Here is a 246,343-nt window from a genome sequence, read left to right as displayed (position 1 = left end):
GGACAGTCAGTCAGCAGCACCTAGAGGAGAGAGTGAGAGGAGGGACCCTGGGACAGTCAGTCAGCCACCTAGAGGAGAGTGTGAGAGGAGGACCTGGGACAGTCAGTAGAGCACCTAGAGGGAGAGTGTGAGAGGAGGACCCTGGGACAGTCAGCAGCACCTAGAGGAGAGTGTGAGAGGAGGACCTGGGACAGTCAGCAGCACCTAGAGGAGAGTGTGAGAGGAGGACCCTGGGACAGTCAGCAGCACCTAGAGGAGAGTGTGAGAGGAGGACTGGGACAGTCAGCAGCACCTAGAGGAGAGTGTGAGAGGAGGACCCTGGGACAGTCAGCAGCACCTAGAGGAGAGTGTGAGAGGAGGACCCTGGGACAGACAGTCAGCACCTAGAGGAGAGTGTGAGAGGAGGACCCTGGGACAGTCAGCAGCACCTAGAGGAGAGTGTGAGAGGAGGACCCTGGGACAGTCAGCAGCACCTAGAGGAGAGTGTGAGAGGAGGACCCTGGGACAGTCAGCAGCACCTAGAGGAGAGTGTGAGAGGAGGACCCTGGACAGTCAGCAGCACCTAGAGGAGAGTGTGAGAGGAGGACCCTGGGACAGTCAGCAGCACCTAGAGGAGAGTGTGAGAGGAGGACCCTGGGACAGTCAGCAGCACTAGAGGAGAGTGTGAGAGGAGGACCCTGGACAGACAGTCAGCAGCACCTAGAGGAGAGTGTGAGAGGAGGACCCTGGGACAGTCAGCAGCACCTAGAGGAGAGTGTGACACGAGGACCCTGGGACAGTCAGTCAGCAGCACCTAGAGGAGAGTGTGAGAGGAGGACCCTGGGACAGTCAGTCAGCTGCACCTAGAGAGACTGTGAGAGGAGGACCCTGGGACAGTCAGCAGCACCTAGAGGAGAGTGGGAGAGGAGGACCCTGGGACAGTCAGCAGCACCTAGAGGAGAGTGTGAGAGGAGGACCCTGGGACAGTCAGCAGCAGCCTAGAGGAGAGTGTGAGAGGAGGACCTGGGACAGACAGTCAGCAGCACCTAGAGGAGAGTGTGAGAGGAGGACCCTGGGACAGACAGTCAGCAGCACCTAGAGGAGAGTGTGAGAGGAGGACCCTGGGACAGTCAGCAGCACCTAGAGGAGAGTGTGAGAGGAGGACCCTGGGACAGTCAGCAGCACCTAGAGGAGAGTGTGAGGAGGCCTGGGGGACAGTCAGCAGCACCTAGAGGAGAGTGTGAGAGGAGGACCCTGGGACAGACAGTCAGCAGCACCTAGAGGAGAGTGTGAGAGGAGGACCCTGGGACAGTCAGCAGCACTAGAGGAGAGTGTGAGAGGAGGACCCTGGGACAGACAGTCAGCAGCACCTAGAGGAGAGTGTGAGAGGAGGACCCTGGGACAGTCAGCAGCACCTAGAGGAGAGTGTGAGAGGAGGACCCTGGGACAGTCAGCAGCACCTAGAGGAGAGTGAGAGGGAGGACCCTGGGACAGACAGTCAGCAGCACCTAGAGGAGAGTGTGAGAGGAGGACCCTGGGACAGACAGTCAGCAGCACCTAGAGGGAGTGTGAGAGGAGGACCCTGGGACAGTCAGCAGCACCTAGAGGAGAGTGTGAGAGGAGGACCCTGGGACAGACAGTCAGCAGCACCTAGAGGAGAGTGTGAGAGGAGGACCCTGGGACAGTCAGCAGCACCTAGAGGAGAGTGTGAGAGAAGGACCCTGGGACAGACAGTCAGCAGCACCTAGAGGAGAGTGTGAGAGGAGGACCCTGGGACAGTCAGCAGCACCTAGAGGGAGAGTGTGAGAGGAGGACCCTGGGACAGTCAGCAGCACCTAGAGGAGAGTGTGAGAGGAGGACCCTGGGACAGTCAGCAGCACCTAGAGGAGAGTGTGAGAGGAGGACCCTGGGACAGTCAGCAGCACCTAGAGGAGAGTGTGAGAGGAGGACCCTGGGACAGTCAGCAGCACCTAGAGGAGAGTGTGAGAGGAGGACCCTGGGACAGTCAGCAGCACCTAGAGGAGAGTGTGAGAGGAGGCCCTGGACAGACAGTCAGCAGCACCTAGAGGAGAGTGTGAGAGGAGGACCCTGGGACAGTCAGCAGCACCTAGAGGAGAGTGTGAGAGGAGGACCCTGGGACAGACAGTCAGCAGCACCTAGAGGAGAGTGTGAGAGGAGGACCCTGGGACAGTCAGCAGCACCTAGAGGAGAGTGTGAGAGGAGGACCCTGGGACAGTCAGCAGCACCTAGAGGAGAGTGTGAGAGGAGGACCCTGGGACAGACAGTCAGCAGCACCTAGAGGAGAGTGTGAGAGGAGGACCCTGGGACAGTCAGCAGCACCTAGAGGAGAGTGTGAGAGGAGGACCCTGGGACAGTCAGCAGCACCTAGAGGAGAGTGTGAGAGGAGGACCCTGGGACAGTCAGCAGCACCTAGAGGAGAGTGTGAGAGGAGGACCCTGGGACAGACAGTCAGCAGCACCTAGAGGAGAGTGTGAGAGGAGGACCCTGGGACAGTCAGCAGCACCTAGAGGAGAGTGTGAGAGGAGGACCCTGGGACAGACAGTCAGCAGCACCTAGAGGAGAGGTGAGAGGAGGACCCTGGGACAGTCAGTCAGCAGCACTAGAGGAGAGTGTGAGAGGAGGACCCTGGGACAGTCAGCAGCACCTAGAGGAGAGTGTGAGAGGAGGACCCTGGGACAGTCAGCAGCACCTAGAGGAGAGTGTGAGAGGAGGACCCTGGGACAGTCAGCAGCACCTAGAGGAGAGTGTGAGAGGAGGACCCTGGGACAGTCAGCAGCACCTAGAGGAGAGTGTGAGAGGAGGACCCTGGGACAGTCAGCAGCACCTAGAGGAGAGTGTGAGAGGAGGACCCTGGGACAGACAGTCAGCAGCACCTAGAGGAGACTGTGAGAGGAGGACCCTGGGACAGTCAGCAGCACCTAGAGGAGAGTGTGAGAGGAGGACCCTGGGACAGTCAGCAGCACCTAGAGGAGAGTGTGAGAGGAGGCCCCTGGGACAGACAGTCAGCAGCACCTAGAGGAGAGTGTGAGAGGAGGACCCTGGGACAGTCAGTCAGCAGCACCTAGAGGAGAGTGTGAGAGGAGGACCCTGGGACAGTCAGCAGCACCTAGAGGAGAGTGTGAGAGGAGGACCCTGGGACAGTCAGCAGCACCTAGAGAGAGAGTGTGAGAGGAGGACCCTGGGACAGACAGTCAGCAGCACCTAGAGGAGAGTGTGAGAGGAGGACCCTGGGACAGACAGTCAGCAGCACCTAGAGGAGAGTGTGAGAGGAGGATCCTGGGACAGTCAGCAGCATCTAGAGGACAGTGTGAGAGGAGGACCCTGGGACAGTCAGCAGCACCTAGAGGGGAGTGTGAGAGGAGGACCCTGGGACAGACAGTCAGCAGCACCTAGAGAGAGTGTGAGAGGAGGGCCCTGGGACAGTCAGCAGCACCTAGAAGAGAGTGTGAGAGGAGGACCCTGGGACAGTCAGCAGCACCTACAGGAGAGTGTGAGAGGAGGACCCTGGGACAGTCAGCAACACCTAGAGGAGAGTGTGAGAGGAGGACCCTGGGACAGTCAGCAGCACCTAGAGGAGAGTGTGAGAGGAGGACCCTGGGACAGTCAGCAGCACCTAGAGGAGAGTGTGAGAGGAGGACCCTGGGACAGTCAGCAGCACCTAGAGGAGAGTGTGAGAGGAGGACCCTGGGACAGTCAGCAGCACCTGGAGAAGAGTGTGAGAGGAGGACCCTGGGACAGTCAGCAGCACCTACAGGAGAGTGTGAGAGGAGGACCCTGGGACAGTCAGCAACACCTAGAAGAGAGTGTGAGAGGAGGACCCTGGGACAGTCAGTCAGCAGCACCTAGAGGAGAGTGTGAGAGGAGGACCCTGGGACAGTCAGCAGCACCTAGAGGAGAGTGTGAGAGGAGGACCCTGGGACAGTCAGCAGCACCTAGAGGAGAGTGTGAGAGGAGGACCCTGGGACAGTCAGTCAGCAGCACCTAGAGGAGAGTGTGAGAGGAGGACCCTGGGACAGACAGTCAGCAGCACCTAGAGGAGAGTGTGAGAGGAGGACCCTGGGACAGTCAGCAGCACCTAGAGGAGAGTGTGAGAGGAGGACCCTGGGACAGACAGTCAGCAGCACCTAGAGGAGAGTGTGAGAGGAGGACCCTGGGACAGTCAGCAGCACCTAGAGGAGAGTGTGAGAGGAGGACCCTGGGACAGTCAGCAGCACCTAGAGGAGAGTGTGAGAGGAGGACCCTGGGACAGTCAGCAGCACCTAGAGGAGAGTGTGAGAGGAGGACCCTGGGACAGTCAGTCAGCAGCACCTAGAGGAGAGTGTGAGAGGAGGACCCTGGGACAGTCAGCAGCACCTAGAGGAGAGTGTGAGAGGAGGACCCTGGGACAGACAGTCAGCAGCACCTAGAGGGAGTGTGAGAGGAGGACCCTGGGACAGTCAGCAGCACCTAGAGGAGAGTGTGAGAGGAGGACCCTGGACAGTCAGCAGCACCTAGAGGAGAGTGTGAGAGGAGGACCCTGGGACAGACAGTCAGCAGCACCTAGAGGAGAGTGTGAGAGGAGGACCCTGGGACAGTCAGCAGCACCTAGAGGAGAGTGTGAGAGGAGGACCCTGGGACAGTCAGCAGCACCTAGAGGAGAGTGTGAGAGGAGGACCCTGGGACAGTCAGCAGCACCTAGAGGAGAGTGTGAGAGGAGGACCCTGGGACAGTCAGCAGCACCTAGAGGAGAGTGTGAGAGGAGGACCCTGGGACAGTCAGCAGCACCTAGAGGAGAGTGTGTGAGAGGAGGACCCTGGGACAGTCAGCAGCACCTAGAGGAGAGTGTGAGAGGAGGACCCTGGGACAGTCAGCAGCACCTAGAGGAGAGTGTGAGAGGAGGAGCCTGGGACAGTCAGCAGCTCCTAGAGGAGTGTGAGAGAGGAGGACCCTGGGACAGTCAGCAGCACCTAAAGGAGAGTGTGAGAGGAGGACCCTGGGACAGACAGTCAGCAGCACCTAGAGGAGAGTGTGAGAGGATGACCCTGGAAAGTCAGCAGCATCTAGAGGAGAGTGTGAGAGGAGGACCCTGGGACAGACAGTCAGCAGCACCTAGAGGAGAGTGTGAGTGGAGAACACTGGGACAGACAGCAGCACCTAGAGGAGAGTGTGAGAGGAGGACCCTGGGACAGGCAGTCAGCAGCACCTAGAGCAGAGAGTGAGAGGAGGACCCTGGGACAGACAGTCAGCAGCACCTAGAGGAGAGAGTGAGAGGAAAGCCCTGGGACAGTCAGTCAGCAGCACCTAGAGGAGACTGTGAGAGGAAGACCCTGGGACAGTCAGTCAGCAGCACCTAGAGGAGAGTGTGAGAGGAGGACCCTGGGACAGTCAGCAGCAGCACCTAGAGGAGAGTGTGAGAGGAGGACCCTGGGACAGTCAGCAGCACCTAGAGGAGAGTGTGAGAGGAGGACCCTGGGACAGTCAGCAGCACCTAGAGGAGAGTGTGAGAGGAGGACCCTGGGACAGGCAGTCAGCAGCACCTAGAGGAGAGTGTGAGAGGAGGACCCTGGGACAGTCAGCAGCACCTAGAGGAGAGTGTGAGAGGAGGACCCTGGGACAGTCAGCAGCACCTAGAGGAGAGTGTGAGAGGAGGACCCTGGGACAGTCAGCAGCACCTAGAGGAGAGTGTGAGAGGAGGACCCTGGGACAGTCAGCAGCACCTAGAGGAGAGTGTGAGAGGAGGACCCTGGGACAGTCAGCAGCACCTAGAGGAGAGTGTGAGAGGAGGACCCTGGGACAGTCAGCAGCACCTAGAGGAGAGTGTGAGAGGAGGACCCTGGGACAGTCAGCAGCACCTAGAGGAGAGTGTGAGAGGAGGACCCTGGGACAGTCAGCAGCACCTAGAGGAGAGTGTGAGAGGAGGACCCTGGGACAGTCAGCAGCACCTAGAGGAGAGTGTGAGAGGAGGACCCTGGGACAGACAGTCAGCAGCACCTAGAGGAGAGTGTGAGAGGAGGACCCTGGGACAGTCAGCAGCAGCTAGAGGAGAGTGTGAGAGGAGGACCCTGGGACAGACAGTCAGCAGCACCTAGAAGAGAGAGTGTGAGAGGAGGACCCTGGGACAGTCAGCAGCACCTAGAAGAGAGTGTGAGAGGAGGACCCTGGGACAGTCAGTCAGCAGCACCTAGAGGAGAGTGTGAGGAGAGGACCCTGGGACAGTCAGCAGCACCTAGAGGAGAGTGTGAGAGGAGGACCCTGGGACAGACAGTCAGCAGCACCTAGAGGAGAGTGTGAGAGGAGGACCCTGGGACAGTCAGCAGCACCTAGAGGAGAGTGTGAGAGGAGGACCCTGGGACAGACAGTCAGCAGCACCTAGAGGAGAGTGTGAGAGGAGGACCCTGGGACAGTCAGCAGCACCTAGAGAGAGAGTGAGAGGAGGACCCTGGGACAGACAGTCAGCAGCACCTAGAGGAGAGTGTGAGAGGAGGACCCTGGGACAGTCAGCAGCACCTAGAGGAGAGTGTGAGAGGAGGACCCTGGGACAGACAGTCAGCAGCACCTAGAGGAGAGTGTGAGAGGAGGACCCTGGGACAGTCAGCAGCACCTAGAGGAGAGTGTGAGAGGAGGACCCTGGGACAGTCAGCAGCAGCACCTAGAGGAGAGTGTGAGAGGAGGACCCTGGGACAGTCAGTCAGCAGCACCTAGAGGAGAGTGTGAGAGGAGGACCCTGGGACAGTCAGCAGCACCTAGAGGAGAGTGTGAGAGGAGGACCCTGGACACAGTCAGCAGCACCTAGAGGAGAGTGTGAGAGGAGGACCCTGGGACAGTCAGCAGCACCTAGAGGAGAGTGTGAGAGGAGGACCCTGGGACAGTCAGCAGCACCTAGAGGAGAGTGTGAGAGGAGGACCCTGGGACAGTCAGTCAGCAGCACCTAGAGGAGAGTGTGAGAGGAGGACCCTGGACAGACAGTCAGCAGCACCTAGAGGAGAGTGTGAGAGGAGGACCCTGGGACAGTCAGCAGCACCTAGAGGAGAGTGTGAGAGGAGGACCCTGGGACAGTCAGCAGCACCTAGAGGAGAGTGTGAGAGGAGGACCCTGGGACAGTCAGTCAGCAGCACCTAGAGGAGAGTGTGAGAGGAGGACCCTGGGACAGTCAGCAGCACCTAGAGGAGAGTGTGAGAGGAGGACCCTGGGACAGACAGTCAGCAGCACCTAGAGGAGAGTGTGAGAGGAGGACCCTGGGACAGACAGTCAGCAGCACCTAGAGGAGAGTGTGAGAGGAGGACCCTGGGACAGTCAGCAGCACCTAGAGGAGAGTGTGAGAGGAGGACCCTGGGACAGTCAGCAGCACCTAGAGGAGAGTGTGAGAGGAGGACCCTGGGACAGTCAGCAGCACCTAGAGGAGAGTGTGAGAGGAGGACCCTGGGACAGTCAGCAGCACCTAGAGGAGAGTGTGAGAGGAGGACCCTGGGACAGTCAGCAGCACCTAGAGGAGAGTGTGAGAGGAGGACCCTGGGACAGTCAGTCAGCACCTAGAGGAGAGTGTGAGAGGAGGACCCTGGGGGACAGTCAGCAGCACCTAGAGGAGAGTGTGAGAGGAGGACCCTGGACAGACAGTCAGCAGCACCTAGAGGAGAGTGTGAGAGGAGGACCCTGGGACAGACAGTCAGCAGCACCTAGAGGAGAGTGTGAGAGGAGGACCCTGGACAGACAGTCAGCAGCACCTAGAGGAGAGTGTGAGAGGAGGACCCTGGACAGACAGTCAGCAGCACCTAGAGGAGAGTGTGAGAGGAGGACCCTGGGACAGTCAGCAGCACCTAGAGGAGAGTGAGAGGAGGACCCTGGGACAGTCAGCAGCACCTAGAGGAGAGTGTGAGAGGAGGACCCTGGGACAGTCAGCAGCACCTAGAGGAGAGTGTGAGAGGAGGACCCTGGGACAGACAGTCAGCAGCACCTAGAGGAGAGTGTGAGAGGAGGACCCTGGGACAGTCAGCAGCACCTAGAGGAGAGTGTGAGAGGAGGACCCTGGGACAGTCAGCAGCACCTAGAGGAGAGTGTGAGAGGAGGACCCTGGGACACAGTCAGCAGCACCTAGAGGAGAGTGTGAGAGGAGGACCCTGGGACAGTCAGCAGCACCTAGAGGAGAGTGTGAGAGGAGGACCCTGGACAGACAGTCAGCAGCACCTAGAGGAGAGTGTGAGAGGAGGGACCCTGGGACAGTCAGCAGCACCTAGAGGAGAGTGTGAGAGGAGGACCCTGGGACAGTCAGCAGCACCTAGAGGAGAGTGTGAGAGGAGGACCCTGGGACAGTCAGCAGCACCTAGAGGAGAGTGTGAGAGGAGGACCCTGGGACAGTCAGCAGCACCTAGAGGAGAGTGTGAGAGGAGGACCCTGGGACAGTCAGCAGCACCTAGAGGAGAGTGTGAGAGGAGGACCCTGGGACAGTCAGTCAGCAGCACCTAGAGGAGAGTGTGAGAGGAGGACCCTGGGACAGTCAGCAGCACCTAGAGGAGAGTGTGAGAGGAGGACCCTGGGACAGACAGTCAGCAGCACCTAGAGGAGAGTGTGAGAGGAGGACCCTGGGACAGGCAGTCAGGAGAGCACCTAGAGGAGAGTGTGAGAGGAGGACCCTGGGACAGTCAGACAGCAGCACCTAGAGGAGAGTGTGAGAGGAGGACCCTGGGACAGACAGTCAGCAGCACCTAGAGGAGAGTGTGAGAGGAGGACCCTGGGACAGTCAGCAGCACCTAGAGGAGAGTGTGAGAGGAGGACCCTGGGACAGACAGTCAGCAGCACCTAGAGGAGAGTGTGAGAGGAGGACCCTGGGACAGTCAGCAGCACCTAGACGAGAGTGTGAGAGGAGGACCCTGGGACAGACAGCAGCACCTAGAGGAGAGTGTGAGAGGAGGACCCTGGGACAGTCAGACAGCAGCACCTAGAGGAGAGTGTGAGAGGAGGACCCTGGGACAGTCAGCAGCACCTAGAGGAGAGTGTGAGAGGAGGACCCTGGGACAGTCAGCAGCACCTAGAGGAGAGTGTGAGAGGAGGACCCTGGGACAGTCAGCAGCACCTAGAGGAGAGTGTGAGAGGAGGACCCTGGGACAGACAGTCAGCAGCACCTAGAGGAGAGTGTGAGAGGAGGACCCTGGGACAGTCAGCAGCACCTAGACGAGAGTGTGAGAGGAGGACCCTGGGACAGACATCAGCACCTAGAGGAGAGTGTGAGAGGAGGACCCTGGGACAGTCAGACAGCAGCACCTAGAGGAGAGTGTGAGAGGAGGACCCTGGGACAGACAGTCAGCAGCACCTAGAGGAGAGTGTGAGAGGAGGACCCTGGGACAGTCAGCAGCACCTAGAGGAGAGTGTGAGAGGAGGACCCTGGGACAGTCAGTCAGCAGCACCTAGAGGAGAGTGTGAGAGGAGGACCCTGGGACAGTCAGCAGCACCTAGAGGAGAGTGTGAGAGGAGGACCCTGGGATAGTCAGCAGCACCTAGAGGAGAGAGTGAGAGGAGGACCCTGGGACAGTCAGCAGCACCTAGAGGACAGTGTGAGAGGAGGACCCTGGGACAGACAGTCAGCAGCACCTAGAGGAGAGTGTGAGAGGAGGACCCTGGAACAGTCAGCAGCACCTAGAGGAGAGTGTGAGAGGAGGACCCTGGGACAGTCAGACAGCAGCACCTAGAGGAGAGTGTGAGAGGAGGACCCTGGGACAGACAGTCCGCAGCACCTAGAGGAGAGTGTGAGAGGAGGACCCTGGGACAGTCAGCAGCACCTAGAGGAGAGTGTGAGAGGAGGACCCTGGGACAGTCAGCAGCACCTAGAGGAGAGTGTGAGAGGAGGATCCTGGGACAGTCTGCAGCACCTAGAGGAGAGTGTGAGAGGAGGACCCTGGGACAGGCAGTCAGCAGCACCTAGAGGAGAGTGTGAGAGGAGGACCCTGGGACAGTCAGCAGCACCTAGAGGAGAGTGTGAGAGGAGGACCCTGGGACAGACAGTCAGCAGCACCTAGAGGAGAGTGTGAGAGGAGGACCCTGGGACAGACAGTCCGCAGCACCTAGAGGAGAGTGTGAGAGGAGGACCCTGGGACAGTCAGCAGCACCTAGAGGAGAGTGTGAGAGGAGGACCCTGGGACAGTCAGCAGCACCTGGAGGAGAGTGTGAGAGGAGGACACTGGGACAGTCAGCAGCACCTAGAGGAGAGTGTGAGAGGAGGACCCTGGGACAGTCAGCAGCACCTAGAGGAGAGTGTGAGAGGAGGACCCTGGGACAGTCAGCAGCACCTAGAGGAGAGTGTGAGAGGAGGACCCTGGGACAGACAGTCAGCAGCACCTAGAGGAGAGTGTGAGAGGAGGGCCCTGGGACAGTCAGCAGCACCTAGAGGAGAGTGTGAGAGGACGACCCTGGGACAGACAGTCAGCAGCACCTAGAGGAGAGTGTGAGAGGAGGACCCTGGGACAGACAGTCAGCAGCACCTAGAGGAGAGTGTGAGAGGAGGACCCTGGGACAGACAGTCAGCAGCACCTAGAGGAGAGTGTGAGAGGAGGACCCTGGGACAGTCAGCAGCACCTAGAGGAGAGTGAGAGGAGGACCCTGGGACAGTCAGCAGCACCTAGAGGAGAGAGTGAGAGGAGGACCCTGGGACAGGCAGTCAGCAGCACCTAGAGGAGAGTGTGAGAGGAGGACCCTGGGACAGACAGTCAGCAGCACCTAGAGGAGAGTGTGAGAGGAGGACCCTGGGACAGACAGTCAGCAGCACCTAGAGGAGAGTGTGAGAGGAGGACCCTGGGACAGTCAGCAGCACCTAGAGGAGAGTGAGAGGAGGACCCTGGGACAGTCAGCAGCACCTAGAGGAGAGTGTGAGAGGAGGACCCTGGGACAGTCAGCAGCACCTAGAGGAGAGTGTGAGAGGAGGACCCTGGGACAGACAGTCAGCAGCACCTAGAGGAGAGTGTGAGAGGAGGACCCTGGGACAGTCAGCAGCTCCTAGAGGAGAGTGTGAGAGGAGGACCCTGGGACAGACAGTCAGCAGCACCTAGAGGAGAGTGTGAGAGGAGGACCCTGGGACAGACAGTCAGCAGCACCTAGAGGAGAGTGTGAGAGGAGGACCCTGGGACAGTCAGCAGCACCTAGAGGAGAGTGTGAGAGGAGGACCCTGGGACAGACAGTCAGCAGCACCTAGAGGAGAGTGTGAGAGGAGGACCCTGGGACAGTCAGCAGCACCTAGAGGAGAGTGTGAGAGGAGGACCCTGGGACAGTCAGCAGCACCTAGAGGAGAGTGTGAGAGGAGGACCCTGGGACAGTCAGACAGCAGCACCTAGATGAGAGTGTGAGAGGAGGATCCTGGGACAGTCAGCAGTACCTAGAGGAGAGTGTGAGAGGAGGACCCTGGGACAGTCAGCAGCACCTAGAGGAGAGTGTGAGAGGAGGACCCTGGGACAGTCAGCAGCACCTAGAGGAGAGTGTGAGAGGAGGACCCTGGGACAGACAGTCAGCAGCACCTAGAGGAGAGTGTGAGAGGAGGGCCCTGGGACAGTCAGCAGCACCTAGAGGAGAGTGTGAGAGGAGGACCCTGGGACAGACAGTCAGCAGCACCTAGAGGAGAGTGTGAGAGGAGGACCCTGGGACAGACAGTCAGCAGCACCTAGAGGAGAGTGTGAGAGGAGGACCCTGGGACAGACAGTCAGCAGCACCTAGAGGAGAGTGTGAGAGGAGGACCCTGGGACAGTCAGCAGCACCTAGAGGAGAGTGAGAGGAGGACCCTGGGACAGTCAGCAGCACCTAGAGGAGAGAGTGAGAGGAGGACCCTGGGACAGACAGTCAGCAGCACCTAGAGGAGAGTGTGAGAGGAGGACCCTGGGACAGACAGTCAGCAGCACCTAGAGGAGAGTGTGAGAGGAGGACCCTGGGACAGACAGTCAGCAGCACCTAGAGGAGAGTGTGAGAGGAGGACCCTGGGACAGTCAGCAGCACCTAGAGGAGAGTGAGAGGAGGACCCTGGGACAGTCAGCAGCACCTAGAGGAGAGTGTGAGAGGAGGACCCTGGGACAGTCAGCAGCACCTAGAGGAGAGTGTGAGAGGAGGACCCTGGGACAGACAGTCAGCAGCACCTAGAGGAGAGTGTGAGAGGAGGACCCTGGGACAGTCAGCAGCACCTAGAGGAGAGTGTGAGAGGAGGACCCTGGGACAGACAGTCAGCAGCACCTAGAGGAGAGTGTGAGAGGAGGACCCTGGGACAGACAGTCAGCAGCACCTAGAGGAGAGTGTGAGAGGAGGACCCTGGGACAGTCAGCAGCACCTAGAGGAGAGTGTGAGAGGAGGACCCTGGGACAGACAGTCAGCAGCACCTAGAGGAGAGTGTGAGAGGAGGACCCTGGGACAGTCAGCAGCACCTAGAGGAGAGTGTGAGAGGAGGACCCTGGGACAGTCAGCAGCACCTAGAGGAGAGTGTGAGAGGAGGACCCTGGGACAGTCAGACAGCAGCACCTAGATGAGAGTGTGAGAGGAGGATCCTGGGACAGTCAGCAGTACCTAGAGGAGAGTGTGAGAGGAGGACCCTGGGACAGTCAGCAGCACCTAGAGGAGAGTGTGAGAGGAGGACCCTGGGACAGACAGTCAGCAGCACCTAGAGGAGAGTGTGAGAGGAGGACCCTGGGACAGTCAGCAGCACCTAGAGGAGAGTGTGAGAGGAGGACCCTGGGACAGTCAGCAGCACCTAGAGGAGAGTGTGAGAGTAGGGCCCTGGGACAGACAGTCAGCAGCACCTAGAGGAGAGTGTGAGAGGAGGACCCTGGGACAGACAGTCAGCAGCACCTAGAGGAGAGTGTGAGAGGAGGACCCTGGGACAGTCAGCAGCACCTAGAGGAGAGTGTGAGAGGAGGACCCTGGGACAGTCAGCAGCACCTAGAGGAGAGTGTGAGAGGAGGACCCTGGGACAGTCAGCAGCACCTAGAGGAGAGTGTGAGAGGAGGACCCTGGGACAGTCAGCAGCACCTCGAGGAGAGTGTGAGAGGAGGACCCTGGGACAGACAGTCAGCAGCACCTAGAGGAGAGTGTGAGAGGAGGACCCTGGGACAGTCAGCAGCACCTAGAGGAGAGTGTGAGAGGAGGACCCTGGGATAGTCAGCAGCACCTAGAGGAGAGTGTGAGAGGAGGACCCTGGGACAGGCAGCAGCACCTAGAGGAGAGTGTGAGAGGAGGACCCTGGGACAGTCAGCAGCACCTAGAGGAGAGTGTGAGAGGAGGACCCTGGGACAGTCAGCAGCACCTAGAGGAGAGTGTGAGAGGAGGACCCTGGGACAGTCAGCAGCACCTAGAGGAGAGTGTGAGAGGAGGACCCTGGGACAGGCAGCAGCACCTAGAGGAGAGAGTGAGAGGAGGACCCTGGGACAGTCAGCAGCACCTAGAGGAGAGTGTGAGAGGAGGACCCTGGGACAGTCATTAGCACCTAGAGGAGAGTGTGAGAGGAGGACCCTGGGACAGACAATCAGCAGCACCTAGAGGAGAGTGTGAGAGGAGGACCCTGGGACAGTCAGCAGCACCTAGAGGAGAGTGTGAGAGGAGGACCCTGGGACAGACAGTCAGCAGCACCTAGAGGAGAGTGTGAGAGGAGGACCCTGGGACAGTCAGCAGCACCTAGAGGAGAGTGTGAGAGGAGGACCCTGGGTCAGTCAGACAGCAGCACCTAGAGGAGAGTGAGAGAGGAGGACCCTGGGACAGACAGTCAGCACCTAGAGGAGAGTGTGAGAGGAGGACCCTGGGACAGACAGTCCGCAGCACCTAGAGGAGAGTGTGAGAGGAGGACCCTGGGACAGTCAGCAGCACCTAGAGGAGAGTGTGAGAGGAGGACCCTGGGACAGACAGTCAGCAGCACCTAGAGGAGAGTGTGAGAGGAGGACCCTGGGACAGTCAGCAGCACCTAGACGAGAGTGTGAGAGGAGGACCCTGGGACAGACAGTCAGCAGCACCTAGAGGAGAGTGTGAGAAGAGGACACTGGGACAGTCAGCAGCACCTAGAGGAGAGTGTGAGAGGAGGACCCTGGGACAGACAGTCAGCAGCACCTAGAGGAGAGTGTGAGAGGAGGACCCTGGGACAGTCAGCAGCACCTAGAGGAGAGTGTGAGAGGAGGACCCTGGGACAGTCAGACAGCAGCACCTAGAGGACAGTGTGAGAGGAGGACCCTGGGACAGACAGTCCGCAGCACCTAGAGGAGAGTGTGAGAGGAGGACCCTGGGACAGTCAGCAGCACCTAGAGGAGAGTGTGAGAGGAGGACACTGGGACAGACAGTCAGCAGCACCTAGAGGAGAGTGTGAGAGGAGGACCCTGGGACAGTCAGCAGCACCTAGACGAGAGTGTGAGAGGAGGACCCTGGGACAGACAGCAGCACCTAGAGGAGAGTGTGAGAGGAGGACCCTGGGACAGTCAGACAGCAGCACCTAGAGGAGAGTGTGAGAGGAGGACCCTGGGACAGACAGTCAGCAGCACCTAGAGGAGAGTGTGAGAGGAGGACCCTGGGACAGTCAGCAGCTCCTAGAGGAGATTGTGAGAGGAGGATCCTGGGACAGTCTGCAGCACCTAGAGGAGAGTGTGAGAGGAGGACCCTGGGACAGGCAGTCAGCAGCACCTAGAGGAGAGTGTGAGAGGAGGACCCTGGGACAGTCAGCAGCACCTAGAGGAGAGTGTGAGAGGAGGACCCTGGGACAGACAGTCAGCAGCACCTAGAGGAGAGTGTGAGAGGAGGACCCTGGGACAGACAGTCCGCAGCACCTAGAGGAGAGTGTGAGAGGAGGACCCTGGGACAGACAGTCAGCAGCACCTAGAGGAGAGTGTGAGAGGAGGACCTGGGACAGTCAGCAGCACCTAAGGAGAGTGTGAGAGGAGGACCCTGGGACAGTCAGCAGCACCTAGAGGAGAGTGTGAGAGGAGGACCCTGGGACAGTCAGCAGCACCTAGAGGAGAGTGTGAGAGGAGGACCCTGGGACAGTCAGCAGCACCTAGAGGAGAGTGTGAGAGGAGGACCCTGGGACAGTCAGCAGCACCTAGAGGAGAGAGTGAGAGGAGGACCCTGGGACAGGCAGACAGCACCTAGAGGAGAGTGTGAGAGGAGGACCCTGGGACAGTCAGTCAGCACCTAGAGGAGAGTGTGAGAGGAGGACCCTGGGGACAGTCAGCAGCACCTAGAGAGAGTGTGAGAGGAGGACCCTGGGACAGTCAGCGATCACCTAGAGGAGAGTGTGAGAGGAGGACCCTGGACAGTCAGCAGCACCTAGAGGAGAGTGTGAGAGGAGGACCCTGGGACAGACAGTCAGCAGCACCTAGAGGAGAGTGTGAGAGGAGGACCCTGGGACAGACAGTCAGCAGCACCTAGAGGAGAGTGTGAGAGGAGGACCCTGGGACAGTCAGCAGCACCTAGAGGAGAGTGAGAGGAGGACCCTGGGACAGTCAGCAGCACCTAGAGGAGAGTGTGAGAGGAGGACCCTGGGACAGTCAGCAGCACCTAGAGGAGAGTGTGAGAGGAGGACCCTGGGACAGACAGTCAGCAGCACCTAGAGGAGAGTGTGAGAGGAGGACCCTGGGACAGTCAGCAGCACCTAGAGGAGAGTGTGAGAGGAGGACCCTGGGACAGACAGTCAGCAGCACCTAGAGGAGAGTGTGAGAGGAGGACCCTGGGACACACAGTCAGCAGCATCTAGAGGAGAGTGTGAGAGGAGGACCCTGGGACAGTCAGCAGCACCTAGAGGAGAGTGTGAGAGGAGGACCCTGGGACAGACAGTCAGCAGCACCTAGAGGAGAGTGTGAGAGGAGGACCCTGGGACAGTCAGCAGCACCTAGAGGAGAGTGTGAGAGGAGGACCCTGGGACAGTCAGCAGCACCTAGAGGAGACTGTGAGAGGAGGACCCTGGGACAGTCAGACAGCAGCACCTAGATGAGAGTGTGAGAGGAGGATCCTGGGACAGTCAGCAGCACCTAGAGGAGAGTGTGAGAGGAGGACCCTGGGACAGTCAGCAGCACCTAGAGGAGAGTGTGAGAGGAGGACCCTGGGACAGACAGTCAGCAGCACCTAGAGGAGAGTGTGAGAGGAGGACCCTGGGACAGTCAGCAGCACCTAGAGGAGAGTGTGAGAGGAGGACCCTGGGACAGGCAGTCAGCAGCACCTAGAGGAGAGTGTGAGAGGAGGACCCTGGGACAGTCAGCAGCACCTAGAGGAGAGTGTGAGAGGAGGACACTGGGACAGTCAGCAGCACCTAGAGGAGAGTGTGAGAGGAGGACCCTGGGACAGTCAGCAGCACCTAGAGGAGAGTGTGAGAGGAGGACCCTGGGACAGTCAGCAGCACCTAGAGGAGAGTGTGAGAGGAGGACCCTGGGACAGACAGTCAGCAGCACCTAGAGGAGAGTGTGAGAGGAGGGCCCTGGGACAGTCAGCAGCACCTAGAGGAGAGTGTGAGAGGAGGACCCTGGGACAGACAGTCAGCAGCACCTAGAGGAGAGTGTGAGAGGAGGACCCTGGGACAGACAGTCAGCAGCACCTAGAGGAGAGTGTGAGAGGAGGACCCTGGGACAGACAGTCAGCAGCACCTAGAGGAGAGTGTGAGAGGAGGACCCTGGGACAGTCAGCAGCACCTAGAGGAGAGTGAGAGGAGGACCCTGGGACAGTCAGCAGCACCTAGAGGAGAGAGTGAGAGGAGGACCCTGGGACAGACAGTCAGCAGCACCTAGAGGAGAGTGTGAGAGGAGGACCCTGGGACAGACAGTCAGCAGCACCTAGAGGAGAGTGTGAGAGGAGGACCCTGGGACAGACAGTCAGCAGCACCTAGAGGAGAGTGTGAGAGGAGGACCCTGGGACAGTCAGCAGCACCTAGAGGAGAGTGAGAGGAGGACCCTGGGACAGTCAGCAGCACCTAGAGGAGAGTGTGAGAGGAGGACCCTGGGACAGTCAGCAGCACCTAGACGAGAGTGTGAGAGGAGGACCCTGGGACAGACAGTCAGCAGCACCTAGAGGAGAGTGTGAGAAGAGGACACTGGGACAGTCAGCAGCACCTAGAGGAGAGTGTGAGAGGAGGACCCTGGGACAGACAGTCAGCAGCACCTAGAGGAGAGTGTGAGAGGAGGACCCTGGGACAGTCAGCAGCACCTAGAGGAGAGTGTGAGAGGAGGACCCTGGGACAGTCAGACAGCAGCACCTAGAGGACAGTGTGAGAGGACGACCCTGGGACAGTCAGCAGCACCTAGAGGAGAGTGTGAGAGGAGGACCCTGGGACAGTCAGCAGCACCTAGAGGAGAGTGTGAGAGGACGACACTGGCACAGACAGTCAGCAGCACCTAGAGGAGAGTGTGAGAGGAGGACCCTGGGACAGTCAGCAGCACCTAGAGGAGAGTGTGAGAGGAGGACCCTGGGTCAGTCAGCAGCACCTAGAGGAGAGTGTGAGAGGAGGACCCTGGGACAGTCAGACAGCAGCACCTAGAGGAGAGTGTGAGAGGAGGACCCTGGGACAGACAGTCAGCAGCACCTAGAGGAGAGTGTGAGAGGAGGACCCTGGGACAGTCAGCAGCTCCTAGAGGAGATTGTGAGAGGAGGATCCTGGGACAGTCTGCAGCACCTAGAGGAGAGTGTGAGAGGAGGACCCTGGGACAGGCAGTCAGCAGCACCTAGAGGAGAGTGTGAGAGGAGGACCCTGGGACAGTCAGCAGCACCTAGAGGAGAGTGTGAGAGGAGGACCCTGGGACAGACAGTCAGCAGCACCTAGAGGAGAGTGTGAGAGGAGGACCCTGGGACAGACAGTCCGCAGCACCTAGAGGAGAGTGTGAGAGGAGGACCCTGGGACAGTCAGCAGCACCTAGAGGAGAGTGTGAGAGGAGGACCCTGGGACAGTCAGCAGCACCTAGAGGAGAGTGTGAGAGGAGGACACTGGGACAGTCAGCAGCACCTAGAGGAGAGTGTGAGAGGAGGACCCTGGGACAGTCAGCAGCACCTAGAGGAGAGTGTGAGAGGAGGACCCTGGGACAGTCAGCAGCACCTAGAGGAGAGTGTGAGAGGAGGAGCCTGGGACAGACAGTCAGCAGCACCTAGAGGAGAGTGTGAGAGGAGGGCCCTGGGACGGTCAGCAGCACCTAGAGGAGAGTGTGAGAGGAGGACCCTGGGACAGACAGTCAGCAGCACCTAGAGGAGAGTGTGAGAGGAGGACCCTGGGACAGACAGTCAGCAGCACCTAGAGGAGAGTGTGAGAGGAGGACCCTGGGACAGACAGTCAGCAGCACCTAGAGGAGAGTGTGAGAGGAGGACCCTGGGACAGACAGTCAGCAGCACCTAGAGGAGAGTGTGAGAGGAGGACCCTGGGACAGTCAGCAGCACCTAGAGGAGAGTGAGAGGAGGACCCTGGGACAGTCAGCAGCACCTAGAGGAGAGTGTGAGAGGAGGACCCTGGGACAGTCAGCAGCACCTAGAGGAGAGTGTGAGAGGAGGACCCTGGGACAGACAGTCAGCAGCACCTAGAGGAGAGTGTGAGAGGAGGACCCTGGGACAGTCAGCAGCACCTAGAGGAGAGTGTGAGAGGAGGACCCTGGGACAGACAGTCAGCAGCACCTAGAGGAGAGTGTGAGAGGAGGACCCTGGGACACACAGTCAGCAGCATCTAGAGGAGAGTGTGAGAGGAGGACCCTGGGACAGTCAGCAGCACCTAGAGGAGAGTGTGAGAGGAGGACCCTGGGACAGACAGTCAGCAGCACCTAGAGGAGAGTGTGAGAGGAGGACCCTGGGACAGTCAGCAGCACCTAGAGGAGAGTGTGAGAGGAGGACCCTGGGACAGTCAGCAGCACCTAGAGGAGACTGTGAGAGGAGGACCCTGGGACAGTCAGACAGCAGCACCTAGATGAGAGTGTGAGAGGAGGATCCTGGGACAGTCAGCAGCACCTAGAGGAGAGTGTGAGAGGAGGACCCTGGGACAGTCAGCAGCACCTAGAGGAGAGTGTGAGAGGAGGACCCTGGGACAGACAGTCAGCAGCACCTAGAGGAGAGTGTGAGAGGAGGACCCTGGGACAGTCAGCAGCACCTAGAGGAGAGTGTGAGAGGAGGACCCTGGGACAGGCAGTCAGCAGCACCTAGAGGAGAGTGTGAGAGGAGGACCCTGGGACAGTCAGCAGCTCCTAGAGGAGAGTGTGAGAGGAGGACACTGGGACAGTCAGCAGCACCTAGAGGAGAGTGTGAGAGGAGGACCCTGGGACAGTCAGCAGCACCTAGAGGAGAGTGTGAGAGGAGGACCCTGGGACAGTCAGCAGCACCTAGAGGAGAGTGTGAGAGGAGGACCCTGGGACAGACAGTCAGCAGCACCTAGAGGAGAGTGTGAGAGGAGGGCCCTGGGACAGTCAGCAGCACCTAGAGGAGAGTGTGAGAGGAGGACCCTGGGACAGACAGTCAGCAGCACCTAGAGGAGAGTGTGAGAGGAGGACCCTGGGACAGACAGTCAGCAGCACCTAGAGGAGAGTGTGAGAGGAGGACCCTGGGACAGACAGTCAGCAGCACCTAGAGGAGAGTGTGAGAGGAGGACCCTGGGACAGTCAGCAGCACCTAGAGGAGAGTGAGAGGAGGACCCTGGGACAGTCAGCAGCACCTAGAGGAGAGAGTGAGAGGAGGACCCTGGGACACACCGTCAGCAGGACGTAGAGGAGAGTGTGAGAGGAGGGCCCTGGGACAGACAGTCAGCAGCACCTAGAGGAGAGTGTGAGAGGAGGACCCTGGGACAGACAGTCAGCAGCACCTAGAGGAGAGTGTGAGAGGAGGACCCTGGGACAGTCAGCAGCACCTAGAGGAGAGTGAGAGGAGGACCCTGGGACAGTCAGCAGCACCTAGAGGAGAGTGTGAGAGGAGGACCCTGGGACAGTCAGCAGCACCTAGAGGAGAGTGTGAGAGGAGGACCCTGGGACAGACAGTCAGCAGCACCTAGAGGAGAGTGTGAGAGGAGGACCCTGGGACAGTCAGCAGCACCTAGAGGAGAGTGTGAGAGGAGGACCCTGGGACAGACAGTCAGCAGCACCTAGAGGAGAGTGTGAGAGGAGGACCCTGGGACAGACAGTCAGCAGCACCTAGAGGAGAGTGTGAGAGGAGGACCCTGGGACAGTCAGCAGCACCTAGAGGAGAGTGTGAGAGGAGGACCCTGGGACAGACAGTCAGCAGCACCTAGAGGAGAGTGTGAGAGGAGGACCCTGGGACAGTCAGCAGCACCTAGAGGAGAGTGTGAGAGGAGGACCCTGGGACAGTCAGCAGCACCTAGAGGAGAGTGTGAGAGGAGGACCCTGGGACAGACAGTCAGCAGCACCTAGAGGAGAGTGTGAGAGGAGGACCCTGGGACAGTCAGCAGCACCTAGAGGAGAGTGTGAGAGGAGGACCCTGGGACAGTCAGCAGCACCTAGAGGAGAGTGTGAGAGTAGGGCCCTGGGACAGACAGTCAGCAGCACCTAGAGGAGAGTGTGAGAGGAGGACCCTGGGACAGACAGTCAGCAGCACCTAGAGGAGAGTGTGAGAGGAGGACCCTGGGACAGTCAGCAGCACCTAGAGGAGAGTGTGAGAGGAGGACTCTGGGACAGGCAGCAGCACCTAGAGGAGAGTGTGAGAGGAGGACCCTGGGACAGTCAGCAGCACCTCGAGGAGAGTGTGAGAGGAGGACCCTGGGACAGACAGTCAGCAGCACCTAGAGGAGAGTGTGAGAGGAGGACCCTGGGACAGTCAGCAGCACCTAGAGGAGAGTGTGAGAGGAGGACCCTGGGATAGTCAGCAGCACCTAGAGGAGAGTGTGAGAGGAGGACCCTGGGACAGGCAGCAGCACCTAGAGGTGAGTGTGAGAGGAGGACCCTGGGACAGTCAGCAGCACCTAGAGGAGAGTGTGAGAGGAGGACCCTGGGACAGTCAGCAGCACCTAGAGGAGAGTGTGAGAGGAGGACCCTGGGACAGTCAGCAGCACCTAGAGGAGAGTGTGAGAGGAGGACCCTGGGACAGGCAGCAGCACCTAGAGGAGAGTGTGAGAGGAGGACCCTGGGACAGTCAGCAGCACCTAGAGGAGAGTGTGAGAGGAGGACCCTGGGACAGTCATTAGCACCTAGAGGAGAGTGTGAGAGGAGGACCCTGGGACAGACAGTCAGCAGCACCTAGAGGAGAGTGTGAGAGGAGGACCCTGGGACAGTCAGCAGCACCTAGAGGAGAGTGTGAGAGGAGGACCCTGGGACAGACAGTCAGCAGCACCTAGAGGAGAGTGTGAGAGGAGGACCCTGGGACAGTCAGCAGCACCTAGAGGAGAGTGTGAGAGGAGGACCCTGGGTCAGTCAGACAGCAGCACCTAGAGGAGAGTGAGAGAGGAGGACCCTGGGACAGACAGTCAGCACCTAGAGGAGAGTGTGAGAGGAGGACCCTGGGACAGACAGTCCGCAGCACCTAGAGGAGAGTGTGAGAGGAGGACCCTGGGACAGTCAGCAGCACCTAGAGGAGAGTGTGAGAGGAGGACCCTGGGACAGACAGTCAGCAGCACCTAGAGGAGAGTGTGAGAGGAGGACCCTGGGACAGTCAGCAGCACCTAGACGAGAGTGTGAGAGGAGGACCCTGGGACAGACAGTCAGCAGCACCTAGAGGAGAGTGTGAGAAGAGGACACTGGGACAGTCAGCAGCACCTAGAGGAGAGTGTAAGAGGAGGACCCTGGGACAGACAGTCAGCAGCACCTAGAGGAGAGTGTGAGAGGAGGACCCTGGGACAGTCAGCAGCACCTAGAGGAGAGTGTGAGAGGAGGACCCTGGGACAGTCAGACAGCAGCACCTAGAGGACAGTGTGAGAGGAGGACCCTGGGACAGACAGTCCGCAGCACCTAGAGGAGAGTGTGAGAGGAGGACCCTGGGACAGTCAGCAGCACCTAGAGGAGAGTGTGAGAGGAGGACACTGGGACAGACAGTCAGCAGCACCTAGAGGAGAGTGTGAGAGGAGGACCCTGGGACAGTCAGCAGCACCTAGACGAGAGTGTGAGAGGAGGACCCTGGGACAGACAGCAGCACCTAGAGGAGAGTGTGAGAGGAGGACCCTGGGACAGACAGTCAGCAGCACCTAGAGGAGAGTGTGAGAGGAGGACCCTGGGACAGACAGTCAGCAGCACCTAGAGGAGAGTGTGAGAGGAGGACCCTGGGACAGTCAGCAGCTCCTAGAGGAGATTGTGAGAGGAGGATCCTGGGACAGTCTGCAGCACCTAGAGGAGAGTGTGAGAGGAGGACCCTGGGACAGGCAGTCAGCAGCACCTAGAGGAGAGTGTGAGAGGAGGACCCTGGGACAGTCAGCAGCTCCTAGAGGAGATTGTGAGAGGAGGATCCTGGGACAGTCTGCAGCACCTAGAGGAGAGTGTGAGAGGAGGACCCTGGGACAGGCAGTCAGCAGCACCTAGAGGAGAGTGTGAGAGGAGGACCCTGGGACAGTCAGCAGCACCTAGAGGAGAGTGTGAGAGGAGGACCCTGGGACAGACAGTCAGCAGCACCTAGAGGAGAGTGTGAGAGGAGGACCCTGGGACAGACAGTCCGCAGCACCTAGAGGAGAGTGTGAGAGGAGGACCCTGGGACAGTCAGCAGCACCTAGAGGAGAGTGTGAGAGGAGGACCCTGGGACAGTCAGCAGCACCTAGAGGAGAGTGTGAGAGGAGGACACTGGGACAGTCAGCAGCACCTAGAGGAGAGTGTGAGAGGAGGACCCTGGGACAGTCAGCAGCACCTAGAGGAGAGTGTGAGAGGAGGACCCTGGGACAGTCAGCAGCACCTAGAGGAGAGTGTGAGAGGAGGACCCTGGGACAGACAGTCAGCAGCACCTAGAGGAGAGTGTGAGAGGAGGGCCCTGGGACAGTCAGCAGCACCTAGAGGAGAGTGTGAGAGGAGGACCCTGGGACAGACAGTCAGCAGCACCTAGAGGAGAGTGTGAGAGGAGGACCCTGGGACAGACAGTCAGCAGCACTAGAGGAGAGTGTGAGAGGAGGACCCTGGGACAGACAGTCAGCAGCACCTAGAGGAGAGTGTGAGAGGAGGACCCTGGGACAGACAGTCAGCAGCACCTAGAGGAGAGTGTGAGAGGAGGACCCTGGGACAGTCAGCAGCACCTAGAGGAGAGTGAGAGGAGGACCCTGGGACAGTCAGCAGCACCTAGAGGAGAGTGTGAGAGGAGGACCCTGGGACAGTCAGCAGCACCTAGAGGAGAGTGTGAGAGGAGGACCCTGGGACAGACAGTCAGCAGCACCTAGAGGAGAGTGTGAGAGGAGGACCCTGGGACAGTCAGCAGCACCTAGAGGAGAGTGTGAGAGGAGGACCCTGGGACAGACAGTCAGCAGCACCTAGAGGAGAGTGTGAGAGGAGGACCCTGGGACACACAGTCAGCAGCATCTAGAGGAGAGTGTGAGAGGAGGACCCTGGGACAGTCAGCAGCACCTAGAGGAGAGTGTGAGAGGAGGACCCTGGGACAGACAGTCAGCAGCACCTAGAGGAGAGTGTGAGAGGAGGACCCTGGGACAGTCAGCAGCACCTAGAGGAGAGTGTGAGAGGAGGACCCTGGGACAGTCAGCAGCACCTAGAGGAGACTGTGAGAGGAGGACCCTGGGACAGTCAGACAGCAGCACCTAGATGAGAGTGTGAGAGGAGGATCCTGGGACAGTCAGCAGCACCTAGAGGAGAGTGTGAGAGGAGGACCCTGGGACAGTCAGCAGCACCTAGAGGAGAGTGTGAGAGGAGGACCCTGGGACAGACAGTCAGCAGCACCTAGAGGAGAGTGTGAGAGGAGGACCCTGGGACAGTCAGCAGCACCTAGAGGAGAGTGTGAGAGGAGGACCCTGGGACAGGCAGTCAGCAGCACCTAGAGGAGAGTGTGAGAGGAGGACCCTGGGACAGTCAGCAGCACCTAGAGGAGAGTGTGAGAGGAGGACCCTGGGACAGTCAGACAGCAGCACCTAGAGGAGAGTGTGAGAGGAGGACCCTGGGACAGACAGTCCGCAGCACCTAGAGGAGAGTGTGAGAGGAGGACCCTGGGACAGCCAGCAGCACCTAGAGGAGAGTGTGAGAGGAGGACCCTGGGACAGACAGTCAGCAGCACCTAGAGGAGAGTGTGAGAGGAGGACCCTGGGACAGTCAGCAGCACCTAGACGAGAGTGTGAGAGGAGGACCCTGGGACAGACAGCAGCACCTAGAGGAGAGTGTGAGAGGAGGACCCTGGGACAGTCAGACAGCAGCACCTAGAGGAGAGTGTGAGAGGAGGACACTGGGACAGTCAGCAGCACCTAGAGGAGAGTGTGAGAGGAGGACCCTGGGACAGTCAGCAGCACCTAGAGGAGAGTGTGAGAGGAGGACCCTGGGACAGTCAGCAGCACCTAGAGGAGAGTGTGAGAGGAGGACCCTGGGACAGACAGTCAGCAGCACCTAGAGGAGAGTGTGAGAGGAGGACCCTGGGACAGTCAGCAGCACCTAGACGAGAGTGTGAGAGGAGGACCCTGGGACAGACATCAGCACCTAGAGGAGAGTGTGAGAGGAGGACCCTGGGACAGTCAGACAGCAGCACCTAGAGGAGAGTGTGAGAGGAGGACCCTGGGACAGACAGTCAGCAGCACCTAGAGGAGAGTGTGAGAGGAGGACCCTGGGACAGTCAGCAGCACCTAGAGGAGAGTGTGAGAGGAGGACCCTGGGACAGTCAGTCAGCAGCACCTAGAGGAGAGTGTGAGAGGAGGACCCTGGGACAGTCAGCAGCACCTAGAGGAGAGTGTGAGAGGAGGACCCTGGGATAGTCAGCAGCACCTAGAGGAGAGAGTGAGAGGAGGACCCTGGGACAGTCAGCAGCACCTAGAGGACAGTGTGAGAGGAGGACCCTGGGACAGACAGTCAGCAGCACCTAGAGGAGAGTGTGAGAGGAGGACCCTGGAACAGTCAGCAGCACCTAGAGGAGAGTGTGAGAGGAGGACCCTGGGACAGTCAGACAGCAGCACCTAGAGGAGAGTGTGAGAGGAGGACCCTGGGACAGACAGTCCGCAGCACCTAGAGGAGAGTGTGAGAGGAGGACCCTGGGACAGTCAGCAGCACCTAGAGGAGAGTGTGAGAGGAGGACCCTGGGACAGTCAGCAGCACCTAGAGGAGAGTGTGAGAGGAGGATCCTGGGACAGTCTGCAGCACCTAGAGGAGAGTGTGAGAGGAGGACCCTGGGACAGGCAGTCAGCAGCACCTAGAGGAGAGTGTGAGAGGAGGACCCTGGGACAGTCAGCAGCACCTAGAGGAGAGTGTGAGAGGAGGACCCTGGGACAGACAGTCAGCAGCACCTAGAGGAGAGTGTGAGAGGAGGACCCTGGGACAGACAGTCCGCAGCACCTAGAGGAGAGTGTGAGAGGAGGACCCTGGGACAGTCAGCAGCACCTAGAGGAGAGTGTGAGAGGAGGACCCTGGGACAGTCAGCAGCACCTAGAGGAGAGTGTGAGAGGAGGACACTGGGACAGTCAGCAGCACCTAGAGGAGAGTGTGAGAGGAGGACCCTGGGACAGTCAGCAGCACCTAGAGGAGAGTGTGAGAGGAGGACCCTGGGACAGTCAGCAGCACCTAGAGGAGAGTGTGAGAGGAGGACCCTGGGACAGACAGTCAGCAGCACCTAGAGGAGAGTGTGAGAGGAGGGCCCTGGGACAGTCAGCAGCACCTAGAGGAGAGTGTGAGAGGAGGACCCTGGGACAGACAGTCAGCAGCACCTAGAGGAGAGTGTGAGAGGAGGACCCTGGGACAGACAGTCAGCAGCACCTAGAGGAGAGTGTGAGAGGAGGACCCTGGGACAGACAGTCAGCAGCACCTAGAGGAGAGTGTGAGAGGAGGACCCTGGGACAGTCAGCAGCACCTAGAGGAGAGTGAGAGGAGGACCCTGGGACAGTCAGCAGCACCTAGAGGAGAGAGTGAGAGGAGGACCCTGGGACAGACAGTCAGCAGCACCTAGAGGAGAGTGTGAGAGGAGGACCCTGGGACAGACAGTCAGCAGCACCTAGAGGAGAGTGTGAGAGGAGGACCCTGGGACAGACAGTCAGCAGCACCTAGAGGAGAGTGTGAGAGGAGGACCCTGGGACAGTCAGCAGCACCTAGAGGAGAGTGAGAGGAGGACCCTGGGACAGTCAGCAGCACCTAGAGGAGAGTGTGAGAGGAGGACCCTGGGACAGTCAGCAGCACCTAGAGGAGAGTGTGAGAGGAGGACCCTGGGACAGACAGTCAGCAGCACCTAGAGGAGAGTGTGAGAGGAGGACCCTGGGACAGTCAGCAGCACCTAGAGGAGAGTGTGAGAGGAGGACCCTGGGACAGACAGTCAGCAGCACCTAGAGGAGAGTGTGAGAGGAGGACCCTGGGACAGACAGTCAGCAGCACCTAGAGGAGAGTGTGAGAGGAGGACCCTGGGACAGTCAGCAGCACCTAGAGGAGAGTGTGAGAGGAGGACCCTGGGACAGACAGTCAGCAGCACCTAGAGGAGAGTGTGAGAGGAGGACCCTGGGACAGTCAGCAGCACCTAGAGGAGAGTGTGAGAGGAGGACCCTGGGACAGTCAGCAGCACCTAGAGGAGAGTGTGAGAGGAGGACCCTGGGACAGTCAGACAGCAGCACCTAGATGAGAGTGTGAGAGGAGGACCCTGGGACAGTCAGCAGTACCTAGAGGAGAGTGTGAGAGGAGGACCCTGGGACAGTCAGCAGCAACTAGAGGAGAGTGTGAGAGGAGGACCCTGGGACAGACAGTCAGCAGCACCTAGAGGAGAGTGTGAGAGGAGGACCCTGGGACAGTCAGCAGCACCTAGAGGAGAGTGTGAGAGGAGGACCCTGGGACAGACAGTCAGCAGCACCTAGAGGAGAGTGTGAGAGGAGGACCCTGGGACAGTCAGCAGCACCTAGAGGAGAGTGTGAGAGGAGGACCCTGGGACAGACAGTCAGCAGCACCTAGAGGAGAGTGTGAGAGGAGGACCCTGGGACACACAGTCAGCAGCATCTAGAGGAGAGTGTGAGAGGAGGACCCTGGGACAGTCAGCAGCACCTAGAGGAGAGTGTGAGAGGAGGACCCTGGGACAGACAGTCAGCAGCACCTAGAGGAGAGTGTGAGAGGAGGACCCTGGGACAGTCAGCAGCACCTAGAGGAGAGTGTGAGAGGAGGACCCTGGGACAGTCAGCAGCACCTAGAGGAGACTGTGAGAGGAGGACCCTGGGACAGTCAGACAGCAGCACCTAGATGAGAGTGTGAGAGGAGGATCCTGGGACAGTCAGCAGCACCTAGAGGAGAGTGTGAGAGGAGGACCCTGGGACAGTCAGCAGCACCTAGAGGAGAGTGTGAGAGGAGGACCCTGGGACAGACAGTCAGCAGCACCTAGAGGAGAGTGTGAGAGGAGGACCCTGGGACAGTCAGCAGCACCTAGAGGAGAGTGTGAGAGGAGGACCCTGGGACAGGCAGTCAGCAGCACCTAGAGGAGAGTGTGAGAGGAGGACCCTGGGACAGTCAGCAGCACCTAGACGAGAGTGTGAGAGGAGGACCCTGGGACAGTCAGACAGCAGCACCTAGAGGAGAGTGTGAGAGGAGGACCCTGGGACAGACAGTCCGCAGCACCTAGAGGAGAGTGTGAGAGGAGGACCCTGGGACAGTCAGCAGCACCTAGAGGAGAGTGTGAGAGGAGGACCCTGGGACAGACAGTCAGCAGCACCTAGAGGAGAGTGTGAGAGGAGGACCCTGGGACAGTCAGCAGCACCTAGAGGAGAGTGTGAGAGGAGGACCCTGGGACAGGCAGTCAGCAGCACCTAGAGGAGAGTGTGAGAGGAGGACCCTGGGACAGTCAGCAGCACCTAGAGGAGAGTGTGAGAGGAGGACCCTGGGACAGTCAGACAGCAGCACCTAGAGGAGAGTGTGAGAGGAGGACCCTGGGACAGACAGTCCGCAGCACCTAGAGGAGAGTGTGAGAGGAGGACCCTGGGACAGTCAGCAGCACCTAGAGGAGAGTGTGAGAGGAGGACCCTGGGACAGACAGTCAGCAGCACCTAGAGGAGAGTGTGAGAGGAGGACCCTGGGACAGTCAGCAGCACCTAGACGAGAGTGTGAGAGGAGGACCCTGGGACAGACAGCAGCACCTAGAGGAGAGTGTGAGAGGAGGACCCTGGGACAGTCAGACAGCAGCACCTAGAGGAGAGTGTGAGAGGAGGACACTGGGACAGTCAGCAGCACCTAGAGGAGAGTGTGAGAGGAGGACCCTGGGACAGTCAGCAGCACCTAGAGGAGAGTGTGAGAGGAGGACCCTGGGACAGTCAGCAGCACCTAGAGGAGAGTGTGAGAGGAGGACCCTGGGACAGACAGTCAGCAGCACCTAGAGGAGAGTGTGAGAGGAGGACCCTGGGACAGTCAGCAGCACCTAGACGAGAGTGTGAGAGGAGGACCCTGGGACAGACATCAGCACCTAGAGGAGAGTGTGAGAGGAGGACCCTGGGACAGTCAGACAGCAGCACCTAGAGGAGAGTGTGAGAGGAGGACCCTGGGACAGACAGTCAGCAGCACCTAGAGGAGAGTGTGAGAGGAGGACCCTGGGACAGTCAGCAGCACCTAGAGGAGAGTGTGAGAGGAGGACCCTGGGACAGTCAGTCAGCAGCACCTAGAGGAGAGTGTGAGAGGAGGACCCTGGGACAGTCAGCAGCACCTAGAGGAGAGTGTGAGAGGAGGACCCTGGGACAGTCAGCAGCACCTAGAGGAGAGTGTGAGAGGAGGACCCTGGGACAGACAGTCAGCAGCACCTAGAGGAGCGTGTGAGAGGAGGACCCTGGGACAGTCAGCAGCACCTAGAGGAGAGTGTGAGAGGAGGACCCTGGGACAGGCAGTCAGCAGCACCTAGAGGAGAGTGTGAGAGGAGGACCCTGGGACAGTCAGCAGCACCTAGAGGAGAGTGTGAGAGGAGGACCCTGGGACAGTCAGACAGCAGCACCTAGAGGAGAGTGTGAGAGGAGGACCCTGGGACAGACAGTCCGCAGCACCTAGAGGAGAGTGTGAGAGGAGGACCCTGGGACAGTCAGCAGCACCTAGAGGAGAGTGTGAGAGGAGGACCCTGGGACAGACAGTCAGCAGCACCTAGAGGAGAGTGTGAGAGGAGGACCCTGGGACAGTCAGCAGCACCTAGAGGAGAGTGTGAGAGGAGGACCCTGGGACAGGCAGTCAGCAGCACCTAGAGGAGAGTGTGAGAGGAGGACCCTGGGACAGTCAGCAGCACCTAGAGGAGAGTGTGAGAGGAGGACCCTGGGACAGTCAGACAGCAGCACCTAGAGGAGAGTGTGAGAGGAGGACCCTGGGACAGACAGTCCGCAGCACCTAGAGGAGAGTGTGAGAGGAGGACCCTGGGACAGTCAGCAGCACCTAGAGGAGAGTGTGAGAGGAGGACCCTGGGACAGACAGTCAGCAGCACCTAGAGGAGAGTGTGAGAGGAGGACCCTGGGACAGTCAGCAGCACCTAGACGAGAGTGTGAGAGGAGGACCCTGGGACAGACAGCAGCACCTAGAGGAGAGTGTGAGAGGAGGACCCTGGGACAGTCAGACAGCAGCACCTAGAGGAGAGTGTGAGAGGAGGACACTGGGACAGTCAGCAGCACCTAGAGGAGAGTGTGAGAGGAGGACCCTGGGACAGTCAGCAGCACCTAGAGGAGAGTGTGAGAGGAGGACCCTGGGACAGTCAGCAGCACCTAGAGGAGAGTGTGAGAGGAGGACCCTGGGACAGACAGTCAGCAGCACCTAGAGGAGAGTGTGAGAGGAGGACCCTGGGACAGTCAGCAGCACCTAGACGAGAGTGTGAGAGGAGGACCCTGGGACAGACATCAGCACCTAGAGGAGAGTGTGAGAGGAGGACCCTGGGACAGTCAGACAGCAGCACCTAGAGGAGAGTGTGAGAGGAGGACCCTGGGACAGACAGTCAGCAGCACCTAGAGGAGAGTGTGAGAGGAGGACCCTGGGACAGTCAGCAGCACCTAGAGGAGAGTGTGAGAGGAGGACCCTGGGACAGTCAGTCAGCAGCACCTAGAGGAGAGTGTGAGAGGAGGACCCTGGGACAGTCAGCAGCACCTAGAGGAGAGTGTGAGAGGAGGACCCTGGGATAGTCAGCAGCACCTAGAGGAGAGAGTGAGAGGAGGACCCTGGGACAGTCAGCAGCACCTAGAGGACAGTGTGAGAGGAGGACCCTGGGACAGACAGTCAGCAGCACCTAGAGGAGAGTGTGAGAGGAGGACCCTGGAACAGTCAGCAGCACCTAGAGGAGAGTGTGAGAGGAGGACCCTGGGACAGTCAGACAGCAGCACCTAGAGGAGAGTGTGAGAGGAGGACCCTGGGACAGACAGTCCGCAGCACCTAGAGGAGAGTGTGAGAGGAGGACCCTGGGACAGTCAGCAGCACCTAGAGGAGAGTGTGAGAGGAGGACCCTGGGACAGTCAGCAGCACCTAGAGGAGAGTGTGAGAGGAGGATCCTGGGACAGTCTGCAGCACCTAGAGGAGAGTGTGAGAGGAGGACCCTGGGACAGGCAGTCAGCAGCACCTAGAGGAGAGTGTGAGAGGAGGACCCTGGGACAGTCAGCAGCACCTAGAGGAGAGTGTGAGAGGAGGACCCTGGGACAGACAGTCAGCGGCACCTAGAGGAGAGTGTGAGAGGAGGACCCTGGGACAGACAGTCAGCAGCACCTAGAGGAGAGTGTGAGAGGAGGACCCTGGGACAGTCAGCAGCACCTAGAGGAGAGTGTGAGAGGAGGACCCTGGGACAGTCAGCAGCACCTAGAGGAGAGTGTGAGAGGAGGAAACTGGGACCGTCAGCAGCACCTAGAGGAGAGTGTGAGAGGAGGACCCTGGGACAGTCAGCAGCACCTAGAGGAGAGTGTGAGAGGAGGACCCTGGGACAGTCAGCAGCACCTAGAGGAGAGTGTGAGAGGAGGACCCTGGGACAGTCAGCAGCACCTAGAGGAGAGTGTGAGAGGAGGACCCTGGGACAGACAGTCAGCAGCACCTAGAGGAGAGTGTGAGAGGAGGGCCCTGGGACAGTCAGCAGCACCTAGAGGAGAGTGTGAGAGGAGGACCCTGGGACAGACAGTCAGCAGCACCTAGAGGAGAGTGTGAGAGGAGGACCCTGGGACAGACAGTCAGCAGCACCTAGAGGAGAGTGTGAGAGGAGGACCCTGGGACAGACAGTCAGCAGCACCTAGAGGAGAGTGTGAGAGGAGGACCCTGGGACAGTCAGCAGCACCTAGAGGAGAGTGAGAGGAGGACCCTGGGACAGTCAGCAGCACCTAGAGGAGAGAGTGAGAGGAGGACCCTGGGACAGACAGTCAGCAGCACCTAGAGGAGAGTGTGAGAGGAGGACCCTGGGACAGACAGTCAGCAGCACCTAGAGGAGAGTGTGAGAGGAGGACCCTGGGACAGACAGTCAGCAGCACCTAGAGGAGAGTGTGAGAGGAGGACCCTGGGACAGTCAGCAGCACCTAGAGGAGAGTGAGAGGAGGACCCTGGGACAGTCAGCAGCACCTAGAGGAGAGTGTGAGAGGAGGACCCTGGGACAGTCAGCAGCACCTAGAGGAGAGTGTGAGAGGAGGACCCTGGGACAGACAGTCAGCAGCACCTAGAGGAGAGTGTGAGAGGAGGACCCTGGGACAGTCAGCAGCACCTAGAGGAGAGTGTGAGAGGAGGACCCTGGGACAGACAGTCAGCAGCACCTAGAGGAGAGTGTGAGAGGAGGACCCTGGGACAGACAGTCAGCAGCACCTAGAGGAGAGTGTGAGAGGAGGACCCTGGGACAGTCAGCAGCACCTAGAGGAGAGTGTGAGAGGAGGACCCTGGGACAGACAGTCAGCAGCACCTAGAGGAGAGTGTGAGAGGAGGACCCTGGGACAGTCAGCAGCACCTAGAGGAGAGTGTGAGAGGAGGACCCTGGGACAGTCAGCAGCACCTAGAGGAGAGTGTGAGAGGAGGACCCTGGGACAGTCAGACAGCAGCACCTAGATGAGAGTGTGAGAGGAGGATCCTGGGACAGTCAGCAGTACCTAGAGGAGAGTGTGAGAGGAGGACCCTGGGACAGTCAGCAGCACCTAGAGGAGAGTGTGAGAGGAGGACCCTGGGACAGACAGTCAGCAGCACCTAGAGGAGAGTGTGAGAGGAGGACCCTGGGACAGTCAGCAGCACCTAGAGGAGAGTGTGAGAGGAGGACCCTGGGACAGACAGTCAGCAGCACCTAGAGGAGAGTGTGAGAGGAGGACCCTGGGACAGTCAGCAGCACCTAGAGGAGAGTGTGAGAGGAGGGCCCTGGGACAGACAGTCAGCAGCACCTAGAGGAGAGTGTGAGAGGAGGACCCTGGGACACACAGTCAGCAGCATCTAGAGGAGAGTGTGAGAGGAGGACCCTGGGACAGTCAGCAGCACCTAGAGGAGAGTGTGAGAGGAGGACCCTGGGACAGACAGTCAGCAGCACCTAGAGGAGAGTGTGAGAGGAGGACCCTGGGACAGTCAGCAGCACCTAGAGGAGAGTGTGAGAGGAGGATCCTGGGACAGTCTGCAGCACCTAGAGGAGAGTGTGAGAGGAGGACCCTGGGACAGACAGTCAGCAGCACCTAGAGGAGAGTGTGAGAGGAGGACCCTGGGACAGACAGTCCGCAGCACCTAGAGGAGAGTGTGAGAGGAGGACCCTGGGACAGTCAGCAGCACCTAGAGGAGAGTGTGAGAGGAGGACCCTGGGACAGTCAGCAGCACCTAGAGGAGAGTGTGAGAGGAGGACACTGGGACAGTCAGCAGCACCTAGAGGAGAGTGTGAGAGGAGGACCCTGGGACAGTCAGCAGCACCTAGAGGAGAGTGTGAGAGGAGGACCCTGGGACAGTCAGCAGCACCTAGAGGAGAGTGTGAGAGGAGGACCCTGGGACAGTCAGCAGCACCTAGAGGAGAGTGTGAGAGGAGGACCCTGGGACAGACAGTCAGCAGCACCTAGAGGAGAGTGTGAGAGGAGGGCCCTGGGACAGTCAGCAGCACCTAGAGGAGAGTGTGAGAGGAGGACCCTGGGACAGACAGTCAGCAGCACCTAGAGGAGAGTGTGAGAGGAGGACCCTGGGACAGACAGTCAGCAGCACCTAGAGGAGAGTGTGAGAGGAGGACCCTGGGACAGACAGTCAGCAGCACCTAGAGGAGAGTGTGAGAGGAGGACCCTGGGACAGTCAGCAGCACCTAGAGGAGAGGTGAGAGGAGGACCCTGGGACAGTCAGCAGCACCTAGAGGAGAGAGTGAGAGGAGGACCCTGGGACAGACAGTCAGCAGCACCTAGAGGAGAGTGTGAGAGGAGGACCCTGGGACAGACAGTCAGCAGCACCTAGAGGAGAGTGTGAGAGGAGGACCCTGGGACAGACAGTCAGCAGCACCTAGAGGAGAGTGTGAGAGGAGGACCCTGGGACAGTCAGCAGCACCTAGAGGAGAGTGAGAGGAGGACCCTGGGACAGTCAGCAGCACCTAGAGGAGAGTGTGAGAGGAGGACCCTGGGACAGTCAGCAGCACCTAGAGGAGAGTGTGAGAGGAGGACCCTGGGACAGACAGTCAGCAGCACCTAGAGGAGAGTGTGAGAGGAGGACCCTGGGACAGTCAGCAGCACCTAGAGGAGAGTGTGAGAGGAGGACCCTGGGACAGACAGTCAGCAGCACCTAGAGGAGAGTGTGAGAGGAGGACCCTGGGACAGACAGTCAGCAGCACCTAGAGGAGAGTGTGAGAGGAGGACCCTGGGACAGTCAGCAGCACCTAGAGGAGAGTGTGAGAGGAGGACCCTGGGACAGACAGTCAGCAGCACCTAGAGGAGAGTGTGAGAGTAGGACCCTGGGACAGTCAGCAGCACCTAGAGGAGAGTGTGAGAGGAGGACCCTGGGACAGTCAGCAGCACCTAGAGGAGAGTGTGAGAGGAGGACCCTGGGACAGTCAGACAGCAGCACCTAGATGAGAGTGTGAGAGGAGGATCCTGGGACAGTCAGCAGCACCTAGAGGAGAGTGTGAGAGGAGGACCCTGGGACAGTCAGCAGCACCTAGAGGAGAGTGTGAGAGGAGGACCCTGGGACAGACAGTCAGCAGCACCTAGAGGAGAGTGTGAGAGGAGGACCCTGGGACAGTCAGCAGCACCTAGAGGAGAGTGTGAGAGGAGGACCCTGGGACAGACAGTCAGCAGCACCTAGAGGAGAGTGTGAGAGGAGGACCCTGGGACAGTCAGCAGCACCTAGAGGAGAGTGTGAGAGGAGGACCCTGGGACAGACAGTCAGCAGCACCTAGAGGAGAGTGTGAGAGGAGGACCCTGGGACACAGTCAGCAGCATCTAGAGGAGAGTGTGAGAGGAGGACCCTGGGACAGTCAGCAGCACCTAGAGGAGAGTGTGAGAGGAGGACCCTGGGACAGACAGTCAGCAGCACCTAGAGGAGAGTGTGAGAGGAGGACCCTGGGACAGTCAGCAGCACCTAGAGGAGAGTGTGAGAGGAGGACCCTGGGACAGTCAGCAGCACCTAGAGGAGACTGTGAGAGGAGGACCCTGGGACAGTAAGACAGCAGCACCTAGATGAGAGTGTGAGAGGAGGATCCTGGGACAGTCAGCAGCACCTAGAGGAGAGTGTGAGAGGAGGACCCTGGGACAGTCAGCAGCACCTAGAGGAGAGTGTGAGAGGAGGACCCTGGGACAGACAGTCAGCAGCACCTAGAGGAGAGTGTGAGAGGAGGACCCTGGGACAGTCAGCAGCACCTAGAGGAGAGTGTGAGAGGAGGACCCTGGGACAGGCAGTCAGCAGCACCTAGAGGAGAGTGTGAGAGGAGGACCCTGGGACAGTCAGCAGCACCTAGAGGAGAGTGTGAGAGGAGGACCCTGGGACAGTCAGACAGCAGCACCTAGAGGAGAGTGTGAGAGGAGGACCCTGGGACAGACAGTCCGCAGCACCTAGAGGAGAGTGTGAGAGGAGGACCCTGGGACAGTCAGCAGCACCTAGAGGAGAGTGTGAGAGGAGGACCCTGGGACAGACAGTCAGCAGCACCTAGAGGAGAGTGTGAGAGGAGGACCCTGGGACAGTCAGCAGCACCTAGAGGAGAGTGTGAGAGGAGGACCCTGGGACAGGCAGTCAGCAGCACCTAGAGGAGAGTGTGAGAGGAGGACCCTGGGACAGTCAGCAGCACCTAGAGGAGAGTGTGAGAGGAGGACCCTGGGACAGTCAGACAGCAGCACCTAGAGGAGAGTGTGAGAGGAGGACCCTGGGACAGACAGTCCGCAGCACCTAGAGGAGAGTGTGAGAGGAGGACCCTGGGACAGTCAGCAGCACCTAGAGGAGAGTGTGAGAGGAGGACCCTGGGACAGACAGTCAGCAGCACCTAGAGGAGAGTGTGAGAGGAGGACCCTGGGACAGTCAGCAGCACCTAGACGAGAGTGTGAGAGGAGGACCCTGGGACAGACAGCAGCACCTAGAGGAGAGTGTGAGAGGAGGACCCTGGGACAGTCAGACAGCAGCACCTAGAGGAGAGTGTGAGAGGAGGACACTGGGACAGTCAGCAGCACCTAGAGGAGAGTGTGAGAGGAGGACCCTGGGACAGTCAGCAGCACCTAGACGAGAGTGTGAGAGGAGGACCCTGGGACAGACATCAGCACCTAGAGGAGAGTGTGAGAGGAGGACCCTGGGACAGTCAGACAGCAGCACCTAGAGGAGAGTGTGAGAGGAGGACCCTGGGACAGACAGTCAGCAGCACCTAGAGGAGAGTGTGAGAGGAGGACCCTGGGACAGTCAGCAGCACCTAGAGGAGAGTGTGAGAGGAGGACCCTGGGACAGTCAGTCAGCAGCACCTAGAGGAGAGTGTGAGAGGAGGACCCTGGGACAGTCAGCAGCACCTAGAGGAGAGTGTGAGAGGAGGACCCTGGGATAGTCAGCAGCACCTAGAGGAGAGAGTGAGAGGAGGACCCTGGGACAGTCAGCAGCACCTAGAGGACAGTGTGAGAGGAGGACCCTGGGACAGACAGTCAGCAGCACCTAGAGGAGAGTGTGAGAGGAGGACCCTGGAACAGTCAGCAGCACCTAGAGGAGAGTGTGAGAGGAGGACCCTGGGACAGTCAGACAGCAGCACCTAGAGGAGAGTGTGAGAGGAGGACCCTGGGACAGACAGTCCGCAGCACCTAGAGGAGAGTGTGAGAGGAGGACCCTGGGACAGTCAGCAGCACCTAGAGGAGAGTGTGAGAGGAGGACCCTGGGACAGTCAGCAGCACCTAGAGGAGAGTGTGAGAGGAGGATCCTGGGACAGTCAGCAGCACCTAGAGGAGAGTGTGAGAGGAGGACCCTGGGACAGGCAGTCAGCAGCACCCAGAGGAGAGTGTGAGAGGAGGACCCTGGGACAGTCAGCAGCACCTAGAGGAGAGTGTGAGAGGAGGACCCTGGGACAGACAGTCAGCAGCACCTAGAGGAGAGTGTGAGAGGAGGACCCTGGGACAGACAGTCCGCAGCACCTAGAGGAGAGTGTGAGAGGAGGACCCTGGGACAGTCAGCAGCACCTAGAGGAGAGTGTGAGAGGAGGACCCTGGGACAGTCAGCAGCACCTAGAGGAGAGTGTGAGAGGAGGACACTGGGACAGTCAGCAGGACCTAGAGGAGAGTGTGAGAGGAGGGCCCTGGGACAGTCAGCAGCACCTAGAGGAGAGTGTGAGAGGAGGACCCTGGGACAGTCAGCAGCACCTAGAGGAGAGTGTGAGAGGAGAACTCTGGGACAGACAGACAGCACCTAGAGGAGAGTGTGAGAGGAGGACCCTGGGACAGTCAGCAGCACCTAGAGGAGAGTGTGAGAGGAGGACCCTGGGACAGACAGTCAGCAGCACCTAGAGGAGAGTGTGAGAGGAGGACCCTGGGACAGACAGTCAGCAGCACCTAGAGGAGAGTGTGAGAGGAGGGCCCTGGGACAGGCAGTCAGCAGCACCTAGAGGAGAGTATGAGAGGAGGATCCTGCGACAGTCAGCAGCACCTAGAGGAGAGTGAGAGGAGGACCCTGGGACAGTCAGCAGCACCTAGAGGAGAGTTTGAAGGGAGGACCCTGGGACAGACAGTCAGCAGCACCTAGAGAAGATTGTGAGAGGAGGACCCTGGGACAGACAGTCAGCAGCACCTAGAGGAGAGTGTGAGAGGAGGACCCTGGGACAGACAGTCAGCAGCACCTAGAGGAGAGTGTGAGAGGAGGACCCTGGGACAGTCAGCAGCACCTAGAGGAGAGTGAGAGGAGGACCCTGGGACAGTCAGCAGCACCTAGAGGAGAGTGTGAGAGGAGGACCCTGGGACAGTCAGCAGCACCTAGAGGAGAGTGTGAGAGGAGGACCCTGGGACAGACAGTCAGCAGCACCTAGAGGAGAGTGTGAGAGGAGGACCCTGGGACAGTCAGCAGCACCTAGAGGAGAGTGTGAGAGGAGGACCCTGGGACAGACAGTCAGCAGCACCTAGAGGAGAGTGTGAGAGGAGGACCCTGGGACAGACAGTCAGCAGCACCTAGAGGAGAGTGTGAGAGGAGGACCCTGGGACAGTCAGCAGCACCTAGAGGAGAGTGTGAGAGGAGGACCCTGGGACAGACAGTCAGAAGCACCTAGAGGAGAGTGTGAGAGGAGGACCCTGGGACAGTCAGCAGCACCTAGAGGAGAGTGTGAGAGGAGGACCCTGGGACAGTCAGCAGCACCTAGAGGAGAGTGTGAGAGGAGGACCCTGGGACAGTCAGACAGCAGCACCTAGAGGAGAGTGTGAGAGGAGGATCCTGGGACAGTCAGCAGTACCTAGAGGAGAGTGTGAGAGGAGGACCCTGGGACAGTCAGCAGCACCTAGAGGAGAGTGTGAGAGGAGGACCCTGGGACAGACAGTCAGCAGCACCTAGAGGAGAGTGTGAGAGGAGGACCCTGGGACAGTCAGCAGCACCTAGAGGAGAGTGTGAGAGGAGGACCCTGGGACAGTCAGCAGCACCTAGAGGAGAGTGTGAGAGGAGGACCCTGGGACAGTCAGCAGCACCTAGAGGAGAGTGTGAGAGGAGGACCCTGGGACAGTCATTAGCACCTAGAGGAGAGTGTGAGAGGAGGACCCTGGGACAGACAGTCAGCAGCACCTAGAGGAGAGTGTGAGAGGAGGACCCTGGGACAGTCAGCAGCACCTAGAGGAGAGTGTGAGAGGAGGACCCTGGGACAGACAGTCAGCAGCACCTAGAGGAGAGTGTGAGAGGAGGACCCTGGGACAGTCAGCAGCACCTAGAGGAGAGTGTGAGAGGAGGACCCTGGGTCAGTCAGACAGCAGCACCTAGAGGAGAGTGAGAGAGGAGGACCCTGGGACAGACAGTCAGCACCTAGAGGAGAGTGTGAGAGGAGGACCCTGGGACAGACAGTCCGCAGCACCTAGAGGAGAGTGTGAGAGGAGGACCCTGGGACAGTCAGCAGCACCTAGAGGAGAGTGTGAGAGGAGGACCCTGGGACAGACAGTCAGCAGCACCTAGAGGAGAGTGTGAGAGGAGGACCCTGGGACAGTCAGCAGCACCTAGACGAGAGTGTGAGAGGAGGACCCTGGGACAGACAGTCAGCAGCACCTAGAGGAGAGTGTGAGAAGAGGACACTGGGACAGTCAGCAGCACCTAGAGGAGAGTGTGAGAGGAGGACCCTGGGACAGACAGTCAGCAGCACCTAGAGGAGAGTGTGAGAGGAGGACCCTGGGACAGTCAGCAGCACCTAGAGGAGAGTGTGAGAGGAGGACCCTGGGACAGTCAGACAGCAGCACCTAGAGGACAGTGTGAGAGGAGGACCCTGGGACAGACAGTCCGCAGCACCTAGAGGAGAGTGTGAGAGGAGGACCCTGGGACAGTCAGCAGCACCTAGAGGAGAGTGTGAGAGGAGGACACTGGGACAGACAGTCAGCAGCACCTAGAGGAGAGTGTGAGAGGAGGACCCTGGGACAGTCAGCAGCACCTAGACGAGAGTGTGAGAGGAGGACCCTGGGACAGACAGCAGCACCTAGAGGAGAGTGTGAGAGGAGGACCCTGGGACAGTCAGACAGCAGCACCTAGAGGAGAGTGTGAGAGGAGGACCCTGGGACAGACAGTCAGCAGCACCTAGAGGAGAGTGTGAGAGGAGGACCCTGGGACAGTCAGCAGCTCCTAGAGGAGATTGTGAGAGGAGGATCCTGGGACAGTCTGCAGCACCTAGAGGAGAGTGTGAGAGGAGGACCCTGGGACAGGCAGTCAGCAGCACCTAGAGGAGAGTGTGAGAGGAGGACCCTGGGACAGTCAGCAGCACCTAGAGGAGAGTGTGAGAGGAGGACCCTGGGAAAGACAGTCAGCAGCACCTAGAGGAGAGTGTGAGAGGAGGACCCTGGGACAGACAGTCAGCAGCACCTAGAGGAGAGTGTGAGAGGAGGACCCTGGGACAGTCAGCAGCACCTAGAGGAGAGTGTGAGAGGAGGACCCTGGGACAGTCAGCAGCACCTAGAGGAGAGTGTGAGAGGAGGACACTGGGACAGTCAGCAGCACCTAGAGGAGACTGTGAGAGGAGGACCCTGGGACAGTCAGCAGCACCTAGAGGAGAGTGTGAGAGGAGGACCCTGGGACAGTCAGCAACACCTAGAGTGTGAGAGGAGGACCCTGGGACAGTCAGCAGCACCTAGAGGAGAGTGTGAGAGGAGGACCCTGGGACAGTCAGCAGCACCTAGAGGAGAAAGTGAGAGGAGGACCCTGGGACAGACAGTCAGCAGCACCTAGAGGAGAGTGTGAGAGGAGGACCCTGGGACAGACAGTCAGCAGCACCTAGAGGAGAGTGTGAGAGGAGGACCCTGGGACAGACAGTCAGCAGCACCTAGAGGAGAGTGTGAGAGGAGGACCCTGGGACAGACAGTCAGCAGCACCTAGAGGAGAGTGTGAGAGGAGGACCCTGGGACAGTCAGCAGCACCTAGAGGAGAGTGAGAGGAGGACCCTGGGACAGTCAGCAGCACCTAGAGGAGAGTGTGAGAGGAGGACCCTGGGACAGTCAGCAGCACCTAGAGGAGAGTGTGAGAGGAGGACCCTGGGACAGACAGTCAGCAGCACCTAGAGGAGAGTGTGAGAGGAGGACCCTGGGACAGTCAGCAGCACCTAGAGGAGAGTGTGAGAGGAGGACCCTGGGACAGACAGTCAGCAGCACCTAGAGGAGAGTGTGAGAGGAGGACCCTGGGACACACAGTCAGCAGCATCTAGAGGAGAGTGTGAGAGGAGGACCCTGGGACAGTCAGCAGCACCTAGAGGAGAGTGTGAGAGGAGGACCCTGGGACAGACAGTCAGCAGCACCTAGAGGAGAGTGTGAGAGGAGGACCCTGGGACAGTCAGCAGCACCTAGAGGAGAGTGTGAGAGGAGGACCCTGGGACAGTCAGCAGCACCTAGAGGAGACTGTGAGAGGAGGACCCTGGGACAGTCAGACAGCAGCACCTAGATGAGAGTGTGAGAGGAGGATCCTGGGACAGTCAGCAGCACCTAGAGGAGAGTGTGAGAGGAGGACCCTGGGACAGTCAGCAGCACCTAGAGGAGAGTGTGAGAGGAGGACCCTGGGACAGACAGTCAGCAGCACCTAGAGGAGAGTGTGAGAGGAGGACCCTGGGACAGTCAGCAGCACCTAGAGGAGAGTGTGAGAGGAGGACCCTGGGACAGGCAGTCAGCAGCACCTAGAGGAGAGTGTGAGAGTAGGACCCTGGGACAGTCAGCAGCACCTAGAGGAGAGTGTGAGAGGAGGACCCTGGGACAGTCAGACAGCAGCACCTAGAGGAGAGTGTGAGAGGAGGACCCTGGGACAGACAGTCCGCAGCACCTAGAGGAGAGTGTGAGAGGAGGACCCTGGGACAGTCAGCAGCACCTAGAGGAGAGTGTGAGAGGAGGACCCTGGGACAGACAGTCAGCAGCACCTAGAGGAGAGTGTGAGAGGAGGACCCTGGGACAGTCAGCAGCACCTAGACGAGAGTGTGAGAGGAGGACCCTGGGACAGACAGCAGCACCTAGAGGAGAGTGTGAGAGGAGGACCCTGGGACAGTCAGACAGCAGCACCTAGAGGAGAGTGTGAGAGGAGGACACTGGGACAGACAGCAGCACCTAGAGGAGAGTGTGAGAGGAGGACCCTGGGACAGTCAGCAGCACCTAGAGGAGAGTGTGAGAGGAGGACCCTGGGACAGTCAGCAGCACCTAGAGGAGAGTGTGAGAGGAGGACCCTGGGACAGACAGTCAGCAGCACCTAGAGGAGAGTGTGAGAGGAGGACCCTGGGACAGTCAGCAGCACCTCGACGAGAGTGTGAGAGGAGGACCCTGGGACAGACATCAGCACCTAGAGGAGAGTGTGAGAGGAGGACCCTGGGACAGTCAGACAGCAGCACCTAGAGGAGAGTGTGAGAGGAGGACCCTGGGACAGTCAGCAGCACCTAGAGGAGAGTGTGAGAGGAGGACCCTGGGACAGTCAGCAGCACCTAGAGGAGAGTGTGAGAGGAGGACCCTGGGACAGACAGTCAGCAGCACCTAGAGGAGAGTGTGAGAGGAGGACCCTGGGACAGTCAGCAGCACCTAGAGGAGAGTGTGAGAGGAGGACCCTGGGACAGTCAGTCAGCAGCACCTAGAGGAGAGTGTGAGAGGAGGACCCTGGGACAGTCAGCAGCACCTAGAGGAGAGTGTGAGAGGAGGACCCTGGGATAGTCAGCAGCACCTAGAGGAGAGAGTGAGAGGAGGACCCTGGGACAGTCAGCAGCACCTAGAGGACAGTGTGAGAGGAGGACCCTGGGACAGACAGTCAGCAGCACCTAGAGGAGAGTGTGAGAGGAGGACCCTGGAACAGTCAGCAGCACCTAGAGGAGAGTGTGAGAGGAGGACCCTGGGACAGTCAGACAGCAGCACCTAGAGGAGAGTGTGAGAGGAGGACCCTGGGACATACAGTCCGCAGCACCTAGAGGAGAGTGTGAGAGGAGGACCCTGGGACAGTCAGCAGCACCTAGAGGAGAGTGTGAGAGGAGGACCCTGGGACAGTCAGCAGCACCTAGAGGAGAGTGTGAGAGGAGGATCCTGGGACAGTCTGCAGCACCTAGAGGAGAGTGTGAGAGGAGGACCCTGGGACAGGCAGTCAGCAGCACCTAGAGGAGAGTGTGAGAGGAGGACCCTGGGACAGTCAGCAGCACCTAGAGGAGAGTGTGAGAGGAGGACCCTGGGACAGACAGTCAGCAGCACCTAGAGGAGAGTGTGAGAGGAGGACCCTGGGACAGACAGTCCGCAGCACCTAGAGGAGAGTGTGAGAGGAGGACCCTGGGACAGTCAGCAGCACCTAGAGGAGAGTGTGAGAGGAGGACCCTGGGACAGTCAGCAGCACCTAGAGGAGAGTGTGAGAGGAGGACACTGGGACAGTCAGCAGCACCTAGAGGAGAGTGTGAGAGGAGGACCCTGGGACAGTCAGCAGCACCTAGAGGAGAGTGTGAGAGGAGGACCCTGGGACAGTCAGCAGCACCTAGAGGAGAGTGTGAGAGGAGGACCCTGGGACAGACAGTCAGCAGCACCTAGAGGAGAGTGTGAGAGGAGGGCCCTGGGACAGTCAGCAGCACCTAGAGGAGAGTGTGAGAGGAGGACCCTGGGACAGACAGTCAGCAGCACCTAGAGGAGAGTGTGAGAGGAGGACCCTGGGACAGACAGTCAGCAGCACCTAGAGGAGAGTGTGAGAGGAGGACCCTGGGACAGACAGTCAGCAGCACCTAGAGGAGAGTGTGAGAGGAGGACCCTGGGACAGTCAGCAGCACCTAGAGGAGAGTGAGAGGAGGACCCTGGGACAGTCAGCAGCACCTAGAGGAGAGAGTGAGAGGAGGACCCTGGGACAGACAGTCAGCAGCACCTAGAGGAGAGTGTGAGAGGAGGACCCTGGGACAGACAGTCAGCAGCACCTAGAGGAGAGTGTGAGAGGAGGACCCTGGGACAGACAGTCAGCAGCACCTAGAGGAGAGTGTGAGAGGAGGACCCTGGGACAGTCAGCAGCACCTAGAGGAGAGTGAGAGGAGGACCCTGGGACAGTCAGCAGCACCTAGAGGAGAGTGTGAGAGGAGGACCCTGGGACAGTCAGCAGCACCTAGAGGAGAGTGTGAGAGGAGGACCCTGGGACAGACAGTCAGCAGCACCTAGAGGAGAGTGTGAGAGGAGGACCCTGGGACTGTCAGCAGCACCTAGAGGAGAGTGTGAGAGGAGGACCCTGGGACAGACAGTCAGCAGCACCTAGAGGAGAGAGTGAGAGGAGGACCCTGGGACAGTCAGCAGCACCTAGAGGAGAGTGTGAGAGGAGGACCCTGGGACAGACAGTCAGCAGCACCTAGAGGAGAGTGTGAGAGGAGGACCCTGGGACAGTCAGCAGCACCTAGAGGAGAGTGTGAGAGGAGGACACTGGGACAGTCAGCAGCACCTAGAGGAGAGTGTGAGAGGAGGACCCTGGGACAGTCAGCAGCACCTAGAGGAGAGTGTGAGAGGAGGACCCTGGGACAGTCAGCAGCACCTAGAGGAGAGTGTGAGAGGAGGACCCTGGGACAGACAGTCAGCAGCACCTAGAGGAGAGTGTGAGAGGAGGACCCTGGGACAGTCAGCAGCACCTAGAGGAGAGTGTGAGAGGAGGACCCTGGGACAGACAGTCAGCAGCACCTAGAGGAGAGTGTGAGAGGAGGACCCTGGGACAGACAGTCAGCAGCACCTAGAGGAGAGTGTGAGAGGAGGACCCTGGGACAGACAGTCAGCAGCACCTAGAGGAGAGTGTGAGAGGAGGACCCTGGGACAGTCAGCAGCACCTAGAGGAGAGTGAGAGGAGGACCCTGGGACAGTCAGCAGCACCTAGAGGAGAGAGTGAGAGGAGGACCCTGGGACAGACAGTCAGCAGCACCTAGAGGAGAGTGTGAGAGGAGGACCCTGGGACAGACAGTCAGCAGCACCTAGAGGAGAGTGTGAGAGGAGGACCCTGGGACAGACAGTCAGCAGCACCTAGAGGAGAGTGTGAGAGGAGGACCCTGGGACAGTCAGCAGCACCTAGAGGAGAGTGAGAGGAGGACCCTGGGACAGTCAGCAGCACCTAGAGGAGAGTGTGAGAGGAGGACCCTGGGACAGTCAGCAGCACCTAGAGGAGAGTGTGAGAGGAGGACCCTGGGACAGACAGTCAGCAGCACCTAGAGGAGAGTGTGAGAGGAGGACCCTGGGACTGTCAGCAGCACCTAGAGGAGAGTGTGAGAGGAGGACCCTGGGACAGACAGTCAGCAGCACCTAGAGGAGAGAGTGAGAGGAGGACCCTGGGACAGTCAGCAGCACCTAGAGGAGAGTGTGAGAGGAGGACCCTGGGACAGACAGTCAGCAGCACCTAGAGGAGAGTGTGAGAGGAGGACCCTGGGACAGACAGTCAGCAGCACCTAGAGGAGAGTGTGAGAGGAGGACCCTGGGACAGTCAGCAGCACCTAGAGGAGAGTGTGAGAGGAGGACCCTGGGACAGACAGTCAGCAGCACCTAGAGGAGAGTGTGAGAGGAGGACCCTGGGACAGTCAGCAGCACCTAGAGGAGAGTGTGAGAGGAGGACCCTGGGACAGTCAGCAGCACCTAGAGGAGAGTGTGAGAGGAGGACCCTGGGACAGTCAGACAGCAGCACCTAGATGAGAGTGTGAGAGGAGGATCCTGGGACAGTCAGCAGCACCTAGAGGAGAGTGTGAGAGGAGGACCCTGGGACAGTCAGCAGCACCTAGAGGAGAGTGTGAGAGGAGGACCCTGGGACAGACAGTCAGCAGCACCTAGAGGAGAGTGTGAGAGGAGGACCCTGGGACAGTCAGCAGCACCTAGAGGAGAGTGTGAGAGGAGGACCCTGGGACAGTCAGCAGCACCTAGAGGAGAGTGTGAGAGGAGGACCCTGGGACAGTCAGCAGCACCTAGAGGAGAGTGTGAGAGGAGGGCCCTGGGACAGTCAGCAGCACCTAGAGGAGAGTGTGAGAGGAGGACCCTGGGACAGTCAGCAGCACCTAGAGGAGAGTGTGAGAGGAGGACCCTGGGACAGTCAGCAGCTCCTAGAGGAGATTGTGAGAGGAGGATCCTGGGACAGTCTGCAGCACCTAGAGGAGAGTGTAAGAGGAGGACCCTGGGACAGGCAGTCAGCAGCACCTAGAGGAGAGTGTGAGAGGAGGACCCTGGGACAGTCAGCAGCACCTAGAGGAGAGTGTGAGAGGAGGACCCTGGGACAGACAGTCAGCAGCACCTAGAGGAGAGTGTGAGAGGAGGACCCTGGGACAGACAGTCCGCAGCACCTAGAGGAGAGTGTGAGAGGAGGACCCTGGGACAGTCAGCAGCACCTAGAGGAGAGTGTGAGAGGAGGACCCTGGGACAGTCAGCAGCACCTAGAGGAGAGTGTGAGAGGAGGACACTGGGACAGTCAGCAGCACCTAGAGGAGAGTGTGAGAGGAGGACCCTGGGACAGTCAGCAGCACCTAGAGGAGAGTGTGAGAGGAGGACCCTGGGACAGTCAGCAGCACCTAGAGGAGAGTGTGAGAGGAGGACCCTGGGACAGACAGTCAGTAGCACCTAGAGGAGAGTGTGAGAGGAGGGCCCTGGGACAGTCAGCAGCACCTAGAGGAGAGTGTGAGAGGAGGACCCTGGGACAGACAGTCAGCAGCACCTAGAGGAGAGTGTGAGAGGAGGACCCTGGGACAGACAGTCAGCAGCACCTAGAGGAGAGTGTGAGAGGAGGACCCTGGGACAGACAGTCAGCAGCACCTAGAGGAGAGTGTGAGAGGAGGACCCTGGGACAGACAGTCAGCAGCACCTAGAGGAGAGTGTGAGTGGAGGACCCTGGGACAGTCAGCAGCACCTAGAGGAGAGTGAGAGGAGGACCCTGGGACAGTCAGCAGCACCTAGAGGAGAGTGTGAGAGGAGGACCCTGGGACAGTCAGCAGCACCTAGAGGAGAGTGTGAGAGGAGGACCCTGGGACAGTCAGCAGCACCTAGAGGAGAGTGTGAGAGGAGGACCCTGGGACAGTCAGACAGCAGCACCTAGATGAGAGTGTGAGAGGAGGATCCTGGGACAGTCAGCAGTACCTAGAGGAGAGTGTGAGAGGAGGACCCTGGGACAGTCAGCAGCACCTAGAGGAGAGTGTGAGAGGAGGACCCTGGGACAGACAGTCAGCAGCACCTAGAGGAGAGTGTGAGAGGAGGACCCTGGGACAGTCAGCAGCACCTAGAGGAGAGTGTGAGAGGAGGACCCTGGGACAGTCAGCAGCACCTAGAGGAGAGTGTGAGAGGAGGACCCTGGGACAGTCAGCAGCACCTAGAGGAGAGTGTGAGAGGAGGGACCTGGGACAGAAAGTCAGCAGCACCTAGAGGAGAGTGTGAGAAGAGGACCCTGGGACAGTCAGCAGCACCTAGAGGAGAGTGTGAGAGGAGGACCCTGGGACAGACAGTCAGCAGCACCTAGAGGAGAGTGTGAGAGGAGGACCCTGGGACAGTCAGCAGCACCTAGAGGAGAGTGTGAGAGGAGGACCCTGGGACAGGCAGTCAGCAGCACCTAGAGGAGAGTGTGAGAGGAGGACCCTGGGACAGTCAGCAGCACCTAGAGGAGAGTGTGAGAGGAGGACCCTGGGACAGACAGTCAGCAGCACCTAGAGGAGAGTGTGAGAGGAGGACCCTGGGACAGTCAGCAGCACCTAGAGGAGAGTGTGAGAGGAGGACCCTGGGACAGTCAGCAGCACCTAGAGGAGAGTGTGAGAGGAGGACCCTGGGACAGTCAGCAGCACCTAGAGGAGAGTGTGAGAGGAGGTCCCTGGGACAGTCAGCAGCACCTAGAGTAGAGTGTGAGAGGAGGATCCTGGGACAGTCAGCAGCACCTAGAGGAGAGAGCGAGAGGAGGACCTGTTTCTACTTGTTGGAGCCAAAATGTGATGTCAAAGGAAAACAGATAGGTGATTGGTGGCTGTCTCTTCCATGTCTTTTTATTGGCCTTAAATCAGGAGATGTTATTACAGCTGAAAGTATAGTTAAGAAATTCAGTTTTAAAATATTTAACATCGAAATTAATTAATTAAATAGAATAGGGATGGCTGGGCCGGTGATGTGTTGCAGCTGTAGTATGTGGGGACTGGTGGGCACCGGTGTGATCCATGGTGACCACATCTACAGCAAGCGTTGGATGTTTGAGGAACTTTGGCTCAGAGTTGATGAGCTGGAGGCCGAGCTGCGGACTCTGCGACACATCAGGGAGGTGGAGAGTTACCCAGACACTCTGTTTCAGGAGGCAGTCCCACCCCTTAGATTAATTACATCAAATTTGGTCCACGGTCAGGGACAGGAGGGTGTGACTGCGAGTGAGGCAGGTATGGGAATCCAGTTAGGTCTGGATCCCCATAGCCCTAACCCTAACCCTCAGCCAGTACCTTTGTCCAATGGATATGAGGTTCTTGCTCCTGGTGTGGATGAGGCTGCAGGGAGGATGAGTAAACTGACCACAGCACCGTGGTACACAGCATCATTCAAGTGGGGGGAGAAAAGAGAAGTGTACTATTAATGGGGTATAGCATAGCTAGGGGAATAGATACTGTTCCCTGCAGCAAAGACTGAGAGTCTGAAGGCTGTGTTGCCTACCTGGTGCCAAGCTTAATGACATCGCTTCTGGGCTGGAGAGGAACTTGGAGTGGGAGGGGAAGAATCCAGTTGTCATGATCCAAGTAGGTACCAACGACATGGGTAGGACTAGGAAAGAGGTTCTGTTGAGGGACTACGAGCAGCTCGGGGCTAAATTAAAAAGCAGAACCACAAAGGTAAAAATCTCCAGATTACTACCTGCAAATTAGCGTAGTGTAAATAAGACTAGAGAGGTAAGTGTGAGGCTCAAAGATTGGTTTGGGAGAAATGGGCTCTGATTCACGGGGCACTGATACCAGTACTGGGGAAGGAGAGAGCTGTTCCGTTGGGACGGTCTTCATTTGAACCGTGCTGGGAGCAGTGTTCTGGCGAATCATTTAACTAGGGTTGTAGATAGGACTTTAAACTCATTAGTGGGGAGGAGGGTTCAATTGAAGGGGGGAGTTTAAAAAATCAAAAAGAAACGAGAGAGCAGAGATGCTGGGTAGTGAAGAGGTGAATGATAATCAAAGTGTGACAGGAAAGGGCAAAAAATATAAGCAGAAGTGTGCAGCAGAAATTAGGACCAGAATGATTACTCATAGACTCATAGACATTTACAGCACAGAAGGAGAGCATTCAGCCCATCGTGTCCACACTGGTCAACAAAGATCTGACGACACTAATCCCATTTTACAGCGCTTGGCCCTGGAGCCTATGGCAATGTAAGTGAATATCTAAATATTTCTTAAATGTTACGAGAGCTTCTAACTCAACCACCCTCTCAGGCAGTGAGTTCCAGACTCCCACCACCCTCTGGGTGAAAAGATTTCTCCTCAACTCCCCTCTTATCTTCTACCTCTTACCTTAAATCTATGACCCCTGGTTATCGACCCCTCTAATGATAGAAAAAATGCCTTCCTATACACCCTATTTATGTCCCTCGTAATCTTATACACAGTTGGGGCCTAACCAGTGTTTTATACATTTCCAGTATAACCTCCATGCTCTTGTAATCTATGCCTCGGTTAATAAAGGCAAGTATCCAATATGCATTCTTAACCACCTTATCTACCTGCCCTGCTACCTTCAGGGGTCTATGGACATGCACACCAAGGTCTCTCTGATCTTCAGTACTTTCCAGAGTCCTACCATTCATAATGTAATCCTTTGCCTTGTTACCCTCCCCAAGCGCATCACCTCACACTTTTCCGGGTTGAATTCCATTTGCCACTGCTCTGCCCACCTGACCAGTCCATTGATATCCTCCTGCAGTTTATGGCTATCCTCCTCACTATTTACCACCCTACCAATTTTTGTATCATCCATGAACTTCTTGATCATACCCCCTACATTTAAGTCCAAATCATATATGTAGACCACAAACAGCAAGGGCCCCAGCACCGAGCCCTGCAGAACCCCACTGGAAACAGACTTCCAGTCACAGAAACAACGCTCTACCATCACCCTCTGCTTCCTGCCCCTCAGCCAATTTTGAATCCAATGAGCCATTTTGCCTTGGATTCCATGGGCTCTTACTTTCTTGACCAGTCTGTCATGAGGGACCTTATCAAAAGCCTTGCTAAAGTCCATGTAGACCACATCAAATGCATTACTCTCATCAACACACCTAGTTACCTCCTCAAAAAATTCAATTAAATTTGTCAAACACGACGTTCCCTTAACAAATCCATGCTGACTATCCCTGATTAAGCTGTTCTCTCCAAGTGCAGATATATTCTGTCCCTCAGAATTCTTTCCAGTAGCTTCCCCACCACCGAGGTTAGACTGACTGGCCTGTAATTTCCTGCTCTATCCCTTGCTCCCTTTTTTAAAAATGGGACGTTAGCAGTCCTCCAGTCCTCTGACACCTCACCTGTGGCCAGAGAGGATTTGAAAATTACTGCCAGGGCCCCTGATATCTCTTCCCTTGCCTCCCTCAACATCCTGGGACACATCTCATCCGGGCCTGTGGATTTATCCACTTTTAAGGCCGCTAAACCCGCTAGTACCTCCTCTCTCTCCATGTTAATTTCCCCTAATATTTCACAGCCCTCCATCCTGATGTCTATATCTGCATCATCCTTTTCCATTGTGAAGACTGATGCAAAGTATTCATTGAGGATTGTACCCATGTCTTCCGGCTCCACACACACATTACCTCTACAGCCCCTAACTGGCCCTACTCTTTCCCTAGTTATTCTCTTGCTTTTTATATTTTTAAAAAACCCTGTGTGTTTTCCTTTATTCTACCCACCAATGCTTTCCCATGCACTCTCTTAGCTTTCCTAATTTCCTTTTTAAGATCCACCCCTCCCCCGCCCACACTTTTTATACTCCTCTAGGGACTCTGCCATATTTAGCCCTCGGTATCTGCCATAAGCTTCTCTTTTTAACTTAATCCTATCCTTTATGTCCCTTGACATCCAGGGTTCTCCAGTCTTGGTTCCCCCGCTTTGTCTTTACGGGAACATTACGGGAACAACTGTACTCTCACTATTTCCTCCTTCAATGCCTCCCACTGCTCTGACACAGTTTTATCTGCAAGTAGCTGCTCCCAGTCCACTTGGGCCAAATCACATCTCATCTTAATAAAATTAGCCTTTCCCCAGTTTAGAGCTTTTATTCCCAGCCCAACTTTATCCTTTTCTTTAACTATCCTAAATCTAACTGAGTTATGGTCACTATCTCCAAAATGCTCCCCTACTGATACACCTCCCACCTGCTGGGTCTCATTTCTGAATATTAGGTCCAGAACTGCCCCCTCCCCTGTTGGGCTTTCTATGTACTGGCTAAAAATGTTCTCCTGGATGAAAATTAAGAATTTTGTTCCCTCCTTACCTCGTACACTAAACTACCCCAATTAATAATAAAAACAGAATTACCTGGAAAAACTCAGCAGGTCTGGCAGCATCGGCGGAGAAGAAAAGAGTTGACGTTTCGAGTCCTCATGACCCTTCGACAGAACTGGATTAAAGCCAGCTAGTCTGGGTGCTTTGATGTGTACCAGTTTTGAGATGTAAGAGAGGTAAGAGTGCATTTACATTTTGTTGAATAGAACATTCAAGAAGAGGAGTGAAATGTGGCACCTAGCTAGCAGAGACCAAACAATGTTTATATTACTAATAAAATTGGTACTATGAAAGGGGTTTTATTTTTAGAAGAGGGGGAGTTCAAAGGGGCTGGTGATACAATGAGAATCTACATTCAAAGAGATGTGCTGGGTATAACAGACAGCAGTTTTGTGTGTGCAGAGCAGAGGCAATGCAAGATCAAAGCCTGTCAGCCTACCCCTGTGACTGCACAGGAACCAAAGTGAAAGGAACCTCATTTGAATGTGTAAGGTGAAAATGCTTTGCCTGGTGACTGGTTAAGTCTATAGGTTGTTGTTGCCTTAATGGACATCCCAAAGACTGGCGGGTCATATGAAACAGTATGTCCCAACCGCTGTTCACAATGGGCAGGGTACAGACCGTACCCAACCAGCCCGTGCTTGCAAAACTCAAAACACAGTGTCCAACATTAGATGTGATTCTGCGATTGGACAACATTTGCTGAATAATCCTCAGTGTGCTAAGAATTATGCTGACAACCAATTTAAGATTGTCAGTCAGGCTCACGTTGTGGGGCATGTGTGTGTACTGGAAGCTACATATATTAACACACTGGGCCCTGTTCTTTGCAGACAGAAAGAATAAAATAAGTGACAGCCATTTGCTGACTCATTCCTCACAGCAATGCCTTGACCAATCAGGGTCAAGCTGCCTGGTTTAAATTTCAAACCTTTCTTGGCAGTTAACGCAGTCACCATCATTGGTGCATTCTCCATGATAATGTCTCTGCCAATCAGAGTCCACTTGCCAACCAATCAGCACTCTCTTCTCATACAGTATAAATTGTTGTTTTCCCCTTATATTAGTATTCTTGCAAAATGTCCTGATGAGTGCACGACAAAAAGCTTCAATGTCTCTTTTTTTCATCAATACTCAAGTTCTGTACTACAAAACAACTGTAAGAGCAAGAATTTTAGAGTAGTTATAATGGGGCGGGGGGGGGGGCTTTAATTACCCAAATATAGACTGGAATAATGGTAGTGTAAAGGGCAGGGAGGGATAAAACCCCTTTCATTGTACCAATTTTATTAGTAATATAGTAAAAGTCTGATGATGACTATAATTGTCATTAAAAACCCATCTGGCTCATTAATGTCATTTAGGAAAGGAAACTGCCATCCTTACCAGGTCTGACCTACATGTAACTCCAGGCCCACAACAATGCGGTTGATTCTTAAAATGCCCTTTAAAGAAGGGCAATTAGGGGTGGGCAATAACTGTTGGCCTAGCCAACGATGCCCACATCCCATGAATGAATAAAAAAATAAATAACCTCACCCCATGAGTCCTTAATTATCCCTATTACTGTGAGGATGCTGAATTCCTTCCAGCAATCACAGACTGTGGTTGAAGGTATTGCTTCCATAAGGTTGAGAATGTGGCTGAAATTTCTATGTGGGTAGTGAGCTTGCAAGAATTTAATGATCCCCCACCCCTCTCCCCCAAACCCTGGTCCATTGGCTAGATAAGTGAGGTTATATTTGGGGGTAAAAGCAAGAAGCTGGCTCACCATCACTTTCTCAAGGGCAGTTATGTGTGGCAATAAATGCTGGTCTTGCCAGGGACACTCACGTGGAAACTTAGAAACTAGGAGCAGGAGGAGGCCATTCGGCCCTTGGAGCCTGCTCCACCATTCATTATGATTATGGCTGATCATCCAACTCAAAACTTTGGGCTCAGCACGATGCTGAACTCTTCTTCTGCCGTCTTCGTCTCCGTGCTCACTTCTTTGGGCAGGATTCCTCTCCCCACTCAACGGCTCCTTTTACCCGCCTCCAATATTATCCCTCCACCTGGACCCCTCCCTCTGGATTCTTACCTTCTCTTGATCTTTTCATTGAGAACTGTCGGCGTGACATCAGTCGTCTCAATTTCTCTGCCCCTCTTGCCCACTCTAACCTGTCTCTCTCTGAAATTGCTGCACTCTGTTCTCTCAGGTCCAACCCTGACATTGTCATCAAACCTGCTGACAAGGGTGGTGCTGTTGTTGTCTGGCGCACTGACCTCTACCTCGCAGAGGCTGAGCGTCAACTCTCAGACACTTCCTCCTACCTCTCCCTGGACCATGACCCCACCACTGAACATCAAGCCATTGTTTCCAGGACTGTTACTGACCTCATCTCCTCTGGGGATCTTCCCTCCACAGCTTCCAACCTGATAGTCGCCCAAACTTGGACGGCCCGCTTCTACCTCCTACCCAAAATCCACAAACAGGACTGTCCCGGCAGACCGATCGTGTCAGCCTGTTCCTGCCGCATGGAACTCATTTCTTGCTATCTTGACTCCCTTCTCTCGCCCCTTGTCCAGTCCCTTCCCACCTACATCCGTGATTCCTCTGACACCCTACATCATATCCACAATTTCCAGTTCCCTGGCCCCAACCACCTCCTCTTCACCATGGATGTCCAATCCCTCTACACCTCCATCCCCCACCAGGATGGTCTGAGGCCCTTAGCTTCTTCCTCGAACAGAGGCCCGAACAATCCCCATCCACCACTACTCTCCTCCGTCTGGCTGAACTTGTTCTCACACTGAACAATTTCTCCTTCAAGTCCTCTCACTTCCTCCAAATAAAAGGTGTGGCTATGGGTACCCGCATGGGCCCCAGCTATGCCTCTCTCTTTATGGGGTATGTGGAACATTCCTTGTTCCAGTCCTACTCCAGCCCCCTCCCATAACTCTTTCTCCGGTACATCGATGATTACTTCGGTGCCGCTTCATGCTCTCGTCGGGACCTGGAAAAATTTATTAATTTTGCTTCCAATTACCACCCCTCCATCATTTTCACATGGTCCATTTCTGACACTTCCCTTCCCTTCCTTGACCTCTCTATCTCAATTTCTGGTGATAGACTGTCCACCAATATCCATTACAAACCCACCGACTCCCACAGCTGCCTTGACTAAAGCTCCTCACACCCCGCTTCCTGTAAGGACTCCATCCCATTCTCTCAGTTCATTCACCTCTGTCGCATCTGTTCTGATGATGCAACTTTTAAAAACAGTTCCTCTAACATGTCCTCCTTCTTCCTTAACCGAGGTTTTCTAGCCACGGTCGTTGACAGAGCCCTCAACCGTGTCCGGCCCATCTCTCGCGCATCCGCCCTCACGCCTTCTCCTCCCTCCCAGAAACATGATAGGGTCCCCCTTGTCCTCACTTATCACCCCACCAGCCTCCGCATTCAAAGGATCATCCTCCGCCATTTCCGCCAACTCCAGCATGATGCCACCACAAACACATCTTCCCTTCACCCCCCCGGTGGGACACCTGTCCACTCCTCCATCACCCCCTACACCTCAAACCCCTCCCACGGCACCTCCCCATGCAACCGCAGAAGGTGCAACACCTGCCCCTTTACTTCCCCTCTCCTCATCGTCCAAGGGACCAAACACTCCTTTCAAATGAAGCAGCATTTCACTTGCACTTCCCTCAATTTAGTCTACTGCATTCGCTGCTCCCAATGCGGTTTCCTCTACATTGGAGAGACCAAACGCAGACTGGGTCACCACTTTGTGGAACACCTTCGGTCTGTCTGCAAGCATGACCCAGACCTCCCTGCCGCTTGCCATTTTAACACTCCACCCTGCTCTCATGCCCACATGTCATCCTTGGCCTGCTGCATTGTTCCAGTGAAGCTCAACGCAAACTGGAGGAACAGCACCTCATCTTCCGACTAGGCACTTTACAGCCTTCCGGACTGAATATTGAGTTCAACAGTTTTAGATCATGAACTCTCTCCTCCATCCCCACCCCCTTTCCGATCCCTCTTTTTTCCAATAATTTATATATATTTTTCTTTTCCCACCTATTTCCATTATTTTTAAATGTATTTCCATCCATTGTTTTATCTCTACCTTTTAGCCCATTTTGATCCCTTCCCCCCACCCTACCCCCACTAGGGCTATCTGTACCTTGCTTGTCCTGCTTTCTACCCTTAATTAGCACATTCCTTAGATAATATCACCACCTTCAACACCTCTTTGTCCTTTTGTCTGTGACATCTTTTGGCTATCTCCACCTATCACTGGCCCTCTATCCAACTCTACCTGTCCACCCCACCACCCCCACCCCCCCCAAACCAGCTTATATTTCACCTCTCTTCTATTTTTACTTAGTTCTGTTGAAGAGTCATTCGGACTCGAAACATTAACTGTGTTCCTCTCCGCAGATGCTGTCAGACCTGCTGAGTTTTTCCAGGTATTTTTATTTTTGTTTTGGATTTCCAGCATCCGCAGTTTTTTTCTTTCATCCAACTCAATATCCTGCTCCCGCTTTCTCCCCATAGCCTTTGATCCCTTTCGTTCCAAGAGTTATATCTAACTCCTTCTTGAAAAATCCCAAGAATGATTTCCAAAAGGCATTCAGTAAGGTGACAAAAAAGTTACTACACAAGATAAGAGTTTGCGGTGTTGGAGTAAAATATTAGCATAGATAGAGGATTGGCCAACTAACAGGAAACAGTGGGTCATTTTCAGATTGACAGCTGTAACTAGTGGGGTTCCACAGGGGTCACTACTAGGATCTCAACTATTTACAATCGGTATTAATTACCTGGATGAAGGGTAAGAATGTGTTGTATTTGCTGATGATACTAATATAGGTGGGAAAGCCAGGACATATAGAACTGGATTTTCATGCTTCCATCCATGTCAGGACAGAGGTGGAGGGGATTTAAAAATGGAAGATTTAAAAAGAACCCCATTGTGGGATTCCCATCACCCCATTCTGCCCCCATTTGTTTGGCATTTTTTGACCCAATATAAGGGTGCGGGTAGCAAGCCCACACTCAGCAATCCCACCTGCATTTCAGACCATCAGCAATCTTGATGGATTCCAACAAGCTTTTGCAGGAGATGTGGTTGCCATCTCCTCAGAGGAGTCATGAAACATGGGGAATGCCTAGTCTGAAGCTGGGAACCTTTTGACAGGTAAGTTTAAAAGGTGTTGCTGACCTCACATCATATTTAGATGGTGTATGATAATTTAAGCATGTTCTAATAGTATGATTGATTATAGGGCTTTGCTATTAAAGGAAAAGAGACCATTAAACTGAATAGCATTGTGAAAGTGTTCAGATGTATTAGAGTACTTTCCCCAGTGGAGAAAGTGCTTGCCCAATTCATTTCTTTTAATTAATTCATGGGATGTGGACATCGCTGGCTACGGCAGCATTTATTAAGTCCTACTTCATGTAGAAAGCAATTCTCAAACCAGTTTTCAAATACTGCTGCTGTAACGCACCCATTACTGTTAGCCATCCAAAAGACTGGTAAATGAGATTTATTTTTGCTTTTAAGGGTTGAGGGTTTTCAGACCTATTAACGAGCAGTGGTTTACACTTAAAACCAGCCACATTGGCATATAGTAACAGCCTGTCCTATGCAGCTTTAAAACTAGGTGATGCCCTTTCTTTTTTGGACACACAAGCTAATTTGGCATTTTCTTCAAGAACAAGCCAGTTTTGCTTGTGTTAAAGACCTGCTGTGCCTGGTAGCCTCTCTCCTCAATGTATTCCTGCAGCATCTTGGGAAATTCTCCTGGTGCAGCCCCTCCCCCACCAACGTCACATGAGGTCGACCAAAATGTTTTTTAAAGCAATCAAACCATCCTATACTGGCTGAGTATCCTCTATAAGGCACAGGAGATGCACCTTCTGCACCACCTTCATAATCACTATTATCAGCAGTTGCACCAGCATTACCCCCTTGACTACTTTTTGTGCTGGTACAATTCAAGCTCCTTATTTTTAATGATTGGACTGTTAACTGGCATCTTCCTTTGTTGGTGGTGCGAGGAAGATAAGAGATGTAGTATAACTGAAACTGTAGCATTTTAAAGCGGGTGCTGGAACAAAGAAACCCAGGGATGTATGCACAGAAATCTTTAAAGGCGACACAACAAGTTGAGGAGGCTGATACAAAAATGGAAAGATCCTTGGCTTTATAAATAAAGGCATTGGGTATGAAGACAATTAAATAAAGTTATAACTTTATAAATCATTTGTTAAGCCTCAGCCAGAGTCTGGTGTTGAATTTTGGGCAACACCTTTGGAAAGATGTCAACATCTTGAAGGTGGTGCAAGGGAGATCTTACTAAAACTTCCCATCCGTCTTCACCCAAGAGAATGAGGATGAAGGTATTGAACTCGGGGAGAGAGACTGCGAAGTTCTTGAGCAAATTGATATAGGGAGTGACAAGGTATTGGAGGTGTTGGCAGGCTTAAAAGTGGACGAATCTCCAGGTCCAGATGATTTATGTCCCAGACTGTTGAGGGAGGCAAGGGAGGAGATCGCAGGGGCTCTGACCCGAATTTTTAATTCCTCTCTGGCCACGGGGGTGGTGCCAGAGGACTGGAGAACAGCTAATGTGGTTCTGCTATTTAAGAAGGGCTGTAGAGATAAGCCAGGGAACTACAGGCCAGTGAGTCTCACGTCAGTAGTAGGGAAACTATTGGAGAAAGTTCTGAAGGAGAATATCTATCTCCACTTGGAGAGGCAAGGTTTGATCAGGGATAGTCAGCATGGCTTTGTCAGAGGGAGGTCATGCCTAACAAATGTGATTGAATTTTTTGAGGGGGTGACCAGGTGTGTAGATGAGGGGAGTGCAGTTGATGTAGTTTATATGGATTTCAGCAAAGCCTCTGACGAGGTCCCACATGGGAGACTTATAAAGAAAGCAAAGGCACATGGGATACAGGGTAATTTGATAAGGTGGATTCAGAATTGGCTTAGTTGTAGGAGGAAAAGGGTGATGATAGAAGGATGCTTTAGTGACTGGAAGCCAGTGTCCAGTGGCGTACCACAGGGATCTGTGCTCGGTCCCCTATTATTTGTCAATTATATAAATGATGTAGATGACTATGTGGGGGTAGGATTAGTAAGTTTGTGGATGACACAAAGATTGGCCGGGTAGTTAACAGTGAGGTTGAGTGTCTTGGGCTACAGGAAGGTATAGACAGGGTGGTCAATGGGCAGTTAGAATTTAACCCTGAAAAGTGTGAGGTGATACACTTTGGAAGGAGTAATTTGACAAGGAAGTATTCAATGAACGGCATGACACTAGGAAGTTCTGAGGAACAAAGGGACCTTGGCGTGTATGTCCATAGATCTCTGAAGGCAGAGGGGCATGTTAGTGGGGTGGTGAAAAGGGCATATGGGACACTTGCCTTTATCAATCGAGGCATAGATTACAAAAGTAGGGAGGTCATGTGGGAGTTGTATAGAACCTTGGTGAGGCCACAGCTGGAGTACTGTGTGCAGTTGTGGCCACCACATTATAGGAAGGATGTGATTGCACTGGAGGGGGTGCAGAGGAGATTCACCAGGATGTTGACGGGCATGAAACATTTAAGTTATGAAGAGAGGTTGGATAGACTTGGGTTGTTTTCATTGGAGCAGAGAAGACTGAGGGGCGACCTGATCGAGGTGTACAAGATTATGAGGGGCATGGACAGGGTGGATAGGGAGCAGCTGTTCCCTTTAGTTGAGGGGACAGTCACAAGGGGGCATAAGTTCAAGGTGAGGGGCAGGAGGTTTAGGGGGGATGTGAGGAGAAACTTTTTTACCCAGAGGGTGGTGTAGATCTGGAATGCGCTGCCTGGGAGGGTGGTGGAGGCGGGTTGCCTCACATCCTTTAAAAAGTACCAGGATGAGCACTTGGCACATCATAACATTCAAGGCTATGGGCCAAGTGCTGGTAAATGGGATTAGGTAGATAGGTCAGGTGTTTCTCACATGTCAGTGCAGACTCGATGGGCCGAAGGGCCTCTTCTGCTCTGTGATTCTGTAAAACAGTTCCAGGGACGATGACTTCAGGTACATGGAGAGGCTGGAGAAGTGTGGGCTGTTCTCCCTGGGGCAAAGTGGGCTAAGGGGAGATTTAACAGGTTTAAAACAATGAATGACAATTGTCATGGTCACTATTACTGAGACTGGCTTTATATTGTAGATTTCAATTTCACCATTGAGCCCATGTCTCCAGAGAATTAGCCTGGGCCTCTGGGTTATTGGTCCAATGACATCACCACTGCCTCACATTCTCCCACTGAAGAAACACAAGATGTGTCGAGAGCAGCTGTGAATGGAAACATGATGAAGAGCTACCTTCTGAATGGCCAAAAAAAGGAAATGCAGGAGAATAAAACTAGACCATTAAAGAAGGAAGAAACAGAATAGGGGCAGAGGTCACTGCCCGAATGGCACCAAATGATCTTCTGAATATGGAACCTGGTGGATTGGAAATTGAGTGCAAGGCTGACACTCTCCTGGTTCTGGGGAGATGCAGGGAAGGGGTAAGAATGGGGTGAGTTAAATAGAACGGACACTGTCAAGGGCCCTGTCAACCACATAGTGGGGGGGAGGGAAATTCTTGTTTGAAGAGAAAGGAGAACATATTGGAGTTGCTGCTACGGAAGGTTGAATTGTCAGAAGAAATGTGATGGAGACAGAGCAAGTGGGCAATCTGAAGAATGGAATGGAGACCTTACAGGAAGTGGGCTGTGAGAAACTGTATTTGAGAGAGCTGTGGGAGTCAAGAGGCTTATAATAAACATTTGGTGATAACTGATTCACAAAATGGAGATGGAGAAGTCGAGGAAGGGAAAGGAGATGTCGGAGATTGTCCATGTGAATGTGAGAGAAGGGTGGAAATTTGAAGCAAAGTTGATGAAAATTTCCAGTTCAGAGCACGATGGTGGTGCAGAGATAGTCCAATGCACTGATTGTCCTGAGACGGCAGATAGTATTTGCCAGGCTGATTGAATCTCAAAGGGAAAATTGGCCACTTTCACAACAATTTTACGATTTGTATTTATTAAGGGAAATTTTGCACACTGAAGTCAGAAGTAATGAGTCCACTAGCACCTTTTTAGATTTTAAAGATTAAATTAAAACATTTATTAAAAGAAAACACACATGGTTACAGTTACACAATTACATTTAGTCTTTTCACAGTTTCCAAAATATTTCTACTTAATAGACGCCTAATTAGATACCCTTTATAGGCAACAGTCAAAATAGGCTCTTAATTAATAAAACATCCAGCAATATTACCACAGGCACCCACTGTTGCTTTAAGGGAGCTATTTCAGCTTCTCTCTCCCTCTCGCATGAAACCTCCAAAGGCTTTTAACACAAAGTTGGTTACTGGCACAGCACATTTCTGCCGGGTAACTAGGGGCTTTTCCACAGGTCTGTTTCATACAGTGTACCTTCCCAGGTCTCACACAACCACTCCCCAACATATTCTTTAAATATATGTTCTCCCTTTTGATCTGTAAATCCCATTGTTTCAACCTTTCTTAGGAAGTTACTTACCCCAGAATGTAAAAATCTTTCATGTTGTCCTTATGGCCAGAACTTCTGGGAAAAATAAACTTAATAACTTTGCCCTATTTATCTTGCCAGTTGTAAACAACTTATCAGTGTCCCTTTGCAAATCAAAAAGCCTCTCAACTTATCTAAAAATACAAATTCCATTCACATCGTACCTGATGAGGCATCAACCTAGCTTAGTCATCTCCATTGGAAAACCGATAAATCCCCAGGGCCTGGTAATCGACTTCCCAGGGTACTAAAGGAGGTGGCCATTGGAAATAGTGGATGTGTTGGTTGTCATCTTCCAAAATTCTGTAGATTCTGGAACAGTCCTGGCAGATTGGAGGGTGGCAAATATAACCCCACTATTTAAAAAAGGAGGGAGGGAGAAAACAGGGAATTACAGACCGGTTAGACTAACTGCAGCAGAAGGGAAAATGCTGGAGTCTATTATAAAGGATGTGATAACAGGACACTTAGAAAATCTCAACGAGATTAGACAAAATCAACATAGATGTGTGAAAGGGAAATCATGTTTGACAAACCTACTGGAGTTTTTTGAGGATGTAACTAGCAGAATAGATAAGGGAGAACCAGTGGATGGATTTTCAGAAAGTTTTTGATAAAGCCCCCCATAGTGTGCGAAGGTAAAGCACATGGAATTGGGGGTAATATATTGGCATGGATTGGGAATTGGTTAGCAGACAGGAAACTGAGAATAGGAATAAATGGGTCTTTTTTGGGGAGGCAGGCAGTAACTAGTGGGGGACCGCAGGATCAGTGCTTGGGCCCCAGCAATTCATGATAAAGATCAGTGATTTGGATGAAGGAACAAAATGTAATATTTCCAAGTTTGCTGATGACACAAAACTTGTTGGGAATGTGAGTGGTGAGGAGGGTGTTAAGAGGCTTCAAGGTGATTTAGACAAGTTGAGTGAGTGGGCAAATACATGGCAGGTGCAGTAGAACATGGATAAGTGTGAAGTTATCCACTTTGGTAGGAAAAACAGAATGTAGAATATTATTTAAATGGTGATAGATTGGGAAATGTTGATGTACAAAGGGACCTGGGTGTCCTTGTACACCAATCACTGAAAGCAAGCATGCAGGTGCAGCAAGCAGTTAAGAAGGCAAATGGTGTGTTGGCCTTTATTGCGAGAGGACTTGATTACAGGAGCAAGGATGTCTTACTGCAGCTGTACAGGGCCTTGGTGAGACCACACCTGGAGTATTGTGTGCAGTTTTGTCTCCTTTCCTAAGAAAGATATTATAGCACAACTGATGGTAAATGTTAAGCTGCTCATATCCCAAAGGGAAACTTGAAACAACTGCCACAACTGGTTTGCAATTTGTATTTTTATTTCGAGGCGCGTGCCTTGAACTCAATAGTAATAGGACCACCAAGTCTTATAAGTTTCTTAAAAAACTAAATGAAACCTTTATTAATAGAAGATCTGATTTTAAGCGCATACATCGGGCTACAAATTGCTACTATGATAACTTCTAAATCCCCTAATTAATCTAACTCCCAGTTACACTTCCGCTAAGGCAACAGGAAGACAAATTTTAAAAAACCCAGGCAAACTAATACACAAAACCCTGAACAGCTGAAGTCAAAGTGAGTTTTTCTTAACTTCAAATTGGGTCCAGAATTGGCTGAGTGGCAGGAAGCAGAGGGTGATGGTCGAGGGGTGTTTTTGTGACTGGACGCCTGTGTCCAGTGGTGTTCCACAGGGATCAGTGTTGAGTCCCTTGTGATATTTATAAACAATTTAGACTTGAATATAGTAGAGTTGATCAGTAAGTTCGTGGATCACACAAAAATTGGGTGGGGTGGTAAATAATGAGGAGGATTGTCTTAGGTTACAGGAGGATATAGACGGGCTGGTCAGATGGGCTGATTAGTGGCAAATGGAATTTAATCTGATAAGTGTGAGGTGATGCACTTGGGCAGGACAAACAAGGCACGGGAATACACGATGAATGGTAGGACCCTGGGAAGTACAAAGGATCAGAGGGACCTTGGTGTGCATGTCCACTGGTCCCTTAAAGTAGCAGGACAGGTAGATAAGGTGGTTAAGAAAGCACATGGGATACTTGCCTTTATTAGCCAAGGCATAGAATATAAGAGCAGGGAGGTTATGCTGGAACTGTATAAAACACTGGTTAGAGCTAGAGTAGTGAATGCAGTTCTGGAATCCGCATTATAGGAAGGATGTGATTGCACTAGAGAGGGTGCAGAGGAGATTTACCAGGATGCTGCCTGGACTGGAGAGTTTTAATTATGAGGAGAGATTGGATAGACTGGGGTTATTTTTCCTGGAGCAGAGGAGATTGAGGGGGGACATGATTGAGGTGTATAAAATTATGAGGGGCATAGATAGGATAGACAGGAAGGAACTTTTCCCCTTGGTGAAGGGATCAATAACCAAGGGGCATAGATTTAAGGTAAGGGACAGGAGGTTTAGAGGGGATGTGAGGAAGAATTTTTTCACCCAGAGGGTGGTGGGAATCTGGAACTCACTGCCTGAAAGGGTGGTAGAGGCAGAAACCCTCATAACATTTAAGAAGTATTTGGATGTGCACTTGCGATGCCCTGGCATACAAGGCTATGGGCCTAGTGCTGGAAAATGGGATTAGAATAGTTAGGTGCTTGTTTGACCGGTGCAGACTCAATGGGCCGAATGGCCTTTTTCTGTACTGTAGACCTCAATGACTCTATGACTCTATTTAATTCTTTGTAGACAGCAGCTTGAGGCTTAGATGCTGAAGTTTTTTCACACTTGTGTTAGGTCTTAGCATGCCTGCGCTTACACACAACCTTCTCTCCTTTATACATATTTTCCTCTTTGAATGCAAATTCCCATTGTTTCACTATGTCTTTGGACTTTATCTCTGTAATAATAAAATCTCTCATAGTACCAATTTTACCAGTAACCTTTGGGAAAAATAAACACACTGGGCAGAATATTCCCATTGGCATGTGGGGGTGGGCCCTGCACACCAACGTGTAAAATGACACAGTGATGTCGGGCGTGCATTCCAATGTCACCACGCGCCATCGCGATGTTTGGGAAGGCGGCACTATAAGTTCAGATGCGCGCCTGCCATTATTTAGTGGGCCAGTTAAGGCCCTTGAGGCAGCAATTGATTTTGATTTTTCACAGCACGTGCAATCTCAGGAAGTTGTACGGGTGCAACAAGCAGGTGCGTAGGAGACATTTGTATAAACCTCATCCATGGGCAGGATAACAGGAGTGAATGGGGTCACAGATGTGATGTTTGAGGTATAAAAGTGTGAAAGTAACTTTTACTTGCCTGTGTGAGCAGGAAGACTTCAAAACTCATACCAGCTGCTTGGACAGGAGTAAAAGCCTTGGTCAGGACTCTACAGTGAAGATCATTTCTGTGGCCTGCAGGTTTCAGGAAGCCTTCCCTTAGCCTGGGAATGGGAGCGAACTCTCCACTGGAGGCTCCTCCTCTAAGGGGGGAGGGCCAGAAGGGCGAGGAAGCCAGGAGTCCACATTCAGCCACCAGGGGAGCCACCTTTGGGAGGAGAGGTGCAGGCACAAGGGGCGCAGGGCCAAGAGGTTGTCCAAGGTGGAAGGGGCCGCAGAAGATGCCACTATCCTGCTGCCAGGGTTTACAGGCAGTGAAGCAGCTACCTCAATATGTCTGAGGTGCAGTGCTGAAGGAGGCTCCGTCTGTCAAGGGAGACAGTGAACTCTATCTGTCAGATGATTGGGCCTGAGATCTCCCCTAACTGTGTGGGTGGACACCCCATGCCAGTGGCTCTGAAGGTCACAGCTGCCCTTAACTTCTATGCATCTGGCTCCTTCCAGGGTCGGTGGGTGATCTTTGTGGTGTCTCCCAATCAGCTGTCCACACTTGTGTCAAGCAGGTTACAGACGCTCTGTTCAGACGGGCATTGACCTTCATCCACTTCCGCTGTGACCAGGCAAGCCAGACACAGCGAGCCAGAGGCTTCGTGGCCATTGCTGGCTTCCCCTGTGTCCAGGGTGCTATAGACTGTACACATGTGGCCATCAAGGTGCCAGCAGGTGAGCCCGGTGCCTTCGTCAACAGGAAGGGCTTCCACTCCATGAACGTGCAGATAGTGTGTGACCACAGGATGCTGATTCTACAAGTCTGTGCAAGGTACCCAGGCAGCTCCCACGACGCCTACATCCTCAGACACTCCCAGGTGCCGGGGCTCTTCAGTGCTCCAGCCCGGCTGGATGGATGGCTGCTGGGTGACAAGGGCTATCCCCTCAGAAGGTGGCTCATGACACCTCTCCCCCATCCAAGAACAGAAGCTGAGCAGCGGTACAATAGGAGCCACGGCTCCACAAGGGCTGTGATGGAGAGAGCCTTCTCAAGATGCGCTTCCGATGCCTGGACCGCTCAGGGGGTGCACTCCAGTACCCCCCAGATCGTGTCTCGGTGATATTGGTTGCATGCTGCGCTCTCCACAATCTGGCACTGGAAAGGGGAGATACAGTGGACGATGAAGATGTCGACGTAGTGGCTGCAGCTGCACACGATGAGTCCAGCAGTGAGTCCGAGGATGAGCATGCACAGGGAAATGCTGAAGAGCTAGATGCTTACCCAGGCATACTCCAGGGAGGCAGGGACACCCGGGATGCTTTAATCCAAAGAATCTTCAGCTAGCTCAACGCACACCAGGGCTGCAGGCTCCATACTCGATACCTGAGTGCTAAATCAGCCTGGATAGTAACATTAACTAAGGCCCTTGACAATAAAGCTCAGTGTCAAACAACTCACTTGTAAGTAGATAATCTCACATTTATCCACATTATACTGCATCTGCCAAGCATTTGCCCTCACTCAGCTTGTCCAAATCACACTGAAGCATCTCTGCAACCTCCTCACAGCTCACCCTCCCACCCAGCTTTGTGTCATCTGCAAATTTGGAGATATTACATTTAATTCCCTCATCTAAATCATTAATATATATTGTGAATAGCTGGGGTCCCAGTACCAATCCCTGCGGTACCCCATAGTCGCTGCCTGCCATTCAGAAAAAGACCTGTTTATTCCTACTCTTTGTTTCCTGTCTGCCAACCAGTTTTCTATCCATCTCAGTACACTACCCCCAATCCCATGTGCTTTAATTTTACACACCAATCTCTTATGTGGGACTTTGTCGAAAGCCTTCTGAAAGTCCAAATAAACCACATCCACTGGCTCCCCCTCATCAACTCTACTAGTTACATCCTCGAAAAATTCCAGTAGATTGGTCAAGCATGATTTCCCTTTCGTAAATCCCTGCTGACTCTATCTGATTCTGCCACTGTTTTCCACGTGATCAGCTATTAAATCTTTTATAATGGACCCTAGAATTTTCCCCACTACCGACGTGGTCTATAATTCCGTTTTCTCTCTACCTCCCTTTTTAAATAGTCACTTCTACCCTCAGCACCTTCCTTTCTGTTCCGAGACATTTCCTGAGAATTCCCATCTATCCGTCTTCTCTTTCACCTGCTCATTTCCAATCCTTCTCGGATTTAAAAGGGTGACAGAAAAAAGTTTTTGATCTACAGACTAGCTCATAATCATTAGCTATCTCTGCTGCTTGTCTAGCCATTTTAACCCTCTGTTCTTCCACATGAGATCTAATTACTGAAAGAATTGAATCTTTAAATTCTTCCAAAAGAATTACTGCCCTAAGAGCTGCATATGTTGTCTCCACCTTTAATGCCCATATCCACTGGTCAAAATTACCATGTCTTACTCTCTAAAACTCAATATAAATCTGTCCAGGCTGTTTCCTTACATTCCGAAGTTTCTGACTATACACCTCAGGAACCAAATCATATGGACACAGAAAAGCCTTGTTTTACTGCATCACATTCCACAGATCCTTCCTATGACAGTGATGCATATACCTCATGAGCTCTACCTACCAACCTGGACTGTAAAAGAAACGGCCAGATTTCTTGTGGCTATTTCAGATGCTTAGCTTTCTTCTCAAACTAAATTAAGAATACCTCTACATCCCTTTTCCCAAACTTTGGAAGAGCCTTGGAAAGGCTGCTCATAATGGCCAGGAGAAGGGCTCAGCAGAGGGGCAATGTTCCTGATGCAAGTCTGGAGGGTAGACCAGGCCGGAGGGTAGACCAGGCCGGAGGGTAGACCAGGCCGGAGGGTAGGCCAGGCCAGAGGGTAGATCAGGCTGGAGGGTAGGCCAGCGGGGCAGTGTGCCCCTCGTTTTTCAGACGAGTGCCTAGCTGCCCTCCTGGAGGAGGCGGGAGGTCCTTCTTCCAAGGGTAGGGAGGCAGAGGCACCCCCCCCACCTGACCAAACGAGCATGGGAGGTAGCCGAGAGTGTCAGCTCCCATGTGTGGTGCGACGCTGCAAGAGATTCAATGATCTCCTGAGCTCGGGAAGGGTGTGAATACCATTTTGCCTCAAGTCACTTAATGCAGCTGTCAGCCTTTCCCCAAAACCCACCCCACCCCTGCCCCCGCCAACTCTGAGTACAGTAACAGCACCGAATCCCTCACAGCATGGATCTCTCGCTGGGTGGGCCAGCAGAGATAGCCCATGCCCAGTTCACCCTGAGAGGGTTGAGCTGGGATGGGTTCTGCACCCGTAGCATTTGTGACACTGACACCGAGTATAGAATGGGTTTGAAAGTCAGGGGCCTGCACCTAGGCCGAGCACTGGGACTGGGAAGGCTGTCAAAGTCAGGGTGCTAACATGCTGGGAGGGCAGCTTCCAGTTGGCGGGGCACCAATCCATCTGCTGGTCTCTGTGCTCCTTGTGCTTGTGCCTCCTTTATTATCAAAGTAACACCTTGTGGTGCCACATGTGAAGAAGGCAGCATCTGGCCAATGGCGGGGGAGGGAGGGTTGACCTGTTTGGGTGAGTATGCAGCAGCTGTGGGGTGATGAAGAACTGGAGCCCTGCAATGTCTCGCTCTGGCTGGGTTGGCAGGGATGTGATGGGAATTCAGGTGCAGGCTGGACTAATCAATGCTGCCCACAATGCCTCGGAACAGATGCAGACTGGCGGAGACCAGGCCCAGTTGACAATCCTGACACCTTTCGAGCAGCAGGCCGTGGATCTGGAGAGGCCCCACGCACCCATGTCCACCGCTGGCAGTGAGGCTGGGGTGCCATGGGGAGGTATGTTTACCAAGCAGAGGTCACCATGTGTGTCCCGGCAGCAGTGACACTGCTGAATGCTCAGTGACTGAAGCTAGTAACATGGGTTGACCATTGATTATGGAAGGATGAGCACATAATGATCTGGAGGAGCGGCAGGCAAGTTGATATTGTCTCCACTGTAACTAATCAAACATCCTTGTTCTTCCGTTCAGCATCACTGAAGCAGGACCGGGAGGAGGAGGCAGAGGGCCACCTCTCACACCTGAGGGCCCTGAAGTCTCACCAGCGTCACACCATCTCAGTCAGGCAGGCACCAGCGCAGATACTAGCACCTCGGTGGGAATTAGATATTTGGCTAGTGTCCCGGAGCACAACAGTGAGGGCATTTCACACTCGCTTGAGGTGTGGGCAGAGACAGAGTGTGCCCAGGGCACTGGCAGTCAGAGGGCTGCAGGGGACCAGGTATATGCTCAGTCAGTGGCTGATGATGTGCCTCTGGAGTCGTCCGTGAGGCAGCGAACACTGGAGGTCCAGCAGGGTGTGCGGGAGGATCTGGTGGAGATACATGAGGCTATGCGTGGCATGGTGCCCATGGAGGAGCATCACTGATGCAATGAGCACCATGGCCGAGCGCTGTGCATCCTCCATAGAGAGATGGTGACTCTTGTGGAGAGGCTCCTCCAGGAGACCAATCAGGGCTTCCTGGGGATGCGCTCTGACCAGCAGGCCCTCACACTGGCATTGACCTCAGCTGGTCAGTGCCAGTGTGGGAGATGGTTTGGGCACCAAGTTTCACAGCTCAGTGCCCATCCATCCACAATGAGCAGGGAGGTCTGAAGTGACCTCACGTGGGCGCAGCTGCGGCCTGGCGTCTCTGCGGGCAACTCCCAGATGAGGGTAGCAGCTCCTCCGCCCCTCTCCCAGTGACCATGGGATCCAATGAGGCTGCAGCAACTGAAGAGATGGCAGTTGTGGAACTGGCAGCTCCCTCCCAGGCAGGGCCAGCACAGGCTCCACTGGCCAGAGGACAACCGCCAAGGTCATCGAGGCCAACAGGACAGCAGGGTGAGCAGGCTGGCTCAGATGCCACTCCAAGTGAAGGGTCAGCACCAAGACGTAGCATAAGACCATAAAACATAGGAGCAGAAATTAGGCCAATCGGCCCATTGAGTCTGCTCCGCCATTCAATCATGGCTGAGAAGTTTCTCAACCCCATTCGCCTGCCTTCTCCCCGTAACCTTTGATCCCCTTACCAATCAAGAACCTATCTATCTCGGTCTTAAATACACTCAATGACCTGGCCTCCACAGCCTTCTGTGGCAATGAATTCCATAGATTCACCACTCTCTGGCTAAAGAAGTTTCTCATCTCTGTTCTAAAAGGTTTTCCCTTTACTCTGAGGCTGTGCCCTCAGGTCCTAGTCTCAATAACATATAACATTAGATGTGAATGAGTGTTGAGGATGCGCGGCTTCAATGGTATTTGGACTGTCTCTAACATTTTCTAAACTAGAGGAAGTAAAAGTAAAGGGAGTAACTTAAGGGCAAGTCATGACAGGGCAGCTCGCCCAAGTGGAATACTTCCTCCTGTGATGTGGAAAGTCAGGGACACGTCCAGTGTTCACAGCGACCACGTGTGCAGGAGGCATCTCTGGCTACAGCTACCAGAAATCCCTGTTTTGGAGCTGGAGCCGTGGGTGGAATCATTGTGGAGCATCCGCAAGGATGATCTATTCATAGATAGTACATAGGGTGAGGTGGTCACACTGCCAGTAAAGATTGCACAGGCAGAAAGGGAATGGGTGACCACCAGACAGAGTAAAAGCACAAAGCAGGTAGTGCAGGAGTCCCCTGGGTCCTTTTCTTTTATTCATTCAATGGATGTGGGCTTTGCTGGCTAGGCCTGCATTTATTGCCCATCCCTAAATGCTCTTGAAGGCGGTGGTGAGCTGCCTTCTTGAACTGCTGCAGTCCATGTGGTGTAGGTAAACCCACAGTGAACGGGGTGTCAAGCTTGAGTATTTTTGGAGTTGCATTCAGGCAAGTGGAGAGTGTTCCATCACACTACTGACTTGTACCTTGTGGACAGACTTTGGGGAGCCGCATTATTTATATGGCTATTCCAGGTCAGTTTCTAATCAATGGTAACCCCAAGATATTGATAGTGGGTAATTCAACGATAGCAGTATTGCCATGGAGAATGCATCAGTCATGATGGCTGACAGTTAACTGCCAAGTATTGTTTGAAATTCAAACCAGATAGCTTGACCCTGATTGGTCAAGTAATTGCCCTGAGGAATGAGTCAGTGAATGTCTATCATTATTTGTATAACAGGCAGTGTGTGTACATGTTCTGTCTGTGAAGAACAGGACCCTGTGTATTAATATATGTAGTTTCTAACACATGCAAATGTGATAAACAAGGCTTGGCAGTTAACTGTCAGTCACCATCACTGGTGCATTCTCCATGGCAACGCCACTTGTCAGCCAATCAGTGCTCCCTTCACATGCAGTGTAGATTATTGTTTTCGTGTTGGTGTTCTTGCAAGGCGTCCTGGTGAGTGCCAAATAAAAAGCTTAGACATGTCTCTCTCCTCAGGAAAACACAGGCAAAGCACTGAGCCAATGACTAACCACTGGGACTCAGGTCTTCAGTCAAAGATGCAAGCGCTGTCCCCAGGTCATAGTCCAATCAGCAAGAAATGCTATTATGTAGTACCAATGTGTAAGATGCATCACACCAGCTGGAAGAAAGTTCAGTAAGAAAATATGAAAATACTAGTTTTTATTCACACCAAGTGGTACAGTATGACCTTCAGGTGGTGGCTAAGCTTTCATGTTGTTTACAACCTCACTAAAACAAATGAGACAAAAACCATAGCATAATTAAGCAATGTATGAGCAGTACACGTTTGGACATTTTGAATAACTCCCATTAACTATTCTGCAACTCCATACATGGAGCCAGCCACAGTTTCAATGAGTGTCTCCTGGGAAGTAACTCTAACTGCATCTTTACAGGAATGTGAGTAATGAAGGCACAGCTAGTGTAAGCACAGACATGTTGCACAATTTTATTTCTATCATTTTGTATAAAGTCTACGTTACACCCATCCAACTACAAAATGAATCTTTCCACAGTTTTATATATTCAGACAACAGGGCTGAAGAAAAGGATAATTACTTTGGTTGATTGTTCTCCAGCAGAATATTTCTAAACAAATATTGGTCTCTGAATTTTGTCGTTCTAAAAGCCTTCCATTGGTGCTGCTTCTAATGCAAGAATTCCGAAGAACGCAAATTCTGTAACAGTGGGATGACAAATTCACAACTTAAAAACTCCATTCCATCAATAACCAACTAAAAAACACAATGCAAGAGTAGCAACCATGTTCTGAACTGGCTGATTCAAGGATTCATGATTAACCAAAGATTAACCAAAAAAAAAGTTAATTGAAATTTGTCCTACCAAGAAAATACAAAACATTATAAGGCTGTTAAGTAACTATTAGTTGTTTATAATAAGCCAGTACAGTGCAGTTGTTCCTCAAGGCCACGTCAGCAGACTTCACTGCTGCTTGCACTCAGATGGTGGGTTTGAGTCCTTCTGTTAACGAGAGAGAAAAGCACATGAGAATCATAAGCACATACAATGGCCCAAGGTAGTGCTAACATGTATAAGAGGAATGTTACATTAAGTGGGTAACCATAAAGGTTCAATGTTGAATTGCAATTTACATCCCTTCACTAAAAAAATCAATTATAACATTCTGTAATCTATTGCACTAGTTGTTCAGGGAAATTAAATTCTTGAAGGCAGAATATTACCTATCCTTCATTTGCTTTGATTCACTCAGTGCTATTATCTACATACACACTAGTGAACAAGTTTTCCAATTAGAAGAGCACTGGGGAAAACTTCAGTTGCACAACAGGCTGGCTCATAGCCTAAAGTCACTGCAAATCGTGAACTCTAAACATTGGAAGGATAGAGCTAGTGGAGTTTCAGGTGAGAAAACAGAAGGATAAGTAGGGAAAGAACTTGGTACATGAGACCAAAATGCATTCAAAAGAACTTTATACTAAAAGCGGGTCATTGATTTTCATTGTTCAACTTTCACACAAAGACGACAAAGCAGAACAGAACACTCCATGAAATAAAAGCAGACAATGCTGGAAACACAGTTCAGCAGCATGTAGAAAAAGAAACAGTCAATGTTTCAGCTTGGTGTTTGAACTGGAAAAAAACAAGAGATGTAACAGGTTTGAGCAGCACAAAGGCAGGGAAAGTAGGAAGGGCAAGTGAAAGGGAAGGTCTGGGATAGGCAGAAGGGAGTAAATGACAAACAAGTGTTGCAAGGCAAGAGATTCCAATGGAGCAAGTTTAAAAAACAAAAATGGGCCTCGAGGGGTAAGTGGGAACAACACCTCCTCTAGACCCAACTTTTGTTTCTTTACTTGCCCTATTACCATCTCCTTTTACCCTGCACCACTATTATCATCCAATCTCTCTTGCCCTCCACCCGATCACTGACCTTCCCATTTGTTTTTCTTCCACCTTCCTTTTCCCTGTCTCTGCAACTCACCTAAAACTAACTGTTCCCAGATCTAACAAAATGACCAGAAACATTAACTCTGCTTCTCCCTCCACAGATGTTACCTAACAAATATTTTCAGCATTTTTGTATTTCAAATTTCCAGCATCTGCAGTACTTTGCTTGTAGAATACTTGATGGGTAGTTATGAGCGAGGCCAATTTTGAGCACAGCAAGATGAAAGAGCCTGTCATTTTAGATCAACGCATTATGTTATTAGAATAAAACTAAATGTCTGCACCATCCCAAGATGCAGTGCCATATACATAGCGAGGGTTGAGGGAGTGCAGACACATTCCCTAGTCATACACACACTAACGTTGGGCTTAGCTGGGAGCCTGGGCAGCCATGAAGTTGATGACACTTCATTCACACTGACTCAGCTCCAGCAATTCTACTGAAGGGAACAAAAAGCAGGCATTTTTGGACGGAAGCGCACACCTCCAATCTTTAAGCCTCATGCACCCAGATTTCTTATAAAAACTCCAAATCTGTTCTTCATCTGCATTCATGCTAACAGTACCAAAATGTCACCAACATTTTCAAACATAAGTTGAGAGCAAGCATAGCAGGCTCAAATTTCTACAGCACACCTTGAAGCTCGTACATATGCAAAATATAGAATTTCATGCTAATATATATGGCCTTCGCCATAGTCCTTACAGTTGTTTCATTATCTCTGCTGCAGCAGCATAGGTAACTCTACCTTCAATACGAGATTTAAAGCGTGGAACAGGAGATAGCTTGGGTAAACAGAAAGAAGTAAAACATCAATGTGCCAGATGTCAGCTCCTATTATTCAAACCTTATCCTCATCATATGTTACTGCCTAAAAAAAATCTGTTGCTCGAAACTGCTCCAAACTGCAATTTGTTTTAAACTCATTCTAAAGCCTGCTGCCTATATACTAATTTGCAAAAGTCCCATTCATCCAATTTTAAAGTTCTCGTCCCTTTTTTCTAAATCTCTTTGCGGCCTTATCCCACCCCATTAGTAGCCTCCTACAGCCCTACAACCCTGAGGTCTGTGCTCTTCCAATTCTGGTTTCGGGCAGCCTTAATTTTAATCATTTCATCATTAGCAGCCAGGCTTTCAGCTGTGTAGGCCCTAAATTTGACAACTTACCCCACCCAAACTTTTTTTGCTTTTCACCTCCTTTAAGGTGCTCCTTAAAATCTACATCTTTGAGCCACGTAAGGAGATATTAGGACAGGTAACCACAACTTGGTCAGTGTAAAATTTTATTTGATAGCACTTCTGTGAAGCAATTTGCAATGGTGATGTTAAAGGCACAAAATAAATGCAAGTTGGTAACTCAAAATTTGCTTCCTTTACATCAGCATTACTGACAATTGCATCCCATCAAGATTTTTGTTAACAATTTGACACAAGACTAGGACAAGTTGGCTTCTCAAGATGTGCCAATTCAGTTTTTTAAAAAAATTCATTCACAGAATGTGGGCATGACAGACAAGGCCAACACTTGTTGCCCGTCCCTAACAGCCCTCAAGAAGGTGGTGCTGAGCTGCCTTCTTGAACCACTGCTGACCACGTGGTGTAGGTGCATCCACAGTGCTCTTAGGAAGGGGGTTCCAGGATTTTGACTTTGTGACAGTGAAGGAACAGCAATATATATCCAAGTCAGAATGGTGAGTGGCTTGGAGGGAAACTTCCAGGTGGTGGTGTTCACTTGTACCTGCTACCCATCTCCTAGGTGGTAGGGGTTGCAGGTTTGCAAGGTGCTGTTTAAGGAGCTTTGGTAAGTTACTGCAGTGTATCCTGTAGATGGTACACACTGTTGCCATTATGAATCGGTGGGGGGAGTGAATGTTTGTGGATAGGGTGCCAATCAAGTGGGCTGCTGTGTCCTGGACAGTAGTAAAGTTTCCTGAATGTTCTTGAAGCTGCACTCAGCCAGGCAACTAAGATGCCAATTAAGAAGCCACTGTAGCAGAGTTCAAATACTTCACCATCCTTGGAATTCATCTCTTAAAGCCAAAATTAAAATGGTCACAGGCATCTTAGCTCTAATCACCTTTAGGGGTTGGGGTGGTGGAGGGGAAGGGCACTTGGGTTTCACTATACAGATTATCTAAACCACTTTCTAGGATAGAAAGAATCAAGCTATTTTGGGGTTGGAATTGCAGTTAACAGGCCAAGAAGTGTTAATACAAAGAGCGTTCTTTCTTTAACCAGCCATCAGAGTTCCTCTGTGAGCTGCTAAAGCAACTGGTTGAACCTGTGCAGCTCTCTCAAAACAGGAATGTGCTATATTTAGAAACCTGGGTAGGTTTCATGTTCACCCAAGAGAAGCCATTAGTTTAAAATCATTAACATTGTAGAAAATTGATGCAATGTCACAGATCAAGACTAAGGTGATGCCTCATGTCTGATGCACTATTCGGGGATCCTGATTTTTCAACTGTTCCTTCCCTACCTGCTGTGCTCAACGTACAGCTACTCTTCTGCTGGAGCTAGCTATCTAATAACAGTAGTACCCTACTCAATTCAGCAAGTTGATCCAGGATTAATTGTTATTGACCTACACAAAACTATGTTCACACCTAATTTGATGGAAAGAGTGTTTTTGAGATTGTTAGCATTTCATTATTACCTCTTCTACTAAAAGTGGGCAGAATTAATGTTTTCACCCCATTTGTCTGTCTGTAAACAACATCTCAAAAACAAACTTGACAGATTTCAATGAAATTTGGTACAGATACAGTATGGCCCAAGAAAGAAGCAAGTGGTTTTTGGTATAGATGTGGATCTGGGTCCAGGGCACATACTCCTTTTCCATTCTGCCTTGCTTGTCAAAGGGTTAACTGCTCTGATAAAGGATGATGCAAGAACATTAATGAGAAAGGATCTTGGCTCAGAAGATCAGAGGTAGAATGAGTGGAGACTAGGAATGCATTAACTTCTGTTGCTGCCTGGAAGTCATCAGGAACAGTTGTGTGTGTGCACACTCCGCCCTCAATGCAGCAGCTGGGGCCAGATGTCTTTCTGGTCAGCAGGTAGCAGGAAGTGATTTTGAAATATTTGAGGGGGGAGTACATGTGGAGCTGTATTTCAACCCAGTGTAATCCATCCCTGCTTTATTGAAAGGCTGTGTTTATAAGGTAAACAAGTTGGACAAGGGCAGGGATTTTTCAGTCTTGCTAGCTCAGATAGGAGATAATGGGACTCTTAATGCCAGCATCATGGTTTCGGGCCCCACATTTGTTGATTTTTTGAAAAATAATTTATATTTTTCTTGAATCTTTATCTTAATTATCCACCTGCCATTCCCAGGCATTTTGTATTCACTATTGAAATAACTATTTGCCGAACAGTAATGCTTTTTTCAGAAAATAATAGCAAACCTTTGCCTTAAGTTAAATTCTCCATCATAAAGTACCAAAACATGGTCCATCATAATCAGTCAAATTAGCCTGGAATGGGAGCACAATTGTCTAAACATCTGATGACAAAATATCACAATGTTGAAACAGACCATAAGTTTACATTATTTTTGCCACTACAAGAGCATGATTGTTAAAATGGCTGTTCTTAGCTGCAAGTTTTTTTCCCCATCAACTCATTTTGTTGTAAAGGAGACATTTAAAAAAGACACCAACTTGCAAAAAAATGCAGAATTCAGCAACAGCAACTTAAAAGCACCTCACTTTCACAGTGATGCTGATTGCATCTGCGCATGTGCAGGAAGTGCTTCCCCTAGTGTGATGGCACAAATAAACACAGTCTTAGGAATAACAAGTCAGAAAATGCTTTTGGAAGCAGTTTCTAGATCCCCCAACAGTACTAATACCATTGGACAGAACATTAAGCAACCTATTCTCAAACTTCACATGACTAAGAAACCCGACTCGCTGGCTTGGAGCCGGGCGTGGAATGAGCGTGCCCAGTGGGCCACTTCTGGTAAGCAGGACTGGCGCTGCGGGGTGAACTGAATGCCAGGTTAAGGCGCCTGATGCCGACTCTCACCAGACCCCACAAAATGCTCAAAGCTTGACACCATCCAGGACAAAGCAGCCCCGCTCAATTGGCACCACATCCACAAACATTCACTCCCTCCACCACCGATGCACAGTAGCAGCAGCGTGTGTACCATCTACAAGATGCACTGCAGGAATTCACCAAAACTCCTTAGACAGCACCTTCCAAGTCCACGACCACTACCATCTAGAAGGACAAGGGCAGCAGATAGATGGGAACACCACCACCTGGAGGTTCCCCTCCAAGTCACTCACCATCCTGACTTGGAAATATATCGCCGTTTCTTCACTGTCGCTGGGTCAAAATCCTGGAACTCACTCCCTAACAGCACTGTGGGTGTACCTACACCACATGGACTGCAGCGGCTCAAGGAGGCAGCTCACCACCACCTTCTCAAGGGCAATTAGGGATGGGCAATACATGCTGGCCCAGCCAGCGACGCCCACAGCCCATGAATGAATACTTTTTTGAAGTTATTGGAGCTTGTAACAAAGGCAATGTAATGTCTGGGAGGTCCTTAGTCTACATAGACTGGACAACACAAATTGGGAAAGATGGCCTAGGGCATATGAGTTTGTAGGGTGCTTTTGTGACAGTTTCCTGGAACAATACTTTGTGGAAACAAGTATTCTGCAATGTGATAGGGTTAATTAGCAATTTCATTGTAAAAGATCCACTGGGGAAAAGTGATCATAATAGTTAAATTCTATATCAAGTTTGAAAGTGGAATACTATAAATCGCAGTGTCAAAGTCAACCTGTTGTATCAGACGATCCCATTTTCCCAGCCTCAAAAATCATGTTTTTACATATACTTGGTGAATAAGTCAACCTCCTTATCAGGCACGATATACTATACTCATTTTAGTAGTCAGCTTCAAATTTTTACCCCACAAACATGTTTTACTTACCGGTACCTTTAACTGGGCACACAGGATCAAACAAGTGATACAAAACCAGTATTGCAAAGATGCAAGAGTGTTAAGATACGCCACTCTGCACTGGGTGCTGATGACATTTCAAAATGGCCACCAGCCACACCACCAGTTCACTTTTATACTCGACATTCAAATCAGCCTCAGTTTTTGGAAGGATTTTGAGGCTTTAAAGGTCGACTTATCTGCTGACATCTGTTGTGCTCCAGTCCCAGACAACAACCTTAAACTTAAAGCCAGCTACACGGGTATGAGGGGAGAGCTGACAGCAAAAAGGCACTGAACTTGCAAATGGTGATATTCAGAGAGATGAAATTAATGTTTCAGGTCAATGACCTTTCATCAGAACAGACAAAAGATCATCGACCTGAAACATTAACTCTGCTTCCCTCCAAAGATACTGTCTGACCTGCTGGAGATTTCCAGCATTCATTGTTTTTATTTCTGATTTCCATCATCCGCTATATTTTGCTTTTATGTTCAGAGGGACTTGGGGTGCTCATACTAGGAACAAAGTTAGCATTGCAAGTACAAGCAATTAGGAAGGCAAATAGCATGTCTTAAACACAATGGTTACCGCACAGGAGCCCACCCTGTCTGTGGAGCAATTCGTCTAGTGTCATTTCCCCACCTTCCCCGCCATAGCCCTGCATGTTCTTCTTTTTCAGAAAATAATCCAATTCCCTCTTGAATTCCTCGATTGAACTTGCTGCCATCACCAAACTCAGAGTGCATTCTAGATCTTAAACAGTCGCTGTGTGAAGTTGTTTTTCACGTCACCTTTGCTTCTTTTGCAATTAACTTTTAATCTGTGCCCTCTGGTTCTCAATCCTCCCACCAATAGGAACAGTCTCTCCCTATCTACTCTGTCCAGACTCATGACTTTGAATGCCTCTATCAAATCTCGTCTCAACTTTCTCTTCTCCAAGGAAAACAGTCCCAACTTCTCCAATCCATCTTCACAAGTGAAGTTCCGCAATCTTAGAGCTATTCTTGTGAATCTTTTCTGCACTCTCATGCCTTCACATCCTCCTTGCAGTGTGGCACCCAGAACTGGATACGATGCTATTGTTGAGGTTAAACCAGCGTTTTAAAGTGTTCAACATAACTTCCTTGCTCTTTTACTTTATGCACCAATTAATAGAGCCTAAAATGTTGTATGCTTTAACTGCTTTATCAACTTGTCCTGCCACCTTCAATGATTTATGTACATATTCACCCAGGTCCCTCTGCTCCTGCACCCCCTTTAGAATTGAATCCATTTTTATATCACGTCTCCTCGTTGTTCCTACCACAATGAATTGCTTTACACTTCTCAGCATTAAATTTCATCTGCAACTTGTTTGCCCATTCCACCCACCTGTGTCCTTTTGAATTCTACCATTCACAATACTTTAAAGATTTGTATTTGAATGCAAATGTTGCAATTGTATCCTGTACACCAAGGTCTAGGTCATCATTCATATACAGCAGGAATAGCAGGGGTGCTAACACTGACCTCTGGGAAACCCCACTGGAAATATCCATTAACCACTATTCTCAGTTTCCAGTCACTCAACCAATTTTTTATCCATGTTGCGACTGTTATTTTTATTACACAAGCTCCAACTTTGCTCAAGTCTCTTGTGCGATACTTCTTCAAATGCTTTTTAGAAGTCCATGTGCACATCAACAACACTGCCCTCGTCAACCCTCTGTTACCTCTCCAAAAATCTCAAGCAAGTTCAAATTTGATTTGCCCTTAAATCTTTGCTGGCTTTTTAAATTAACCCTCGTTTGCCCAAGTGACTATTATCCCGAAATGTTTGTAGAAACATCCCCAGCAAGGTTAAACTGACTGGCCTGTAGTTGCTGCGCTTATTTTTTTTGAACAAGGGTGTAGCCATTTGCAATTATTTTATTGCAAGGGGACTGGAGTCAAAGAATAAAGAAGTCCTGCTACAATTGTACAGGGCTTTGGCAAGGCCACACCTGGAATACTGTGCACAGTTTTAGTCTCCACATTTAAGAAAGGATATACTTGCCTTGGAGGCAGTATAGTGAAGGTTTCACTAGATTAGTTCCAGGGATGAGAAGGCTGTCCTATGATGGCAGACTGAGTAAATTGATCCTATACTCCCTGAAATCTAAAAGAATGAGAGGTGACCTCATTGAAACATACAAGATTCCGAAGGGAGTTGACAAGGTAGATACTGAGATTAGTCCCCCTGGTCGGAGAATCTAAAACACGGGGACAGAGTCTCAGGATAAGGGGCCGATCATTTAGGACCGAGATGAGAAATTTCTCCATTCAAAGGGTTGTGAATCTTTGGAATTCTCCATCCCAGAGGGTTGTGGATGTTACATTGTTGAATAATTTAAGGCTGAGACAGATTTCTAGTCTCAGAGAATCAAGAGATGGAGAGTAGGCAGGAAAATGGAGTTGAGGCCAAATATCACCATGATAATAGTGAGTGGCAGAGCAGTTTCGATCAGCTGTATTGTCTACACCTGCTCCTATTTGTTTTCAGGCTCATTATCACTGGAGCGGAAGGTTAACTATTGATTTATTAGTTTAGTGTGAAAATAACTCAGGACTTCAGCAATCTCAAACTGTCAGGCTCAGCAACTACCCCAAATATAAGTATACAGTCTCCAAGTAGATGAACCACAATTGTTAGCGTATATTGATACAAAGAGTCTATTTTTCTTTACTGGTTTGTTTTCTCTCATTTCCTTTGTTTTCAGATGATAACAATTCAGGATCCTGCCATTCACACCCACACCACTGCTAGCCATTTCTTGTGTTTCTTTACTTGTCCCATTATCACTCTCTTTGGCTTTGCACCATGTCTTTAACTTCCCCTGCCCTCCACCTCATCACAGCCCTTACTTCTTTTTGTTCTTCTCACCCTCCCCCCTCAGACAGGATCAAAACCCATTTCTTTCACACCTGTCGATGACAAACCTGTTAACTTTGTTTCTCTCTCCACTGATGTTGCCAGACTTGCATTTAATTTGAGATTTTCCAGCACTGTTTTAATTCCAGTTCTGATGAAAGGTCAGACCCAAGACATGAATGGTTTCTCTCTCTACTGTAGGGAGAGCTTGCTATATGCAAGCTCTTGACCCCTTCTTTCAGCACACTGACTTATCTTGAATGTCCTGGTCTGCAGTTTCATTTAATCCTTCGCCTCATGTAGCATTAACATTTTTTCCTTTCCTTTCAGGTGTGAAGAATCACAAACTTCAATAACTCATGGTTACCTCACTTCTCTGGATCCTTCTTTCCTTTTACTGCCCTTTAACTCAATCCCTTCTTCTAATCTGACCCCTTGCCGCGTATTCAGGATATCCGCGAACATTTCACACTGATAGCTGAGATCTAAAGTCAACTCTTGACACATTTTCCTACTCCTCCCCCGCCCACCCAACACAGCCCGCCCTCCCAAACCCAGGCCATGACCCCCATCACCGAACATCAAGCCATTGTTCCCAGGACCGTCACTGAATTCATCTCCGCAGATAGTGCCCCATAACCTACAACATCTCCCCCACAATCACAAACAAGCTGCTTCTACCTCCTTCTCAAAACCCACAAATAGGACCACCTTGGTAGACCCATTGTTTCAACCCATTCTTATCTCACTGAACTGATTGCTTCCTATCTCAACTATATATTTTTCCTTTTTCAGTCTCTTTCCCCCTACACCTGTGGTTCTTCTTTAAGTTTCCAGTTTCGTAGCCCTAGACATCTCCTTTTCACCATGGACATCGAATCCTTGAATACATGCATCTCCCACCAAAAACAGCTGACAGCCCTCTGCTTCTTCCTTGAATGGGGACCCAACTAGTCCCCATTCACCATCACACTCTTCCCATCAGGCTGAACTTGTTCTCACATCAAACAACTTCCCCTTCAACCCTATTCACTTCCTTCAAATAAAAGGTGTCATTATGGATACGCACATTGATCCTCACTGCCTGCTTTCTTGGGGATACGCAAAACAGTTTTGTTCCAGTCCTTTCAGGCCCCCACCCTCACCTCTTTTTCCAGTACAATGACGACTGTATTGGTGTTCTTTCTTGCTCTTTCCCCGAATAAGAATATTTCATCGACTTTGCTTCCAATTTCCACCCTTCTCTTGCCTTCTCTTCCCTTCTTTGACTTGCTTGTCTCTATTTCTGGGCATCAATCAACATTCAGTATAAACCCACCAACTCTGAGCTACCTTGACTACATATCTGCAAACCCCACTTCACGCAAGGACTTCATTCCATTCTCCCAGTTTCTCCACGTCATCTGTTCAGGCGATGCAGCCTCCCATGTGTGTCTTAAATTTTTTCTCAACCGAGAATCTACCCGCACCCCCCAACCCTGGCTGACAGGCCCTAGACCGTATCTGTCCCATTCTCATATTTCCTTTACTTTGAAAGCTTTTGTCATTTAATTTCTCCTTCCCTACACCCAATGATAGTCCTTCCCCTGTGTTGTTTTTCCCATCCTCTCCCCTTTCACTTGCTCAAAACCTATTACATCTTTAACGTTTACCAGCTCAGAACATGAACTGTTTCTCTCTCCACACATGCTGCCAGCCCATTGACTATTTCCAGCATTTTCTATTTTACTACTGTAATTCGTTGGGTTTAACAGGATTCTTTGGGATGTTTACCTCTTGATCAAGAATGATTTACTTTCTGGCACAATCTGCAGTGTTTTTGGATGAGATTAAATATTTTGTAAAAAGTCCCAACAGCAATTTGAATGCCTTCCTACTTTCCAAACAATGGACAGAGCTCAATAGTCACAGAAGTCCCCTCCAACTCCAGGGCACATTCATTTTAGACTTTGGCTATACATGATGCAGGAGCTGGCATTATCAGCTCAATGATGAGCTAGTTCATGCACGTTAGAGAATTTAGAGCTATAATAAAGCACTCCAGCTGGTACTTAAACATAGCCAGTTTGCGAAAAAGAAAACTAACAGCCCATTCACTTTGCATCTTTAGTTAAATACTAAAACTCTACAAATCCCAAAGCACCTCCAAGGCCCACACATGAAAGTGATTTTGAACGTGTAAGTTGTACAGCACGCACTACAAGCGCTCAGGTGGCTTTAAACTCAATTACAAATTATTCTGTCTCTCTGCAGTGGTCACAACTTGATGTTTTTGTAATACTGGTTTTCAAAACAAAGAACCTGTCAAAACTTTGGTTATTACTGCAACAAGAGCCAGATTAAGGTGCCACTCACTAATTAGTACTTGACAAAAGCAAAAACAGAGCAAGTTAGTTAAATGAAAAGTATTATGTAATAAAGATCAGCAAGCCTTACCTACCAGGGGTAGGGTTATTTCTAGCCATCATTTAAACCTAGTAAGGAAAAATTCAGAGAGCAGCTGACATGAAAGTACAAGACTTGAAGCCAGTATAAGATTTTGAAATTCCAGAAGGAATTATCAGTAACAAAAATATACCTAAATCCATATATAATTTCTCAACTGTTAAAACCTCAATACTATGCTGTTTCATACTGTAAAAACATTTAAAGTAGATTTCTTAGCGCAAATAAACATCAAAAGCAAAGTTAAATTTGGACTCTTTGGACCATTATATATCAATCATTCAAGGTAAACTACACCCTCCATTATAGTTCAGTTTACAGCAGTTAGACAAAGTTATATATAGAAATATACCATCGGCCCAATCAATGCTTACCCAGGCGATCAGACAATGCAACCTCATTAACTAACAGCAACTGGGGAAGTGGTGAAAGAGAATTTGCATTTACACCCAGGTGTGATGTACAAGTATAAATCAATATAAAGCTCTCTTGGCCCAGTTAAGTTTCTTCAGTGAGGAACAGAGCCAAACAAACCATGATGTTCTATTTTAATCCTTGGTTTGAAAAATTGTACATAAGGTACATGCTGCAGTAGTTGTACTGGTGATTTATTTCACCACATCACAAAGGTTTGGCTCTCAAAGGCTCAATATTTGAACACTAGTTTCCAGATAACCAAGTCATTGGCCCACTGAGCTCAAAATCCACTTGTTCTTGCCATCCATCAACCTTCTTCCTACCCCAAGTTTAACCTGAAAACATTCCCATCTTTGTAAATCTAACCCTTTCCAAAAAGGCATCTGGCCTATCAAGAAACAACAAACTCATTACCAAAGGCCAGTAATATCCTAGAAAAATCTTTATCATTTATTCAGCACCTAGATAAGATCCTGGAAGAGTCCCACTGATTCCCGAATAGGCAGTGTGTGTCTGTATGCTTCTCCCATTTTATCCACCCTCAACCTGATACCCAAAGAAGTGCCACATATAGTAATAATCTTCTACCCCTTAACCGCCCCAAATCTTACACTATTGTTTTTATCCATTTCTCTACCAGCCATTAATATGGTCACAGGTTAAACAGCTGAATTTAAGGAAGTCCTCTAAATTAAAAGCTATGAATATTTATAGCTCTGTCCTCCATAGAACCATAGAACACTACAGCACAGAAAACAGACCATTCAGCCCTTCTAGTCTGTGCCGAAATATTATTCCGCTAGTCCCATTGACCAGCACCTGGTCCATAACCCTCCAGACCTCTCCCATCCATGTATCTATCTAATTTATTCTTTAAACTTAAGTGAGCCCGCATTTACCACGTCAGATGGTAGCTCATTCCACACACTCACCACTGAGTGAAGAAGTTCCCCCTAATGTTCCCTCTAAACCTTTCCCCTTTCACCCTAAAGCCATGTCTTCTCATGTTTATCTCCCTAATCTAAGTGGAAAGAGCCTACTCGCATTTACTCTGTCTATACCCCTCATAATTTTGTAAACTTCTATCATATCTCCTCTCATTCTTCTACACTCCAAGGAATAAAGTCCTAACCTGTTTAATCTTTCCCTGTAACTCAACTCCTTAAGATCCAGCAACATCCTAGTAAATCTTCTCTGCACTCTCTCAATCTTACTGATATCCTTCCTGTAGTTAGGCGACTAGAACTGCACACAATACTCCAAAGTTGGCATCACCAATGTCTTATACAACCTCACCATAACATCCCAACTCCTATACTCAATATTCTGATTTATGAAGGCCAGTATGCCAAAAGCTTTCTTTACAACCCTGTCTACCTGTGACGCCACTTTCAGGGAACTATGTATCTGAACTCCCAGATCCCTTTGTTGCTCCGCTCTCCTCAGTGCCCTACCATTTACTGTGTATGTCCTACCTTGGTTTGATCTTCCAAAATGTAACACCTCACACTTTTCCGCATTAAATTCCATCTGACATTTTCTGGCCCATTTTTCCAGTTGGTCCAGATCCCTCTGCAAGCTTTGAAAGCCTTCCTCGCTGTCCACAACGCCTCCAATCTTAGTGTCATCAGCAAACTTGCTGATCCAATTTACCACATTATCATCCAAATCATTGATATAGACAACAAACAACAATGGTCCCAGCACAGATCCCTGAAGTACACCACTAGTCACAGACCTCCATCTGAGAAGCAATCATCCACTACCACTGCCAATTTCGAATCCAGTTTACGACCTCTCCATGGATACCGAGTGTCTGAACCTTCTGAACTAACCTCCCATGTGGGACCTTGTCAAAGGCCTTACTAAAGTCCATGTAGACAACATCCACAGCCTTTCCTTCATCTACTTTCTTGGTAACCTTTTCAAAAAACTCTACAAGGTTCGTTAAACATGACCTACCACGCACAAAGCTATGCTGACTATCCTTAATCAGCCCCTGGCTGTCCAAATAATTATATATTCGATCTCTCAGAATACTTTCCAATAATTTACCTACTACTGACGTCAGGCTCACTGGCCTGTAATTACCTGGTTTACTTTTGGAGCCTTTTTTAAACAACGGAACAACATGAGCTACCCTCCAATCCTCTGGCACCTCACCCGTGGCTAGGGACATTTTAGATATTTCTGCCAGGGCCCCTGCAATTTCTACACTAGTCTCCCTCAAGGTCCGAGGGAATATCATGTCAGGCCCGGGGGATTTATCTACCTTTATTCGCTGTAAGGCAGCAAGCACCTCCTCCTCTTTAATCTCTATATGTTCCATGAAACTACTGCTTGTTTCCCTTCCTTCCTTATACACTCCATTCTAAATAAATGCCCAACAATTTCCAGCTCAGTAGGAATGGAGTAGAAACGACTCAATGCAAATCAAATCTGCACTAACCAGAAACTGGGGAGACACTGTGTACTGAAGTTATTTGTATTTAACGTTAAAGTGAAACTCCATGTACCAGTGTGTTTTACAGACCAAAAGTTAGTTTCACTTCTGATACGACATTGTCTAGTCCAGCAATGCATCAATGCAACGATTGGACATGCAGAAAACAAATAATTAAAATAGGTGAACAGATTCAATTTTTCACCTTTGTGACAAAGTAACTGTGCAGGTCCTAATCAGCTCACACAACAAGACATTTCCTGAGTTTTAAAATACGTTGTGTTGACTCCCACAAACACTGATCTCTCAGAAATGTGCAAGAATTATGGCAAATATTAGGCCTTTTTTCTATTTAATGCTTTCATTTGACATCAACTTACATGACCTCCACTCTGCTCAGATTCACTTCATCTTTACCTTGGTACAGCAAGCAAAGTCTGTTTGCTTTAAATTTTAGAGACACAAAAATGAATCAATAGCTCTCAGCTGCTGAAAGGGGCATTGCTCACTGACCAGTGTTTCCAGCATTGTCCCAGTTTTCCCAACATCTGTGGTCATTTGGCTATCAATTCAGGTTTGATGGCTAACTTAGTTGTCCTTACCTAAACAAACATTTAGCCTCACCATCTGAAACTGAAATGATACTGAACGCCTCAATCCGGAAACAAAAGCAAACTACCACGGATGCTGGAAATTTGAAATGAAAACAAAAATATTCTGAAATACTCAGCAGGTCAGTCAGTATCTGCGGAGAGAAACAGAGTTAATACTTCAGCTCACGATGACCTTTTATCCTCAAGAGGATGAAAGGTCATCTTGACCTGAAACATTAACTGTTTCCCTCCACAGATGCTGCCTGACCTGCTGAGTATTTCAGCACTTATTTTCAATCTCAATTCTGAAAACTGCCTTTAAATAGCTTTCTCTTCCATTTTGAACACTTTCTTCCCCTCAATAACTCAGACCTGTCAAAGACTTCATTACTACCAGTATCTCTCAAATTCAGCACAAATGGGAAACATCTGACGGAAGATTAATCTCCTCTAACCCGTTTTCTCATCAATGCTCATGTTTTTCAGCAAAGCTCATAAAACTGAAGTTTGTCCTACATATCCTCCACCTTTCCTAAACGAGAACACAACAGCACCAAACAAATGCACTTGTGTGTGCTGGCTTTTTGGTAGGGCTATCCTATTAGCCCCATTCCCCTGATCTTTCTCAATAGCCGTGCAACCTTCCCCTTTAAGTAGTCATCGAATTCCTTTTTGAAAGTTACTAAATGAACCTGCTTCAACCATCCTTTCAGGCGCTGCATTTCAGATCACAATGCAATGTAAAAATATTTCTCATCTGCCCTCTGGTACTTTTATGAATTACCTTATCAAATCTTCTATCAAAACCCTTCATGACTTTGAACACTGCCATTAAACTTCTGTGATCAAGGAGAAGAACTCCAACCTCTCCATTGAATTCAAGTCTCACTATATCTTAACTGCAACATTTGGCAATTTTTCACCTTTCCAGTGTTCGTTGGTATTCTTTCAGCTCAAAAAGAGGAACCAGTTTGAGACAGGCCTATTTCTGCTGGAGTTTAAGCCTGCTCACAACAGGCTTAAGCTGCCAACAATCACCCCCACCACACAATATTTTAGCCAGGATGAAGACTTGGGAAAATGTTTCAAAACCATTTCAGTGTTGTTTGTAATTGACATGATACCATAAAGGAGATTAGAGAGGTGGTTAAAATAGTTCATAATAATATTAACCTTCAGAAATACTGTACATATTATACAGCTATGTACAGGCTTAGTATGACACTAACACTTCTCCTGCAAGGGAGAAAGAATGTTCTGGAAAATAAACAACTCAAACTCCCACCTTAGGGTCATAATCAGGGTCATTTTCTTCATCTGCTTCTTCCTCCCCTTCCTGTTGAAACAAAAGAGAATAATTAAGGTGGCCCTGCTATTTTCCATTGTCAGAGCAACAAGACAATCCAGGACAAACATAATGCAACTACAAACTTGCTTAGTATTTCTCCCATCATAAATGGAAAAAGTTACCTCATCATCTGCCTCTTCGCCCTCCTCATCATACTGTATTGAAAGAAGAAATAATAATCAGGCTTGTTGCATCCCATATTCAACGAGAAAATCATTGCCACAGTGAGAATAGTACATACCTCAAGTCAGTTTGTATAATTCAAGAGTATTTCATAAGCCTTAATCTAACCCCTACCACCCAGCACTCAACTTCTTGCATGTTTAATTGTACAAGTTGAGTAGTTATAAAAATTCAATTGCAAGCACTTTTAAAAGCTTGAGCATAAACAAGACACAATGGACCCATTTAATAAAGCAATTGCAGATCCAGTTACCCTTTTGAGCAAGCACGTGAAGCAGAAGTTTTTTTTTATTCATTCACGGGATGTGGGCTTCGCTGGCTGGGCCAGCATTTATTGCCCATCATTAGTTGCCCTTGAGAAGGTGGTGGCGAACTGCCTTCTTGAACCGCTGCAGTCCATGTGGTGTAGGTACACCCACTGTGCTGTTAGGGAGGAAGTTCCAGGATTTTGACCCAGCAACAGCGAAGGAACAATGAATGTGATATTCCCAAAGTCAGGATGGTGAGTGACTTGGAGGGGAACTTCCAGGTGATGGTGTTCCCAAGTGTCTGCTGTCCTTGTCCTTCTAGATGGTAGTGGTCGTGGGTTTGGAAGGTGCTGTCGAAGGAGCTTTGGTGAATTTCTGCAGTGCATCTTGTAGATGGTACACACACTGCTGCCACAGTGGGGGAGGGAGTGAATGGCACCACATCCACAATCAAACGGCTGCTTTGTCCTGGACGGTGTCAAACTTCTGGAGTGTTGTGGGAGCTGCACTCATCCAGGCAAGTGGGGAGTATTCCATCACACTCCTGACTTGTGCCTTGTAGATGGTGGACAAACTTTGGGAGTCAGGAGGTAAGTTACTCACTGCAGGATTCCTAGCCTCTGACCTGCTCTTGTAGCCACAGTATTTTTATGGTTAGTCCAGTTCAGTTTCTGGTCAATGGTAACCCATGACCCTCATGATGATGAAAGTGGGGGATTCAGTGATGGTAACGCCAATGTCAAGGGGCAATGGTTAGATTGTCTCTTGTTGGAGATGGTCATTGCCTGGCACTTCGGTGGCACAAATGTTACTTGCCACTTGTCAGCCCAAGCATGGATATTGTTCGGACTACTTCAGTATCTGAGCCGTCACGAATGGTGCTGAACAAAATCATCAGCGAACATCCCCACTTCTGACCTTATGATGGAAGGAAGGTCATTGGTGAAGCACTTGAGGATGGTTGGGCCGTGGACACTAACCTGAGGTACTTCTGCAGTGAGGTCCTAGAGCCGAGATGACCAACCTCCAACAACCTCAAACATCTTCTTTGTGCTAGGTATTACTCCAACCAGTGGAGAGTTCCCCCCACCCCCGATTCTCATTAACTCCAGTTTTGCTAGGGCTCCTTGATGCCACATTCGGTCAAATGCGGCCTTGATGTCAAGGGCAGTCACTCTCAACTCACCTCACCTCAGGAGTTCAGCTCTTTTGTCCATGATTGAACCAAGGCTGTAATGAGGTCAAGAGCAGAGTGGCCCTGGCAAAAACCAAACTGGGCGTTAGTGAGCAGGTTACTGCTAAGCAAGTGCCACTTGATAGCACTGTTGATGACCCCTTCCATTACTTAACTGATGATTGAGTGTAGGCTGATGGGGCAGTAATTGGCCAGGATGGATTTGTCCTGTGTGTACACAGGACATACCTGGGCAATTTTCCACATTACCAGGTAGATGCCAGTTTTGTAGCTGTGCTGGAACAGCTTGGCTAGGGGTGCAGCAAGTTCTGGAGCACAGGTCTTCAGTACTATTGCTAGGGTCCATAGCCTTTGCACTTTCCAATACCTTCAGCCATTTCTTGATATCAGGTGGAGTGAATCGAATTGGCTTAGAGCTGCATCGAGATGCTGGGGACCTCCAGAGGAGGCATAGATGGATTATCCACTCGACACTTCAGGCTGAAGATTATAGCAAATTCTTCAGCCATATCTTTTGCACTTAAGACATACAATGTGGCAAAGATTAGTGGTAAGCCAGAGGACTGTGAACATTTTAAAAACCAACAAAATATGGCAAAAAAAAGGGAGAAAATAAACTGAGGGTAAACTAGCAAGTAATATAAAAATCAACAGTAAGAGCTTCTTTAAATATGTAAAAAAGAGAGAGGCCAAAGTGAATAGAGGCCCCTTACAGAGTGAGGCTGGGGAGATAATAATGGAGAACCAGGAAATGGCAGAGGAGTTAAATAAATACTTTGCTTCAGTCTTCATGGTAGAAGACTCTAATAGCATTCCAATACTAAATCAAGGGACAAAAGAGGGGGAGGAAATAAACACAATAACTATCACTAGAGAAAAGGTACTAGGGAAACTAATGGGGCCAAAAGCCAACATGTACCCTGGACCTGTGGGTTGCATGCTAGGATATTAAAAGGAAGTAGCTAGAGATAGTGGATGCACTGGTAGTAATCTTCCAAGAATCCTTAGATTCTAGAAAAGTCCCAAAGGATTGGAAAACTACCAATGTAACACCCTTATTCAAAAAGGGAGGGAAACCAAAAACAGACAACTATAGGCCAGTTAGCTTAACATCTGTCATTGGGAAAAGTTTTAAGCGTCTATTATAAAGGATGCAAGATCAGAGCATTTAGAAATACATAATATAATCAAACAGTCAGCATGGCTTCATGAAGGGGAAAATCATGCCTGACAAATTTATTAGAACTCTTTGAGGTGATAACAAGCAGGATAGATAAAAAGGGAAGCCAGTAGATATAATATATTTGGATTTCCAAAGGGCATTCGATAAGGTATGGCACATAAGGTTACTCAAGGTAAGAGCCCATGGTATTGGGGGCCATGTATTAGCATGGACCAAGGACTGGCTAACTAATAGGAGACGGAGTTGGGATAAGGAGAGCATTTTCAGGATGGCAACCTGTAACTAGTGGAGTGCAACAGGGATCAGTGCTGGGGTCTCAATTATTTACAATATGTATTAATGACTTGGATGAGGGAAATGATGTACTATCACCAAGTTTGCAGATGATACAAAAATAGGTGGGAAGGTAAGTGGTGTGGATGACACAAAGAGTCTACAGAAGGAAGAAGACAGGTTAAGTGAATGACCAAAAAGTGTCAGATGGAATATAATGTGGGAAAATGTGATGTTATGCACCTTGGCTGGAAGAATACAGGAGCTGAATATTATTTAAATAGAGAAAGATTGCAGAAGGCTGCAGTCCAAGAGGGCTTTGGGAGTCCTTGTGTGTTAGCTTTTTGGGATTCATGCACAAGTTCAACAGGTAATAGGGAAGGCAAATGGAATGTTGCCTTTTATTTCAAAGGGAATGGAGTGTAAAAATAGGGAAGTCTTGCTAAAACTATACAAGGCACTCGTTAGACCACACCTAGAACACTGAACAGCTTTGGTCCCTTTATCTAAGCAAAGATATACCGGCATTGGAGAATGTTCGCTAGGTTGATTCCAGGTGTAGAGGGATTTTATGAGGAGAGGTTAAGTAGGTTGGGCCTGTACTCATTGGAAAGAATTAGGTGACCTTATTGAAACATATAAAGATTCTTAGGAGGCTTGACAGGGTAGATGCTGAGAGGTTGTTTCCCCCTGTGGGAGAGCGTAGGGCCAGAGCACAATCTCAAGAGTAAGAGGTCGTCCATTTAATACAGATGAGGAGAATTTCTTCTCTGAGGGTAGTTAACCTGTGGGAATATTCTACCGCAGAGGGCTGTAGAAGCTGGGTCATTAAGTATATTCAAGGCGGAGATACACAGATTTTTAGTCAGTAAGGAAATCAAGGCTTATGGGGAAAAGGCAGGAAAGTGGAGTTGAGGATTATCAGATCCGCCATGGTCTCATTGAGTGTTGGAGCAGACTAGAAGAGCCGAATGGCCCTTCTGCTTCTACATCTTATGTGCTGGGCTTCCCCATATTGAGGATGGGGATATTTGTGGAGCCTCCTCCTCCAGTGAGTTGTTTAATTGTCCACCACCATTCACAACTGGATGTGGCAGGACTGCATCGCTTAGCTCTGACCATCAATTGCTGCTTATGCTGTTGGCACCCAAGTAGTCCTATGTTATACCTTCAACAGGTTAACACTTAATTTTTAGGTATGCATGGTGACGCCCCTAGCATGCCCTCCTGCACTCTTCATTGAACAGGACTGATCCCCTGGCTTGATGGTAATGGTAGAGTGGGGGATATGCCAGGCCATGAGGTTACAGATTGTGTGAGTACAATTCTGCTGCTGCTGATGGCCCACAGTGCCTCATGGATGCCTTGTCTTGAGTTGCTAAATCTGTTCGAAATCTATCCCATTTAGCAGAGTGGTAGTGCCACACAACACGATGGAGGGTATCCTCAATGTGAAGATGGGACCTCGTCTCCACAACTGTGCAGTGGTCACTCCTGCCAATCTGTCATGGACAGATATCTGCTGCAGGCAGGTTGGTGAGGATGAGGTCAAGTATATTTTTCCCTCATGTTGGTTCCCTCACCCAGACCCAGTCTAGCAGCTATGTCATTTAGGTCTCGGCCAGCTCAGTCATTAGCAGTGCTACCGAAGCACTCTTGATGATGGACACTGAAGTTCCCCAGCCAGGGTACAGTCCGCGCCCTTGCTATCCTCAATGCTTCCTCCGAGTGGTTTTCAACATAGAGGAACCCTGATTCGTCAGCTGAGGTAGGGCGGTGCATGTTAATTAGCAGGAGGTTTCCTTGCCCACGTTTGACCTGATGCTATGAGACTTCATGGGGTCCGGATCGATGTTGAGGACTCCAAGAGCAACTCCTTCCCACCTGTGCACCACTGTGCTGCCACCTCTGCTGGGTCTGTCCTACCAGTGAGACAGGACATTTTTTTTTATTCATTCATGGGACGTGGCATCACTTATTTGCTTGCACTTGTGGCCAGCATTTATTGCCCATCTCTAGCTGCACTTGTTCCAGGTCTGGAGTCACATGTAACCCAGCCCAGGTAAGGACAGCAGGTTTCCTTCCCCAAAGGATATTAGTGAACCAGACGACTATCAGCAATGGTTTTGTGGTCTTCAATAGATTTTTAATTCCAGATTTTTATTTAATTCGAGTTTCACCATCTGTCATGGTGGAATTTGAACCCGGGTCCCCAGAGCATTACCCTGGATCTCTTGATTATCAAGTGATTATGCTACTGTCTCCCCGTACCCAGGGGAGGTGATGGTGGTGTCTGAGACATTATTTGTAAGATATGACTAGTTTGACTAGTCTGTGAGACAGCTCTCCCAATTTTGGCACTAGCCCCCAGATGTTAATAAGGAGGACTGTGCAGGGTCAGCAGGGCTACAACGCTGTTGTTGCAACTGCCATTGACATTTCCGGTGCCTAGGTCGATGCTGGGTGGTCCATCCAGTTTCATTCCTTTTTTGAGACTTTGTAGCAGTTCAATACAACTGAGTAGCTCGCTAGGCCATTTCAGTAGGCATTTCAGAGTCAACCACATTGCATTGAGGTAGATGATCAGCCATGATCTGTTTGAATAGCACATCAGGCTTGATGGCAGCATGGCTCACTCATGCTCCTATTTCCTATGTTCCTTTGAGTCTCTTTTCAGAAATATTAAATATATCTTTAATGGCCCTCTATCCTTGCACACTCTTGGAACTGAGGGAGCTGGGGATTCATGTAATAGGTCTTTGAAGGTCGCAAGGTATGTTTAACAAAGTTAGCAAATAATATGGGATCTTAGACTTCATGAATAGAGATATCAAGTGCAAAAGCAAGTAAGGTATGCTCAACCTTACAAGGCTCTGGTTAGGCCCCAAATAGAGTATTACATCCAATTTTGGTCACCACTTATTCAGGTTGTGAGGGTAGAGGAGATTTTCCAGAATCGTAAATCTGGGTCGAAGGAACTACATGGTTAGGTTGGAGAAGCTTTCGTGGTTCTCCTTGGAGCAAAGGAGATCTGATAGAGGTGTGAGTGTTTATGACTGGTTTAGATACAATAGATGAAGAAAAGCTGTTCTCATTAGCTGGTGGTACAAGAATTTGTGGACACAGATCTAAAGTGTTGGGTAAGAGATTCAGAGATGATATGAGGAAGAGTTTTTTTTAATTACACACAAGCGAGTGTTAATGACCTGAAACTCACTGCCAGCAAGGGTAGAGCAAATCTGTTCCAGTTATTGGAAGCAACCACATTGCCCTCAATCACATGGAATGGGATGTACCAAGGAAAAGGAAATCCTAAAATGATCATGGTTCTTCATAACTGTTTTTGTACTCTATATGCCTCTATTTATAAAGCCCAGGGTCCAAAATGCCTACCTTTAATCACTTTCTCAACCTACTTTACACAACCTCAATGATTTGTGCACATATTATCCACAGTTCATGCACCCACTTTAGAATTGTACCCTTTAATTTATATTGGCTCTCCTTCCTGCCAAAATTCTATCACTTCACATTTCTCTGCATTAAATTTCATCTACCACTTGTTTGCCCATTCTATCAGGTTATCTCCTCTTGAAGCCAATCACGATACTCTTCACAGTTCACAATATTTTCACGCTTTGTCATTTTCAGATTTTGAAATTGTGTCCTGTGCATCTAAGTCATTAAAAGGAGTGGTCCTAGTAATGACCTCTGGGGAACCCCACAGCATACTTTCCTCCAACTGTTGGCCACTCAGTTTTCTTTCTCTCATACAACTTCATATCCATGCTACCACTGAGCCTTTTATTCCACAGCTTGACAAGCCTAATATATGGCACTTAATTTCTTTTTAAAGTCCATTGACACCAAATCAACTGCATTACCCTCATCAACCCCTTAGTGCCTCATCAAAATAAAAGCACAATAGATTTAGTTGATATGACTTTAAGTAAACCCATGCTGGCTTTCCCTAATTAATCCACCATTGTCCAAGTGTCTGTTGAGATTTCTTTTTGTCCTGAATCATCATTTCTAAAAGCTTTTCCACAGAGGTTAAACTAACTGGCCAGTAGTTGCCACGTTTATCCTTGCAGGTTTGTTCAAACTAGGAGATAATATTTGTAATCTCCATTCCTCTGCCACCATCCCCATATCAAAGGAGGATTAGAAGATAATTGACAAGCTAACAGGAGGCAAAACTGATGTTTAAAAGTAGACGTCATTCTGCTGGAAGAGGAAAGCTGAGACTGTTCAGACATTGTAGATTATAGAAGGCAAAGACAAAACTTTCTGCTCACAACAATCAGACTCCATTTGATGTTTCCACTGTTGTGCGAAAATATTTTTCTACTATAAAGCCAGCATATTGTCTATGAGGCTACTTTCCTAATGCATCTGTCCATGACAGTATGGGTAGGAGATACCACCACACACAGGGGTGGGCAAAGTCCCGTCTGCACATTGAGGGTACTCTCCATCATGTTTTTTGACACGACCCCACCGTGCTAAATGGGATAGATTTTGAACAGATATAGCAACTCAAGACTGGGCATCCATGTGGCGCTGTGGGCCATCAGCAGCAGCAAAATTGTATTGGCCCACAACCTGTAACCTCATGGCCTGGCATATCCCCCACTCTACCATTACCATCAAACTAGGGGATCAACTCTGGTTCAATGAAGAGTGCAGGAGGGCACGCCAGAAGCAGCACCAGGTATACTTAATGAGGTATCCACCTGGTGAAGCTCTAACAGGACTACTTGCGTGCCTAACAGCATAAGCAGCAAGTGATAGGCAGAGCTAAGCAATCCCACAACCAACAGATCAAGTTTAAGCTCTGCAGTTCTGCCACATCCAGTCATGAATGGTGGTAGATAAATGAACTCACTGGAGGCGGTGGCTCCACAAATATCCCCATCCTCAATGAAGGGGGAGCCCAACGCATCAACGCAAAAGATAAGCTGGAAGCATTTGCTACAATCTTCAGCCAGAAGTGTCGAGTGGATGATCCATCTCAGCCTCCTCCGGAGGTCCCCAGCATCATAGATGCCAGTCTCCAGACAACTTGATTCACTCCACGTGATATCAAGAAATGGCTAAAGTCACTGGATAGTGCAGAGGCTAAGGGGCCTGACAATAGTCCAGCAGATTTGTGCTCCAGAATTGCCAAGCCCCTGGCAAGCTGTTCCAGTACAGCTAGAACATTGGCATCTACCCAGCAATGTGGAAAATTACCCAGGTACGTCCTGAACACAAAGCAGGTCAAATCCAACCCAGCCAACTACAACCCCATCAGTTTACTCTCAATCAGTAGTAAAGTAATGGATGGGGGTCATCAATAGTGCTATCAAGTGGCACTTGCTAAGCAATAATCTGCTCACTGATGCCAAGTTTGGGTACTGCCAGGACCACTCAGTTCCTGACCTCATTACAGCCTTGGTTCAGACATGGACAAAGAGCTGAACTCCAGAGATGAAGTGAGAGCAACTGCCCTTGACATCAAGGCCACATTTGACCGAGTGTGGCATCAAGGAGCAAGAGCAAAACTGGAATCAATGGGAATCGAGGGAAGACTCTCCGCTGGTTGGAGAATTACCTAGCACAAAAGAAGATGGTTGTGGTTGTTGGAAGCCAATCATCTCAGCAGGAGTTCCTCAGGGTAGTGTCCTCGGCCCAACCATCTTCAGCTGCTTCACCAATGACCTTCCTCCCTTCCATCATAAGTTCAGAAGTAGGGATGTTCACTGATGATTGCACAATGTTCAGCACCATTTGTAACTCCTCAGGTACTGCAACAGTCCAAGTCCAAATGCAGCAAGACCTGGACAATATCCGGTCTTGGGCTGACAACTGACAAGTAACATTCACACCACACAAGTGTCAGGCAATGACCATCTCCAACAAGGGAGAATCTATCCATCGCTCCTTGACATTCAATGACATTACCAACACCGAATCCGCCACTATCAACGTCCTGGAGGGTTACCACTGACGAGAAACTGAACTGGATTAGCCATATAAATACTGTGGCTACAAGAGCAAGTCAGAGGCTAGGAATCTGGCGACGAATAACTAACCTAACTCCCTAAAGCCTGTCCACCATTTACAAGGCACAAGTCAGGAAGTGTGATGGAATACTCCCCACTTGCCTGCATGAGTGCAGCTCCCACAACACTGAAGCAGCTTGATACCATCCAGCACAAAGCAGCCGGCTTGATTGACACTACATCCACAAACATTCACTTCCTCCACCACCGATGCACAGTAGCAGCAATGTGTACCATCTACAAGATGCACTACAGTAATTCACCAAGGCTCCTTAGACAGCACCTTCCAAACCCACGACCACTACCATCTAGAAGAACAAGGGCAGCAGATAGATGGGAACACCCCCACCTGGGAGCTCCCCTCCAAGCCACACACCACCCTGACTTGGAAATATATTGCCATTCCTTCACCGTCACTGGGTCAAAATCCTGGAACTCCCTCCCTAACAGCACTGTGGGTGTACCTACACCACATGGACTGCAGCGGTTCAAGGCAGTAGCTCACCACCACCTTCTCAAGGGCAACTAGGGTGGGCAATAAGTGCTGGCCCAGGCAGCGAAGCCCACATCCTGTGAATAAATTTTTTTTAAAAATTCCCCATTATCCACACATCCCTTGATGTCATTAGTATCCGGAAATCTATCGATTTCTGTCTTGAACATGCTCAACTATCGAGCTACCACAGCCTCCTGAGATAGAGAATTCCAAAGATTCACCACCCTTAGTGAAGGGATTTCTCCTCCTAAATGGCTTACCCCTTATTCTGAGACTATGTCCCGTGGTTCTAGGCTCGTCAGCCAGGGGAAACATCGGCCAGGCATCTACCCTGTCACGCCCTGCAAGAATTTTGTAAGTTTCAATGAGATCACCTCTCATTCTTTGAAACCCAATAGAATTCAGGCCCAGTTTCCTCAATCTCTCTTCATAAAACAATTCTACCATCCCAGCATTATTCTGATGAATCTCTATTGTGCTCCCTCCATGGCAAGAACACCCTTCCTTAGATAAGGAGACCAAAACGGTACACGATACTCCAGGTGCAGTCTCACCAATGCTGTATACAACTGCAGCAAGACCTCTTTACCTCTGTACTCAAACCCCTGGCAATGAAAGCAAACATACCATTTGCCTTCCTAACTGTTTGCTGCACCTACATGCTAACTTTTAGTGACTCATGAACAAGGACACCCAGATCCCTTTAGACACCAATGCTTCCCAGCCTCTCACCATTTATTGAATACTCTGCCTTTGTTTTTTTCTACCATATAATGGATAACTTCAGTTATTCACGTTGTATTCCATCTGCCATGTTCCTGCCCATTCACTTAGCCTGTCCATATCCCTCTGAAGCTTCCTTGCATCCTCACACCTTGCATTCCCACCCAGTTCTGTCTCATCAGCGAATCTGGAGACATTACATTGGGTCCCCACATCCACATCATTTATATAGATTGCTTGGACCACAGCTCTTTACACTGATCCTTGCGGTACACCCCATTAGTAACAGCCCGAGAATGGCCTGTTTATTTCTAATCTGTTTTGTCTGTCTGTCTGTTAACCAATTCTCAATCCATAGCGGTTTCTTACGCAATCCCAAGTGCTCTAATTTTGTTTACTAATCTCCTGTGTGGGACCTCAAAAGCTTTCTGAAAATCCAACTACGCCACATTCACTGGTTCTCCTTTATCTCAAAATCCTCAAAAACTCCAAGAGGTCTGTCAAACATGATTCTGCCCAAACATATCCTTATTTTTCAGGTGTCCATTTATCAGTGTTCTGAAGGGTCATATGGACTCAAAATGTTAACTCTGTTTCTCTCTCTCCACAGATGCTGTCGGACCTGCTGAGTTTTTCCAGCATTTTCTGTTTTTCTTCCACTTATCATATTCTTTATGACAGATTTCAACATTTTCCCTACTGCTGACATCAAACTAACAGGTCTGGTCTGTAGTTCTCCATTCTCTCTCTTTTTCTCTTCTTAACTAGTGGGGTTACATTTGCTACTTTCCAGCCTGCCTAACCACCTCCTTCAACACAGGGATGAAGCTCATCTGGCCCAGGGGATTCATCAATCTTAGATTCAATTACTTTTGAGTACCACCTCTATTAATACTAAATTTCTTTCAGTTCCTTATTTTCACTAGCTCCTTGGTTTCCTAGTACTTCTGGGAGATATTCTGTATCTTCCTCTGTGAAGACATACAAAGTTAGTTTCTCTGCCATTTCCCTATTCTCCATGATAAATTCTCCTGTATCTGTCTGTAATGGACGCACATTTGTCCTCACTAATCTTTGCTTTTTCAGTTAACTAAAGCAGCTTTTATAGTCCGCCTTTATGTTGCTTGCTGGCTTGCATTCACATTCTGTTTCCCTTTATCAGCTTGGCCCTCCTTTGCTGGATTCTGAATTGCTCCCAATCTTCAGTCTTACCACTTTATCTGGCAACTTTATAAGCCACGTCTCCTTAGATCTAATGCCATCTTTAACTCCTTTTGCTAGCCATGGGTGATTCACCTTTCCTGCTGGGTTTGTGTGTCCAGAAAAGAGTGCGCTGCTAGAAGCAAGCATAAGCAGGGACCCACTCTCTGCAAACAAGTGAAATATGCTCAAGCCTTATGCTTGAGGGAGGGAGGGAGAGTGTCTGTGGAACACTTTTAAGAAAACAGTGGAGGCTGGGTCATTAAGTAAGATAGATTTTTGATAGACAATGGAGTCAGGGGTTATGGAGGGGCAGGCAGGAAGATAGGAGAGTCGAGACCACAATGAGATCAGTCATGAACTTACTGAATGACAGAGCAGGCTCAAAGGGCCTCCTCCTGCCCCTAAGATCTATGTTCCTAAATGCCAGGCCATGAGATTACAGGCTGTGGTTGAATACAATTCTGCTGTTGGCCCACAGCGCTTTGTAGTTGCCTAGTTTTGAATAGCTAGATCTCTTCTAAATCTATCCCATTTAGCACAGTAGTACTTTGAGGGAATCCTCAAGGACCATGAGGTTGTCAGTCCTACCAATACTGTAATGGACAGATGCATCTGTGACAGGTAGGTTGATGAGGACCAGGCCAATTAGGTTTTTCCCCTTTTGTTCGTTCCCTCAACACCTGCTGCAAGTCCAGTCTAGCAGTTATGTCCTTCTGGACCAACATGGTCAGTAGTGGTACTAGCCAAGTCACTGATGGTGACAGACTTTGAATTCCCACACCCAGAGTGCGTTCTGTGCCCTTGCCACCCTCAAGTGCTTCTTTTACTGATCATTGGGGAAACATCTGTCAACCATCCTTCAGTATGAAAAACGACCATGTAACAATTCTGCCTTTAAGCCAATTTTTTAAAATTCAAGCAGACAGACCCTAATTTTCGACATGCAATTTTGCTAATCAGCCTTTTGTGTGGTACTTCGTCAAATACTTGAAAATCCACAAAGACAACATTCACTGCATTCCCTTCATCGACCTACTCCATTACTTCAAATAAATTCAATTAGATTGGCCACACAATCTGTGTTCCACAATCCAAAGCTAAGCAAGCAGGAGCAGCAGGCGGTAAAGAAGGCAAATGGTATGTTGGCCTTCATAGCCAGAGGATTCAAGTACAGGTACAGGGATGTCTTGCTGCAATTGTACAGGGCCTTGGTGAGACCACACCTGGAATATTGTGTGCAGTTTTGGTCTCCTTATCTGAGGAAGGATGTACTTGCTATAGAGGGAGTACAGCGAAGGTTTACCAGACTGATTCCTGGGATGAAGGGACTGACATATGAGGAGATTGAGTCGATTAGGATTATATTCGCTGGAGTTGAGAAGAATGAGGGGGGATCTCATAGGAACCTATAAAATTCTAACAGGACTAGACAGGGCAGATGCAGGAAGGATGTTCCCAATGGTGGGGGAGTCCAGAACTAGAGGTCACAGTCTGAGGATATGGGGTAGACCATTTAGATGAGGAGAGATTTCTTCACCCAGAGAGTGGTGAGCCTGTGGAATTCGTTACCAAAGAAAGTAGTTAAGACCAAAACATTGTATGTTTTCAAGGAGTTAGGTATAGCCCTTGGGGCGAAAGGGATCAAAGGATATGGGGAGAAAGCGGGAGCAGGTTATTGAGTTGAATGATCAGCCATGATCATAATGAATGGCGGAGCAGGCTCAAAGGGCCGAATGGCCTACTCCTGTTCCTAGTTTCTATGTAAACCCGTGCTGGCTCTCCTTAATTAACTCAAATCTCTCGAAAAGGCCTCTTGATTCTCTCCCCACCTCCCCTACCAATTATCGTTTCTAAAACCTTATCCACCACTCGTTGAACTGGCCAGCCTATAGTTACAAGAATGTCCTGAGACCCTTTCTTTTAAAAAAGGGTGTTACATTTATTACTTTCCAATCCTATGGCAGCTCCCCATTATCCAGGAGTGATGGAAGACGGCAAGCCATTCCAATATCTCCACTCCATCTGGTTATGCTTTGGTAACAGTTTGATATATGTCCCCCTGCACGAAGTACAAAATAGATGGTAATGTACTAATACTACAAACATATTTACATTCAACTGAAGCAGAACTTTTGAATTACCAAGAGATGAAATAGTACAAGATCCACTTTTGTTCAATGTTAACTGACAGTGCGCTATAAAATTTTCCCCAATATTCGCTCTACTAATCAAGAATCAAGGTATGGTTAATTGAACGTCTTTAAAGAAATTAAAGAAAGAATGACAGATCTACTGTTGCGAACGTTAATAATACTAATCTACACTCCATTTGAAGGTTTGCTTGAATCTTTTGGTCCATTAGTGCAAGCTTTTTTTTCCTCCCTTCAATATCGATGCTTTACCGCCTTGCTTGTTGAATGGTACCTGTTTAAGTAAATATACAGGTAAAGCACTTCACGTGTATGGTGTGCAAGGCACCTTCTACTAAAATTGGCATCTGTTTAAAACTGTTACTGTAACACCTGTGACCAGTCATTTTTTTTATTGATCACTGTTACAATTGAAATTAATCTTTCCTATTAGAATACAGCTTTTAAAGCCCCAGAATTTGCTATTCTGTAGAGTGTAACTATTTCTAAACATAAGATGGTCTGCACTCGTGCTTCATAGTTTTCCTTCTATATGCTGTTACTGGGCTGCGAAGAATGCGGTTGCCAAAAGTTACGCTGTACCAAAATGCAGCACATAGCACCTTAATTGCTTCTATTTAAATTTAGAAAAGAGCTTACATCATCATCGTCATCTTCAATTGCTTCTCCTGTGAAGTATAACACTGCTCGTGGAATTATGCGTTCATGCAAGAAATGGCCAATTTCAAAGTCAGCAGCAAGTATTGCCTCCGAATCTTCATCCTACAACAGTAGAAATGTAAAACCTCAAGTTCTAGCAATGATTTAATCTAAAGACAATCCTGATACAAGACATCAAGTTTAACTTTAATGCAGCCAATGTTGACCTTGCATCTTTGCTCCATTTTTCAATTGCTGTATGTTGCTCACCTCAAGACATTGCTCCTTTAAGAACTTTAAATTAGATCAGGCAAATATCTGCCTCTTCGCCACTATACCCATCCTGGGATCCAAGGTGTCATTCTGAACCACTACCCCAAGATTGTTAACAAGTAACAGATTTGCCCATGTAACAAAGTCCACTTAGCAATCAAGAAATCTAATTTATAAGGAAGATTAGTTTCAACAGTTAAAAACTTTAAATAAAAAATTACAATATATTAAAGAATTAAAGGATTGCAAATGTTAAGAGTCAACTTACCAACTCTCCATTCTCTGGAACTGCAAGAGAAAAAGTAAATTAGAAAATTTACAAGCATTCCAAGACAGTCAAATCACATTAACACTGTTCACACTCACCTTCAGGAGGACAAAAAAAATTGAAGAAAGAGTCATTTGGTACAGTTTTTGTAACGGTTCTAACAGTGCCACGACCCTTATGCTTCTGCTTCTTTTTAATGGTTTTCATTGTGATGTTCTTTCCCTTCTTCCAGTCAATCTGGCACCTGCATTGGAAGTTGCAGATTTCTTTTAAGAACATTCTCTGTGATTGGATAAGCTTTTCAGCCAAGCATTACAGATGTTCCGATTAGGCACTTTACAGCCTTCCGTATTTAACATAGAGTTCAACGACTTCAGACCATGAACTATCTCCTCCATCTTTACCCCTTTTTTAATCCCATTTTTAAAATTTTATTTTTATTTACTTTAAGATATTATCCTCTTCCCCAACCTCCCTCCCACCCACCCTCCCTCCCTCCGACAGGGCCATCTGTCACTTATTGTAATGTTTTGCTTTCAGGGTACTGACCCTTGTTCTGCTATTAACACATTCTGCTATCTTATCTTTATGCCACTCAACACCTTTAGTCTTTAACACTACCATTAACACTCCCTTTGTCTCGCGTCCACAGCATCTTTGTCAATCTCTGCCGAGCTCTCACTTATCCCTGACCTATTTTGCTCCACCTGCTCCAACCCCTCAAACAGTATAAAATACATCACATTTCTACTTCTCTTTAGCTCTGAAGATCATACGGACTCAAAACATTAACTGTTTCTCTCTACAGATGCTGCCAGACCTGAATTTTTCAGTATTTTCTGCTTTTATTTCAGATTTCCCACATTTGCAATATTTTATTTTTATACTACAGATGTACTGTGGTAGGAAATGAAGAGGCTTTTTACTTCAGTTCTTCAGTATTCAACATTAAGCAGCTTAGTTTACCATCCTTCCTGCTCCCTGGCAAATATTTTGCATTCCATGCTAGAAGTTCAAAAATCTACTTGTCATTCACCTCACTTAAAAGGTCTATTTTACACCAGTGAAGGGTGGAAATTCAAAGCCTACTGAACATCTCTAGCATCACCAAGTAACTTCCAATAAAAATTCATTCTATATCACCCTACAGCAGGAATGAGGGAAACTTAGCTCATGGGCCACATCTGACTGCCAGACCACTTCTGGCCCCCAGCCCACAACAGGGGTCCCAAGGGAAGCAGTTCAAGGCAAGTCAGCCTATGATTGACCTGAGATGGGCGTTCCTCGAGGAGTGCAGCTACCATGTTTGGATCAGCACCCAGAGAAGCACAAGGTAACCGTGCATCCAAAATTTCTTACTAGATTACTGCAGTTTTAATTTGCACTTTTGCTTTTTTAAAACACATACGTTTTCAAGGTGTGAGAAAATAATTTTTTTAAATATATTTTTGGGGAATATGGTGTTATTCTGAGAAAAGGCAGTGTGTGTATGATTTAATTAAGATAGGCAGAGATTATTAGGAAACAGGTTGACGGGGGGGCGGGGTTTGGAACAAGGACGGAGGTGTTAGGTTTGAGGTGTAAGTAAACAGGTTGGATCTAACATTTGCATTTTTAGATAAGTTGAGAATTTGTTTGAATATCAAAGGGGAGTCAGAGGTAACAAGAAACATGTTTGCATCTTGCAAGAGTTCCATAGGTAAACAGAAGTGGGGATATTATTGACCTGAAAGCAAAAACAAGATGGAAACATGAAAGGTCTTATATTTGGAAGGGTGAGTTTCAAAGGGGTGTGAGAACAATGGAACTCAAGATAAAAGGGGGGAGAAAAAGGCATTTGAGAGTTACTGTGGGAGCTGTTTGTGCTGAAGATGAGGTTCGAATCAGTCATCCAGTCAAGCAAAAAGCAGTTTTATTCTGAAGTTTGGATTTTCACAGCAGAGTTGAAGTGCGTTACAGGTCATGTAGAATGCCTTTACTGGAGAAGCAGCTGTTTGCCTTGGGCAATATTACTGGATTTTCACTGTTAAACATCTATAAGGGAGTGTTGCCTGGAAGGTGTTTACCTGTGGGTCTGACCAAGTATCTTTGAGGGGGGAATGTTTTATAAGACTAAATTTAACTGTGTATCTATAATCATGTGCTCAAGTTCTCTCTTATTCTTGTTAATAAAAGTTTTACTTTTAGTTTTTACAATCCCAAGTGTTAGTGGATCTTATACAGCCGAGATCAATAGGTCCCCTTCTCTTTTTTAAAAAAAAATTCATTCACGGAATGTGTGGTTCACTGGCTAGGCCAGCTTTATTGCCCAACCCTCGTTGCCCTTGAGGTGGTGGTGGTGAGCTGCCTTCTTGAACTGCTCAAGTCCATGTGGTGCAAGTACACCCACAGTGCTGTTAAGGAGTTGGTTCCAGGATTTTGACCCAGTGACAGCAAAGGAACGGCGATATATTTCTAAGTCAGGATGGTGAGTGACTTAGAGGGGAACATCCAGATGATGGTATTCCAACGTATCTGCTGCCCTTATCCTTCTAGATGGTAGTGTCATGAGTTTATAAGGTGCTGTCTAAAGGAATCTTGGTGAATTCCTGCAGTGCATCTTGAAGATGGTAGACACTGCTGCTACTGTGCATTAGTGGTGAAGGGAGTGAATGCTTATGGATATGGTGCCAATCAAGCGGGCTGCTTTGTCCTGGATGGTATCAACCTGCTTGAGTGTTGTTGGAGCTGCACTCATCCAGGCAAGTGGGGAATATTCCATCATACTCCTGACTTGTGTGTAGACAGTGGACAGGCTTTGGGTGAGTTACTCGTCGCAGGATCCCTAGCCTCCAACTTGCTCTCATAGCCAGAGTATTTATATGGCTAGTCCAGTTCAGTTTCGAGTCAATGGTAACCCCAGGATGTTGATAGTGGGGGATTCAGTGATGGTAATGCCATTGAATGTCAAGGGGCGATGGTTAGATTTCTAGTCATTGCCTGGCACTTGTGTGGCACGAATGTTACTTGCCATTTGTCAGCCCAAGCCTGGCTATTGTTCAGGTTTTGCTGCATTTGGACATGGACTGCTTCAGTATCTGAGTTGTCGCAAATGGTGCTGCACATTGCGCAATAATCAGCGAACTTCCCCACATCCGACCTGATGGAGGGAAGGTCATTGATGAAGCAGCTGAAGATGGCAGGCCTAGGACACTATGCCGAGGAACTCCTGCAATGATGTCCTGAAGCTGAGATGATTTGACATCCAGCAATCACAACCATCTTCCTTTGTGCTAGGAATGACTAACCAGCACCTGGTCCATAGCCTTGCCGATTACATCACTTCATATGCAGATCTTTTAAATGTGTCGAGTGTTTCAGCCTCAACCACCAACTTAAGACAGTGAATTCCGGGTGCCCACCACCCTGTGCGTGAAAAAGATTTTCCACATGTCCCTTCTAATCCTTCTACCAATCACCTGAAATCTATGCCCCCTGGTAATTGACCCCTCAGCTAGGGGATTACAAGTCTTTCCTATCTACCCCATCTGTCCCTCAATTAGGTCACCCCTTCGCCACCTCTGTTATAAGGAAAACAACCCCAGCCTATCCAATCTCTCCTCATAGCTGCAATTTTCAAGCCCTGGCAACATTCTTGTAAATCTCCTCTGCATTCTCTCCAGAGCAACTATGTCTTTCCAAGTAAAAGATTTGCAATAGGAAACCAATAATCAAGGTCTGAATGAGGAAACAGCTCTGATACCCGCAAGGATTTCACAAAATATAGCAGTGGGAAAGGATCATCGACTCATTCAGGGCACTTTGGGTTTGCTTTTCCTTTAAAAAGGAGAGTGGTGCCTCATAAGGCATTTACAGCTCACCTTCCTTTCATGGAATGTTGACTAGATGTATTAAAGAAATGTAAAAATCATAAGATCCCAGTGATGGATCACTGGTGAATTCCTCTTGAACTTCTATATCCCCCACCATTTTTTTTAAAATTACAAACATATAAATTAGAGGCAGGAGTAGGCCACCCAGCCCCTAAGACTGCTCAGCTATCTGATAAGATCATGGCTGATCTGACTCTGGCTTCAACTCTACTTGCCTGTCTACCCGCTATACCCTTTGGTTCCTTCGTCAATCAAGAATCTATTGAATTCAGCCTTTAAAATATTCAATGATCTTGCCTCCCCACTCTGTGGAAGAGAATTCCATGAACTATTAATCCCCTCGTAGAGAAAATCTCATGTGTGTCTTGAATGGGGAACCCTTTAGTTTAAAACTGTGTCCCCTAGTTCTAGTCTCTCCAATAAGGGGGAACATCCTTTCAGCATCCACCCAGTCATGTCCCCATAGGATCCTATATGTTTTAATAAGATGGCCTCATTCTTCTAATTGGCAATGGATAATTGCCCAACCTTTCCTCAGAAGACAACTCCTTCATCCCAGGAATCAGCCTAGTGAACCTTCTCTGAACTGCTTTTAATGCAATTATACCCTTTCTTAAATAAGGGAGACCAAAACTGTACACAGTACTCCAGAGGTGGTCTCACCAACACACTGTACAACTCTAGGAAAATCTCCCTACTTTTATATTCCATTCCCCTTGCAATAAATGCTAACATTCCATTTACATTCCTAATCATTTGATGTACCTGCATATAAATTTGAGATTCATGGACCAGGATACCCAGATCCCTCTGTACTACTTAGTCCTACAATCTCCCTGCATTAAATAGTACACTGCATTTCTATTCTTCCTGCCGAAGTGGAAGAGCTCACATTTTCTCACATTATACTCCATCTACCAATTTTTTACCCACTCACTTAACCTGTCTATACCCCTTGGCAGACTCTTTACCTCCTCTTGACAACTTACTTTCTTGGTGTCATTTGGCACTGTACATTCAGTCCTGTCATCTAAGTCATTGAGAAAGATTGTAAAGTTCACTTTCCCACATTATACTCTATTTGCCAAATGTGTCGACTCACTTAACCTGTCTATGTCCCCTTTGCAGACTCCCTACCTCTTGATAACTTACTTTACCTATCTTGGTGTCACTGGCAAACTTAGCAACATAAATTTGATTCCTTCGCCCAAAGTATTGAGGTGGATTTTATAATGTTGAGGCCCCAGCACTGACCCCTGCGGCACTCCACTCGTTACAGCTTGCCAATCTGAAAAGACCCATTGATCCCTTGCAGCCATGTCTCTGTAAGGGCCATCAGGTCATATTTATTTATATCTATTTGAGCTGACAATTTATCTGTTTTGTTATGAATGCGATGTGCATTCAAATGCAGAGCCTTTATTTCTGTCTTCTTACTATTTTTTGTAACCTCTAGTCTTATCTGCTGGCACACATTTGTACAGTGTCCTTCCCTGCCACACTGATTATCATTATCCCTATTGCTATCTTGCTTCAACCCATCAGATCTTGCCCCACTTCTGCCACAAAGAGCTTTCAATAAAGAACTATATGTGGTTTATGACATTATGACTGTACTTGATTTTCTGCAGAAAAGATGGGATTTGGAATTAACTTGTCCTTTTAGTTTTATTATTTTTTCTAAATAAAGGGGCTAAGGAAAAGAAAATTGTCGTTCTCTGAGCAGCTTAGGAGGCTGAAGTGACAGTTCTCATGGGAGCTGGAAGAAATGCTTTAGTCACGCTGTCTGAAGGGGATGGGCTGGACAAAGAAAGAGCAGTAACAGATGCCAATGCACAAAAATACTAAATCAAGAAAGCCCTTCAATGCAATGGACAATAATGCAGCAGAACATCAAATTTGTAAGCTTTGTACAGAATGAATGAATACTTCAGGTAGATGCATAAAGAAACATTGGCACAGCAAAGGGGAACAGAAGATTCAGAGATATCCAAAATCTTGCATTGATTGGTAGCTGGCACGGGCGGGAGAGGGGCATTGGGGTTGGGGGGAGGTTGGGGGCAGGGGGGGTTGGGGGCAGGGTCTCGATACTCTAGATGCAGCATCCACTTCACATGCCAAATGCTAGAACTGGTTCAGCCTAACGTAGAACACAATTCACTCATGCTTGACATCTGCCAGCCAATTAAAAACTTTACTGATGCCTGACAAGTGAACAAACTTTGGTGACGGTAGTTTAGTAACTGCTGTGAGCATGTGTTTGCCAAAGCACATCCCTGAATAAAACTGTCCTGGAGAAACAGGTTTTTCAAAAAAGTTGGCAGTAATAAACTTGTGAAGCTTAGATGCAATGACCAAGCAGCACCTCCTTTTCTTGTTCTCCAGCAAAAAGGCAGCTAGAGAGTGCAGAGGTACCCATCCATACATTACACACAATGAATGAATCCCCCCCAAAAAACTATTTACAGAACTACTGGCTTTAGGTCATCTTCCCCTCTTTCAAGTTTTTAAAGTGAGGAATTGACTGATTTCCACTTGACAACTGTTCAGAAAGACAAGTTCTAGTGTCCCATCACTGCAATGTAACTCATCAAAGTGTGTTATGCCCAACTAAGATGGCTTGGTTTGCAGCCTTCAGCAGGAAGTGAGCAGCCACCCTACATGATTTTTCCCATGTGGAACAACTGAATTCTTATTTGCACTGTGGGAAGCTTGGAAATAATTGGTTTCTGAAAATGTTCAAATCTGGTTATGTGCTAGTTTGATTTCTTTCTCTGAAGTGGTTAGAATGCATTGAGCAACACCTACAGAAAATGATTATCTAAACCCTGCTGGATAAGTCACATGTACATTTAAAGGCAACAACTGTATTGCCAGGTGCTCCTTCCACAACTCTTTCTCCGGTACATCGATGATTACTTCAGTGGTGCTTTATGCTCTCGTCGGGACTTGGAAAAATGTATTAATTTTGCTTCCAATCTCCACCCCTCCATCATTTTCACATGGTCCATCTCTGACACTTCCCTTCCTTGACCTCTCTGTCTCAATCTCTGGTGATAGACTGTCCACCAATATCCATTACAAGCCAACCGACTCCCACAGCTACCTTGACTACAGCTCCTCACATCCCGCTTCCTGTAAGGACTCCATCCAATTCTCTCAGTTCCTTCGCCTCCGTCGCATCTGTTCCGATGATGCTACCTTCAAAAACAGTTCCTCTGACATGTCCTCCTTCTTCCTTAACCGAGGTTTTCCACCCACGGTCATTGGCAGGGCCCTCAACTGTGTCCGGCCCATCTCCTGCACATCCGCCCTCACACCTTCTCCTCCCTCCCAGAAACATGATAGGGTCCCGCTGGTCCTCACTTATCACCCCACCAGCCTCCGCATTCAAAGGATCATCCTCTGCCATTTCCGCCAACTCCAGCATGATGCCACTACCAAACACATCTTCCCTTTACCCCCCCGGCGGCATTCTGTAGGGATCGTTCCCTCCAGGACACCCTGGCCCACTCCTCCATCACCCCCTACTCCTCAACCCCCACCTATGGCACCTCCCCATGACCACACAAAAGATGCAACACCTGCCCCTTCACTTCCTCTCTCCTCACCGTCCAAGGACCCAAACACTCCTTTCAAGTGAAGCAGCCCTTCACTTGCATTTCCCCCAACTTAGTCCACTGCATTCGTTGCTCCCAATGCGGTCTCCTCTACATTGGAGAGACCAAACGTAAACTGGGCGACCGCTTTGCAGAACACCTGCGGTCTATCTGCAAGAATGACCCAAATCTCCCTGTCGCTTGCCATTTTAACACTCCACCCTGCTCTCTTGCCCACATGTCTGTCCTTGGCTTGCTGCATTGTTCCAGTGAAGCCCAACGCAAACTGGAGGAACAGCACCTCATCTTCCAACTAGGCACTTTACAGCCTTCCGGACTGAATATTGAATTCAACTACTTTAGATCTTGAACTCTCTCCTCCATCCCCACTCTCTTTCAGTTTCTTCCCCCTTCCTTTTGTTTCTTCCAATAATTTATATATTTTTCTTTTCCCACCTATTTCCATTATTTTTAAATCTTTTATGCCCTACTAGTCTTTCCACCCCACCTCCACTACAACTGTACCTTGAGTGCCCTGCCATCCATTCTTAATTAGCACAATCATTTAGATATCATCACCTTCAACACCTCTGTGTTCTTTTGTTCTTTTGTCTGTGACATCTTTTGATTATCTGCTCCTATCACTGCTTGCTTTTCCCTACAACCACACCCCCCCCACCCACTTCTCTTTTCTGCACCGCACCTCCCCCAAACCAGCTTATATTTCACCCCTCTCCTTGGATTCACTCAGTTCTGTGAAAGGGTCATGAGGACTCGAAATGTCAACTCTTTTCTTCTCCGCCGATGCTGCCAGACCTGCTGAGTTTTTCCAGGTAATTCTGTTTTTGTTTTGTATTACCAGTATCAGATGCACAGCTATCCATCCAGCCCTCTGTATTCAGATAAGAAGCATATTTGTATCATATTGCTTGCCAACACTACCAATTTATACTAAGGCTATTAGCCAGTTTAACATGCTTCTTAAAGACTAGTGTCAGTGGTAGTGTGTTTTGGGTTCTGTGCTATAGGAAAGATGCTGAGACAAAAAGGAGTTAGGTACAAGACTCACTAGTAAATACAAACATTCATGACACTTCTGAAAAAAAATGGGACTGCTTCTGTTAGATAGAAGAGATAGTAGCATAGGCATCTACAGTGAAAGTACACAGATACATGATCAAATGTAAGAGAAGGTTGGGAAGCTAACTACCAGCATTAGAAGCAGAGACAGACACAGGAAACAGTTCCATAGGTGATTGAAAGGGGAATATAGAATAAGGGAAGAGAGCAGGAAAGCAATTAGAATCCACTGCCGATATGGAAGTTGACCAATGAATTAGCTGCTGCATTTTATATGCAATTCAGTAATGATTTTAGTCATTTATGAACATACAGATAAGGAGGAGTAGGCCACTCAGCCCTTCAAATCTGCTCTGCCAGTCAATAAGATCATAGCTGATCTGATTGTAACCTTAACTCCACATTCCCACCTACCCTCAACAAGCTTTCACCCACTTGCTTATCAAGAATCTATCTACCACAGACTTAATATTCAAAGACTCTGCTTCCACCCCTTTTTCGGGAAGAGAGTTCCAAAAACTCACAACCCTCAAAAATTCTCATGTCCTAAGTGGGCAACCCCTTATTTTTAAGCAGTGACCCCTTGTACTAGATTCTCCCACAAGTGGAAACCCCTCTTGTCAAGGCCCCTCAGGATCTTGTGTTTCAATCAAGGCACCTCTTACTGTTCTAAACTCCAGCGGATACAAGCCTGTCCATCCTTCGCTCATAAGACAACCTGCCCATTCCAGGGATTAGTTTAGTAAACCTTCTTGGAACTGCTTCCAACACATTTACATCCTTCATTAAATAAGGAAACCAATACTGTACACCAGATGTGGGCTCCCCAATGCCATGTATAACTGAAGCATGGCATAACACCCCTACTTTTGTATTCAATTCTCCTCTTAATAAATGATAACATTCTATTAGCTTTTCTAATTATTTGCTGCACTTGCATATCAGCTTTTTGCGATTCATGTACGAGGACACCTAGATCCCTCTGCATCTCAGAGCTGTGTGTGGTTATAATGTGATTGCACTAGAGTAATTTACCAGGATGTTGCCTGGGTTGGAGAGTTTTAGTTATGAGGAGAGGTTGGATAGACTGGGGTTATTTTCCCTGGAGCAGAGGAGATTGAGGAGGGACATGATTGAGGTGTATAAAATTATGAGGGGTATAGATAGCGTAGACAGGAAGGAACTTTTCCCCTTGGTGGAGGGATCAATAACCAGGGGGCATTTAAGGTAAGGGGCAGGAGGTTTAGAGGGGATGTGAGGAAGAATTTTTTCACCCAGAGGGTGGTGGGAATCTGGAACTCACTGCCTGAACAGGTGGTAGATGCAGAAACCCTCATAACATTGAAGTATTTGGATACTTGCACTTGGAGATTTGGAGTATTTGGAGATGCCATGGTATACAAGGCTATGGGCCTAGTGCTGGAAAATAGGATTAGAATAGTTAGGTACTTGTTTGACCAGCGCAGACTCGATGGGCCAAAGGGCCTTTTTCTGTGCTGTCGAGCTCTATGACTCTGCAATCTATCACCATTTAGATCTGCTTCTTTATTTTTCCTGCCAAAATGGACAATTTCACACTTTCCCCCGTTATACTCCATTTGCTAGGTCTTTGCCCATTCACTTAACCTATCTATATCCCTTTATAGCCCCATGTCAACTTCACATCTTACAATCCGACTTATGTTGATGCTATCGGCAAAGTTAGCAGCCAAACCTCTGGTCCATTCCAAATGGATGAAGGGACAAGTGCAGTATGTATTCAAATGTTTTGTTCTTTCATGGGACACAGGGGTTGCTGGCTAGGCCAGCAGTTATTGCCATTCCCTAACTGTCCTCTTATCAAGTGATGGAAAGCTGTCTTCATGAGCCGCTGCAGACTATGTGGTATAGGTACACCCACGGTGCTGTTAGGCAGGGAATTCTGGCCTAGCGATAATTAAGGAATCACAATATATTTTCAAGACAGGGCAGTGTGTAGCTTGGATCGGATCTTGCAGGTGTGTTCCCATGTGCCTGCAGCCTGTGTCATTTTGGGCAGTAGAGGTCACAGATTTAGAAGGTGCCAAAGGAGCCTTAGCCAGTTGCTGCAGTGCATCCTGTAGATGGTACATACTGCTGCCATTGTGTGCTGTTGGTGGAGGGAGTAAACATTTAAGGTGGTGGATGGTGTTGAGCTTCAACTATTGTTGAATCTACACTCAGCCAAGCGAGGAGTATTCCATCATAATGCTGACTTGTGCTTTGTAGATGGTGCACAGGCTTTGGGCTCTCAGGTGGTGAGATACCATCTGCAGAATTTCCAACCTCTGACCTGCTTTTGTAGCTATAGCGTGTGTGTGGCTGGTCCAGTTAAGTTTCTAGTCAATGGTGGCACCCCCCAGGATGCAGATGATGGAGGATTCAGTGGCGGTAACACCCTTGAATGTTATGGGGAGATGGTTAGATTCTCTCTTGTTGGAGACAGTTGGTGCCTAGGACTTGTGCTGGTTGTCACTAATCAGCACAAGCCTGAACATTGTCCAGACTTTGCTGCATTATGGCACTGCTTCAATAAAAGAACATAACATTTGCTATAAGAGGTGGTGGTGGCATAGTGGTATTGTCACTGGACTAGTATTCCAGACACTCGGTAATGCTCTGGAAACCCAGGTTCGAATCCCACCACGGCAGATGGTGAAATTTGAGTTCAATAAAAATCTGGAATTAAAAGTTTGATGACGACCATGAAACCATTTGCCAATTGTTGTAAAAACACATCTGGTTCACTATGTTCTTTAGGGAAGGCAATCTGCTGTCCTTACTTGGTCTGGCCTACATGTGACTCCAAAAAAACACCCTTCCTGCTCTTTAGTGAGCCAGCAAATTGATGAGCTCATGCTGGGCACTGAACTATCCAAGTAGATGGTTGAAAACGAATGGAGCAGTTATTACAAAAAAAAGCCAAGCTTTTAAACAAATAAAAACAGATTTCTATTAGCTGTTCCAACACTCAGAGTCAATATAACTCAATTCTAATTGTATTCATGCCCCTCACCCAGAAGTAGGGACATAAGTTTGACAACTTAGTACACCTTTCACTGCAGCAATTCTTTATTGTTTTAAATTGAATAGAAAAACTTTTATCATCTTCAATTTCTTCTCAAAACAAATGTTCTATGTAAGTTGAAGCAGCTTGCTTACCCTGTGCATCCCATAATTTCTGGCCCATCAAATGAGAAAGGGTCTGACTCATCAGGCTGTGACCTCATCTTGTACGTTTTTGTCACTACTTCATTTGTGAAATATTCATTTGGCTCAAACTTAAATTCCAGAGTAAAACTCTAAAGAAAAATATACACAAGCAATAAGACAAAGAACATCAATATGCAATAAAAAATTAAGCATTATATTTTTGTACACAGCCAAGAGCTCAAGACGATGCAAATTGAAAAATGGCTTGCTTACCATTTTGCATTTGTTTGAGATTGTCAAGTGTATTCATTGGGTACGCTGCAATAAATAGCTTGCAGTGTTAAAACTCACACTGTTACATTTGTGGAGCAGCTTAAGAATTCTCTAAGCAAACATTTCCCAACATAACTTGGAAGCACAATATTTAATTGTTCAGAGGTTTAGAAAGTGATTAAAATTCCTGAACGTGTAGGTGTTAACCGTGTTGGGGTTACTTAAAAATAAACAAGCATTCTGGAACACCTTAAGAGCTGTTTTGCATTGATTACGGAATGAACTGACTCATAACTGACCGGGGAGAACAATTACGACAATTTATCAAACAGGGCTCCGGTTTAGTGAATGATCAGTGCTGAGCCACTGAAATAAACTGCAATGAACCATAAGTGGTCATAATGCTAAATTAACACAAAGCAGCTGTTATTTCAGCTAAACATACAATAAATCTGGGGGTTGCACTGGCCTTTCCTAAAAAGGATTAGAGTTTGTTTTCTTCGATTGTTGAATTAAAAAAATCTTTCATGGGATGTGGGCCAACATTTATTGCCCATCCCTAGTTGCCCTCAAGAAGCTGGTGGTGAGCTCTCCACAGATGCTGTCAGACCTGCTGAGTTTTTCCAGCACTTTTTATTTTTGTCCCAGTTAGAATATGGTGTGGACACCACACTAAGATGTGAATGCTTTGGAAAGGATGCAGAAGAGATTTACTAGAATGTCTCCAGGGATGAGGGATTACTGTGCCATGGATAAGACAGATGGGATTGTTTTCCTTAGAGCACAGATAGTTAAAATGGTCAAAAAAGGAGATTTGATAAAGGCATTTAAAATCACGAAAGGTTTAGATAGAGCAAAAAGAGATACAGTTTCCAATGTTTGAAGGGGAGATAATGAGGAGGCACAGGTTTAAAGTGGTTGGTAAAAGAATCAGAAGATAACATGAGGGGAAACGTTTTTCTCCCCACACGTGGTTAGACTTTGGAATGCACTGCCTGGAAAAAAAAGTGGGGGGGGACAGCAGTTGGTACAGATTTAATAGCAGCCATCATAACAGAATTCAAACAACTACTTGCAGAAATAAATGCAAGGGCATGGACATGAGTGGAGGAGTGGCATTAATTGAATTGTTCTTTGAAAAAGCCAGCTCAGATGTGATGGGCTGAATGACCTGAATGAAATACAAGGTTCTGAAGGGGCTTGATAGTGTAGAGATGGATCCCCGACCAGCGGAAACAAAGATGCAGGGACACAGTCTCAGGATAAAGGACTGAACATTTAGGACCACGATGCAGAGAAATTGCTTCATTGAAAAGGTTGTGAATCTTTGGAATTCTGTGCCCCGAGGGTTTTGGACGTTCCATTCTTGAATAAACTCAAGTCTGGGACAGCCAGATGTTTGGTGTCTAAGGGAACCAAGGGATATGGGGGACAGGCAGGAAAGTAGAGTTGAAGCCCAAGATCAGCCATGATCATATTGAATGGCAGAGCAAGCTCAAGAGGCCACATGGTCTACTCCATTATTTCATAGGGTGTGGGCATCACTGGCAAGGCCAGCATTTGTTGCCCATCCCTAATTGCCCTTGAATTGCATGGCTTGCTATGCCATTTCAGAAGGCAGTTAATAGTCAACCACATTGCTGGGAACAAAAACAGAAAATGCTGGAACATCTCAGTTTTTGCAGCATCTGTGGAAAGAGAAGCAGAGTTACCGTTGAGTCTGCACGACCCTTCTTCAGAGCTGATGAGAAGTGGAAATGTAATGAAATTTACACTATGGGGATTGGGGCAGGTGGAGCTGGATAGAAGGCCAGCGATAGGTGGGGACAAAGGAGGGATTGACTAAGATGTCATGAACTAAAGGGCAAAGGGAATGTTAATGGTAGTGGTTAGTGCTAAAAAAGGTGCTGATAGTGGCATAAAAGGTACAAAAGCAGTATGTGATAATAGCAGAACAGGGATAGCATTGTGCAAAAGAACATCATGGGACAAGTAACAGATGACCCTGTAGGGGATAGGGTGGGGGGTAAAAAAGGATAGAGAGTGAAAGGGGACCTTGGTTAAAGGAACCATTGCTGTGGATCTGGAATCACATGTAATGATAGCAGATGTCCTTCCCTGAAGGAAATTAATGAACCTGATGCGTTTAATGACAATTGATAGCTTCATGGTCACTATTACTGAAACTACCTTTATATTCCAGATTTATTAATTTAATGTAAATTCCACCACCACATTGAGATTTGAGCATGTTCCTAGGCCATTAGCCTGCGTCTCTGGATTACTAGTCCAGCTACATTACCACTACACCTGCTCAACTGCTCCTATTTGTCTTCTTGACCTTTTTGTGTTGTATTACTCTTGGATTCTATGAATTAGAGACTTGAATTCAGAGGGATCAAATGTTCTGTATCAATATATTGGGTTTTGTGCAAATCATTGAGTGCCCTGACTTCACAGATTTAGGAACTTTCCATAAACTTTAACCTGAAAAGTGTTCTAGTCCCAAGGGCAATTATAGTCAATCTAATGCTCCATACAATGACTCATGTGTCACTGTGGTCTGATGAATGGCCTGCAGAGAGCTTCTGGCCAGGTATCACTAGAAGTGAATGTGGAGGTTTACAGCCACTTTTTCTGAACAGCTTTCTAGGAAGAGTTAAATAGGTTTTGTTAAAAAAGATCAATGGTCTTCTGTTCTACATTGTCTGAGCACATCAATTAAAAATAAAAACAAAAAAACTGCGGATGCTGGAAATCCAAAACAAAAACAGAATTACCTGGAAAAACTCAGCAGGTCTGGCAGCATCGGCGGAGAAGAAAAGAGTTGACGTTTCGAGTCCTCATGACCCTTCGACAGAACTTGCGTTCGAGTCGGACTCGAACGCAAGTTCTGTCGAAGGGTCATGAGGACTCGAAACGTCAACTCTTTTCTTCTCCGCTGATGCTGCCAGACCTGCTGAGTTTTTCCAGGTAATTCTGTTTCAATTAAAAATAAGCTCTGGGCCTTTAAGCCTCAGTATCAAAGGTATGATTCATTCACTCCAAGACTGAGATAAGATGGCCATCGACTAAGAATTTTATTGAGCAAGAGATGTGAAAACCAAGGGTACATCCACCTTAAGGTAGAAAGCCAGCTTTCATGGACAGATCTTAGCCTGACATTCTGAAAACCAATAAATGAACAGAGACCAACATTAACGCACCAAGCAGTGTATGATTATTATGAAGAACATTTATGCCGCCCAAAATTGTTCTTACTTGTCATGCAGCATGTGGGAGGTATGATCAGTAAATTCACAGATGACAAAAATTGGTGGTGTTGTAGATAGTGAGGAGGAAAGCCTCAAATTACAGGACGATATAGATGGGCTGGTAAGATGGGCAGAGCAGTGGAAAATGGAATTTAATCCTGAGAAGTGAAAGGAGATGCATTTCGAGAGGACTAACAAGGCAAGGGAATACAATGAATGGTCGGATCCGAAGAAGTACAGAGGATCAGGTGGTGTACATGTCCATAGATCCCTAAAGGCAGCGGTACAGGTAGATAAGGTGGTTAAGGCAGCAAACGGGATTTTTTATTCCATGCCTTGGCTAATAAAGGCAAAAGCAGGGAGGTTATGTTGGAGCTGTATAAAATGCTACTTAGGCCTTAGTTGGAGTACTGTGTGCAGTCCTGGTCACCACACTATAGGAAGAATGTGACTGCAATTGAGAGGGTGCAGAGGAGATTCACCAGGGTGTTGCCTGGGCTGGAGAGTTTCAGCTATGAAGAGAGACTGGATAGGCTAGGATTGTTTTCCTTAGAGAAGAGAAGGCTGAGGGGAGCCTCATAGAGGTATATAAAATTATGAGGGGCAAAGATAGGGTAGATAGGAGGAAACTTTTCCCCTTAGCAGATGAGTCAATAACCGGGAGGACATAGATTTAAGGGGCAGGTTTAGAGAGGATTTGAGGAAAAATGTTTTCACCCAGAAGGTGGTTGGAATCTGGAACTCACTGCCTGAGGGGGTGGTATAGGCAGGAACCCTCAACATTTACGAAGTATTTAGATGAGCATTTGAAAGCCATAAGCATACAGGGCTACAAACCAAGTGCTAGAAAATAGAATTAGAATAGATAGGTGCTTAATGGCTGACATAGGCATGATGGGCAGAAGGGCCTGTTTCTGTGCTGTTTAATTCTATGACTATGTGCATTTATGACAGGGATCACTGGGTTACAGTCAAGAACAACCATACTGTAGCCTAGTTGAGATTATATACTGGAGATTTAGGAGTTTCCTGATCCATACAGCTCAGCTACCTCAGGTGATAAATTCAGGGGCCCCTTTCTCATTTCAAGGAGTGTACAACCCAGCAGGTCTCAGGCCCTGCAATTACTTTATTTACAACTGCATCTCAATTCTTTATCACAGGACATGAAGGACCAACAATAGAAAGACTTGCATTTAGATCACTCCTTTCACTACTAGACATCCCAAACCCTTTGCCAATGAAGCACAAATCAAGGCAAAATATTAAAAACCATGTTGTAATATATATCCTGAAGTAATTCTTACCATTGGCTGTCCAGGATCTGAAAATTTCACCTTCAAGTCTTTCAAATGCTTTAAGATAGGCTCATCATGCTCCTGTAAAAAAATCAAGATTTTAACGTTTATAGGTTCAGCGTCTAACTGAGAAGTAATCAGTTCACTAAACTAGTCAGGTTCTGCAACCCCACCCCCAAAACAAAAACTGAGAAACCACTTCAGCTCCCCCTGCGCACGCAATCCCAGCAACAAGGTCAATTCAAGACCAAATTAAAATACAAAATAAAAACAGAAAATGGCAACATCTGTGGAGAAAGAAACAGGAGTTAACTTTTAAGTCAAAGTTGACTTCTTCAGAACCCTTTTATATCAGGTTTCCAGCATCTGCAGCATTTTGCATTTAAAATTAAAATATAGATGGAAAATCCACAATATTGGCTCTTACTTGCTTTTAAATATATCTCACACACATGCAACCAAATTATGGACCACTGTTCACTATTCAATAACTTTTTGATAAGTTAACCAACTTAAGAGCAACAACCCAAGAATCTGCTGTCCTTTGCTGGTATAGCATCTGAATAGAGAAACACTAAATACTATACATGCATTATTCTGAAACTTGACACCTACAGTATATTTTATTCTCTTGCCTATCCATTCTGCATCTATGAAATAAAAAGGTGAGTGTTAGAAGCACAAGATTTAAAAAATAAGATAAAGAAAATGTTTTTAATGAAATAATAAGCTGAGATATTCACCCTACAGGAATATGACTGAAAGAGTTAGGTATTAAAGCCAAAAATCAGACCACAAATATGTTTCATAGGAACACAGGGGCAGGCTTTTTGGCCCTTCAAGCCTGCTCCACTATTCAATAAGGTCATGGTCTCAGCTCCACTTTCCTCACTGGCCCATAACCCTCGACTCCCTTGCCTAACAAAAATCTGTCTCTGTCTTGAATAAATTCAAACAGCCAGCCTCCACTACTTTCTGGGGAAGAGAATTTCACACATCAATGACCCTTTAGGAGAAAGTTTCTCCTCATCTCTGTCTTAAAAGTTTCTATGAAGTAATTTATTTCAGGCATTTCATATATCAGAGGCTTCATTCAACAGTTCATTGAATTATTTTCATTTTAATCCCACAACGTAAAACGAAAACCTTAACTCACACAAAATTATACTCAAAACATTTGACAAAAATATTTATTTTCACAATGAATTTACTATACTTGGTCTGACTCTAGTTTAACTGAATTTAATTTTTTTTTAAACTAAAACGATTACTAATCATTCTCTACTTCTTCACTCTCTCTCAAATTCCTCAGGACCAACATTCACATCTATTTCCTCCACGTTTGTGAATACTCAGAAGATTTCAATGTCAAAGACAACATCTGTACTATCACTCTGAAGGTAGTGTTGAACCTCATCATCAATGTCAGTGTGCCAGCACAGCCTTTGGTCGCCTGAAGAAGTGTGATTTTGAAGACCAGGACCTCAAACTTGGCACGTAGCTCAAGGTCTACAGAGTAGTGATACCCACCCTCCTGTATGGCTCAGATACATGGAGTATGTAGAGCAAGACACCCAAAACTCTGGAGAAGTACCACCAGTGCTGCCTCTAAAAGATCCTGCAAATCCATTGGCAGGATAGGCACCAATGTCAGTGTTCTCACTCAAGCCAACAACCCCAGCATTGAAGCATTGACTTGATCAGTTCTGCTGGGCAGGCCACATCGTCCGCATGCCTAACACGAGACTCCTGAAACAAGTGCTCTACTCGGAGCATCGACACAGCAAGCAAACCCCAGGAGGGCAGAGGAAACGCTTCATGGACACCCTCAAAGCCTCTGCGAAAAAAGTGCAACATCCCCACTGACATCTAGGAATCCCTGGCCTAAGATCACCCAAAGTGGAGGGGAAAGCAACTGGGAAAGAGTCAAACACCTCGAGTCTCATCGCCAAGGGCTAGAAGCCAAGCATTGACGGCAGAAGTTGTGTGGGGCAACACAGGTACCCCACCCACCCATTCCCCCTACCACCATCTGCCCGTGTGTGACAGACTGTAGGTCAAGCAATGGAGTCTTCAGTCACTGGAGAAATCATTTTTAGTGTTGAAGCAAGTCACCCCCGCCCCTAAGGGTCAGCCTAAGACGAACATCTCTACATTTCCAGCATTTGCTGAAACATTAAATACTTCAGGACAGACCATATTAGAAGTTCTTCCTTCTTGAGCCAAAACAAAGGTTTCTTGCTGATCCTACCTAGCTGTTATATTTCCTGATGTTTTCGAGAGTGTTTTGGTTTGGTCATTCCCACAAGGACAGTGGGTCAGGTGGCTCATTTAAGGGTGGCAATCGTATTTTTACCATTTGCACAACACACTTTCTCCCCACTTTCTTGCATCACAATAATCACATGCCTCTGATCTATTGCCAATATCATACTCTGGGTCTGACTCAATTATGAGGGTTATAGATGAAAGCTTCCTTCAGTAGACTTGATCTCTTACTTGCAGCACTGGTCCCTCCTGTCAGTCTGTCAACTTCTCACCTTTTTTGCTCTAGCCTCTTCATCTTCCCTTTCTGCAACTGCTACCTGTCGCTTTATCAATTTTATTTCCTTTGTGCTCTAGCCTCTTCATTTTCCCTGGCTCTGTGAGCCACCTGTCACTTTCCCTTACCAAGTAGTAACATAAAGTGTCTCTGGGCATAGCTTACATGGAACAGATAAAATGAGAAAAACAAATGAAATATAAGTCAGGGATTTATAATGCAAGTTTATCACAATCTTGAAATGAATGACTATAGTTGGTTAAAACATGTCTCCGTTACGGTGCAGGGACACAGTGTAGGTAAGACCATGGGATCCCCTACAAGGAGACCCAAAGCCCCCCTCGTGGGGGCTGTTAGATGTCAACTCCCTTACCTTGGGCTGAGGGGCAAGTCGTGTCATCCCACCAAGTTTGGTTGAATTTGGCCCAAGGACCTCAGAAGAGTTTGCCAACAGACATTTCACTTTTTTTTTTAAATATATAGATTTTTTGATGATCTCAGCTAATATTATTGAACAAGCCAGATCTCAGGGTGGAACCCAGCTTGATAGAATTCTAACTTTTAATTTTTGGATTAGATACGTGGAGAGTGGCTACTGAACAGTCACAGGAGTCAGCTGATGAACTTTTAACAAAAGAATAAAACATTAAACAAAAAATGAGCTATATTACAATACTCCTTCACCCACAACTATACCTTTACTGATATATACAGATTCATAAGGATAACACAAGTTACAAAAGCTATCTTATACTCTCATGTTCACAGTAAGCACATAGTCCACGTAAACCAATAGACGACCTGTGGTCAGGCCTACCATACTGAATCCATGTGACAGATGCCATCCCAAACAGATGCTATGGTCACTCATCAGCGCTTGTCACACCATGAGCCAACCAGTCTCACTGAACTCCATCTTTCACATAAGGGTTTCCAATCTCCACTTTCCAAGAACTTACTTTGAAATTTTCTCCCAAACGACTCTCTCGGACACCTTCCACAAGGGTCCACCCTCAGGTTTCCACCCCTCCTTCCGTTGTTCCACTCCCCTGGATCACCACATGCATTCAAGCTTCCTTCCACACACACTGAAATGCTCAGCAGTGCCAACAGAACACCACAAAGTTACAGACCTTTGGCTGTCCCCTTGGATCTCCTGGCTTCTCACAAGCCGTTTTTGCTTTAAGTCTGCTTCCTGCAACTTTCTTCTAAGATTGGGGCCTTCTTCTCAGCTCCTTACTCACTTCCGCAGAACAGGACTTTTTCCAAACTCCTGTTCTTCCTTTGACTAGAAGGTCTTCTTGGGACCCCTCCTTTCTGTCTCACTCCTTGGCTTTGGGGCCTTTCAGTTTTTCTGGGAAATCTGCCTTCTGCAGTTCCTTCTCCCAGTACCCAGCCTCTCTGGAATCCTGGCTTCAACTTTAGTTTGGGATTTGCTATCTGTCCCTTTGCTAAGCTACTTCCAACGGAACGGAAACTACTTTGCTGTCTCTGCAGGGCCTCCCATTGCTAGGCAACGGCAGTTTTTTTTTCAAACCTTCCCTTCAAGAGTCATAAAATCTCATTACAATGCAGGCATCTTTTTAAGTGAAACTAAACTCAATTTGCCCTTTCTTAACACACAAATACAGAAATATAAAAAACTTAAACTTAAAGATGTACCTTATTCCTAACACACAAATACACAACTTACTTAAACTATTTCCTAACAATTTACACATGCCAACCTGTATCATGTCACTGAGCAAATCAACATTCTTGAAGACTGTCAACCAAAATTCTGGAATTCCCTTTGGTTCTTCCTTTTCTTCATCTTTTTTCTCTTCCTCCACTTTAACCTTTTCTTTCATTTCATCCTGTAAAGAATGAAACAGTTAAATCAACCAAACAACAAAAGGACATTAAAACAAAACTTGCCCAGAGTCAGGTATTTCAACTGTACAAGCAAGCCAGTCTCTGGTTCAATCCCAAGTGAGTGGTCTCGAGAAGGATACAGAAAAACATAACTCAATTTTTCTCTTTTAATACAAAGAGAGGAAGGTGAAACAAAATCATGAGGAGGGAAAAATTAACTCAGTTCTTGTCTGAATCAAATTTTACTGACATTGACCTAGCACACACATGGATGAGATCAAATCTGATTGATAAAAGCCACTTGGGAAGTAATCCACCAATGCTCATCTCACACAGCCTGGTGTACCGCTCCATAATTACTCACTTCTATGGGGGTGGGGGGAGGGAACAATTACAAATGCCAGCATGACATTTACTGCCTACCCCTAATTGCCCTTGAGAAGGTCATACTTGAACCATTGCAAGTGAGTGGCTTTCTCAGCCATTTCGGAGGGCAATTAGGAGTGTGAACCACATTGACATACATACTTACATACATAGAGTAAGGACGGCAGGTTCTCTAAAGCCCTTTAGGGAAGAGAATCAGGTGGGTTTTTAATTGACAAACGACCACCATTACTGAGAGTTTTATTCCAGACTTAGAATAAACTGAATTCAAATTTCCCAGTTGCCCCAAAAACAAAGTGTTAGAAAAACTCAGCAGTTCTGGCAGCATCTATGGAGAGAAAAACACAATGTTGAGTACTCCTTCAGAACTAACCCAGTTGCCATGGTGAGATTGGAACTCATGTTCCGGATCATTAGCCCAAGCCTTTGGATTGCTAGTCCAGCAGCATAACCGCTATGGTACTATACCAGATAATGTACAGTGCCTCTGTGTCAAACTGGGCCTTCAAGGTGTCTGTGTCCCTAGAGAAACAGAGCATAAGAAACAGGAGCAGACATAGGCCAAACCATCCCTCGAGTGTGCTTCACCAATTAAAATTCATGGTTGATCCTCTACCTCAAGTCCACCTTCCCACACTGATATCCTCCGATTCGCTTAGTGACCAAAAATCTACCATGTTACGTTTTTGAATTTCACCATTTTGGTAGAAAAAAATCATCTTCCAGCAAACATGCTAGTGGGAGGCTCAAGGCCAGTTATAGGCTTCACATTTTTCAAAGTTGCCCAACAATGGAAGATACAAGATGGTCGCTGGTGAAGATCCAAAAGCAGGTGACCCAAACAGCTGATTTGGAATAGCTGAATGTGGTTTTGGCCCAATATACTCTATCAGATCAAGGTAAGGGGTCAGATGGAAGAGAAAGAATGAAGGAACTGGGAGAACAGGCTAATAAGTGGAACAAAAGCAGAAAACGCTGGAACTCTGAAATTAACAGGTCAATATGTATTCATTAAAGATACTGCATCCCTGGATATTCCCCTAATGGAGTGAGTATCTCACTCTCCATTACAATATCCCTTTTTCATTTAAAAAGTAAAGAATAAGTGTAAGGTTCTTCATTCAAATACCATTGAAAGTTATTTAAAATATTCAAAAATCCTACACTTTGACTGAGGCCACAAAGCAAATTGGAGAGTGATGCCACTCTGAAATAACATAGGTAGTTACTGAAAGAAACATCACATATCAATTGCAGTAAATTAATATTGTGGCCACCCTGGCTTGGAACTATATCGCTGTTCCTTCACTGTTACTGGGTCAAATCCTGGAACTCCCTTCCTAACAGCACTGTGGGTGGCTGACCACCCACCACCTTCCAACGGGTAATAAATGCTGGCCTAGCCAGTGATGCCACAAATGAATAACAAAAACATTCACAATAGTTAGCTTACACTATAGGCAGTTATGAGTGACAGAGCCCAGGTTAAATTCCAATACTGATCTTGCCATCTTCAAAAAAACTCTCAGCATCTAGACTCTAGGATACTTACTGATAACTCCTCCTCCTCATCTCCTTGCCATTTGCATTCATCCTCTGTGGGCTCAAAGATAGCATTGATAATATCACTCCTCTGAGGAAAAGACAGACATGTGTTATTTATTGGGAATTCCTTAATACAATTCCCTTTTCCAAGGGGACTATGAAGCTGAAACGCTGTACACTCAAGGTTGTTTGTTTTAAGTGATAAAGACAATACCTTGCAAATTATTTTCCAATCATTTAACAAGAGGGGACAAATTCTAACCAAGTCACTGGGATGACATTATTCAATGCTGTACTAATGAGGAGATAAAATTCCCTAACCAATTTAAAAGTCTTAAAGTATGATAGGCAAATAACTTGTCTGAGTTTTTTTTAAAAACATAGAAAAAGTTAGAGGTGCAGTTCTTGTCTTGGTCCACAAAAATTCTTTCAAACCCAAATACCAGTTGACTTCTCTTCACCCGAGAGATGATCCGACTACTTGTTTCCAAGCCCTTGGATGCATTGGCAAACCTTGCAAATGAGGTTTTTAGCCCATCCAATCATTGTAATGCAAAACTACAAATTTTTAAAAGCTTTATTTCCTAAGAATCATAGTTACAAATGTCTGCCAATTGTTCCAGCTGCTGGCCTGGTTATTTACAAGACCATGTAGGAAGGGGAAACCAAATGAAGCTTTCCAACTCTTAAGAAGCCTTAACAGATTTGAGAAAGGCTGGTCACATTCATGTATGACAAGGACAAATTGTCACACTTGTATGTTATTTGAGTTTTTTTTTGAGGCAAAAGCAATGTCCAATAAAAATGTACCATCAAATTGGTTTCAATTCACCTGTAGCTGTAATGTATCAAGTATGAAATGAAATGCACACATAGTGGAACTTCACTAATCTCTGCTCCATAATCAACTGACTTTACCATTCAGATAGTACCATATAAAGGTTTTGTAGAAATATGAATAAGGCTAGCTGTAACAGGCATAACTACACTTGAAGAAATTGGGGAGTCTTTCAGCAATAATTAATCTTACTCACCAAACATTTATGTATTTGGTTTTATCAGTTTTGCAAATAACTACCTCAGCAATTAAAGCAATATCAAAGGTATTTAAAACTGAATTGACTTATAAGTGTTGCTGTAGCTTAAGTGATACACCAGTGTCATGCTAGATTCATTACAAACTCAATATAGGTAACAAAATACTAAGAGTTTGTTTCAATGTATTTGGTCATGTTAATTTAAGTCTGACAAGGATAATCTCTAGGGGGAGAAGCCCTACTGAAGATTGTCAATATGCACAAAATCTTGAAATTAAACTGCAAGTCAACAATGATGAGAGGTTTTGAGTTCAGACACAGGCTTGATTATTTTATGCTGTTAATTGGCAGCTATTAGTAGGGATTCAAACTAAGCAATAACTTAAAACGTTTTCCTTAAAGCCAGAGATTTAAGCATCACTTTTAAAAAAGCCTTTTAATTTTCAGGATAGAAATATTCCCAAACACAGGATAAAAATCTATAATCCTATGATACGGAATTTTTGAAAATGCAGTAAAAGCTTTTAAAAAGGTATCAAAGGGAACTTGAGTATCCTTTGACCCAATGAGCACAGGATACCGGCTAGTTTAAAAAGCCACAAGTTATTGGACCTTCCGAAATAGCTGAACAGCAGAAATCAATCTTTACAGAGTGTATGAAATCAGCAAGGAGACAGCATGAAATATGCCTAAATCAAGTCAAAACTATTTCCTTCAGTTTCCCATAGTCAAGTTTCTTAAAATATTATTTCAGATCAGAAGATATTGCAGCAAATACTAGGTGCAAGAGCGGTTGGGAGTTGGAGACTCCAGTTTCCAAATGGCCTGTGCAAAATTCTTCAAACACAGGACCAAACATGGTATCTCACCTTGTCAAAAAGGGGTTGATAGAGAGCAGCATACTTTCGTTGCAATTCATGAACTTCTGCATAGAACTTAGCTTCTATATGAGCACATTTCACCTGGAGATTCTTCAAAGCATTTACACGCTTCTTCACAATTTTAGGCAGGCTGAAAACCAGAACAAATTCCAAGTTAACTTGATCGTAACGCTCAGCCAACATCAGCTTAACACAAATTTACCTCATTTCATCTTCCCCAATATTTTTTTTTAAAAGGAACACAAGCCGGAGTTGTATTCTCAATAGGTCCCAATACCCCAACTGAGATGCAATTTTATATTTCCAATCACCATGGCAGTTTCTTCTTCATTATTGCAGCCTGCAACACATTCAAGCCCATGGAATTGAGAGCAAGGACAAAATGAGGTGCAGGGTGGAACACAACCAGGATTTTCAGGACAACTTGGAGTTTAAAAGCAGGCCATCAGAACTTTGGCAATGGTATGCTGCATCCCACAAGTACAGGACGTGTGCAGGAGTGAGTCAAAACAGCACAGAAAGTGGCCAGTTGGCTCACTGAGTCCATATTGGCTGTCCACAGATCAATTCAGTCAGTCCCATTCCCCCACTCTATCCCCATGGCTTGCAAGTTTATTTCCAAGTGCCTGTTCAATTTCCTTTTAAAATCATCGATCTTTATTTCCACCAATCTCCAATTGGTGAATTTCAGATCATTACCACTCGCTACATAAGTTCTTCCTCACATCCTCATACCACAAAATTTTAACAGCACAGAAGGCCATTCAACCCATCGTGTCTGTACCAGCTCTCCAAATAGCATTATTACCTGGTGCCATTGCCCTGCCTTTTCCCTATACCCCTGCATATATATTTTACTCAGAACCTTAAATCTGTGTGCCCCCCTAGTCCTTCTACCATCAGCTAATGGGAACAGATTTTCTTTGACAACCTGTCATAATCTTGTGCACCTCTATCGAACCTTTCCTCGATCACCTTTGCTCAAAAAGGAGAACAACCCCAATTTGTAGCTAAAATCCACCATTCCCAGAACCATTTGGTAAATCTCTGCTGTCCCCTCTAAAGGACCCTCACTCCCTTCCTAAAGTATGTGGAAACAATAGTCCAGCTGGGGCCTAACCAAAGAAGTTCAGCATAACCTCCCTGCCTTTGTATTCAATACCTCGATTTAATGAACCCCAGGATCCCATATCCTTTACTAAATACTACTTGCAATCAATTGATGCTGTCTTAATATGTGAATTAGGAGTAGGCCAGTCACCCCTTGAGCCTGCTCCACCATTTTATAAATCATGGCTGATCTGAATGTAATCTCAACCCAACATTCCCGCCTACCCCCGATAACCTTTAACCCCCTTGTTAATCAAGGATCCATCTAGCTTAGCCTTAAAAATATTCAAAGACTCTGCTTCGCCACCTTTTGAGAAAGTTTCAAAGACTCTCAATCCTCAGAAAAAATTTCTCATCTGTTCTAAATAAGCAACCCCTTATTTTTAAACAGTGACCCCCCAGTTCTAGATTCTCCCACAAAAGGAAACATCCTCTCCACATCCACCCTGTCAAGTCCTCTCAGGATCATAAAGGTTTCAATTAAGTCTCCTCTTACTCTAAATTCCAGTAGATACAAGCCTAACCTGTCCATCTTTCCTCATAAGACAATCCACCCATTCCTGGTATTAGTCTAGCAAACTTTCTCTGAACTCCTAACACATTCACATCTTTTTTTTTTAAAAAAAAGGCTCCAGATGTGGTCTCACCAGTGCCCTGTACAACTGAAGCATAATCTCTCTACTTTTGTGATCAATTGCCCTCACAATGAATGATAACATTCCATTAGCTTTCCTAATTACCTGCTGTACCTGCATACTGACCTTGTGATTCTTGCACTAGGACATCCAGATCCCTCTGAATCTCAAAGATCTGCAATCTCTCACCATTTAGATAATAAGCTTCTTTTTTTATTCTTCCTGCCAAAATGAATGATTTCACATTTTCCCACATTATACTCCATTTGCCAGATCTTTGCCCCTCACTTAACCTGTCACTGTGTAGCCTCCTTACATCCTGTTCACATCTTTCCTACCTATCCTTGCCATCTGCAAATTTAGCAGCCGTTCCTTCATTCCCCTTATCCAAGTCATTTATATAAACTGCAAAAAGTTGAGGCCCCAGCACTGATTCCTGTGGCACACCACTCATCACATCCTGCCAACCAGAAAAAAAGACCCATTTATACCAATTCTGTTAGCTAGCCAATCATCTATCCATGCCAATGTTACCCCTTCCACCATGAGATTTTATTTTCTGCAATTACCTTTAATGTGGCACTTTATCAAATGCCTTCTGAAAATCTAAATACAGCAAATCCACCCATTATCCACAGCATGACTCCTTCAAAGAACTCCAACAGGTTCGTTAAACACGATTTCCCTTTTACAACACCATGTTGATTTTGCTTGATTGCCTTGAATTTTTCTAAGCACCCTGTCACAACATCTTTAATATTAGCTTCTAACATTTTCCCTATGACAGATGTTAGGCTAACTGTCCTGTAGTTTCTTGTTCTGTCTCCCTCCCTTTCTGAATAAGAGTTACGTTCGCTATTTTCCAATCTAATGGAACCTTCCCAGAATCTAGGGAATTTTGGAAAATTAAAACCAACTATCTCACTAGACACTTCCCTTTAAGACCTTAGGGTGAAGTCCATCCAGACCTGGGGATTTGTCAGCCCGCAGTCCAAACAATTTGCTCATTCCACTTCCCTGGTGATTGTAATTTTCCGAGTTCCTCCCTCCCTTCCCTTTCCTGATTTACAGCTATTTCCGGGAAGTTAGTTGTGTCTCTAGTGAAGGCCGTTAAATTCAGCCATCTCCCTGCTTCCCATTATCAATTCCTCAGATGTACTTTCTAGAACCAACACTCAATTTGTTAACTCTTTTTTATTTAAATATCTATAAAAACTCTTACTATCCATCTTTATATTACTAGCTAGCTTTCTCTAATTTTTCCCTCAATCTTTTTGTCATTCATTGCTGCTCTTAATATTCTTTCCAATCTTCTGACCTGCCACCCGTCTTTGCATAATTAAATGTTTTTTCTTTAAGTTTGATACTGTCTTTAACTTTAGTTAACCACAGATGGTGGGCCCTCCCCTTGGGATTTTTTCTTTCATTGGAATGTATATTGTGTATTTGGAAATATCACTTTAAACGTCTTTATCCTTTATCGACCTATCCCTTAACTCATTTGCCAGTTTACTTTAGCTAGCTCTGCTTTCACGCCCTCATAATTGCCCTTATTTAATATACTAGTCTTGGGCGCACTCGTTTCTCCCTCAAAATGAATGTAAAATTTATCAGATTATGATGGCTGCTACCTAGAGGTGCCTTCAGTAGGTGGTTATCAATTAATCCTATCTCGCTGCTCAATACCAGGTCCCGTATAGCCTACTCTCTGGTTGGCTCCAGAATGTGATCTAAGGTACTATCCCAACATTATGAATTTATCTACACTACCCTCGCCCATCTGATTTTTCAGTCTATATGTAGGGCAAGAACAAAAGAATTTCTAACTTTAGATTTGGCTCTTGATATTGTGAAAAAACAACAGTTTTATTTGAAATAAACTGTTCCATTGCACTGTCATTTCAGCTTTGTGGGACCTTCTGTACAGCTATCAAGCTAACCAAATCTCAAAGTACACGGCTAATAATCAGGAAGGTCTCTTTTTTAAAAGCTTTCACCATACAATAATCAGATGATGCTCTCCACAACATCAAGAGCCAAATCTCAAGCTAAAAATTCTTTTGTTCTTGTCCTAACAGAATGCCTTCAACGTGACACTCTTTCAAGGACCAGCAGCTTTTATAACCCTCTCCAAACTGCCATTCTTCAGTCACAATTATTTAAAGAAACATCTAACCCGTGAGGGTCAGAGAACAGAATTTATGTGACTAGAGGAACAATTGAGGTAAAAAGGAATGGGGCCAATTATGAGCCTAAAAGGGGATTTATATATGGAGGCAGTGGGTATAGCTGAGATACTAAATGAATACTTTGCATCTGTCTTTACTAAGTAAGTAGTAGTCATGGTGGAAGAGGTGGCAGTTGATGGGTTTAAAATAAGGCAGCGGTATTGTATAGGTTATCCGTAATTAAAGTTGATAAGTCACCAGGACCAGATGAGATTCATCTAAGGACATTGCGGGAAGCAAGGGTGGACATTGAAAAATTATGGTCAGCTGCTGTGCAATCCTCCTTAGATATAGCAGAGGTATCAGAGGACTAGAGAATTGCTATGTTATAACCTTGCTCAAAAAGGGTGCAAGGATAAGCCCAGCAACTACAGGCTAGTCATTTTAACCTCAGTGGTGGTGAAGTTTTTAAGAAATTATGATTTAGGACAAAATTGATAACTTGGGCAATTGCAGGTTAACTAAGGAAAGCCAGTATGGATTTAAGGACAAATCACGTTCAACTAACCTGCTTGAGATTTTTCATGAGGCAGCAAAGAGGGTAGGTGAGGATAATGCTGTCGGATGTGGTCTACATGGACTTCCAAATGGCATTTGATAATGTGCTGCACAAGATCTGAGCAGAGTTAGAGCTCATGGAATAAAAGGGACAGTAGCAAAATGGATACAAAAACTGGCTGTGACAGGAAACAAAGCAGTGGTGACTGGTTGTTTTTCAGACTGGAGGAAGATTTATAGTAGTGTTACCCAGGGGTTACTGTTGGACATTGGTCTTCCTGGTCATATTAATGACCTAAATCTTGCTGTACAGGACAATTTCAAAACTTGCATATGACATAAAACTTTGAAGTATTGTTAACCACGAGGAGGACAGCATTAGATGATAAAAGGATGTAGATAGCTTGGTGGAATGGGCAAACTAGTAGGTGAAATGTAACGCAGAGAAGCGTGAAGTGATTCATGTAGTATAGATGAAGTGGACCTGGATTTCCAAAACACATTTGATAAAGTGTCATACAAAAGACCGACAGGCAAGATAAGGGCTCATGAAATCTGGATTAATATAGTAGCACGAAGAGAGGATTGGTTAATAAGCAGGAAGCAAAGAATAGGTATAAATAGGGCATTTCAAGTTGGCAGGCTGCTACTACTGCAGTGCCACAAGGGTCAATACTGGGGCCTCAGCTATTTACAATCCACATTAATGACTTAGACTAAGAGATGGAATACAATGCATCTGTGATAAAAACAAAAAAACTGTGGATGCTGGAAATCCAAAACAAAAACAGAATTACCTGGAAAAACTCAGCAGGTCTGGCAGCATCGGCGGAGAAGAAAAGTGTTGACGTTTCGAGGCTTGAAACGTCAACTCTTTTCTTCCCCACCGATGCTGCCAGACCTGCTGAGTTTTTCCAGGTAATTCTGTTTTTGTTTTTTACAATGCATCTGTGTTTGCTGACAATACAAAGCTAGGTGGGAATGCAAGCAGTAAGGAAGACACAACCTGCCTTTACCTGTTTGCCACTTCCAAGTGAATGGGCAATAAGATGACATTTGGAGTATAAATGTGTGGAAGTGTGAGGTTATTCATTTGGGGAGTAAGAACAGAAAAACAATATTTTTATAAGGCATGAATCTTGTAAGCGTTGATGTTCAGAGAGACTTGGGTGTACTCAAAGAAGGAACACAAAAAGTTAACATGCAGGTAGAGCAAGCAATTAGGAAAGCAAATGGCCTGATGGGTGTTCTTGCAGGGGTTTTAGAGTACAGGAATAAAGGGGTCTTACTACAATTGTACAGGACTTTTGAGACCATACCTGGAGAATTGTGTGCAGTATCCATCTCCATATTTAAAGGAAACATACACTTTCACTGGAGGTGGTACAGCAAGGTTTGCTGGGTTGGTCCCTCAGATGAGGAGCTGAGTAAATTCGACCTACATTCTCTGGTGTTTAGAAGAATGAATGATCTCGTTGAAACATTCAAGATTCTGAAGGGGCTTGACAGGGTCGACAGAGACGGGTATCCAAAACAGAGGGGCACAGTTTCAGTATAAGGGTACAATCATTAGTACTGAGATGAGGAGCAATTTCTTTGCTCAGAGATTTGGATATCTTTGGAATTCCCTGCCTTAGAGGGTTGTGGATAATCCAGCAATGGCTATATTTAAGACTGGGATAGACAAATTTTGGGTTCTCAGGGAATCAGGGGATGGGAAACAGGCAGGAATGGGGAGTTGAAAACCTAAGATCAGCCATGATTGTACTGAATGGAGGAGCTTGCTTGACTGGCTATATGGTTTGCTCCTGTTCCTATCTCATGTTCTTGCTGAGAATGGTTAAAAAAACACAAATGGGATTCTGGGTTTTATCAATAGAAGCATAAAGTACAAATGTCATAAGTTACAATAAACTTGCATAAAACACTTGCTCGGTCTCAACTGGGGTAGTGTGTCCTGTTCTGGGCACCACACTTTAGGAAGGATATGAAGGCATTAGAGAGGGTGCAGAAGAGAATCACAAGAATGAGGTTCCTCATCCCTGATATTAGTTACGTAGATAGATTGGATAAACTGGGGCTGGTCTCCTTGAAGAGAAGGTAGAAAAGAGTTTTGATAGAGGTAACAAAATCTTGAGATCTGGATGGAGTAGATAGGGAGAAACTGGCCCCAAGAATCAGAGGGCACATATTTAATGATAACTGGCAAGAAGCAGTAGTGACAGGAAAAAAATTTTCAGGCACAGACATAATGGGCCCAATGGACTCCTGTGTTGTAATCATTTGGATTCTAATTATAATAGAGTCTAAGTATAGTGATACTCTTAAAGATGTATAATGACTGTTGTCACCTATGGACACACCAGAAAATAGCTCAAAATTTCAATACTATTCTCATGAAAGCTTCCATGAACTTTCTCCTGGGAATATTATGCAGATGGCAAAATTCAAATATGTAAAAAAATGTTGGACTGAAAAAACTAAGCTGGCTATTCACAATAGCACTTGCTAAAGCAAATTAACATGCTCTTTCATTTTAAAGATTTCACAGCAGTGTTACACTTGAGAGATTATGCCGCTAACATGGTGAAAAAGATAATGGAAATTGCAATCAAGTAACTTTCAGATTTAAAATATTAGCCATCACATGCCTAGCAGTTTAGGCAAACAAAAAAAAATCCAGAGCAAGTGATTACAAATCTACTTACATTGTGTTTATACCCAGTTCTTTAAGCGGTAAAGTACCACCATGGAACACCTGCTGGATACTAAGCCACACGCAACTTAGCAGACCCACACATCGCACCAGTAGCATTTCATGGTTAAGGAAGTTGGTCATCAGCACATCCACAAAAATCAAGATTGCAGTCTTAAACAAATTCCTCACTACTGTGCATAATTCCATTCACAGTATGTGCACCCCCAGCAAATTTACACCCTCTTGAGGAGCACTTTATTCCCAGTCAGTAGGCATATTTCATGCTCTCAATTTGGTCCCAAAAGACTGGTACTAAGAGAAGGTCGGATAAAGCAAAAAGCTCAGATCAGCAATACTGGCATTTGTTTAACTGGCAAAAGCAGCCAGCTCGCTTGCTTGCCTGCACACTAAAAACTGCAGCAATCCACTGCTACCAACTGCATTTAGAATGTTTGAATTAAGATGAGCACATTATGAAAACAAATTGTAGGAAAGGTTCAGCAGAACTTCATTCTATTCAAATCCTAGTGTAGCAGGTCCGAATTCCAGGCCTGACTGGCATCCAAGTTCAATTACCCTTCACAAGTAAACTTGCTAGTTGTTAACTGAATTCTCAAGAGGGCCATGTCGCTACAAAGTATTCTAGTCACAAACTTTCTTCTCTTTCCAGTGTCAACCCTGAAGTAATGCATCTGCCACACTAATCAAGTGTTACAATGCTTGTGCAGCAAGCTGGAATAACAGAACCATGACAATGAGGTGCAAAGTTAATATTCCTTACCTTTCTATATAACCAGATGGGTTTCCTACAAGCCCATCAAGTCGCTCCTGCAGTGCTGCCAAAATCCGCGGATTCTGCATCATCTGAACTGTAAGCTGTCGAGCTGGACACGGGCAGGATGAAAACAAACAAAGTCAGATGACTAAAACAAACAGAACTTTTAATATGAATCACAAACATTAACTGTAAACTTAGTGAATTAAAAATATTAAACTTAGCTCAAAAGAAAAGCAAAACTACACATTTTCGATGCAGGGACATCATTAATTACACTGTGGGACTGGGTTAACTGACCTGCATGCTGCTTAATAGAACAGCCAGATGATATACAATCAACATGATGCACGTATGCAAGGATAAGAGAATGTGTAAATAGTGAGGAGGGTGAAGAGACACGAGCTTCATACAAAAACATTTTCCTACCAAGAAGATTCAAGCAAATCACATTGAATCCACCAAGACATGAGGAGAGGAAAAACATTTACAACATGGAATTTAATTCCCATCAGCATTGTGTTCAGAGAAGAGTCTCCTCCTTTGGGTAAAAGCAAGCAGAATGGGTCAGGAAAGGGCAGAGAGCAAGAAAGTTAACAAGATACTAATCACTAAGATGACATCAGGAAAAACTGGAACACAGTCAAATTTAAAAGCAATTTGTTAGAATGCGCTAAACCAAATACTGTGCAACAAGAGGCAGTCAGAGGCTAGGGATCCTACGGCGAGTAACTCACCTCCTGACTTTCCAAAGCCTGTCCACCATCTGGAAGGCACAAGTCAGAAGTGTGATGGAACTCTCCACTTGTCTGGATGAGTGCAGCTCCAGCATCACTCGAAAAGCTCAACACCATAGAGGATAAAGCAGCCAGCTTGATTGGTACCCCATGCACGAGCATCAACATGTACTCCCTTGACAACCAAAGCCCAATGGCAGCAGTGTACACAATCAATACCAAGGCTTCTTTGACATCTTCCAAATCTACAACCTCTACCACCAACAACAAGAGCAGATGGATGGGAAAACAACCAAGTTCCTCTCCAAGCCACTCACCATCCTGACTTGGAACTATAATCACCGTTTCTTCATTGTCACTAGGTCAAAATCCTTGAACTCCCTCCCTAACAGCATTGTGGGTGTACATACACCACATGGACTGCAGCGGTTCACCACCTTCTCAATTAGGGATGAGCAATAAATGCTGGCCTAACCAGCAACACCCACATTTCTTTTTATTATTCGTTAATGGGATGTTCGCATCGCTGCCAAGGCCAGCAGTTATTGCCCATCCCTAATTACCCTTGAGAACTGAGTGTCTTGCTAGGCCTTTTCAGGGGCATTTAAGAGCAAACCACATTACTATGGGTCTGGAGTAACATGTAGGCCAGGCAGGGTTTTTACAACAATCGACAATGGTTTCATGATCATTAGACTAATTCCAGATTGGTTTTTTTATTGAATTCAAATTTCACCATCTGCCATGGTGGGATTCGAACCCGGGTCCAGTTGCAGCATTACCCTGGGTATCTGGAGTACTAGTCCAGTGACGATATCTGAAGTTTTTGAACTCAAAGTTGGAGACTTTTCCAGAGTGTCCTGAGGTGCAGGGGAATTGCCCATCAGAAGTTCCAATGCAATGGCTGTGGGAATTTCTTGGAAACTTGTGAAGGGTCAATCCGGAGACTGGAAAACCTGAGTGGTGATGTACTAGCAATAATAATTAACATGGTTAAAAAATGGTAAGGACTGGATATTTAGTATACAGGATACAAATTGTTCATAACAGCCAAGGAGGGAAAAACATGAGATGGGGTGGCAGTACTGATTAGTATCGAAAGAGGATGTCCTTGAAGGGGCAAGGACAAGAGTCCATTTGGTTAGAGTAGAGAAGCAAAAATGGTATGATCACACTACTGAGAGTATTCTATAGGCTTCCAAATAGAGAGAGCAGAGAGGAGCAAATATGCAGGGAAATGATTGATGTGCAAGCACTATAGAGTTGTGATATTGGAGGACTTTTAACATTATTCAATCGAAATTTGGATAATTAGAGTAAAGGTTAAGGAGAAGAGGAATTTCAGAATGGTGTATAGGAAAACTACCTTGATTAGTATGTTCTCAGCCCAACTAGGAATAGGTGTTAGCAAAAAAAATTCAGATGCTGGAAATCCAAAACAAAAATAAAAATACTTGGAAAAACTCAGGTCTGACAGCATCTGCGGAGAGGAACAGTTAACTTTGAGTCAGTATGACTTTTCAACAGAACTAAGGAAAAATAGAAAAGAGGTGAAATATAAGCTGGTTTAAGGGGGGGTGGGACAGGTAGAGCTGGATAGAGGGCCAGTGATAGGTGGAGATAACCAAAAGATGTCATAGACAAAAGGACTAAGGTGTTAAAGGTGGTGATATTATCTAAGGAATGTGCTAATTAAGGGTAGAAAGCAGGACAAGCAAGGTACAGATAGCCCTAGTGGGGGTGGGGTGGGGTGAAGGGAAGGGATCGAAACAGGCTAAAAGGTAGAGATAAAACCATGGATGGAAATACATTTCCATTATTTTAAAATAGGTGGGAAAAGAAAAATCTAAATTATGGGGAAAAAGGGGCGGGGGGGGGTGGAAAATCGGAAAAGGGGTGGGGATGGAGGAGAGAGTTCATGTTCTAAAATTGTTGAACTCAATATTCAGTCCGGAAGGCTGTAAAGTGCCTAGTCGGAAGCTGAGGTGTTGGTCCTCCAGTTTGCGTTGAGCTTCACTGGAACAATGCAGCAAGCCAAGGACAGACATGTGGGCAAGAGAGCAGGGTGGAATATTGAAATGGCAAGTGACAGGGAGGTTTGGGTCATGCTTGAGGACAGACCGATGGTGTTCTGCAAAGCGGTCACCCAGTCTGTGTTTGGTCTCTCCGATGTAGAGGAAACCTCATTGGGAGCAATGAATGCAGTAGTCTAAGTTGAGGGAAGTGCAAGTCAAATGCTGCTTCACTTGAAAAGTGTTTGGGCCCTTGGATGGTGAGGAGAGGGGAAGTGAAGGGGCAGGTGTTGCAACTTCTGCGGTTGCATGAGAAGGTGCCGTGGGAGGGGGTTGAGGAGTAGGGGGTGATGGAGGAGTGGACCAGGGTGTCCTGGAGGGAACGATCCCTACAGAATACCGCCGGGGATGTGAAGGGAAGATGTGTTTGGTGGTGGCATCATGCTGGAGTTGGCGGAAATGGCGGAGGATGATCCTTTGAATGCGGAGGCTGGTGAGGTGATAGGTGAGGGCAAAGGGGACCCTATCATTGTTCTGGGAGGGAGAGGAAGGTGCGAGGGCGGATGCGCGGGAGATGGGCCAGACATGGTTGATGACCCTGTCAACCACAGTGGGGGAGAACCCTCGGTTAAGGAAGAAGGAAGGCATGTCAGAAGCACCATTTTTGAAAGGTATTCAAAGGCTCTGCCTCAGCCAGCTTTTGAGGAAGGGAATTCTCCACAAGAGGAAACCCTTTCCACATCCAGCCTGTCAAGTTCCCTTCGTGATCTTATACATTTCAATCACATTTTTTACTCTAAACTCCAGCAGATACAAGCTTAGCCTGTGCAGCCTTTCCTCATAAGAAAACCTGCCCATTCCAGGCATTAATTTTCTCTGAACTGTTTCCAATGCATATACATTTTTTTTTAAAATAAGGAGATCAAAGCTGTACACAGTACTCCAGATGTGGTCTCACCAGTGCCCTGTACAACTGAAGCATAACCTCCCTGCTTTTGTAATCAATTCTCCTCACAATAAATGATAACACTGTTAGCTTTCTTGATTACTTGCTGTACCTGCATACTAACCTTTGACAATTCATGCACTAGGACACCCAGATTCCTCCGCATCCTCTCACTGTTTAGATAATGATTCTTTTTCATCTGCCCTGTCCAAATGGATAATTGAACATTTTCCCACCTTATACTTCATTTGCCAGCTCTTTGCCCACTCACTGAACCTATCCATATCCTTTTGTAGCCTCATGTCCTCTTCACATCTTTCCTAGTTTAGCAACCATATCATCTGTCCCTTCATCCAAATCATCTAAATAAATTGTAAAAGGTTGAGGCCAGAGAGTCTCACGTCAGTGGTAGGGAAACTTTTGGAGAAATTTCTGAAGGAGAGTATCTATCTCCACTTGGAGAGGCAAGGTTTGATCAGGGATAGTCAGCATGGCTTTGTCAGAGGGAGGTCATGCCTAACAAATGTGATTGAATGTTTTGAGGGGGTGACCAGGTGTGTAGATGAGGGGAGTGCAGTTGATGTAGTTTATATGGATTTCAGCAAAGCCTCTGACAAGGTCCCACCTGGGAGACTTAAAGAGAAGGCAAAGGTACATGGGATACAGGATAATTTGATAAGGTGGATTCAAAATTGGCTTAGTTGTAGGAGGCAGAGGGTGATGACAGGAGGATGCTTTAGTGATTGGAAGCCAGTGTCCAGTGGTGTACCACAGGGATCTGTGCTGGGTCCCCTATTATTTGTCATTTATATAAACATAGATGACTACGTAGGGGTTAGGATTAGTAAGTTTGCAGATGACACAAAGATTGGCCGGGTAGTTAACAGTGAGGTTGAGTGTCTTGGGCTACAGGAAGATATAGACGGGATGGTCAAATGGGCAGATAAGTGGCAGATGGAATTTAACCCTGAAAAGTGAGAGGGGATACACTTTGGAAGGGGTAATTTACAAGTAAGTATTCAATGAACAGCATGACACAAGGAAGTTCTGAGGAACAAAGGGACCTTAGCGTGTGTGTCCACAGATCTCTGAAGGCGGAGGGGCATGTTAGTGGGGTGATGAAAAAGGCATATGGGACACTTCCCTTTATCAATCGAGGCATAGATTACAAAAGTAGGGAGATCGTGTTGGAGCTGTATAGAACCTTGGTGAGGCCACAGCTGGAGTACTGTGTGCAGTTCTGGTCGCCACATTATAGGAAGGATGTAATTACACTGGAGGGGGTGCAGAGGAGATTCACCAGGATGTTGCCTGCGATGAAACATTTACGTTATGAAGAGAAGTTGGATAGACTTGGGTTGTTTTCGTTGGAGCAGAGAAGACTGAGGGGGCAACCTTATCGAGGTGTACAAGATTATGAGGGGCATGGACAGGGTGGATAGGGAGCAGCTGTTCCCCTTAGTTGAAGGGTCAGTTACAAAGGGGCATAAGTTCAAGGTGAGGGGCAGGAGGTTTAGGGGGGATGTGAGGAAAAACTTCTTTACCAGAGGGTGGTGACGGTCTGGAATGTGCTGTCTGGGAGGGTGGTGGAGGCGGGTTGCCTCATCTTTTAAAAAGTACCTGGATGAGCACTTGGCACGTCAGAACATTCAATGCTATGGGCCAAGTGCTGGTAAATGGGATTAGGTAGGTAGATCAGGTGTTTCTCACGTGTCGGTGCAGACTCAATGGGCCGAAGGGCCTCTTCTGCAAAGTGATTCTGAGAGGCCCTAGCACTGATCCCTGTGGTACACCATTCATCACTTCCTGCCAACCAGAAAATGGCCCATTTATGCCAACTCTGCTTCCTGTTAGCTAGCCAATCTTCTATCCATGTCAATATGTTATCTCCTACACCATGAACTTTTATTTTCCAAAATAACCTTTCATGAGTCGCCGTATCAAATGCCTTCTGGAAATCGAATGACAGTACATCAACTGGATCCCCTTTGTTCACAGCACATGTGACTCGTTCAAAGGACTCCAATAAATTGGTTAAACATGATTTCCCTTTCACAAAACCATGCAGATTCCACTGGATTACCTTGAATTATCATCCCCTGAACCATTTGCAGACATCCAGACAATCTGTTATTCAAGTGGTGTAAACCTCACCGTAAAATCACTGTGCAATGGACTCTGGCTGAGAAATGGAATCCACTGGCCATGCAATCCAATCAATTTACACCATGGACCTGGAATGAGAACTCCCCAGCTTGCTGTGACTATATTTGGTAGCCGGCCAGTTTGTGAATAGGAGTCATGTGATGGCAAGCTAACTCTTTGTTTCAAAAAACTGCTTTTCCAGGGTCAAGGAATAAGCAGGAAGACCATGTATGGGTAACAAGGAGAGAACGTTCAGTCCCTCTCTTGCTCCAACCATTCTGCAAGAGCATGCCCTGCCTGTATTTGACCAACCAACCTCCACAGGCATCTTCAGCAGAAACCAAACAGTCACTAACTTCAGAAGAAGGTCATCTGTCAAGCTTATAAAATTATCAATACAGAATCAGAAATATCACCAAACGCTGTCCAAAACCATCTGACATCAATTATTTGATTGGCTCTCTTTTGGACACAAAACAAATGTAACTTATCCTCCCCTCCTTGTAACTTACTTGCATGTGCATGAGAACCTCCTGAATGTGTGAGAGTGTTGAAGTGTTTTTTCTTTATATAGATCAGGTGTTAAGTTCATTAAATACTATTTCTTTTTCTTTTAAGACTTACAAAACTTTTTATTTTATTCATTCACAGGATGTGGGCTCTATTGGCTGGGCCAGCATTTATTGCCCATCCCTAATTGCCCTTGAGTTGCCCTGTATATGACTTTTACAGTCACAGCAGTTAAAACAGTTAAATACTCTCAGAATTGGTAAACAAATTCTTTTTAAAAAACACCTGCTGTGGTCAACCAAGTGTTGGAAAGAAGGGGAAGCCATTCCACCACCCCTTACCTGAATGTGACACAGACATCTAATAATGCATCAGTGGAGCCCAGGAAAGGAGGAAACAATCAAAGGATGGCATTGAAGATAAACTTGTGAGGAGAGACTGATTAACATTCAGGTTACAAAACCTTTCACCATCACAATGGTGGCAATTAGTCAGTGATATGAACCCATCTCCACATGCCCATTCTCAGGACTCTTTCAATTACATTTTTTTTTAAATGCAGCTTGTGTCTCATTTTAGACACACACAATGCAGCGCACGTCATTCAGCCCAATGGGTCAATGTCATGTTTGTGCTCCACACAAGCCTCCTACAATTTTATCAGCATACCTTACATCTTTCTCCCTCAGGTACTCATCTAGCTTTCCCTTAAATGTGTTTAAGCTCTTCATCTAAACCATTTCCTGCGGTCGGAGTAGTGAGTTCCAAATTCACAATTTTCCCCAAGTTGTTTTGCCTGGGTGTTTAAATCTCACCATAAGTAAATAGGATTCCTATCTGCATGACATCATTGGCAGGGAGTTTTTCCACCCGATTTTCACAAACTCAGCATTCAGATTTGCTGTTCTTTCACTCCCACTGTTTACATAATTCTTGTCTTTTTATGTCTCACTGACCTTCTTGCCTGCCTAAGGCATGTATCCAATCCATTTAACCCACTTCCCGAATGGGAGAATATTAACATAAGACAATTTTAAACTTACTAAAATCACCACATAAACAGAGTTGCCTGATACTGACTGATCTATTTCCAGCATTCTATGGTGATAACTGTGTGGTGAATTCAAGACTGTTCTGCGTGAGTTTACCTTTGTTGTCTGCATCTTCAGAAGCTTCATCCTCTTCGATATCCTCGACATCCTCCATATCTTCTTTCTGATCACATTCAGTCTGCTCTTTGCTATAAAAGATGGAGTTTCAAACATGAAAAGGGCATTTGTATGCACAAAATTGCACATTTTAATTTAATTGCTATTGAAGGCACTCTTATTCATAAATCCAAAAGCAGAATAGGAATGTAATAAAAACCCAGTCAGATGCAAATCAATACATGCTTTCTGAAGTCCTGATATTTTTGTTTAGAAAATGCACACAAAAAATCATTTTAAAAGGAAATATTGTGAAAATAGAAGGAATAAAGCTAAGCACAGGTTAACAAGTTTTATTTACTTAGTGTTACAGTAAAGTAACATTTCAAACTCAACTACTCCAACTTCTGACGCAGCAAAGCTGCTCCTAGTACAACAGAAACAGAAGGGAAGACAAGTACAACCATGAGATATTTCCAAAATCATTCCAAAACTATATATGAACTGGAAGGAGTAGGCCACTCAGCCCCTCGAGCCTGCTCCATCATTCAATAAGCTAATGGCTGATCTGATTGTAACCTCAACCCCACGTCCCTGCCTACCCCCGATAACCTTTCACCCCGTTGTTAATCAAGAATTTACCTCTGCCTTGAAAATATTCAAAGACTCCGCATTTACCACCTTTAGAGGAAGAGAGTTCCAAAGACTCACGCCCCTCAAAAAGATTTCTCATCTGTTTTAAATGAGCGACCCCTTATATTTAAACAGCAACCCCTAGCCCTAGATACTCCCACATCCTCTCTACATTGACACTGTCAAGTCCCCTTAGAGTCTTAGGTTTCAGTCAAGTCGCCTCTCACTCTAGTGGATACAAGCCTAATCTGTCCAACCTTCCCTCAAGACAATCCACTCATTCCTGGTATTAGTCTGGTAAACTTTCTCCAAACTGCTTCTAACATATTCACATCTTTCTTTAAATAAGGTGACCAGTACTGTACACAGTACTCCAGATATAGCCTCACTGCTGCCCTGTACAACTGAAGCATAACCTCCCTAGTTTTGTAATCAAATTCCCTCACAACAAACTATAACATTCTATTAGCTTTCCTAATTACCCCTGCTGTACTTGCATACGAGCCTTTTGTGATTCATGCACTAGGACACCCAGATCTCTGAACCTCAGAGCTCTGCAATCTCTCACCATTTATATAATGAGCTTTGTTTTTATTCTTCCTGCCAAAATGAATTTCACATTTGCCCGCAGTATATGCCATTTGCCAGGTCTTTACCCACTCACTTAACCCACATCCTTAGCCTCATGTCCTTGCCACATCTTACTTTCCTACCTATGTGTGTCAGCAAATTTCACAACCAAAACTTCAGTCCCTTCATTCAAGTCATTTATTTAAATGGTAAAAAGTTGAGACTTCCGCACTGATCCCTGTGGTACACCATTCATTACATCCTGCCAAGCAGAAAAGGACCCATTTATGCCAACTGTTTCCTGTTAGCTAGCCAATCTTCTATCCATACCAATATGTTACCCCCTACACCATGAGCTTTTATTTTCTGCAATAACCTTCGATGTGGCATTTTATCAAATGTCTTCTAGAATTCTAAGTACAGTACATCCACTGGTTCCCCTTTATCCACAGCACATGACTCCTTCAAAGAACACCAATAAGTTGATTAAACATGATTTACCTTTTACAAAACCATGTTGAATCTGCCGGATTATCCTGAATTTTTTTTTTTAAGTGCCTTGCTATAACATCCTTAATAATAGCTTCTAACATCTTTCTTTTAACTGATGTCAGGCTAATAGGTCTTGTCATTTCCTGCTTTGTCTCCCTCCCTTTTTGAATAAATGAGTTACATTTGCTATTTTCTAATCTAATGGAACCTTTCCCAGATCTAGGTAATTCTGGGAAATTAGAAACAATGAATCCACTATCTCACGGTCACTTCTTTCAAGGCTGTAGGATGAAGTCCATCAGGACCCAGGAATTTGTCAGCCCACAGCCCTAAATTTGCTCAATACTATTTCCTGGTGATTTTAGAGTACCTCCCTCCCAATTCCTGATTTAGTTATTTCCAGGATGTTACTTGTATCCTCTATAGTAAAGACTTATGCAAAATAGCTGTTCAATTCATCTGCCATCTGTTGTCCATTATTAATTTCCCAGACTAGTTTTCATAGGACCAACGCTCACTTTTGTTAACTCTTATTTAAGTAGCTATAGAAACTCTTTATATTTCTCGGTAGCTTGTTTTCGTACTCTAATTTTTGCTGTTCTTTATATCCTGTCCAATCTTGACCATCCATCTTTTGCACAATTATATGCTTTTTCTTTAAGTATGATACTGTCTTTAGTTTTTTTTAGTTAACCACAGATGGTGGGCCCTCCCCTTGAAATTTCTCTCTCGTTGGAATGTATCTATTCTGTGTATTATGAAATAACCCTTTAAATGTCTGCCACTGAACCTCCATTGACCTATCCCTTAACCTCATTTGCCAGTTCACTTTAGCTAGCTCTACTTTCATAATTGCCCTTCTTTAAGTTTAAAATATTAGTCTTGGACACACACTCCCCCTCAAAACGAATGTAAAATTCAATCATATCATAATCACTGCTACCTAGGGGTGCCCATCTCGTTGCACAATACCAAGTCTAGCTCTGAAGAAGTAATACAGACTTGAAACGTTAACTGTTTTTTTTTCCTGAGTTAATCTAAGTTTTTCCTGCATTTTCTGCTTTTGTTTCAGATTTCCAGCATCCACAGTATTTTGCTTTTAGCCAAGTTTAGTAAAACCTGCTCTCTGGTTGGCTCTAGAACGTGCCGTTTCTGAGAAACTATCCTGAAAACATTCTATGAACTTATCTACCCTACCCTTTCCCATCTAATGTTTCCAGTCTATATTAACAAAAACTAGAAAAGAGGTGGTCATTCAGCCCTTCAATTTAGATTAAAATCCCCCATGATTATCACTGTACCTTTCTGACAAGCTCCCATTATTTCCTCCTTTATACTCTGTCCTATCATGTAGTTACAATTAGGGGGCCTATACATCACTCCCACAAGTGACTTCTTGTCTATATCATTCATCTCAACTCAAACCACTTCTACATCCTGATTTCCTGAACTAGGTCATCCCCATCTCATGTGCTAATACCATCATTAATTAACTGAGCTACCCCTCCACTTTTTTCCTGTCCTTCCTAAATGTCACGTACCCTTCAATATTCTGATCACAATCTGTCATCCTACAGCCATATCTCTGTAATGGCTCAGATCGCACTTATTACTATTTGCACTCAGTTAATCTGTTTTGTTTCACATGTTATGTGCATTTAGATACAGAGCCTTTAGTTTTGTCCTTATTATTTTTGTAGCATCTAGCCTCATCTGATTTAGATTAGTACTCTGTCCCTTCCTGTCACATTGTTTATCATTTCCAATAGTATTACCTGTCTTGCTTGCCTTGTTCTACTCTTTAGTTTACCACATCTTCCCAAATTTGGTTCCTTGCCCTGACAATTTAGTTTAAAATGCTCTCTGCTCCCAGAGTTATGCAACTCACAAAGACACCAGCTGCAGCACTGCTCAGGTGACCATCCCAGCAGGACAGATCCCACTTTCCCCAATACCCAACAAACCAGAACCCACTTCTCCCACACCAGTCTTTGAGCCACGCATTTCTCCAATCTGATTTGTTCCATGCCAATTTGCACATGGCGCAGGTAATAATCCAGAAGCGACCACCTTTTGAGGTTCTGTTTTAGTGCTTAGCTCCTCATACTGACTACGCAGGACCTCCTTTCTCATCCTGCCTATGTCATTGTACCTACATGGAGCTTGACCACTGCAAGTTCCTCCCCGTCCCCGAGCAAATATCCCAAACCCTGACATTGGGCAGGCAACATAGCCATCTGGACTGTCACTTTTTGTTAAAGGGAACAGTGTCAATCCCCCTTACTGTATTGTCCCCTATTGCCATTACATTTTTGTGCTCCTCCCACTTGAATGGTTTCTTGTACCAGTTCCATGGTCAGTCAGTTCATCCACCCTGCAGCCCCCACTCATCCAAACAAGTTGAAAGAATCTCAAACCTACTGGACAACTGCAGAGGTTCACATTCCTTCCCTCGAGGTCCCCTCAGCTGCTGTCACAACCTATTGTGCCTGACCACCTTCCAGATCAGAAGGCCCCATTCTAAAGGATGTAACTGCCTCCGGTACAAAGCAACCAGATAACTCGCACCCTCTCTGATGCGGTGCAGTGTCCGAGGCTCTGCCTTTCTTTTTATTCGTCCATGGAATGTGGTGGTCACTGGCCAGGCCAGCATTCATTATCTATCCCTACTTCAGAGGGCATTTAAGAGTCAACCACATTACTTGTGGGTGTAGGTCTGGAGTCACATGTAGGCCAGACCAGGTAAGGGGGAAGGATATCGACAAAGGTCTTATGGTCACCATTAAGACTTTTAATTCAAGATTCCTATTGAATTCAAATTCCACCATCTGTCGTGGCGGGATTCGAACCCAGGTCCCCAGAACATTACCCTGGGTCACTGGATTACTCGTCCAGCGACAATAACACTACGTCATCACCATCCCTTCCAACTCAATGGCTGAGTCGAAGCTCCTCAAGCTACAGACACTTATTGCAGACGTGTTTGCCCTGGATCACACCAGTATCCAGGAGTTCTCACTTGCTGCAGCCCTGGCCATTGCCTGTCCTGCTATACTTGTGTTTTAATTACTTAATTATTTTATTCAATTATTTAATACATTTAGTAATCTTACCACAAATTCCTGTACTATTTTAAACCTTAGGAATAGAATAGACCATGACCACTTACTGAATACTCAAACAGCTAGCTTCTTCCCCTATAGTAGGGCAAGAACCAATTCCTACAGGGGGAGAGAGCTATAAAAAGCAAAGGAGTACCTCCCTTCCCTCCTCACCAAACTGCCTCAGCTCACCAAACTCTCACTCCGTTGAAGTCACATTGAGAATGTTTAAATGTGTGCGTTCTGGACAAAAGGGACTAGCTGAGCCCAGGTACAGCAAAGGCCAGTTCAAGCTGGTTTCCTTAATTAATTATTTCAGCTGCTGCCAGCGGATAGCTTCTATATCTTCCTGCTTAGACCCCTGGATGAGACTTAGAATTTAAACAGTGCTTAAATACAAACAATAGATTTTTACAAGGATATTTAAGTTTCTCAGCTCCAAACACATTCATTCCATTGAGATCACACTCCAGGCAACTAGCGTTGCCTCCCAGCACTGTGTACACAGAGGAGTAATCTCTACTGCACTATTTGGCAAAAACAAACCAGCAACTTTGAGTCATTTGGTAGTACAGAGCTTAAGCACTGCTAAGAGAGACATGCTATCGAAGCATCATCAGGTCGGCTCACAAGTGAGACGAACCCTAAGAAAAGAAAAAAATAATTACCTTTGAATCGGAGGCTGGTAATTATTGTTCCAGCAGACTTCTGCTTCTGTGGATGCACCGCAGAATGGCTGAACATGCGCAATTCGTGGATTTTTATGTCTTCAGGCCGGTAAATGGTCCTGCGCACATGCAGATTTTTTTCAGATTGGGAGCCAGCCCTACGCAGGAGGAAAACAAGAGGAAGTGAAATAGCGTGAAAAGGTCAGGTGACCTGGGAGAGGTGCACCATTCTGGAGAAAGTGTCCAAGAGAGCAGGACACGGAGGGAGACAGGGAGCAGGTCCCAAAACAAAGAAGGTGAGCCCAAACCAGGGAGTGGGACAGAAAGAGGTTCCAAGAAGACAGCCCATCAGAAACAAGTCAAGTTAAAAGTAAAGAACCGAGGAAAAGACACCGAGTTAAAGAGACCACGAGGCTGTAGGGAACAGGCTTGGAACAAAGTGGGCTCGAGATAAGCCAGAAGATCCAAGGAGGCAGCCAAATGTTCATAACTCATCACTGGCCTTTGGAGCAGTGGGGCTCTGCTTGGCACGGCTGAGAATCTGGGAATCTGCATAGAAGGCAAAGCTTAAATGCATAGAGATCCAGCAGAAAGGAACATCAGAAGGAAAGTTCAGAACCTTGGAAGTGGACCTTTGTTGAAGGCCCCAGAGTGAAAGTATCATCCAGGAGAGAATTCCAAGGAGTTCTTAGGGTGTGGAAATTGGAAGCCCTGGTTAGAAAGGCAGTGTTTCAGTGAGACCAGGTGGCTCGCAGTATGACCTGCATCGGCAGGGGGTTTGATGAAAGATCCATTGGATCTACTTTGGTGACGTGTGTCATATGGTTTGAGTGTGGTGTATCTTATCACAGTTCACCTATACTAATATTCAGGGTAAGTATGCAGTACAAGATAGATTGTGAATGGTGTTCTCTTTACAAATTTGTATAGATCTGTAAAGGTACAGGTGGGGCGAAAGAATTGAGATTTGACTCATTTACTTGTGTTTGTATTCAAATCTTTTCAACCTTTTTGTCTAGTGTAATATAGTTTGAATTGTTAAATGTTTTATTCTTTTGTTAAAAGTTCATCAGCAAACTCCTATGAATCAGTTCAGTAACTGCCCGCCATGGTTTCTAAAAAAGAATTAAGTTAGGATCTATCAAGCCAGGTTCCACTCTAGGATCAGGCTTGTCCAGTCGTAACATCAGCTGAGATCATAACACAAGATAAACCAACAGTAAAGGGAAGAACAATTTATACTGCACCAGGACAAGAATGTTGATTGGTAAGCAAGTGGATTCTCTCCATGGCAGTGCCTCTACCAATGCAACAGATGACTGTAGGCTTTTGTTCAAATTCAAATCAGGCAACTTGACTCTGGTCAAGGCATTGCCATGGGGAATGAACCAGGGAATGGCTGTTCCCCCAAGATTTATTTAGTTGGAAAAGGCGCAATGTTTGGACATGCCCTTTCTGTCTTCAAATGATAGGGCCCAGTATGTGAATATATGCAGCTTCTAGCATGCTTAAGAGGCCCACACTGTGAACCCAATGGAATCTTACTTTTGTTTTCATATAATTCTCAGCACAATCAGGATTGTTTAGCAAGTGCTGTCCAATTATATCTAATGTTGGACACCTTGTTGAGCTTTGCAAGCATGGGCTGGTTGGGTACGGTCAGTACTTAGCATGTCCTTTTGGTTGTTGGTAACAGGCAATTTGATACGATCCACCAGTCGTTGGGATGTACGACCTACATACCTGGTATCACACCAGCACTGAAATTCATATAGCACATTATTTTTGGCTCTTAACCAGAGGGTCTCACTACCCTCCAAGGTCTTCACCCCGTAGTCAGTATCAATGACACAAAACAAACTAAGGATACAATTTCCACTATGTGGAAAGCCTTTATTAATGCACTAATAGTACATACTTACAAAATCAGTTGATTAGTAAGACCCACGTGCAGGAGCTCATCCCCAGGTGGTCAGTACACTGAACAAATTTCTTCACACAACCTCCAGTGACTGACCAAATCACACTTCCTGGTTGCAGTCCCAATACCTTGGAGAGCTGTGGAGTTGGGTTATCTGATTGGATTATTAATCCCATCCTGACCATGCAAAGACAACCTGCATGTGGTAATTTCCTGTTCTTGGCAGCAGGTGTCTCCAAGTACCTGCTGGCAACTGATGTTTTTTTTGTATCTTGGTAAAACAGGAAGAAAGCCATTCACACACTCAAGAGACCAACGTCCAGGTCAGTATCTGTAACCCAGGTACCTGGTGGTTAGCTACAGTGGCATGTCCTGACACCTCTGTGTGCCCTTGTCCAGTCTTTCTTTTTAAAAAAAAAGTCTCATAAGCTTCAGAGTTGATGTCTTCAGTTAAAAATCTTCTCTCCCTATCTGATATCCTCCAGACTGTACCACCCAGGGAGGAACCTCAGTACCTACCTGAGCTCAGGACGTTGGTCCACCTCACAGCTGGTTACATTTTGACACAAATAAAAAGATAACACGTATTTAAAAGAAATAAAGGGATACCTTCCAGCATCACAGAAATACACAATATCAAAATACCTTAGAGCACCACAGTAATATTAGTGGAGAATACCACTCATATTGCTACTGCATAGTAACAGCATGGAGCGGCTAGCTTCACCTGTAGCTCAACACGAGTGCAAGACAAAAAGCTTCAACATCATGTCTCTTTCAGCAATACTCAAGCAATATATGTTACGATTAAAAAGACCTGTGGTTTGCACTAGCAGCACATGCATGCAGCAGCACTGCAAAAAAAAATAAGTCATTAAGAGCACCAATTCTCAGACATAATTCATGGTGAGAAAATATCCAGAATTGTAGGCAGACTTTTGAGACTCAAAACACAAGCACTGCAGCACCACCTACAGGAGTCACAGCTAAAATGTATACAAACTCAAAAGGGTAGTGTGCATTCATTTAACATGGCAAAGGCCTATCACAATTGTTTACACTGGGCTTACCATTGACCAGAAGCTTAACTAGGCTAGCCCTAGGTGGCTACAAGAGGTCAGAGGCCAAATTGTATGGTGAGTAACTCGCCTCCTGAATCCCCAAAGCCTATCCACCATCTACAAGACAAGTCAGGAGAGCGATGGAATACTCTCCACTTGTCTGATGAGCGCCGTTCCAACATTACTATAGAAACTCCACACCATCCAGGACAAAGCAACCTGCTTGATCAGCACCCCATCTACCACCTTAAACATTCACTCTTTCCACCATCGACACACAGCAGCAGCAGTGCATAACATTCACAAGGTGCACGGCACAACTCGCCAAGCCTCCTCTGAAAGCACCTTCCAAACCCAGGACCTCTGTCACCTAGGACAAGGACAGGAGTATGGGAACACCACCTGTCGCAAGTTCCCCTCGAAGCACCATCCTGACTTGGAATGAGATAACCATTCCTTCAGTTGCTCGGTCAAATTCTGGAACTCCCTGCTTAACAGCACTCTGGGTGTACCTACAGCAGACAGACTGCAGCAGTTCAAGAAAGCAGCTCACCATCACCACCACCACCTTCTCAAGGACAACTAGAACAAATTCTGGCCTTGCCAGTGATGTTCACAACCCAAGAATGACTAAAAGTTTTCAAATGGACAAGAAAGTGATATACCAGAATAGTCAACAACGAATTAGGAGTAGGCCACAGCCTCTCGAGCCTGCTCCACCATTCAATAAGATCATGGTTGATCTGATTGTAACCTCAACTCCACATTATTGTCCATCAATTTACAATGGACTGTTTGAGATTTGACAGACTTATGCATTTACGTGAATTAGACATTCTCCAGTCCAGTGTTGACAACTTTAATTATACAGCACAATTAACATAATAAACATAATAAAACTCAAATATTGCTGAAAAGACAGAAGTTGTCTTGCACTCATCAGGACAGATGCAAAAATACCAAATTTCAAAGGGAACAACAATTTATATTGCATAGAAAAGGATGCTGACTGGGTGGTAAGTCAGCTCTGATTAATTGAGGCGAAGCCATTGCAAATGCACCAGGGAGCTATTGCATTTTGTTTAATTCAAAATGCAACGTTTACACATATGCCTTTTGCCGGCAGAGGACAGGTCCCTGCATATGAGCTTCTAGCAAGTGCAAGTGAACCACATTGCATGTCCGACTAATAATCTTAAATTGATTGTGGGTGCAATTCCTAGCACACTTAGGATTGAACAGCAAGTGCTTCCTAATCATGAAATCATACCAAACATTAGACATTGGTTGAGTTTTACAAGCATGGGTTGACGGAGTAGTCAGTACTCTCCTATTGCAAACATCCAAAAGGGAAGTGTTGTTTGATACGATCCACCAGTTGTTAGTAAATATAGTCTACATACCTGACATTGCACTGGCACTGAAATTCAAATATCACATTATTCATTTGTGTCATGGGCAGGTCTTTTTGGCTTGATGGCAGAATCCTGATGGTGGAAAATACCCCTCATGTTCCTACTGTATAAACAGCCTGCTTCACATATCACTCAAGTTTGAGAGATATTTAACCTTTCCAAGGTAATGAGACAGACTGGGCAGGTCTGAAAGTGGTATCCTTAGGCCCATTCAAGAGTAAGTGCGATACACAGCAAGAAATAATCTGATTGGAATAGCCATTATCTCGCAGAGCTGAATTCTAGGTGAGGTGCGAGTGACTGCCCTTGATGCCAAGGCAGTATTTGACCAAGTGTGGCATCAAGGAGCTCTGGCAAAACAGGAGTCAATGGGAATCAGGGGGAAAACTCTCCGCTGGTTGGAGTTATACCTAGCACAAAGGAAAATAGTTGTGGTTGTTAGAGGTCAATCATCTCCGCTCCAAGACATCACTGGAGTTCCTCAGGGTATTGTCATAGGCCCAACCATCTTCAGCTGTTTCAATGAAACTTCTTCCATAAGGTCAGAGGTAGGAATGTTCACTGATGATTGCGCATTTGCAGTGCCATTTGCGGCTCCTCAGATACTGAAATAGTCTGTGTCCTCATGTAGCAAGACCTAAATAATATCCAGGCTTGGGCTAAGTGGTAAGTAACATTCACACCACACAAGTGCCAGGCAATGATAATTTCCAACAAAAAAGAATCTACTCATTTCCCCTTGATGTTTACCGGCATTACGAAAGTGAACCCCCCCACCTCACCCACCCCATTTTCAACATCCAGTGACCAGAAACTGAACAGAACCAGCTATATAAATATCATGGCTATAACCGCAGGTCACAGATTGGGAATTCTGAGGAAAGGAACCCGTCACAAATCATGGAAATCTAGACACACCGCCATTTTCTGAATTGGTATTCAATGAAATTATGAACATCACAACTCAGTTAATTCAGCTTTCATGACACTATGTATGCCCAAATATATGATGTTGCCAAGAGTTCTCCTCTGGGGCCAGTACTTGCTAACATTTTTGACAGTTTCCACTTGAAATGTGCTTGATGGAATGACCCCAAACCTCTTACCTATGTATTGTTCTGCTAGGTAGATGACACGTTTGTTATATTTGAACTTGCAACTGCAAGAATTTCCTCATACACCTTAATGCACTTCATCCAATGCTCAAATTCACCTTTAAAATTAACTCCCTTTCCTAGTTGAGAAATCTGCTAATATGAGTTCTCTACTACTGACTACCGCAAGACTTCTTTCACTGGTCAAGATATGCATAGGATTTCTATAGCTCCACTATAAGATTAGCCTTATCAGCAATCTCGTAAATAGGGTCAAAGCCATTTGCTCACTGTGCAAGCTTGATGCTGAAGTAGGGCTCATCAAAGGCATCCTGCAGGATAATGGCTACCTTGACCAGAATCATTCACTGTGTATCATGCAAACTCAGGAATGGGTCCAAGACCACCAGCATCAGACCTGAAAAGGGCAGAGACGACCTCAAATTATCTTGGAAGGGTAAAGTACTTCAAAAATTTGAGCAACAGGTGAAGCTAGCCATTTCACACTGCTAACATGCAGTACCAACGAGCGGGATTTTACATTATAAAGTGCGGCCGTCAAGCCAAAAAGATGTTCTGCCCATCACACAAATGACTAATATGAGTTTCAGTGCTGCTGCAATTCCAGGTATGTAGGCTGTACATCCCAACAACTGACTGTATCAAAACACATGTCCCTTCAGCTATTCGCAATAAGCAGATTACTAGCTACACTCAACCAAGTGGTGCTTGTAAAACTCAGAACATTTAATGTTAGGTAAGGTGCTCTGATTGGGTAGCACTTACTGAACAATCCTGTATGTGCTAAGAATCACACTAACAACCAACTTGAGGTTCAGTCAGGCTCACAATGTATGCTTGTTAAAAGCTACATATATTCACACGAAGGGACCTGCCCATTGCAGGAAAAAGGAATGTATCCAGACATGCACTTTTTTTGAATTAAATGAAAGCATGGTGGACTATAGCTCACTGGTGCATTCGCCATGTCAACACTTTGATCAGAGCTGACTTGCCAACCAATCAGCACCCCTTTTCTCATGTAGTATAAATTGTTGCGCCCTTTGAAATTTAGCATTCTTACACCTGTACAAGTGAGTGCAAGACAAAAAACTTCAACAGCTTCTTTTTTCAATAATAATGAACTGTTCTAAAGTAGTTAAAAGTCAGAGCTGTAGGGAGGGAATTTCAGAGCTGGGGGTTAGGCAACTGAAGGCACAGCCGTCAATGGCAGAGCAATTCTAATTGGGAATGCACAAGGGAGGCCAGAATTAGAGGGGTGCAGAAAACCCAGAGGATCGTGGATTGGATATTAGACATAGATAGGGGCAAGGTGATAAAGGGATTTGAAAACCAGGATGAAAATTTTAAAATCAAGACATTGCTTGACTGGGAGCAAACATAGGTCTACGAGACAAAAACAAAAATTGCTGAAAAAACTCAGCAGGTCTGACAGCATCTGTGGAAAGGAAGAGTGTGTTAACATTGCTATAAGAGACCTGGCTAAAGGAGGGACAAAACTGGCAGCTTAATATCCCTGGTTATAGAGTCTTCAGACACGATAGAGTAGGAGATAAAAAGGGGGGGGTGGGGGGGGGGGGGAGAGTAGCACAAATGGTTAAAGAATCAATTCCAGTTGTAAGAAGGGATGATATACAAAATGGGTCAACAAACGAGGCTTTATGGATTGAGTTTAGAAATAAAAAAGGGGCAGTCACACTACTGGGAGTATACTACAGACCCCCAAGTGGTGAAAGGGAGATAGAAGAACAAATATGTAGGCAAATTTCTGCTTGTAAGAACAAGAGGGCAATAATAGTAGGAGACTTCAACTATCCTAATATCAACTGGGATTCAAACAATATAAGGGGCACTGAGGGAGAAAGGTTCATGCAGTGTGTCCAGGAAAATTTTTTGAACCAATTAGTGACAAACCCAACGAGAGGAGATGCAATTCTAGACCTAGTCTTGGGGAACGAAGAAGGGCAAATGGGTGAAGTGACAGTTGGCGACCATATCGGGGACAGTGATCACAATTCAGTTAGTTTAGCATTACCATGGAAAAGGACAGAGATAAGGCAGGAGTAAGTCTTGAACTGGGAGAAGGCAAATTCTGCAGAACTGAGAAGGGACTTGGCTGAGGTGGACTGGACAGCACTGCTGGAGGATAAAACAGTAGAAAACCAGTGGGAAGCACTAAAAAGCGAGATCCTAATTATACAAACTAGACATGTCCTCTACAAAAATAAGAGTGGTACTGCCAAATCTAGACCCCCTTAATTATCTAGAGGAATACAGGGGAAGATCAAACAGAAAAAGAAAGCGTACGATAGCCACAAAGAACTAAGCACTGCAGATAGCCTAGACGAATACAGGAAGTGCAGGGACAAAGTAAAAAAGGAAATAAGGAAATCAAAGAGAGAGCATGAAGAAAGATTAGCAGGTAAAGTTAAAGATAACCCAAAGATGCTTTACCATACCTTAATGCTAAAATGTTAGTTACGGAAAAAGTGGGACCTATCAGAGATGAAGATAGAAACTTGTGTGTGGATGCAGAGGCTGTGGGAAGGGTTTGGAATGAATATTTTGTCTCCGGGTTTACAAAGGAAAGGGAGGATGCAGATATAGTAGTCCAGGAGGAACACTGCGAGAAATTGGACGGGTTGGTCATAAAGAGAGAGGAAGTACTCGAAGGGTTGAAATCCTTGAAAGTGGATAAGTCACCAGGGCCAGATGGATTGTTTCCGAGGCTGAAGGACGTCAGGGAGGAGATAGCAGATGCTCTGAGGATGATTTTCCAATCTTCACCAGATACAGGGGAGGTACTGGAGGACTGGAGAAATGCAAACGTAGTTCCATTATTTAAAAAGGGATCAAAGGAAATGCCAAACAATTATAGGCCAGTTGGTCTTACATCAGTGGTGAGCAAATTAGTAGAATCAATCCTGAGAGATAGGATTAACTGTCATGTGGAAAGGCATGGACTAGTCAGGGATGGTCAGCATGGATTTGTTAAAGGAAGGTCTTGCCTCACAAATTTGATTGAATTCTTTGAGGAAGTGACAAGAAGGGTTGATGAAGGTAGTGCAATGCATTTTGTGTACATGGATTTTAGAAGGCATTTGACAAGGTCCCACGTGGCAGATTGGTCAGGAAAGTAAAAGCCCATGGGATTCAGGGTAATGTGGCTAACTGGATAAAAGGTTGGCTTTGTAACAGGAAACAAAGGATAATGGTCGATGGATGTCCTTGCGAATGAAAAGTTGTCTCAAGTGGTGTTCCACGGGGCTGGGTCTTGGGACCCTTGCTGTTTCTGTTATATATTAACGATTTGGACGTGAACATGGGGGGCACGATTGGGAAATTTGCAGATGACACAAAGATTGGCCGAGTAGTGGATAGTGTAGAGGATAGCCATAATCTCCGAAACGATATAGATGGGTTGGTGGAGTGGGCGGTAAAGTGGCAGATGGATTTTAACATAGGGAAGTGTGAGGTCATACAGTTACAGGGATTACACAATAAATGGGAATATACTAAGAGGGGTAGATGAAGTGAGAGATCTTGGCGTACAAGTACACAGGTCCCTGAAGGCAACAGTTCAAGTAGACAAAGTTGTAAAGAAGGCATATGGAATGCTCTCCTTCCTTGGTAGAGGTATAGAATATAAAAGTAAGGATATAATGTTGGAATTGTATAAAACACTGGTGAGGCTACAACTGGAGTAGTGTGTGCAGTTCTGGTCACCACATTACAGGAAGGACGTAAAAACTCTGGAGAGAATGCAGAGGAGGTTTACAATAATGTTGCCAGGGTTAGAAAAGTATAGCTACAAGGAGAGATTGGATAGGTTGGAGTTATTTTCCTTAGAACAAAGAAGGCTGAGAGGTGACTTGATTGAGGTGTACAAAATTACGAGGGGAATAGATAGAGTGGACAGGGTAAAATTGTTTCCCAAGGTGGAGAATTCTAGAGCTAGGGGACATAGATTCAAGATAAGTGACAGAAGATGTAGAGGGGACATGAAGAACTTTTTTTTTTTACGCAGAGGGTACTAGGTGTCTGGAATTCGCTGCCCAAGTTGGTGGTAGAGGCAGTAACTCTAAACTCTTAAAAATTACCTGGATCTGCACCTTAAGTGCTGTAAGCTGCAAGGCTATGGGCCAGGTGCAGGAAGGTGGGGTTAGAAAGGGAACCTGGGTGTCCGCGGGCTAGTATGGACAAGACAGGCTGAATGGGCTCCTTCTGCGCTGTAACTTTGCTATGGTTTCGAGTCCGTATGACTCTTCAAAACAACTAAAGAGGAATAGGTCTACGAGCACAGGGCTGATATAGGAACAGGACATGCTGAGAGTTAAGACTGGACAGAGTCTTGGATGACTTTAAGATTATAAGGGATAGCATGTCAGAGACCAGTCAGGTGTGCACTGCAATAGCCCAGTTCCACAGGCACAATAAAGAGTTTCAGCAGATGAGCAGAGACAGACTAAATCAGGAAATGTTATGGAGCTGGAAACGGGCAGTCTTAGTGATGGCACGAAATTGAAGTGGGAACCTTATCTCAAGATCAAATGTGTCACCAAGCTTGTGACAGACTCATTTCATCTTGGGCTATTGTTAAGGAGGAGGTTGGAATCAGTAGCTCAGGAATGGACTTTGAAGCAGGGGACTGAAAACAATGGTTTCAGTCTTCCCAATATTTAACTGGAAAGATAGAATGACAACTTTTTACATGTACAGGGCCATTTCAGTATAGTAAATCTTTACAGGTTTATTGCCTCTCCCTGATTTGACATTCAATAAAGGAATTTAACAACCTTTAGTGGGTTTTTTTTTAATAAGATCAGTGCACATGTTAAAAATAAGCATTTTCCTTCCTTATAGGAACCAGATTGTCACAAGAGCATCATCTGAATTTCAAGTGATGCTGGAATTTTAGCATTATGAAGTTTCATGTTAGATATATGAAGAAGGTTGTTTACATCACTTCTTACTGTTTCCATTCCAACTCCCTCATGTCCTCACCGCTAATCCTGTGGGAAAACACTCCTTTAGGCCAAATCGAAAGGCACCAGGACCAGATCTAATAGTATCAATGGATGTCAATATCCATGAATGTGAGGAAAGCAAGAGCAGAAATTGCAGAGGCACTGGCCATAATTTTCCAATCTTCCTTAGGCTTGGGTGTTACCAGAGGACTGGCAAATAATTCACCCTTGCTCAAAGAAAAAAAAAAAGTGTAAAAATAAGCCCAGTAACTACAGGCTACCTGTGGCGAGGAAGGTTCTAGAAAAAAAATTCAGTCACTTGGGCAAATGAGGTTTTGTTAAGGGCAAATTGTGCTCAACTAACTTGCCTCAAGATTTTTGATGAGGTAAGAGAGGGCGCGTGAGGGAATGCTGTTGACGTGGTGTACATGGACTTCCAAACAACATTTGAAGTGGCACACAACTGACTGACATGTGAAGTTAGAGCTGATGGAATAAAGGGGCAGAAGCAATGTGGATGCAGAATTGGCTGAATGACAAATCAGAATAGGTGTGAACAGTTATTTTTCAGCCTGGAGGAAGGTTTGTGGTGGACTACCCCAGAGGTCAGTTGGGATGCTTGCTTTTCCTGATATGTATTAATGACCTAGGCCTTGCTGTACAGCGCAATTTCAAAATTTGAAATAGATATAAAACTTGGAAGGATTGTGAACCCTGAAAAGGATGGTGGAGAACTTCAAAAAGGACATAGGTTCATGGAATCGGCAGACATGTGGCAGTTAAAATTAAATGCAGAGAAGTGGGCACTGCTTCATTTTGGCAGGAAGAACACAGACAATATAAAATAAAGGCTACAGTGCAAAAAGGGGGTGCAGGAGCAGAGGGGTTTGGGGTATATGCCCATAAATCATTGAAGGTGGCAGTGCAGGTTGAAAGCATGGAGAGCAGACTTTATCAATAGCAGCATAGAGTACAAAAGCAGCAATGACAAAATGAGAAAAAGCTTTTTCATGCAGCGAGTGGTTAGGATCTGGAACGCACTGCCAGGGAGGAGCGGGGGAAGGGGTAGACAGGTTCAATCGCAGTGTTCAAAAGGGAATGGTATTATTATCCAAAAAGCAAAAATGTGCCGGGATATGCTGAGTAGGCAGGGGGAGTGGCTCTAGGTGACATGCTCCTTTAGAGGGCCTGCACAGACACACTGGGCCGAATGATCGCCACTTATACTGTAACATTTTCAGATTCTACAATTCCATGACTAGTTTATTCTACTGGCATCTCTTCCAAGTCTCCCTATGTTTACCCTGTATCATTTTGTGTATGCTCATACGCCTATAACATTTTTTAAAAAGCATATGTTTAATGTGCTACAATTAATGGTATGGAATGTAATTTGCAATGGGCCTGTCCAATTGCATAACCAACCAACCATTTTTTAAACCTTTTGCAATCTCCACTGCTGTCCTATTTATTTCCCTACCAGAAGCAAATGACCAATTCATAAATAGCTTCAGTACCCTAGTCACTAACTGATAAATTAGAAAGAGGCCCAAACACTGAGCTTCATGGGTTTAGGCCATGCCGTCACAAACACAGCTCCAACAACACAAGAATTTTGACATCCAGGACAAGTTAGTCCACTTGATTGGTACCCCAGCCACCATCTTCAACATCCACTTCATCTACCATCGACCACTAGCTGCAGTGTGTACCATCTACAAGATGCACTGCAGCAACTGAAGGTTCCTCAGACAGCACCTTCCAAACCCACGACCACTACCATCTAGAAGGAAGGGCAGCAGACAGATGGGAACACCATCATCTGGAAGTTCCCCTCCAAGCCACCCACCATCCTGACTTGGAAATATATTGCCGTTCCTTCAGTGTCTCTGGGTCAAAATCCTAGAACTCCCTCCCTAACAGCACTGTGGATGTATCTACACCACATGGATTGCAGCGGTTCAAGGCAGCAGCTCAAGAACATCTTAAGGGCAATAAATGTTGGCCTCGCCAGCAACACCCACATTCCAAGAAAGAGTAAAAAAAGGATCTAGTTGAGTAGTGGAGCAGCTCAAGGGACTAAATGGCCTACTCCTATTTGCCTATAATAGTCAAAGCAATAGCCTCCCAGTCTCACATTCTGACTTGGCCATATAAAACTATGTTAAAAGTTGGAATGCCCTACCTAATATTGTCATGGGGGTGACATAAACAAAAGGCCACTGCAGTAAACAAAGTGTTTTCTCAAGGTAACTAAAGATGGCAATAAATGCAGCCTTGTCAATGTCTCCCATATGCTAGAATTTCAAACAGACTGCCACTTGCAGGATCAACTGGCACAAGAGCAAATATATTGAGTCAGAGAGTCATTAACGGCACAGAAGGAAGCCATTCAGCATAGATTGCATGTCAGCTCTCCCGTCAATCCTACTTCCTCCTTTTATCCTCGTACACCTGCAAGTTTATTTTCCTCAAGTGCCTATCCACTTTGTCTTTTGAAATCACCGATCACCTCTGCTTCCTTGTAAGCGGCAAGTTCCAGATGAACATTGAGAACCAAATTTGCAACAAATCTCGATAGAATCGCATGCACTGGTGTCAAAAATCATACATGAACAGCTGTAACAAAGTAGAAAGCAAGCAGCAAATAACAAAAAGCTTTCAAATAAAAAGTCCTTTGCAAATGGATGTATAAGCAAAGATCATCTAATCCATACTGCTTGTCCTATAGCATCCTGAGCCCAAAACTCCTAAGTGACTCAAAAAAGACCTGCATCCAATCCTTGAGACAACCCCACCCCCTCCATGGTTATTTCTTCCAACCAACAAGGGCATAACTTTAGTTGCAAATGAAGGTTCAACAACTGGACCCAAGATAAAACAGCCATCTAAAGTTAGAATTAAAACTGAATGGGAAAGTGTCACTGTGTTCAGCTGCACAAACTACACTGAGAAGCATTAAAAAATACATATCTTCTGTTCCCAGTGAAACCACGACACGTACTTGGAAAGTTCAACAGGAGCAGCTTTAAAGGCAGAGTTTGTCGGAGCTCAGTTAGTGAAACAGAATGTACCTAGTTCTTTTGGTAAACAGTCTTAAGCCATTCATGCTAGAATTCTCCCTCAGTGGGTGGATTTAAACAAAATTTAACTTGCAACAACAATTCAAGGCCTAATTTTAGCAGATATTTAGATTAAACGCAGATTTTTCCAAATAGAATACAAACTAAGCAAGGGACAAAATTCTGTAGCATTCAGTTCAAAACTGAATGAGATTAGCAGCCAAAAGTGCAAGGAATTATTCAGAATTGAGAAAAAGATTTACATGAGAAGTGCAAGGACAGTTGGTGCACTACACAATTTCCAATATGATGACATACTTGCACCTCAAGTGACATTATACAAAAATTTCCATCAATCGGGACAAAATTACTGATCAATAAACTCTTCACATCCATCAAGGCTGAAGTTACAGTCATTGCCACAAAGGTGGTCATTCAGTCCTTCGAGTCCATGTAGATTATCAAGCAAGCCAGTCAGCCCCATTCCCCCACTCTATCCTTGCACCCCTATAAGGTTATTGCCCTTTGAAATCATCGATTGTCTCCATTACCACCAGCCTAGAGATGTCATAAGCAAAAGGACAAAGGGATATTAATAGTGGTGGTACTGGTTAAAGGAGGTGCTGATGGTGGCATTAAGGTAATAAAGCAGAATGTGATAATAGCAGGACAAGGGTAAACACTCTGGAAAGAGCAACATGAACAAGTGACAGCCCTAAACAAAAACAGAAATACCTGGAGAAACTCAGCAGGTCTGGCAGCATCTGCGGAGAGGAACACAGTTAACGTTTCGAGTCCGAATGACTCTACTTGTCCCACCCCCCCATAAATCAGCTTATATTTCACCTCCCTTCTATTTTTATTTAGTTCTGTTGAAGGGTCATTCGGACTCAAAACGTTAACTGTGTTCCTCTCTGCAGATGCTGCCAGACCTGCTGAGTTTTTCCAGGTATTTTTGTTTTGAATTTCCAGCATCGACAGTTTTTTGCTTTTATCTCAGTGACAGCCCTAATTTTTTTTTTTTTTTGGGGGGGGGGGGGGGGTGGGGGGGGGGGGGGGGGGGGGGGGGGGGGAGGAGGAGGAGGAGGAGGAGGAGGAGAAGAGGAGGGGAAAGAGGAAAAAAGGGAAAGAGAGAGAGAGAGAGAGAGAAGGGGATGGTGGTTGGGATAAAAAGATCGAAAATAGGATAAAAGGTGGGGATAAAACAATGAAGTAAAAATGTGGATAAAAAATATAAATTGAAAAATAAAAATGAATATTGAAAAAGGGGGGGGGGGGGGATTAAAAAGGCATGAGGAAACAGTTCCACGCCTGAATTTGTTGAACTCAATGTTAAGTCCAGAAATCTGTAAAGTGCCTAATCGGAAGATGAAGTGCTGTTCCTCCATTGGGCTTCACTGCAACATTGAAGCAGGCCAAGGACAGACTTGTGGGCACGGGAGCAGGATGGTGTGTTGAAATGGCAAACGACAGGGAGATCTGGGTCATGCTTGCAGACAGACCAAAGGTGTTCCACAAAGCAATCCCCCAGTCTGCGTTTGGTCTCTCCCAATATCGAGACCACCACATTGGGAGCAGCAAATGCAGTAGACCAAACTGAAGGAGGTGCAAGTGAAGCGCTGCTTCACCTGAAAGGGGTATTTGAGCCCTTGGGCAGCGAGGAGGAAGGGAGGAGGTAAAGGGGCAGGGAAGAGGATAACCAGGGAAAGAGTAGGGCCCATAAGGGACCAATCTATGGGTGGAGCCACAGGACATCACTAGAGTGTTGAATGAATACCTCACATCCGTCTTCACCCAAGAGAATGTGGATTAAGGTATCGAACTCAGGGAGAGAGACTGCAAGGTACTTAAGCAAATTGAATAGGGACTGACAAGGTATTGGCAGGCTTAAAAGTGGACAAGTCTCCAGATCTGGATGATTTGTGTCCCAGACTGCTGAGGGAGGCAAGGGAGGAGATCGCAGGGGCTCTGACCCAAATTTTTAATTCCTCTCTGGCCATGGGAGAGGTGCCAGAGGACTGGAGAACAGCTAATGTGGTTCCACTATTTAAGAAGGGTTGTAGAGATAAGCCAGGGAACTACAGGCCAGTGAGTCTCACGTCAGTGCAAGGGAAACTATTGGAGAAAATTCTGAAGAAGAATATCTATCTTCACTTGGAGATGCAAGGTTTGATCAGGGATAGTCAGCATGGCTTTGTCAGAGGGAGGTCATGCCTAACAAATTTGATTGAATTTTTTGAGGTGACCAGGTGTGTTGGTGAGGGTAGTGCAGTTGATGTAGTTTATATGGATTTCAGCAAAGCCTTTGACAAGGTCCCACCTGGGAGACTTATAAAGAAGGCAAAGGCATATGGGATACAGGGTAATTTGATAAGGTGGATTCAAATTTGGTTAAGCTCTAGGAGGCAGAGGGTGATGACAAAAGGATGTTTTAGTGTCTAGAAGCCAGTGTCCAGTGGCGTACCACAGGGATCTGTGCTCAGTCTCCTATCATTTGTCATTTATATAAACAATAGATGACTAGGTGAGGGGTAGGATTAGTAAGTTTGCGGATGACACAAAGATTGGCCGGGTGGTTAATAATGAGGTTGTGTCTTGGGCTACAGGAAGGTATAGACGGGATGGTCAAATGGGCAGACGGAATTTAACCCTGAAAAGTGAGAGATGATACACTTTGGAAGGAGTAATTTGACAAGGAAGTATTCAATGAACGGCATGACACTAGGAAGTTCTGAGGAACAAAGGGACCTTGGCGTGTGTGTCCATAGATTTCTGAAGGCGGAGGGGCATGTTAGTGGGGTGATTAAAAAGGCATATGGGACATTTGCCTTTATCAATCGAGGCATAAGATTACAAAAGTAGGGAGGTTATGTTGGAGTTGTATAGAACTTTGGTGAGGCCACAGCTGGAGTACTGTGTGCAGTTCTGGTCGCCACATTATAGGAAGGATGTGATTGCACTGGAGGGGGTGCAGAGGAGATTCACCAGGATGTTACCTAGGATGAAACATTTAAGTTATAAAGAGAGGTTGGATAGATTTGGGTTGTTTTCATTGGAGCAGAGAAGACTGAGGGGCAACCTGATCGAGGCATACAAGATTATGAGGGGCATATACAGGGTTGATAGGGAGCAGCTGTTCCCCTTAGTTGAAGTCACATGGGGGAATAAGTTCAAGGTGAGGGGCAGGAGGTTTGGTGGGGGATGTGAGGAACAATTTTTTTACCCAGAGGGTGGTGATGGTCTGGAATGTGCTGCCTAGGAGGGTGGTGGAGGCGGGTTGCCTCACATCCTTTAAAAAGTACCTGGATGAGCACTTGGCATATCATAACATTCAAGACTATGGGCCAAGTGCTGGTAAATGGATTAGGTAGGTAGGTCAGGTGTTTCTCACGTGTCCGTGCAAACACGATGGGCTGAAGGGCCTCTTCTGTACTGTGATTCTGATTCTGCGATTACAAGGGAAGGGGATGAGGTGTTGGGGGTGATGAAGGAGTGGACCACTGTGTCCTGGAGGGAATGGTCCCTAAGAATGCCAACAGGGACAGGTGAATAGAAGATGTTTGATGGTGACATCATGCTGGAGTTGGTGGAAATGGCGGAGGATGATCCTTTGAATGTGGAGGCTGGTGGAGTGAAAAGTGAGGACAAGGGAGACCCTATCATGTTCTGGGAGGGAGGGGAAGGTGTGAGGGCAGAGGTGCAGAAGATGGGTCAGACATGGTTGAGGGCCCTGTCAACCACAGTGGGTGGGAAACCTCTTAAGGAAGAAAGACATCAGAAGTGCCATTTTGGAAAGTGGCATCATCGGAACTGATGAGACGGAGGTGAAGAAACAGGGAATGGGATGGAGTCCTTACAGGAAGCAGGGTGTTAGGAGCTGTGGGAGTCAGCAGGCTTAGACTGCACACCAATATTCATTATATCTCCAGAAATTGTAACAGAGGGGTCAGGGAAGGGAAGTGTCGGAGTTGGACCATGTGAAGGTGCTGGAAGGGTGGAAATTAGAAGCAAAATTGATTAATTTTTCCAGGTCCAGGTGAGAGCATGAAGCAGAGCCGTAAGAGTCATCGATGTACTGAAAGAAAAGAGTTGTTGGGGAGGGCTCGAGTAGAACTGGAACAAGGAATGTTCCACATACCCAATAAAGAGGCATAACTGGGGCCCATGTGGGTACCCATAGCCACACCTTTTATTTGGAGTAAGTGAGACAAGTTTAAGGAGAAATTGTTCAGTGAGAGAACAAGTTCAGCCAGACAGAGGAGAGTGATGGTGGATGGGGATTGTTTGGGTCTCTGCTCAAGGAAGAAGCAGAGAGCCCATAGGCCATCCTGGTGGGGGATGGTGGTGTAGAGGGATTGGACATCCATGGTGAAGAGGTGACAGTTAGGGCCAGGGAACTGGAAATTATTGATATGACGTAGGGCATCAGAGGAATTGCGATGTGGGTGAGAAGAGACTGGACAGAGGAGAGAATGGAGTCAAGATAGGAAGAAATGAGTTCTGTAGGGCAGGAACAGGCGGACACAATCGGTCTACCAGGAGAGTCCTGTTTGTGGATTTTGGGGAGGAAGTAGAAGCTGGCTGTCCAAGGTTGGGAGACCATGAGATTGGAAGCTGTGGAGGGAAGATTTCCGGAGATGAGGTTAGTGACAATGCTGGAAATAATGGCTTAATGTTCGGTGATGAGGTCATGGTCTAGGGGGAGGTAGGAACAAGTGTCTGAGAGTTGGCGCTCAGCCTCTGCGAGGTAAAGGTCAGTATGCCAGACGAGATAGAGGTCAGAACACCGGACAACAACAGCACCTCCCTTGCCAGCAGGTTTGATAACAGTCAGGAATGGACCTGAGAGAACGGGGTGCGGCAAGTTCAGAAGGAGACAGGTTAGAATGGGTGAGAGAAACCTTCAGCCAGTACCACTGCCATTAAGACCCCTTTGTCCTTTTGTTTATGACATCTTTGTCAAGCTCTCCTTTGCCTCCAACTATCGCTGGCCTCCTACCCAGCTCCACTTCCCCACCCCACCCCCCTCCCCCCCCAAATGGTATAAATTGCATCACATTTTTACTTCTCTTTAGCTCTGAAGGATCATATGGACTCAAAACGTTAACTGTTTTTCTCTCCACAGATGCTGTTAGACCTGCATTTTCTATTTTTGTTTCAGATTTCCAGCATCCACAGTATTTTGCTTTTATAATTTTGTACTGCTGTATTTTAAATCCTCAACCTCGTCTGCTCCCTGGAGAACAAAGTATTCCACTTAGGAGCTTTTGTGAATTACCCACATCATTCAGTCCATCAAAGCAGATTTCAAATTTTATAGTAGAAAAGCCTGCAACTGTCAGATAGTTTTGAAACTCAAACTGCAGAGCTCACTTAAGCTGAATTCACTGAACCCAAGCATAACAATATCTAATGTTTGCTTCCCTGTGTGGGATTCTCAAACTTGTGCTTTAGTACATATGTTAACATGATCAATGCCACAAAACATTAAAGACCAAAAATTACTAATAAAGTGCATTCTGCTGTCAGGCACTTACTTGTTCAGGTCGGCCATCTTCTTAAGGATGAAATATACCTGGGGAAGGCAAAAAAACAGTTCAAAGAAAATATAGCAGTATCGTGCTTTACAAAAAACTTCCGTCATGCTCAACAGGAAATTAAATTCTAGCACTTAACTGAAAAAGTGCCAAAATTCCTGCAACTTTTTTTTAAATGACTAAATTCAAATGGTTTGTATAAAAGTGACTAAATATAAATAGATTATACAATGAATAAACTACGTGCACACAACTGTCAAAACACTCATTCCTATATCTTCACATGCAGAGACGTTACAAATTGAGGCAAATAAAAGTAGATGTGGAACAGGACGGAAAAAGTGGAGGCAATTAGCATGGGCAACAAATTCATTTTAACAACATCTGTAACCACCTGCTTGACATAGTCTACTCATTTTACAGTGCCAGCCATGGTTCAGTTGGCAGCACTCAAACTTGGAACCTTGTGCTTCAAAGGCAAGTCCCACTCCAGGGCTTGAGTACAAGAGTCAAGGCTGACACTCCAATGCAGTACTGAGGGAATACTGCACTGTCAGAGATGCCTTCTTCAGAAGAGGAGAAAGAATCAAACTCAAAAAGTTAACTCTGTTTCTCTCCACAGATGCTGCTAGACCTGCAGAGTTTTTTTTTGCCAGCATTTTCTGTCTTTATTTCAGATTTGCAGCATCCATAGTATTTTGCTTTTGTCATAAAAGCAGATTTGGTCATCATCACATTGCCATTTGTGGGAGTTCAGAGCACAAACTGGCTGCTCCATTTACCACATTGCAACAGTGACTGTACTTCAAAGTTCTTGATGGCTATAAAGTGTTGAGGCATCCAGTGGTCATGAAAAGCACCACATAAGTGCAAGTCTTTCATGTTACAGCCAATAACATTGCTTTCTGACATCAATCCTAATTCCATCCCCCACCAACCTTTGCTGGACACAAGGTGCACCAGTACTTCAATAATTTATTGTTTACTAACAAAGTCAGAGAAAATGACTACACAGTGGCCTTGAGCTAAATAGCCTAAACCTGTTTCCATGTTGCAGGGCATTAATGCATCAGCGCACTGCACCACAAAAACATGCACTTGGACCAAGCCGAAAGTTTCTCATATACAATAAACTGGGTCAGTAGCTAGAGTATAGAAGCTAGGCATGTTGGTAGAGGAGGATACAGGTACATGCACTGTACTCGCCTGGTCAATGAAACTCGAGACATCACTCCACACAAGAGCCACGCAATGACCACCTCTAATACAAGAACCTAACTATGCCTCCTGACATTCAATGGCATTACCATCACTGAATCCATAACCAAACATCCTGGATGTCACCGATGACCAGAAACTGAACTGCACAAGCCACAAATACTGTGGCTACAAGAGCAGCTGAGGAGCTGCGTTCTGTGACAAGTAACTCAAATCCTAGCTCCTTAAAACCTGTTCACCATCTACCATCTAGAAGGCAAGTCAGGAGTATAATGGAATACTAAACAAAAAAACCGCGGATGCTGGAAATCCAAAACAAAACAGAATTACCTGGAAAAACTCAGCAGGTCCGGCAGCATCGGTGGAGAAGAAAAGAGTTGACGTTTTGAGTCCTCATGACCCTTCAACAGAACTGAAGTTCTGTTGAAGGGTCTTGAGGACTCGAAATGTCAACTCTTTTCTTCTCCACCGATGCTGCCGGACCTGCTGAGTTTTTCCAGGTAATTCTGTTTTGTGTAATGGAATAGTCTCCACTTGCTTGGATGAGTGAGGCTCCACCAAGAGTTAAGAATCATAGAATGGATACAGCTGTAACACCACAATGCTCAACACCATCCAGGACAAAGCAGCTCACTTGCTTTGCACCCCTTTCACCATAATACTGCAATGTGTAGAGGGAGTATGTACCATCTACAAAATACACTGCAGCAACTTGCCGTGACTCCAACACCACCTTCCAAACCTGCTACCTCTACCACATAAGAGCAGAAGGCACATGGGAACACCACCACCTGCAAGCTCCCTGCCAAGTCACATACCATCCTGGCCTGGGAAAAAAAAATCACTCCTTCACTGTCACTGAAATTCTGAAACCTACATATATATGGGCTGCCATGATTCAAGAAGCCAAAGCAACCCCACCATCTTCTCAATGACATTCACACTCCATGAATACATATAAAAGACTTTCTCCGCCATCCCCCCCATCCAAATTTATTTACGCTTAACTCTTAACATGTAATCCATTAGGTGAAATATGGATGTTTTAATATCCACAATTAACTGTAGCTGCTTCATGCATGATCAAAAACATTAACTTATAATCTCGCTCATAAACTTGATGACAAAAGATTCAGCTATTTATCAAGAGTATTAATTGTGAACTCTGCCTTTCCAATTTACTGGGAGTCATTCATAGAAGCTTAGATATTCTATTAGTAGACAAGCTAGCATTATGAGCAGGTTTTTGGATGTCTTAAAATGAATTGCCCTTTGCTCCATTAACAATAACTTTTCTAAACCATTTTAATTCCCAATTTACCAAATTTCTCCCTTCATTGATGGGATCTCCTGATCAACTCAGCTGCTTATTGCACAATAAACTCAACAAGCTGCAAGGTCAACTAACAGATAGCCTGAGAATTTCTAATGCTTCTCTAACTGCTACTTGGACATTTATATTAATTTGTGCCAGTTAAGTAACTGTCGCTACTCTAGCTGGCCTGGAAGTTTTCACTCCTAATACATGCCTTGCAGCAAATCTAATACTGCACTGCAACCCTAACTTTCTATTGCACCTGTGTCTAAGTTAGTCTGAAGCAATTGATTAACTCAGCACATTGCTTTCACAATCTCAGAATTGCAGTGCAAGAGGCCCTTCGGCCCATCGTGAGAAACACCTGACCTACCTAATCCCATTTACCAGCACTTGGCACGTCATAACATTCAAGGCTATGGGTCAGCACTTGACCCATAGCCTTGAATGTTATGACCTGCCAAGTGCTCATCCAGGTACTTTTTAAAAAGGATGCGAGGCAACCCGCCTCCACCACCCTCCCAGGCAGTGCATTCCAGACTGTCACCACCCTCTGGGTAAAGAAGTTTTTCTTCACATCCCCCCTAAACCTCCTGCACCTCACTTTGAACTTGTGTCCCCTTGTGACTGACCCTTCAACTAAGGGGAACAGCTGCTCCCTATCCACCTTGTCCACGCCCCTCAATCTTGTACACCTCGATCAATATTTCCTCACTCCACAGAACAGTTACATTTTCTCATTTCTGCATTCCAATACAACCTCAAGTCCTAAACGATATTTCTCCAGGCAATCTCAACACATGTACCTCAGAAAATGGTAGTTTTCATGCATCTCTCTTCAATGACTTTGCAGCCCATTTTTATGGACATTTGTTCGGCATCTAATTACAACGACAATTCCCTAGCATCACAACTTCCCTAAAAGGTTGGAGCAGTTGCTTTTAAATTGCATACCACCTAGAAAGTTCGCCTAATCCAAGCTCATTAGTGGTTTCTTTGAATAGCCAGCTCACTGGTGATCTGGTCACCTAGGTTACCCAGCTCTGGAATTTTCCCTTTGAACACTGGTGAGTCATCATTTGCACAGCTCCAAGGCCTCTAAAACGACAGGCAGGATCTGCCATCATGCACTTCTGAAGATATTACTTTGAATCTAAACTTAAAACCACTAAATCTCTATGTCCTCCATACTGCTCAATGAAAAATGAAAGTTGCTGTAGCCCCAAAGGACCATAGGCTGCTCTCTCATTAGGTGAGGGCGAGGTTGAGAAGGCAGGGCCTTCACCGGTGACCTCAGCCGGTATAGAAATTGAACCTGTACCATTGGAGTCATTCTGCATCTAAAAGGGCAATAAAAATTCTAACAATTCATGAGATTTTTTGTGAAGTTGAACAGCTCAAACCTCATTTAGATCTTTATTCTATCCATCCTCGACATCAAAACCCCTATCACCTTCTCACAGCTGAAGAACCCTCCAAATCCTCAGCTCCCTTTCTTCTGCCCAAACTCTTCTTTGTCTGCTATATCATATGCATTGAAGATGCTGTCTTTTAGATGAGGTGTTAAAGTAAGTAAAAAAAGTAAGTACCCGGTTGTCCTCAAGGTCTTATGTAACTGTTCAAGCAAGAGTTCACATTCTTCAAAGCCCTGGCTGACATTTCCTTCTCCACCACTGAAAAGGGATCTGAAACACCACATGGACTGCAGCAGTTCAAGAAGAAAAGTCACCATCACATTCTCAAGGGCAATTAGGGAAGCCGCAAAAAAATGCTGGCCTAGCCAGCGACACCCACATTCCATGAATGAAATAAAAAATTAATTCCATTAACCATACAGGCTAGTACCACCGTGAATCTTGTCTTTTCACACTTTATTCTTTCATGAGATGTGGATGTCGTGGCAAGGACATGAAAACAAAACCCATCTGGCTCATAAACAATGACTGAGGCTACCTTTATGTTTCAGATTTGTTTGAATTTATATTCCATCAGCTACCATGGTGTGTATAACACACACATACTGCATTTCTGGTGGTGATGTTCTGTGGTTTTCACACCTTTCCACTGCACAGTTCAGGTCCTCAGCATATCATTCATGTTGCTGGTGTAACATAAGCACTTGCGTTTTTGCTGCTGAAAATTGGTCATTTTGGCAGAGAGTGATCTTGGTCTCCTACCACAACACTAGGCATTTCTGTTCCATAAAACAGCTACACCAACAAGCTATTGCTCTTAAATATTTGCTGGACTTGGGAGTTCGATTTGGTCCACTTAAGTTCATATATATGCAATGCATTTCTGACGATGTAAAACATTCTGACAAGTCGAGGACCCATTCCAAAACATGCTGCTCAATATCAGGCCAGTTGCTGGTCTCTGTTCTCATGACACATTTGGTCTTGGGCATCAGCTTAGGGCAGATTCCTCCTCCTTCCATATTCCACTAACCCCGAATTCCCTTGCTGCAGCAGTTGTTGGGCAAGATAACAAATGTTATGACTTTTAGCTTGAAGCCATCTTCGTACTTCATTCTTTTTGCAGGAAGAACTGTTTGTTCTGTCACCATGTGTAGTCTGCTCTGTGTTGTAAACTCCCATGCATCTTCTTGACATCATTGCCTCTATCACCTGCTTGATCCTATGTATGACCCCTAATGCAAGTATAGCCCTAAACATGCATTTATTAGTTGAAAAAAAATTAGGCTTATACATTAAGTATAGGCCTAGACATGCATTTTGACACCAAAAATATGAAACCTCATTCACCAGATCGGCCACTATCTACAGTAAATGCACCTATGGCCAGCTCGAATTAATCCTTTAACTGTCCAGTTTAGTGTAGATTCTCCAGTCCAAGTAGTGTCAGCCATTTTTTACTGACAGGTATTTAAGTTCACAGGATCTGAAAACCAGGAATACTAAAGGTCTTCAATTAACATTTCATAACTGTTTCTCCCCACAGATGCTGCCTTATCTGCTGAGTATTTCCAGCATTTTCTGGTTTTATTTCAGTTCTCCAACATCTGCAGTATTTTGCTTTTGTTTTAAGATCTACATGGCTTTGGGTGTTAGACAGATCTTTATAAAACAAAGTGTGACAGACAAGCCCAACCACAATTTATTTTTCACTGTCTCCGGCCAACACACGATGGCCACCAACACCCATCTGCGCGCCTGCACTCGTCTATGCATGCACAGAAAACCTAAAGCTGAGCCTTAAAGGCAATAGAAAACAGATTAACAAATTTCAATTACCACCCAGATTTTGAGGTTAGATAAAACATAATCTATATATTTCATATTCTTGTTAATTTTTTAAAAATTGGTACAGATTTTGTGTTCCTAACTTGAGCATATTGAATCATCCAGGTACAGAAAAATCAGGCGAGGAGGATCACATACCCATAAGGGAGCCAGCCGATGTTCCAATCCATTTTTAATCTTTGTGGCTGTGCCCCGGTGTTTCAATAGCTTCAGAAGCATGAACATGAAAATCTGCTCTATTGCAATTTAAAGTGAGCTTGAAGTCCCCAGCCTCTATGTACACGCTCACGTGTTTGAAATGGGTGCACGCCATAGAAAACGGAACATCAGTAAGCAAAATGTCACATTTCAGCTCCCTAACCAACGACAGAAACAAAACACACTAATTTCATTATCCAACAGGAATCCTCAGCAGAGAGCTGACTGAGTATGATACCAAATTAGTATAATCTGCGGAGATATCAGAACAGTTCTGACAAAAAGGTCACTGACCCAAAACACTAACTCACTCTCTCTACAGATGCTGTCAGACCTTAGAAAATGCTGGAAATACTCCATTTTTTTGCAGCAGTACCTGCAGTATTTTGTTTTTGATCGAATTAAGATCTGGAGCAAGAAAAGGTTATGCAATCCTTCAAGCCTGCTCCATCATTCAACCTCTCATCCACTTTCCGGTCCAATCCTTATGTCCCTAGATTTCTGGACTTTAAGGAAATCTATCAATCTTAGCTCTGAATATACTCAACAAATAAGCATGCACAGTTCTCTGGGGTAGAGAATTCCAAAGATTCACAACCTTCTGAAGAAATTTCTCAACCTAATCCTAAATGGTTGATCCCTTACATCCTACGACACCCCTAACTCTAGATGAATTAGTCTGTTCACTTAGCTTTGTAGTGCATTGCTAACAATATGCTGAAGGGTACACTGCTTAAGCAAATATTCTTTAAATAGAAATGTACAGGCACAATATTAAGTTACTTATGTAATAACATCTGATTATCCCCCACTACCACCAGCAGCAACTCAAACAGCTGCGACAACTCAAAATGATTGAGATATAAACCAAATTTGAATGAGTAAAATCTATTTTGTAACAGTAGGTGCAAATCAAATGGACATATGAAAATTTAATACTTTGCTGCATTGTCATCAGGATTTCAGTGGAGGGCTGCTGGCACCTATAAAACATGAGGCATTGCCTCTGGGAGATGGATTGCATCTATTGCAAGGTTTCTTCAACACATACTGGAACCAAGAGAAAAATAAACACTGCACTTAAGCTTATATATACTACTGCAAGAATAAAACTTTACCACTTTACCAGAGTAGATTTCACTGCGTAAAATTCAAACTCCAGTCTTCCACACCATCACTAGGAAGCAAGGCCACCCAGCTAACATGAAGGCAAGCAACAGCAACAGCTCAACACATTTCAGCTCATGGACTGCATCACACTGTAAATGGCTCATCACATTTTTCTATATTCTTTCATGGGAGTGGGTGTCATCGACAAGGCCAGCAATTTATTGCCCATACCTGATTGTTCTTGAAACTAAGTGACTTCCTAGGCCAGTTCAGAGGGCAGTTAAGAGTCAACTACATTACTGTGGATAAAGGCAAAATACTGCAGATGCTGGAAATCTGAAACAAAAACAAAAAATGCTGGAAAAACTCAGGTCTGACAGCATCTGTGGAGAAAAAGACAGGGTTAACATTGAGTCCTTATGACTCTTCAGAGCAGTCATAAGGACTTTAAACACTAGCTCTGTCTTTCTCTCCACAGATGCTGTCAGACCTGAGTTTTTCCACCATTTTGTGTTTCACATTAGTGGGTCTGGAGTCACATGTAGGCCAGACCAGGTAAGTAAAGCAAATTTCCTTCCCTAGAAAGACATTAGTGAACCAGATGGATTTTTATAGCAATCAATGACAGATGCCCTGGTCACCATTTTCACAACTAGCATTTTTTTTTTAAATTTGGTCCACATCTATCAATCGAATTTAAATACCATCAGCTGCTGTAGTGATGTTTGAACCCTTGCCCACAAACCATTAGCCTGGACTCTGGACCCCGTCCTCACACCTTCTCCTCCCTCCCAGAAATGTGATAGGATCCCCCTGGTCCTCACTTATCACCCCACCAGCCTCCGCATTCAAAGGATCATCCTCCGCCATTTCCAGCATGATGCCACCACCAAACACATCTTCCCTTCACCCGCCCTGGCGGCATTCTGTAGGGATCGTTCCCTCTGGGACACCCTGGTCCACTCCTCCATCACCCCGTACTCCTCAATCCCCAACTATGGCACCTCCCCATGACCACGCAAAAGATGCAACACCTGCCCCTTCACTTCCTCTCTCCTCACTGTCCAAGGACCCAAACACTCCTTTCAAGTGAAGCAGTCCTTCACTTGCATTCCCCCCAACTTAGTCTACTGCAATCGTTGCTCCCAATGCGGTCTCCTCTACATTGGAAAGACCAAACGCAAACTGGGCGATCGCTTTGCAGAACACCTGCGGTCTGTCCGCAAGACCCAAACCTCCCTGTCGCTTGCCATTTTAACACTCCACCTTGCTCTCTTGCCCACATGTCTGTCCTTGGCTTGCTGCATTGTTCCAGTGAAGCCCAACACAAACTGGAGGAACAGCAACTCATTTTCCGACGAGGCACTTTACAGCTTTCCGGACTGAATATTGAATTCAACAACTTTAGATCTTGAACTCCCTCCTCCATCCCCACCCCCTTTCCGTTTCTTCCCCCTCCCTTTTGTCTTTTCCAATAATTTATATAGATTTTTCTTTTCCCACCTATTTCCATTATTTTTAAATCTATACCTTTTATGCCCGGTTAGTCTTATTTCACCCCACCCCCACTAGAGCTGTACTTTGTGTGTCCTGCCATCCATTCTTAAGCAGCACATTCTTTTAGATAATATCACCACCATCAACACCTCTTTGTTCTTTTGTCTGTGACATCTTTTGATTATCTGCTCCTATCATTGCTTGCTTGTCCCTACAACCACACACCACCCCCCCACCCATCTTAAACCAGCTTATATTTCACCCCTCTCCTAATTTCACTCAGTTCTGTTGTAAGGGTCATGAGGACTCGAAACGTCAACTTTTTCCTTCTCCGCCGATGCTGCCAGACCTGCTGAGTTTTTTTTCCAGGTAATTCTGTTTTTGCTCTGGATTACTAGTCTAATGATACTACCACTACACTGCCATCTCCATCAAACCATTCAAACATACAACAAATCATACAACGCACACCAATACTCCTTGCAACAGTTTTACAGGCTATTGGTCAGTTAATTATTTGTCCATTGGGAGAATATGATCAGATTTGGTTGGTAGCCAACCAAGAACATACATACATTCTAGCACAGCTGCTGCTATGGAGCATGAACCGAGGAGTAGGTCATTCAGCCCCTCAAGCCTGTTCCGCCATTCAACATCATGGCTGATCCTCTATCTCAACGCCATATTCCCGCTTTTTCTCCATACCCCTTGATGCCTCCAATATTGAAATAATTATCATGTTTTTTTCTTGAATATACTCAGTGACCCGGCCTCCACAACCTTTTGTGGTAGAGTATTCCACAGGTTGACCATCCTCCAAGTGAAGAAGTTTTTCCCCATCTCAGTCCTAAATGTCCTGCCCCCTATCCTGAGACTGTGGCCCCTGGTTCTAGACCCCCCAACCAGAGGAAACATCCTCCCTGCATCCAGCCTGTGTAGCCCTGTTAGAATTTTATACATTTCAATCAGATCCCCTCTCATTCTTCTAAACTCTAATGAATACAGGCCCTGTCGAACCAATCTCTCCTCATACGACAGTCCTGCCATCTCCTATCAGCCCTGTGAACCTTCACTGCACTCCCTCTATGGCAAGTATATCCTTTCTTACACAGGGAAACCAAAACTGCATGCAATACTCCAGGTGTGATCTCACCAAGGCCCTGTATAACTTCAGTAAAACACTAAAATCCTCTTGCAATTAAGGCCAACATACCATTTACCTTCCTAATTGCTTGCTGCACCTGTCTATTTACTTTCATTGACTGGTGTACAAGGACACCCAGATCCCTTTGTACATCCACATTTCCCAATATATCACCATTTAAATAATACTCTGCCTCTGTTTTTCACATCGAAGCGTATAACTTCACATATATCCATGTTACACAATAAACTAATGGAGGACCACAGGAAAAACACCCAAATGTTCAACAATGTCATACACAGGAATAGCATTTATACTGAATCAGACAAAGGTTTTATCAAAAAGGATGCAAGCAAGAAAACAAACTGTCAGCCACACAAATCAAATTATCCATTAGAAAGATCTATGATAAACATTTAGCTTTTCCTTCTAGGATAGAAAGGGAAAGAAAAAATTGTTTAAACTGCTTTCTTTGCTCTTCTTGACTTGAAAGCATCAAGAGTTGACTTCAAATAACAAAAACTTAACTTTCTGAATTATAGTCAACTTAGGATCCTGTTAGGGACCATTAACATATAAAGAGAAATCTGAACATCCAGTAATTAACTAAATGAACTATGCCACAAGATTTCAAGTTTTTAAAACAAAAACAAACTTTAATTTTTTCCTATGTACGCAATGAAGTAGAAAGCAAGCACTGCTGACTTAACATTAGTTTATATGTTGAAGGGTCATGAGGACTCGAAACGTCAACTCTTTTCTTCTCTGCCGATGTTGCCAGACCTGCTGAGTTTTTCCAGGTAATTCTGTTTTTGTATTAGTTTATAAAGGCATTTTCTATGGATCCAGTTTTACATTTACTTCCCATCCCCTCCCCCTGCCAAGAGTTCCCTTATCCCTCAATTTTCCTGGGACCTATCCAAGATATGCCACAGCCCTCTGGAAGGCACTTTAATTTCTCCTTCATGGTCCATCTATTCTCCTACGAAATTTCATAGGAATCCTTCCATTAGCGATCCTCCAAATTTTCTTTCAAGACCTCAAATCTGAACTTCTCGGCTCAAACTTAAGTTTCACTGCTTTCTCCAAGATAGCTGCTCACAAGATCTCCAACTGCAATAGGACACTATAGATTTCTTCCTTTCATTCCAAGCCAAGCAAAATCTTCCAGCCTCTTTTCCTCTCATGAATTCCAACTTGAGCACAAGCGCCCAGTTGCATTCTGAGCAGTGAATGATAAAGTTACTATTTTCTCTGCTTAAGATGCAGGCCTGACTAACATTCATTTATTTTGTTTCCTCAACTCAGTTAGCTGTCCATTCCTAAACTAAACCACTGACTACTTGCTTCGGTGAGCACAAACACACAAGTTAAACAAAAGAATCTTCTAAACCCCATAGCATATGCCATGGCAACATGGCATGCTTTAGAATGTTCAAAAAATTATAAATTAACCATCCTGTACCTTCAAACACCACAACTGATTGTGACCCAGAATCAGAATTGTTACAGCACAGGCAGCCATTCAGCCTATCGTGTCTGTGCCAGCTCGCTATAGAGCCTATTTACTTCGTGCCTCTCCTGTCTTCTCCCTGTAGTCCTGTACATTCTCTTAGATAACAATCCTTAACCACTTGCTGCGTGAATAAGATTTTCAAGTCACCTTTGCTTACCTTGCTAAACAACATGAATTAACAAATACCACGACTAATTTATCTAACAGATATAACTGCCCTCTCTCCAGACTTCTGATTCCACTAAGAGGTCATGCATTGTTTAAGTTTTCTGATTTTCAACTGTTGACTAGGTTACCTTTTAACTGTAACTCAGGCTTGTTTGATTTGGATCACTTGTTTACTTGGTTCTTAATATTTTCCATTTGTCTTACATTTAACATTTTAATCTCCAACCCAAAAGTTACGTTCCTAAAACTAAAAGCTTTTTCTCTAAAACATGAATTATGGAATCAAATATTTGCAAGTCACCAAGGAAAAATAGTTTTCAATTAAATGTGGACCAGCCATACCAAAAATCAATTTTCCATATGCAGAGGCTCACCATGTTCTAAGTTATTAACTCAGGAAAAATTATTTCCCCTGATGTCTGTTATTCGCTCAAATAGTTAACAGAAAAAACATTTAAGGGCCTAACAGGGCAGTAACTCAGGTCAGGATAAAAAAAGAAACTTTCAAGTCAAGAAACTTATCGTCACTAATTCCTCAAAAATGACAAGACAGTTGTGCAAGTTTCCAGGCAGCCTTATGCCACTGGAGATCGTTCAAATCAATGCCAATTTTAATGTCCACAGAAGCACAACTCAAAGGTCTTGCGTCCCTCACTGAAGAACCTATATTTGCATGAAGCAGATTTCTGACCCACCCACCACCACCCTGCAGCTGAAATCCCAGAGGGCGCTTGGGCTCTTTCAGCCAAAGCTGACTGCAGATTTGCCAGCTGAAAAGGCAATTGTTGGATCCCACCCTAGTCTTTCAGGGAAATAAATTAAGCACCTAATACACACTCTCTCTGTTATCCACAGAGACTGGTCAAGTAGCCCAACACTTTGCAGAGAGAAAGGCACCTTGAGCTGCTCATCCACAAGAGTTAACTCCACAGGAACACTAGCAAGAGCCATTCTTCCATTGAAGAGTCATACGAACTCGAAACGTTAACTGTGTTCCTCTCCGCAGATGCTGTCAGACCTGCTGAGTTTTTCCAGGTATTTTTGTTTTTGTCTTCGATCAAGGCAGTCCAAAAAGAGGGATTTGCACTGACCTAGCAACTCAGTTTCAAAATTTGCACATAGCAAGATTCTAAATTATTAATGCAATGAACCACTGCTTAGCCTGTTCCTGACAGTTAGTTGAGCAAGATATGTTGATCAAGGTTCCAGAATTTTCTACTCTTCACAATGCCATGGAAACTTGAGCCACCAGGAAAGGTAGTCACGCCACTGTTTAAGATTATACGGAGTAACCACTGACAGTCAAACAATCAGCAGTGCAATATCAGCTTCAGCTCAATTACATACTCAAATCTTGAGTAGGTCTACTTGAGTTGGTAGGACATGTATAAGGGTCAGCCTTGTATGTTTCATTTTCAGGTACTAATTTCCAGTTGAAGACCAAACTGATCCTTGGTTATGTTGATTGGCAAATACTTGTTTCTAGAAACATTTTAGAAATCATTTCTGTCTGGCTAAAAAGTCTAAGTAAGCAGGACATTATACTGGGTAATAAATCAGATACACTTTTGAGTAAAGTATTAAAAAATCATATGCACCTGCAAAAAGCCTTCCACCACCGCTTATGATAAACATTGTCTAAATCTATTAATCATCATCCTTCAGAACCTCAGACCCAAAAGCAGTGCCTCTATTCCCAACTAGACAAGAATGAGCTGTTGGCCATTATAATTAGCCAGGTTTTTATTACTTTATTAATCAGTTGCAGATGGCAAGATTATAACCAAACTAATCTAGAGTTTCCACAGCAGGGTTTGGAAGACAAACATACAACTGTATTCAATACAAGATAGAATCAGCTACCTCCACTCTTACAGAAATAGTGAACAATTTATACTAAAATTGTTTTCCCCCCTTTCAGTTCATCTCTCTGAAATACAACAAGGACCCTGTTCAAATGCTCAACCCTTTCCACCTCACAGCAAGATTGGCAAAGCAACCAAGCCTAAGTGAGGATCACCAGGCAGTAAGTTTTACATTGCCGAACTGCAGCTGTGGCACAAAATGGACATTTCAAACCAACCTCACATATTCTGCCACCATCTCTCCCATCCTGCACCCCATGCACACACCCATCTCTCCCTCCCCCCTCCTCCCTGCACCCCCTCCCCCCATCTCCCCCTTGCACCCCCTCCCCCCATCTCCTCCCTGCACCCCCTCCCCCCATCTCCTCCCTGCACCCCCTCCCCCCATCTCCTCCCTGCACCCCCTCCCCCCATCTCCTCCCTGCACCCCCTCCCCCCATCTCCTCCCTGCACCCCCTCCCCCCATCTCCATCTCCTCCCTGCACCCCCGCCACCCACCCCCCATCTCCTCCCCCAACCCATCCCCCATCTCCTTCCTGCACCCCCGCCACCCATCCCATCCCCCTCTCCCCGCCCCCCTCCCCCCATTCCCCTCCCCCTCCCATCCCCCATCTCCTCCCTGCACCCCCTCCTCTCCCTACACCCCCATCTCCTCCCTGCACCCCCTCCTCCCCCTCCCCCCCATCTCCTCCCTGCACCCCCTCCTCCCCCTCCCCCCCATCTCCTCCCTGCACCCCCTCCTCCCCCTCCCCCCCATCTCCTCCCTGCACCCCCTCCTCCCCCTCCCCCCCATCTCGCTCCCTGCACCCCCTCCTCCCCCTCCCCCCCATCTCCTCCCTGCACCCCTCCTCCCCCTCCCCCCCATCTCCTCCCTGCACCCCCCTCCTCCCCTCCCCACCATCTCCTCCCTGCACCCCCTCCTCCCCTCCCCCCATCTCCTCCCTGCACCCCCTCCTCCCCCTCCTCCCCCATCTCCTCCCTGCACCCCCTCCTCCCCCATCTCCTCCCTGCACCCCCTCCTCCCCCATCTCCTCCCTGCACCCCCTCCTCCCCCTCCCCCCCATCTCCTCCCTGCAGCCCCTCCTCCCCTCCCCCCCATCTCCTCCCTGCAGCCCCTCCTCCCCTCCCCCCCATCTCCTCCCTGCACCCCCTCCTCCCTACACCCCCCCATCTCCTCCCTGCACCCCCTCCTCCCTACACCCCCCCATCTCCTCCCTGCACCCCCTCCTCCCTACACCCCCCCATCTCCTCCCTGCACCCCCTCCTCCCTACACCCCCCCATCTCCTCCCTGCACCCTCTCCTCCCCCTCCCCCCCATCTCCTCCCTGCAGCCCCTCCTCCCCTCCCCCCCATCTCCTCCCTGCACCCTCTCCTCCCCCTCCCCCCCATCTCCTCCCTGCACCCCCTCCTCCCCCTCCCCCCCATCTCCTCCCTGCACCCCTCCTCCCCTCCCCCCCATCTCCTCCCTGCACCCCCTCCTCCCTACACCCCCCCATCTCCTCCCTGCACCCCTCCTCCCTACACCCCCCCATCTCCTCCCTGCACCCCCTCCTCCCCCTCCCCCCCATCTCCTCCCTGCACCCCCTCCTCCCCCTCCCCCCCATCTCCTCCCTGCACCCCTCCTCCCTACACCCCCCATCTCCTCCCTGCAGCCCCTCCTCCCCCTCCCCCCCATCTCCTCCCTGCAGCCCCTCCTCCCTACACCCCCCCATCTCCTCCCTGCACCCCCTCCTCCCCCTCCCCCCATCTCCTCCCTGCAGCCCTCCTCCCTACACCCCCCATCTCCTCCCTGCAGCCCCTCCTCCCCCTCCCCCCATCTCCTCCCTGCACCCCCTCCTCCCTACACCCCCCCATCTCCTCCCTGCACCCCCTCCTCCCTACACCCCCCCATCTCCTCCCTGCAGCCCCTCCTCCCTACACCCCCCCATCTCCTCCCTGCACCCCCTCCTCCCCCTCCCCCCCATCTCCTCCCTGCAGCCCCTCCTCCCCCTCCCCCCCATCTCCTCCCTGCACCCCCTCCTCCCTACACCCCCCCATCTCCTCCCTGCACCCCCTCCTCCCTACACCCCCCCATCTCCTCCCTGCACCCCCTCCTCCCTACACCCCCCCATCTCCTCCCTGCACCCCCTCCTCCCTACACCCCCCCCATCTCCTCCCTGCACCCCCTCCTCCCTACACCCCCCCATCTCCTCCCTGCACCCCCTCCTCCCCCTCCCCCCCCATCTCCTCCCTGCACCCCTCCTCCCTACACCCCCCCATCTCCTCCCTGCACCCCCTCCTCCCTACACCCCCCCATCTCCTCCCTGCACCCCCTCCTCCCTACAACCCCCCCATCTCCTCCCTGCACCCCCTCCTCCCTACACCCCCCCATCTCCTCCCTGCACCCCCTCCTCCCTACACCCCCCCATCTCCTCCCTGCAGCCCCTCCTCCCCCTCCCCCCCATCTCCTCCCTGCACCCCCTCCTCCCTACACCCCCCCATCTCCTCCCTGCACCCCCTCCTCCCTACACCCCCCCATCTCGTCCCTGCAGCCCCTCCTCCCCCTCCCCCCCCATCTCCTCCCTGCACCCCCTCCTCCTACACCCCCCCATCTCCTCCCTGCACCCCCTCCTCCCTACACCCCCCCATCTCGTCCCTGCAGCCCCCTCCTCCCCCTCCCCCCCCATCTCCTCCCTGCACCCCCTCCTCCCTACACCCCCCCATCTCCTCCCTGCACCCCCTCCTCCCTACACCCCCCCATCTCCTCCCTGCACCCCCTCCTCCCTACACCCCTTTCCCCTCCCGCCTCGCGCACCCCCACCCTTCTTGCGCCTCCCCTCCCCCATCCTCCCGCCCGCGGCCTCTATTTCTCCCTCCCCCCTCCTTTCCATCCCTGCCGCCCGGAGCCGCCGCCACGTGTTGCCGGGGAGGCCGTGCCTGGGCCCGGGGCTCTCCGCAGCCCCGCAGCGGCTCCCGAATGACAAAGCCCCGGCCGGGCCGGGCCGGGCCGGGCCGGGCCGGGTCAGGTCGGGTCAGGTCGGCGGGCCCGCCAGGCGGCTGCAGCGCAACAACAGCCGGGGCCTGGGGCCTGGGGCCTGGGGCCTGGGCCCGGGGCCGCCGCCGGCGGGGGGAGGAGGAGGAGGAGGGGGGGGGACATGGGGTAAAATGCGACACATGCGGCAACTCGAGGCCCCGGCTGCGGGCGGGGGAACAAGGCCGCTGACCCCCGGGGGGGGGGGGGGGGGGGAGATGGGAAGCGGGTCGGAGCCGCTGCTGTTTCCCCCCCCGGGGGGGCCAGGCCCCGATCCCCGGGCCTCGCGCTGCCCCCCCCCCCCTCCCTCTCTCTCTCTCTCTCTCTCTTACCGCGGGCTGGGGCTGGGGCTGGGGCTCGGGCTGCGCTCCGGCTGCTCTCTCTCTGATGGCGGGTAAAGGAAGAGCCGCCGCGCCGATTGGCTGGATATAACCGCGCGGGAGCGCGCGCGCCAGGCCCCGCCCCCTCCCCGCGCCGGGCGCGCGCCTCCTCCAGTCATCGGGGTCGACACGGCAGGGAAAGGCCCTTCGGCCCATCGAGTCTGTGCTGGTCAAGCAGGTACCTGACTATTTTCCAGCACTAGGCCCACAGCCTTGTGGCATCGCAAGTGCACATCCAAATACTTCTTCAATGTTATGAGGGTTTCTGCCTCTGCCGCCCTTTCAGGCAGTGAGTTCCAGATTCCCACCACCCTCTGCGTGAAAGAATTCTTCCTCACATCCCCTCTAAACCTCCTGCCCCTTACCTTAAATCTATGCCTCCTGGTTATTGATCCCTCCACCAAGGGGAAAACTTCCTTCCTGTCTACCCTATCTATGCCCCTCATAATTTTATACACTCAATCATATCCCCCCTCAATCTCCTCTGCTCCAGGGAAAACAACCCCAGTCTATCCAACCTCTCCTCATAACTAAAACTCTCCAGCCTAGGCAATATCCTGGTAAAGCTCCTCTGCACTCTCTCTAGTGCAATCACATCCTTCCTATAGTGCAGATTCCAGAACTGCACGCAACACTCTAGCTGTGACCTAACCAGCGTTTTATACAGTTCCAGCATAACCTCCCTGCTCTTACATTCAATGCCTCGGCTAATAAAGACAAGTATCCCATATGCCTTCTTAACCACCTTATCTACCTGTCCCGCTACCTTAAGGGACCGGTAGACATGCACACCAAGGTCCCTCTGATCCTCGGTACTTCCCAGGGTCCTACCATTCGTCGTGTATTCCCGTGCCTTGTTTGTCCTGCCCAAGTGCATCACCTCACACTTATCCGGATTAAATTCCATTTGCCACTGATCAACCCATCTGACCAGCCCGTCTATATCCTCCTGTAACCTAAGGCTATCCTTACCACCCCACCAATTTTCATGTATTCCACAAACTTACTGATTCACCCTCCTACATTCAAGTCTAAATTATTTATATATATCTCAAACAGCAAGGGACCCAACACCATTCCCTGTGGAACTCCACTGGACACAGGCATCCAGCCACAAAAACACCCCTCGACCATCACCCTCTGCTTCCTGCCACTCAGCCAATTCTGAACCCAAATTGCCTTGGATCCCATGGGCTCTTACCTTCGTTATCAATCTCCCATGTGGGACCTTATCAAAAGCCTTGCTGAAGTCCAAGTGAACCTCGTCTAATGCATTGCCCTCATCTACACACCTGGTCACCTCATCGAAAAATTCAATCAAATTGGTCAGACATGACTTCCCCTTAACAAAACCATGCTGACTGTCCTTGATTAATCCCTGCCTCTCCAGGTGTAGATTAGGGAAAGGGTGGGCCCACTCAGTACAGAGGTGGGAATCTGTGTGTGGAGCCAGAAGAAACGCGCGAGATACGAAATGAATACTTCTCATCAGTATTCACCAAAAAGAAGGACTTAGCAGTCGATTTGTCTAGGGAAGAGTGTGTTGATAGCCTGGATCATGTTGAGATCGAAAAAGAGGAGGTGTTAGGCATCTTGAAGAATATTAAGGTGGATAAGTCCCCAGGGCCAGATGGGATCTACCACAGAGTACTGAGGGAGGCAAGGGAGGAGATTGCTGGGGCCTTGACAGAAATCTTTGTATCCTCACTGGCTACAGGTGAGGTCCCAGAGGACTGGAGAATGGCCAATGTTGTTCCATTGTTTAAGAAGGGTAGCAGGGATAATCCAGGAAATTACAGGCCGGTGAGCCTTACGTCAGTGGTAGGGAAATTATTGGAGAAGATTCTTCGTGACAGGATTTACTACCATTTGGAAGCAAATGGGCGTATTAGTGAGAAGCAGCATAATTTTGTGAAGGGGAGGTCATGTCTCACTAACTTGATCGTGTTTTTCGAGGAAGTGACAAAGATGATCGACGATGGAAGGGCAATGGATGTTATATACATGGATTTCAGTAAGGCCTTTGACAAGGTCCCACACGGCAGACTGGTACAGAAGGTAAAGTCACATGGGATCAGAGGTGAACTGGCAGGATGGATACAGAATTAGCTTGGTCATAGAAGACAGAGGGTAGCAGTGGAAGGGTGCTTTTCTGAATGGAGAGCTGTGACTAGTGACGTTCCGCAGGGATCAGTGCTGTTTGCGATATACATAAATGATTTGGAGGAAAATGTAACTGGGCTAATTAGTAAGTTTGCAGACGACAGTAAGGTTGGAGGAGTTGCAGATAGTGAAGAGGATTGTCAAAGGATACAACGGGATGTAGATCGGTTGGAGACTCGGGCGGAGAAATGGCAGATGGAGTTTAATCCGGACAAATGCGAGGTAATGCATTTTGGAAGATCTAATACAGACAGGAATTACACAGTAAATGGCAGAACCCTTAAGTGCATCGACGGGTAGAGGGATCCAGGTGTACAGATCCACAGGTCACTGAAAGTGCCAACGCAGGTGGATAAGTTAGTCAGGAAGGCATATGGCATGCTTGCCTTCATTGGCAGGGGTATTGAGTATAAAAGCTGGGAAGTCATGCTGCAGCTGTATAGAACCTTGGTTAGGCTACACTTGGAATATTGCGTGCAGTTCTGGTCACCACATTACCAGAAGGATATGGAGGCGTTGGAGAGGGTGCAGAGGAAGTTTACCGGGATGCTGCCTGGTCTGGAGGTTATTAACTACGAGGAGAGGTTGGAGAAACTCGGATTGTTCTCACTGGAGCGACGGAGATTGAGCGGTGACTTGATAGAAGTTTACAAAATTATGAGTGGCATGGACAGAGTAGACAGTCAGAAGCTTTTTCCCAGAGTGGAAGAGTCAATTACTAGGGGACATAGATTTAAGGTGAGAGGAGAAAATTATAAAGGTGATGTGCGGGGCAAGTTTTTTACACAGAGGGTAGTGAGTGTCTGGAATTCGCTGCCAGAGGTGGTGGTGGAAGCAGGTACGACAGTGGTGTTTAAGCTTGACAAATACATGAATAGGATAGGAATAGAGGGATACGGACCCCGGAAGTGCAAAATGTTTTAGTTGATGGGCAATCTGATCGGCGCAGGCTTGGGGGGCCGAAGGACCTGTTCCTGTGCTGTACTTTTCTTTGTTCTTTGTTCTGTCCCTCAGAATTGCTTCCAATAGTTTCCCCACCACTGAGGTTAGACTGACTGGCCTGTAGTTCCCTGGTTTATCCCTTCCTCCCTTCTTGACTAACGGTACCAAATTGGCTGCCTTCCAGTCCTCTGGCACCTCTCCTGTGGCCAGAGAGGTATTGAAAATTATTGCCAGCACCCCTGCTATCTCCTCCCTTGCCTCACTCAACAGCCTGGGATACATTTCATCCGGGCCTGGAGATTTATCTATTTTTAAGCCTGCCAGATCACTCAGAGCCTCCTCCCTTTCTATGCTAATTTCTTTAATTATATCACAGTCCTTCTGTACCCACGTCGTCCCTCTCACTTGCGAACACCGACACAAAGTATTCATTTAGAACCCTACCTTCGTCTTCCAGCTCCACACACAAATTACCACTGTGGTCCTTAACGGGCCCTACTCTTTCTTTAGTTATCCTCTTACTCTTAATGCATTTGTAAAATAACTTTGGATTTTCCTTTATTTTACCTGCCAATGTTTTTTCATGTCCCCTGTTTGCTCTCCTAATTTCCTTTTTAAGTTCCCCCCTACACATTCTATATTCCTATCAGGCTTCCGCTGTTTTGAGCCCTCAGTATCTGCCATAAGCCTCCCTTTTTCTCCTTATCCAATCCTGTATATCCCTCGACATCCAGGGTTCCCTGGATTTGTTGGTCCCACCCTTTGTCTTTGCTAGAATATGTTGGCCCTGTGCTCTCCCTATTTCCTTCTTGAATGAGTCCCACTGCACTGACGCAGCTTTACCTAAAAGTAGCTGCTCACAGTCCACTCTGGCCAAATCATATCTGATCTTATTAAAACCAGCCTTCCCTCAATTTAGACCTCTGATTTCTGGCCCATCCTTGTCCTTCTCCATAACAACCTTGAATCTAACAGAGCAATGATCACTATCTGCAAAATTCTCCCACTGATACCTCTACCACTTACCCAGCTTCATTCCCTAAAATTAAGCCCAGGACCGCCCCGTCTCTTATAGGACCTTCTACGTACTGGCTTTAAAAGCTCTCCTGGATTCATTTTAAGAATTCCGCTCCCTCTAAACCTATCACACTATGACTAACCCAGTTAATATTGGGGAAGTTGAAATCCCCCACTATTACTACCCTGTTATTTTTACACTTCCCTGAAATTTGCCTAAGTATCTGCTCTTCTATTTCTCTCTGACTGTTTGGGGGCCTGTAGTACACTCCCAACAATGTGATTGCTCCTTTTTTGTTTTTCAGTTCTACCCATATGGCTTTATTTGAGGAGCCTTCTAAGATGTCATCCTTCCTTACTTGTAATTGATTCCTTGATCAATATTGCGATACCCCCTCCTCTTTTACCTCCTTCCCTGTCTCGCCTGAAGACCCTATATCCTGGAATATTGAGCTGTCAATCCTGCTCCTCTCTCAACCTTGTCTCTGTGACAGCAATGACATCATACTTCCATGTGTTAATTTGTGTCCTCAACTCATCTGCCTTATTCGTCAGACTCCTTGCATTAAAACAAAGACCTTCCAACCTTGCCAAACTCCCTTGTGCTTTAACTGGCCTATAATTTCTATGCCTTCCAGACTCACTTGCTCTCTCTTCTAATTTTGGCCGTGCATCTCCCCCTGTTGAACCTCTTCTCAGGATCCCATCCCCTTGCTATTTTAATTTAAACCCTCCTCAACAGCACTAGCAAACCTCCCCACAAGGATGTTGGTCCCATTCCGGTTCAGGGCAACCCGTCCACCTTGTACAGGTCCCACAGACCCAGAAACAGTCCCAATGTCCCAGAAATCTGAAGCCCTCCCTCCTGCACCATCTCTCCAGCCACACATGCATCTGGACTAACCTCCTATTTCTATACTCACTAGCGTGTGGCACTGGACGTAATCCAGAGATTACTACCTTTGAGGTCCTGTTTTTTAATCTGTTTCCTCGCTCCCTAAATTCTGCTTGCAGGACCTCATCCCTCTTTCTACCTATGTCGTTGGTACCAGTATGTACCATGATCTCAGTCTGTTTGCCCTCCCCCTTTAGAATGCCCTGCAGCCGTTCAGTGACATTCTTGACCCTGGCACCAGGGAGGCAACATACCATCCTGGAGTCACATCTACGGCCGCAGAAACACCTGTCTGTTCCCCTTACTATCGAGTCTCCTACCGCTATTGCTCTTCCCCTTTTTTCCCTCCCAGCCCTGTGCAGCTGAGCCACTCACAGAGCCATGAGTGTGGCTGCATCCCCAGAGGAACTGTCACTCTCACCGTTATCCAACTCAGAAAAACGGTTCTCAAACGAGATGCACCCTGGAGATTCCCCGACTACCTGCCTGACACCTTTCTTCTGCCTGATGGTCACCCATTCCCTCTCTGTCTGCACTTCCGTAAGCTGTGGGGTGACCATGTCTAAAAACGTGCTATCCACGGACCTCTCAGCCTTGCTGGTGCACCTCAGTGTCTCCGAAACTCGGAGCTCAAGTAGCTGCAGCTGGTGGCACTTCCTGCTCACGTGGTCAGTCAGAGTGCAAGGAGTGTCTAGAACTTCCCACGTGTTGCAGGCGGTACATAACACGGGACTGAGCTGCCCTGCCATGTTTCTAGTTGAAAAAAAACCCTTATTTTAAGTTAAGTACAGTAATACAGCTTTATGACCTCATGCCTCCCAGTGTGCGATCCTGCTAGCCTCACTCTGTTGCCTTTCTCCCTCTGAAAGGCAGTTCTACCTCCCCCCTCCCCTCACTCCCTCACTGCCTCGTAACCTCAACTCCTCCCACACATCTCCCTTTCTCCCTCCTCACCCCCTCATCCCTTCCCCACCACCCCTTACCCCTTGAACCTTTCCCCTCAGTCACTCTCCCTCACCCCTCCCCCACTGATCCTCACCGTCCCTCCCCTTCCACTCCTCGTGCCCCTTTCTACATGCTCCATCCTCCCTACCCCTCCCCCCTCCTCACCTACCCTCCCCGCCACCACTGCCCCCCCCCCAAAATCATCCCTCCCCGTCACACCTGCACCTGCAACCCATCAAATACAGAATAGATTGGGATACACTTGATCGACAAAAAGATCTTTCAGGTCCATTCTGAGGAAGGATGTTACACCTAAACCTGTCCTTTCTTTTCACAACCTGAGGTGTTTTGATAGAGTAAAAAGGAGAAACTGTTTCCAGTGGCAGGGAGGCCGATAACCAGAGGACACAGATTTAAGGTAATCAGCAAAAGAACCAAAAGGGAGGGGAAGTAATTTTACACAGTAGCTTATGTTTTTATAGCAACTTTAATGTAATAAAATATTTAAAGGTGTTTCACACGAGTATTAAAGAACAAAGTATTCATGCAGTGAGTTCTTATGGTCTGGAATGGTTGCTTAAAAGGGAGGTGGAGGCAGATTCAATAGCAAATTTTAGAAGGAATGCGATGGAATTTAATAGAATATAAAATGAGTTGTTAACACAAAAAGATGCCATTTTGACCTTATTGTCTCAAAATGAAAATTTACCACATTTGAATTTGGAAGATATGCTTGATAATAAAATTACACCTACAGCTTAAAAAAAAGATGATTGGCTGTGGACTTAACTGAGACATTCTTAGCTGAGTTAAAGATTGGGAATAAGAAAAAAAAGAAATGCAAACATTGTGTTATGATAATTCCATGATGTTTAAATTCTGTTAATCATACTTCTTGTATGTGTTGACTTTTGTTTTGGTTAAACCTTTGTAATTGTAATAACGTGGCAGTTGTAGTTGTGGAACAAAAGGAACAGTTTATTTGTATACAATGTAATAAGTTATTTGTTAGAAGATTATGACATTTGTAAAGAAAATGTAAAGCCATTGTGAAAGAACCTTCAATGTAGTGAAGCTTTCTTTCTTCTGAGGGGTTTAATGTGATGAAATTCAAGAGGGAAAAAAAAACTTACCTTAATTGTCAGTTCGGGAACTACATTTCCCAGCAGGCCTCAGGACTTCTGTGCAGGCAATGGCCGGGAAAGGGCCACACATGCACAGTTGGTGTCTTTCCCATCTTCAGGCCGGGAACCGGCCCTGCACACATACGCAGTTCGTTTCTTTTGCGACTGTAGGCCGGGAACTGTACTGGCGTGCGCAGAAGAAAAAGAGGAAGAAAAGTGAAACTCCAGGTCAGATGGTCTGAAGAGGAGCACCATTGCAGAGAAGGTGTCCCAGGGAGCACAACAAGGGGAGGGGGACAGGGAATGGTCCCAAACCAAAGAGAAGGTGCCAAACAAAGGAATGGGACAGAAACAGATTCCAGAAGACAGTCCTGGGTAAAGGACAAGAATTGAGATCAGAAATAGACCCTGTTAAACAAAGTTCAAATAAAGGACCAGAGTGATTGACTCCAAATCAAAGAGAGGGAGCTGCAGAGAGCAGACTTGAAACCCTGAAGATCCAGGAGGGCAGCCAAAGGTTGGCGACTCCGTGCTGAGGGCCTTAAGGGCAATGGTGCCCTTTTGGAGCAGTGATGCTCTGCTTGGCACAACGGAAGGCCTGAAAGTGTGCTTGAAAGGTGAAGCTTAAGTGTACGCGGAGATCCAGGGGAAAGGAATCTCAGAAGGCTAGATTGAAACTCTGGAGGTGGATTCTTGTTGAAACTGTTCAAGTGGGAACAACATTTGGAGAGAATTCCATGGCGATTTCTTTAAATGTGGAAATTGGAAACCCTTGTGAGAAAGACAGAGCTTCAGTGATATCGGTTGGCGCACGGTATAACAAGCGTCTGAGTGGGTTGTTGAGAAATGCACAGAATCTGCTTTGGTCGCATCTGTCATTTACTTTGGAGTGTGGTGCGTCTGACCACAGTTTGCTAATTGGTTCACATGTACCGCACACTTACCCTGAATATTAGAGTAGAAGACAGATACGGTCAATTGATTTATCTTTCTGAATTTGTATTGGTGTGGAGATGTAGCTGGGGTGAAAGAATAGTGAATATTTGAATCATTTTTTGTGTTTGTATTGCGATCTTACCAAACTTTTCCGTCTGGTTTAATATAGTTCATTTTTCTTGTTCATTAAATGTTTTATTCGCTGTGTTAAAAGTTCATCAGCATTTGTTCAATAACTTATCTCCAGTTTTCGAAAAAAAAAATTAAAGTTAGAATCTATCAAGCCAGTTTTCACTCTGGGATCGGACTTGTCTGCTATTAATACCAGCTGGCACTGGAACACCATCAAGCCAGGGGATCAACCCTGCTTCAATGCGGTTTTTGTAGGAGCAGCAGAAGGAATTCTTAAAAATGAAGTATCATCCTGGTGAAGCTATAACACAGGAGTACTCGCATACCAAAAAGTGGAAGCAGCAAGTGATAGACAGAGCTAAGTGATCCCACAACCAGTGGATCAAATCTAAGCTCTGCAGTCCTGCCATATCCAGTTGTGAATGGTGGTGGACAATTAAACAACTCACCGGAGGAGGAGGCTCCATAAATATCCCCATCCTCAATGATGTGGGAGCCCAGCACATCAGTGTAAAATACTAGGCTGAGGCATATTTATTTTATTCGTTCATGGGATGTGAGCATCACTGGCTGGACCAGCATTTACTGCCCATCCCTGCTTGCCCTTGAGAAGGTGGTGGTGAGCTGCTTTCTTGAACCACTGCAGCCCATGTGGTGTAGGTACACCCACAGTGCTGGTAGGGAGGCAGTTCCAGGATTTTGACCCAGTGACACTGAAGGAACGACGATATATTTCTAAGTCAGGATGGTGAGTGATTTGGAGGGGAACTTTCAGATGATGGTGTTCGCATGTATCTGCTGCCTTTGCCCTAGATGGTAATGATTATGTGTTTGGAAGTTACTGTTGAAGGAGGCTTAGTGAGTTCCTGCAGTGCAGCTTATAACCATTTGCAACCATCTTCAGCCAGAAGTGCCGAGTGGGTGATCCATCTCGGCCTCCTCCGGAGGTCCCCGGTATCACAGATGCCAGACTTCAGCCAATTCGATTCACTCCACATGATATCAAGAAACAGCTGAATGCACTGGATACTGCAAAGACTAAGGGCCCTGACAATATTCTGGCAATAATATTGAAGGCCTGTGCTCCAGAACAAGCCACCCCACCCTAGCCAAGTTATTCCAGTACAGCTACAATACTGGCATCTCCCTGGCAATGTGGAAAATTGACCAGGTATGTCCTGTCCACAAAAAGGAGGACAAATCCAATATGGCCATTTGCTGCCCCATCAGTCTACTCTCCATCATCAGCAAAGTGATGGAAGATGTTGTTGACAGTGTTATCAAGCGGCACTTACTCAGCAATAAAAGGCTCACTCATGCTCAGCTTGAGTTCCACTCAGCTCCTGATCTCGTTACAGCCTTGGACAAACATAAGCAAAGGAGCTGAACTCCTGAGGTGAGGGGAGAGTGATTGCAATTGACATCAAGGCAGCATTTGATCGAGTGTGGCATCAAGGAGCCCTAGCAAAACTGGAGTCAATGGGAATCGGGGGGAAAACTCTCCAGTGGTTGGAGTCACACCTAGCACAAAGGAAGATGATTGTGGTTGTTGTAGGTCAATCATCTCAGTTCTGGGACATCGCTACAGGAGTTCCTCAGGGTAGTGCCCTCGGCCCAACCATCTTCAGCTGCTTAATCAATGACCTTCCTTCCATCATAAGGTCAGAAGTGGGGATGTTCAGTAATGATTGCACAATGTTCAGCACCATTCGCAACTCCTCAGATACTGAAGCTGTCCGTGTGCATATGCAGCAAGACCTGGACAACATTCAATCTTGGGATGACAAGTGGCAAGTAACATTCGCAGCACATAAGTGCCAGGAAATGATCATCTCCAACAAGAGAGAATCCAACTATCTATGCTTGACATTCAATGGCATTACCATCACTGAATCCCCCACTATCAACATCCTAGGGGTTACCATTGATGGAAACTGAACTGGACTAGCCATATAAATACTGTGGCCACAAGAGCAGTTCAGAGGCTGGTAATTCTGAGGCAAGTAACTTACATCAGGACAACGCAGCCTATTGATGGGCACCCCATTCACCACCTTCAACATCCACTCCCTCTACCACAAACCACAGTGACAGCAGTGTGCACAGTGTGCCGATGCACTGCAGCGACTCACCGAGGCTCCTTCGACAGCACCTTCAAAACCTGTGACCTCTACCACCTAGAATGACAAGGGCAGCAGATACATGGGAACACCCATCACCTGCAAGTTCCATCCAAGCCACACACCATCCTGACTTGGAAGTATATCGCCGTTCCTTCACAGTTGCTGGGTCAAAATCTTGCAATCTCTGTGGGTATACCTATACCACATTGACTGCTGCAGTTTAAGCAGGCAGCTCACCACCACCTTCCCAAAGGCATAGAGATAGGCAATAAATGCTGGCCTTGTCAGTGATGCCCACATCCCGTGAAAGGATAAAAAAACACTGTCTTCACTGCGGTGGATACAAATAACACCTCAGAAATAATTGTGAATCAAGAGCTGAAGGGGAGTGTGGAGCTTAAAACAATTACAATCACCAGGGAAAGGGCACTGAGATATCTATTAGAACTAAAAGCTGACACCTCCTTCAGCCCTGATGGACTTCATCCTAGTGTCTTAAAGTGGCTGTCAAGATGGTAGATGTATTGGCTTCAATTTTCCAAAATTCCCTAAATCCTGGAAAGGTCCCATCAGATTAGAAAATAATGAATGCATTTAGATAGTGCAGACTTCAATGAGATGAGAGGCTGTCCACAGTAAATTAGGCAAGTCTGTTAATGGGTAGAATAACAGATGATCAGTGGATGTTAAAAAATCAAATTAATGTGATATAAAACCAGTTTACAATCCTAAGGTACACAAAAAGGCAAAAAAAAAGCACTAATCCTGGTGGCTGGGAGATTTACATTAAACAACAGAAGGTGACAAACAGATAATAAAAGCTGCAAAAAGGGAGTATGAAAAGAAATTTACAGGAGATATCAAAATCAACACAATTTTTAAAAAGCATATTAGGAAAAGAGATGGTCGGGAGCAATGTGGGACCTGTAAAAACTGACAACAGTGATGTTATCAATGAAAATATGGAACTGATATACATGTTGAATAATTAGTCATAGGGTGGGATTTTCCTGCCCCGCTCACTGCCGGGATTGTCCAGTCCCACCAAAAGACAGTGGACTTGTGGCTGGCCCACCACATCTCCCATGGCAGGTCCCATCAGCGCAGGGCCAGAAAATCCCAGACATAGAGTCAAAGCAATTACTTTGCATCTTAAGTTAATTAATATAGAATTAAGAATGGGAACTGACCAAAATTAGTGTAAACAAAGTAACGATAATGAAGAGAAAAATGGCACTAAAGAGTGGCAAGTGCCCAGGACCAGATGGTTTCCATCCCAGGGTTTTAAAGGTAGTAGCTGAGACAGCAGATGCCCTAACTATAATCTTTTAGATTGGAAAATTGCACATCACTGCATTATTTAAGAAAGTTAAGAAAGGGAAACCAGGAAATTCTAGAATAATTAACCTAATATCTGTTGTCAGGAACATATAGATTGAATTTTTGGCTCTGTCTACACCCCTCCACTCACCAAAGGTCGGGAACAAAGTTTGTCAGTTTCAAGATGCAGCCCAACCAGGAGTTCCAGAAAGTATTAGGTCAAAGGGAGAGACTTATAACATTGCCAAAAAGAGTAGTAGCCCTGAGGATTGGGAGGATTTTGGAACTTTGCAAAGAAGGTCAAGGAATTGATAAAGAAAGGGGAACACAAATATGAGAGTAGACTAACTAGAGTCATGAAAACAAATGATAAACATTTACATAGCTGTATAAATAGGAAGAGATTATTGAAAGTAAATGTGGGCCCATTCAAGGCAGAAGCAAGTGAAATTATGAAATAAAAACAAAAAATGCTGCAAAAACTCAGCAGGTCTGGCAGCATCTGTGGAGAGAGGAACAGAGTTAACTTTTTGAGTCTGTATGCCATTTTCTGAAGAGAGGTAGAAATGGTTGGATTTTATACTGTTGAAGAGAGGGGGAAGGGTGGGAGCTCAGGAGAGATTTGACAAAAATGTCATGGACACAAAACAAAGGGAGTGTTAATGGTAATGTTAAAGACTCAAGGTGCTAATAGTGGCATAAAGGTAAGATAGCAGAATGTGTTAATAGTTAGCAAGGGTCAACACTCTGTGAAAGCAAAGCATAAGAACAAGTTACAGATGGTCCTGTAGGGGCAGGGGGTTGGAAGATCAGAATGGAGGGCAGTATTCATGGTCTGGAGTTGTTGAACACAATGTTAAGTCCAGAAGGCTGTAAAATGCCTAATTGGAAATGAGGTGCTCATAGACATTTACAGCACAGAAGGAGGCCATTCGGCCCATTGTGTCCATGCCAGTCAACAAAGTTCTGACTACACTAATCCCCTTTTCCAGCGCTTGGCCCATAGCCCTGGAGGCTATGGCAATGCAAGTGAATATCTAAATACTTCTTAAATGTTACAAGAGTTTCTGACTCAACCACCCTTTCAGGCAGTGAGTTCCAGACTCCAACCACCCTCTGGACAAAAACATTTCTCCTCAGCTTCCCTCTTAGCCTTCTACCTCTTAACTTAAATCTCTACTCCCTGGTTATTGACGCCTTTATTAATGGAAAAAGTACTTTCCTATCCACCCCCCTCATAACCTTATACACCTCTATCAGGTCCCCTATCAACCTTCGCTGCTGCAAGGAAAACAACTTCAGTCTATCCAATCTTTTCTCATAGCTCAGACCCTCCAGCCCAGACAGCATCCTGGTAAATCTCCTCTGCACCCTCTCCAGTGCAATCACATCCTTCCTATAATGTGGTGACCAGAACTTGTTTATTTTATTCATTGGATGTGGACGTCACTGGCTAGGACAGCATTTATTGCTCATCCCTAGTTGCCCTTGTTGAGAGGACATTTAAGTGTCAACCACATTACTGTGGGTCTGGAGACACATGTAGGCCAGACCAGGTAAGGATGGCAGATTTCCTTCCCTAAAGGACATTAGTGAAGCAGGTGGGTTTTTGAAACAATTGACAATGGTTTCATGGTCATCATTAGACCTTTAATTCCAGATTTTTATTGAATTCAAGTTCTACCATCTACTGTGGTCAGATCTGAACCCAATTCCCCAGAGCTTTACCCTGGCTCTCTGGATTATTAGTCCAGTGACAATACCATTATGCCACTACCTCCCCATGTAGTACTCCAATTGTGGCCTAACCAGCGTTTTATACAGTTCGAGCATAACCACCCTGCTCTTGTATCCTATGCCTCGGTTAATAAAGGCAAGTATCCCATATGCCTTCTTAGCCACTTTATCTACCTGCCCTGCTACCTTCAGGGATCTGTGGATATGCACACCAAGATCTCTCTGATCTTCAGTACTTTCTAGGCTCCTATCATTCATAATGTAACCCCTGGCCTTGTTAGCCCTCCCCAAGGGCATTACCTCACACTTTTCTGAATCCCATTTGCCACTGCTCTGCCCACCTGACCGGTCCATTGATATCCTCCTGCAGTTTACGGCTATCCTCCTCACTGTTTATCACCCCACCAATTAGTGAAAAGAGGTCACAGGTTCAAAATAATTGACGAAAGGAGTAAATGTGATGTGAGGAAAATTTTTTCATCCAGGGTGGGGGAGGCAGGTTCAATTGAGGTATTCAAAAAGGAATTGGATTGCTAACTGAAAAGAGAGAATGTGCAAGGTTACAGGGATAAGGCAGGGGAGTTAGACTAGGTGGAATACTCTTTCGGAGAGCCAGTGCAGGCTTAATAGGCCAAATGGCCTCCTTCTGCACTGTTATGATACTGTGATACATCACTTTGCTAATTATTTTGACTCTGATGCTCCCTTGAGTGGGAACAGTGTTTCACTATTTACCCTGTCCATACCCCTCGGGATCTTGAATACCTCTATCAAGTCTCCTCTCAGCTTTCTTTTCTCCAAGGAAAACAGTCCCAGCCTCTCCAATCTATCCTCATAGCTACAGTTCTTTATCCCGGGAATCATTCTTGTGAATCTCCTCCGTACTCTCTCCATTCTCTTCACATCCATCCTCAAGTATGGTGCCCAGAACTGAACGCAGTGCTCCAGATGAGGCCTGACTAGTGTCTTATACAAGTTCAACATGACTTTCTTATTCTTGTATTCAATGTCATTATTAATAAAATCTAAGATACTATTGGCTTTATTAACTGCTCTCTCAACCTGTCCAGTTAGCTGAGTATTCCTTTATTAACAGGTTTAAAACTGTTCTCTCTCACCTTTTCATCCACTCTCACCTTTTCATCCACTCCCCCTCACAGCCTCTCCCCCTTGCAGTCTCTCCCCCTCGCAGCCTCTCCCCCTCGCAGCCTCACCCCCTCGCAGCCTCTCCCCCTCGCAGTCTCTCCCCTATTTCAGCCTCACTCTCCTATGCAACCTCTCCCCACCCTGCAGCTTAACACCCTACCACCGTCTCACACCCCCTGCAACCTCTCCCCTCACAGACTCTCTTCTCCCTGCACCTCTTCCCCCCTACAGCCACTCCCTCACCCGCAGCCTCTCCCCCCACAGCCACAAACATTCACCCCCTCCACCACTGACACACAGTAGCAGCAGTGTGTAACATCTACAAGATGCACTGCAGAACCCCACCAATGCTCCTTCAACAGTACCTTCCAAACCCACTATCACTACCATCTAGAAGGATAAGGGCAGCAGTTTAATGGGAACACCACCACCTGGAAGTTCCCCTCCAAGTCACTCACCATCCTGACTTGGAAATATATCGCCATTCCTTCACTGTCACTGGGTCAAAATCCTGGAACTCCCTCCCTAACAGCACCGTGGGTGTACCTACACCACATGGACTGCAGCGGTTCAAGAAGGCAGCTCACCACCACCTTCTCAAGGGCAATTAGTGATGGGCAATAAATGCTGGCCCAGCCAGCGAAGTTCACATCCCTTGAATGAATAAAAAAAAAATCTGATTTTCCTTGGTTATGCCTCCTCATTACACCTTTCTATGTAATAACCTTAAAGGGCCTTAGTTCTGAACAAATCTTGTCAACCTGGCTGGTTGCCAAGTATCTTTTGTGTGATCCTGTATGTGAACTTGTCCCAACTGTAAATTTGCAACCCTGTATCCACACTTTTATTGTGCACATTGGTCATCTTCTCTTGTAGTTTTAAAAGTTTCTCTCTAGTTTCTGAGAGAGTAGAATGGGGAGGAGTAGGTAAATTGCTACACATTGGACTGCCAAACATGAGCCCTGCTGGTGATGGAATAGTTGTGCTTAAAAGTGTTTCTCTCAGATGTAACATTGCAATGTGTAGATCTTGCTTTGTCTGTCTACATTTGAGAATTAGGGGTTTCACAGTTAGCTCTAGGGTAATGAGGAGAAGAAGTAGCTTGATCAATGTTCCACTTCTTGCACATATCCTGAAATAGCTTACCAATAAATTGTGGACCATTATTCCTTCCCCTGAAGTCCAGCCCCCCTCTGAAATCCTTGCCTCCTCCGAGCTCCTTCTCTTACTCCTTCCTCCCCCCCCACCCCCACCGCCCCACAGTTGCTGCATTCTCCCTCGTTACATCCTCATCCCCCTTTATTCCTCCCCCCACCCTCCCAACCTCACCTCCCCGGACACCTTTGTTTCCCCCCTTCCAACCTCATCCCCCCAACACCTTTGTTACTTCCGCTCCCGACCTCATGCCCTGACCCCACCCCCTTACCCCGGTACACTTTCCTCTCCCAGTCAAACCTAGGCCTTCCTCTCCACCCCCTCGGTGATCATCTGTAGCAGCCCAAGGTCAAGCCCCTGATGTCCCAGGCAGACCCCAGACATCAGTGGTGACCTCCCACCTTCAGTGAGCTGCTTTGCAGCCAAGCCATGTCCATGAGAATCCACCGAACATGCGATGCACGGGTTCCTTCAGAGTCCGGAGGACTCCAGCATTTTCTGCTCCCCGGATGTCCGCGCAGTGAGCAAGACCCGAACCTAAGTCCCGATTTCTGCACTTCACAATTGTTAAGATGTGTTCTGGGTCAGTGTGTTTTCCAGCCTGAATGATCCAGCATAGGGGGATGATCCCAGTGAGCAGGGCTAATAATTATATACCGATGTATTAAAATGACATTCCCACCATATGGTGGAGGGAAGGGCAGCCTGCCATTGGCAGGCAGAGCGGATGTTCACAAGCTGGTTTCATGATATCATGAACTGATTTTTTGCCTTCTTGCCATATTGTCCACTCATACCCACCATGACAATGGCCCGATGCCAATGGGGACAGAGAATTCCGGCCCCTGTCTTTATTATCGTCCCAGCTGGGGGAGTGAGTTCGTCTGTTGCTCATCTCGTTTCGTGATTGTAATGTGGCCTTATACGAGATTCCACAAGGATGGGAGTGGTGTTCCTTTGTTCTTGTAGTCTCTGTTGGAATCTTCCCAAACAGATGACCATTCTTGTGAGTCATGTGACCTGTAGGAGCCATTTTGTGGCTCAGCAAAAGCCTATTTTAAATAGCAAAAAATAATAAAGTTCTGATACAGTTTATGTTTATTTGCATGTCTTATTGACATAACTGTCCTTTCACTCTCTGGGAAAAAATCAATTCTATTTCATTTTTTTTCATGTGTTCTTGCAAAAGAAAGCAAAGAAGAGAAGAGGTGTACTTTCATTCTCTCATTTACCCTGGTAAGTCAAACACACAGCTAACAGGTGCAATGTCAGTTGCCTGCTGCATTTCTGAGGCTTAAACTCTGAATTTTTTTCTCTTTTGGGTTCCACCATAAGCGAAGATATTGATTTCAGAACTCGGTGCCTCTTCAAATCCCAATTGTGTATTGTCTAAAGGGTTTTGGGCTTTTACATGGAGGTTAGCACCTAGGCTGTTTATACCAGTCAAATTGTACTTGATTACCTGGAGGGGTATTCTGTGTTTCTCACTCTGTAAATGCAAATTATTTTGACTGTAGGGTTGAGCTGCTCTGGGCAGGCTTAACTCTTCCCTAAACACCTTTGTAACCTGTGAATTTATCTGTTCAGTCTGATAGCCAGGAGATTGGTGGGCTGCAATTTGGTTTTGTCTCCAGCTTGGAACAAGCACACTAGGGTGTTCCAGTTACTGCCGCAAGGCTTCATTAATTGGTGCTGCAACATGTAGTTAATCTCCTCCTGAACCTGGGCCAGCTTTTCTGGACCCAGATGATAGGGATGCTGCCTTATGGGAGGGGTTTCTCCCACCCCCACATCATGTGGAGTTACAGTGGTGCAGCTTGGCTTGTCTCTTCAGCTGCTTTTAAATGCAGTGAGCAGCCCTGTCAGGTCTCCTTGCTGTTCTGCATTTAGGTGGGTAAATATAGAGTCTAATTTCATAGAATTTCAGTGTTTGTTAGCCAGACAGTAGGGGATTCAATGTATCACCTACGTCTCTCTGCAATTCATTCTCCCTGTTCCTCCCATCTTCTTTTGTTTTAGGAATGGGTTTTCCCCTAAACTGTTCCATGTCCTTTGGAACACTACTGCCCTCAGGTGGATGTTCAGCTCCTGCTGTACTCCCATCTTGCTCTTCAACTAAGTGGGGCATCACCCTCTCCCTTTTTTGGTCTGTTTGGGAACTTCCCTGGTCCCCATTTAAAACTGTCATGAAGTTATCTGCCAAACAGGTCATTGGCTCATTAGCTGGCTTCTTTGGCTTGGGAATGGACATTCCCCTAACTTGTTCCATGTCTTCTGGAAGGCTTCTGTCTACAAATGGATGGTCAGCTCCAGCTTTACTCCCTTGTGGCTCTTCAACCGAGTGAGACGTCACACTCACTATCTGCTTGTCTGTTTTTAAATCTGGAAAGAGGGTTTCAACAAGCCATACTTCAGGCAAATCTTCAACCTTTAACTTTCCTGTTTTAACAATTTGTCTTCCCTCAGCCTCTTCAACTCAGTGGTGCATCTCTCTCACTGTCTCTTTTCCTGCTCATGGACTTCTCAAGTCCCTGTTGAATTCTGGGAAAAATTAATTTGCCAACCCAATTTCCAGGTCATGATTTGGGCCAGTTTTAATTCTACTGGCCTAACTTCAGCCTTGTTAAATTCAAGCAGCTCTCCCCTAGCTACATCAACTGTTACTGGTTTTATTTCATCCGTTGAGGGCCTCTGAACTTTCTTCAGCTCCCTGTACTCCTCCAGAATTCGGCTCGTTGCTCCTGGCCTCCTTAAATGCAAGTGGCATTTTCTTAGCTACCCCAACTGTTACGGATTATATCAGCACCCCACCCACCGCCCCCCCCCCACCCCGCCACCTCCACCGGGTAGGCTTCCATACCTCACATTTCTGCAGGTGCCTGCTGGCTTTCTCCAGCCTCTTCTCTTTCACCACACTTTACTTCCACCCAAATCGTTTCCTAGTATGAAATCTATCCCTGCTACTGGCAGCTCAGGGACAATTCCTACCATCACTGGGCCTGAGACAAGGTCATACGAACACACGAACAAGGAACAGGAACAGGCCATTCGGCCCCTTGAGCCTGCTCTGCCATTTAATAAGATCATGGCTGATCTGTTGCAGCCTCAAATCTGCATCCTGCCTTCCCCAGTAACCTCTCACCCCCTTGTTAATCAAGAATCTATCTAGCTCTGCCTTAAAAATATTCAAAGACTCTGCCTCCACCGCCTTTTCAGGAAGAGAGTTCCAAAGACTCACGGCACACTGAGAGAAAAAACTTCACCTCATCTTCGTTTTAAAAGGGCAACCCTTTATTTTTAAACAGTTCTAGATTCTCCCACAAGAGGAAACATCCTCTCTACATCCACCCTGTCAAGTCCCCTCAGGATCTTATATGATTCAATCAAATCTCACTCTTCTAAACTCCCAGCCTGTCCTCATAACACAGCCGCCCATTCCAGGTATTAGTCTAGTAAACCTTCTCTGAACTGCTTCCAACGCATTTACATCCTTCCTTAAATAAAGTGATCAACACTGTACACAGCACTCTAACCGTGGTCTCGCTAGTGCTCTGTATAACAGAAGCATAACCTTCCTACTTTGATCTGAAGATCTGCTCTGAAGAAGAGTAATAAGGACTGGAAACGTTAACTTTGTTTCTCTCTGCACAGATGCTGTCAGACCTGCTGAGTTCTTGCAGCATTTTCTGTTTTTGTGTCAGATTTCCAGCATCCGCAGTATTTTGCTTTTTTCTTCCTAGTTTTGCATTCAATTTTTCTCGCAATAAATGTTAACATTCTATTAGCATTCCTAATTACTTGCTGTTCCTGCATTGTAGCCTTTTGTGATTCATGCACCAAGACACCCAGATCCCTCTGCATCTCAGAGCCCTGCAATCTCTCAGCTCTGCAATCTCTCACCTGCAGGTGGGCCTGATGGAGGGGGACAGACATGTATCCCCCTCCCCCAGCACTGAGCAGTGCCTTGGCTTTCAGGGTGGACCCAGGGGATAAGCTTATGTTTCCCTCCAACATGAAGGACTGAGTGGCCCCTGATTCCCGGAGCAGCACAACAGACTTGCTCACATCCTGGGAGGGGTGTGGGGACACTGCTCCTGAAAGGACAAAATTCCAAAAGCTCTCTGGGAGTTTATCCGGCTCAGCCACACATAGTGCCATGTCCTCTGAGGGGCAAGTTTCTGCAGCAAGGGTCCCTGCCCGCTCTGCTACATTACCCATTGGCACATCCTTCTGGGGACGACTGTTATGGAGCCTGATTAGACCACGGGCTTCCCCTTCTACCTCCAGCGTTCAGGCCCAGAGTGTCCTATCTTGTGACAATGGGAACACACTGGTCTCTGGGTGTTCTCTTTTCGAGCTTGAGGAGGGCTTCTTGCCCCCTCATTTATCCTTTCCTTTTTGGGTGGAGGGCCTTTCCTATCTCTGTTGCCCTTCTTATCTTTCCAATGGTTTTGGGGGTGGTTTGGAAAGGGTCTGCCTGAGTTGCCAGGCCTATGGGTGAGATCATAGCTGTCTGCTGGGACAGCCACCTTCCTGGTTGTGAGCACTCTTTGCTCCTCCAAGTGCACCCTTAGCTTGGAGGGTAAGCAGTTTTTAAATTCCTTCAGCCATATCGAGATGTGCAATCCCTTGTAGGTGTGCTGTATTTTTAAAGAGCGGACCCACCGGTCGAACACAATTTGCTTCAGCCATTCAAACTCCATGTAGGTCAGCATGGGTTTCTTATGGGTTCCAGAATTACAGACGATTTGCCTCCAGGACTAACCCATCGGCACTAAGGAAAGGAGCCTTGGTCTGTCCATAATCAGTGGATGCAACAGGAGTCAGCATGGAGTAGATCTCTTGGGCTCCCCCCTTATAGCTGCCCTTGAATTAAAAAGGTAAGATATCTGATGGCCATTTTAACTGTCCTGCTACTTTCTCAAAAGTGGCGAAAAATGATTCCACATCACTCTCTTCAAATTTGGGAATGAATCTAGCCTAGTTAAGGGCCTCAGAGATTAGTTCTGGGCTGGAGAGGTTTGGATTGTTACCAGGTAGAGAGAGGTTTTCCTTAGCAGATTCAGTTTGTCTAATCTCTCTCCCCCTTTGAGCTGCTAACTCCATTTCCAATTTTCAGAGCTGGAATTCTTTTCTCTCTCTTTCTCTCTCTCCCTCTCCTGAACTTCTCTTTCTCTCTCTCTTTCTCCCTCCTGAAACTCTAGCTGCATTCTGAGCTTTTCCAGCTCAAATCTGGTTCAGGAAGGGGTTTAGAGTCAGGTTTGAACTGCCCGTCTGCTTGTTCTAGTTGGACAAGTAGGGTCCAAATGCTCTACCTACAATTGGAGCAGGTCTTTTAATCTTACTGTGGTTTCACTTGCATTTCCCTCGCTACAGCTTTCAATTGGTCCGTGCTTAGGGATACTGGGACCTCGCCAGTTAAATCTCCTTATTTTAACAGCATCTGGGCATCAAATTTGCCACTTCTCTCGTGTTAGGGGAAGGGAATTTGCTGCAGTAATTTTCTTGTGTTTTGAAGATCGTTTCAGCCACTGAACTTTCCTTCTTGGCTTCTAGTTGGTTTCTTTTCTATCAGATTCAGCTCATTTCTTAGATTTGGACACCGTTCAAATTTTTGGTCAGATTTTTCTTGTTTGGTCATCTTTTGGCTCGCTTGTAATGGGTCTAACTTGGACTTGAGCTCCCAATTTCTGCTTACAGACTGGGAGAGGATAAAGAAGCTCAGCTTTGCCCTACCCTGTCTGTAACATTTTGCAAAAACTACAAAATGTAGTTGTTAATTTTCTATTGCTGAATGTATTTATAATTTTGGGATAAAATTGGAATAAGACACTCCTATCAACTGCTGCTAGAAGAAGGGAACCTTTTTCCAATTTTGCAAAACCATGGAAAGGAAAATCAGTCCGAATAAGTAACCAGCAAATGATCACTGCAGTCTTTTTCTGCAATCCTTGAAAACTTAAATCAGTCCTTCATTATTAAAGAGAAATAGCAAACATAAACAATATAGGTCTGCACTGCAGTACTGTTTTGGGCTGCATTAGAGTGCTTAAGTTGGGGTTTGGTGAGAGAGGAACTTTTAAGGGTTAATTTCTATCTAGAGTCTAATCTTTCCTTAATTTAGCAACTAACTAAAGGTTGCTCTTTTGGTTGGGAGAAGGTGAGTTTTAGTCCAGCTTTAAAACAGGGGTTATACAGGTGCTGCTTGAAACTGTAACCAGTTAATTGGTTAACTGGCTTGAACAGGTTTTCAGAAGCTAGATTCAGATAGCATAAAAGCAAACCATCCACAGTGCTGCTTTGGGCTGCATAAGAGTGCTTCAGTTGGCGTTTGGTGAGAGAGGGAGCTTGGAGAAGAGGGAAGGAGGGTTCCTTTCATTTACTACCTTTCCTCAGTAAGAAGAGCAGCAGCCTTGGTAAGTGGGACCTGGTGAGTATTTCTTCTGTTCTTAATATTCTCTAAACTAAAGGAAGTAAAAGTAAAGGGAGTAATTTAAGGGTAAATCATGGCAAGGCAGCTCAACCAAGTGGAATGCTCCTCCTGTGTGATGTGGGAAGCCAGGGACACTTCTAGTGTCCAGGGTGACCACATGTCTAGGAAGTGTCTCCAGCTGCAGCTACTTCAAATCCACATTTCAGAGCTGGAGCTGCAGCTGAAGTCACAGTGAAGCATCCACAAGAATGAGATCTTTGTGGATAGCACATACAGGGAGGTAGTCACACCACAGGTAATGAATGCAGAGGCAGAAAGGGAATGGGTGACTGCCAGACACACTAAAGGCATGAGGCAGGTAGTGCAGAAGACCCTTGGGTCCGTCTCCCTCTTGAACAGATTTTCTGGTTTGGAGGCTGCTGGGGGAAAATGGTTTCTCAGGGGCATACAGCAAGAGCCAAGTCCATGGCACTATGATTAGCTCAGATGCATGGGGGTGGTGGTGGTGGGGGGGGGGGGGGGGGGGGGGGGGGGGGGGGGTGGGGGGGGGGGGGTGTGGTGGGTGGGTGGGGGGGGGGTGGGGGTTGGGGGGACGGTGCGCGGGGGGGTAGTGAGGAGGGGTGGGGTAGTGGGGAGGGACGGTGGTGGTAGTGGTGGTGGTGGTGGGGGAAGAGTGAAAGAGCAATAGTGATGGAGGGTTCTCTTGTAAGGGGAACAGATAGGTGTTTCTGCAGCCACAGATATGACACCAGGATGCTATGCTGTAAGGGGAACAGATAGGTGTTTCTGCAGCCACAGATATGACACCAGGATGCTATGTTGCCTCCCTGGTGCCAGGGTCAAGGATATCACTGAGTGACTGTAGGACATCCTAAAAGAGGAAGGTAAACAGCCAGAGGTCATGATCCATATTGGTACCAATGACATAGGTAAAAAGGGGGATGAGGTCCTGAAAGTAGAATATAGGGAGTTAGGAAATAAATTAAAAGCAGGACCTCAAAGGTAGTAACTTTAGGATTACTCCCAGTGCCACGTGCTAGCAAGATCAGGAATAGTAGAATAGGCCAGATGAATGTGTGGCTGGAGAGATGGTGTAGGAGGGAGGGATTTAGATTCCTGAGGCATTGGGACTGATTCTGGGGAAGATGTGACCTGTACAAACTGGACGCGTTGCACCCCAGCAGGACCGGGACCAATATCCTCACAGGTGTATTTGCTAGTGCTGTGAGGGAGGGTTTAAACTAGAGTGTCAGGAGGATGGGAACATGAGCTGGGAGACACAAGAGAGGGAAACAAAGAAAGGAATGATAGAAAGAAAAGTAGAAAGCAAAAGTGGAAGGCAGAGGAAACAAGGGCTAACAACAAATAGGGCCATAGTACAAAGAAATGTGTAAAAATGTTAAAAAGACAAGCCTAAAGATGCTGGATCTGAATGCACGGAGCATTCGCAATAAGTTAGATGAATTAACAGCGCAATTAGCTGTAAATGGGTCCAGTATGACTGCAGGTACAGAGACAAGGCTGCAGAGTGACTAAGGCTGGGAACTGAATATCCAAGGATACTCGATATTTAGGAAGGACATGCAGAAAGGAAAAGGAGGTGGTGTGATGTTGTTAGTTAAGGATGAAATCAACGCAACAGATAGTGAGAGAGGATATTGGCTCAGAAACTCTAGATGTAGAATCAGTCTGAGTGGAGCTAAGAAGCAACAAGGGGCAGAAAACATTAGTGGGAATTGTCTATAGGCCTCCAAACAGTAGTGATAAGGTAGGGGGTGGCATTAAACTGGAAATTAGAGATGCATGTAACAAGAGTGCTAGAGTAATCATGGATGACTTTGACCTATATATAGACTGGGCAAACCAAATTAACAATAATACTGTGGTGGATGAATTCCTAGAGTGTGTACTAGATATGTTTTTTTAGACCAGTCCATGGAGGAACCGGCTATCCTAGATCTGGTATTGTGCAATGAGAAAGGGTTAATTAATAATCTTGTTGTGCGGAGTCCTTTAAGAAACAGTGGTCATAACATGATAGAATTCTTCATTAGGGTGGAAAGTGTAGTAGTCTGATCTGACACTAGGGAAACAAAGGAAACTATAATAGTATGAGGGATAAGTTGGCTAAGGGGAACTTCATTAAAAGGTATGATGGTGGATAGGTAATGGCTAATATTTAAGGAATGAATGTATACATTGCAACTGTTATACATTCCTTTCTTATGCAAAAACACAACAGGAAAAGTGGCCTAACCATGGCTAACAAAATAAATTAAGGATAGCATTGGATCTAAAGAGGAGTCATATAAAGTTGCTCGAAAAAGTAGCAAACCTGAGGATTGGGAGCAGATTAGAATTCAGCAAAGGAGGACCAAGAGATTGATTAAGATGGGAAAAATAGAGCATGAGAGTAAAATTGCAAGGAACTTAAAAGTGGACTAAAAGTTTATAAATACATAAAAAGAAACAGATTAGTGAAGACAAATGTAGGTCCCTTACAGGAGAATTTATGATAGAGAACAAGGAAATGGCAGAGCAATTAAACAACTACTTTATAATAAAAGCAAAAAACTGCAGATTCTGGAAATCCAAAACAAAAACAAAAATAAAAATACCTGGAAAAACTCAGCAGGTCTGACAGCATCTGCAGAGAGGAATATAGTTAATAGTTAAAAGTCAACTTTAGTTCTGTCTTCATGGAAGAAGACGCAAATAACTTTCCAGGAATACTAGGGAACCAAGGGTCCGTTGAGAAGGAAGAATTGAAAGTCATTGGCATTACTAAAACAATAGTGCTGGAGGAATTAATGGGACTAAAAGCCGATAAATCCCCAGGGCCTGATAATCTACATTCCAGGAGGTGGCCATGGAAATAGTGGATACATTAGTTGTCATCTTCCAAAATCCTGTAAATTCTGGAACAGTCCCGGCAGATTGGAAGGTGACAAATGTAACCCCACTATTTGAAAAAGGAGGGAGGGAGAAAACAACGAATTACAGACTGATTAACCTAGCATCAGTAGTAGGGAAAATGCTGGAGTCTATTATAAAGGATGTGATAACAGGACACTTAGAAAATATCAACGAGATTAGGCAAAGTCAACATGGATTTATGAAGGGGAAATCATGTTTGACAAACTTACTGGAGTTTTCTGAGGATGTAACAAGCAGCATAGATAAGGGAGAACCAGTGGATGTGGTGTATTTGGATTTTCAGAAAGCTTTTGATAAAATTCCACATAAGCAGTTTTAGGAAATTAAAGCATATGGGGTTGGGGGTAATATATTGGCATGGATTGGGAGTTAGCAGACAGGAAACAGAGTAGGAATAAATGGGTCTTTTTCATAGTGGTAGGCAGTGACTAGTGGGATATCGCACGGATCAGTGCTTGGGCCCCAGCTATTCACAATATATATTAATGATTCGGATGAGGGAACCAAATGTAATATTTCCAAGTTTGCTGACGACACAAAACTTGGTGGGAATGTAAGCGGTGAGGAGGGTGTTAAGAGGCTTCAAGGCGATTTAGACAGGTTTTGTTTTATTTAAATGGTGATAGATTGGGAAATGTTGATGTACAAAGGGACCTGAGTGTCCTTGTCCACCAGTCACTGAAAGCAAGCATGCAGGTACAGCAAGCAGTTAAGAAGGCAAATGATATGTTGGCCTTCATTGCGAGAGGACTTGAGTACAGGAGCAAGGATGTCTTACTACAGCTGTACAGGGCCTTGGTGAGAACACACCTGGTGTATTGTGTGTAGTTTTGGTCTCCTTACCTCAGAAAGGATATACTTGTTATAGAGGAAGCGCAGCGAATGTTCACCAGACCGATTCCTGGGATGGCAGGATTGTCATATGAGGAGAGATTGGGTTGACTAGGATTGTATTCACTGGAGTTTAGAAGAATGAGAGGGAAGCTCTTTGAAATGTATAAAATTCTGACATGGATGGACAGACTGAATGCAGGGATGATATTTCCTCTGGCTGGGGTCTCAAACAAGAGGTCTCTTGGGTGGGTCATTTGGGACTGAGATGAGGAGAAACTTCTTTACTCAGAGGGTTGTGAACCTGTGGAAATCTCTACCACAGAGGCTGTGGAAGACAAGTCACTTAAATATAGTCACTGAATATGCTTAAGAAGGAAATAGATTTCTAGACTCTAAACGCATCAAGGAGTATGGGGAGAGCGCGGGAGCATAGTGTTGAGATAGAGGATCAACCATGATCATATTGATTGAGGGACCAGCTCGGAGGGCTGAATGACCTACTCCTGCCCCTATTTTCTATGTCTGTGTTTCCATAACAATAACTTATATTTATATAGTTCCTCTAATGAAATAACACGTCCCAAGGCACTGCGTAGTAGCATTATAAAGTAAAATTTGACACTGAACCACAACACGTGTACAATACTGATAGAAGAGAAAGAACTGGTATTTATAAAACACTTCATCAGGCCCTTTGCAACCAATGGAATGCTTTGAAGTGAATCACTATTGTTATGTAGGCCATCAAGATAAAAACATAAAAACTAGGAGCAGGAGTAGGCCATTTGGACTTCAGGTTTACTCTGCCATTCAATAAAATCATGGCTGATCTGACTGTGGCCTTCACTCCTTTCCAACTGCCTATCCCTCCTTAACGGAGGAGACCAAAACTTTACACAGTATCTAGGTATGGTCTCACCAATGTCCTGTACGTTTGTAGCATGACTTGCCTACTTTTACACTCCACCCCCCCTTGTAATAAATACCAATATTCAATTTTTTCCATCCATTTATGGGATGTGGGCATCGCTGGCTAGACCAGCATTTATTGCCCATCCCTAATTGACCCCGAGAATGTGGTGGTGAGCTGCCTTCTTGAACCACTGCAGTCCCTATGCTGATAGGGAGGGAGTTCCAGGATTTTGACCCAGCGACAGTGAAGGAACGGCAATATATTTCCAAGTCAGGATGGTGTGTGGCTTGGAGGGAAGTTCCAGGTGGTGGTCTTCCCATGTGTCTGCTGCCTTTGTCCTTTTAGATAGTAGCGATCATGGGTATGGAAGGTCTGCCTAAGGAGACTTGGTGAGTCCCTGCAAGGCATCTTGTAGATGGTACACACTGCTGCCATGGGCGTAACAAGCGGGCAGCTTTGTCCTGGATGGTGTCGAGCTTCTTAAGTGTTGTGGGAGCTGCACTCATCCAGGCAAGTAAAGAGTATTCCATCACATTCCTCAATTGTGCCTTGTAGATGGTGGACAGGCTCTGGGGAGGTGAGTTACTCACCGCAGGATCCCTAGCCTCTGACCTGTTGTTGTAGCCACAGTATTTCTATGGTTAGTCCAGTTCAGACTCCAGTCAATGGTAACCTCCATAATGTTGATAGTGGGGGATTCAGTGATGGTAATGCCATTGAACATCAAGGGGCAATGGCTAGATTCTTTCTCGCTGGAGGTGGTCATTTGTGTGGCATGAATGTTACTTGCCACTTATCAGCCCAAGCCTAGATATTACCCAGGTCTTGCTGCATTTGGATGTGGACTGCTTCAGTATCTGAGGCATCACGAATGGTGCTGAACATTGTGCAATCATCAGTGAACATCCCCACTTCTGACCTTATGATGAAAGGGAGGTCATTGATGAAGCAGCTGAAGATGGCTGAGCCTAGGACACTACCCTGAGGAACTCCTGCAATGACGTCCTGGGACTGAGATGATTACCCTCCAACAACTATCACTATTTTCCTTTGTACTAGCTATTAGTCCATATAGCAGAGAGTTTTCCCCCTGATTCCCATTGACTCCAGTTTTTCTAGGGCTCCTTGATGCCAAACTTGATCAAATACTGCCTTGATGTCAAGGGCAGTCACTCTCTCTTCACCTCAGGAGCTCAGCTTTTTTGTCTATGTTTGAACCAAGGCTGTAATGAGGTTAGGAGCTTATTGGCCCTGGCAGAACCCAAAATGAACATTATTGAGCAGGTTATTGCTAAGCAAGTGCTGCCTAATAGTACTGTTGATGACCCCTTTCATCACTTCACTGATGACCAAGAATAGACTAATAGGGTGGTAATTGGCCAAGTTGGTCTTGTCCTGTTTTTTGTGGACAGGACATACCTGGGCAATTTTCCCCATTGTCGGGTAGAAGCTAATGTTGTAGCTGTACTTGAACAACTTGGCTAGTTCTGGAGCACAAGTCTTCAGTACTATTGCCGGAATATTGTCAGGTTCTATCGCCTTTGCATTATCCAGTGCCTACAGGCATTTCTTATATCATGTGGAGTGAATCGAATTGGCTGAAGTCTGGCATCTGTGATGCTGGGACCCCTGGAGGAGGCTGAGATGGATCATCCATTTGGCACTTCTGGCTAAAGATTGTTGCAAATGCTTCAGCCTTATCTTTAGCACCGACGTCTGTCACATTGTGAGCCAACCAGTCTCACTGCACTCCATCTTTCACACGAGGTTTTCCAATTTCCACTATCCAAGAACTTGCCTTGGAATCTTGTCCCAAACTGACGCTTTCTCTTAGACGCCTTCCGCAAGGGTTCACCTCCTGGGTTTCAAACTCTCCTTCACATGTTCCTCTCTCCTGGGTCACCACATGTATTCAAGCTGTCTTCCACACACTCACTCTCACTGACTCAGCATTAACAGTACACTGCTGCTTCACATGCCCATTGCAAAGAGTTACAGACCTTCAGTTGTCTCTTTGAACCGTATGACTTCTCACAAGCCTTTGTCTCTTTAAGCTTAAAGCTTGGAGCCTTTCTCCGCTCCCCACTCTTAACTTCACTTAACAAGATATTTTCCAGGTTCCTGTTCTGCCTTTGACTAGATGTCTTCTTGGGACTTGCTCCTGTTTCTATCTCACTCCTTTGGCCATAGGACCTTTTGGTTCTTTTGGGAAATCCACTCTCTCTGTAGTTCCCTCTCTCAGTATCCAGTCTCTCCTGATAGCTGTCTTCAAACCTGCTTTAGCTTGGAACTGGCTATCTTTATCTTCTAGGCTACACTTGCCTGGCAACTGTCTTCAAAACTGAACTCAAAACTGCTTCTCCTAGTTCTTCCTGTGTGTGTGTGTGTGTGTGTGTGTGTGTGTGTGTGTGTGTGTGTGTGTGTGTGTGTGTGTGTGTGTGTGTGTGTGTGTGTGTGTGTGTGTGTGTGTGTGTGTGTGCGGCTTGTCTCTCTGGACCCCTATCGCAAGGCAACAGCACAGCTTTTTTCTACTTCCATGTTTGCTTTCTTCTCTTTACAGTCATAAATACCCACACGAAATGGAGACACCTTTTAAAGTAAAACTAAAACTCAACTTGACCTTTTCTTGACGCACAGTTACAGAAGTACAAATCAAACTTAAACTTTGAAGCTAAAACTCATTTCTAACATTCACAAGTACAAATATAACTTACTTAAACTGTCTCTATTTCCTAACAGTCCTGATGCCATGAGACTTCTTGTGGTCCAGAGTCGATGTTGAACAATCCCAGGGCGACTCCATCCTGACTATATATCTGTGCCATCCACCTCTGCAAGTGATGGTGGTGTATGGGACACTATTTGTAAGGTACGATTCTGTATGACTACGTCAGGCTGTTGCTTGACTAGTCTGTGAGACAGCTCTCCCAATTTTGGCACAAGCCCCCAGATGTTAGTAAGGAGGACTTTGCAGGGTCGACAGGGCTGACCTTGCCTAGGCTGATGCCCTGTGGCCTGTCTGGTTTTATTTCTTATTGACTTTTTAGCAGTTTGATATGACTGAGTGTCTTGCTAGGTCATTTAAGAGGGCATTTAAGAGTCAATCACATTGTTCTGCATCTAGAGTCACATGTAGGCCAGACCAGGTAAGTATGGCAAATTTCCTTCCCTAAAGGACATTAGTGAACCAGATGGGTTTTTGCAACAATCGGCAATGGTTTCATGGTCATCATTAGAGTTTTAATTCCAGATTTTTATTGAATTCAAATTTCGCCATCTGCCATGGTGGGATTCGAACCCGGGTCCCCAAAGCATTACCTGTGGTCTCTAGAATACTAGTCCAGTTACAATACCACTATGCACCGCCTCCCCTTCCTAGCTACTTGCTGTACCTACATGCTAACTTTTGTGTTTCATGTACAAGGACACCCAGATACCTCTGTATGGCAGCATTCTGACATCTTTCTCTCTCTCTCTCTCTCTCTATTTAAATTACGTTCTACTTTTCCATTCTTCCTGCCAAAGTGGACAACCTCACACTTACCTACATTATCACAGAATCGTTACGATGGAGAAGGAGGCCATTCAGCCCATTGTGTCTGTACCAGTTCTCCAAATGAACATTATGATTTAGTGCCATTCTCTTGCCATTTCCCCATAACTTTGCACATTGCTTCTATTTAAATAATCATCCAATGCCCTTTTTGAATGCCTCAATTGAACCTGCCTCCCACACTTCTAGGCAGTGCATTCCAGACCACTCAATGTGCAAAGAAGTTTTTTTTCTCACATCACATTCGCTTCTTTTGCAAATCACTTTAAATTTGTGTTCCCTCGTTCTCGATCCTTTTACAGGCAGGAACAGTTTCCCCTATCTACTCTATCCGGCCCCCTCATGATTTTGAACATCTCTGTCAAATCTCCATTTAGCCTTCTCCTCTCCAAAGAAAACAGTCAACAATCTCTCCAATCTATCTTCATAACTCAAGTTTCTCATGCCTGGAACTATTCTTGTAAACCTCTTCTAAGCTCTCTCCTATGGTATAGTGCCCAGAACTGAACACAATACTCTGCTGAGGCCTAACTAGTGTCTTCTTTAATCTCATCATAGTCTCCCTGCTCGGTACTCTATGCCCCTATTAATAAACCCCAGGATATTGTATGTTTTATTAACTGCTCTCTCCACCTGTCCTGCCGCCTCCAATGCTCTATGCACATGGACACCCAGGTCCCTCTGCTCCCCCTTAAGAATTGTATCCCTTACTTTATATTGCCTCTCTATGTTCTTCCTACCAAAATGCATCACCATTTATACTCCATCTGCCATATGTTTACCCACTCACTTAGCCTATCAATATTCCTTTGCAGACACTTTGCATCCTCCTCACAGCTGGCTTTCTGACCTTTCTTTGTATCATCAGCAAATTTGGCTACAATACACTTTTCCCTTCTTCCAAGTGTTTTTGTGACTGGATACCTGTGTTCAGTGGGGTTCCACAGGGATCGGTGTTGGGTCCCTTGCTATTTATGGTATATATAAATGATTTAGACTTGAATGTAGGAGGGTTGATCAGTAAGTTTGCAGATGACATGAAAATTGGCAGGGTGGTAAATAGTGAGGAGGATATAGATGGGCTGGTCAGATGGGTTGATCAGTGGCAAATGGAATTTAACCCGGATAAATGTGAGGTGATGCACTTTGCCAGGACAAACAAGGCACAGGAATACACGATGAATGGTAGGACCCTGGGAAGTACCGAGGATCAGAGGGACCTTGGTGTGCATGTCCACCGGTCCCTTAAGTTAGCGGGACAGGTAGATAAGGTGGTTAAGAAGGCATATGGGATCCTTGCCTTTATTAGCCGAGGCATAGAATATAAGAGCAGAGAGGTAATGCTGGAACTGTATAAAACACTGGTTAGGCCACAGTTAGAGTATTTCATACAGTTCTGGAATCCGCATTATAGGAAGGATGTGATTGCACTAGAGAGAGTGCAGAGGAGATTTACCAGGATGTTGCCTGGGCTGGAGAGTTTTAGTTATGAGGAGAGATTGGATAGACTGGCGTTATTTTCCCTGGAGCAGAGGAGATTGAGGGGGGACATGATTGAGGTGTATAAAATTATGAGGGGCATAGATAGGGTAGACAGGAAGGAACTTTTCCCCTTGGTGGAGGGATCAATAACCAAGGGGCATAGATTTAAGGTAAGGGGCAGGAGGTTTAGTGGGGATAGGAGGAAGAATTCTTTCACCCAGAGGGTGTTGGGAATCTGGAACTCACTGCCTGAAAGAGTGGTAGAGGCAGAAACCCTCATAACATTTAAGAAGTATTTGGATGTGCACTTGCGATGCCACAAGGCTATGGGCCTAGTGCTGGAAAATAGGATTAGAATAGTTTGACCAGCACAGACTTAATGGGCCGAGGGCCTTTTTCTATACTGTAGACCTCTATGACTCTATGACAAGTCATTAATATAGACTGTAAATAGTTGAGGCCCCAGCACTGTTCCTGTGGCACTCTGCTAGGTACAGCTTGCCAACCTGAAAATGACACATTTTCCTTGACTCTCTAGTTTCCTGATAGTTAGCCAATCTTCTAGCATCTTAATATATTACACCCAATACCATGAGCTCTTATCTTGTACAGTAACCTTTTACATGCCACCTCATCGATGCCTTTTGGAAATCCAAATGCACTATATCTACTGGTTCCCCTTTATCCACCCTGCTTTTTTTTTACTCATTCACAGAATGTGGGCTTCGCTGGCTGGGCCAGCATTTATTGCCCATTCCTAATTGCCCTTGAGAAAGCAATGGTGAGCTGCCTTCTTGAACCGCTGCAGTCCATGTGATGTAGGTACACCCACAGTGCTGTTACGGAAGGAGTTCCAGGATTTCGACCCCGTGACAGTGAAGGAACGGCTGATATATTTCCAAGTCAGGATGATGAGTGACTTGGAGGGGAACTTCCAGATGGTGGTGTTCCCATCTATCTGATGCCCTTGTCCTAGATGGTGGAGGTTTGAAAGGTGCTGTCTAAGGAGCCTTGGTGAATTCCTGCAGTGCACCTTGCTACTGCTAGATGTGCGTCGGTGGTGGAGTGAATGTTTGTGGATGTGGTGCCAACTTTGTACTGGACGGTGTCCAGTTTCTTGAGTGTTGTGAGAGATGCACTCATTCAGGCAAGTGGGGAGTATTCTGTCACACTCCTGACTTGTGCCTTGTAGATTGTGGACAGGGTTTGGGGAGTCAGGAGGTGAGTTACTCGCCGTAGGATTCCTAGCCTCTGACCTGCTCTTGTAGCCACAGTATTTATATGGCTGGTCTATTCAGGTTCTGGTCAATGGTAACCCCCAGGATGTTGAGAGTGGGGGATTCAGTGATGGTAATGCCATTGAATGTCAAGGGGCAATGGTTAGATTAGATTCTCTCTTGTTGGAGATGGTCATTACCAGGCACTTGTGTGGTGCGAATATTACTTGCCACTTGCCAGCCCAAGCCTGGATGTTGTCCAGGTCTTGCTGCATTTGGACATGGACTGCTTCAGTACATCCTCAAAGAACTCTAATAAAGTTGTCAAACATAAAACCCTACTGACTCTGCCTGATTGTATTATGATTTTCTAAATGTCCTGCTTCTCGTTATTTCATTGCCAATGACAGATATTTGGCTAACTAGCCTGCAGCTTCCTGCTTTCTGTCGCCCTCCTTTCAAGAACAGGGACATTATATTTGCAGTTTTTCAATCCACTGAATCCTTTCCAGGATCTCTGGAATTTTGGAAGATTACAACTAATGCATCCATTATCTCTGCAGCCACTTCTTTTAGACCAGAGTCTTCTGTTTGGCATGCGGGAGCAAGCCCCACATGCTGATATGTAAATGACGTGCGGTGACATTGGGCGTGAATCCCAACGTCACCGCGCATCATTCTGATTTTCAGTTCGGCGGGTGCGCACAGGAGTAGGCTGCACACCCGCCAAACTGTCAAAGGGCTGTTAAGGGTGTTAATAATCTAATTGAAGTAATTGTCAGGACTGCCCATCCATCCTTAAGGTTGTTGGGCAGGCGAAGAGTCCAAGCAGCCTTCACATTTTTCATGGAACCTCATCCACAGGCGGGATGAGGTTTCAGGAACAGTTTATTAATTCAATAAAATGTTTCAAGAAAATTCATAAACATGTCCCAGCTCATGTGACAATGTCACATGAGGGGACATGTCTGAATACTTTTATTTATTCTTTTTCTCAACTATTGGAAGTAAGTTCCCTGGGGCAGCTCTGTGCCTCAGGGAGATTTCTGCGCTCTTTCGCCTGCATGTGTGAAAGAGCACAGGCACTGACTCAGCCTACTCCCCCTGCCTGCACAGGGAGCGCTCAGCGTTTCTGGGTGCGCATCATGCTGGCCTTAATTGGCCCACCCAAGTAAAATGGCGGCGTGCAGCCAATCACAGGCGGCGACCGGCTTTGTGCTTGCCCGCGCCTGCTCCCAACAGGCCTGCCCAATGTGGAGAAAATTCTCCCCATAAGATTCTAGGAACCAGCAAGAGGGGAAAACATACTTGACCTTATCCTCACCAACCTGCCTGCTGCAGATGCATCTGTCTATGACAGTATCGGCAGGAGTGACCACCACACAGTCATTGTGGAGACAAAGTCCCACCTTGACGTTGAGGATACCCTCCATCATGTTGTGTGGCACTACCACCGTGTTAAATGGGATAGATTTTTAACAGATCTAGTAACTCAAGACCGGGCATCCATGAGGTGCTGTGGGCCACCAGCAGCAGCAGAATTATACTCACACACAATCTGTAACCTCATGGCCCAGCATATCCCCCACTCTACCATTACCATCAAGACAGGGAATCAACCTTGGTTAAATGAAGAATGCAGGAGGGCATGTCAGGAGCAGCACCAGACATACCTTAAAATGGGGTGTCAACCTGGTGAAGCTATAACACAGGACTACTTGCATGCCAAACAGCATAAGCAGCAAGTGATAGACAGAGCTAAGCGATTCCACAAACAATGGATCAGATCTAAGCTCTGCAGTCCTGCCACATCCAGTCGTGAATGGTGGTGGACAATTAAACAACTCATTGGTGGAGGAGCCTCGACAAATACCCCCAGCTTCAATGATGGAGGAGTCCAGCACAACAGTGCAAAAGATAAGGCTGAAGCATTCGCAACAATCTTCAGCCAGAAGTGTCGAGTGGATGATCCATCTTGGCCTCCTCTGGAGGTCCCCAGCATCACAGATGCCAGTCTTCAGCCAATTCAATTCACTCCACGTGATATCAAGAAACTGCTGAAGGCACTGGATACTGCAAAGGCTATGGGCCCTGACAATATTCCAGCAATAGTACTGAAGACTTGTGCTCCAGAACTTGCTGCGCCCCTAGCCAAGCTGTTCCAGTACAGCTACAACATTGGCATCTACCTGGCTATGTGGAAAATTGCCCAGGTATGTCCTGTACACAAAAAGCAGGACAAATCCAACCCGGCCAATTACCAGTCTACTCTCTATCATCAGTAAAGTAATGGAAGAGGTCACCAACAGTGCTATCAAGCGACACTTGCTTAGCAATAACCTGCTCACTGACACCCAGTTTGGGTTCCGCCAGGGCCATTCAGCTTCTGACCTCATTACAGCCTTGGTTCAAATATGGACAAAAGACCTGAACTCCTGAGGTGAGGTGAGAGTGACTGCCCTTGACACCAAGGCAGCATTTGACCGAGTGTGACATCAAGGAGCCCTAGCAAAACTGGAGTCAATGGGAATCGGGGGAAAACTCTCCACTGATTGTCATACCTAGCACAAAGGAAGATGCTTGTGGTTGTTGGAGGTCAGTCATCTCAGCTCCAGGACATCACTGCAGGAGTTCCTCAGCATAATGTGCTCAGCCCAATCATCATCAGCAGCTTCATCAATGACCTTCCTTCCATCATAAGGTCAGAAGTGGAGATGTTCGCTGATGATTGCACAATTTTCAGCACCTTTCACGATGCCTCAGATACAGAAGCATCCCATGTCCAAATGCTGCAAGACCTGGACAATATCCAGGCTTGGGCTGACAAGTGACAAGTAAAATCCGTGCCACACAAGTGCCAGGCAATGACCATCTCCAACAAGAGAGAATCTAACCATCGCCCCTTGACATTCAATGGCATTACCATCGCTGAATCCCGCACTATCAACATCCTGGGGATTACCATTAACCAGAAATTCAACTGGACTATCCATATAAATACTGTAGCTACAAGAGCAGGTCAGAGGCTAGAAATCTTGTGACGAGTAGCTCACCTCCTGACTCCCCAAAGTCTGTCCACCATCTACAAGGCACAAGTCAGGAGTGTGATGGAATACTCCCCACTTGCCTGGATGAGTGCAGCTCCCACAACACTCAAGAAGCTTGACACCGTCCAGGACAAAGCAGCCCACTTGACTGTCACCACATCCACAAACATTCACTCCCTCCATCACTGACGGACAGTAGCAGCAGTGTGTAGCACCTACAAGGTGCGCTGCATGAATTCACCAAGGATCCTTTAACATCACTTTTCAAACCTATGCCCACTACAGCTAGAAAGACAAGGGCAGCAGATAGATGAGAACACCACCCCCTTGAGGTTGCAATCCAAGTAACTCACCATCCTGACTTGGAAATATATCGCCATTCCTTCACTGTCGCTGGGCCAAAACCCTGGAATTCCCTTTCTAACAGCAGTGTGGATGTACCTACACCACATGGACTGCAGCGGTTCAAGAAGGCAGCTTCCACCACTTTCTGAAGGGCAATTAGGAATGGGCAATAAATGCTGCCCCAGCCAGCGAAGCCCACATCCCCTGAATGAATAATAAAAAAACAAGCAGGGTGGATAAAGGGGAACCAGTAGATGTAGTGCATTTGGATTTCCAAAGGGCATCCGATAAGGTGCCACATTAAAGGTTGCTATACGAGATAAGAGCTCATGGTATTGAGTGTAATATATTAAGATGCTAGAAGATTGGCGAACTATCAGGAAACTAGAGAGTCAGGAAAAATGGGTCATTTTCAGGTTGGCAAGCTGTACCTCAAGCCCACATCCTGTGAATGAGTAAAAAAAAGCCTCACCCTCTAAGGGACCAATGTTTACTTTTACCATGATAACCTGTTGTGTGCAAAAAGATCTCACAAATGGTTAATGAATGAATAACCAGATAATCAGTTTCTGGTTATGTTGGCTGACGGAGGCTAGGACTCCAGGGTAAATCTGTGTTCTTTAAATAATGATATGGGATCTTTTCCACATCCACTATTTCACCATTCAGCTTCAATCTACTTTATCTTCATGAGTTTTGGCAGGTTTCAGTGTGAACCATTTTGCGTAGCTGGCAGCCAATTTATGCGTATTACTCATTCCCGCTCTTCAGCTTTTTTTATGGCATTGTCACATTTAGACTAGAAAATAATTAGTTTTCCATGGGTCAATTGATTTATTTGTTGATATCTCTGGTAGCTTTTCATCACTAGATATCATTGTTCTTGTTGAATAAAATATATCATGATATATATGTCACTTATAAAGGAGACATGAAATTACCTCATGAAGAGCTGAGTGTAGAATCTCTTTTCATTGACTGATGTTGCTTGTGTAGAAAGAAACTCTATCTTTATGGAACAATCTGTTATTTGTGTCATGCACAGTGAGAGTTTCAGGTACCACTTCTATTGTGTTGTGAATTACAACTGCACTCACTAGGTTAAGGATACTGCCTGAAGATGTTAATTAAAAATGAAAAATAGGACCCAGGAATTAAAATATTTATATCTCATAGGGAGGAAAATATGGTTTAATGAGAAAACATTCCCTAAGTAAGGCTGAAAGAGCAACTGATGATAACCCAGTTGAGAAGTTAGCAAAAGTTCCTTTTGTTACTGACATTACCCCAGTGTTGTCAAGTTACAGTTAGAATGAGAGGATAAAGCGGCAGTAAAATTATTATTTGTAAAGGACAAAATTGAATCACTTATTGGGAGATGTTAACATTATTTCCCAATTCTATTCTACAAACGTTTGTATGATATTATCACTTTAGACTAGAAAATAATCAGTTCTTTGCAGGTCATCTAGTTGTAAGGATTTTTTGTTTGCTGTTCTCTCATTCCCTCCTATCACTTGGAGCAGTTCAAGCCCACATGTTGGGACAACATCCAAGCTTGGGTTAATAAGTGGCAAGTAACATTCATGCCAAGAGCTCCCAAGCAATGACCAGCTCCAATAAGAGAGAGCTTCACTTGACGTTCACAAACATTACCATCATCGAGTCCCCCACCGTCAACATTCTGAGGTCAATGGTGACCGGAAACTCAACTGAACCCATAACATAAATTCTGTAGAGGTGTGATAGAATACCCTCCCATTGCCTGGATAGGTGCAGCTGCAACAACATTCAAGAAGATCAACATAGCCCATAACAAAGCAGCCCTACATGATGATCAGTTCACTCAATAGTCTAAATATCCACTATTGGTGTATCTTGTCTGCAGTGTGTACTACCTACAGGATGCATGGCAGCGAGTCACCAAGTTTTGTTTGACAGTACCACCCAAACCTACAAACTCTGCCACCTAGAAGGGAAAAGAGGTACAAATGCCTTCAAGTTCCCTTGAAGTCACACAGCATTCTGACTTTGAAATATATCACCATTTCTTCATCATCACAGGGTCAAAATCTGAGGGCAGCACAGAGCTGTCAGGGAGATGAAGAGATATAAAAAAAAAATTAAAAATAAAAATGTAATAAAACATGTCCCCTCGTGTGACTCTGTCATATGAACAGGGACATGTTATTAATGAAAAATTAAAGTTTTTATTTTATTTTTATTTGCTTTTGGAACTTTATCCTGCCAGTGGGTGAGATTTCCAAAAAAATGAAAAGGCCACTTGGCATTTTTGCCTGCCTGCCAACAGTTAGGTTGGATGGGCAGTGAAAAATTTATCTTAATTGATAACTTAATGGCCTTAACAGGCCTTTTAATTGTCGGTGGGCCACTGCTGGCTCCAGCATGCGCCCACCGACCGAAGTATTGCCTGACTGCGTGTTGATGTCAGCTTCATTTTCTAAACTCATCTTACTTTACCTGCTATACTTATTACACTATTACATTACCAGATGCATGCATTAACATAATATATACACAAATCCTTGGTATAAACAGAAATCATTCTAGTCCAGTGTACAGGTTTTTAAATGTTCAATTTTCCCTTTAAGCTTCAACTATTAACGATGCATCTGCCATCAGATTTTCTCGTCCTGTTGCATGGTTAATCTGTAGACTAAATGGTTGCAGTAATATACTCCATCTGAATAGCCTTGCACTTCTGTCTCAAAATTTATCCAGGAACTTTAAAGGATTGTAGACTGTATAAAAAATTGTCCCTGGCGAATTGTTTACAACATACATTTCAAAATGCTGCAATGCCAATACCAACCCCAAAGTCTCCTTTTCAATCATTGAATACCTTCTCTGTTGTACATTCAACATCTGTGAAAAATGCCCTGTTGGATTTTTCAATTTCAGTATCATCTTCTGATACAGCCCCAATGCCTATATCATTGCATCAACGGCCAACTTAAATTGCTTGGCGGTAATTGGGAACTGCCAAAACTGGTGTCATAGTTAATTTAATAGTTTCCAAACTGTCAAATGCCTTCTGACACTTTAATGTGTCCATTGAAACTTCTTGTTCTTTTTTAATAGTTCAGCCAATGGAGCAACAACACAACTAAAATTTGGTACAAATTGCCAATACAACCCACTCATACCCAGGAATATCAAAACTTCTTGTTTTGTATGCATGGTGATATCCATGAAATCCTCGATAGCCTTGACCTTCAATCTCTCAGAGCCACCTTACCATGTCCAATGGTATGGCCTAGATACATAAGTTGTGCTTTTGCAATTTCACTTTTAGCCAAATTCACCACCAAATTAGCTTCTTACACTTGAGTAAATAATTCTTCCAGATGTTGTAAGTGCTCCTCCCATTTCTGACTGAAAACTATCAAGTTGTCAATATAAACAGCACAATTGCTCAAACCTGCAATTACTTTATTTGTCAGTCTTTGAAATGTCGCAGGTGCATTTTTCATACCAAATGGAATGACTTTAAACTGATATAGTCCACCTGGCATCACAAAAGCCGATATCTCCATTGCTCTCTCCGATAACGGTACTTGCCAATATCCTCTTAGCGAGTCAATCTTTGTGATAACTTTTGATTGTCCCACTTTCTCAATACAATCTTCCAACCTGGTATGGGATATGAATCCACTTTTTTCACCGCATTCACCTTTTGATAGTCCACACACAGTCTTTGTGTTCCATCTGGTTTCGGTGCCAGTACAATAGGTGAACTCCAGTTACTGCAACTGGACTCAATGATATCATTTTGAAGCATGAATTTGATTTCTCTCTGTACTTGTGATAAGTTTACCAGATTTAATCTATAAGGATGTTATCCTAGTGAAAATGAAACATCTACTGACACATCATGTATAGCTAAACTTGTCCTTCCCAACTTATTTCCACAAATATCTTTCTTTGATTGCAATAGCTTCTTCAAATCACTTTGACACTTGTCTGGAAGGTAACTCAATCTTACATTTAAATTTTCAAATACCCCTCATTATCCCATTTGATTAGAGGAAAATCTATTTCAGAATCATGCATTTCTACCTGTTCCTCATTATCTACCACCACTAACACCTCCTTTTGGTCCTCTTCCCTGTCAAAGTACTATTTACATGACATATCCTCTGCTTCTTTCTTCTATCTAGAGTATTTATTAAATACTTCACTTCACTCAGATTCTTTTTAATCATGTGAGGCCTAAATCTTGCCTTTAATGAGTCACCCAGTACTGGTAACAGAACTAGCACTTTCTCTGCAGCAACAAAACTACAAGGTGTGGCCTTCCTGTCTACCTTCACTTTCATCACTTGCTGTGATAGCTTTAAAAGTTCTCTAGCTAACTCACATGCTCTGTCCAATCTCTCTCTGAAATTTGATACATGACCCAGAAGTGTAGTTACTGAATTTTGACCCACCAATTCCTCATGAATCAATTTCAATGGTCATCTCACCTCTTAACCAAAACTAGTTGAAAAGAACTAAAACCAGTCAATGTATTAGGAGCATCCCTAATAGCAAATAACAAGAATGGAATTCCCCTATCCCAATCCGGTGGATAATCCTGCCTTCATCTTAGTTTTTAAAGTCTGATGCCATCTTTTCAAAGCCCCTTGTGATTGAGGATGGTAAGCTATTAAATTGTTTTATCCCCGAACTGATCATTACTTCCTTAAACAGCTGTGACATGAAATTTGAACCCAGATCTGATTGCATTTCATTAGGTAAATCATATCTTGCAAAAAAATCCATTATGGCCAGTAAGTATTGATTTCCACTTTTAGTCTTAGGGAGGGGTCCTACACAATCAGTGATGACCCTAGTAAAAGATTCTTCAAATGCTGGAATGGGAATTAAAGGTGCCGGCTTAATCACAGCTTGTGGTTTCTCTATCACCTGGCATGCGTGACATGTTCTACAGAACTTGACTACATCCCTAGCAAGCCAGGCCAATAAAAATGTCTTTGTATCTTCATCTATGTCTTTCTAATTCCTAAATGTCCCCCATTAGAATTTCATGAGCTATCTTCAGAATCCCATTTCAATATCCAAATGATAGTACAATCTGATGCACTTCCCCCCAGCTTTCATTTGCTGAAACATCATAAGGCCTCAATTTTCTCATTAAAACATTACCCTTAAGGTAATAACATTCTGGACTACATTTTGCCTCTGTTTCTGAGTAAGCTGTCTGATATAAATGTTTTATTTGCAAATTCTTTTTCTGTAACTCCACTTCAGCTGAATTGTCCTCTGTTCTTTCTTCCTAAACACCCCTTATCAAACATTGTGTTGGCTAATTGGATTTCCAACCTTCTCCCTGCCTTTGAACTTCCTGTTCTTCTTTTTTCAACATATGAGGCTGTGATCTCGTTATCACACAATCTGGAAACAGCCCAGGATGCTTTCTCAGCAACACTACTATTGAAAACACTTCTAAAGGCTGCTCATTGAACTTAGGCACACTCACATCTGTGATCCAGCTATGTCATTAACCAAAATAAATTGAACCTCTGCAATGGCCAATTTTCCCACTACTCCAACAATCACCTCACCTGTTTTCCACTTATTCTTTAAATGTATCTTCCAAAATGGAATAGGTTTAGCATCTCCATGAGCCCCACCAATTATCACCTGTTCCTGCGATACTCCCTCTGAACAACTATCCCATAACATTAAGGATTGACTAGTCTCTGTGTCTCTTAAGATTTTAACATCTTTACCTATTCCACCCTGTACACATGGAAAGTCTTTCCCTTCACACACAAAACCTTCAAAAATTTCTGCAACCTGCTACTCTGAATTCTCTTGGGTAAATTATGAATACTTTCCCACTCCTTTATTTATCACTGATTCTCCCTGCTTTACCTGTACACAAACCATTGGTCGTTTCTGTGCATGAACCTCAGAACCCATAGCACTTTTATTTCTAGGACGTTTTTACACACCTATAATTCCAACAGATTTTCCCTGCAATTTCCAACACAGAGATTTCATATGTCCAACTTTATTACAATGAAAACATTTCAATTTTCGAATGACACTTCTACCCTTGGCATCTTCCTTTTTATTCTGAGAAAAAACTTCCTGAAAATCTCCACCTACTTTTCTTCCTTGACTACTCACTTTTCTTTTTCCTTCCCACTTTCTATCCTTTTCTGATTTAAAAGGGTGATTTAAAAAAAAGGTTTAGCTTTATGAACTAACGCATAATCATCAGCTATCTCTGCTGATTGTCTTAAAGTTTCAACCCTCTGTTCCTCCACATGGGATTTCACTACGGAATGAATTGAATCTTTAAATTCTTCCAAAAGAATTATTTCTCTAAGACCTGCATATGTTGTCTCTATCTTTAGTGCCCGAATCTACCTGTCAAAATTACTTTGTTTTACTCTTTCAAACTCAATATAAGTTTGCCCAGGCTGTTTTCTCATATTCCTAAATTTTTGCCTGTGAGCCTCAGGAACCAACTCATATGCACTCAAAATAGCCTTTTTCACCACATCATTGTTCACTGACATTTTCTCTGACAATGAAGCATAAACCTCATGTGCTCTACCCACCAACTTGGATTGTAACAACAATGTCCAGTTTTCCTGTGGCCAATTCATCTGCTTAGCTGTCTTCTCAACTGAAATAAAGAACACTTCCACATCTCTTTCTGCAAACTTTGGTGGAGTTTGTGCAAAGTTAAACATTTCCCCATTGGGTTCTGGTCTTGAAATAAGTCCTACTTCACATACTGTCATCTCTTTTTTAACTGCCTGCATTTTAAACTGGAATTCTCTCTCTCACTTTCTCTTTCCTTCTTTTCTAACCTGAAAATTTCTAGTTCCTTTTCTTGTTTTCTTTCCCTCTCCTGCCTTTCTGCCTGTTTCCTTTGAAATGATCTTCCTTTTTCTTTTTCTGCTACCTCTATCTCAGGTTTTTTGATTTCATTTGCTTGTTAAAGTTCAAGCTTCTTCATTTCCATCTGAAGTCTCACTACCTCCAGCAGTAATCACTAATGTCAGGTGTCACTTCCAACTTTAAATGCTGTGCTATACCTTCAATTATATCTGCTTTCTTCACCCCTACAGGTAACCTCAATTGTAATTTACCCACCAATTCCATTAACTTAACTTTCGTTACCTTTTGTAAATCAGCCAAAGTTATAACTTCAACTCCCAAAGAAGTCTTAACAACTGCCAAAGCCATATTGCAGTCTCACCACTTAAGAAAACCTCACACCAACTCCTGTATTCAAAGTGCTTTTCGTACTCATAACCTTAAGATTCACCAACTCCAAACCAATCAAGGAATGTCAAATATATCCCGCAAAGAGCCCCCAACTTTGTTATGACACAGCTGATGGTAAATGCTGAGCTGCTCAGATCCCAAAGGGAAACTTGAAACAGCTGCTGCAACTGTTTTGCAATTTATATAAATTTTGAAATGCGTGCCTTGAACTTAGTAGTAATAAGCCCACTGAATCTTGTAGGTTTCTTACAAAACTAAATTAACCCTTTATTACTATAAGAAATGATATTAAATACACACATAAATCTACAAATCATGACTATGAGAGCTTCTAAATCACCTAATTCATCTAACTCCCAATTACACTTTCATTAAGGCAACAATAAGACACAAGGATTTTAAAAGATCCAGGCAAAGAAACACGATACCCTGAACAATCCAATTCAAAGTCAGTTTTCTGAACTTCAGTTCTTTGTAGACAGTAGCTTGAGGCTTAGATGCTGAAGGCTTTTCACACTTGTTTAGATCTTAGAATGCCTGCCCTTACATGCAACCTTTACTCCTTTATAGATATTTTCCCCTTTGAATGCAAATTCCCATTGTTTTACTATGTCTTTGACTTTACCTCTCTGATAATAAAAATCTCTCATGGTATCAATTTTACCAGTAATCTTTGGGAAAAATAAACACACTGGGAAGAATTTTGCCTTTGTTGGGCAGGCTCGGTGGGGGTGGACAGGGGTGGCCAATTAAGACCCACCAGGAGTTAAACATGAGTGGCAGCATTTAGCGCTGCCTGTGCAGGTGGGGGAGGTGAGCAAACTGGGAGCTTCACGCACGTGTGTGAGTGAGCACCTGAAAATCTCCCTGAGGCACAGAGCTGCTTCAGGGAGATGAAGAGTTTATAAATTAGAAATAAAGATTTTTAAAATGTTATAAAACATGTCCCTACTCATGTGACTCTGTCACATGAATAAGGGCAAGTTATAAATGAAATTTTAAAAATATATATTTTATTTTTATTTGATGTTGGAAACCTCATCCCGTCTGTGGATGAGGTTCCCAAAAAAATGCAAAGGCCGCTTGGCCTTTTCGTCTGCCCACAACCATAAGGTTGGATGGGCAATGAAAAATTTAAGTTAATTAAAACTTTAATGGCCTTACTAGGCTTTCTAATTGTCAACGGGTGCACTGCCAATCGAACTATTGTGCGACTGCATGTTGCCATTGGGTCGCTCACCCGATGTCATCGTGTGTTATTTCATACTCGAGCGGGTCAGGCACGTGCCCATCCACTGAGGTGAAAATCCTGCCAACTGTTTCTGAACTTCACCTGGCCAGGTGACACATTTCACCCCTCCTTTCAAATCAATGTAGTCTGGTTTATTTAAAAATGCATATGTTCCCTTTACACCTATGTTTACCTACTTAACATTTCAAATCTAGCTTATCTTCTAATACATCAAAACCTTCAGACCAGCTGCCTTTAATTCAATTAAGTCACACAGACAAACACAGACACATAGACCCATAGACACAGACCCCACAATTACTCTACTTTACAATAAATTCCAATAACATTATGAGAATTATTATATTTTCCTGACAGCATGTTAAGAAAGGAACAACTTGAGTTTTAGTATCACTTTAAATGATGCCCGCATTACAATGGATTTTTATGAATCGTGAGAGGGAGCTAAAACTAACATAAGGTAGAGAAAAACTGGGCTGTTGCCTAGCAACAGGAGGCCCACACAGAGACAGGGAGAAACTGAAAGTAGTTTGAGCTTAGTTGATGATTATGCTCTAAGGTGGAGGATGCAGTTTAAGTCTCTCTCTAGCTGATATATAAGTGGATTGCTGAGGAAATCAAGTCTAAGAATCTTGGACGAGGTGCTCTGAAGTTAAAGTAACACTGAATGTCAAGGGAGATACCAAGTTGTCAGCAGTCTACTGGGAGAGGCAACTGCAGGGAGCAGGTCCCAAAGAAAAAGAGAAAGGCCCCAAGAAGCCCTTTAAGAACAAGATCATGTTCAATGGAAGTGAAAGCAAGAAGCAGAGATGAGGGCTCTGAGCTTGAAGGAAGAAAACTGCAGGATGCAGACTCAAAGCAAAATAGGCTTGTGAGAAGCCAGAAGATCCAAGGAGACATTCGAAGGTCTGTATTTCTTTACTATGGGCATGTGAAGCAGCGGTGTTTTGTTGGCATGGCTGAGTCTGAGAGAGATAGCGTGGAAGGTAAACATTGAATGCACATGGTGATCCAAGGGCGTGGAATATCAGAAGGAGAGTTTGAAACCCTGAAGGTGTACCCTTGTGGAAGGCATCTGAGAGAAAGCATCATTTGGGAGAAGCTTTGAGAGTGGGTTCTTGGAAAGTGGAAATTGGAAACCCTTGTGCAAAAGACGGAGTTCAGTGAGACTGATATGAAAACTCACGGTATGAAAGCATCTGGGGGAAGTTGATGAGAGATCCATAGCATCTGTTTGGTGTGGCATCTGTCATTTGGTTTCAGAGTGTGGTGCCTGACCACAGGTTGTCTATTGGTTTACATAGACTGTATACTTACGGTGAATATGAGAGTATAAAATAGCTTTTGTAACTTTTGTTATCCTTATGAATCTGTGTATATCTGTAAAAGTATTGTTGTGGGTGAAGGAGCATGGTAATATATTTGACCTTTTCTTGTTTAAAAATGTTTTATTCTTTTGTTAAAAATTCATCAGCATACTCCTGTGACTCTGTTCAGTAGCCACCCTCCAAGCCTCTAGGCAAAAAATAAAAGTTAGGATCTATCAAGTGGGGTTCCACCCTGGGACCTGACTTGTCCAGTCGTAACATCAGTTGGGATCAGAACAATCTGGAAAAATTAATCAACTTTGCTTCCAATTTCTACCTGTCTCTCACTATTACATGGTCCATCTCTGAGACTTTGCTTCCCTTCATTGACTTCTCTGTCTCCACTTCTGGTGATAGACTGTCTACCAATATGCATTACAAGCCTACCGACTCCCACAGCTACCTCGACTACAACTTGTCACACCCTGTAAGGACTCCATTCCATTCTCCCAGTTTCTCATTCTCCATCGTATTTGTTCTGATGATGCTACCTTCTATAACTATGCTCTGATATATCTTCCATTTTCCTCAGTTGAGGATTTCCCTCCACTGTGGTTGACAGAGCCCTTAACCATGTCCGACAGATTTCCCGCACTCCTGCCCGGATTCAGTCCACCCACCTCCTGAACTATGATCAAGTTCCCCTTGTCCTCACTTTTCACCCCACCAGCCTCCTGTTATAATCCCAGCTAATGTTACTACTGGACAATCCACATCTCAGGGTAGAACCTAACTTTTATTTTTAGTTTAGATATATGGAGAGTGGCTACTAACAAAAGAATAAAACATTTATTAAACTAAAAAATGAACTATATTACACTACTCCTTTAACTACAACTATGCCTTTCCAGATATATACAGATTTGTAAGGATAACACAAAATACAAAAGCCTTCCACAAGGGTCCACCTCCAGGGTTTTGAGCTCTCCTTCCAATGTTCCTCTTCCCCTGCATTGCCAAGTACATTCAAGCTTTGCCTTCCTCACCAATGGAACACCACTGCTTCACAGGCCCATGGTAAAGGGTTACAGACCTTGCATCTTCAGGCTTCTCGTACAGGGCCATGAGGAGATGTTAATGTCTATAATGTTATTGGAAATTATTTTTAAGTTGGAATTGTAGTAGGGTCTGTGCCTACGTGTGTGTTTATGTGTGCGTCTGTGTGTGTCTTAATTGGATTAAAGCTGGCTAGTCTGGATGCTTTGATGTATAGTAGTTTGAAATGTTAATTAGATAAACATAAGGAGGAGAAGATGAAGTGTAAATTTGTTGAATAAACCATTCAAAAGAATGGGTAAAATCTTACACCAGCTGGGAGATGCCAAGCAATGTGTTTATATTACTAATAAAATTGGTGGAATGAAAGGATTATAGTTGGGAGAGGTAAAATTTAAAAAAAAACCTGGTAATACAATGGAAAAATTACATTCAAAGAGTAAGCTAAGTATAAACAAAAAGGAGTTTGTGTGTGTAAGTAGGGGCATTTAAGATCTAACCAGCCTGTAAGCCTCCAACTGTATCTGCAAAGGAATCAGATGAAATGGAACCTCATTTTGGATTTGTAAGATCAAATGTGCTTTGCCTGGTGTCTGTTTAAAGTCTATGAGTTATTGTTGCTTTGGTGAAGATTTACCTGGAAATGATTAATTTGGGGATTTGTTTTAAAATTATTATGGTAGTAATTTGTAGCCATGTGTATGTGTTTAATTTGCTGTTAAATTAATAAATGCTTAATTTAGTTTTAAATAAAAAACCTTCGAGGCTCGGTGGTCTTATTCCTGAATTCAGAGCTGCATCTCAAACATACTAATTGAAAAGAGGTTACGACTGTTGTTCAAGTTTCTCTCTAGGATTTAAATAGCTCAGCCTTTACCAACTGCTGTGTCATAACACACACCTATACTTCAAATCTGCATCCTTCTCTTTCAGATTGGAGCCTTCCTCTCTGCTCCTTACTTTCACTTCCACAGAACAGGAGCTTTTGCAGATTGCTTCCTTGTCCTTTGGCTAGGATGTCCTCTTGGGACCTTTTCTGTTCCACTCCCCTGGATTGGGGACTTTCGCCTTTAGTTTCTGGAACCTGCTTCTGTAGTTCCTTCCTGTCCAGCTTCCCCTGCCAGCTGGCTTCAACTTTACTTTGGGACTTGCTATCTGTCCCTCTGCTGCCCAGCCCCTCTGAAATCCTGGCTTCAACTGAACTCAAATCACTTTTCTTTAGTTTTCTCTGTCTCTGTGTTTGTGGGTCTCCCACTCTGGACCTCTGTTGCTAGGCAACAGCCTAGTTTTTTTAAGCTGATTGTAACTCTTCAAAACCACTACCTCCAACCCCACCACCCCACCTCCACCCACCCTGACACCCCCCCCCCCCACCCCAGCCAATAGCACAGCTCTCTACTTTAAGAGTCATAAACATTATTAGAAATGCAGGTATGCAAACAGAGCTCTCGACCTGCTGTCTCCACTCAAAAATGAAACTGGATCCCAGGTTTCACTTTTTAAACCACAGATAGAAAAAAATATAAATTGAACTTAAACTTAAAGATACAATTATTCCTAACACACCCAATTACACACATAACTTACTTAAACTACCTCTATTTCCTAACACTAGGCATTCATGGGATCATCCTCTGCCATTTCCGTCAACTCCAGCATGATGCCACCACCAAACACACCTTTCCCTCACCTCACCTGTCAGCAACCCGAAGGGGCTGCTCCCTCTGCAACACCCTGCTTTTACTCCTCTATTACCCCTTCCTCATCTCCTCCCTACTGTACCTTCCCATGCAATCACAGGAGGTGTAACGTCTGCCATTTTACCCCCTCCCTCCTCACCATCCAAGGCCCAAAACACCCCTTCCAGGTGAAGCAGCACTTTTTTCAATGCTGTCTAGTGCATTCACTGCTCACAATGCAGTCTCCTCTACATTGAGGAGACCAAATACAGACTGGGTTGCCAGCGATGCCCATATTCCAGGAATGAATTAAAAAAAAGCACATTCTGCTCTTCTGCTTTTAGGCAATGCTGTGGCTTTATTCTGTTATTAGCACCTATCCTGGATGAAAGCTTTTGTCCTTAACACTATACTTACCACTCCCTTTTTTGTGTTCCTTGTCATCTTTGTTGTTTAATTTCCCCCACCCTCTAACCTGTCCCTGACATTCTACTTTGCTCCACCTGCCCCTCCCCACTTTCTCAAGAGCATAAAATCCATCACATTTCTATTTCTCTCTAGTTCCGAAGAAAAGTCTCAAAGACTCAAAATGTTAACTCTGTTTCTCTCCTCATAGGTGATGCCAGACATGCTGTGTTTTTTCAACATTTTCTGGTTTTGTTTCCAGCATTCACAGTAATTTTCTTTTATTATTATATTATTGTCTAACCAGTCATGCAGCACGTTTCATTCATTTATGGGATGCGTGTGTCACTGGCTAGCTCAGTATTTATTGCCCATCCCTAGTTGCCCTTGAGAAGATGGTGGTGAGCTGCCTTCTTGAACTGCTGCAGTCCATGTGGTGTAGGTACACCCACAGTGCTGTTAGGGAGGGAGTTCCAAGATTTTGACCCAACGACAGAAAAAGAACGGTGATATATTTCCAAGTCAGGGTGGTGTGTGTCTTGGAGGGGAACTTCCAAGTGGTGGCATCCATATTTGCCTGCTGCCCTTGTCCATCTAGATGATAGCGGTCATGAGTTTGGAAGGTGCTGTCTAAGGAGCCTTGGTGCGTTTCTGCAATGCATCTTGTAGATGGTACACACTGCTGCTACTGTATGTTGGTAGTGGAGGGAATGAATGTTTGTGGAAGAGGTGCCAATCAAGCGGGTTGCTTTGTCCTGGGTGGTGTCGAGCTTCTTGTGTGTTATTGGAGCCACACTCATCCAGGAAAGTGGAGAATATTCCATCACACTCCTGACGTGTGCCTTGTAGATGGTAGACAGGCTTTGGGGAGTTAGGAGGTGAGTTACTTGCCGCAGGATTCCCAGCCTCTGACCTGCTCTTGTAGCCACAGTATTTATATGGCTAGTCCAGTTCAGTTTCTGATCAATGGTAACCCCCAGGATGTTGATAGTAGGGGAGTCAGCAATGCTAACACCATTAAATGTCAAGGGACGATGGTTAGATTGTCTTGTGTTGGAGATGGTCATTGCCTGGCACTTGTGTGGCATGAATGTGATTTGCCACTTGTCAGCCTAAGTCTGGATATTGTTCAGGTCTTGCTGCATTTGGACGTGGACTGCTTCAGTATCTGAGGAGCCGTGAATGGTGCTGAACATTGTGCAATCATCAGCAAACAGCCCCACTTCTGACCTTATGATGGAAGGAAGGTCATTAATGAAGCAGCTGCAGATGGTTGGGTCTAGAACACTATCCTGAGGAACTCCTGCAGTGATGTCCTGGAGCTGAGATGATTGGCCTCCAACAACCACAACCATTTTCCTTTGTGCTAGGTATGATGCAGAGTTCTCCCCCTGATTCCCATTGGCTCCAGTTTTGCCAGGGCTCCTTGATGTCACACTCAGTCAAATGCTGCCTTGATGTGAAGGGCAGTCACTCTCACCTCACCTCCAGATTTGAGCTCTTTTGTCCATGTTTGAACCAAGGCTGTAATGAGGTCAGGAGCTGAATGACTCTGGCAGAACCCAAATTGAGCAACGGTGAGCAGGTTATTGCTAAGCAAGTGCTGCTTGTTAGCACTGTTGATGAGGCCTTCCATTGCTTCACTGATGATCGAGAGTAGACTGATGGGGCGGTAATTGGCCGCGTTGAATTTGTCTTGCTTTTTGTGCACAGGACATATCTGGACAATTTTCCACATAGCCGGGTAGATGCCAGTGTTGTAGCTGTACTGGAACAGCTTGGCTAGGAGCACAGCCAATTCTGCAGCACAAGCCTTCAGTACTATTGCTGGAATATTGTCAGGGCCCATAGCCTTTGCAGTATCCAGTGCCTTCAGCAGTTTCTTTATATCACGTGGAGTGAATTGAATTAGCTGAAGACTGACATCTGTGATGCTGGGGACCTATAGAGGAGGCCGAGATGGATCATCCACTCGATACTTCTGACAGAAGATTGTAGCAAATGCTTCAGTCTTACCTTTTGCACTGTTGTGCTGGGCTCCTCCATCATTGAGGATGGGGATATTTGTGGAGAATCTTCCTCCAGTGAGTTGTTTAATTGGTCACCACCATTCACGACTGGATGTGGCAGGACAGCAGAGCTGATGTTCGCCCTCAGGCTCATGTCAGCAGAAAGGTTGTGAAATTGCGAGCACTGATGTTCTTTTCAGCTGCAGATTGATTTTTTTTAATTTGAAGAGTTTGAGAATTGAAATATTTGACAGCTTGACAGTTCCACTGAGTTTATCCAGTTTTTATGTATGTTCCCATCTACTTTTAACATTCCCAAAGGGCACCTTACCTCTGCTAAAGGGGCACCCGGACCTCTTCAAAAGTCTACCCTACCTCTCCAAATAACTCCAGCAGTTTTAGGCTTATTGGTTAAATGTCTAAAGCCCACTTTGTGTTTTAGATATTCCACTGACGAAAATTGCATCTGTTTGAAGGCAGCTGTACTTTTACGTGTTGGGCTCAGGACAGGACTTCCAGAGCCGGGGCTCCAGTGCCATTTTGGCTAAGTTATGGTGCCCTTCCAACTCAACGAAAATTCAGGCCCATATCTGTTCATGCAGAATAGATACCACTTGAAGACCCTGCCTTTAAGGAGAAATTGTGTCCCATTCACCCCTCTCACTGACATACCTTGGATCCCAGTCAACAACACCTCGATTTTAAAATTCTCACCCTTGTTTTCAAATCACTCCATGCCCTCCCCCCTCACCATTTCTATAATCTCGTCCAGGTCCATAACCCTCCAAGACCTCTGCATTCCTCTAATTCCAGCCTCTTGAGTATGGCCAAATTTAATCACTCCGTGGCCTCTGTAATATTAGAGTTGAAAAGGTTAATGTGTGGGACTGTGAAAACAGCACCAGCCATAATAATGATGTAAGAGACACATGACTAAGAGTCAAGAGGGAGAATATTTCTAACTTAGACAGAATAATCATGTATATCTGTATATAGTTCAATAAACCAATTATTGTTTAGATATACCAATGTCTCAGCAATCATTCCTCAGCTAGTCACAACCAACATAAAACACTTTCAGCTGCCTTAACACTAAGAGTTGAAATCCTTCCTTAAACCTCTTCACTTCTCTCTCCTTCTTGGGTCACTCCATGAAAATGACCCCTTTGATCAAGTTTTTATTAATCTTCCCTTACGTCTCCTTATGCAGCTCAGTGTCAAATTTTGTCTGCCAATCCTCCTGTAAAGCCTTCAGAATGTTATGCTATTTTGGAGATGCTATATAAATGTGAGTTGTTGGATCATGGGCAGTTGGCTCACAATGTGGAACTTATCATCTGCTGGAAAAATGAAAACCTACCCCTCTCCACCACATGTCCATCTAAAATTTGATAAGGAATGAAAATGAGGAGGCAGAGTCTGATGTTGTCATGGTATCACATGCAAGTCATGAAATAATGTGATTCAAGTGGATCGTTCCAGTGCGTTGTAAATAAATAGGGAAAGACAAGTCACTTGTGTTTCCCGATGTGCTTCTTTGCGCCCATTGTTGTGAGCATTGCACATTTGTGAGCATTGCACATTTGCTCCGTACAGCTGCAAACAAGATATTGCCTTGCACTCTTTCAGGATCTGACTCCACAACAGCAAATATAGTAATGACTAGCTTTAGCTGAGCTTGGCATCAATACTGTCATTTTATACTTGTTAATCTTAACCAATGTCTTTCAGGTTCACAGAAATACAAGATCATTGATCAATTCAGTGATTGGAAACTGAAAACAGACAAGGGGTTTAAAATGTGGCTCTTATGCAATGCCAAGGTCCTAACTGCTATACATTGTAGTCACATTTAACCACCCTTTTTGACCTTTTTTGTAGGAAATTAACATAATTCTATAAAAAATAATAGATTGTTTTTTTACTGGAGGACAAGCAAGAAGAAGGGTATGGTCGTGTAGTGATTACCAGACTTATATTCCAGAGACCTGACCGAATTATCTAAGTGGAATGTAAGTTTGCTTCTTACGTTTGGAAGTTGAGAATTTGAATCAAGTTGAAAAACATTCAGTACCAGTAAAAGTGATCATGAAACTTGCCAGATTGTCATATAAACCCAACTGGTTCATTCATGACCCTGAGGAAAGGAAATCTGTCACCTTTACCAAGTCTGGGTAACTCCAGCACCACACCAATAATGTGGTTCGCTCTTAACCACCCTCTGAAAATGTCCTGGTAAGCCACTCTATTGACTCACAACTGCCTTTTTGGAGCAACTAGGAATTGGCAATAAATGTTAGCCTTACCACATCCTGAAAAATGAATTTAAAATCTATACGCAACAGACATACTGTTAAGTGCAGTGGTTCATATGTCAGATATACAAAGTTCTGGGCAGACAGGCACCGTGGTTCGATGTTTCTTTGTTGGGTTCACATAAAGGCCTCTCCATACAGTATCTAAAAGTGCTGCTGAAACGGTGTCTGTTATGATTGTTGCTTTTTATCTAGTTGTCCTTTCTTTTGTTTCCTTTTATCCTCTGCCAAAAAGGGCCATTCCTTTGGATTGAGTCATCCTTTTAAAAGATGACATACTCGTTTAATCCCCTATAAATGAAACTGCTTCACGAGCTATTTTACGAGCCATGTCTGCAACTATGTTGTGATGGAGTTGGCTTTGCAAACATGAGCTTAATCAACTTCATCAGTCAATCAGATTGAAAATACAGCTCCTAGCACTGAACTTTCACCTTCATTTGCTTTATCTCTTGAAAGTTCATATGCAGTTAAGTGATAGATCCATAAAGTTAATATTATTTTGTCAGATTATCATAAATGTAAAGCAGATTGTAGTTACTAATATAATTTCTATGAAATGTGATGCTGGTACCACTCTTGCCTCTGAGAGAGAAGGTAAGTTTTATTACTATTTCAGAGACTTGAACACAAAATCTTGGCTGATACTCCAGTGCAGTGCTGAGGGTGTGTTGCACCATCAGATGCAATGTCAAACCAATGCTTTGTCTGCTCTCTCAGGCGGACTTAAAAGGTGTCAAGGCATTATTTTGAAAAATGACCATGGGAGTTATCCCCTGGCCAACTTTATCCCTCAACCCACACAACTATAACAGATAGTCTGATCATTATCACATAGCTGTTATGAATAAATTGTCTGCCACATTTCTTACATTGCAGAAGTTACTGCACAATGTAAAAAATACTTCATTGGCTATAAAGCACTTGGGACATCCTGACGTTATGAAAGCTGCTACAGATGAATTTTTTTCTTCCAAGATTAACTTTGCAAGAAGTGGACAATTTGGACTCAGAAGGCAGATACTTCAATTAACAGACCTCCCCGATGTCACAGCAGTCCTCAAGAAATCCACAAACTGCATTTTAAAATTAGATTCCAACCACATAGGCTTCTCAGACCCATTTACAGAAACAAATACAGCCATAGACAGCTGTGCCATCACAGTTGTTTTTCTAAACAAATAAGCTTCAAGTCCTTTACATTACTAATGCCTGAACAATGTGTTTCAATCAGCCTGTCTGTCATTAAATCCGCAGAATTTGCAGGTCTATTAGACAGCAGGATTCACATCATTATTACCAGCAGATAAGGCTCTGTTGAACAACCTGCTTATTTAGCAAATCCTGATAGCCCAGTTGCAGCTCCCATCACTTGTAGATTTAATTTTTCAGTTCACTCGTATCTCAGTCTCTGGTACAAGTTTCTAAAGATACCTGAATTAAACCAGGGCCCTTGGTGTTTTGTATTTCTGTTCTTTTTTCTAATGTGATGCACAGGATGCACATAAGATGTCATAGACAAAAGGACAAAGGGGTGTTGAAGGTGGTGATATTATCTAAGGAATGTGATAATAGGTGACATTAAGGGTAGAAAGCAGGACGAGCAAGGTACAGATTGCCCTGGTGGGGGGTGGGGTTGGGGGGGGGGAGGGATTGAAATAGGCTAAAAGGTAGAGATAAAACAATGGATGGAAATACATTTAAAAATAATGGAAATAGGTGGGAAAAGAAAAATCTATATAAATTATTGGAAAAAAGGGGGATTGGAAATGGGGTGGGGATGGAGGAGAGAGTTCATGATCTAAAATTGTTGAACTCAGTATTCAGTCCGGAAGGCTGTAAAGTCTTAGTCGGAAGATGAGGTGCTATTCCTCCAGTTTACGTTGAGCTTCACTGGAACAATGCAGCAGGCCAAGGATGAACATGTGGGCATGAGAGCAGGGTGGAGTGTTGAAACAGCAAGCAACAGGGAGGTCTGGGTCATGCTTGCGGACACCTGGGTCCCCTCCTCCATCACCCCCTACACCTCAACCCCCTCCCACGGCACCTTCCCATGCAACCACAGAAGGTGCAACACCTGCCCCTTTACTTCCCCCCTCCTCGCCGTCCAAGGGCCCAAACACTCCTTTCAAATGAAGCAGCATTTCACTTGCACTTCCCTCAATTTGGTCTACTGCATTCGCTGCTCCCGATGCGGTTTCCTCTACATTGGAGAGACCAAACGCAGACTGGGTGACGCTTTGCCTTCAGTCTGTGAGATGTATATAGCAGGCACCTTGCGCACTGTGTGGGATATGCAACAATGTCTGTGCAGAACCTTAAAGGAATTGATGTCAACGCAAAGCTGGCTTCAGTTAATACTCTTAGCGTACTGCCACTTCTCACAATCTGCCAAATTGCTACTCAGGAAGGGTTTGTTTTATACTGGACAAACCGAATGCTAGTTAAAAATAAAAACAGAAAATTCTGGAAATACTCAGCAGATCAGGCAACACCTGTGGATCCAGAAACAGAGTTAACAGTGTGACCTTTCATCAGAACTGGGAAAGGTTAAAAATTTAAGATGTTTTAAAGTAATGAAGGGGGTGAAGAATAAAAGGGAAGGTCTGTGATAAGGTGGAGGATAGAAGAGATTAAATGATGAAAGAGTTGGTGGTGCAAGGTCAAAGGAAGTAATGAGACAGTAAAGGCTGTGAATTAAGTTTCTTATTAGCCACATTATAATAATTCAGCTTCACCATTTTGCAATGTTCAGCCCTTGCTGCTCAAAAAACTGCAATCTGTGTTTTTATTGTGTTCTCAGGATGTGGGCATCACTGCTAGGGCTGATATTTACAAAACCAAACTCCACAGGAATAATCTGATCTTTTTATCCTGAAATTTCTCCAGAAACCTCAAGGCCAGAAATTTCCCCCAGTCGGGTTGGGGGGTGGGGGCGGGGGGGGTGGGGGGGGGTGGTGGTGGGGGGGTTGGTGGGGGGGTTGGTTGTGTGAGTGCTGGCAGGAGCGGGAGCCGGCGCGAACCCGATTGGCGCCCCTGATCAGGGACTTGCCGCCATTTTATGTAGGGGGCGCCAATTAAGGCCCACCCAGCGTGATGCTCACCCAGGAGTGCTGAGCGCTCCCTGTGCGGGCTGGGGGTGGGGGGAGGGGACCGGGGATTCCCTGCGAGGATTCCTGCACTCCTTCGCGGGCAGAGATCTCCCCGAGGCATGGAGGTGCCTCAGGAGATTTGTTCCAGTGCTAACGTTTTAAATAAAGGTTTTTAACACTTCTAAAACATGTCCCCTCATGTGCACTATGAGCTGGGACATGTCAAAGAATAAAAGTATAAATTTTCATTAGATTTTAAAACACTTGATGAAATCTCATCCCGCCCTTGGATGAGGTTTCATGAAAAATGTGAAGGCCGCCTGGGCCCTTCGCCTGCCCAACAACCTGGATTGAATTGAATTAATTAGGATTTAAATGGCCTTAATAGGCCTTTGACAGTGCGGTAGGCAGGCAGCCAACTCTGCTGTGCGCCTGCCAAACTGAAAATCTAAATGACGCGCGGTGACATGGGGACACACGCCCGACATCACCGCGCGTCACTTTATGCGTCGGCATGCGGGACCCACCCCCACTTGCCGACGGGAAAATTCTTCCCCGAAGGATCGTGGTCAGATTATACATATGTCTCTGAAGAATTGTTTGCAACATACACTTCAAAATGCTGCAAAACCAAAACCAAACTATGGCTGAATATTTCTTCAGATGCCCATCCAGCTTCCGTGAAAAACATCCTACTGGTTTCCCAAGTCCCAGTTCATCTTCCTGTAGCAACGCAGCACCAACACCCATATCACTGGTGTCAACAGCCATGTTAAGCTGCTCTGTATAACCAGGTGCTGCCAGACTGGTGTAGTCAGTACAGCTTTCACAGTCAAATTCAGTCTGACACTTCTGTGTCCAGTGGAATTTCCTGTTCTTTTTTTAATAATACAGTCAGTGAAGTAACTACACTGCTGAAATTTGGCACAAATTTCTGATAAAATCCACTTATGCCCAGAAATCTCAAAACTTCCCATTTCATTGTAGGGGCACTGGGAACTCTACAATAGTTTTTACTGCATCTTGTGGGGCCACTTGACCATGTCCAACAGTGTGGCCTAAATATATAACTTCCATTTCTACAAATACATTTTTAGCCAAACTTACAATCAGGTTGGCTTCCTGCAGTCAGTCAAACAGTTCCTTTAAATGTTGTAGTTGTTCCTCGCAGGTTTGACTGAATACCACTAAGTCACCAATATAAACAGCACAGTTGCTCAGTGCTTCAATCACTTTGTTAATTTTTGAAATGTTGCTGGTGCATTTTTCATACCAGAGGGCATTACTTTGCATTGAGATAGGACATCTGGTTTCACAAAAGCTGATACCTCTTTTGCCTGTTCCTATAAGGGTACTTGCCAGTATCCTCGCAGTAAAGATATTTTTGAGATAAGTGCTGATTGTCCAACTCTCTCGATAGAATCCTCCAATCATGGAATATGATGTGAATCCGCCTTTGCTGCTGCATTAATTTCACAGTAATCAATACACAGCCTTTGCGATCCATCCAGTCTTGGCACCAGTACAATGGGTGAACTCCAATTTCTGTGATGGGGCTCTATGATGTCATTTTGATGCATAAATTCAATTTCTTTCTGCACTTGAGCCAATTTTACTGGATTTAATGTATATAGATATTGCCTTATTGAAACAGAATCCCTTACATCAACATCATGCAAAGCCAATTTTGTCTTCCCTGGCCTAGTTCCATAAATTGCTTTGTGTGACTGCAACAGCTCTTGTAGATCACGTCAACAGTTTTTTGGAAGATAACTTAATATCACATTTAGATTCTTTAGTACTTTCTCATTCTCCAATTTAATCAGAAGATGATGAATTTCAGAGCTGTTTATTTCTGTTTCCTCCTCCTTATCTACATTACTAGTACCTCCTCCTGTTTATCCTCTCTATCAAAGTACCTTTTTAGCATGGTTACATGGGACTGTTGCTGACTCTTTCTTTTATCTGGGATATTTACTACACATCTGACCTCACTCAGTCTCTTTTCAATCTGGTAAGATCCACTAAACCTTGCTTTTAACAGTTCGCCTGACACTGGCAACATTACCAACACTTTCTTCCCAGCAACAAAACTACAAACCTTTGGCCTTTTAGCTGCATTTATCTTCATCACTTACTGAGATATCTTTAAATGTTCCCTAGCTAGTTTAAATGCCCTATTCATAGTAGGGCATGTGAATTTTGTCACATAATCTTATGTTCTTGTTTTCTTAGTAGTTTCAGAACTTTGACTCACTAATTTCTCTGGAATCTGTATGAGTGGTCCCCTTACTTCATGACCATAAATTAAATTGAAAGGACTGAACCCTATCAACTCATTAATGGTGTCCCTAATAGCAAACAACAAGAATGGAATCCCTCAATCCCAATCACGTGGATAGTCTTGACTATAAGCCTTAATCATAGTCTTTAAAGTCTGATGCCACCTTTCTGAGGCACTTTGTGATTCAGAGTGATAGGCTGATGACCTAAATTGCCTTATTCCTAGATTGTTCATTACCTCTTTAAACAACTGAACTTAAACAAATCTGAACCCTGATCTGACTGTATTTCATTTGGTAACACATAGCTTGTAAAGAATTCTTGTAAAGAATTGTAAAGAGACTCTTCTACAATCACCTTTGCTGTGATTTTTCTCAAAGGTATTGCTTCTGGCAATCTCATGGGCATCCATGATTGTCAGTAAGCACTGATTCCCACTTTTAGTCTTAGGGAGAGGTCCTACACAATCAATCAGGACCCTGTTAAAAGGTTCCTCAAATACTGGAATTGGAATTAAAGGTGCAGGTTTAAACACTGCTTGGGGCTTTCCTATTACTTGACATGTGTGGCATGTGTGCCAGAGTTTAACTACATCTTTATGTAATCCAGGCCAATAGAAATGTTTCTGTAACTTAGCTTGAGTTTTCCCAATTCCCAAATATCCAGATATTGGAATTTCATGAGCCACTCTTAAAATTTCATCCTGGTACCCAGATCGTATCACTACTGATGCACTATTTCCCACTTTTCACCTGCTGGAACATGAGGCAGTCTCCACTCCCTCATTAACACATTATCTTTAAGGTAATAACACCCTGGAATGCATTCTGCCTCAGTTTCGGGATAAGCTGTCTAGTATAACTGCTTTAACTCTGGATCCTGCTGCTTTAACTTCACTAACTTCAAGAAAATAAACACCTCAGCAGTTCCATTCCCTCCCCCTGTCTTTTAGATTCTTCCTTTTCCTGTTCAAGTTTATATACCTATGACCTCATTACTGCACACTCTGGAAACAATTAGGATTCTCTTTCTGTAAAACCTCTATTGATTGTATCTCAACAGGCTCCTCTACTACAGTAGGCATAGTCAATATTTGAGATCAGCTATATCATCCCCTAGAATAAATTGAGCCCCTGAAATGGGCGATTTCTTCAACACTCCAACAATCATCTCTCCTGTTTTCAAATAACTCTTTACATTTATTTTATATAACAAAATTGGTTTAAACCCTCCATGAATTCCACTGACTAACATTTTCTCCTGCAATAACCCTTCTGGACAGCAGATGGCACTATCCCATTACATTGATGACTGGCTAGCCCCCGTACCTCTTAAGATCTTAACAGTCTTTCCTACTGTTCTTGGAAAACATGGATATACTTTCTCTCCACATATAAAATCTTTAATCATCTCTATAGTTGTACTTCAGTACTTCCGTGGGTACATTGTGAACATGTTACCACCTCTCTGGCTAATACTGACTCTTCTTTTTTCACCTGTACAAAGGCTACTGGTCTGTCTTGCACTTGGGCCTAAGAGTCTACAACACTTTTACTTACAGAACACTTCTGAGTCCCTATTACTGCAATTGGTCTCCCTTTAAACTTCCAGCAATTTGACCTTGTATGTCCAGCTTTGTTAGAATGGTAAACATGTAGTCTGCAGATTGTTCCTCTGATAAGCTAGCGTACAGATTCATGGCTGTACCTGACAGAACACTTATATACATTGGCCAATTCCATTTTATAGCTACCTTTTTTAAATGACATGAAATATCTTTCAGCTCCATCCTCCATAAATTTGGGCACTAACCGAAGATTTTTAGTTAAATCAAATCCCTCAAAGGAATCAAACTCACCATTTGAATCACTATCTATTCTTTCCTCCTTTATTATAAATTTCACTTTAGACAATTCATACTGTCTTATTTCTTTTTCACTCTGAAACTCTCTATCTCTTTCCTTGTCCCTTCCCTCACTTTACTTCTCTCACTGAAGTGCAAGTTCAAGCTTTCACATTTCTATCCCTTGCAATCTTTTCTTTTCCTTTTCCTTTTCCTGCTCCTCTTTTTCCCATTGCAGCTTTTTTATTTATATTTATTTAATCTGCCCTTTTCTTTTTCAAGCTTTTCCATTTCTCTTTCTTTTTTTCTTCCAATTCAGGTTCCTGCCTTTCCCTGTCTCTTTCTACATCAAGCTGCTTCATCTGCAACTGAAGACTTACTACACCCAGATATAAAAACAAAAAACTGCGGATGCTGGAAATCCAAAACAAAAACAGAATTACCTGGAAAAACTCAGCAGGTCTGGCAGCATCGGCGGAGAAGAAAAGAGTTGACGTTTCGAGTCCTCATGACCCTTCAACAGAACTGATTGAATATTAGAAGAGGGGTGAAAAATAAACTCTCTTTCACCCCCCTTCTAATATTCAATCAGATCTGTTGAAGGGTCATGAGGACTCAAAACGTCAACTCTTTTCTCCTCTGCCGATGCTGCCAGACCTGCTGAGTTTTTCCAGGTAATTCTGTTTTTGTTTTACTTACTACACCCAGCTGTGACACACTATTTCCAGGTGTCTCCTCCTGTCATTTTAAATACTTAGTAAGTACTTTGGCCATGTCAGTCTTACGAAATTCCACTTCTATCTCTATCTGCTAGCTCTCTCAGCTGATCCTTAGTCAAAGAGTTCAAATACTCCACAATTCCATCCTCCGCTTCCAGAAAAGAACAAGAGAACATAAGAACATAAGAAATAGGAACAGGATTAGGCCATTTGGCCCCTCAAACCTGCCCCACCATTCAATAAGATCATAGCTGCTCTGCCCCAGGCCTCAACTCCTCTTTCCTGCCAGCTCTTCATAGCCCTCAACTCTCCAATATTTCAAAAAATCTATCTACCTCCTCTTTAAATACCTGCAGTGATCTAGCCTTCACAACTCTCTGGGGTAGAAAATTCCAGACATTCACTACCTTCTGAGAGAAGAAATTCCTTCACATTTCAGTTTTAAATGAGTTTCCCCTTATTCTGTAACTATGTCCCTAGTTTGAGATTCCCCCACTAGCGGAAACATCTTCTCAACATCTACCCTGTCAAACTCCCTCAGAATCTTGTACATTTCAATAAGGTCACCCCTCATTCTTCTAAACTCTAATGAATAAAGGCCTAACCTGTTTAGCCGTTCTTGATAAGGCAACCCCTTCATTCCAGGAATCTTTTGAACTGCGTCCAATGCCAGTATATCCTTTCTTAAATATGGGGACCAAAACTGTACACAGTACTCCAGGTGCAGCCTCACCAACACCCTGTACAGTGTAACAAGACTTCTTTATTTTTAAACTCAAAACCCCTAGCAATACAGGCCAAAATTCCATTTGCCTTCTGAATTATTTGCTGCACCTGCATGTTAACTTTTTGTGTTTCATGCACAAGAACACCCAGATCTCACTGTGCTGTATTTTTTTTGGAGTCTCTCTCCATTTTAATAACAGTCTGCCTTTTGATTCTTCCTACCAAAGTGCAAAACCTCACACTTTCCTACATTAAACTCCATCTGCCAAGATTTTGCCCATTCAATCAACCTATCTATATCCCCTTGCAGATTCCTTATGTCCTGATCACACCATGCCCTCCCACCTATTTTTGTATCGTCAGCAAATTTGGATACATTAACTCTGCCCCCTCCTCCAAGCCATTAATATAGATAGCAAATAATTAAGGCCCTAGGACTGACCCTTGTGGTACTTCGCTAGTTATATCCTTCCAACCTGAAAAAGATCCATTAATCCCGATGCTCTGTCTTGTGTGTGTTAACCAATCCTCAATTCATGCTAATGCATTACCTCCAATACCGTGAGCTCCTATCTTGTGTAAGAGCCTTTTATGTGGCACCTTATCCAATGCCTTCTGGAAATCCAAATACATTACATCTACCGGTTCCCCTTTACTGACTCTGCTTGTTATATCCTCAAAGAACTCTAGCAAATTTATCAAACATGATTTCCCTTTCACAAAACCATGTTGACTCTGTTTGATTGGGTTAAGCTTTTCTAAATGTCCTGCTATTTCTTCCTTAATAATGGACTCCAGCATTCTCCCAATGACAGATGCTGGCTGACTGGCCTATAGTTTCCTGCTTTTTGTCTCCCTCCCTTCTTGAACAGGGG

The 246,343-nt window shown here is 46.6% G+C and overlaps 1 protein-coding gene across 2 annotated transcripts; it reads right to left on the bottom strand.

The window, feature by feature from the left end:
* Window positions 1-69,889: 69,889 nt before the first annotated feature.
* On the bottom strand, window positions 69,890-183,197 carry nap1l1 (nucleosome assembly protein 1-like 1). 2 transcript variants are annotated; one of them, XM_041216073.1, is made up of 15 exons: window positions 183,067-183,197; window positions 166,431-166,468; window positions 141,889-141,980; window positions 134,397-134,499; window positions 126,435-126,576; window positions 124,536-124,616; window positions 122,470-122,598; window positions 118,210-118,281; window positions 113,385-113,524; window positions 101,752-101,897; window positions 101,654-101,673; window positions 101,113-101,235; window positions 86,895-86,927; window positions 86,710-86,760; window positions 69,890-70,726 (listed from the first exon to the last, which is right to left on the bottom strand). In XM_041216073.1, the coding sequence occupies exons 2-15, from the start codon at window positions 166,445-166,447 to the stop codon at window positions 70,688-70,690; spliced, it is 1,188 nt and encodes a 395-aa protein (XP_041072007.1). In that variant the 5' UTR covers window positions 166,448-166,468; window positions 183,067-183,197; the 3' UTR covers window positions 69,890-70,687. The 2 variants fall into 2 exon arrangements, with proteins under 2 accessions (XP_041072007.1, XP_041072008.1); XM_041216074.1 differs by lacking the exon at window positions 69,890-70,726 and adding an exon at window positions 81,957-82,000.
* Between the last annotated feature and the right edge of the window lie 63,146 nt (window positions 183,198-246,343).

The sequence above is a fragment of the Carcharodon carcharias genome, chromosome 21, assembly GCF_017639515.1.
Source record: "Carcharodon carcharias isolate sCarCar2 chromosome 21, sCarCar2.pri, whole genome shotgun sequence".
Taxonomy (NCBI): domain Eukaryota; kingdom Metazoa; phylum Chordata; class Chondrichthyes; order Lamniformes; family Lamnidae; genus Carcharodon; species Carcharodon carcharias.
This window is presented reverse-complemented; position numbering and strand designations above follow the sequence as displayed.

Coding starts and splice junctions, on each gene's coding strand:
- nap1l1 (XM_041216073.1), bottom strand. Junction 126,577..134,396: donor CCATCTGGTTATATAGAAAG/GTAAGGAATATT, acceptor TCTGGTTTTCAG/CCTGCCTAAAATTGTGAAGA. Junction 118,282..122,469: donor TGCTCAGTGACATGATACAG/GTTGGCATGTGT, acceptor ATTTTTTTACAG/GAGCATGATGAGCCTATCTT.